General features: G+C 46.9%; 13 protein-coding genes across 20 annotated transcripts; 6 read left to right on the forward strand and 7 right to left on the reverse strand.

Moving 5' to 3' along the window:
- Positions 1-20055: 20055 nt before the first annotated feature.
- On the forward strand, positions 20056-31039 carry susd1 (sushi domain containing 1). Of its 4 annotated transcripts, XM_030105431.1 has the most exons (20): positions 20056-20652; positions 20754-20897; positions 21653-21871; positions 22485-22637; positions 24033-24212; positions 24804-24983; positions 25066-25245; positions 26900-27079; positions 27160-27339; positions 27490-27669; positions 27981-28145; positions 28485-28649; positions 28815-28979; positions 29184-29278; positions 29353-29539; positions 29618-29711; positions 29907-30141; positions 30220-30259; positions 30352-30445; positions 30837-31039. In XM_030105431.1, the coding sequence occupies exons 1-20, from the start codon at positions 20598-20600 to the stop codon at positions 30853-30855; spliced, it is 2910 nt and encodes a 969-aa protein (XP_029961291.1). In that variant the 5' UTR covers positions 20056-20597; the 3' UTR covers positions 30856-31039. The 4 variants fall into 4 exon arrangements, with proteins under 4 accessions (XP_029961291.1, XP_029961292.1, XP_029961294.1 ...); XM_030105432.1 differs by lacking the exons at positions 24804-24983; positions 25066-25245 and having other exon boundaries at positions 20058-20652; XM_030105434.1 differs by lacking the exons at positions 24804-24983; positions 25066-25245; positions 26900-27079; positions 27160-27339 and having other exon boundaries at positions 20062-20652.
- A 13887-nt stretch (positions 31040-44926) lies between these two features.
- On the forward strand, positions 44927-48351 carry zbtb26 (zinc finger and BTB domain containing 26). The gene is made up of 2 exons (XM_030105519.1): positions 44927-45034; positions 46442-48351. The coding sequence occupies exon 2, from the start codon at positions 46470-46472 to the stop codon at positions 47799-47801; it is 1332 nt and encodes a 443-aa protein (XP_029961379.1). The 5' UTR covers positions 44927-45034; positions 46442-46469; the 3' UTR covers positions 47802-48351.
- Positions 48352-48837: 486 nt separating this feature from the next.
- Positions 48838-52329, forward strand: gucd1 (guanylyl cyclase domain containing 1). The gene is made up of 6 exons (XM_030105152.1): positions 48838-49199; positions 49281-49365; positions 49563-49728; positions 49807-49898; positions 50010-50251; positions 51145-52329. The coding sequence occupies exons 1-6, from the start codon at positions 49193-49195 to the stop codon at positions 51234-51236; spliced, it is 684 nt and encodes a 227-aa protein (XP_029961012.1). The 5' UTR covers positions 48838-49192; the 3' UTR covers positions 51237-52329.
- Positions 52330-52345: 16 nt separating this feature from the next.
- Positions 52346-61659, reverse strand: upb1 (ureidopropionase, beta). Its single transcript, XM_030105148.1, has 10 exons — positions 61476-61659; positions 60464-60635; positions 58177-58264; positions 58009-58103; positions 57785-57943; positions 57434-57603; positions 57277-57358; positions 54675-54717; positions 54280-54434; positions 52346-52938 (listed from the first exon to the last, which is right to left on the reverse strand). Exons 1-10 carry the CDS (start codon positions 61577-61579, stop codon positions 52855-52857), a joined length of 1152 nt encoding a protein of 383 aa, XP_029961008.1. The 5' UTR covers positions 61580-61659; the 3' UTR covers positions 52346-52854.
- A 486-nt stretch (positions 61660-62145) lies between these two features.
- Positions 62146-84416, reverse strand: LOC115398411 (beta-ureidopropionase-like). The gene is made up of 10 exons (XM_030105151.1): positions 84279-84416; positions 73196-73367; positions 72967-73054; positions 72799-72893; positions 72575-72733; positions 72224-72393; positions 72073-72154; positions 71170-71212; positions 70775-70929; positions 62146-63887 (listed from the first exon to the last, which is right to left on the reverse strand). The coding sequence occupies exons 1-10, from the start codon at positions 84380-84382 to the stop codon at positions 63804-63806; spliced, it is 1152 nt and encodes a 383-aa protein (XP_029961011.1). The 5' UTR covers positions 84383-84416; the 3' UTR covers positions 62146-63803.
- A 17782-nt stretch (positions 84417-102198) lies between these two features.
- On the reverse strand, positions 102199-105558 carry c8h22orf15 (chromosome 8 C22orf15 homolog). The gene is made up of 5 exons (XM_030105541.1): positions 105084-105558; positions 103842-103928; positions 103437-103559; positions 102673-102747; positions 102199-102539 (listed from the first exon to the last, which is right to left on the reverse strand). The coding sequence occupies exons 2-5, from the start codon at positions 103918-103920 to the stop codon at positions 102442-102444; spliced, it is 375 nt and encodes a 124-aa protein (XP_029961401.1). The 5' UTR covers positions 103921-103928; positions 105084-105558; the 3' UTR covers positions 102199-102441.
- A 412-nt stretch (positions 105559-105970) lies between these two features.
- On the reverse strand, positions 105971-115689 carry adora2aa (adenosine A2a receptor a). The gene is made up of 3 exons (XM_030105540.1): positions 115378-115689; positions 111178-111769; positions 105971-108615 (listed from the first exon to the last, which is right to left on the reverse strand). Exons 2-3 carry the CDS (start codon positions 111510-111512, stop codon positions 107568-107570), a joined length of 1383 nt encoding a protein of 460 aa, XP_029961400.1. The 5' UTR covers positions 111513-111769; positions 115378-115689; the 3' UTR covers positions 105971-107567.
- A 1657-nt stretch (positions 115690-117346) lies between these two features.
- Positions 117347-139899, reverse strand: specc1la (sperm antigen with calponin homology and coiled-coil domains 1-like a). Of its 2 annotated transcripts, none has more exons than XM_030105055.1 (16): positions 139560-139899; positions 128108-128270; positions 127875-128013; positions 125618-127263; positions 124916-125123; positions 124768-124841; positions 124016-124191; positions 123754-123917; positions 123552-123670; positions 122938-123028; positions 122412-122501; positions 122171-122330; positions 121815-121917; positions 120527-120643; positions 120390-120449; positions 117347-120102 (listed from the first exon to the last, which is right to left on the reverse strand). In XM_030105055.1, exons 2-16 carry the CDS (start codon positions 128231-128233, stop codon positions 120013-120015), a joined length of 3363 nt encoding a protein of 1120 aa, XP_029960915.1. In that variant the 5' UTR covers positions 128234-128270; positions 139560-139899; the 3' UTR covers positions 117347-120012. The 2 variants fall into 2 exon arrangements, with proteins under 2 accessions (XP_029960915.1, XP_029960914.1); XM_030105054.1 differs by lacking the exon at positions 139560-139899 and adding an exon at positions 133345-133481.
- A 1180-nt stretch (positions 139900-141079) lies between these two features.
- LOC115398220 (breakpoint cluster region protein) lies at positions 141080-185797 on the reverse strand. 2 transcript variants are annotated; one of them, XM_030104898.1, is made up of 23 exons: positions 183646-185797; positions 170400-170581; positions 168134-168238; positions 167666-167851; positions 166036-166143; positions 165846-165906; positions 165716-165768; positions 165484-165624; positions 153323-153444; positions 152863-153028; positions 152636-152755; positions 152409-152484; positions 152228-152332; positions 151751-151825; positions 151219-151316; positions 150215-150346; positions 144388-144447; positions 144057-144166; positions 143835-143974; positions 143550-143684; positions 143354-143459; positions 142379-142538; positions 141080-142309 (listed from the first exon to the last, which is right to left on the reverse strand). In XM_030104898.1, the coding sequence occupies exons 1-23, from the start codon at positions 184961-184963 to the stop codon at positions 142220-142222; spliced, it is 3849 nt and encodes a 1282-aa protein (XP_029960758.1). In that variant the 5' UTR covers positions 184964-185797; the 3' UTR covers positions 141080-142219. The 2 variants fall into 2 exon arrangements, with proteins under 2 accessions (XP_029960758.1, XP_029960759.1); XM_030104899.1 differs by lacking the exons at positions 150215-150346; positions 151219-151316; positions 151751-151825; ... (11 more) ...; positions 170400-170581; positions 183646-185797 and adding an exon at positions 145241-145461.
- Positions 185798-187598: 1801 nt separating this feature from the next.
- ift81 (intraflagellar transport 81 homolog) lies at positions 187599-202393 on the forward strand. The gene is made up of 18 exons (XM_030104718.1): positions 187599-187994; positions 188083-188186; positions 188627-188807; positions 188899-188988; positions 189068-189133; positions 189411-189521; positions 189957-190041; positions 190481-190641; positions 190718-190813; positions 191298-191444; positions 194187-194336; positions 195522-195650; positions 196158-196247; positions 197125-197211; positions 197396-197467; positions 197689-197774; positions 197990-198035; positions 200470-202393. The coding sequence occupies exons 1-18, from the start codon at positions 187851-187853 to the stop codon at positions 200650-200652; spliced, it is 2028 nt and encodes a 675-aa protein (XP_029960578.1). The 5' UTR covers positions 187599-187850; the 3' UTR covers positions 200653-202393.
- A 1655-nt stretch (positions 202394-204048) lies between these two features.
- Positions 204049-229313, forward strand: atp2a2a (ATPase sarcoplasmic/endoplasmic reticulum Ca2+ transporting 2a). Of its 3 annotated transcripts, none has more exons than XR_003932528.1 (21): positions 204049-204610; positions 206773-206790; positions 206893-206975; positions 210368-210472; positions 211132-211270; positions 219451-219531; positions 219676-219761; positions 219915-220379; positions 222573-222661; positions 222739-222841; positions 224116-224247; positions 224340-224459; positions 224542-224760; positions 224841-225176; positions 225251-225471; positions 225547-225749; positions 225829-225914; positions 225990-226123; positions 226209-226326; positions 226414-227768; positions 228621-229313. XR_003932528.1 is itself a non-coding variant. In XM_030104097.1 (21 exons), exons 1-21 carry the CDS (start codon positions 204493-204495, stop codon positions 228632-228634), a joined length of 2991 nt encoding a protein of 996 aa, XP_029959957.1. In that variant the 5' UTR covers positions 204050-204492; the 3' UTR covers positions 228635-229313. The 3 variants fall into 3 exon arrangements, 2 of the variants coding, with proteins under 2 accessions (XP_029959956.1, XP_029959957.1); XM_030104097.1 differs by having other exon boundaries at positions 204050-204610; positions 226414-226534; XM_030104096.1 differs by having other exon boundaries at positions 226414-229313.
- A 350-nt stretch (positions 229314-229663) lies between these two features.
- anapc7 (anaphase promoting complex subunit 7) lies at positions 229664-234934 on the reverse strand. The gene is made up of 11 exons (XM_030104098.1): positions 234751-234934; positions 232741-232927; positions 232456-232575; positions 232260-232371; positions 231935-232088; positions 231711-231853; positions 231251-231368; positions 230904-231100; positions 230602-230826; positions 230353-230503; positions 229664-230167 (listed from the first exon to the last, which is right to left on the reverse strand). Exons 1-11 carry the CDS (start codon positions 234849-234851, stop codon positions 229978-229980), a joined length of 1698 nt encoding a protein of 565 aa, XP_029959958.1. The 5' UTR covers positions 234852-234934; the 3' UTR covers positions 229664-229977.
- Positions 234935-236260: 1326 nt separating this feature from the next.
- Positions 236261-242816, forward strand: LOC115398443 (ubiquitin-conjugating enzyme E2 G1-like). The gene is made up of 6 exons (XM_030105195.1): positions 236261-236436; positions 239992-240094; positions 240190-240287; positions 240526-240704; positions 240798-240905; positions 240985-242816. The coding sequence occupies exons 1-5, from the start codon at positions 236394-236396 to the stop codon at positions 240882-240884; spliced, it is 510 nt and encodes a 169-aa protein (XP_029961055.1). The 5' UTR covers positions 236261-236393; the 3' UTR covers positions 240885-240905; positions 240985-242816.
- Positions 242817-244588: the final 1772 nt, after the last annotated feature.

Genomic DNA, 244588 nt, shown 5'->3' on the forward strand with positions numbered 1-244588 from the left:
AACTGTGTTTAGGTCAGCTCGATCATACAATTTTAACATATATAATTTCAAAAATAATGGGTTTGTTGGAGTGTAGTAATCAGCTCCATTGATGATTCTAATTACTTTTTTCTGCAGGATGAAAACTGGTTGAAGTGTAGACTTGTAGGTGTTCCCCCATATTTCTGAACAATAGTTATAATACGGTAGGATGAGGGTATTGTACAGTAAGTGCAATGATTTTTGGTTTATAGAATGTTTAATTTTACACATTATACCAATGGTTTTTGCTATTTTGCTTTTGAGATAGTTTACATGCAATTTCCAATTCAACTTTTCATCAATATTTACACCCAAGAACTTAGTATTACTTACCCTCTCTATTTCTGTTTGATTTATTTTCAATTTAGTACATGTATCAATCTTCCTATTTCCAAAAATAATATATTTAGTTTTTTTTAAGTTCATAGATAGTTTGTTATGATCGAACCATTTTTTTAATGTCTCAAGTTCTTTGCTCACAGTTTCCAGAAGCTGTTCAAGATTCTTCCCAGAGCAGTAGATGCTGGTGTCATCTGCAAATAAAATACTACGCATTTTTTTAAGGGCTAAGCCTGTATCATTTATATATATATGTTAAATAATTTGGGACCCAGGACAGAGCCCTGTGGAACGCCATGAGTTGTAATTTTTTTCCCAGAATCGAGATTATTGAATTGAACATATTGTCCCCTATTGGTGAGATAGTTTTTTAGCCAATCATGACCACACCCCTAATTCCGTATCTGTTCAATTTGGACAAGAGCAAATTGTGGTATATGGTGTCAAATGCTTTACTAAGGTCAATGAAAACGCCAACAGTGTACTCTTTTTTGTCTATTGCTTCTGAGATATCCTCCACCAGTTCCATTATAGCCATTGATGTTGATCTTGAGGTCCTGAATCCAAACTGAAAATCACTTATAAGGTTGTACTTGTTCAGGAAATTATCTAACCTAATGACATACAATTTTTCTAAAATTTTTGAGAATTGAGACAATAATGCAATTGGTCTGAAGTTAGTGAACTGTTGATCACCATTTTTAAATATGGGTATCACTTTTGTGGTTTTCATTTTTGCAGGGAAGATGCCGGTGAGAATGGACTGATTACAAATATATGTGAAAGGTGTGATAATGCAGTTAATTATGTCTTTGATCAAAACCATATCTAAGTTAGAACTGTCTGTTGACCTCTTACTTTTGAATTGCCCTACTATTTTGATAATTTCGCTTTCCTCAACACCACTGAGAAAAAATGAACTAATATGACCTTCTATATTGTTTATACCCAGTCCTTGTGTATTTGTAGGTTCCGCTATTTCATTCGCAAGGGTGGGTCCAACATTTATAAAGAAATCATTGAACTCATTTGCAATGTCCTCATCCTCCTTTATTTTTATTTGGTCCTTCAAGAAGTAATTTGATTAATATTGTTCTTTGGTTCTGTTCTTAATTAAACCATTTAGAACTTTCCAGATGCCCTGAATGTTATTCCTGTGATTTTCCAATAATTTATAGTGGTAGTCTCTTTCAGAAGATCTTATTATATTTGTTAACTTATTTTTGTAGGTTTTATATTTTTCTTCTGCTTCTTTAGTTCTACATTTAATGAATAATTTATAAAGATGATTTTTCTTTTTACATTCATTGGCTATGCCTTTTGTTATCCATGGTTTCTCCTGCCTAGTTGTTATTTTGGTAGAGCATTTTTGAAGTGGACAGTGTTTGTCATACAGACTGATTATTATACTCAGAAAAGCATCATATGCTTTGTCAGGGTCAGGTGTTGAGTAGACTTCCTCCCATGACTGATTATTTTAGTCTGTCTTAAGAGCGGTCAGAGCTTCAGGTGTTCTGATTCTGATTATTTTGTTTTTATTCACTTTGGGTGTGGTCATCTTTTTGAGAAGTTGGTGATGGATACAGAAAACTGGAAGATGGTCACTAGTATCGTTAATAAGTAGGCCAGCAGTAATTTGATTTCCAAGAGAGTTAGTGAATATATTATCTATTAGTGTGGCTGAATTGGTTGTGATTCTTGTAGGTTTAGTTATTAGTGGTATTAGATTATTGCTGTACATAGTCGTTATGAAGTCTATTGTTTTTGTATCATTGTGAGGGTTTAGTAGGTTTACATTGAAGTCACCGCAAACAATATGCTCCTTTTTTAAATTGCAAAATAATCCATCAATCGTTTGATTAAATGTATCTAGACATGTTCCTGGAGCCCTATAAACACAGCTAATAACAATATTTTTTGATTTTTCTAACACAAATTCTACAGTTACACATTCAAGAACATTCTCAACTACAATTGACATATTTTCAACAATTTTACACTCCAGGATATTATTTACATAAATAGCTACACCTCCTCCTTTTTTATATATTCTATTAATATTAAACAGTTTGAATCCTTCCATTTCAACTTCACTTACCCTATTTTCATCTAACCAAGTCTCAGAGATTGCTATAACCATGAATTTCTTAAGTTTGCTGACATAATTCTTGATATTATCATAGTTTTTATACAGGCTCCTGCTATTGAAATGTATTACACTAAGAGCTCCCTCCATATTCATATTATTGAATTCCTCATCAGTATAATACTTACTGTCATACATTATGTTATTATAAAAATTTCTATCTGGATCAATGTCGTAATCAACTCAATTTGTCTTGTGTTCCACGGTGTTATGCATTGTTTTGATATCAGTCATTGGTTCTGTCATGATTTATGTTCCATATAAAGTTTTATACATGCACACATGCTTACTCATAGGCCTGCACATACACTAGCACATATAAATGCACACACAGTACACGGACACAATGGCAGCATGCCAAGCCCACACGTCATGTCTCTACCAACAGTAGAGTCTCGATTAGAATTCAGCTTAGATATCTTACTAGTAGTCATTTCCGGTATGTCCTTATGTTTTGTCACTTTGACCAACGCAAAAAAATAATCCATAAATGAAATAAAGATACGCTCCATCAAACGCAAAGTTTGTAATCCAAGGGCCCTATCAAAACTGATGAAGATCTTGTAGTTCTCTTACCAGCATGACTCTGGCTTGTTCCGGAGTGGACCCCTTTAGCTGAATGAATACTCACCCGCGATGACACCGTGAAGGTTGCAGGCTATTTCAGTGCAAAACTGCGGCAAAACCAGATCATGTGGCTACCCTGTGAGGTTGAGGCGCTGTCAATTGCCGTGGCGGTGAAACACTTTTCTCCCTACATAATCCAGTCGTCCCAGAAAGCATGTCTTTTAACTGACAGCAAGCCATGCGTACAGGCGTTTGAGAAACTGTGCAGGGGTGAATTCTCGACCAGTCCACGTGTCTCTTCCTTCCTGTCAACCGCCAGCCGCTTCCAAGTATTGATCTGGCACGTCGCTGGGGCCGCTATCTTGCCGTCAGACTTTGCCAGCCGCAACGCTCCTGACTGTGACGACCCGGCTTGTCAGGTGTGTGCCTTCGTCAACCGCAGCTCTGAGTCAGTCGTGTGCCAGGTTACGGCTGAGGACATCATGAGTGGGACGACGAAGCTGCCCTTTACTAACAGGTCAGCGTGGTTGGCCATACAGACAGAATGTGCTGACCTGAGGCGGGCGTGCTCTCATCTCCGCCAAGGCACCCGTCCGTCCAAGAAACTGACTAACATACGTGATATGAAGCGTTACCTGAACGTTGCTATGGTCGCTAAGGATGGCCTCGTGGTTGTCTGCCGACATACCCCCCTCGCGGCCTCTACCGACTGTATTGTCGTGCCACGCTCTGCCATTGATGGCTTGCTGACCTCCCTCCACATTAAACTCAAGCACCCCTCTGCCTCACAGCTGAAATCGGTCGTACAACGGTACTTCTACGCGCTTGATATGGACGCTGCCGTGCGCCACATCTCCGATGGCTGCCATCAGTGCGCGGCTTTGAGGAAGACTCCAGCATTCGTCGTTGACCAGTCTACAGGCGACCCGCCAGAGGTTGTTGGGTCATCGTTTGCTGCTGACGTGTTCAGACGCGATCGCCAATTCATCCTGGTTATCAGAGAGTGTCTCACTTCATTTACGCTGTCGTGTCTCATCGACGATGAGCGCAAGGAGACCTTGAGGGGGGCCCTGGTCCGCTTGTGTGTGGGCCTCTGTCCTCTCGACGGGCCGTTCGCTGTGATCCGCACTGACCCGGCCCCTAGCTTTGCTGCGCTGGCAGGTGATGAGGTCCTTGCGTCCCATCGGCTCGTCATCGAAGTGGGCAATGCTAAGAATGTTAACAAGAACCCGGTGGCGGAGAGGGCTGTCCAGGAGGTTCAACAGGAAATTCTCCGACTTGAGCCCAACTGCAGGGTTGTTACCCCCCTTTTACTCTCGATCGCTGTTGCCCACCTGAACAGCCGTGTGAGGTCCCGTGGTCTGTCTGCCCGGGAGATGTTGCTGCAACACGACCAGTTCTCCCATAGGCAACTGCCTGTGGTCGATCAGGACCTCATCCTGGGACAGCATGCAGAGCGCATCACCAACCATCCATTCAGCATGAGGTAGAAGGCGCCCTCGGGTCGTGTGCCTGTGCCTCCTGATGTTCGCACTGGGGACTTGGTGTACTTGTATGGAGATTGGAACAAGTCACAGGCGCGTGACCGGTACCTGGTCGCGGGTGCGGATGGGGCATGGTGCAATGTCCGGAAGTTTACGGGATCTCAGCTTCGCCGCACCTCTTACAGGGTCAGACTGGCTGACTGTTACAAGGTGGGGGGTCCCAGTGTGCCATTGGACAGTGTGGATGTCCTTGCATCTGATGACGAAGTGGAGGATCCTGTCTCTCTATGCCCTGACATCTGTGGTGGTGACCTGTCTGCACCTGCTCTGGACGGTGGTGGTGGCCTTGACGTGGACTTGGGTGCCTCTGCTGTGCCCTCCGGCGTGCCCTCGGATGCCGACGGACTTGGATCTACGCCTCGGCGCTCAGGACGTCGCCGGCGTTTGCCTGGGCATTTGAATGACTTTGAACTGTATCGCTGATGTGTTTTGTGTTCCGTGTTCCTTGGGTCTGGATTCAAGGTGGGGGGGGGGGGGGGGGGGGGGGGGGGCGTCCGTTTGGTGAAGAAAAAGGGGTGACGCCAGTGGTGATGTTGTTATGTTAGCACCGCCCTGTTGGGGAGGTGATTATTGTTGTTGTGGCTCTGGCTGTTCATTCATTACATGGCTGCTGCCGCATGCTATCAACTGTGTCGTGATTCATTACCGTGTCTTCCTTCATTACTGGCGCAAGGTTGGATTTCTGGAACACACTGACAATCTGTTGATTCAGTCTAAACTATCAATAATCCAGGATCTGTTCAGATATTGCATCTTGTTTGCGGATGATACTACGTTGTACTGTGCTGGTGACAATATAAATGGAGTATTAATAATTGTGGAAACAGATTTTGAGAATGTTATAAAATGGTTCAAAGCTAACAAACTATCTCTGAATATCAGTAAGACCAAATATATGATTTTTAGTTGCAGAAGGAAAGATGTTGACACAACACTGACAGTGGATAGCATGGAGCTTGAAAGAACAAATGAAATTCAGTTCTTAGGTTCTTAGGTGGATGAACAATTAACATGGAAATCCCATATAGAGCACGTTAAAACTAAGATTTCTCAAACCATCGCCGTTATGTACAAATTGAAAGAGTCACTGCACAAGAATTCTTTGTTTCTGTTGTACAATTCATTGATTCTATAATATCTGACCTATTGTGTTGAAGCCTGGGGAAATGCTTGTGAGACCTACATTGAACCACTCTTTCGTTTACAGAAAATGAGCGATTCGTGTGGCAAATGGAAGTGGTCACAGAGACCACACTAATCCAATATTTATAAAATTGAAATCCTTAAAACTGAAGGAATTGGTCGAACTAAACCTTCTTAAAAGAATGTATAAAGCTCATCAGAAAAAAAATTACCATGTAACTTACAGAATAGATTTGCAAAGCGAGACAGTCAGTATAGGTTAAGAGGAACTGAAGTTTTCAAACTACCGGAGTCAAGAACCAATTTGAAGGAAAGATGCATCACAACACAAGGAATTAATTTATGGAACAAACTTGACAGTGAAATGAAGAGGTCTCAGTCCATTTACATCTTCAGGAAATGTTTAAAGCACAGTTCTTGGGAGGGTACGGTTCTGCTGTAAAGTATGATGAAAAAATAGAAAGATTGTTGCTTTTTTTGTAAATATTTAATGATCTTTTTTTTTTTTTGGATTTTGATTTCGTGAAATGGTTGTATTTGATTTTGTAAATGTTTTCTGATATTGGTTTACAAATCTTGACAAACCATCATTTATTTTATGTTGATAGGGGCAGACATTATAAGTCTCACTTCTTTCTGTTCCTTTTCATTTCTCTTTAAGAATGAAATAAATAAAAATCAATCAATCATTATTATCCATCAATGATCTCATTCACTGCATTTAACAAACTACTACCTAGAAATAAACAACATATTCTTCACAATCCACAATCTGAGAGGATACAGGAGTTTCACAGTATCTACATTGAGAACCACTCACAAAGTTTTTGTGTGTCTGTATGAGGAGTGAATCTTTGGATCTCCAACACAATCACTGCCAACATATCCACAGCTCCAGCCACGTGCCCCAGCCAGGGTATCACTATCCCACCTGCACTCATCCCCATACCACCCCAAGCCCCCAAATACACCCCACTCCTCCCTCACCCATTCCCACCCACCCACTGGATTCCCTTTACCAACGCCATCAGTCTCCCCTCCACCTCCACCTCCACATCACACCAAAAGACAAAAAAACTGGAAAGGAACTGAAACATCTTCAGCGTTTGTTGTGGATTGTCTTCATTACTGGTGTTAATCTGAGGATGAGCAGCTTCAGTTCAATGACCAATAATCAAATCATCTCATCAGACTGAAGAATCTTATTGATCATCATCATCAGTAGATTTTTCTTTCATCTGATTCTCAAAATGTTAAAACAACTAAAAACATAATGAATGTTTATGAAGTAAGTAGTTTTACCAATAAGGAATTCATGAAATCGAAACATTCTAGAAAGAAGATTTTCCCTCTGGGGTTCATTAATTATTACGTCTGTCAGGAGGTTATGTAATCACGTTGGTTTGTTGGTTGGTTGGTCTGTTAGCAACATTACGGAAAAATAATGGACGGATTGCAATGAAACTTTGTGGAAAGGTGAGTCTTCGGCTAACTAAGAATCCATTAAATTTTGGTGATGATCCGGATCACTGTCTGGATCCAGGAATTTTTTAAAGGATTCTTTATCATTGAGAGATAGGGAGTCTTTCACATGGTTGGGCAGGCCCGCCGACAGGGGGGACAAACGGCTCTGTTGTCCCGGGCCCAGGGTTGGGGTTGGGGTGGAATTAAAGGTGGGGGGGCCCATCCAGCACCCCACTCACGGCTCCCGACGCAGCATGGAGGCACCGCACCGCTCCGCACCTCCCCACCCCCCGGTCCAACACCGCATGCAGGCACTGTGCCGCCCCGCTCCGCGCACCGCATGCCTCACGACCGCACGCCGCACGACCACATACCGTACGCCGCATGACCACACACCGTACGCCGTGATCTGGATCAGCTGCTGATCCAGATCACTGAAGTATTCCGGATACCAGGATCCAGAACAGACAAAAATAGGGGGATTCCAGAGTGTCAGTCACTGTGAGGAAACACACTGAGATATGAACAGGCAACAAACAGCTTTCTCCCAGACATTGTTTATGTTGGGGAGAAATACAATGTTTTTTATTATATATGGTGTTCTTATTGTTGTTGGTGACTGATTTGAGCTGTGGCGAAGGTCTGCGCTCTCTGAGTGCCAAATTCTAGTTGTTTCTGTTCTATTGTAAACTACAGATTCATTTTATTGTCATTATTGATGTTATTGTTTTGATTATTGATTATAGCATTCAGTGATGTTTTAAATGTTTTTTATGTTGTAATATCTGACTATGACTCAATAAATTATCAGTAATAAGTTATTGATAATATTAATAAGATGATCTGACTTGTTTGAAAGTTAAGAGTTGGGGCTCCTGATGAAGATGTACTTCCACTGATGTCCACTGGGGGGCAGACTGCAGAATCTGAGTAAATTAATATTAATTACCTGAAAAGCTTTTTTTTCTGTTTGAAGGAAAAACTTTCCACCACAGCTGACACTGAGAGTTTAAATTCAAGGAAAAGCTAGACTCTGTTCACAGTGGAGTCATCAGAGAGCAGATTCACCTGACAGCAGCTGTTTGAAACAGGAAACCTTCAAGAATGAGCCCAGAAACTGCTTCAAGTGTGGAAACGAGAGCTGATCTGAAAATGACAATCTGGACTTCTCAGGCTATCGCAGACTTTTTCCTCATCTGTATCATTATCACTGTTTTCAGTAGTGTACCTACTACCGTCACTGTCCGCCACAAGCTGCTTGTGAAGAGCAGGTGAGCTGCCTGTTTCTTGTTTGTGGATTAGAAATCTGTCTGCATTAATGCTGGAGAGCCCTTCCTTGGGAGTTCAGAGAGCAGGTCTAAAGGAAGTTTATTCCAGAGGCGAGGCGCGGTGGGTATGAACGAGCGGTCACCCCGAGTTTTAAAATGAGTCCGACGGACTTTCAGCAGGTTCTGCTCAGACGACCTCAGGCTTCGGGCCGAGCTGTAGGGCTTGATTCAGTCAGCGATGTACATGGGAGCCTGGCCATGTAGGGGTCGAAAGGTCAGCAGCAAGATTTAAACTGGACACGGAACAGCAGGGAGCCGGAGGAGAGGTTTTAGAACAGGTGTGATGCGGGACCTCCTGGTGGAGCTGGTCAGCAGCCTGGCAGCGGAGTGTCAGACAGACTGGAGACGAGCAGCTCTTTCTTATTGAGGCAGTGAACAGGCTGTTACAGTAGTCCAGCCACGAGGATATGAACACATGAATGATCATTTCCAGCTTGTTCTTAGACACCATGGGTCTGAGCTTATATTGCCCAGCTGGAAGAAACAGTTCCTAACCAGCTGCCCAGAGTGGTGGTCTAGTGACATGGCGCTGTCGAAGATCACTTCAGATCACCTCAGTGCAGCTGAATAGTGGGGATTCTTCTGTCCAGGGCAATAATGACAGTCTCTCCTTTTCCTGAATTTAACTGGAGGGCGTTGTCATTTAACCATGCCTTAGTTAGTGACAGGCAGTTTATTAAGGAGGTCAGTTTATGAGCTTCAGAAGCCTTGAAGGAGCAGTGCAGCTGCAGGTCGTCAGCAAATAGGAGGCAGGAGACATCACTGAACTGCTGGACGATCGATCTGACTCAGAGGAAGAACATACAATAAGAACAAGACGGGTCCCAGAACTGAGCCCTGAGGCACACCACACTGCAGAATGCTTGGCTTGGACATAATGTGGTTGGCAGACACTGAAGCTCCTACCAGCCAGGTATGAGGAGAACCACTGGAGCTCTGGACCTGACAGTCCAATCAGGCCCTGCAGCCTAAAATGCAGATAAACTTGAAAAATCAAATATTGCACAACGTGACAGAAAAACAAGCAGACAAATCAATTCAACAACACGGTTTAAAAATAACAACAGTGATGAAGACTGCAGAACAACTGAAACAGGGCAGAAAACATCTTAAATAAAATGCAAATAGCTACATATGTGAAAGAAGCATAGAGACAAAAAGAGAACCAAAGCCATCAAAATGAAATACAAATCATTCTAGATTTTTGAAAACGACCCAAACGTGAATCAAAAGAAATCTAATTTAAAAACAAATGACAGTCAGCTGCTACTAAAGCTTCCAGAAAAAGAACATGTGATACAGTGAGAGACCACAATGAAATGCCAAAGACCCAAAACAAAGACCGGCAAAATAAGCTGTAATAGGAAAAAAAATGAAATAATGATTTCCGCAATAAATGCAAAATGAGTTAAAACAACTTCAAAAACATGCAGTAATGACCAGGAAGGCAGAGCAGGACTCATTATCTTTCCTCTCATTATAAACGCAGGTTGACGGAAATGTTCGTCAGTATTAGGGACGTTGGGGAAAGACGTCTCCCAGATGTTTCCTGCCGCTCCACCCTGATGGAGCTCTGTGGCGCCGCCCTGAGGCGAGGTCTGGATGGAGAAGATGCTTTGGCAGATTTTGACAGGTTAGATATTTTTTCTATATTTACTCTTCAGAGCAGAAAAAAGCATTTTATAAAATAATATATTTTTCTAAACGATATTTTCACATACTTAAGATGCTATTTTAGGTCCGTTTTAAAGTCTTAAACTGATCACAAACACATTTATTTAATAATCTAGAGCATAAACCCCTGTAAAGCAACATTAAAGTGGCCATATCATGATTCTCCAGTGTCACAGAGCAATCAGCTGTTTGGTCCCAGCAGTTTTATCTTTAATGATTTCTGATGGGGGTCATCATGCTGCAGGTTTCAGAGACCTCCAGGACACCAGCACTGTGTCACGTCATCCGGTGAGCCCTGTGAGCCCAATGCACACATGTTCCCCCGCAGGGAGGGAAGCCTGTTCAATATTTGATCCCGGCCATATTCCCGCTTGCAGCTTTCATGTATGTGAAGGTCTGTCCTCCTGGATTATTTATCACAACACATCCGCTGCAAGAGAAGCACAGTTTCATGCTTCGGCGCTCTCATGTAGAAATCAGTTGTTCTATATCGTGTCTTCTTCAGTCTTTCAGAAATCAATAATGTGTTTTGTCAAGTTGTCCTCACACACCCACGGTGTATGTGTGTTTTTAATCTTTCAGTCTGAGTCCTGTTGGCTTATCTGATTTACTTCCTGTGTTTGGAAATGACTAGTTTTGATTGGTTGATTCCTGATCTGGCAGCCATCATCATCCTCAATAAAGGTTTTAATTTGAACCTTGTTTGTCATGCTTCCTATTTTTCACCATTTAATGTTTGTATTAAAGCAGTGTAACTCTTTTTAAATCATGCAAAAGACGTATGTGTTGTAACAAAGGTGCTTTCTGAAGAAAGACTGGTTTGATTTCGTGCGCATATTTATATGTTACAGCTTCTTATTAATTTTTTTTAACATTTTTAATGCTTGAATAAAAATTCCATCCATCAATTTAGGATTTTTTAGTTCGACATTGCTCTACTCATCCATTGAAATGTTTTATCGTATTTTTTTTCCTGTTGCATACTCCATTGATCCTCATTCATTCATCCACCCATCTTCTCCACCACTCAGTTCTGTGAAGGATTCTGGATCGCTAAAGTCAGCCTCAGTTTAGGATGCGCCACCAGTCCATGACAGGACAAACACAGAGACAGACATTCACACCCAGGGGCAATTTACTGCCCCGTTAACCTCACATGCATGTTTTTGAACTGGAGCACAGGGACAACATGCAAACTCCACATACTGTGCGTTTACGAGGGACTTTTTTTCCTGAATAAAACCGAATAACGCCTAATTCTGCTCTGAAATGACTCTGTAAATACCTTAAAAATTTGTTTGGGATTTGAATCTGAATACACCGGCGGGTTTATTCTCCTTTGGAAGCAGAATTATATGCTAATTGGGCGTGACTTCATTCTGCTCGTTCTGCGCATGCTTCGTAGTGATGACGCAATTTTCCAAGATGGCGGCCCGCTGTTTCGTGTATTGACTCGTACAGAGACGATTTATTTAACGACAGTTTTAGAAGAAAAGGACATAAATAAATGAGTCGATCGACGGGCGCTTAACAACGCGGACATTTTCAAAGCTGCAGCGTCAAAGTTAATCGAGCAAGAAAGAAGAGAAAAAACACTGTTTACTTCCGGGAGACGTAAGTGCGTCACGGCCGCCCCGTCCAATCAGAACGCTTCACAGACCCCGGCGCGAGAGAGGAGTTAGTTTGTAGGCTACATACTTAGTTTTTCATACTTAGTTTTTCCCATTGTAAAGACAACGCTCATGAATTTAATTCTGAATCACTTAATTCATAAAACAATTCCGAATTTAAACACCATGCAACCACACTCAGTGTTATTTTGTCTCTGAATTTTGGGAATGATTGTTTTTAAAACATTTTTTTTTCCATTTCAATGTTGCTGGCATGGTGGTGTAGTGGTTAGCACTGTCACCTCACCGCATCTCATTCCTGGGTGAAGTTTGCATGTTCTCTCTGTGTGTGCATGGGTTTTTTCAGTGCACCTGATGTGTCCAGCAGTCCAGGATGTGGCTCAGATCACCTCCTGTGACCTGAAGCTGGATGAAGAAGGTTCACCTCAGACAGAAGTTATTAAAAATTGAATTAGGTGAAATGACATCTGACATTTTGGGTTAATCCAATCATTTGTGTGTTTGCTTCTTGCAGGAAATTGAATTAGAAGATCCATGTTTCCCTCATGTGAAGCTGCTTTTTTCACATGTTACTGTTATCCAACACTGAAAGATATGAGCATTTCTGGAATGAGGTTTAACATGTTATCAGACAAGTGGCCTTTTCTGATTACCGTCACGACGTGATCCACGTCTGAACCTCCTCCCGCTGTCACACCTCACCTCACACCGCATCGGTCTGAGTGACTCTGAAAAGAAAATGATCCCTGCTGGTAGAACTGTAGCCTCCTGTGAGGGAGGAGGAAGAGGAGGAGGAGGAAGAGGAGGGCGTGTCTGAAGGATCTCTTGTTTGAAGATGCTCAGGGAGGAGGAAGGAGTTCCAGCAGCCTCAGATCACTCAGGAGCTCTCAGCTCATCACGTCTCTGCCATGTGGTTTTCAGCACAGCGAAGCAGGAGTTCAAGGGAGTAAAGTCAGGTAAAAAATGCTTTTAAATTAAGTGTATCTTTGTGAAAATGAATCATTCCTTGTGTCTATTTTCTGCACAACATATGTAAAGACAAAGGAAATTTCCATCATGAGAAACTGTGCATCTTAAGCTGTGTTTAATCCCACGAAATTCCTTCTTAAATGTGTTATTAGAGTCATTTCTCTTGCCTCCACCCTGAAAAGCTGCGTGTGAATTCCGTCCTGGCCGTGCCACTGTTGGCTGCTGTCAGGCTGCTTGTTGTCTCCACCGAGACAAAAAAAAAGGGTCAGCAGCCACATGTGAGCTGAGGCCATAATGCGTGTTTGGAGTGGAATCTATTTTTCATCCGCTCAAGCACCACAGGCTGGTGTGAAGCGTGCACACACTGCTCCAAGCATGTACAACGCCGTGATTATTCATTTATGGAGTCCCGATTCTGTCATGCATGTGAGTCAGTGGAGTGTAAGAGGGTCAGTTTGTGCAGTTGCTGTGCAGCGTGCGGTGAGTTTAGCATGTGGAGACACTCACCCTGTAACAGGCCCTGTTGTTTACTCCTACTGTATGTTTCTACCTGACTGATGACAGTCAGTCGATGATCACTGAACCTTTATCGACCACTTCTTGAAACGCTTCCAATTGGAAGAGTCAGTCCTAAAGTGTTGTTGAGGAAAGTATTTTTACTTTTCTTTTTAATGACTTTGTGAGAATCTAGTCTCAATAAATCTAACCATACATTTAATACAAATACAATTAGCAAAGTCTGAGTCAGTAGTGCAGGGGTGTCAAACTCCTGGTCCGTGGGCCACTTTGGAGACTGGACCCACACCCCCCGCACGTCTGGCCCGCCCATTCATGTGTAAAATGTAATAATAATAATAATAATAATAATAATAATAATAATGATATGCCATCTGGTTACCTTTTTCTTTAGTTTTCTGGAAAAAATGAAATCTTCTTCCTGATGTTTGTCTTTTTCTCACTCATGCATACTTTTTTTAAATATAGTTGTGGATTTTGAAGGAAATATGATCAGAATTTTTTTTCAGAGCAAAATCTGTCCAGAAGAGAACCTCAGTCCATGAGCCTTTAACAGGCTTCAGTTAGATACCAGGAATGCATGAAAAGATCACCGGAATATTATCCTGTTTTTAGAAATACGTGTTTTCCAGGCAAAAGACAGTTTCAGCAGTGGATCCAACTCAGCTTGATGTTGAAGTATATACCAGTAATTAGTAAATAAATAGACGTTTCAGAATTATGTGTCAATGTTGTGCAGGTTTTAGGAATTCATTAAGTTGTGCAGGCTTTCAGACACTCTGAGCGAGACGCGTCCTCACCTCAGTGTGGAGGAGGACCACGGCGTGTTTTAAAGAGATGAAACACACTCTCTGCCTCTCTGGGTTTACAGCACTTTAGAGAAATTCATGCTTCCATCTTCAAAGAGCCCATCCTCTGGGAGATCAAGTTATTTTTTGCTTCCTTTGAAAGTGACGGCTTCATTTATTTATTCAGGGAGGTCCGATTCTAAACGACAGCTTCTGCTCTCCTGCTGGGACGAGCACAAAGCGGCTCCTCTTACTGTTACCTGTCCCACTTACACTTATTAAAACTGCAGAAGGAATTTAAGAGAGGCGCAGTTTTGTGAATTTCAACCATCGCTTTACAGTTTCCATCCCAGCTTGTGTGCCAGTTCCAGCGCCATGTGTTTTCCAAGTGGAGCCTGAACCTCCAGTTTTGTGTTTTGTCCCAGTGTGACGAGGAGAAATCCATGAAGGGAAAAGGTGAGGCCGCCGGCGTGCCCCTCCCCTCCCCCACGGGGAGCAGCGGCGTGCGGCTCGACCGGGACTACCAGAGAGCGGCGTTCAAGCCGCTTCACGAGAACGGCCACGCCATGAAGAACGGAGGCCACGGCAGGAGGGAGCGGCCCGCCGGCCGGACGCCGGACGCCGTCTCCAGGAGCCGGGAGCTGAGCGTGAGAGACGAGGCCGCCTGCAGGGGCTCGGCGTGGACGACGGACTCCAGCAGCCAGGCCTGCTCCGAGCCGGAGGACTCCACAGACCCCCACGAGACCCTGACGGAGACCTCCACCCTGACGTTCGTGATGGAGAACCACAGTCTCCAGGGGGCGGAGACGCTTTACCTCAAGGAGTTTGTGCTGATCGACGACGACGACGACGGAGACATGTCGCTCCGAGAGAAGACCGTGACCGACTTCTCGGTCATGGATGGAAAAGCCGCCGAGCTGGTGTGTGGACGGCTGCTGTCCACGTCCAGCTGCTCGCTGTCCGAGTGTAAAGACGAGTCTCCAGCTCCTGAAGCTCCTCCGCCCGAGGAGCAGGAGGAGGGGGTGGAGGCCGCCCAGCGGGAGAAACTCTGCTGCTCCTGCACTCTTCTATGACCCTCCAGGAGGCCCCTGGTTCGAACCCTCAGACGGGGTCTGTGCTGGACCGTGAATGAGCGCCGGTCTCTCAGTCCAGATGCTCAAACATCATTCTGCTGGATGACGACGGTCTGCTTCCACAGCGAGATGTAGATAGCCATTTTTTTACACTTTTAAAAGACGTATTTCTCAAGTTTGTCATAACATTTTGGTACTAAATTAGATGCATGTCTTGATTGTTTTTGATAAAAATTACAAAACCAATGTGTCAGTGAGCGTTCGTCCTCTAAGCTGAATAAAGTGGACTAAGTATGGATGGATGGTTCTATGTCTCATTCTCTGAGTACAATTATCTTCCTCACTCATGCAGAAGAAAAAACCTCTATCATGTTTGGAACAAACACAAGGAGAAACCATTGTTTGATGAGTTCTTTGCTCCCTCCATCTGGTGGAATGTTTTTATCATTCACACTGTTAAGATTTTTTTTGTTTTGTGAACGTTTGCCTCTTGTTGATTTAACCAAGGTTTACAAGTTCTGTCAGGATCATTATGAAAGCAGCTTCAGTCAAAGAGAGTGGAGGTTAATTTACCCGCAGCCTCCACTGTGGACTTAGCTTCAGAGGAACACATCGAGTGCGGATCAAACAAGGATCTATGCGGGATGGACCCACCACTACCCTCCAGGCTGAAGCCACAGTCCAGACCGGTAGAGTCGGCCCAAAGTGGATCAGCTCCACCCCGAAAGCCCGGATCACTGACTGACCAGCAGGATGCTGTCCGACTTGATGTCCGTATGCAGGATGGCCAGACCTTTCCAGGTCCGTTAAAGCTAATGGGTTGGATATTAAAACTAACCTGTGATCAAGTCCAAATGAAGTTTAGGTACCGAACTCACTGGTTAGGGTCAGGTAAAAAGACCTGCGGCGTCGCTCCCAACAGGATCTGAAAGTCCAGTACTGGCAAAAAGGTCGCGGCCATTCCCTCCCACTGATCACAACAGCATGCACCAAAAGGAAAGAGGCAAGTAAAATTCCGTAGGAATAGAAAAGTAAATAAATGATGATATTGTGTATTATTTACTGTAAGTATTTTTAATACGTTTTTTTACTATGGACGCCTAGATAGGTGGTAGTTTAACCCTGATTACATAAGCTTCCTTAACGTAGGAAGGATGTTTGATTGAAATTGGAGTGAGGTAGTAATCAGTGAACTCTGCTGTTTTATATTTCACTATAGCAGTCTGGTACAGCAGGCCATCCTGAGGGGATTTCTGAAGAAAAAGTCCACTTCGCAGGTTCGCACCCATCAGGTAACTTCTCTGTTTTCGATTAATAATATTTAATGAAAATGTGGTGAAGGTGTGGCTATGTTGTATTTATATTACACACTGATTTTTGTTTGTAATACTCTAAAGCATTTTTTTTAACATGAGAAGTGCTTCAGAAATGCAGCTCAATTTGATTCAATATTTTTTTCTTTGCAGGTTATCTAATATTTTCTTTACCATAAGAATGGTATCCTTATAAACAGGTTCTTATAATTTGTTAAAGTTTTATCATTTACATTCATGTCACACATATTCACAGACACACACACACACACACACGTTTGTATTTCTATCCTTGTGAGGACACTCATTGACATAATGCATTTCCTAGCCCCTAACCCTAACCCTAACCCTAACCCTAACCCACACCACAACACAGCCGAACCCTAAAGAAATGTTTTTGCACTTTTACTTTTTTCAGTAACAACAACATGGTCAAGAAAACACTGTTTCTCCTCATGGGGACCGGAAGAAGGTCCCACAAGACACATCGTTCCAGGTTTCCTATCCTTGTGGGGACATTTGGTCCCCACAAGTATAGAAAAACGCGTGCGCATACACACACACACACACACACACACACACACACACACACACACACACACACACACACACATAATTATTGTTACTACTTTTTTAATCAGGGTTTTATGAAAATAAGTGTAACACAGACATTTTCAACATGAACAATACCCTAAATCTCAAATACTGTGCAGAGCAGCGTGACTACAGCCACCTTTCTTTCATGTGAATTTAACACAAGCTGAAAAAACATCTGCAGCTTCACATCATTTTACTGTTCTTGTCTGTGCCCAACAGGGGGCGCAGGAAACCGGCTGAGCACCCCTATGGAGTGCTCATGATTCCACTCACATTGCCCAGAACAAAAGCCTCCCCTGACGATAAACATGTAACTGCAAAAAAAGAAGAAAAAAAAAACCAACGTAAACGCGTGTGTTTTTTTGTAAAGCTTTCATTTTTGTTTTAGTTTGGAGCGGCGATTGACTAACTTCTGCTTGACATTTTCAGTATGGGTTGGATGTATAGACCTTTCCGAACATCCAGGTATTTCTGGGGTTACCCACAATGCAACACGCCTTCCTCGGTGAAAACAATCGCCACATCGTCTTAGCCTTGTGACAGGTATCAACGTTTTTGAAAAATCATGCCGAAAAGTTTTTGTGCGGTCGGATGTTCCAACCGCAACACGAAGGAGGAAAAAGTGTCTTTCCATGTTTTTCCCATGGACTCCTCGTCGGAGGAAGTGGGTAAACGCCGTGAAGAGAGCGGAACCGGACGGCTCGGAGTGGACGCCAGCAGAACTTTGTGGTGAACTCTTCCTAAGTGGTCAGAATCGTTTTTGCGTATGATCAGATCTGTTGTTTGTTTCCAACATGATTTTGAGTTAGCGCCAGCGCTCTGTTGTCGGTTTCCGGAGATATTATTACAGTATCTCCGTCAAACTTGGTGGGTTTAGAGAAATTCTAGTGGTGCTGGAGGACTGAAAACTGGCAAGTGGTGTTTATTTATTTATTTGTTTTTACAAACAAATAACTTTGGAAAGGTGTATTTTTGTGTCTGTGTTTTACAACACACATTTTATTAAGACAATGGTGTCAAGAACTGCCTATATACGGGGTAAACTAAAGAGTGAGAACAAGATGCATCACTCTTTTCTTCAAATTCTCAGAAGATATTGACGAAAATGACTTCAAAACTGCACTCAGTTACACATAGTTAGCGTAATCTACCTTATTTAGATACAGCTGCCGAAACATGTCAAGGTATGAATAACACGTTAGTCTGACTGTAGGAGCGATGTATGACCATCTAGCCTTATTTATTCCATTGCTTTCTGTTTTCAGGGAGACCCAGCAGAGATCCGACACATCCTGACTTCATTCCCTCCATCTTCAAGCAAACCGACCCCAAGTCGTCAGAGTCCAAACTCCAGAGATTTGCTGCTGCCAAAAAGAGAAAACGTGGTATCCCAACACCAAGCCTGTCAGAAATCACACTGAACGTGTAATTGGACACATGTTTAAAAGTTCACAAGGAAATGTATCCATACTAATTAAAACTTTGACTGATGAAGCAGATGAACTGGAGCTAAGCAGAAGTGACAGAATACTGATGTCCTGTGCAGTTTTTGTCGACCTTGGTGACTGCGTTGTGTACCAGGAGTAAAAGCATGTTGCTTTTAACATTCTGCTGATGAATTAACTCTGCAGGTGAATTTAGGTCATTTATATTATTATGGTAGACATTCTGGTCTGTTGAACATGTTTTTTTTTTTTTTAATGTCCCTGAAATAAAACAGAAAACATGAAATTCTATCTCTGTATTTTTTCAAAACACGTTGCAACGTGACAAGATAAATGGCAACATAAACATGAACAATAAGCAAAAGTCTGCGGTTTTACTGTATTGGGGGTCCAGCTTGGTCAAGAAGTCAGACAGGATCTGGTGATTACTATTGCAACAACACATCATCAGTAGGGTAAAACTAACCTGTCTCACGACGGTCTGATCCCAGCTCACGTTCCCTAGAAGTGCCATGTCCTCTTTTACGCTCTCACCACATATTTGTAGTATGATTTGCACCTTTGGGTGGGTCATAAATCCAATGAATTATGACCCACAAGATACTGGAGTTGTTCACACTTCTACTTTTGTCTTTTTTTTCATTTCTTTTTAAGTATTTTTGTGAATATCTCCCACATATACTGAAGTATTGCTTAAAATTTAGAATTATTGTCATAAAACTTTAACAATTAACATCAAAACGTCCCTTACTGTCTAATGGCACAGAGACCTGTCGGTCTGATGGCACTGGTGTCTTTATTGACACAGTTATTTACTTTTAAGAGATGAATTTAGGATTCTGAGCAGGTAATCCATGGTGTTTGATATTTGGACAAATGGTTTCAAGGAATAATTTTACTGTTTCACAAATATCGAGGATGATTCGAGGAATGTACCAAAGTGACTGAGAAAACTGTTCAAATCTATGAATTAGATCACATTAATGTAATTTTGATTAAAATCTTAATCTTATAATGATATCTGCATATATTTTTAATTTGAACCATATTCCGTGTGAAAATAAATCCAAAGCAGTTGTTGTTGATCACTCTGCCTCTAACAGAGGCTGCAGACCCACTTCTCTTTTTGTATTACTGTAACAAACACTGGCAGACACACCCACTGCCACACAGAAAGAGGAACATTCACACCAGTTTCTCACAGCTCTTGTAGATGCTAGAAAGTGTCTTTTTATGGTTTCCTTTGCCTCACAGGTCCCCCATGTGACCTCTGGAAGGCCAGGTTGTTGAACCACTGGTTAATCAGCGGACGCTCAGATGGAGCGTCGACTTCCTGGTTTGAGTGACAGCAAATAGTTGGGTCTTCAGTTGAGACCCTGCTGGGCAGAGAGATAGGAGTCCACCACACTTATCTCCTCCTCCCACAGCACTCCACTCAACACCCCGTCACGCCGTCACCCCCTGCAGACCCTGCAGCCAGGCCAGAAGAGGGCGTCGGCTTCATTTGCTTAAATGCGCTTTAGATTCCACACCATTCCAGCCACCTGTGAACACAGCTGAACAATGCCATTTATAGACATTTTGGTTAAATAGTAAGGATCGGTTGATGGCTCTGGCTTGATAAGACTCTTGAACATCATTTGTTGGTTACGATGCAGTCACTGCAGTGACGTGTTGCAGAACGACACAGTGCTGGAGCGAGAGGGAACCCAGCAGGTTCATTGGGCCAAATATAGCCCTTATCAGCCACCGCAGGATGAGTGCGCAGTTCAGCACGGCGAGCAGCGAGCATATCGCCGGCGAATCCAAGCAGCAACTGTTCACTGCGGAAGATGAGCGAGGAAGCCACAGAAACCACCAGCTGCGAGCAGGCCATTGACAAAAAGAGCCATTTGTGGAGGTGACCCCAGCTCACCCGCTCACTGCTTATCAAACGCCCCGTCATGGTGGTCCGAAAGAAGGAAGTCCTCGAGCTCGAGTGAAGAGGGACACAAACATGGGGAGGAGGAAGTTTAGTGTGCGGTGAGGTCGAGAGAAGGATGGATGGAAGAAAGACAGCGGTGACGGTGGTTTTCCTGCTCTGCGTCTTCACAGGTGAGTGAAGCGGTAGCAGCAAACCTGCGTCTGGAACAGCCTCTAAACGCCAGGGACATCCAGGAAACTGTCCAGCCGGTGATCCTCGTGTCTCCTCTCAGGGAAACCAGCAGGGGGCCAGAGTGTGCTGGACGTGTGTGCCAGCTGCCACCTGAACGCCACATGCGACGACAAGGCGGACGGCTCCGGGAAAGTCTGCAACTGCAAGTACGGCTTTGTCGGAAACGGAAGGACCTTCTGTCAAGGTAACAAACATTAACACCTTCTTAAAGTTAGTCTGTGCTTCCCCGATCCCACAGTTTGAGCTGAAAAGGTTTAAAAATTGAATTACTGTATGGGAAGTTTAATTTATTGTTCTTCAGTTTTTTTATATGATTTATTTCTTTTTACAAACTAATTTGTACCATATTAGTGATGTATCTTGTCATTTCTGGCCGAAGGCAGATGCTCGTTCATCTTTCTGTGTGAATTTGGCTCAAGCCTTTTGTTTAAGTGTGTGTGTCCATCGTTCGGTGGGAATTTAGTTCATATCTTCATCCGTTAGGAGGAACGAACTGCCGAAACCGCTCAGTAATCCTAACATCGTGCATTTCATTTGATCTGGTCAGCAGTTTGTCAGCTTGTGTCATCAGAAATGAACACAACCGTTCTGGAATGCCAGCATGCAGAGATTCACGAAAAAAGGGAACTCATCTCCGTGTTATCGACAGAATAAAAAAGCTGTCTACTTGTTTTGTTTACGCACTTATTGACTTCTTTCACCATGCACTTACATAAATGTGTATTGCTGAAACTTTTGTAAAGTCAGCAGTTCAGACAGAGGCAACAGGTTGACAGGAGAGGAGATCAGTCCTGCAGCGATCTATTAATCCATTTATCATCCATTAATCTACTCTAAGTATGACCTTCTGTAATGGTTGGATTTTTTTTATTCATTTATTTATTTATTTTTTTACTGTAGAAGAAGCATGTGAATTATGTTCTGGTGTTTTTCTTCCAGATAAAGACGAGTGTCAGATAGGAGCCAGTAAAATCTGCGGGCAGCACACCACCTGCCACAACACGCATGGCAGCTACTACTGCACCTGCCTGGCCGGCTACAGCCCCTCCAACAGCATGGCCATCTTCATCCCCAACGACGGGACGCACTGCCGGGGTGCGTCTGAAGACCGTCCGTCCAGTGTCACACTGAGCCGCTCCTGTCAGGTTTTTGCTTTAGGTTTACCAAGCCGGGGTCATTCAGGCCGTTTCTGGTGGCCTCTAGTGGTCAGTATCATTATGACAGCAGCAAAGCAGTGAAAGGAGCAGAGAATGAGGGGATGGCTGTTCAGGAGATAAAAACCTGCTGTTTGTCTGCTTCATGACAGTAAAGAGAGGCTTTTAATTTGTTTTATTCAATTCAGATTGCATTCTTTAAATTAGTTTTGGGGAGGAAATTTAACCAAACAACAGCTGACAGCCTGTTCATACTGTGACCTTAACACGTTTCAGTCAGTCTTCACTAATACTCACTATATGTTTTTTCATGAGAGACTCTTTCCCCGAAGTCTCGATCTTGATTACCAGAGACAATAAATTGCGGTATGCCTGTCATTGGTCGACTCATTTAGATAAGAATGAGACTGATAATGAGGAGCTGGATCCAGAGGGAGGTGGAGGTGGGCCCTTTTTCGTCATGTGTTCACACTGATAAGAGCTTCTTAGGCTGTTGACCTGAAACAGAAAATATTCCAAGAAGTGGAGGTGAAACTTTTACTCAGCTCTTTTTCCTGAGCAATGAGATGAAGTAAAGTCTTTCAGTGCATCTTTCTGTTGGGTATTATTGTTTGCAGACGTGGATGAGTGCAGGGTCAGCGGAGTGTGTGGAGAAGGGGCCCGCTGCAGGAATCTGGACGGCAGTTTCGACTGCAGCTGCCAGGTTGGATATCGGGTCCACGATGGAGTCGAGCCCTTCCACCCGGCGAGAGACAACGCTTCCTGCAAAGGTGACCCACGTCCCAATCACATCCGCTCTCTGTCCTTTCAGTGATTTACTCTGCGTTGAGAGAAGCTGGTATTCTACTATCTTAGTGCACCAAGGTTCTGAAGAGAGAAGTGCAGTTTCAATTCTGTACACGAATTTTACATTTTGATGAACTGACAGTCAAGATGACTTTGAATTTGACTTGGAGTCCATCTTTTTTCAGTCAAAAATATGTTCTTTATTCCCACAAGATATAAATAAATACTTGGTCCAATCCTGGATGACATTAAACCAACAAAATCAAATGATTATAATATATTTAAATGTACAAATGGGATTAAACATCCTGCTAAATACAAAGACAGTACAATCCATCATTTTGTTGCAAGAGATATATGCTAAAATGCTAATGTGCGCTGTTCATAATGTTTTGGGTACTTTTTAATAACTGTAATAACACATTCTGGTAGTGCGGTAGAGCTAAGGAATCAGGTACAAATTAGAACTCCAAAGAGAAATTAATCTCATTTTGAAATATTTTAAAGTTTGAAATGACTGACAAATGTTTGATTTTGGATTCGTTTGCACTTTTAGACAATGTCATTTTTAAAAAAAATATCACCTAGAAAATGCTTTGAGACAAAACAATAAACAAACAACAGTCCCACAAGCAACATGAATTTTAAAGAATTAAATAACTTGAAGGAATAGAGTTAAGGTTAGGTTAACTCTAACCCTGGCAGCAATCAACACAACAAATAAGTTAAAAACATTGCATGAAGTAAAAAGTAGTGCGCAGTTCAAAAAAATACAGTGGGTATGACAACAGCAGGACTTCTCTTCATCTGGTTTTGAAACGTCCTGTTTTCCTGACAACACCTTCCAGTAAACAGGCCCTGCTGCCTTGTTGCAACCGGAATCTCACACACACACACACACACACACACACACACACACACACACACACACACACACACACACATTTTTCAGAGCAGGATTTGTACTTTCCATCCCACATTGCTGCTCTTCCACGTCTCATAATCACTCATAAACGAATCATTTGAAGCTCTTATTGATCAGCAGCTTCTGCTTTTTTTTTTTTTTTTTTCGTGCTGTCTCCTGTGTTTCTGTTGAACCTGTTGCAATCCCCCCTCCCTCCCTTCCTTCCTCCTTTCTGCGCTCCGTGAGCCGGGCTGGCTCTTCCTCCTGTGTTACCCTCCTGCCGGGGAGACGTTGACACACAACGGGTTGGTTCTCTGGCTATTTGGTGTCAGGATGTTGGAATGTGCGCTGTGCAGGCGACAGGCTGTTTCCTGGTGGGTGTGGTGGTGAAAAGTCATGCTGAATGAGAAAAAGTGTGAGAAAAGCCTGATTTAACCCTGACCTGTTGCCCCCGCCCCCCGCCCCCCCGCCCCAGTGGTGGACTGCGGCCAGCCGGTCCCCGTGGAGGACGCCGTGCTGCAGGCGCTCAACGGAACCACGTTTGGCGGCGAGGCCTGGTTTGTGTGTGACGACGGCTTCGTGTGGAGGAGAGGGGACAACCGCTCTGTGTGTGGAGCCGATGGACTGTGGACGCGACCCACCATGGTCTGTGAAGGTAAAGACATGCTGAGGCTTATGAGGAGCCACAGACGGACCACTTTCAGCTTTAAACTTGAAGGATTTTTCCACACAGACCTATAAATGAACACTAATACTGCTTTTTGTCTGCTGAGCATTTTAATAAACCTAAACATTTGGAAGCATTGTGACTAAGTGGTCAAAAATAAGGCAACATTACGTTTGTCGCTGTTTTGCAACAAGTAACCTACTAATAACAATTCCCCTGCAGTCAAAGACATTTAAAAACCCTGAAGCATGCTTTGAAAGGTCAGGACGATAGACTCTGTTGTCAAACTTGCCGTCTCCCTCACCCCGCAGGGCGGTCCTGCCCACTGTGGGCTAAAGTCAGACCACATTTCTTCAGAACTTTCACTGATGTTGTTTCTTTCACATACTGTTCAGCGCATCACATTTTCATGACCAGTGCAGTGTTTTTGTTGATGCTAATATATCTGTAGACATTGAAGCTCCGTGCTGTTGATATGCTCTTTGTGCCTGGTCGACATTGTGGCTCGTCCACCTTAAACGTTGTGAACATGCACTGAGTTTTCAGGCGGTTGCTGAGTGTCACTGCTTTGGCTCTCAGAGGTTGACTGTGGCTCTCCCCCCGCCCTCCCCCACTCTCACCTGCTGTGGAATAAGAGCTCCAGGATGGGAGCCCAGGCGCTTTACCAGTGCGGCACTGGGTACCGTCATGTCGGCGGGGGCAATGTGTCGGTGTGTACTGCAGCCGGGCGGTGGGAGGGGCCGTCCGCGCTCTGTCAAGGTACCGCCCCCGCTCCGCTTCATGCAGATGTGCAGCTGTTTGTGCCGACGTTTACAGCTGCGGTGAATCTTGTTCCCTGTAGAGATCTTGTGTGGGAATCCTCCTCTAATCAGATCCACTGAGCAGGTGTGGGACGGCGACTCCGTCCCCGGCAGCTCAGTGCTCTATGTCTGTAAGGCGGGCTTTAATAACGCAGGAGGGACTAACACATCTGTCTGTGGCGGCAACGGTCAGTGGACGCTCCCCACGCTGTCATGCCAAGGTAACTCCCAGCTCACACCACGGAGGGCAGAGCACGCTTTGTGAAAGAGAAAGAAGGACAAAATCTCTCTAATTCCTAGAGCTCCAGGATAAAAGTAAAAAGTCGATTACCAGCTATTTTCAGTTCTGAAACAAAAGATTGATTGAGTGTGGTTCCATGGTGTTTTTAATACGGAATTCAGTAATTATTATTATTATTGAGAATTATATTCACGAGCTTGGTGTTTACCTGGGAAAAACGAAGGATTAAAGGTGCTGTAGGCAGGATTCCGCATCTCCGCCATCTTGCTTAGGTTTACCTCAGCAAGATGGCGATTTGACCCATCTAAGATGGCGATTTGAAACCCAGCACAGCCAATCCTGTCCTGTTTTCTCTGACATCACACCCTCATGCAAGTTAAGCCCCTCCCACAAGAACGTGTGACGAACGCCCCTCGACCAATCACGGTTAGAGGCTCATGGGCTCTTCTGATTGGTCAAAGATACCTGGAGCTGTGAGATTCCTTTTCAGCTCAGAACAGAGACAGATGGAAACGCTGCGCCCTCGCGGTAGTGCAGTTATGCTACACTCCTAAAGGATTATCAATGGATACTCTAACATTTAATCCAAAGAAAACACAGAAAAATTAGCATTGACTAGCAAAATCCTGCCTACAGCACCTTTAACTCCTCTCTCACGCCGGCGTCTGTGCAGCGTTCTGATTGGACGGGGCGGCCGTGACGTACTGACGTCTCCCGGAAGTAAAAAGTGTTTTTGTCGTCTTTCTTTCTTGGTTAACTTTGATGCTTAAGCTTTGAAAATGTCCGCGTTGTTAAGCTGCCGTCAATCCGCTAATTTCATTACATCCAATTCTTTAAAAACTGCCGTTAAATAAATTTTCTCCATACGAGTCGAAACGTGGCGTGCGGGCCGCCATCTTCGAATATTGCATCATCACGACGGAGCATGCGCAGAAGACCCGAAAGAAGTCGCGCCTAATCAGCATATAATTCGGCTGTGGGCTTTTTGGATTCAAACTCCATTCCGAACAAAGTTTTCAGGTCTTTACATGATCATTTTAGAGCAGAATTAGGCTTTATTTTGATTTATACAACAATAAAAAGTCCCAAGTAAACACAGATTGTTTTTATTTTCAAACTATCAGAGACAAGATATTTGTAAGATAATAAAATGTTGAAATATTTATATTAAAATACTTACTTATTTCAACATCTTAAGAGTTTGAGATATCAAAGAGGAATTTCTCCAATCATGACTAAACTGTAATCAATTAGTTTGACAATGATAACTTCATTTACCTAACATTTAGAAAAAGGAGAGAAATACATTTCAATACATGCACCAAAAGTTCATTTTCAAACAGAGGAAACTTTAAAAATAGATGAAAATAGATTAAGTTATTGCACAGAAAAACATGAAAAATCCTAATATTAATGCATCAAAAGTAGAAGAATTCTCACACAAACATCTGCAAAGTGATTCACAGAGAGAAAATAAATATAGAAGCAGCAAATGGAAAAAACTAATGAGGATGATGAAACGACCCAGGGAGAAGAACAATAAATGCATTTTCAACCTTAAACAAGATGTATTTAGCGTACTTGAAGTTGTTTGAACTTCTCCGTGACCAGATGTGTGTCGCTCCCCATCACAGAGGTGTCATGTGGAGCTCCTCCCGTTCTGCCCCACGCCGGGCAGCAGTGGGACGGCCGCTCCACCCCTGGAAGCACGCTGACGTACTCCTGTCAGGCAGGCTTTTATCACAGTGAGGGAAGCAATGTGTCAGTGTGCACGGTGCACGGTAACTGGACCAAGTCAGACCTCTCCTGCAAAGGTAACGTCCTCTCTCACCCTTTCCTCTGGTGGTTGTGTTTCCCGCTGCATTCTGGAGAAAATGCATTTCCTCCTCTGCAGAAGTGGACTGCGGGGAGCCTTCGCCCGTCCCTAACTCGGTCATGCTGTGGGATAAATCCTCCAGCGTGGGCTCAGAGGTGGTGTATCAGTGTGTCCCTGGATATCTGAGTGTTGGAGAGGGGAATGTTTCGGTTTGTACGGCGGGTGGACAATGGGAGGGAGCCTCACTGCTGTGTCAAGGTGACAACAACCTTCATGAGTGCACTGTCGAGCACCGTTACCTCCCATTATATGTGTCATTTGCTAAAGAATGAGAGTTTATTGGTATTTCTGACTGTGTTTTTCAGTGCTGCTCTGTGTCTGTGTGTACTAATTCATGTCTGTGTGCAGAAATCAGCTGCGGCCCCCCAGTAACGCTCCCAAACACTAACCTGCGGTGGGATGGCAGCAGCTCGCCGGGAAGCGCTGCGCAGTATGAGTGTGTGGATGGCTTTTACCAGGAGAGAGGAACTAACATTTCAACCTGTTCACTGTCAGGAGAGTGGGGGGAAGTGTCTGTGCAGTGCAAAGGTAGAGTGACAAGTCTCCCACTGTGCACCTGACTCTGTTTCATGGCAGCTTCATCAGCTTTTATGTTCCTGCCTGAATGCGATGGCATCCTGCAGTTGCTGTCCAGACAATAGTGCATTGAATGTGTCCTAACTCTGTATATAAAGCATCAACGGGTCCGCTGAATGAGCAGATAACACCAAATGTTTCCAAAATATTGTATGTGAATGGCTGCTGTTGGTTTTTAATATTTCCCATGTCTTTATGGAGGGCGCCTAGGCCTATTCCATCATTAATGTCAGACATGAAGGGATTGAACGCTCTGTTTCCAGCTGAGTGTGGCCCGTTTCCCGTCCTGGCTCACTCGGAGGTGCTGTGGCACAACAGAAGCGTGGCGGTCCACGGCTGTGTGGACGGCTACTACCGCTGGGGGGGCAGTGACGTTTCCGAGTGCGGCAGCTCTGGGGTGTGGCAGGAAGCCACTCTGACATGCAAAGGTGAGAAGCTCCAGCCTCGAAAGCAGAAACAGGAAGCAGCTGTGTGGAGGCAGCCATGCCTTTATTCTGGCTCTGAACACCGTTTTCATGTATGAAGTCGCTCAAAACGCTGCAAAAGTTTTCTGTTTCACTTGAAAACGGTGGAGATGCTGTTTAATTTGCCTTCACCTCACTGAATGCACGTCCACCTGCGAGTGCTCATTCTGAAAATAAGTCCAGTGTTTCTATTCAAGTCACTTCCAGCAGAAAACTGAGCCAATCCTGTGTCTTTGACGCCAGTAGAAACTGATATAAGAATAACTGAAGCATATTGTAAAGTCCAGCGCTGCTGTTTTCCAGCTGAGTGTGGCCCGTTTCCCGTCCTGGCTCACTCGGAGGTGCTGTGGCACAACAGAAGCGTGGCGGTCCACGGCTGTGTGGAGGGCTACTACCGCTGGGGGGGCAGTGACGTCTCCGAGTGTCTCGGCTCTGGGCGGTGGCGGGAAGCCACTCTGACATGCAAAGGTGAGACGCTTCAGCGGTGACAGCAGAAACAGGAAGCAGCCGGTGACGGCGCCACTGCAACGGGACAGCACAGGACGGATACTTTTGAGGCTGGAAAGCAACTGTGTGACACAACAGAATGCAGTTCTTATGATATCTAATGTGACAGTTCTACTCTCCCTCCAGCTGAATGTGGTCCGATCCCCATCCTGGCTCACTCAGAGGTGTTATGGCACAACAGGAGCGTGGTGGTTCACCGCTGTGTGGAGGGATACCACAGCTGGAGGGGCAGCAACGTCTCGGAGTGTGGCAGCTCTGGACAGTGGGTGGAAGCAACACTCAAATGCATAGGTGAGCATGAAGAAAGCAAAGGAAACGAGACAGCGAACAGGAATTCAGCCATGTCAGCGTTAACGGTTAACGGGCTGATCTCAGCGAACCATCCCTGTTTTAAATCCGAGCTTTGGGGCCTTTCTGTGACTGAGTTGTAAATAAAATTGACTTGAATTGTCCAGAATTTAGAACATATTTGTGCTTTTGTTTATTCTCTTACAGAGACAAAGCCACCTATAACTCATTTATCGGTCTTTAATGAAAACTGTCTGCGATGGAATGCAGAAAAGTACGAGGAGGATACAGAGACGTACAAGGTAGCACCAGAGCTGATCCGTCGTCTGCTTCCTGTTTGCAGTCTCCAGCCACAGACTTGATTTACTGCTTCCAGGTCATTTACACCGGGTCCAGAGACTACCAGAGATCGTTTCATGATAAGAGGAAGCGGTATGTGAGCTCGAGGGCCGGCCAGCTGGAGCTCTGCCTCGACCTCCTTCCAGTGACAAACTACAGCGTCTCCGTCACTGCAGCCTCCACCGGATTCACGGCCTCCGTCGCCGCCAGCACCGGTCTCCCAGGTACCGCCGTGCCGCCGGCGCTCCGGAAGTCCGTCTCCTGTGTCCTCAGCGATGCTCATTCAGCCCGATGCTCAACAGAACCGCCGCCGCCCGTCGTCCACTACGGGGAGTTTGAGAATCCTCTGCCGACTCTGAGGCTCCGCAGATCGTCCAGCACTCTGGACCCGTTAAGGTAAGAATCAGGACGGCGTTCAGGACCTCGGTTATGAATCCTGCAGCGACTGGAGACTTTTCCTTAACATTCTGTCATAAGTTATTAAAAAATGACAATTTTCTGATAGAAAGACAATTTGATCCCTGAACAATGGATGTTTGCACCCTTAATGCCAGAAGCTCAGCTCGGAATCTGTCCTCCTTCCTTCGCCAGTGTGTACCAGGTGTTTGTGATTCCTGTGGAAGGGATTGTGGCGTTCGACTGCTCCTCTCCCGCGACCTCCGACCCCTCGGAGTACGTCGCTGCGCAGCTCGACCTGCGACACGTTGGCACAGAGATGAATTTCACCGTGGGGGACGGACGCCTCTACGGAGGCTTCCACAACGCCCCACTGGAGAGCGGCACGAGCTACTACATCATCCTGCGAGCTGTGTGTCAGTGGAAAACGGTGAGTCGCTGAACAGCGAAAAACTCCCGAGTCCTGAGAAACGTCTCTAGATGTTACTGATGCTTCCTTTTCTCCCAGGAGATGAAAAGCTCCTGTGTTCTGTGGGCCAAAGTGAGAGGTAATTCCCCCTGTGCTTCATTATTGTAACTTGACTCCCCCCTTAACTTTAATAACCTCAAGAAAACGCTCAACCGCACGTGTTTGTTGCAGGTACTTCATACATTCTGAGGGTTTCCTCGCTGTGCGGTGCTGTGTTTGTGGCGCTGGCCACCCTGAGCGTGCTGGGAGGATACGGCTTCATCTGGTATCTGGCATCTTCACTCATAAACTATCATTAAACATTTATATCTGTGGCATTTCTTCTAAGAACTTCAGCAAACAATCTTCTGCGTCCAACTGATCTTGTATTTTTAATTAAAAATACAAACACTGCTTGAATGGAAAGAAAAAACTATAAACCCCCCAACAACAAAAAGAAACCCAATGGATGTGACAAGCTGTTAAAAAATACATCTCGGAAATGTAGTGAGTCAGTTGTAATATATTTGTTGCACTGAGGAAGTCAAGCCTATTCAGAGATGATTTTAACACAAAAAAATGTGAAACATTTGTGAATTTGTGAGAAGATACCCTGTTTAAATGCCTGTGAACGTTTCATGATGTGACATTAAAGAATCCGTTCTGTCTTTTTTCAGGTGTTTCAAGAAGACATGATGGGAAAAAAATCTTCTTTTAATTTGACAGGGCGTTCTGTAAAGAATCAAAACGTGTTATTAAAGGGCAACTTCGGTTTTTTGACATCTGGACCTTATTTCTAGGTGTGTCATGCTCATATACTCACTCAGACAAACATCATGCAGCTCTGAGTCCCTCAGAAGTTATTTAGATCCAACCGATGTAGCCGCACTTAGCGGGGGCCACGGCAGGGGAGCTTCAGCGCGGGACATCATCTCTGCAAAGTCGCTCATTTCAGCTGTATTTTTTCCTCCGTCGGCGCTGGGTTGCCTTTCAGTCGGAAGGGGGGCCTCCGGCGGTGTCCTGCGGCCGGCGTGGAGCGCGCATCCGCCGGGGAGCGGAGATACGCTTCCTCCAGCGGCCGCACGCGAGCCGTGCGTCTTCGCCGGTGTCCGGAGCCTCCGTGGAGCAGCTGAGGGCCGTTTTCCAACTCGGCCCCTGGAAGTCAGACGCCGGGGCGCCGTGACAGCCGAGGCCGACTCAAAGTGCCTCTCTGCTGGGGAGAGGAGCGCCGCAACGTTCCCATCTGAGCTAATTGTGGCTAAGTTAGCGAAAACTGTCAGCTGACTCACCTGAAGACGGTAGACGAGCTGACTTTATGATAACACTGGCGAGGGATGAAGAAATACAGCTGAAATGAGCGATTTTGCAGAGATTATGTCCCGCGCTGAAGCTCCCCAGCCGTGGCCCCCGCTAAGTGCAGCTACATCGGTTGGATCTAAATAACTTCTGAGGGACTCCAAGCTGCACGATGTTTGTCTGAGTGAGTGTATGAGCATGACACACCGAGAAATAAGGTCCAGGTGTCAAAAAACCGAAGTTGCCCTTTAACTGTTTTAATTATTTTCATAGAAATAAACTTTTTCCAATAACTATTGGTGATTATTCTGGAAATACGTAAATACGTGTGACCAGAAAGAATGATATTGGGTTTTGATTTTATGGTAAATGGACTACACTTATATAGCACTTTTCATCTGCATTAGCAGAGCCCAAAGCGCTTTACACTGCATTATCACATCTTCCCATTCACACACACATTCACACACCAGCAGAGGCGGCTGCCATGATGATGAGCTTTGACTTCAGCTGATGGACTGTTTGGGTTGAGCTGAGATTAGAGGGTCATTGGGTTTTAGGGTCATTGGAGCAGCAGAGGAGATCAATAAAGAGTCAGAAATCCTGGGTGAGAAGGAGTTTAATCTTTTTTCAGAGATATGATGATAGGTTGACTTTAAAGACTTTAGAGTGGGAAATTTTAGAAAGATGAGGCAGAAGATTTCAGGATTTTCCTCCAACATGTTTTATTTCTGCACACAGTTCAAAGATATGTTTACCTGGTTTATTTCTGGATGCAGTTTGCAGTTATATTGAACTGCAGAGCGATGTAGCCCATCTCTCGCTTTCTTATCTCTCTTTCTCTGCACTTAACACGATCGGGCTCTTTCAGTTGAGCATCTTTAACAGACAGCAGCACGAACACCAGGTGGAGGTTTTAACCTGACCTGTGACCTGCTCTCTCGAAAAATTTGACAAGTTTGTAAGTAGAAATAATGAGCATCTCACCAAACCTGGTAGATGAGAAGCTGTCTTTGACAGTAGATGAGTAACTGCTGCTGATTTTGAAAGGTGTCATGTGTTGTAAATTCACAAAATCTTCTTCAGGAAAAATGAAGATGAGCCGCTCATGTTGATAGAAAAGACGTTCATGTTGAACCACTGTGCCTCACTTTGTGCACATCTTAGAAGAAATCATTATAAAAGGGAAAGGAAGCACATTTCATCACAACATATGAGAACAATGCAAACAAAACGAATCAAACTGTAAAACAGAAGATAATCAGTGTAACACGTGACAGTCGCAGGTGATCAAGAGCCTCTTCCAAAGGACAAAGTAATGTTTTCTATGTGCTTCACAGCAGTCAAGAGAAAAATGTGAGAACATTTGTATCATGCAAGATATAAACACTAAATGAAGGTAGTGTTCAATATCACATAATATTTATCCAAGAAAGTTAAAAGTATACACACACACACACACACACACACACACACACACACACACACACACACACACACACACACACACACACGACCAACATCAGTATACACAGTATGGGATAAACGGTATAAGAAATAAAGTTCAACTTCAAACTTCAAACTAACACATGAAAGGAAAATGTATACGAGGGCGTACCCAAAAGAAACCGGAATTTGGTCAGAAAACAATACTAATAATAATGAGTTTCGACTTCTGGCCGTCAGATGTGCTGCAGGTAAGCCTCGCGCACATCTGTGAGAAAGCTGAGCTCCCAGAGTTACACTGACGCCTGTCAGGCGCTATTTATAGTAACAGAGTGCAGCAGCAGTCTGCGCTTTTTCCAAAATGGCGACATTAACAGGAAAGCCAGAGCAGCACGCAAACATTAAATTCTGCTTTTTGCTGGAAAAACAGCAGCAGAAACACTCAGCTTGTTGCAGCAAGCCTACAAGGATGATGCTCTGGGGAAGACTCAGGTCCATGAGTGGTCCGGGGGTTTGAGAAGGGCCAGATGTCGGCGCGTCAGGTCCGCTCAGCCGTGAAAACAATGCTGAGCTGCTTCTTGGCTGTCCAGGGTCTGGTCCACAGCGAGTCTGTCCCTCCAGGTCAGACTGTAAACCAGGACTACTACAGGAAGTCCTCAGACGCTCCGTGAGGATGTGAGGAGGAAGCAGAGCGTCGTGGCGGAGTGGAGCCGGTTGATCCACCACCACAGAGCGCCAGCGGACACGGCGCTGCGCCTCACGCAGTTTCTGGAGAAGAATGAGATGAATCTCCTCTCCCATCCGCCTGATTCGCCAGATGGAGCCTCCAGGGACTTTTTCTTGTTCCCCAGGTTGAAGAAGGAGCTGAAGGGACAGCGGTTTGCAGATGTGGAGGAGGTGACAGAAAAATCGCAGCCGGTCCCAAATGGCACAATTGCCCACGGGTGTCACGACACATTGGTGAAGTGGGAGACACGGCTGGAGCGCTGCATTAATGCGGATGGAGATTATTTTGAAGGCGACGGTGATGTTTTATTTTGAAATGTCAGAAATAAAAAGTTACAATCAAATTCCATGAACTTTTGGGTTCGCCCTCGTATGTTCAGTGTATTCAGATGTTTGTAACTCCATGGTGGTGGAATAGTCATTGTCTCCATGTCTCATATTTTTCTCTGATGTATTTGAGTTTTTCCCTGTGCTATGCATTGGGTATGAGTGTTGCGCTTACCTCATTGTCCAGTGCTTGCTTTACTCATACTTGCTCAGCTCATCTGGACTTTTTACCATAAGTACCTTTGCTTCTTCTGGTCCTCCATTCAGCTTGATGAACACTTTACAGCTTGAAGTCCATGTCTGTTGAATTTTTTTCATCTTTCTCAGGTACCTGGCTCTCTTTGCAGTGTCTGTGTTAGGCTTTGTCAGGTGCTCATTGATGCAGACATTGGTTCCTTTCAGCTTCTTTCCTTCCTTTAAAAATGCAATCTTGTGCTTTCTATTTACAAATCTGATGACAATAGGTGGTTTTTCTCTCATGCTTCTCCTGGACAACACATGACAGGCCTCAACATGATTGCAGTTGAGATCAATTCCTTTGGACTGGAAGAAGGCAGCCACTTGTTGCTCCACAGATCCAGACTCTTCAGCCGCAATGTCCCCGCTTCCTGGATCCACGGCCCGAGCATCAGAGCGGGGTTTCACTGGCAGCCCAGTGACGATTAGGTCATTCATCCTGGTATATTGTTCGAGGTCTGCAACTTGGCTCTCCAGAAGAGTGATTTTCTTGTCCTTTTCATCATTGAGGTTGTGCAGTTTCTTGACCTCCCTCACCAACTCCAGGATAGTTTCTTGTTTTTCTTTCATTTCCGTAATCTCCTTTGAGAGAAAGTCCAGCGCTATTTTGATGTCATCTACTTCTGAAGCTTTTTTCGGGCCCATTCTGACAGACACTTCTCAGTTTGTTTGATAGCGATCAGCATTCGTTAGCGTATAGCGATCAGCTGTTGTAGCGTAGTATATCAGCATGTTATAAAGTTTGGCTGATTTTCTCTCCAGACCTGGCAACCCTGTCAGGGTACTTCATATAAATGATCTCACTAAGTATGGCCTTAGATCGCGGGACTGTAGGAATTGGTAGTGGTCAGTATGTGGCAATGGGTTTACTGAAGCTTATTAAGAGAAAAGTTTCAGAGTTTAATAGATAAATGATTAGTTCCGTCTTCTCAGGACAGTTTTAGACATTTGAGGTGATCTATAGTTGAGGAACATCCATTGACTTGATCTTTTCCATTTTCATGTTGAGTGAAATATAAAGATTCAGCTATGTTCAAACAGTTTTGGTATATATGTGGTGTTGGTCACATGGTGGTGACGTCAGCACGCGTCAGGTATTTGTAGGCGCTGTTCGCGCCCTGGAATCATGGGAAATGTATGCGAGAATAAAGCCTCATTCATTGAAGTCACGCCGTTGTCTGATCCATCTGTTGGAATATAATATTGGCGACGAGGATGGAGCTTCCACTTACACCTCTCCCTCAGTTTCTCGCTCTGCCGGGCGAGCCGCCGATCCCCTGGGCCCGATGGTACGAGTCCTTTCAGACTTTTATTGCCGCAGCCGGGCTCGCCAACGCCAGCGAAGTGCGGCTACAGGCGCTGCTAATTCATAGCCTGGGAACCGAGGGACAGTGCATCTTCCGCACACTTGGACCGGCTAAGAAGTACAAGGACTGTGTGGCTTTACTGGCAGGACATTTTGCGGCTCCACAAAGCGTGATCGTCTGGAGGATCGCTTTTCGGCAGCGCAGACAGAGACCAGGTGAGCCGGTACACCAGTATGTCACGGACCTCCAGTGTTTGGCGAGCCTCTGTAAATTCGATCATCTGGAAGATGAGTTCATTCGCGATCAGCTGGCAGAGCATACATCTGATCCGAAGCTGCGTGAGAAACTGCTTATGGCACCGGATGATCTGCCTTTGTCCAAGGCAGTGGAGATGGCGTTTCAGTTGGAGTCGGCGGCGCAGTTAACATCACGGCTAACGTGTGCGAATCCAACTTCATCGCACTCGGCTTCACTCGCACAGACTGTGACCCCGGCGGCGCAGCTTCCCGACCCCACTTACCCTCCCAACGAGCTGGAGGTTAACGTCGCGGGTAACCAGGACCCCTCGGCGCGCCGATCCTGCGGGAACTGCGGCTCAACGTCTCATCCCACACGTGCACCGGTCTGCCCAGCCATAGGACAGAGGTGTCAACGCTGTGGGAAACCCAATCACTTTGCCAAAGTGTGCCGTTCAGCACCCGCAGTTACGAGACCCCAGCGCCGCTCATCTCGCCCGTCCAGCCCGACCACCATCCACACCATGGGCTCAGCCTCCAAGCCTTTCACCTGGTGTACAGTGGAGCTGGATGAGGTGTGTTTGCCCCTGCTCCTGGACACAGCTGCCTCCAGGTCCCTTCTCAGTGAGTCCACAGTTCGCCAGCTTTTTCCAAAACACACCATTAAAGCAGGAGCAGATGAACTGTATGGGTACGGTCATTCTAAAATCAACATGATCGGCACCGCCACCTTTTCAGTGAGCTATGGTTCGAGAGTCCTCCCAGCCTTCACATTCCAGGTGTCCCGCCACGGCGCCAACCTCCTGGGGTGTGATCTCTTCTGTGCCCTGGGGTTTTCCATCACTGACAACCTGGGTGCCACCATCCTGACTGTAACGACGCCATGGCAGCAGCACTGGCCGTCGCTTTTCATCGGGCTTGGTTGCCTCACTGCCTTCAACCACCAGCCGCTCATCGACCCCACAGTGCGCCCCGTCATCCAGCCTCTGTGCAGGTTGCCCCTCACCCTGCGTGATGATGTCACCGCCGAGCTGCAGAAACTGCTGGATGCTGGCATCATCGAGCGGATCAACGCATCGCCCTGGATCTCCAACCTGGTGGTGGCTAAGAAGAAGACGGTTGGTCTGCGCCCCTGCGTTGATCTCAGGCAGGTGAACAAAGCTGTGGTCCTGGATAAATACCCGTTACCGACAGTGGAGGAGCTTTCGGCACAGTTTCATGGCTCAACAGTTTTCTCTAAGCTGGACCTTCGCCAGGGCTACCTGCAGGTTCCCCTACACCCGGACAGCCGCAACCTCACCACGTTTGTGACCCACACGGGGGTTTTCCGCTACACCCGCATGCCCTTTGGACTCAGTTCTGCTCCCAGCTGTTTCCAGAAGATCATGGTCACCATCTTAGCAGGCATCCCTGGTGTGGTCGTTTACCTGGACGACATCGTCGTGCACGGAGCAACACCCGCCCTGCATGACGACCACCTCTCCAGGGTCCTGGACGTACTTGTGGGTCACGGCCTCACACTCAACGGGGAGAAGTGCATCTTTGCAGCCACTGCCATCGAGTTTGTGGGGTTCTGCCTGACTGCTGAGGGTCTGAGTCCATTATATTCTAATGTGGACGCCATCCTGCGCCTGCCCGAGCCCTCCTGTCCTGCGCAGCTGTCCTCATTCTTGGGGATGACCGCCTACTACCTGCGTTTCCTGCCCCTCTACTCTGAGACCACCGCACCACTGCGCACCCTCCTTAAGCAGGGCGTCGCCTGGACCTGGTCTGCTGCATGCTCCACAGCAGTCCAACAGTTTAAGTCACAACTGACTTCTCCACCTGTGCTTGCTCACTTTGACCTGTTCTCCTCATCCTGCACACGCCCCTTCAGGCAGCCGTTTCTCTCTCAGATCTGCAGACAGCCTCCGCACAGGACCCTGTGCTTCAACAGCTGTGCACCTATATTCGTAGCGGCTGGCCTGCCAGGATTTCGGAGGACCTGGCACCCTTCCACCGAGTCAGGAATGACCTCTCCTGTTGGAATGATGTCTGCGTGGCTAGGGGGTTGCGAACTGTGATCCCAAAGGCCCTGAGAGAACCTGTTCTGACTATGGTCCACGACGGCCATCTGGGCATCGTCAGAGTGAAACAGAGATGCAGGGGGTTAGTCTGGTGGCCAGGCATCGACAGAGACATTGAGGATTTAGTCCGGGACTGTGCAGCCTGCCTCACCAGCAGTAAAACCGGCCCACCTCCCTCCCCACCTCTGCAGCCTGTGCCGTGGCCTCAGACACCGTGGACCCACATTCAGGTAGACATCTGTGGCGAACTCCACTGCACCCCGTATCATCAGCGTTTCCTGCTGTTGGCCTATGATCTCCACTCCAAATGGCCAGAAGTGCTGTCTGCTGGGTCTGTTACTACTACGGTAGTCATCGGTTTCCTCTCCTCCCTGTTCGTCCGCTGGAGCGTCCCTGACGCCATCACCACGGATAACGGGCCCCAGTTCATCTCGACTGATTTCACGGCTTTCATGGAGGGGAGGGGGATTAAGCACATCAGGACTGCCTTGTACCACCCACAGGCCAATGGCAGCGTGGAGAGGTTCAATCAAACCCTTAAGAATGGGCTCAGGGCGCACATGGTGGACGGCCTCCCATTTTCAGACTCTCTGCAGAGCACGCTAATGCATTACAGAGCAACACCACACTCCACGACTGGCAGTTCACCGGCGCTCCTGATGCTGGGGCGTGAGCTGCAGCTCCCTCTGGATCACTTGCGTCGGCCTGTTAGCAACGTCCCGGCAGTGGCGACTTCCACCGGGGACAGAGTGGCAGAGCAGCAACAGCGCATGAAACAGCGGTTTGACAAGGAGCATCGGGCTAGGCATCCAGCGCTGGCCGTGTCGGACTGGGTTCGAGTCCGGCGACCCACTCGCTCCCACAAGCTGCTCTCTTTCTGGTCCACGCCGCTGCAGGTCGCAGCACAGCTGGGACTGCCCACTTTCCGCCTGGCAGATGGTTCGCGCTGGCATGCCAGTCGTCTCCGACGGGTGGCGCCACCGTCACTGACTGATCACCTGACTCCCTCAGATCTCGTCACGGCAGATGGGGTTTGGGACCCACTTCATGAGCCGATGGAGACTCCGGTACAGGTGGAGGCTCCGGCAGGGCAACCCGGTGAATTGGCTGGGCCATCTGAGTCAGCGCAGCCAGAAGCCCGTCCGGTTAGGGCCCGTCAGAGGCCTGCATACCTCAGGGACTACGTCACGGATTTTTGAGTCGGAGTTTAGGTACATAGCCTGTGATGTGGCAGAAAAATCCACAGGGCTATGGAGGTAAACTGGTAGTCCACCCAGTTTACCTAGGGAGGTTATGTAATACTCATTTTGTTACGTTATGCTTGAATGCGGTTGTTTGTTGTGTTTTTCGGGGGGGGTAAATGTGGTGTTGGTCACATGGTGGTGACGTCAGCACGCGTCAGGTATTTGTAGGCGCTGTTCGCGCCCTGGAATCATGGGAAATGTATGCAAGAATAAAGCCTCATTCATTGAAGTCACGCCGTTGTCTGATCCATCTGTTGGGATATAATAATATATATATATACAGTATTTCTTTTTAAAGTAGGTCAAATGTTTGTATGAGTATTGTAATGGAATATTGCCCATTTAATAAAAAAATTGCTTATCAAATAATGTTGTTTTAATGTGTATTACAGTGACGCATCCAGGATTTAAGAAGTTATAGTTCTGATCAAAACTAGTGTATATATAAAAACAATGAAAAAAGGAAAAAAAACTTATCTGTTGAATTAGATAGATCACAAAAATATAGTTCTTATACGTTTTATTTTATTTTATTTAATTTTTTTGCTTTTTCTGTGCAACATTTGAACTACATGAAGACAAAGGAAGAGTTTGTCGCCTCCAGTGAGACGACTGGATGTTTGGAGACTCTCCATTGTCTGAAGTTCTGCACTTTTTCTTCTCTCTCTATTTCTGGTGTTTCTTTGCTGCCTGTTTTTGCATTTCTCTATTTCTTGCGTTTCTTTGCTAACTGTTTTTCTGCTTTCTCTTCTTCCTTCTTCATCTTGGCCTTCTCCCGGTTGCCCATGGTGGCGACTTTCTGCAGCTTGTTGTTCTCGTCACTGAGAACCTGAATTTCCCGCCGTATTTTGTCGATGTTCTGCTTCCAGGTCTTCTCCTTCTCGATCCAGACCACCTCTGCTTCTTTAGACCGTTTCAGCAGCTGTTCTTTCTGCTGAACAGTCTCTTCTCTCGCCTTCATCTCTCTCTGCAGCTGTTCTTCAAGAGCCTTGTTCTTTTTCTCCCACTCCTCTTGACTGAGCTGCATCTTGGTCTCCGTCTTGGTCTGGTTTGTCCGGCTGTCCAGGTTGGTCTGCGTGAACGCTGCCTTCTGGGCCTTGAGGCTGGTGGCTGCAGCCTCCCTCTCGGCTTTGAGAAGCCTCAGCTCCTCTTTGTGTTTCTTCCGCAAAGCAGACATTTCCTCAGCCGCCTTCTTGTCCTGTGCGGCCTGGCGGTCCTCCCACTCCCTGGTGGACTCTTTCAAAGAGTTCCTCATGGACTCTATTTCTTGCTTGAGGTTCTCTGTGGTCCTCTCATATGTCCGTTGTAGAGCATCGCTCTGTGCGTTCATCTCCTCGTGTTTTGTGGCCATCGCTGCCTTCTGAGCCTTGAGGCTGGTGGCTGCAGCATCCCTCTCCGCTTTAACAAGCCTCAGCTCGTCCTGGTGTTTCTGCCTCAGAGCAGAGATTTCCTCAGCAGCCCTCTTCTCTTGAGCGGCCTGACGGTCCTCCCACTCCCTGGTGGACTCTTTCAGGCGTGTCCGCAGAGAGGCAATTTCCTGCGTGAGGTTCTCTGTGGTCCTCTCATATGTCTGTCGTAGAGCATCGCTCTGTTCATTCATCTCCTCATGCTTCGTGGCCATCGCTGCCTTCTGGGCCTTGAGGCTGGTGGCTGCAGCATCCCTACCTGCTTTGAGGAGCCTCAGCTCGTCCTGGTGTTTCTGCCTCAGAGCAGAGATTTCCACAGCAGCCCTCTTCTGCTGTGCGGCCTGATGGTCCTCCCACTCCCTGGTGGACTCTTTCAGGCGCGTCTGCAGAGAGGCTATTTCCTGCTTGAGGTGCTGCGTGGTCTTGTCATATCTCTGCTGGAGAGCATCTGTCTGTGCGTTTGTCTCCGTGTGTTTTGTGGCTAACACTTCCTCCAGGTCAGCCTTGGATTTGTCAATCTGCCGGTTCAGTGCCTCATTTTTGTGCTGCAGCTCGTATTTCTCCTCCTCAAGGCTCTTGAAGCGGTGCTGGAGGTCAATGTACTGCTCGACCTTCTCATTACTGAAGGTGCGGTAGTACCGTAAGGCCTCACGCAGCTCCTGTTTGATTTTGAACATGAAAAATAAAAATAAAACAATGAATGAAATGGAACTGGAAAGTTTACATGTTTGAAAAGGAGTAGGACAAAGCATAAGCTTATTACTTTCTGGTTTTCTATGAGTTTGTGAGGTCTACTACTAAATATTTTTCTTGGAATGTTTTTAAAACTGTTGCAGTAAAGAAATTACCTTAACTCCTGGGGAACTATGGCCGGTCGCCTTCTCCTTTCTGTCCTCAGCTGCCCTCTTCTCCTCTGCGGCCCGGAGGTCCTCCAGCTCCCTGGTGGACTCCTTCAGGGTCATCTTCAGAGAGGCGATTTCCTGCTGGAGGTTCTCTGTGGTCGTCTCATATGTCTGTTGGAGGGCGTCTCTCAGTGCGATCAGCTCCTCATTTTTAGTGACCAACGCTGCCTTCTGGGCCGTGAAGCTGGTGGCTGCAGCATCTCTCTCTGCTTTGAGGAGTCTCAGCTCCTCCTGGTGCGTCTGCTGCAGAGCATAGATTTCCTCAGCCACCCGCTTCTCTTTTGCGACCTCGCGGTCCACCCACATCCTGCTGGAGTCTTTCATGGACGTCCCCAGGGAGGCGATTTCCAGCTTGAGGTGCTCTATGGTCCTCTCATATCTCTCTTGAAGAGAACCTGTTTGTGCAATCAGCTCCTCATTTTTGCTGACCAGCGCTGCCTTCTGGGCCATGAAGCTTGTGGCTGCAGCATCTCTCTCTGCTGCGAGGAGCTTCAGGTCCTCCTGGTGCTTCTGCTGCAGAGCAGAGATTTCTGCAGCAGCCCTCCTCTGTTCTGCAGCCTGGCGGTCCTCCCACTGCCTGGTGGACTCTTTCAGAGTCATCTTCAAGGAGGCTATTTCCTGCTTGAGGTGCTCTGTGCTCCTCTCATATCGCTGTTGGAGAGCGACCCTCTGTGTGTTCAGCTCCTCATGCTTTGTGGCTAACACTTCCTCCAGGTCAGCCTCGGATTTCTCCACACAGACCTTCATGTCTGCAACCTCCGTGTAGTTTTTACTCACCTTTGTGTGGAGGTTCATACCCTGCTTATATTTGGAGTGGAGCACATCAGTCAGGTGGGAGAACTGCTCTTTGAGCTGGTGCAGCATGCTGCGGGCCGTTTCAGCGTCGTTCTTGTATATTTCCAACGCTGTTTTCAAGATCGGAACCTCCTCCTGCATTGCCCTGAGGAGCTGGTCCTTCTCCTGGAGCTTGGCCTCCATCTGCTCTTCTCTGGACTTAAAGGTGTTGATCTGGCGGTTCAGCGCCTCCTTTTCGTCCTGCAGCTTCTGTTTTTCCTCCTCAAGGCTCTTGAAGCGATGGTGGAGCTCAGCGTACTGCTCAGCCTGCTCGTTACTGAAGGTGCGGTAATAACATAAGGCCTGATGCAGCTCCTGTTTGGTTTTGAACATGGAAAACAAAAACAAAACAATGAATAAAATGGAACTGGAAAGTTTGCATGTTTGAAAAGGAGTAGAACAAAGCATAAGCTTATTACTTTCTGGTTTTCTTTGAGTTTGTGTGGTCTATTACTAAATATTTTTCTTGGAATGTTTTTAAAACTGTTGCAGTAAAGAAATTACCTTAACTGTTGAGGACCTGTGGCCGGTCGCTTTCTCCTTTCCGCTCATGATGCTCGCTGTGCTATGAGCTCGCTGTGATAAACTCTTGCTTTGCTAAACTCTCGCTGTGCTAAACGCTCGCTGTGCTGAAGGCTCGCTGTGCTAAACTCTCGCTGTGCTAAACTCTCGCTGTGCTAAACGCTCGCTGTCTCGCTGTATGAACACCTGGTTCTTCGCTCTCCTCTGTTCTGTGTCAAGACACGGACTGAGTGACATGCAGTAGAACTCAGGCCTGATATACCCTGAGTTCACTTTGATGCTGTGATGTCATCACAGCAGAAGAAGAGGCAAGTTGCTAGGTGCCATGGCAACCAGTGACATCATCACGTTGGAAACCCCAGCAGAATATCAGCCTCCATGTAAGGTAGAATTTAATTTTTTCCAATATTTTAATCTTCATCAACGTTCTAAATTATCTATCCAACCATTCATTTTAGTATGAGGATCTTTACTGCTCTTACCAACTGATAATAAAGGTAACACAGAAAAAAACTTCATTCAAAATAATGAGTTTGGACTTCTGGCCGTCAGATGTGCTGCAGGTAAGCCTCGCGCACATCTGTGAAAAAGCTGAGCTCCCAGAGTGACACTGACGCCTGTCAGGCGCAATTTATAGTAACAGAGTGCAGCGGCGGTCTGCGATTTTTCCAAAATGGCGACATTGACTGGAAAGCCAGAGCAGCGCGCAAACATTAAATTCTGCTTTTTGCTGGGAAAGAACAGCAGCAAAACACTCAGCTTGTTGCAGCAGCCTACAAGGATGAAGCTCTGGGGAAGACTCAGGTCCATGAGTGGTCCGGGGTTTGAGAAGGGCCAGATGTCGGCGCGTCAGGTCCGCTCAGCCGTGAAAACAATGCTGAGCTGCTTCTTGGCTGTCCAGGGTCTGGTCCACAGCGAGTCTGTCCCTCCAGGTCAGACTGTAAATCAGGACTACTACAGGAAGTCCTCAGACGCTCCGTGAGGATGTGAGGAGGAAGCAGAGCGTCGTGGCGGAGTGGAGCCGGTTGATCCACCACCACAGAGCGCCAGCGGACACGGCGCTGCGCCTCACGCAGTTTCTGGAGAAGAATGAGATGAATCTCCTCTCCCATCCGCCTGATTCGCCAGATGGAGCCTCCAGGGACTTTTTCTTGTTCCCCAGGTTGAAGAAGCAGCTGAAGGGACAGCAGTTTGCAGATGTGGAGGAGGGGACAGAAAAATCGCAGCCGGCAAAAAATGGCACAATTACGCACGGGTCTGACGACGCATTCGTGAAGTGGGAGACACGGCTGGAGCGCTGCATTAATGCAGATGGAGACTATTTTGAAGGCGACAGTGATGTTTTATTTTGAAATGTCAGAAATAAAAAGTTACAGTCAAATTCCGGATTCTTTTGGGTACACCCTCGTATTTAAAAAAAAATGTGCATGGTGATAGGAAATTGTTTAAAATGTGAAAATATATGCTCAAGATAATAAATGAACAAAATAAAACAGGAAACACATTAGAAGAAAAGCACAGGGTTTTTATAACTGTTGACTTCATTCAAACCTTTGTTTACTGATTTTTGTTTTCTTCTTTAACATCAAACCAACCAAAAGAGTCCAATGCTTCGCCCCTATAGAGGGCAGATGATACAGAAAGACCCGCCAATGAGTCTGGTTCTGCATGGGACAGGGGCGGAGCCAGAGGGCGGCCAGTGGCGGCCACCATGGAGAAATCTTCCTCTGCGTTGTTTTTGTTTTATGTTTATATATTTGGCATGTTATTGATTTTTGAAATATCACCTTGTAGTAATTGTATCATTAAAGAAGATGATTTCAAAAAAATGAGTTGACGTTTTAATAATTGGCTGTTTGTGAAGCAATGGTCGCCTCGTCTCAACAGGAGACGTGTGAACTTTCATTGATAATGGACTGAATTGTAGGCCAAATCACACTTTATTTGTATGCCTGTATGCATAAATGATTTGATTTTATCCATCCATCCATCCATCCAGTCTAAGCAGGGATGCCCAGACTTCCTGTCCCCAGAGCATATGAATTAAGCATTTGCATGAACATTCATCCATGATATTACAGAATAGTTGTACAAGCGCTGTGGAAATGTAAGAACACTGAGCTGTTTATTTTGAGCGGGTGCAGTACCCACTCCGGTCCACTGGGTGGCGGTGAAGGCCTGGGCCGCTGCTGGGCTCCACTGGCTCCACAGCAGGAGACGTCCTGCGGGGCCCGGATGTTTTGTATCCGGTGCATGAGCTTCACGTCCCCGCACGGACGCGGTCCAGTGTCCCGGCGATAAACACCCGTCCTGTCGGTTTCATCAGGTAAAAACGCCGCTCCCCTCCGCCTCCACCGAGTCGAGGCAGAGCCCGGCCCGCGGGCCCGGTGCCCGGTGTCCGGTCAGTGTGGGCCGCCAGCGGCGGAGCGGAGGAGCAGGCCGGAGGAGCGGGCCGGGGCTGCCCTCCGGCCGGAACAGCTGACTGAGTCATTTTTAAAGAATTGAAGGATTTCAGATGCGTTTCAGTGTCACAAATCCAGCATGTTTGGAATTTTGAGTTGTTGTTTCGTGTCGTGATCAGCAGTCCGCACGGTAGTAGGAATCGTTGCTCTTAATCAGAAGGTCAGGGGTTCGAATCCCTTCTATGTGTTTTTGAGTTTGCATGTTTTCCCTTAGCTAATGATGCACTGTCCCGGGCGTTCTGCAGAGTCCCTGGGCTTCTTATTAGCCTGTGTTTGGGTGGAATCGGCCCGGTAAGCCCTAACCCTAAGCAGTGCCTCCAGCAGAGGGCAGTGCTGGCCTCCTGTGGAATATCCCTCATCCAAACGTGAATGAAACAAGTTTAAGCTCCTAAAATAAGTGTCTGTGACCGTATGTTGTCATTTTTGGCAGTGAGGGTGTCTATAAACTAGAAACAAGTCGTCTGAAGCTTATTTAGTGAGATAATATTTTAGGTTTGTTTGCTTTCACGCACTCACTGGTACAGTTTTCTTTTTTTCTTGAAGGATCATTATTTCTGTTGTCTCCTTTGTTTCCATCCCTGATTGAGCACAGGCCATACTGCACAACCCTCCCTCTCAAGTCATCAGTGGTGTTTTACCCAGCTTTATTCACATTCCCTGGAAATGCACACAACTTCACACATAATGAATGCAAAAGACAGAGAGAAGCTTCTGTCCATAAACATCTTCATAATTTTATCATAGAGCATATTGCATCCTTTAATCCGCTTCCCCTGAGGGAAATAAAGATTAATCTACATGTTCAGAAAATATTGACAGTATATTTAATTTAAAAAAAGGTAGATAGCGCCTGTTAGCTAATGCTTTAACAAGTGGTTTAGAAATATGTTTTGGTTTTCTAGATCTCACAGAAACATTTGACATGTATGAGTTCACAGAATCAGGAAATAGTGACTCATCACTGTTCAGATGATGGAGTCACCAAGGAAGCAAAGGTCAGTGTTCAACACTAGATTTTAATCATTTTACCCTGTGGCGTTTCACAAAAACAGTTTGAAGAGCAATCGGTGTGCGTACATGTGTCATTATGTTGATTCCATATCTGTTTTCGTGCTTCTACTTAACATAAAGAGCAGATTTGTCTCTATCATCACCACAGAATAGTGGACAGAAGTTCAATGAAATTAAAAATTTCACTAAAATTGATTTCTGGATGGATTGTACAGACTTTGAAGCAGAGCTGATCCAGTTTGTGGTTTTGTCTTCAACAGGAGCGTCGTCGCTGTTCTCTGGTTCACCATGGCCCAGAACCAGGTCATCCTGCAGTTCCGCTTCGCCACATTCGGGGACTCCATGCTGCAGAAGATGAACCTGCTGCGGCACCAGAAACGCTTCTGTGACGTGGTCGTGCGCATCAACCAGCTGGAGGTTCCCGGCCACAAGGTGGTGTTTGCCGCCGGCTCATCTTTCCTGAGGGACCAGTTCATCCTGCAGCAGGACTCCAGAGAGGTCCAGATCTCCATGATCCAGGAGGCGGAGGTGGGCCGACAGCTGCTCCTGTCCTGCTACACGGGCCTGCTGGAGTTTCCCGAGCTGGAGCTGGTGCATTACCTGACGGTGGCCAGCTTCCTGCAGATGGGCCACATCGTGGAGCAGTGCACTCAGGCCCTCAGCAAGTTCATTAAACCTCAGTCCTCACGCCAACTGAAGGTGGACGTGGACATGAGGATGAAGAAACGGGAGGAGGGCTTGTCTTCTCAGGTACAGAGGGAGGAGGAGCGCTCTCAGGTGCGAACTGTCCATCAGCAGCAGCAGCAGCAGCAGGAGGAGGAGGTGCAGCAGGTGGAGAGCGACGATCATGGTGAAAATGACGAGGAAGACGACGACGACGATGACGTGATCATCCAGCCGAGCCCCGTGCAGACGCTGAGCCACCGTCCCCGGCAGGGCGTGGCGGAGAGCGACATCACCATCATAAAGGTGGAGTCTGTGACCGAGGCGGCAGAAAACTCCATCAGCGGCCACTTTTCCTCCAGCCCCCCTGCTGCCCTGCACTCCCCCGAGCCCCAGCACTCCCTCATCAACTCCACGGTGGACAGCCGCGGCAGCGAGATGGCGGTTCCCCCCGGCCTGGCCGGCTACCCGCTCAGCCCGCCCTCCTCCTCCTCCATTCCCGCCGAGAAGCACCTGGGACACCAGCGGAGCTACGACAAGCCCCTGCAGTGGTACCACCAGTGTCCCAAGTGCGCCCGAGTCTTCCGCCAGCTGGAGAACTACGCCAACCACCTCAAGATGCACAAGCTGTTCATGTGCCTGATCTGCGGGAAGACCTTCACTCAGAAGGGCAACCTGCACCGGCACATGCGGGTCCACGCCGGCATCAAGCCCTTCCAGTGCAAGATCTGCGGAAAGACTTTCACCCAGAAGTGCTCGCTGCTGGACCACCTGAACCTGCACAGCGGCGACAAGCCGCACCGCTGCAACTACTGCGACATGGTGTTCGCTCACAAGCCCGTCCTCCGGAAGCACCTCAAGCAGATCCACGGCAAGAACAGCTTCGACAACGCGAACGAGCGCAGCCTGCACGAAGGGCCGCTCGACTTTGACTTTGGGCAGATATCGAACCTCTGAACCTCGCCGTGTGGCACCGGTGGCTGTTTCAGCCTCAGCCTCGCCCTGCCAGGTTTGACTGAAGGCTCTGAACGGTTTCCTGGAGGTTGATTCACTACAGCAGACCGCTGGTCTGCGCCTCACTGTAGCTTCATTACTGTGGACTGTTTGTTTTTTGTACGATGCAGTGTAGATGCCTTCATATCATACTTGAAAATGTAACACTGATACACATATTGACTCAACATCATGTAGTAACTTTGTGTCTGTGCCCGAACTGAAAAAGCATTTCAACATGAACCCCATTCATGTGTACATTGTCCATACAGTCTGCTGTAGCCTTTTTCTTACCAGTGTGAATTTAACAAGGACTTGACTCGTGAGAGAAACTTGAAAGCGTACCGAGGGCAAGCTGTGACATTTCGTCTGGGCAACAAAAAGGGATGCCAAAGCGTCTGAGGCGGATTTTCTATAGACTTTATATCTGAGGTACTGTTGAACCAAAGTGACATTGTATCTGTCCTGTGTTCATTGAAGTCAGTGTGTCTGTTTAGAAACTAATAAATAATGTAACCACTGTTGGCTTCATGTTCTTCTCACTCATGTGCAGAACTTTTCCTACACAGTCTGATTGTTTTCTTCTTCCAAGGAGTTTTCTCTGGGTATTCAAGTTGTCTCCAACAGTCCAACAACAGGCAGCTGCAGACTGGAAGGGTGTCCAGAGAGCAGTTAGGACGGCAGAGCAGATAATCTGGACTTCTCTTCCTTCCATCAACGTTACGGGGCTGCATGCTGTCTGTTGAAAAGCTTCATCAGAGGCTGCACTCTGAAGACTTTTTTACAGCAAACAGTCTGTAGTCCGGTTGAGGATGATGCGATATCCAGTGTTATATCAGTGCGGTTGAAGTACCTGTACCTTCAGTATTGCTGTCTGGGTGATTTGCAGCGCCCTTCATTCCCGGATGCCTGCGATGTGGCCTGTGGCAGAGAGCTGCACCCCTCCTCCTCGCCGCACGGGGGCGCTGCCACGCGCTACCGGAAACAAGAGCAGCAGCTCGGAGCGAACAAACAGCAGCAGAAGAGGAGCCTCTCGGGAGAAACAACAGCCGCTAAAAACTCCCTGAAAGCGGTTTTCTCTCTCTTATTTTGTGAGGTTTTCTTTGCCACATGATCGCCGCGCTCCTCGTCCGGACACGCGCGGAGGATTTGGCCTCACGGGGAACGCGGCGGACTTGTTAACAGAGTAGTGAACCACAGTTAGCCTGAAAGCTAAACTAGCTGCTGGGGAGCTAGTTTTCTTTAACTTTGTATCGATGAGGAAACCCAAACCCCTCGACCAGGGTGGTGAACAGCGCTGACCGGCTCGCTGAGAGTTAGCTACCAGCCGCCTCCCAGAAGGATCACACTACAGAATGAGCGGTGAGTAACCTGCCGTGGAGAAAGTCGCTAGCAGTCGATTCCAGGTGGATGTTTGGACTCTAACGTGCGGACTCTTGTCAGAGGATGCCGTCCTGCTGAACGTGCCTGTGATCCGGCAGCTGTACCACTGGGACTGTGGCTTAGCCTGCTCCAGGATGGTCCTCAAGTAAGTGTACGGTCAAGTATTCTGTTGTTGCTTGGTGTCAGTTTTCTCCTCTGAGCCCACAGACCTCTGATCATTGTCATCTTAGAGTTCTCATCGGTATAGCTGCTTCATATCTAAGCTGCACTTTGCCACTGAACTACATGCTGTATGGCTGTGTTGTAGTCTTTCCCGGATTGACAGTCTGTCTGATGGTGCAGGTACGTCCACCCCGTCGGCGATGAGGAGTTTCAGAGGGCATGCTGGGATCTGAAGCTCACAGAGAGCGTGTGGACGATTGACCTGGCCTACCTCATGAGTCACCTAGGAATCAAACACTGCTTCTGCACGCAGACTCTGGGCGTGGATAAAGGCTTTAAGAACCAGGTGAGCGCTCACTTAGGTCTCTCTGGAATTGCATCTGTGTGCCTGCGATCATGTCACTGATCTCACTGTCGTTCGCAGTCCTTCTATAAGAAGCATTTTGACACAGAGGAAGACCGAGTGAATGAGCTCTTCCTCAAAGCGGAGAGCAAAGGTGTGGTGGTGAGGAAATGGTGAGTTAATCATTAATCGCTGGGCAGCTTTCACCTCTTAGAGTCGTTCTGCAAACTGAACCGTGTGTGTGTGTGTGTGTGTGTGTGTGTGTGTGTGTGTGTGGTTTGCAGTTCGGTGACGGTTCAGGAGATCCAGTCTCACCTGGAGCAGGGTCACGTGGCCATCGTTCTGGTCAACGCCGTGGTTCTGACCTGTGAACTCTGCTCGCTCCCGGTCAAATACTGCTGCTTCCTGCCCGTGGGCCAGAAGTGCTTCTGCAGGAAGCCGGAGTACCAGGGCCACTTCGTGGTGGTGTGCGGCTTCAACAGGACCACCGGCTGCATCTTCTACAACAACCCCGCCTACTCTGACCGTGAGTACCGGCACTCAGCACGCCCCGGGCTCGAGACAGGGATGGAGGGATGGGGAGACGGAGTTTGGTTGATTTGTTTCTTCAGTGTAAAAATGCAACTCGGCTCTGCTGCTCAACCCACAAATGCTGCTTCTTTACAGATACATGAAAACCGTGAAAAGAGAGTTAAACAGACTTTCCACTGATCTAAAAGGTGATTGGCAGAAGCATTGAGACAACAGAGAAACCAATGTTTGACCACATTAAAGTTCACATTGCTCCTGTGTATGTGAATTAAAATGGCACGAGCCATAACATTATGACCACGGACAGCTCAACTCGGTGGAAATCGTCGTGTGTATAATCTCCCTTCTGAGAAGGCCAGATCGAACATTCTGATCAGTTAGAAGCAGAAAGAAGTAACATGTTTGAGGATTCGAGTGAGTTTTACGCAAAAGTTCAATGAGGGCTCGACATAAACGGCTCGGATCTAACGAAGCATCTGTCAGAGGCACACGAGGAGTCGCACTGTTAATGCTGACAGCAGGGAGGTGTGGCTGGTCTGAAAGTCCAGTATGTCTCCAGGGCCAGCTGTGGTCTGAGGTGCAGGACATGAACCGTTCTGTGTCTGTGCTCTTCTGCTCACAAAGAAATTCAGAGTCTTCAACATATTTAAACAAGCACTGCAGCCTGGATTACTATGACCCGTGAATATAGTAGAGGTCAAAAGAAGATCGTGGATTAAATCAGTGATTTAAAAAAAATGAATCTCCCTCGAAGTTCAAAAGTTGATAATTGACGCAGTTTTGATTAAAGTCATTGACAACATGAGACGGATGTGTTTCAGTCCAGGAGTGTTGAGTTATGGCTGCAGTTTTCAGCTGACGGGTGTGTATCTGTGTGTGTGTGCTCAGGGGTGTGCTGCACCAGCGTGGGGAACTTCGAGGAGGCTCGGCGGAGCTACGGGACGGACGAGGACATCCTGTTTGTCTTCAAGGAGAGTTGATGGACAGTCTGTGGGTTTCCGTTCAGTGCTGATAGAAACATCCTGATGCTGCAGATCCTCTCTCTCTCATGGCCCCCACCCTCCCGTCTGCTGCCGCCGGCCCCCAACACACACACTCGCACACACACCGGCCTCTGGTGGAGTCGGGGAACTGTGCGGTGCTACACATCCCTTTCACATGTATAGAAATGTACGCCAACGCTACTCCAGCTTGGAAGGAAAAAGGTTCAGTTTTAGTTTATATGAATCGAGAAGATTGTTCAAGAACATTTTCTGTTTGTTCTTGGTCGAGTTTTATGGACTGTGGAGGTTCACAGGCCGGACATGAAGAATCTGTGGGCTCCTTCTGAAGAAAAAAACGCTTTCTCTGCTCCGCCGTGGTCACGTTTCAGCTTCGGATGATTCTTTGAACAGGGAATAAAGGAGCAGCGTCGTTTGGAGAGACTCAGGTAATCAAAGTGACATTTCAATGCAATTCTCCGTAGTGAATCTATGGAGTTCGATCTTTCTGCCAGAAGCACATGAACAGTTCAGCGCTTTTGCTTTTTGTGGTGCAGACGAGCTGTGGGGCGAGTCGTGTTGTGATCGCGATGATTTCCTCATGTTTAATTTGGTATTATGTTTTTGCACTACACTTTTCTTACCAGACATAATTATTTAAATAGATTTTTTTGTTGAGTACCGTACAATGAAATGTCATTTCCTTCTGGCTGTACTTCAACTTGAGAAGAACGCAGCAGGTTTTTAAAAATAGCTTCAACTGTATTTTTTATTGAGTATAGAACTGCATTTCCTGTGCCCTCACCAGCCACTTTATTAGGCACACTTGTCTATTTCTAATGTGATCCAGGGCAGCAGATCTGCCCATATAAAGGGAGTATTGACCAGGTTTTAATGATCCTGGGGTGAATCAACTGCTTGTAGATTGGACTGAATTGGAATTTGTACAGAGGCGTTTCTATTATTTTGGTCACTTCATGATTATTAGGAACAGATCACTTCCAGAATGAAGCCGGACTCGTTTCAGAGCAGTTGTACTTGGTCACATTACAATGCACATGTGCATTAGTAAAGGGTGTTGTGAATAAAGCATTCAAACAGAATGTCCATCTATGGTTTATTATCTTTTTACAGGGGTGAACAGCTCCAGGATTTTAATGAGTTCTAATCATTTGAACAGCGTGCTCACACAGGTTGATCTGATAAAAAACACTGTTCTTCTGACAGTGGTAATCTTCACGTGACAAGAGTTCAAGTAAAGATGCATGCAAAGACGCATCATTTTTGTTTTAAGTTTTAAAACAGTTTTGCATTTACACAGGAATGTTCTACAAGTTGTAAAAATGTAATTCCTCCAAATGAGAATCAGGCTTCAAAGAAAGTGGCGACCACCTCAGCACGCCGCCAAAAAGCTTTGACGTCTTTCTCTCTGAAAGGTTTAGTTTGTTACACTTTCAGTGAAAAAATAATCAAAATCCAGCAGAGAAATGCCGTGAAATTACAAACTAGCCTTCAAGCTTGACTCAAAGTCTTGTAATACCACGTCTTACCACTAGGTGGTACAAGGACTTCCTAATGTTGCCAAACAGGAACATTTCTCTCTGTGGATGGTTTGCATTTACTCTTTGACTATTTTGGGCTTGAAGTCGTGTCTGACGGCCTCTGTGAGCTTCTGGGCGTATTCAGCGTAGCGTCCAGTCATCTGCACGGAGAAGCAGCGTTAAGATTACAAACAAGTCCAGTTAGGATTAACAGATTAAAGTTCAAGATACAACCATCTCAAACACACAAGTTCCTCAAGTGGTGTCGCTTTAATTGAGACAGGGAGGCAGTTTACGCAAGAATTACACTGCAAGCAAAATGAATGAATATAATCAGGCAGAGTGTGATTTGAGATGTGTGAATTAAGTCTAGAGATAAATGCATCTAGATTATTCCTCATGCCTGAGAGCTGGTGGTTCTGTTTTACCTTTAGAACGTTTCTAAACAGTCCATTTGGTTCAGTTTTTATTGAATTGCTACAGAAGCGTCGGTGTCATTCAAAGTGATGGAATAATGCAGAAATGATTGGATTTAATATTCAAACTCTGAGTAACTTGAGAATGAGGAAGTTCTGACTTCAGAGTGAGAAAATTAGGAGTGAACAAGAATAACCACAGTTCTTCCCCTTAAAAGAATACTCTGAAGATTTTGGACCCACATCCTATCCCTATCATTTACAAAGTGAGATAAGCTCATAAATACCTTTTTTGTGTCTGTTCGTCCAGTGCCTGGCTAACAGCTGTTAGCATCGTAGTTAGCTTAGCTCAACTACGGCAGGTGAAGAGGAGACAGAGCCAGACTGAGAAAGTGGACAAAATACTCCTTCCAGTGGTCCAGGGGATGGCGAAGTAAATCTGAATGGTTATAAAACTTTTTAAAAGACGTGTTTTCTTTTCAGTCCCTTAAAATAGTGTTTTGATAGACACAGATCTGCACAAGCATAGTGCGCTGCAGAAGGATATACCAGGCGCACAGCGGCTGAGTCTATGCTTCTACTGCTGTGCTCCGGTATATCCTTCCGCGGAGCACTGCGCACGCGCAGGTCTGTGTGGATCAAAACATTATTTTAACGGATTGAAAAAAAAAATACGTCTTTTAAAATGCTTTATAACCATTCGGATTTACTTCACGTGCTAATACGCCGTCCCCTGGACCACTGGAAGGAGTATTTTGTCCACTTTCTCAGTCTGGCTCTGTCTCCACTTCACCTGCCGCAGTTGAGCTAAGCTAACTATGATGCTAACAGCTGTTAGCCAGGCACTGGACGAACGGACACAAAAAGGTATTTATGAGCTTATCTCACTCTGTAAATGATCGGGATAGGGCGTGGGTCCAAAATCTTCGGAGTATTCCTTTAAGATAGGGGAAATTTCAGAGACCTGTTAATATGTAAAATGAATACAGTAACAGAAGCTCATTTTCCAACAATTCACTCTTAATCTGACCTTGAATAGTAGCGTCCCAGATTTAAAGGTTCAAAGTGACCTTCTGGAGAACGTACCTTGAAGGTCCACTTGTCGCAGAGTTGTCGGTTGAGGTTGAGATCCATCTCTGCCACCAGGAGTCCGTCCCGGGTCCTGGACAGGCCCGGCGTGCGGCTGCCGTCAGGAGCAGCCACATAGCTGGAGCCGTAGAAATGTCCAAAGTCGTGATGAGCTGCAGAGAGACAGGAGAGCCGAGCGCAGTCCTGAGCAGCTTACTGTGGTTTAAAGACCCCAAGAACCAAGAAAACGTCCAAGTGTGACGAGATTTCTTGATGGATTTCTAGTTAAAATGCCTGGAAGTAGAGTAGCCACAGCAGAGACTTCCAGGTCTTTACAAATATCCAAATTAATGCAGATTAAGATGCACTCGTAAGGTCAGTTACATAAATTTAAATTAATGAACGTCTCTTACCTTTCTTTCCATCGCCAGATGTGAATTCACTCTTGAAGTGCTCCTGCAGGAAGATTAGTCTTGTACTTATTCCAACACAGAACATTCCAAAGTATCTCACAGGAATGAACGTTTCCCATCAACTAAACAGTTTTGATAAACAGGTTTAAGAAAGATGAAGCAACCAGAGATAAACAATTCAAAGACGCTGTCCTGGTAAATGACCATGCTGCGTTCCAGCTGCCTGATCGAGATTCAGAAATTATCACAATGTCACTTTTTATGAAGAACTAAGTCATCGTGTTCCAGTTTGTTGCAACGCTGCAAGTCAAGCAAAGCAAGAATGAAATACAAAAAACAGTCTAGGTCTGGGAGAAGAGCTGTCAAGTCAAAACACACACAGTACAAGAGAGAAAATATCTAACAACTCTGCAAATGGGAAACAAAAAACAAATATCGTGGTGATTCAGATAGGGAACTGCTTCTTCTCCTCTCCGCTGGAGGCGGAGCCAGTTGTGAAATAAGTCACACATACACTCACCGGCTACTTTACTAGGTACACCTTGCTAGTACTGGGTTGGACTTCCTTTTGCCTTTAGAACAGCCTTAATCCTTTGTGGCATAGATTCAACAAGGTACTGAAAACATTCCTCTGAGAGTTTGGTCCATAGTGACATGATAGCTTCATGCAGTTGCTGCAGATTTGTCGGCTTCACATCCATGATGCCAATCGCCAATTCCACAACATCGCAAAGGTGCTCTACTGGATGGAGATCTGGTGACTGTGGAGGCCGTTTGAGTCTGGTGAACTCATGGTCATGTTCCAGAAACCAGTCTGAGAGGTTTGGAGCTTTATGACGGCACGTTAGCTTGCTAGAAGCAGCCATCCGAAGATGGTCCACTGTGGTCATAAGGGATGGACATGGTCAGCAACAATACTCAGGTAGGCTGTGGCGTTGCAGCCATGCTCAGTTGGTGCTAAGGACCCCAAAGAGTGCCTGGAAAATACCCCCCGCACTATTACACCGCCACCAGCAGCCTGAACCGTTGATACAAGGCAGGACGGATCCTTTACGCCAAATTCTGACCCAACCATCCGAATGTCACAGCAGAAATTGAGACTTTTCCAATTTTCTATTGACCAATTTCGCTGAGCCTGTGCAAATTGTAGCCTCAGTTTCCTGTTCTTAGCTGACAGGAGGGCCCCCCGGTGTAGTCCTCTGCTGCTGGAGCCCGTCTGCTTCAAGGTTTGGTGTGTTGTGCATTCAGAGATGCTCTTCTGCATACCTTGGTAGTAACGAGTGATTATTGGAATTACTGTTGCCTTTCTACCAGCCCGAACCAGTCCAGCCATTGTCCTCTGACCTCTGGCATCAACAAGGCATTTTCGCCCAGAGAACTGCCGCTCACTGGATATTTTCTCTTTTTTGGACCACTCTCTGTAAACCCTAGAGATGGTTGTGCGTGCAAATCCCAGTAGATCAGTTTCTGAAATACTCAGATCAACAACCATGCCACGTTCAAAGTCACTTAAAGCTCGGGTTGGCGATCTAGGGAAACTAGCGTTAGCATGTAGCATCTCCCCAAGGCTCCGCCTAGCTAGCTCCGCCCAGCTCCCACCCCATTGGAGGAGCTCCCGTTGGGAGCGGAGACACATAGACATTCGCGGCACGTGTGGTGCGCGCGGCACTTCCGCGTCCAGTGCGTTCCTGGCATAACCTGTCCTCAGCGCTTCGTTTCTTCGTTTTTCTTTATTTGCACTATGCCAAGTTATGGCGCACTGAACAGTGAGTGAACCCCCAAACATTCGTCTCCACCGTTCTGCAACGACGCTCCGTCCTTCTACGCGCGCACTGAACCAGGGTCAGTGCATGCGTACATGTACGCGCAGGGGGTAGGTCGAACGGTGAAGGGATTTGATTGGTTTAAAAAAAAGTGTCCCCTCAAGACTATTGGTTGCCGTTTGTCCCGTTTTACTCCTGCTGTAGATAGTGGATATTTTCCAAACTACTTTAAAAACACGCTATGAATTGCTTCCCATCGGGTCATAAAGATCATTTTAACCAGTATTTAAAAAAATGTATCTCATTCAAATCGCCAACCCTAGCTTTAAATCACCTCAGTTGCTCAGTTTGAACTGCAGCAGATCGTCTTGACCATGTCTGCATGCCTAAATGCATTGAGTTGCTGCCATGTGATTGGCTGATTTGAAATTTGTGTTAACGTGCAGTTGGACAGGTTTGCCTAATAAAGTGGCCGGAGAGTGTAAAGCTTCTAGTTACATTGATTTTGGTTTTTTCCTATTAATTTTAGAAACAGCTGAGACTTCTGAGGCATGCAGGCTCTGGAAAACAGCGTTATTCAGTCACATGGTGACACTAATAGCCACAGTCTTGTCCTCATTCTGGAATCTGAGTGAAGCACAGAGGCATGAAACAGAAAAGGTCCAACAATGGAGCCTTGAGGAACCCCACTGGTCCTTTTGGTTGGTAATAATCAGCTAACAGGAATTCAGCCCTGTATTTCAGATGTTTTTAATTAATACATTGAGCACATCTTTATTGCCTGATTTTTTTTCATACTATCAGTGATCAGACATGTTTGTTAAAGGCAGTGAACTTACCGTCCCAACACGATTGATGGCACAGGTGAAGCAGTGGTTGGCTATTGCTGCATTTCTGGCCTCGATTGGCCACATGGGCTCACTGCGAGGGAGAGAAGACCATCACCGTCACGCTGCCATCCGGTCGGCGGGTTCAACTCCCTCGCCTCCTCCTCACCTCAGATCTCCGACGGTGGCCGATGGGTTGAAGATGATCTCTGCTCCGTTCATGCTGTACATGAACCAGTTGAGGGGATGGTGGCGGCCGTAGCAGATGTTCACAGCTATCCTCCCAAACTGTGTCTGGAACACCGTGTGGCCGGTGTCGCCCTCCATGTAGTATGTAGACTGTAAGGATTGGAACACAGTGAACATCTGGCTTCTCTGCCTCCACATGCTGCCCACAGATACTGAGATGTCATTCTTTCTTTGGTTTGTGTGGAAGCAAAGTGTATTTTCTGTGAAGGAAACCAAATAAGCTCAGTTGAACTTGAATTCATCATCAATGATTCCCATCTCCCCCACCAACCTCGTTAAAATCCCCGACTCTGGGAATGTGGTTCTTGCGGCTCTTTCCGAGCACAGTCCCAGAGTTGGAAATCACCACGGCCGTGTTCCACACAGTGCTGTGCAGCTCCTCTCTCTCCAGGATTGGAGAAATGATCACCATGTTGTACTTTCTGGCCAGCTGTCGACACAACCGCAGAGCTTCAGATTCGCATCAAAGCTGCAGGAAGCAGCAGAATCTCTCACCTCCTGGCAGAACCGAGTGGTGCTGCCCTCCTCGGCTGATTCCGCAAACTCCATCCACGGGTTCTTCTCCCGGGTACAGAAAGCAAACGGCATGGCTGAGAGCACAGAGGGTTTTTCTCAGATGGATCACGTTTGTGGATCTGCCTGATGACTGAGAAACAGACTTACTCCAGGTCTCCTGGAAGCAGATGATGTTGACGTCACACATGGCCGCTGCCTCCACGATCTCAGCCATTCTGCTGTGCAAAGCGTTCACCTGTCAAAGGAGGGGGAACAACTTGACCCCACACAAGTCACTGAAAGAGTGAGTTCTCTGCTCTGCAGCAGGCACTCAGCTTCTCAACAGGTTTATTGATTTCACACGAACATGTCTTTATGAGGTTCATGCAGTTGATTTGTCTTGCTTAGCTCTAGGAGGAGGCGGACACTCCCTACTTTGCTTCTCCCTCCCTATTGTCTCTGCTTGCTGCTGCACTCTGTCTCGTCAGTTTGACTGGAGCAATTACTTGCCTTGGTTTTTTTTCGAACAAACCAAATAAAAGTACCAACCATGGAATTGATCAGCTGAACTCTCAATGTAATTGATACGATCATTCAACAAAGAGCACAGGAGCGTGGGATCCTTCCTGCCCGGACGGGACCGGGCATGATGGGTATGTGATCGGCACCCCAGGCAAGTGGAGGGGGGGTCACGTGCCTGGCGCCCCATGTCCGTGGAGGACATAAAAGATGTCTATATATTTGGATTTATGATTACAGTTATGCTGCTGATCGGCCTGTGCTGTGGCCTGAGCTTCTGAAGAATTAAGAAGACCGCCACATAAAAGACGTCCAATGGATAATGTTCTTTTCAAATGAATGGGCAAAAGCTGACGCTAACTGTTTGGGCGAAATCTATCGAAACATCGACAATTTGATTAGGGTTGTGGTCTGTAGCGGAGCCAGAGTGGGGGCAAGGGGGCAGTCGGCCCAGGGCCCACAAGGTCATAGGGCCCCGTTTCATGTGATTTTCACATTTACTCGTAAATAAATTATAATAAAATGTGCAGTGTGTGCGAGAAGATATACACATATGATTGTGGGCTCCAATTTGCCAATTCTTATATTACGACTGTCCATGAATGCATCACAGCTGTAAGCCAGCGCTGATTGGCTGTGCGGCATTCAGGAGTTTTTTCTTTTGCACTTGATCTGAACTCCTTGGAGGGAAGTTAAACAGTATGCTAGCTGCTAGCGGTACTACCCAAAACCTAAAATCGGAGCCATTGGTGAGTCAGTGAAACCTTCAAAATTATCTTTATCAGAATGCTATGGTCTTAAACATCTGCCTATTTGAATGTGCCTTGCGTTGCTTTCAACTATAAGAGACCGCAGACTCTTTTTTTTCAAATGTACGTGAATTCCAAAAGCTATAGATAGCTGTTTCTATATCTATCTGAATAGATTGTGTAATTTTAGACCAGCTGTGTTCATTTTATATTTAAGCTGTATCAAAGATGGTATAGATGTAGCCCGTGAGTTTTTAATCAGAGTTTTCAGCACCATGGACAGCGGACGGTCTGAGATTGACACCTGTCAGGCTGCATTTGTATGTGTGTGCGTGCGTGCGTGCGTGCGTGCGTGCGTGCGTGCGTGCGTGTGTGTGTTCTTCAGAACAAGTTTGTGAACTGGTTTGTGACTTTATTCTGCTTTCTGAGGCATATAGGATTGCTTGGCTCAATAAAAGTGAGCATTAGTGTGTTGTTTGATGGTAGGATGAGGTATTGTTTGAATGGTAAAATTACTATCATAAGGGCCCGTCGCGAATGCTCCGCCCCCTCTGTACCGAGTCCCACGCTCCGCCTCTGGTTGTGGTTGATTTGAGACGCAAGTTGGGTATCATCACCGAGAGGGTTAATGCAGCTACTGTGTGAGAAGTTGAAAACCAAGCAGAGGAAGGTCAAACGGTTCCTTCCACACCGAAACAAGATACCTACTGATTGCATCTGGCGCCCCTTGGAATTAAAAACAACCCCCTGAAAGACCCAAGGCCAAAGGATTGCTTATCTATATCCTCCCTCTCTCTCTCTCCCAATGCCACCTGACTCACCTCTGGACTGCTTCTGTCGAGGTCGTCTCCGTGGCAAATACCATCTGATCTGCTGAACTGAAGCAACTGTCTTATGTCATTGCTGTATTTGTGTGTGGGTTCGTTGTTTCAGTTCCTCATCCTAACTTTGTTTACCTTAGGAAGCAGAGTCTGAAATGATGTACCTTTTTGGATTCCCCTCTGCCCTTCCACACACTCTCTGTTTTACCCCAAAGACAGACGCCTGTAAAAATGGCTGCCGGGGCAGAAGGAAACTTCCCCTTGTGGACTAATAAAGGCATAATTCATTCATTCAAACCGGCTCTCAAACCGAACCTCTGAACTCAGAATCATGAGGTGTCAGGGCCCCTGAGTTAAAGTCCTGACCTGGTCCAGGACGGGGGCGTCGGTGGGCAGCACGATGCGGTTCTGGACCAGTCCCACCCGGATCCTCCGGGGCGGCCTGAGCTGCTCCTGAATGGCATCGAACCGGTAACCCTTCAGCTCAAAGTCACGCTCAGAAGCCGCCTGCACTGCAGCGACCGGCAGGTCCAGCTTCCTATCAGACGGGAGACAGACGATCACTGCTTCACACACGGACATCCACACTGTGAATTAAAGAAATCTGAAGGATTTCTGTCTCATTGTTCACGAGTAGGAGCAGAGTTATGAACCAAAAAGTAATTTTCATTGATTTTAAAGTATTGCTGGATGATTTGTTGGAATGATTTCTGAATCTGTAACTAAGAGGCCTCCTTGCTTACAGAAACCTAATTTATGAACTTTTTGAGTTTATATTAACTCCTCATTGTTTAGACAGGTGAAAGGTTATCTGTGTGTGTGTGTGTGTGTGTGTGTGTGTGTGTGTGTGTGTGTGTGTGTGTGTGTGTGTGTGTGTGTGTGTTTGTGGGGGGCGGTTCCTGTTGAAGTGGTTGAAGTCCAGCCAACAAAGCAATTATTCACCAGGAAGACATTCATGGGCTGAATGTGATTTTCAAAATGACTTGTCTGCTTGGAGGTCTGAGAACACATCTTTTTTTTTTTTTTTTACTTATTGTAGCATGATGAAATTTGTGGCTCTGTAATCTGATTTCTTTGTAGGGATTTCATTTAATCATCTTTAATGCCACTTCAGTGGAGATATAGTTGCTATCCACTGGTTACAAATCCTTTTCTTCTTCTTCTTTTTTCGTTATTTCTGGACACCCACAAAAAAACCACAGTCTGGACTTGCAGACTTCTTCAGGTCTTCTCCAGTTTCTGCAACCATGTTTCTGAAATCACTGAGCATGCAAGGCTAAACTGAGGGAAAGAAAAACCCAGGACACACAGCCTCAGAGGGAAAAGCTGCCCAGTAAACTGTAATCTGGTGATCTGTTTTTCAATAAGCTCCACTCACTGTGTCTCCTTCCCGAACAAGATGCGTCTGACCTCCCTCAGCTCTGCTTCAGGCAGATGAGACTCCAGACTTTTCTCCAGCGACTCGAACTCACACGCCGACATTTCTGCAGTGTTTTGGTGTTTTGCAGCTTCACAGCAGCGGCAGCAGAGCCCAGACTCTCCTCTTTTACCACTTTCCCTCTTATGTAACGATCAGCGGTTGTGAAAGAGCAGCTGGTCACTGATTGGCCTGATGTGACCTCCCACTCCTCCAGGGTTTCTGTCCCTCCCCCATGATCATGTTTACTCTGTCAATGTTTCACACTAACTCTCTGGATTTTCCATGATAGTTTGAACATTTATTCAGAAATACTTCCAACACATCTCTACTCCAAAAATGATGTTTTTCTAATGTTAGAGTTCGAAACTTTACTGTAGTTTAAACTTTTTCAGTTCTGCATTTTTGATTTCTAATACAGCTTACTGTGCAAAAAGAAGAAGAAGAAAAAGAAGAAGAAGATAAGGAATGCATGCTGCAATAATCAAGCATTTCTGCAGGATTCTCTTTTGAGATACAAAAAACTCAACAGTTTGGATTGGAAAGCTTAAGAAACTGTTATGGCTTCTTATTTTTTAATGACAGTGGTAAATAACTTTGAACACGGTGTTTATCCACAATGTCACTCATGTCCTGGAAAAGTGAAGATCAGCAGCTCGGCCAAAACACGTTTCATCAAACACCAAGTAAAACCAAGTTGTAGATTTTATTTTTCCTTTTTCTTTTAAATATTTTCATGAGTGAATCAGTTGCTGCGGCCTTGCTTGGCATTAACAAGGACGTAAAGCTGTAGTTCAGACTGATGTGAGAAGACTGAACATTTCAGACACTTACAATAAGATTCAACAAACTTCAGGTTAGACGTTTGCTCCCCTATTTCAATGATACATCTGATAATGTCATATTTGTGAACTTTTTAGAGTACAACTCACTGTATTGTAGGACAGTAGAACTCCATAAAGTAAAGCTCAGCTACATTCTTTTATTGCAGAAGTGGTGAAATGTGCGACTGTGCAAGAGATGTGATTCTGTGATCTGCATGATCAGCTTTACTTTATGCTCTATGAAGGGTTAGTTGCATTTTCTTTAACTTCTTGAACGCAACATAAATTAGAGCTTTTTTGACAATATGAAGGCTGAAGGTCTAGAAACTCTTAGAATCAAGGCTGAAACGTATGAGAGTAAAAAACTGGATCCTAACTTCCCGAAGCTTCAGGCGAGAGAAGAAATCACAGAGGACAAGTTGCTAAAAACACATCATCTGCATCATCTTTGATCGAAACAAATCTTCATACTGCACATTCAGTGCTGAGATTGAATCTGTGAAGTAGGAGCTATAATCTGTTGTGGAATAGTAGTTATTTTTTTTATTTTTTCTGGTATCTGCTGGGATTTTCCTTCTTCCTCACTATTTTGTCGTTTTGCCATTGTATCATGTGATTTACTGGTCATTTCAGTGGACTGAATCTGTTAGTTTGTAGTGATTATTGTTAGTTTGCTCCTCTTTGGGGCCATTGTGTATTTTGCTGTTACTATGTTGTGCTGTTCTGTGTTTATTCTGTTTTTCCACTCTTTTCATGCCACTTCATGGTCTTTTTGTGTATTTCTGTTGTTGCTTGGTGTCTGTTTTCTCCTCTATGAGCCCACAGACCTCTGATCATTGTCATCTTAGAGTTTTCACAGGTATAGCTGTTTCATATCTAAGCTGCACTTTGGCACTAAACTACCTTGTTACTGCTTGGATGTGGTGTCAGTGTGTTTTTAAAAATTCAACACAGTATGTGACAGATGAAAGCAACCTGTCCCATCCCTTTCTGTTTGACGACAGTGAAGCGTGATGGCTGTGTTGTAGTCCGTCCCGGATTGACAGTTTGTCTGATGGTACTGGTACGTCCACCCCGTTGGTGATGAGGAGTTTCACAGAGCATGCTGGGATCCGAAGCTCACAGAGAGCGTGTGGACGACTGACCTGGCCTACCTCATGAGTCACCGAGGAATCAAACACTGCTTCTGCACGCAGACTCTGGGCGTGCAGAAGCAGCTAAAATCTTTAAAGGAAGTGGTGACCACCTCAACATGTAGCTAAAAAGCTTTGACGTCTTTCTTCCTGAAGGGTTTGTTTTGTTACATTTCAGTCAAAAAATAATCAAAATCCAGCAGAGAAATGTCAGAAATTTACAAACTAGCCAACTCAAAGTCTTGTAATACCACGTTGTTCCACTAGATGGTGCGGGGACTTCCTAACGTTGCCTGCAGACAGGAACATTTCTCTCTGTGGATGGTTTGTATTTACTCCTTGACTATTTTGGGCTTGAAGTCGTGTCTGACGGCCTCTGTGAGCTTCTGGGCGTATTCAGCGTAGCGTCCAGTCATCTGCACAGAGAAGCAGCGTTAAAATTACAAACAAGTCCAGTTAGGATTCACAGATTAAAGTTCAAGATATGACCGTCTCAAACACACAAGTTCCTCAAGTGGTGTCGCTTTAATAGAGACAGGGAGGCAGTTTACACAAGAATTACACTGCATTTCCACTATAACAAAGAATAACTTTTATTTAATTGTATAGGTTTAACAGAAGGTGTGGGTTTCTTCCTTGTAATTGTTGAGAATTAATCAGAATTTAAGCAGCAACTGAAGTATAAATCGATGCGAGAGTTTATATTTAAAGGCTGGATGTTTAGTTTAAATTCACTGGAAGATGTGATTAAAGCAAAATGAATGAAAATATTCAGGCAGAGTTTGATTTGACATGTGCAAATTAAGTTTAGAGATAAATGCATATGGATTATTCTTCACGCCTGAGAACTGGTGGTTCTATTTTACCATTAGAACATTTCTAAACACTTCATTTGGTTAGGTTTTTGTTGGATTGCTACATAAGCATCAGCATCACTCAAAGTGATGGAATAATCCAGAAATTATTGGATTTTCTTATAGCCCCACAGCTCAGCCGCCATATGTTGGAGTTCATCCCAGTGAACGTGAGGGTCGCATCTCTGTGCCTTCGGGTCGGAGATAGGCGCCTCGCTGTTGTCTCGGCTTACGGGCTGAACAGCAGGACAGAGTACCCGGCCTTCTTGGACTCCCTGGGAGGGGTGCTGGACAGTGCTCCAACTGGGGACTCCATGGTTCTACTGGGGGACTTCAACGCCTACATGGGCAGCAGCAGCAGTGAGACCTGGACGGGGGTGATTGGATCGGCCTATCTGATCTGAACCCAAGTGGTGTTCTTTTATTGGACTTTTGTGCTAGCCACAGTTTGTCCATAACAAATGCCATGTTCAAGCACAGGGGTGTCCATAAGTGCACTTGGCACCAGGACACCCTAGGTCTGGAGTCGATGATCGACTTTGTTGTCGTGTCATCTGACCTCTGACTTCCTGTCTTGGACACTCAGGTGAAGAGAGGAGCAGAGCTGTCGACCGATCACCACCTGGTGGTGAGTTGGATTCGCTGGCAGAGGAAGAAACCGGACAGACTTGGCAGACCCAAACACGTTGTGAGGGTTTGCTGGGAACATCTGGTGGAACCTTCTGTCAGCAGGGTTTTCAACTCCCACCTCCGGGAGAGCTTCTCTCATGTCCCAAGGGAGGCTGGGGACATTGAGTCCCAGTGGACCATGTTCTCCACCTTCATCGTCGAACCAGCTGCCCGGAGCTGTGGTCGTAAGGTCTCCGGTGCCTGTCATGGCGGTAGCCCCCGAACCCGGTGGTGGACACCGGAAGTAAGGGCTGCCGTCAAGCTGAAGAAGGAGTCCTATCAAGTCTTGTTGGCTTGTGGGACCCCAGAAGCAGCTGACAGGTACTGGCAGGCCAAGCGAACTGCAGCCCGAGTGGTTGTGGAGGCAAAAACTCGGGTCTGGGAGGAGTTCAGGAGGACATGGAGGAGGACTACCGGTCAGCCTCGAAGAAATTTTGGCAAACCGTCCGGCGCCTCAGGAGGGGAAAGCAGGTCTCTACTAACACTGTTTACAGTGGAGGTGGAATACTTCGAGGACCTCCTCAATCCCGTCGCCACGTCTTCCATGGAGGAAGCAGAGGCTGAGGTCTCAGAGGAGGACTGAGGTCTCAGAGGTGGACTCGTCCATCACTCAAGCCGAAGTCACCGAGGTGGTTGGTAAGCTCCTCAGTGGCAAGGCACCGGGGGTGGGTGAGATTCACCCCGAGCACCTTAAGTCTCTGGATGTGCAGGGACTGTCTTGGTTGACACGTCTCTACATCATCCCGTGGCGGTCGGGAACGGTGCCTCTGGATTGGCAGACCGGGGTGATGGTCCCCCTGTTTAAAAAGGGGGATCGGAGGATGTGCTCCAACTATAGGGGGATCACACTCCTCAGCCTCCCTGGGAAAGTCTATTCCAGGGTACTGGAGAGGAAGATTCGACCGATAGTCGAATCTCGGATCCAGGAGGAACAATGCGGTTTTCATCCTGGTCATGGAACCCTGGACTAACTCTACACTCTCCATAGGGTGCTCGAGGGTTCGTGGGTAGGGTGACCACCTGTCCCGTTTAATGCTGTTTTGTCCCGCTATTTCAGTGTTTGTCCCACGTCACGCATATCAGGACAATGTCCCGCTTTTCCATTCATTGGCTAAAAAATAAAAATTAACCAACCCAGAGCTGGTCTATACCTCTAGTTCTATGCTCTGATCTGCACTAGTGGGGAGCATTTCATTTCGACCAATGGTTGCAGGAGACAACGATGACGTCCGTCCAATAGGCTGCATTTTAAAGTACGTTCTACGTCAAATGTATACACCCCAAACAAACACAGGAGGGAGTCAGAGTGAGGAAAGTAGAGTGGCAGTCGGTGGATAAGTTGTAAATGAAATGATGAGTGGACCACAATCCAAAAAGAGAAAGTGCTGTTTCAAAAAAGGAATGGACATCTTCACACAGCTGGGTAAGACCAACTGACGAGCCCAACAAAGCCTTCTGTTACCTATGCAGCAGCAGCTTCTCTGTTGCTCACGGTGGAGAAAATGATGTCAAACGCCATGGAGGACGTGACTCTCATCAAAAAAAGGTACGACAGCAAGAGACATCGAAATCGATGCAGTTGTTTTTATTGAGACCAAAGCATGACAGTGTATCTGATAAGGTAACAGCAGCTGAAGTTAGCAGCGTGTATCACTCAGTGAAGCATGGACACTCATACCGGTCCACAGACTGCAGCAATAAGCCTGCTCCTGTCATTTACCCGGACTCAGACATTGCCAAAAAAAATTCATGTGGCCGCACAAAGAGTGCTTGCATTGTAACACATGCCCTCGCCCCTTTGTCAGTTGGAAAATGTTTGAGTGAATTGACATCCCCAATTAGCATACATGACAAGCCCCAGCTCACACCGTTTTTCTCAGTGGCCTCAGATGCCTCAAATCACGGCAGCGCCAAGCTTTTCCCACTGGCAGTAAGATATTGGACGCCAGAGCTGGGTCTACAAAACAAAGTTCTTGACTTTTATGAGGACAGCGAGGAGGCATCTGGATCCATTCACAAGCAAATAACAAATAAACTAAAAGAGAATGGCATCCAACTTGATATGATCTCTGCATACACAGCTGATAACGCTAGTGTTAACTATGGCAAGTGCAATTCTGTTTATCAGAAGTTGAAAGCAGATAATGCCAAGATTGTCAAGGCCAACTGCATGGCTCACATAGTGCATAACTGTGCAAAGTATGCTGGAGACAGACTGGACATAGGCATTGAAAATGTAGTGAACAAGATTTTCAGTCATTTTCCTTCATCATCCAAGCGCACTGAGGAGCTAAAAAACATCTTTGCATTTGTTGAAGAAGAACACCATGCCTTACTGAATCATGTGTCCACAAGATGGCTCAGTACATGGCCAGCTGTCACAAGGCTGCATACCTGCTGGCCTGCTGTGAAGGCTTACTTCTTATCTCTTGGAGGAGAGCAATGCCCAAAGGTGCTGTGGAAGCTGTTTAAGAAGGATCAAGACAGCGAGGGGCAACCAATTGAGTTGCAGGCATATCTGTCCTTCCTCCACAATGCATTGAAGATATTCCATGATGTTACCCTGCAGTTGGAAAGTGATGACAGGACAGTGTGTGAGCTCTATGACATCAGGTCCACACTTCAGAGAAAGCCCCAGCAGAGACAGGTGGACTCCTTCTTTGGAACAGAGACCAGTGCACTTCTCCAGCAGTTTCCAGACAGTAAAGCAGCAGCGATCAAGGAGGATTTTTGCTCCTTCTATGATGCTTCACTCATCTACCTACAAAAATGGTATGACTTCTCAGACAGCAATTTTCACAAGCATGTGGCAGTCTTGGAACTGAACAGGGAGTTCACATTTTCCCACCTCTGTGATGCAGTGAATGTCCTTCAAATACAGGATAAACTGGACATGGATGAACTATATGAGGAGTACTGTGTAACACTGCCACGCCAGCAGGAGATCGCAAAAGGAACAGTCCCAGTTGTGGAGAAATGGTCATTATTCCTCAAGAACACAAAGACACCAAATTTGACTGCACTTGGATCCTTTCTCTTCAGCATCCCTGTAACCAATGCAGTTGTGAAAAGAGTGTTCTCCTTGATGACTGAAGCATGGACTGACCAAAGGAACCGTTGCTCTGTGGAGCTCATCAAGAGCGAAATTCAAGTAAAGAGCAACTTTGCCTATTGTTGCTCAGAGTTCTACAGCTATACAGTGAAAGAGAGGACCTTACTGGAGGCTGTGAGGTCGAACAAAAAGTATAAATTCAAGAAGAAATAAGGTGAGAGTCATATATTTATGTATTTAAATGGTCAAATAAGCGTGTTTTTATTGTCTATGTATCTAATAGTGCTAATATTTGTTGGCTGTTGTTTCTTCTGTTTCAGAAATGTGCCCTCGAGCCTCTCCACAGCGCTGCAAGAAGTTGACCTATTCAGAGAAAAGTCAGACTTTTGGTTCAACCTTTGACATTACAGTTAAACATGGCTATGCCCAAGCATGAGATTTTATGCTGATATATATATATATATATATTTTTTTTTTTTTTTTTTTGCACTGGCATTTCATTCAAGCCAAGATTTTCACACGGTGCGCTGGGGTATATTGGAAGCGCATATAGGCCTGGTGGTTATTGTGTGGGACTATGGACCTCTTTTGCTGTGTTTTTACATTTGTTTTATATGCATGCTTTTTTTATGTTTGATTTTATGTTTGGTTGCCGTGGACATTTTTAATTTAAGAGGCCATTCTCATTCCCATTACCTGAACAGTCTTCAGAGGCAATATCACACTGCACACATACTGCAATATCACGTCACCCTTTCACACCATACTCGGTGGTGGTAAGCTACTATTGTAGCCACAGCTGCCCTGGGGCAGGCTGACGGCAAGCGAGGCTGCCAATCTGCACCATCGGCCCCTCCGACCACCACCAACCATTCACTCTCACAACTTTCATACTAGACTAGATACTAGACTAGGCAAGGTGGGTGAAGTGTCTTGCCCAAGGACACAGCGCCAGTTTTACGCCTGCGGGAGCGGGGATCGAACCGCCAACCTTCCGGTTATAAGACGACCCGCTCTACCAACTGAGCTACTGTCGCCCCACCAACTGAGCTACTCGTGTGGATCTGTTAGGTTTTCTCTGCAAAAGTGTCTAGAAACGACTATGTTGTAATTGGCACTTCATAAATAAAGCTGAATTGAATTGAACTAATGCGTTAATATAAGTTTCAAGTAAGTAAAACACATTTGTTACTTAACTCTGTGTGATGTTTCCTGACAATATATAGGCTACATACTAAATATTGTTTTACTGGTCTTGTGGTCTTAATTGTGAAGTGTATGGTCAGACTTTACAGATGGTTTTGTCCATCCCGCCTTGTCCCTCCAAAACATGCCAGCTGTCCCACTTTTTCTCTTTTTGGAGGTGGTCACCCTATTCGTGGGGGTTCGCCTGAGCAGTTCACATATGTTTTGTGGACTTGGAGAAAGTGTTCAACCGCGTCCCAGGTGGCGTCTTGTGGCGGGGAGGGGGGGGGGGGGTTTGGGAATACAGAGTCTGGGGCCCCTTGTTAAGGGCCGTCCGGTCTCTGTATGAGCAGAGTAGGAGTCTGGTATGCACTGCTGGCAGTAAGTCGGACTTGTTCCTGATGCATGTTGGACACCGGCAGGGCTGCCCTTTGTCACTGGTTCTGTTCACAATCTTTATGAATGGAATTTCTAGGTGCTCATGTTTGCTTTTTGCAGATGAAGTTGTCCTGTTGGCTCCATCGAATGCACTGGGGCGGTTTGCAGCCGAGTGTGAAACGACAGGGATGAGGATCAGCACCTCCAAATCCGAAGCCATGGTCCTCGATTGTAAGAGGGTGGCTTGCCCCCTCCAGGTTGGTGGAGAGACTCTGGCTCAAGTGGAAGAGTTGAAATATCTTGGGGCTTTGTTCACGAGTGGGGGACGGGTGGATCATGAGATTTACAGGTGGATCAGTGCAGCGGCTGCAGTGATGCACTATATCGGTCCATTGTGGTGAAGAGGGAGCTAAGCCGAAAGGCGAAGCTCTCGATTTACTGGTCAATCTACATCCCTACCCTCACCTATGGTCATGAGCTTTGGGTCATGACTGAAAGGACAAGATCCCGGATACAAGTGGCTGAAATGAGCTTCCTCCGTAGGGTGGCTGGACTCCCTTAGAAACAGGGTGAGGAGCTCAGTCACCAGGGAGGAGCTCGGAGTAGAGCCGCTACTCCTCCACATCAAGAGGGGCCAGCTGATGTGGCTCGGGCATCTGTTTAGGATGCCTCCTGGACACCTTTTTGGGGAGGTGTTCCGGGCATGTCCCACTGGGAGGAGACCCTGGGGAAGACCAAGGACATGCTGGAGACACTATGTCTCAGGTGGCCTGGGAACGCCTTGGGATCCTAATGGAAGAGCTGGAGGAAGAGTCTGGGGACAGGGAAGTCTGGGTATCTCTGCTGAGAGTGCTGCCCCCGCGACCCGGCCCCGGATAAGCAGTGGAAGAAGGATGGATGAATGGATGGAATATTCCAACTCTGAGTAACTTGAGAATGAGAAAGTTCTGACTTCAGAGTGAGAAAATTAGGAGTGAACAAGAATAAACACAGTTCTTCCCCTTAAGAAAGGGGACATATTAGAGTGTTCAGACGAGCTAAAATGTGACATGGATCCAGTAATGGATGCTCATTTTTTAACAATTCACTCTTAATCTGATCTTGAATAGAGTAAATGAAAGTGCCACAGATTTAATGGTTCAAAGTGACCTTCTGGAGAACGTACCTTGAAGGTCCACTTGTCGCAGAGTTGTCGGTTGAGGTTGAGATCCATCTCTGCCACCAGGAGTCCGTCCCGGGTCCTGGACAGGCCCGGCGTGCGGCTGCCGTCAGGAGCAGCCACATAGCTGGAGCCGTAGAAATGTCCCAAGTCATGATGAGCTGCAGAGAGACAGGAGAGCCGAGCGCAGTCCTGAGCAGCTTACTGTAGTTTAAAGACGCCAAGAACCAAAAAAACGTCCAAGTGTGACGAGATTTCTTGATGGATTTCTAGTTAAAATGCCTGGAAGTAGAGTAGCCACAGCAGAGACTTCCAGGTCTTTACAAATATCCAAATTAACGCAGATTAAGATGCACTCGTAAGGTCAGTTACATAAATTTAAATTCATGAACATCTCTTACCTTTCTTTCCATCGCCAGATGTGAATTCACTCTTGAAGTGCTCCTGCAGGAAGATTAGTCTTGTACTTATTCCAACACAGAACATTCCAAAGTATCTCACAGGAATGAAGGTTCCCATCAACTGAACAGTTTTAATGAACAGGTTTAAGAAAGATGAAGCAACCAGAGATAAACAGTTCAAAGACGGCTGTCCTGGTAAATGATCGTGCCGCGTTCCAGCTGCCTGATCGAGATTCAGAAATTATCACAATGTCACTTTTTATGAAGAACTAAGTCATCGTGTTCCAGTTTGTTGCAATGCTGCAAGTCAAGCACAGCAAGAATGAAATAAAAAACAGTCTAGGTCTGGGAGAAGAGCCGTCAAGTCAAAACTGAGACAGTACAAGACAGAAAATATCGAATAATTTCGATATTCAAATAGAATTTTAATTCTACAAACAGCAGGTACTTCTGAGCCATTCAGGCTCTGGAAAACGGCATGATTCAGTCACATTTTTTTCATCTTTTATTTTTATTTAACCTTTATTTAACCAGGAAGGTCCCATTGAGATTAAGAACCTCTTTTTCAAGGGAGGCCTTCGAAAAGACATGGTGGAAAACAGCATTATTCAGTCACATGGTGACACCAATATCCAGTTTTGTCCTCATCTTCATTGGAATGATTAGAAATATATTATTCTGGAATTTGAGTGAAGCACAGAGGCGTGAAACAGAAGTCCAAGAATGGAGCCTTGAGGAACCCCACTGGTCCTTTTGGTTGGTAATAATCAGCTAACAGGAATTCAGCCCAGTATTTCAGATACGTTTTTAATTACCCGTAATACATTGAGCACATCTTTATTGCCTGATTTTTTTTTCATACTATCAGTGATCAGACATGTTTGTTAAAGGCGGTGAACTTACCGTCCCAACGCGATTGATGGCACAGGTGAAGCAGTGGTTGGCTATTGCTGCATTTCTGGCCTCGATTGGCCACATGGGCTCACTGCGAGGGAGAGAAGACAGTCACACTAACATCCAGCCGGCGGGTTCACCTCCCTCGCCTCCTCCTCACCTCAGATCTCCGACGGTGGCCGACGGGTTGAAGATGATCTCTGCTCCGTTCATGCTGTACATGAACCAGTTGAGGGGATGGTGGCGGCCGTAGCAGATGTTCACAGCTATCCTCCCAAACTGTGTCTGGAACACCGTGTGGCCGGTGTCGCCCTCCATGTAGTATGTAGACTGTAAGGATTGGAACACAGTGAACATCTGGCTTCTCTGCCTCCACATGCTGCCCACAGATACTGAGATGTCATTCTTTCTGTGGTTTGTGTGGAAGCAAAGTGTATTTTCTGTGAAGGAAACCAAATAAGCTCAGTTGAACTTGAATTCATCATCAATGATTCCCATCCCCCCCACCAACCTCGTTAAAATCCCCGACTCTGGTAACGTGGTTCTTGCGGCTCTTTCCGAGCACAGTCCCAGAGTTGGAAATCACCACGGCTGTGTTCCACACAGTGCTGTGCAGCTCCTCTCTCTCCAGGATTGGAGAAATGATCACCATGTTGTACTTTCTGGCCAGCTGTCGACACAACCGCAGAGCTTCAGAGTCACATCAAAGCTGCAGGAAGCAGCAGAATCTCTCACCTCCTGGCAGAACCGAGTGGTGCTGCCCTCCTCGGCCGATTCCGCAAACTCCATCCACGGGTTCTTCTCCCGGGTACAGAAAGCAAACGGCATGGCTGAGAGCACAGAGGGTTTTTCTCAGATGGATCATGTTTGTGGATCTGCCTGATGACTGAGGAACAGACTTACTCCAGAACTCCTGGAAGCAGATGATGTTGACGTCACACATGGCCGCTGCCTCCACAATCTCAGCTATTCTGCTGTGCAAAGCGCTCACCTGTCAAAGGAGGGGGAACATGAATATGATTGTTTGTGAATTTGTGTTCATGAGGTTCATACAGTCGAGATTTTTTTTTTCAAACCGAAACTCTGAATTCAGAATCATGAGGTGTCAGGGCCCCTGAGTTAAAGTCCTGACCTGGTCCAGGACGGGGGCGTCGGTGGGCAGCACGATGCGATTCTGGACAAGTCCCACCCGGATCCTCCGGGGCGGCCTGAGTTGCTCCTGAATGGCATCGAACCGGTAACCCTTCAGCTCAAAGTCACGCTCAGAAGCTGCCTGCACTGCAGCGACCGGCAGGTCCAGCTTCCTGTCAGACGGGAGACAGACGATCACTGCTTCACACACACGGCAGCACATCTACACTGTGAATTTAAAGAAATCTGAAGAATTTCTGTCTCATTGTTCATGAGTAGGAGCAGAGTTATGAACAAAAAAGTAATTTTCATTGATTTTAAGTATTACTGGATGATTTGTTGGAGTGATTTCTGAATCTGTAACTACGAGTTCTACTTCGTGTGGTGTTTAGCCAACCTACGGGCTTCGCTATTATTAACCTCCTTTGGCACCAGCCAGACACTGAGACAGATTAAAGCAGTTGCCGCACCAATCCTGCCCGGGCGCTGGCACACACCCTGCCCCGCTCCCCAAAATCTGTCTTCTTCTTTCTCAGCCTGAGATAAGATCATTCCTCGATTAAAGGGTCTGTATTAGGGCTGTCGCTGTACACCGGTATTGACGATAATCGTGGTATTAAAAAATGAAAATTCAATATCGTGTTCAAAATGCGCACATGATAATATCATATAGAGGATCTAGTGCCACTTGAAACGTGTTGAAGTGTTTTTTCAAAATCTGCTCCTGTTCTTCCGTCCTGCTTCGTCTCCCTCCTGCAGCCCCCCCCTATGGAGATAATTTTGTGTCTTTATTATTCAATCAATCAAAAAAGGTTTTGCAAACAAAAAAGAGAGTTGAGACCAAAAAACATAAAGTTGCAATCAAAAAATAAAAGTTCAATCAAATAGAATAAATCTGAGAACAAAATTATTTAAGTGGCAACCCCACCAAATTTTTTTGACATCAAACAGAAAAAAACTTTGGTTTTGAATTGTGAAGTTTTGCTTGCAAGCTCAAAAGTTTTGGTTTTGAATTAAAAAGTTTTGGTTGCAAATTCAAAAGTTTTGGTTGCGAATCCAAAAGTTTTGCTTGCGAATCTGACTGAACCCAATGGGCGGGGCCAACACTAGTGGAAGAGAGAAGAGCTCCTATTGGTCGCTTTGACCTCGCTCCTCCACCGCCTGTCTCCGCGCTGTTACTGCTGCTTCCGCATTGGTAAAGGCCAGTAGACATTGCAGGCTTTTTTCAATCTTCCCCGATTCAGAGACCACACACTGGAAGACAACAGAGGACAGATCGCACCAGATCTTCCTCTCCTGATCTTCTAGCGTGTGGTGTCCTGTGGAACACACTAGAAGATTCTTCATTAGAGAATCGGCTCCTCGCTCTTCAAAATCTCGCGGAGTCAAACTTGATTTTGAGCGTTTTCCCTTCAGTCCTGTGTTTACATTCATCTCCACTATTAATAATAAGCTTATTCCCTCACGTCATTCATTCATATCGGCTCCGTTCTTTCAGAGCACCCCCCCCCCCCCCCCCCCCCCCGTGCGCGCGCAGCACGGAGTGTTTACTGTCAGAAAGTTTAAATGTTCCAGTATAGACGAGGGGAAAATACGTGACATCATTTTCTTATCATTTACCCCGTATTTGATAATAATTTAGCTCATTCATGTGTGTTTATTTCTTTTTTTTACGTTTCACTCCAGAGAGAAACAGTATAGAAATAAGTTATCGCAATCTGTGACGGACAAGCTACTTTTTAAAAAAATCATCATTTTTTTGTCCCCAGATTGAATGGTTTAGACCAGAATTAAAATGCATTGATTAGGAAAAAGTTTCATTATACGTCCAAGTCCTCAGAAAGTTGTTTTTGCAATTCTTTCGTGATGGTTAATAATGGAGATGAATTGAAACATTTGGATTATTGCAGGACTGGCGAGATGCAGATGAGTGAACCAGATCTGGGTTTGGGTCTGAATGGAATACAGTTCATCCAGGAGCGATACAGTTATTGAGGAATAACCTCTCGTTTTCTGCACTACTGAGCTTTTCTGTTTCACTGTCATATAGTGAATATATTTCAAAGACATATATTCATGTCTCCAGCTCTGACAGCTGAGAGGGGATTTTTTTTTTCAACACCTCAGCAAAACGGAACTGTTCGGCCAATCGGAGAGCTTTATTCTGAGGGTGTGGACAGGTCGGCTCTGAGCTGATCGTCTAGCAGGGCACCGCACACCACAGGATTTGCGAACGGAAATATTAAACATGTTAATTATCTACGATCTCGGCTTCCAATGCCTCCCGAGCGGCTCCGATTGGAAAAAAAAAAAAAAAAAAAAACCTCTCGGAACACACCGCACACTACAGGAAGATCGGACCCGAACTCATTTACATACTCCTGACAATCAGACCTTTGGCATCATTCGGAGGAGAAAAACCGGGACAAATTCGGCCCATGGTTCGGGCATGGATACTGCCAATAATCCTGTAATATCTACGGCCTTTACCAATGCGGAAGCAGCAGCAACAGCGCGGAGACAGGCGGTGGAGGAGCGAGGTCAAAGCGACCAATAGGAGCTCTTCTCTCTTCCACTAGTGTTGGCCCCGCCCATTGGGTTCAGTCAGATTCGCAAGCAAAACTTTTGGATTCGCAAGCAAAACTTTTGGATTCGCAACCAAAACTTTTGGATTCGTAACCAAAACTTTTGAATTTGCAACCAAAACTTTTTAATTCAAAACCAAAACTTTTGAGCTTGCAAGCAAAACTTCACAATTCAAAACCAAAGTTTTTTTCTGTTTTGATGTCAAAAAAATTTGGTGGGGTTGCCACTTAAATAATTTTGTTCTCAGATTTATTCTATTGATTGAACTTTTATTTTTTGATTGCAACTTTATGTTTTTTGGTCTCAACTCTCTTTTTTGTTTGCAAAACCTTTTTTGATTGATTGAATAATAAAGACACAAAATTATCTCCATACCCCCCCCCCTCCCCCTCCCCTCACATATAAACACAGCAGAGCAGCGGTAGCCGCACGGCTCCTAGCTAGCGTGGCTCCCAGTTAGCGAGCGTCACGAATGAACTAAACATGTCGGCGGTGGCCGACAACGACAGCGAGACGCTCTATCCTAACCCGAAAAAAGTGTGTTTAGCAACACTGACTGCACTTTGATGCAAGCCGGGTAGTAGTGGGGCCCCATTAGGTAGGTTCCAGACGTGTCATTGTAATGTGTCCGGGGGGTTTCAAGTTGTGTCGCTGATATTCGCCGTCTTCTCCGCCGGCCCCCTTAACTACTGGTGAGTACTCGGAAAAGGGCCCCATGCAGGGGATTTTCGACTCGTTGTCGTTGCAGCGTCTCGTGTAGCGCCTTAAATTTGTCATTGAAATTGACTGATGTCAGCCGTCCCTCGGGGCCCCCTTCAGCTCGGGGCCCTAGCCAGTAGCGGCGCCTCTGGCTGGAGAGAAGCAGCTGCTGCTCATTCCGCCTCGGATTTAAACAAACAAACAAACAAACAAAAATCCTCGGCAGTGTGGTGGTGGTACAGGCCCCAACAGGGCCCGTAGGTTTTCAGAACCCACCAACCCGACGTAAATGACGCCTCTGCTCTGCTGTGGATCCTCTGTTAATCAGTTCATCAGATTTTAATTAGTTAAGTGTAACTCCACTTTTGGTATACAGTTGTACAGTTACTGTTCTCATATTGTTTCAACACCTCATTTGACAGGTATTCTGAATGTAATTCATCTGGGACAGAAAAAGACAGAAAAAGACAGAAAAAGACAGAAAACAAACAAAATTAAAATTGAAGATGAATCTGAATGTTTGTAGCATTATTTGTTCATTTTTTGCTGATATCGTAATAATATCGTTATCGTGATATTTTTTGCCCATGATAATCGTGAAGAGAAAATTTGATATCATGACAGCCCTAGCCTGTATCATGCTTTTTTAGCTCGTCCAAACCCTATTATTGGCATTAACACGGTAATAGTTTATTTTTGGCGCTAAGGAAAAGTCATTTTGTGTTAAATAAAGGATTTCTGAGGTTAATTCTGAAACTCGGAAGAGTGAACGCTCCATTTCACTGAAAATCACGCCTTCCCCCCCCCCCCCCCCCCCCCCCCCCCCCCCCCCCGTAGACTTTGACTGACAGCTACTTCAACCAATCGGAGCTACGTTAGCTTCTCTAAGGGTTAGTTTTAGCTCTTTAGCTTTAGCTTCTCTACACACAAACACACGTGAAAACATCTTTTCCAGTTAGAAACTCACCAAGCGCAGACCCTTCAGACTCTTGCTCTTGCTTGATTGTTGCTTTCAGACGATGGTTAAAGTTTATATCTGTAATCAGAGCTACAAAAAGCAGCAACGCTGATTGCCGAGGACCTGCGGGGGGGGTTTTCCTCAGTGGAAAAAGCGAATCAGCTGCTGCTGGTCAGAGGAGAGTGGGCGTGTTGTCTGCGCTGGGGTGGGGTGGGAGAAGAGTGGTGGGGAGGAGTTCAACTTTTGTGACGTACTTCGGTTTGAAGACTTTCAAACGAGCTGTTTTCTACCCGAAGGGAGGGGCTGCTGTAGAGAGCAGCAGAGTGAAAGAGATTACTCAGACATGCGTGGAAGAAGGCAAATAACATTTTGGGGGTGGTTTGAAAGGGAATTTAACTTTGGGGCATGCTAAAATCCCTAAAAAAGTGGATTTTGCATGATATAGGTCTTCTAAAGACAAAGACAAAGATGGACAAGCCGGCCCGAATCGAGTCGCCATCCGGCGTCAGGCTCTTCACCTGCCGCAGCTGCAAGACATGTCGGTCCCTCTCGCTGCACGAGAGGGACCGACACGACTGCTGCTTCTGAGATAACCCTCGAGATCAGTGTGCTTCCTGTTCGGCCTGCCTTCTTCTTCCCACTGGAAGAAGTGGAGCGTTGGGCTACCTTCATGGGAGCCATGTCTCCCGCTTCCAAACCGCGAACCGGGGGAGTGTCTCGCAGCTCTGTTCACCGTAGCCTCCCCTGGGTGCTGAAGGCGCCAAATGGAATGAGGCTCCGGTGTCACGGAGGCCTCCTCCCCCTCGCTCCTCTACCGCAATATATGTAATAGGCCGTCAGGCCCGTTACATCACTAAAGAGCAATCCTATTTGCACCAACTGATCGTGCTCACGCTACAGAGGTGCCGGGCTCGCGGCGGAGCCGGGGAAAATTTCATGTTTACTCACTGCTGTCATGAGATGCAGAGTGCCAGGACCGCCGGGGTTGCTGTGGCCGCGCCCAAGCGTCCCGGGCCCTCTAAAGAGCACAATTCCTCACATCACGCCATGCTCTTATTGCAGGGGCATGCTGAGCAGGGCTGTGGCCTCTTTTCCTCCACGGCGGCCACTCCAACTGTGGTCACCTATCGACGTGAGACGCTGAGCAACAGGGCTGCCAGGGACACTGTGGCTGTGCCCAAGCATCCCGGGACCTCTAATGAGTGCAATTCCTGGCGTCACAATGCACTCGCACAGCAGGGCTGTGCTGAGCCCGGCTGTGGCCTCGCCATTTTCCCGACGGCCACCGCACCTGTGGTGTCTTGCCGTTGTACGACGCGGAGCGCCTGGGTTGCCAGGGATGCTGTGGCCGCGGTTGAGCGTCCCAGGGCCCAAAGTGCACAATTTCTTGCACCACACTGCGCTCGCACTACAGGGCGTGCTGAGCGCTGCCGTGGCCTCTCCTCTCTCCACTGCAGCCAACCCATACGTGATCGTTTCAGCCCCTCGCATTGTGCTCACACTGTTGAGGTGTATTGCACCTGATGTGGCTGCTCTCACATCTGCTCCGGCGGTGGCAGCGCGCTTGACCGCCGGCACAAGCAGGATGCAGAAGAGGGGCACCTCTGGTGACGCAACGACCGTTTACAAGCATCCCAGACTGTTTTCCACAGGGCTGTGTTATGCCCCCCCCCCCCGATCGCGCTGCCTGCCCGTTTACCAGCTAGGAGCACTGAGCGTCCTTTCCCTGTGCCTCTCACCGGCCCTCCTCCGACAGGTTCACGATAAGAGTGGGGAGGAATTTGACGTTGCCGGCATTGTGACTGACATCCTCCTGTAGTGGGACAGCTTGGTGCTGCCTTCCCGCTGCCAAGGGTTATCAGTGGGGTCGGTGGCCTGATGTGGCTTCGGACCACGTCCCCCTCACCTGCTTCGGCTGCTGTGGGGCACCGGGGACCGGCCGAGCGGCTGGCTTCCCCGCCGCCTCCTGATCCACACCGCACGCAGCCCTTTTGTGACGGGCCCCCCACCTCTGTTCCAAGAGGGCGGGCAGGCCGGGGCTCCTGGACATGAACGCAGTTCAACCGCTGACGCTTCACTTTCACGCATGGCAGGAAATGCTGGGTCTGCTCTCATCCTGGTTGTCCAGGATGCTGAAGGGTGGTTACGCCCTTCAATTTGCAAGCCGTCCTCCTCCTTTCTTTGGGATCCTCCGCACGTGGCTTGTTTGTCCTTGGGGACAGCCGCGCTTATGGAGGAGGTGTCTTCACTCCTACGCCGGGGCACAATAATGGCGTTGAGCATGGAGGAGACACACTCAGGCTTCTACTCCCCTTATTTCCTGGTCCCAAGAAACAAGGGGGAGTAAAACTCAATCTGGACTTACACGTCCTCAACATTCACGTGGCCACCAGGAGGTTCCGCATGCTGACGGTCAAACACCTCCTGGAAAGCATCCATCCCGGGGACTGAATGACGTCTATCAACTTCAGGAACGTCTATTTCCATATCCCCATTTTGATGAGGCACAAGAAGTTCCTCAGGTTTGACCGGTGTTTTCAGTACGACCGCCTCCCTTTCGGCTATTCCCTCGCTCCGCGCACTTTTTCCAAATGCATCGAGGCTGCGCTGGAGCCCCTCCATCGTCGTGGTCTGAGGATTCTCACCTACATCGACGACTGGCTGGTACTGGCGTCCTCTCGTCAGGAGGCCGTGGAACACACGGCCCAAGTTCTCCTCCACGTCACACGTCTGGGGTTCGCGGTGAAAGAAGACAAGAGTGCGCTTCTCCCTGCCCAGCAGACCATGTACCTGGGCCTGGAGCTGGACGCAGTGATCATGACGACTCGCCTCTCCAAGGGAAGGCAGAGCTCATTCCTGTCCCTCCTGCGGGCCCTGACTGCGTCACCAGCGGTACAGGTCCACCAGGGAAGGGCCGTTCTGGGGATGATGGCTGCGGCCACCCCGTGGTGCGCCTGGGTGTCCTTCACATGCACAGACTCCAGAGATGGTTCAGTCGCCTCCGCCTATTTTCAGTGCGGGACAGGCACAGGAAGGTCTCAATTCCGCCGCAGGCGTGGGAGGACCTCGCCTTCTGGTTGAACCGGGATCATCTCCAGCAGGGAGTCCCCATGGGCTGCGTCTCGCACCACATCGAGGTGTTCACGAATGCGTCACTTGCTGGTTGGGGCGGCATTCTAGACCACTCCGCAATGGGGTGTGTCTGGGAGACCACGCCCACTCACTTCAATGGGCTTCAATGGGAAATGACTGCGGTGCAGAAGGTGCTGCTTTATTTCCAGCCCAGACTGCTGGGAAAACATGTTTTGGTCAGGTCAGACAACACCACGGTGGTGGCCTACCTGAACAGAAAGGGGGGGACCAGATCCCCTCCTCTGCATCACAAGGTGGTGGAGATTCGGCTATGGGCAGAATTCACTTGCCCTCTCTCAGAGCACGACACTTTCTGTCCTTTAAGGCTGCCCGCCTTTTGGCCTTTGCTTTTGCCAAAAGGGTTAGGGATCTCTGCGCCCTTTTGGTCCACTCCTCCTGCTTGTCCTTCAGCCAGGACGGTGGATTGCTTCATCTCTGGCCCAACCTGGCCTTTCACCCCAAGGTCATCACTTTGGACTTTTGTTCGAGAGTGATCCGGATTAGGGCGCTTTGCACCTCGTCTGGTTCATCAGTGGACAAACCACGGCTGCGGTTGCTGTGTCCGGTCAGGGCTCTGCGTTCTTATGTTAAGCGTAAAGCTAGTTTCTGCACTACGGACAGAGTACTGAGCAGGATTACTATTGCAACAACACATCATCAGTAGGGTAAAACTAACCTGTCTCACGACGGTCTAAACCCAGCTCACGTTCCCTATTTGGATATGGAGCCAGGGGTCATGGGGCCCTGCTGTTGTCCCGGCGCCTTGCCCACTGGGTTAGTGGGGCTATTACGGCGACTTATGAGACACGGACCCACCCAACGCCGGCTGTGGTTCGGGCCCACTCCACACGAGGTGTATCCGCATCGGCGGCTCTGTGCAGAGGTGTCACTGTGGGTGACCTCTGCCAGACTGCTTCCTGGTCTTCTGCGTCCACTTTTGTGTGCTCCTATCTGTTGGATATGTGCACAGACTCTGTGGCTGTGTCTGTCTTAAGCGGGGACAGGGGTCCTGTCGCTTAAGTGGACAGTGTTTGCCTGGCCGGCTGCTGTTTTCCCTTGGGGGAATTCAGGCTGCGGCGTAGGTTCTGGCTGCATACCGGTGTGACTCTGGCAGTCTTGACCGGTGTATGCGCGTTCCGTTGACATTGTGTCACGGGTATGCTTGGACACAGGTACGGTCAGCGCCTCAGTCGAGGGTGCTTGACATCAGTGTCTTGGGGGCTTGGTGTGGTTGTACTGGGCGTACGGCCTGCCTGCTTCCTCTTCCGCGCCAATCTTGTCAGTCTGTCCAGCTGGGGGTACATTTATCCCTACGGCCTCCACCTTGATAGGTTACCAATAGCGAAGCCCGTAGGTGGGCTAAGCACCACACGAAGTAGAAATAATAGTAACTAGACGTAACTACAGTTCTACGAGTGTGTGCGTGCTCACCTACCTGCAAGCCCAGCTGGACTGCTTCTCTTTCTCCTGGGCTGATTTGAAGAAGGGGGATTTTGGGGAGCCATCCCGATTATATTGGCATGGAGCGGGGCAGGGCGTGTGCCAGCGCCCGGGCATGATTGCCGCAGCAACTCTTTAGATCTGTCTCAGTGTCCGGCTGGTGCCAAAGGAGGTTACCAATAGCGAAGACTGTGGGCAGGCTGAACACCACATGAAGTAGAACTCGTAGTTACAGATTCAGAAATCACTCCAACAAATAAGGTGGGCACGCACACGCTCTTAGAACTGTAGTTGCGTCTAGTAGTCTCCTTGGTCACAGAAACCAAATTTAACTTTGAGTTTATATTAACTCCTCAGTGTTTAGAAAGATGAAAGGTTATCTGTGCGTGTGTGTGTGCGTGTGTGTGTGTGTGTGTGTGTGGAGGTCCTGTTGAAGTGGTAGAAGTCCATCCGTAGAGCAATTATTCAGCAGCAAGGCATTCATGGGCTGAATATGATTTACCAAAAAAAAAAAAAAATCTGTCTGCAGTGAGATCTGAAAATATAGTTTTTTGTTTTGTTTTGGGGTTTTTTTACATAGTGTAGCATGAAATCTGTGGCTGTGTAATCTGATTTCTTTGTAGGTAGTTCATTTTATTCTCTTTAATGCCACTTCAGTGGAGATATAGTTGCTATCCACAGGTTACAAATCCTTTTCTTCTTGTTTTTTCTTTTTTTTCTGGGCACAACAGAAAAAAAAACAAAAACAAAAAAAACCCTCAGTCTGGACTTGCAGACTTCTCCAGGTCTTCTCCAGTTTCTGCAACCGTGTGGCTGAAATCACTGGCCAGTTTACATGGGCCCCGTATAATCAGATAGTAGGGTGAAGCAGATTGTAAATGTGTCATATAAATGCCCAAGTGGATCCGCTTCACTCGGAGGAGATTGTATTTCGGAGCCGACTGTACGAGGTGGTGTACACCAATCGATGATCCACTCCGTGTCTCATGTAAACGCTGCCTGACAACTGAGCAGATTTAAATGGGGGAATTTTGTTCCGCGCATGCGTTTCCTGGTACGTAGTGACGTGATGACATGCCCAGTAAACGGGAAGCAGGAAATTCGAAAACAAGCAGAACAACTCGACGGTGACAAAAACGGTGAAAAAAAAAAACACGTTTTAAATAAAAATCCCGAGAGAACAAAGACTGGAGAGCCGAGATGACCACAAATCACACAACAGCGAGTTGTTCAAAGAGCTCCGTAGCAGACGACAAGTGACTGCCCTGCCGGTGTTATGGATTAACTGGTTCCCTTGTTGATGAGTGACGGTGGTGCGCATACACCATCTAACAGTAGATGTTCAAATAAGACCCACAAAAGACTCTAAATTTGTAAAATCACTGTAAGTGTGGATAACCAACATTTTCTAGAACTACAAGTTTCTGTCGGTTTTTCAAAAGTTAACACGGACACCAGTTAAAGCTCGTGTCCGGAGTTTTGAAAAAATGAGAGTTTTTTTAATCCAACGTCTCAAGGTTCCGCCCTCCCTCTGCTTTCGTGAGCAACCAAGCCACGCCCCTTTAATTATGCACACTCATTACACGTGGGCTGAAAATGAGAGCCTCTGAGTCCTACAGCATCCTACATGTTTAGCTGTTTACGGTGGATGTTCAGCAGACAGTGGATATATCCGAGGTGAGCGGGGCGGCATTTTTATATTGCTTTATGCTAATATTATAGTATCGAACCAGACTGACACATTTAAGCTCTGTTAAAAAAATGATACATACATTGGGAAACAAACTGAAACTCCAGACACGAGCTTTAATTGGAAACATCGGCAGGCGAAGCAGAGCCCCAGTGCTCAACACCGGCCGGGGGAGTGGCCGCGCTTTGAGCAACGTCTCATGGAGATGTAAGAACATTATGTATGCAGATTTCCAGGAGATAAAACCCTCTGCTAGGCGCTGAGGACTGCTACGTTATAATCCGCTTCACCAGGGTCATTGTAAACGAGAATTCATCGTGACTGTGTATGCAGTCCACATATACAGATGCGTTTAACACAATTGTTTTAAATCGGATTGAAAAAACACCATGTAAACTGGGCCAGTAGCCACTGAGCATGAGCACAATGCTGGTGACAGAGAGACAGTCCGGGTCTGACAGCATGCAGTGGCAGGTGTCAACCTGCAAGGCTAATCTGAGGGACAGAAAACCCAGGACACACAACCTCAGAGGGAGAAACTGCCATCTGGAGATCTGTTTTTCAATAAGTTCCACTCACTGTGTCTCCTTCCCGAACAAGATGCGTCTGACCTCCCTCAGCTCTGTTTCAGGCAGATGAGACTCCAGACTTTTCTCCAGCGACTCAAACTCACACGCCGACATTTCTGCAGTGTTTTGGTGTTTTGCAGCTTCACAGCAGCAGCAGAGCCCAGACTCTCCTCTTTCACCACTTTCCCTTTTATGTAACGATCAGCGGTTGTTAAAGAGCTGGTCACTGGTTGGCCTGGGTTTCTGTCCCTCCTCCATGATCACGTTTACTCTGTCAGTGTTTCACACTAACTCTGAATTTTCCATGGTAGTTTGAATATTCATTCAGAAGTACTTCCAACACATCTATACTCCAAATATGATGTTTTTCTAATGTTAGTCTGTAAGCAGAGATGAGGGGATAAATAATTTCCTTCTCCTTACACAAGAAAAATTTCAAATATTTTTATAGAGAAGCAAACCACAAATCCAACACAAATATAACAAGTTATGCACAACAAGGCTTCCCCTCACACAAGAAAAAGAAAGACCTTTGGAGTTGGAACTCAGAATTAAATCGCTGGAGGAGGCTTATCATGTCTCCCCACAAGAGCACATGCCGAAGGATATAAGGAAAGCTCGAACTGAATGAAATTCTAGATAAAAAGCGCAATTTTTGATGAAATGACTCAGTGTGGAGAACTTTGAGCACAGCAACAAATCTGAAAGACTCCTGGACAATCAGTTAAAAGCAAATAAGGAGAAAAACACCATCTCAGCTGTTAAAGACCCTGAAGGAAACATAGCCATGACCCAGACAAGATCAATAACATCTTTAGAGATTTCTACCAAAGATTATACCAATCACAAATAGACACGACAGATGAGGAAACTGATACCTTTTTAAATGAAATCAGTCTTCCAAAATTGGACGATGAAAATAGAATAGTGTTGGATTCTCCTCTTTCAGTGGATAAACTCCATAAATCTCTGCAGCATGTGCCCAATAATAAAGCTCCAGGTCCAGATGGCTATCCAGCAGAATTCTATAAAGAATTCTGGACCATGCTGGCTCCCACTTTTCATAAAATGGTAATGGAAATAAAAAATAAATGAACAGCACCCTCAAATATGAACCTAGCCAAAATAACCTTCATACTTAAACCAGGGAAAGACCCCACACTTCCATCCAGTTATCGTCCTATTTCATTAATAAATGTAGATCTCAAAATCATCAGCAAAGCCCTATCCAGGAGAATAGAAAAGATAACCCCGCTCATAATACATCCTGACCAAACAGGGTTCATTAAAGGTAGACATTCATCCACTAACATGCAGATTAGTTAATATAATAGATTACAATACATAATCTAGAATCCATAGTTATTCCTTTGATTGAGTAAACTGGAAATTCTTATTTGGAACATTAACCAAATTTGGATTTGGGACGTCTTTCACAGACTGGATCAAAATCTTATATAACAACCCAGCAGCAGGTGTAAAGACCAATGAGCGGATTTCTCTAAGCTTCTATCTGCAGAGAGGAACGAGACGGGCAGGCCACTCTCTCCCTCACTGTTTGCCAACTTTATTGCACCTCTGGCAGCTGCTGGGAGACTAAATAAAGACATCAGAGGGATTCTGGCCAGCAACAACATAGGACATAAAATAAATCTTTAAGTGGATGATTTATTACTTTTCCTGTAGAACTCTCAAATCTCTATCTCCCAGCCAATCACACTTATTGACAAATTCTCATTGATTTCTGACTGTTCTATTAACTGGTCTGAGACTACAGCCATGCCTATAAACTGTGACTTACAAAGCAAACCCAATACTACAAAACAGTCTGGAAACATTAGATATTTATTCATTCATTCATTCATTTTCTGCCGCTTCTCCCTTTCGGGGTCGCGGGTGGCTGGAGCCAATCCCAGCTGCTGTGGGCGAAGGCGGGGTCACCCTGGACAGGTCGCCAGTCTGTCGCAGGGCTGACATATAGAGACAGACAACCATTCACTCACACATTCATACCTAGGGGCAATTTAGGGTGACCAATTAACCTGACATGCATGTTTTTGGACCGTGGGAGGAAGCCAGAGAACCCGGAGGGAACCCACGCGTACACGGAGAGAACATGCAAACTCCACACAGAAAGGCCCCGAGCCCCGGCCGGTATTTGAACCCAAGAGCAACCCATTTGAGGCAAGAGCGCTAACCACTGCGCCACCGTGCGGCCCATAGATATTTATTTATTTATTTATTTAACCTTTATTTAGCCAAGAAAGTCCCATTAAGATTAAAAACCTCTTTTTCTTTTTTTTTTAATTTGTAAAATGCAAAAAAAAAGAAAACTCTTTTTCAAGGGAGTCCTGGGGGTTATAAACATTTCTCCCAGAGTCAGAACTTCCAAAACTAAGTTATGTTCCGTTACTGAAATCAATAGAAGATGCTTGGAGATGCTTACCTGTGTCACTCATCGGTTGCAGCTGATAAAATGGTGATTTTACCAAAGGTTAACTATCTATTTCTCATGACACTGACCAAACCATCCTCCTGTTGGTTTAAATCCCTGGACTCAAAGATATCCAAATTTATGTGGAAAGACTTTACGACAGCGGTGGACTAGACTTGCCCAACTTCAGTCGTTACCTCCTGGCCAGCAAGCTGCAAGTTTCGGTCCCTCCTCCACAATCAAACATCCTCTGTCGATCTTTCACACTAACTCTCTGGATTTTTCATGATAGTTTAAATGTTTTTTTTTTCTTCAGGTATTTCCTACATATCTCTACCTAAAAAATTTATATTTTTCTCATGGAAGAGTTTGAAACTTTACTGTAGCGATTAAACTTTTTCAGTTCTGCATTTTCATTTTCTAATACAGGTTACTGGAAGAAGAAGAAGAAGAAGAAGAAGGAGCTTCCAGTGGCCATGTTGCAGAAAGTAGCAGGAAAAGTAGCTCAGAATAGAACCACTTAAAACTAGCTCTCAACTAAAGCAAAAACGGCCGAAAATGCGAAAATCTGAAAAATAAGTTGACAATATGGTTAAGATAGGAAAGCCTGGAAAGGAAGACGGTGCGAAAGAAAGTTGTACGGAGTCAGCGGCAGGAGCGACCCCGGAGATGGAGCGGCTGGAGCCGGCTTGCAGTGAACATGACTCCGTCATATTAAAGACATACTGGAGGATCCTGCAAACCAATCAGAATTGTACGGTTCCAACTCGTAATTGGGCAGTCATAATGCCAGTCAATGTGGGAACGCGTTTGAGTGATGACATATCATTCCGAGTCGCCGCCTCTGTGCGCGCTCTGGTTTCAAGCCACGCATGCGCAGAGCACTGTTTAGGAAGTGACATGCAGTGGGAGCGACCATCGCAGCGGCTTGCACCTCCCGCGAAAACCTCCCAAGATGGCCAGCCACAAAAAAAGAACATTGTTTGAGATGGCGGAGGAGAGAAGAAAGGCCGTAGAAACGAAGGGCAAAACGTGTGTTTTACTCAGAGATTCCTTTACGAGGTGGCAGACTTTCAAAGCACAAACGGGATTTAGGACTGATCAGGACATGGGGAAGTTTCTGCTGGACAGGTAACATGCTGATTATCCCATTCAAATGTGTTTGGATAAACACGTAAGACTCTACTTTACGGATCGTATTCTTATGTACAAGGCAACACATATGTTTTCGTCTTTGTAGGTGTGAAGATTTCTCAGTGCTGGGGGTAAACCCACTCAGAAGCAGCAGCAGTAGTGGTGGTGAGGAGAGCAATGCATCCCCACAACAAGCAAGGTAATGATTATTTGTTATTATTACGTTAGCTAATCCCAATAATAATAAAACCCTTGCTTTCATGTTTGCTTTTTCTAAAGGGCATCAACCTCCAGCAACGAACAGTTTATAGATGAAGACGCATTCAATAGTCTCCAAAACTCATAGTAAGTATGATCATTACTATGCTTGGAGAATTGCTTTTTTTTACAATTTCATGACTTTCAACAATCATTTGTTTCTAGTGTTGATTGGGATGATGATATGTGGACCCCGGACGTGGAGGAGACAACATTATCCTCTTCAGGAGAAGAGTCGACTTCTGACAGTGACAACAGCGAAGGCAGTGGTTGTGATTTTGCCCCTTTTAGTCTACGTCTCCGGTACGTCACATAAAATAGCTCAATAAAATAGTCAAAATGTGTGACTCTGAGGTGAGGGGGTCGTATGGCCCTTTGAACATGACTACTCACATGCTTATTTTCTAATCACACCTTTCAGTCTACTGGAGATGAAGTGTCCACACCTTTTCATGAACAGCACAGGATAAAAAGAACAGTTTCTGTGCAGGTTACTTCAGGTGGGCTTTACAATCGCTAATTTCCTTTCTTTTCACACCTCAAGGTCTGCTGGTGTTTTACCAAGCGGTGCGTCATTGGATGAATGTCCTGTAATTGGTGTGGAGGAATCTGTGCATGACCCAGTCCTCCAGATGCACCAGCAGTTGTCACAGAAGAGGATATTGTTGGTAAAACTGCATCCATAGTGTACCAGGACACCATCAAGCAGCTTTTGGACTTCCTCATCCTTCCTATTGAATGTTGCCCAGGGAAGAGCACCACCACAACTGAACCATGCAATGCAGTGCAGCCTTTTGAAGTTACAGTGAAATCAAGAAGCACTGCTGTCATTGCTGAATGGGTAAGTTTTCTGTTTTTATTTTATTTGTTGCAATAACATTCGTTACTATTTACTGTCTATCTCATGCTTTCACAGGTTTGTCCAAATGGACATATTGTCTGGAAGTGGAACTCTCAGCGATACTTCAAATATGGAATGCTAGCTGATGATTTCAGGCTCGGAGTCAACATTCTTCTCTCGGGTAATAACTTTCCTAAAGTGGCCCTGCTCTTTAAATTTATGAACATTGGAATGCTAGACCCTGCAACATTCCACAAAATAGAAGACCGATTCTGCGTGGACACTATCGAGGACTTTTGGAAGAAGGAAAGAATCAATGTGATGGATCAGCTAAAATCAAAAGAGCCTGTTGTGCTCCTTCGTAAACAGAACTTTAGCATTAATGCTTTGTGTAAAATAATAGTTATTATATCACTGGATTTGTATTTATATTGTTTTGTCTTGACTTTACTTTCTAAGGTGATGCTCGAATGGACAGTCCAGGTTTCTGTGCCCAGTACTGCACCTACACCACCATGGAAAATGATAGCTAGAAAGTAATTTCCACAGTGAATCAGGACAAACGCGAAACAGGAGGCAGTTCTGTGGTAATGGAAAAAGTTACCTTCATGAAGACTATGGACAGCATCTGTGCAGAATTAGCAAACGTGAAGGAGTTTTGCACAGATGCAAACATCAGTATATCCGCTCTATTTAGTGAGTTGATTTTACAAATATTGTTTTTCATTGCTTGAACTCTTTATCTTAAGAATCTCACTCTTTATGTCTGCTTATTTTTGCAGATAATGGTGAATACAAAGACAGTGGTGTCCAGCACAGTCTCCATATCTGGCACGGTGCAAAAAACCTCGGCAAAAAGACTGTAGCGGTATGCATTTATTCATAGAATAATTCATATGTTTATCATGTACTTTAAATTTTGAAACCCATCCATTTTAGGCTGGGCGTGAGAAGCATTGTGCTTCGCTCCTCCGTTGGAGTAGAGATATCACCAACCGTTTTTGGTATTGCTGCAAGGAAGCGCCAACATATGAAGCATTCATGGTGCTTTTACTTCATTGTCTTTTAGTGTAATCTGTGCTTTCTTTTGATCAGAATTATTTCAAAACCAAAACAGTACACATCTGTAATTTATAAATCAAGCGTTTTTATAAAGGATCTGTGGACTGGAGTTCTGCACCATGTAACAGATGAACACGAGTGGTACTTCGGTTCCTGCAGGCATGGTCCCTTAGATGAGACGGAAAGGACCAAGGAATGGATTCCGAAAGGCTCTGCAGCACACCACCTTCAGCAAACAGTCCTGGATGCACGTTGGTGAAAAACATCACAAAGTATCTCCCATTCAGGTACAGATCAGTTTGAAATAGTGTACACTTCATCTTTCTTCCTATTTTCTGTGCTCTGCCACAAAGTTTAGAGCTCACTAGCTGTAGCTCCTGTAATGTTTTACATTGTGCTTTTTCACACACACACACACATATATATATATATATATATATATGTATATATATATATATATATATATATATATATATATATATATATATATATACATATACATATATATATATATATATACATATATACATATATATATATGCATATATATATATATATATATACATATATATATATATATATATATATATATATATATATATATATGTGTGTGTGTGTATATTAGGTCTACTGCAGAGCTGGAGTCCTTTCACAGCCACATACTGATGTATGCATCAAAGCGCTTCGTGTTTTCCCCGCCTGTTTACCAGGCCAGAGTGATGTTGGCGGCACTTGATGACAACCATCACCTGAATCGAGGACCACGAACAAAAGCCAATGGTACATATCAGTAAGTTAATTTTTTCCTTGTTATAGATTAATCCTTTGCCCTCCTATACACTATATATTCATTTTTTTAATCCTTTGTCATCTAATTTCTCAGATATGGCAGGATTTACAACAAAAAATCCAAAATGTGGCGACTCTAGACCATCAAAAATCCCAAACAATACACCTACATCCCAGAGCTCCAAAGTGCCATCCTCCAGCTGAGGCTCATAGCAGCCAGAGGGTTGTCAGAGAAAAAGCCTGAAAGACCACACGATCCACGAAGGCTAGGACCATTAGCTGGTGCAGGTCCAACTACTGATTCAAAAAGCCAGCAGTGAGCAAGGTGGGAGCATTGCTTAGCCTATATAAAAGGGCAGCATAAATTGGTTTTAAAGTGTAGTTGGAATTTCTCTCTCTGTTTTCTCTCTGAAATTGTATGATCTGCATTTATTTCCAGTTTTGGGATTCTGCATTTACATTTGTGCAAAGTAATGAACTGATCGAGGTGCTAATCTTTTGTGCAGCACTTGGAACTGTTTTACAGTTATATATTTATAAAGATCATTATTACTGTTTTTTAAACTAATGCAAGAATCCACTGTATATCAGAACATGTTTGCAGGGCTTCCAAAGTGCAGACATCATGGGATGTTTCTATTCAGATGGCAATTTGTATTTGATTCCAATTTTCTGCTTGCATAATTTTTCTACGATTAATTGTGATTAATCACATTATGCGCAAAATACAACAATGAATTCAAAAGTACTCTGTAATGATCATCCTGTCCCTAGCCGGGGACAGGGACTTTTTTTTTTTTTTTTTTGCAAAAATTTTGCAAGAAGCATAAGTTTACAATAATAATTTTACAATTCATCAAATCTGATTTATAATAACTTAAAAATATCAAGTCTCTACCAAGATTGCCACCCCGACACCCCAACACACACACACACACACACACACACACACACTCACACACACACACACACACACCAGCAAGAGCAGAGCAGATGAAAAGCGAAGTTTGTTCTGACCACACACTTCCTCAAACTTCATTCTATCTCTGACCTTCAGACAAAGACAGGATACGTTCAGTCACGCCGAATTGTGCCTCATTAAGCCAGAATGTGTACTGAAGTAAAATTTACTTTATTTTGTGTGTTTTCAGAGCCTGAAGAATGTCCAGTGGGGCGAAACGTTGTACCAGCAAAAGACGCGATTGAAGTTTCACTTTTATGCAGAGTGTAGAGCTCACTTTGCAGAATCCGTCAGTAAATGTCGCAATCTCTCAGCCACTGACAGATTCTGCATTGGGCCTGTAAAATCTTCAAAAATCAACTTATGGTGCGTTCACACCGGACGCGTTGCAAGCATCACGGGAGTTGCTTTTACATTCAAAGTCTATGGTGGGCGAGCTTCAACGGACCTAACGCGCATCAGGCGCTTTTTGAGCGTTGCTTTTCGAGCATTCGCGACGCGCGTCACATGTGTCCCGCGTTGCAGGCGTCAACGCCTGAAGTTGGGAAAATTGAACTTTGGAAGCGTCAACGCAGAGCGTCATCCAATCACAGACGAGCACTCTGGGGAAGACGTCCCTCCTTGTGACGCACTTTTACATCAGGACCGGAGGAGCGGGAAAAGACAGAACAGGAAAAATGGAGGACAAGCTTATTGTTGCTGTTTGTGGCTGCCCTGAGCTGTACAACCCAGCACGTCCTGAATATAGAGACTGGAATAGAAGGGAACTTGCTTGGAGAAGGATTAGTGAGGAGACCGGGATCTCTGGTAAGTGTCTAAACTGTTCGTCATGTCATATTGTATGCTATATTCAGTCAGTACAATGTACAGCCACTGCTACTTTCCCGCTGAAACGACTTTTTGTACAGAGCAAATATGCAAAACCCGGTGGAAGAGCCTGAGGGACAGACACATGAAGGAGTTCAAGAAGGAGAAAGAGAGGAGGAAGAGTGGAGCTGAGGGAGGGTCAGCACAGAGGTGGAAGTACTCTGCTGTCCCGTCCTTCCTTGACCCCCACATCACCCTGCGGGAGACGTCGGGCAACATGCCGGCGCTGAGGGTCGAGGAGCAGCAGCAGGGTACAACCAGCCAGAGCAGCCGGAGGAGGAAGCAGCAGCAGGAGACATGTCAGGTGCTGAATATCAGTCTGTAATCTGGTGGAAAATGTACACACGAAAATACTTCGTCTGACTTTTTTCAACCTTGACACTGTTTTTGACACTATTATTAGCAGCAGCAGAAGAGTCTTTGTATAATAGAAGCAGTAGAAATAGTGTTAATCATGTTAATTGTAAAGTGAAATAGCACAAAGAACAGAGACGATATATATATTTGTTTACAGGTACAGGTTTTACATTTTGTAGAGGTGGAAATTAGCACAAGTGGTATACATCTGGCACAGTGCATCACTCAGTTATGTTAAGTCACATTATCCCTGTTCATAGCAAGATGCGCCAAAGAAAAGGACCCGGAAGAGGCTCCACCAGGACTCTGATGTGTCCACCTATGAGCAGGACCTGTTGGCTGGCCTGAAGGCCAGGGACAGAACAGCTCCCTTTACTGAAGACCAGCACTTCCTCCTCTCTCCATCCTCTCCTGCAAAAAGTGCCACCTCAAAATAAAGAGTTTGTTAAATTTCAAATCCACAAATTATTGTACGAAAGTAGCACTTTTGCTCTCAATTTGGAACCATTGGAGCCAACACAGTAGTTTTTACTGAATGAGGTGACACGTTTTGCAGGAGAGGAAACAGATTCCACGTTGTGTCCCTCCTCGTCCACCTTCTCCAAGCAGGTCCCCTTCTATTCCTTTGTAAATAGTTCTGTTATTTCAATAAAATTTGTATTTTTTGCAACCATTTGTCATTTTTATCATGAAAGCACCAATATCCTTTATAGAATGCTGGCTGATCAAACAGTATTTTGTAGACATTTCACTTTATGTAATGTTACCAGAGTCATTAGGTAAAAAAAAAAAGTTAACATAGTATGAGATTACAAACATCTTTATTTATGTTGTTATTTCAACTTATCATCTTGGAAAAGCTAGGATATGCTTGTGATGAACCAGAAGTCGGAGGAAGCAGAAGAGTCCAGCAGCCATTACCTGCAAACAGGATGAATTTATTTGACAATTTTCTACAAAAATGTATGTTACATACAGGTGCTGGTCCAAACATTAGAATATCATTAGGTAGTCAATTGATTTCAATGAGTAGCTGTCAGTTATAATTATCAATATATAAAGAAATAAACACCTTTAAATATGTCAGCCTGTGTATAATAGATGTACACATCATACAAGTTGTAAGTACATATAGATGCTGAAATTATATCTTAGGAGATGAGCTCTTTTGGATTTGTGAGTAGCTCTGAAAAGAGCTGTTGTGGGTCAGTCCAGTGAGGACATGACTGTTCTGCTGGCTGCCACGTCACGGCTCCCTCCCTCCTCACAGAAGTGGGCCGTAAAACACTTCTCTGGCGTCCAGGGCTTCTTGGGTCGCGTTGTTGGCTCCCATCCGCCCCACACCTGGAAGTGGCTCCTCGGGCTCTCCTGCCCCCCTTGGAGGTCCCTGCCAATCTGCTGACATCCTCATGAAGTTGTGGAGAACACAGGTTGCCTTCACGCACTTCTCCACAACTCCTGGGTGGATTTCCAGCACAGTGCGGAACATCCTCCACTGGGACGACCAAATCCCAAACGCATCCTCCAGCACCAGCCGGGCCCGGGAGAGGCGGTAGTTGAAGACGCGCTGCTCTGGGAAAGGGGCGCATCAAATTGGTGCGCTGAGGAAAGGCCTCGTCTGCCACAAACACATGGGACTGGGGTCCCCGGTGGGCGGCTCCGGGTATGGGCTGGTTGGGAGGCAGATCCAGCGTGCCCTCACGCAGAGCCTGGCCAAAGGCGGAGTTGGCCAAGATCCCTCCATCGCTGCTTCTGCCATACCCTCCGACATCAATGACCCTGAACTTGTAGCGTGCATCTACAACTGCAAGGAGGACCAAAGAGTGGTGGAGCTTGTAATTAAAAAACATGGAGCCAGAGTTGGGGGGGGGCTTTATATCAATGTGCTTCCCTTCCAGAGCACCGCAGCACAAAGGGAAGTTCCACCGCTCCTGGAACTCCTCCGCAATGGACCTCCACTCTTCAGCTCTAGGTCCAGGAACTCCTCCACCAGCCCGTCCCAGATGGCTGCCACCACAGTCTTGAGACAGTCGAAATGCCCCCCCGGAAGCTGCTCCTGATGGTCCTGTAGGAGTCACCAGTAGCCAGGAACCTGCAGGCCATAGTTAATTGCATGTTTTTAGACACATATTTATAATAACTCATAAACAACACTGAACATGTGGTTTTCCTTACTGTTTGTTACACGATCTTAAACCTATAGCCAAGTATGCATATTGAACTAGCAGAGAATGTGGTCTGCACTAGATTTCATTCAACTATTTCAATTAATTTCTTTATTTTGCTTCTTCAAGCTAAAGGGTAGGGGCCATAATATTAAATATTACAGTACAGATAATAATCATAAATGACACATCTGACTTCGTTCATCTCCATCACAGACATAACTTTACTGAATTAAAACACATCACTGACTTTTTCACAATCATTATTTAACACAAGGACACGACCCAAACATGAATAATTTAGTTCATTATGTTGTGTGTCCTTTTGATTTTCAGCATTAATGTTGGCTCCTCTGGTTCTTTAAATAACATTCTTTCACTTATTTATTGAAGGCTCTATAAATTTAGTACCATACAAGCTTGAAAGAAAAAATAGAGACTATTTGCAGTTTATGTAATTAAGTAAAACAATATGTCGGAATATAATGACCATATCACACTGTCTCCCAACTCAATATTCATTTTTAGCGAGAGCTATTTGTGCTCAATACAGCTGTTTGTAAGATAACATCATAATAACATGCCCAGTGACTAACCGAAGACAGATGGACAGGCGCTCTTCCAGAGCAATAGAGCGCCTGTAGTTGGTGTCCTGGCGGGTTATTTGAGCGCTGATGCGGGCCCGAAGGTCGTCAAACTGGGCCCGGGATAGGTGGAAGTACCCCGGAAGCGAACGTCATCCTCACGCAGCTCCTGGAGCAAAGGGTGAAATTTGCCAAAGTTGCGAACGCCGCTGCAGGATGGGATGAACCCAAAGACGTCGCACAGGCGCCTGATGACGCCGTTTTCTGGCTTTCTTTATTAAATAAAGCCAGGCCAGTGTCTCGATGGGATCCGCCATTGTCAACATGAAGACAGGACACAGAAGCTCCTCCCACTCCCGCCAATGCGCGTTGCAAGCGTCGTGTAATTTGAACACACGTTGAATTCCACATTGTACACGCGTCAACTTTGAGGCGTCAGTGACGCCCGTGACGCTTGCCGCGCGTCCGGTGTGAACGCACCATTAGAGACTTGAAACCACTTCTACACCACTTGGAAGTCCCCCAGCTTTCATTTCAGCCCATCCCGTACCCTCTAGATCTTTCCTATGCAGAGTTACACCTCACTTTGCAGAATCCGTCAATGAATGTTGCAATCAGTCAGCCACTGACAGATTCTGCATTAGGCCTGTAAAATCTTCAAAAACCAATTTAGAGACTTGAAACCACTTCTACACTTAGAATTCCCCCAGCTGTCATTTGAGATCCTCCCCTACCTTTTAGATCTTTCCTATGCAGAGTTCCGGCCAGTGCCCACATACTGCGGAACGCCTCCGCTGCGCTGCGAATCGCAGGTCGCAGTCCTCACGCAGCAATTACGCACTCATTGAAGGCGATGAAGTCGCAGGCAGAGCGCGCCCACTGCCTGCGCGAGTGCTGCGTTGAGCGGACGCCCGCCGTCGTCCTGCGGACAGCTCTCCACTAGAGTGACCATATTTTGAATTTCCAAAAAGAGGACCGTACGGCGTGGGGGGGGGGCTGGAGACACAAATTCAGATCGGCTTCTCGGGGGTTGATGAACGTGCTTTATTATGCTTCAATGACGACAAACTAAGTTCTTTAACACAAATGAAATGCAAAAACTTGTAACAAAATAATAGCTCTCTTAGACTCTTTACAAATATTAAATCATGTTCTAAATATGAACTCTTCTGTTAGAAGATCCAGCTTCAACAATATATTTCTTAATAACTGTAATAAGATAGAAGAAAATAAGAGTCTCACCAAAACACTAACTTAACAAACAAAAAAGATATACACTTTTATCTTTAATTGTTTTCTTCATCCTGCTTTTCTTCTACATTCTATTTTTCATCTCGGTATGTTGGAAATTTTTTTTGCAGTTCATCTGAGAAGCTGCTCTTAAGCTTAGGCTTTTTCCTGCTCCGCTGTCGAATTAAGTAGAGAAGGAATTCATCAGTTCTCCATAAATAGTGTTGTAAACAGTCGGAATGCATTGATCTCATACCTTGTATTAACGGGGTTAAAGCTAGGGTCGGCGATCTTGGAAAACTAGCATGTACCACGAATGTAGCATCTCCCCAAGGCTCCGCCCAGCTCCCACCCCATTGGAGGAGCTCCCGTTGGGAGCGAACACACTGGACGCGGAAGTGCCGCGGCACCACGCACACGGAGTTTGTGATCGTCTCCAATGTTATTAACTTTTCTGACTGTCCGCACACAACGCGCATAGGAGCGCAGTGCGCCGCTCCGCTTCCTTCTATTTTTCACGCAAGCCGCGAGCGCCGAGAGCGCCTTGGCAACGCGCTCTGAACCAGGGCCAGTGCACGCCATTGAAATGTACGCGCAGGGGGCTGGTAGAACGGTGAAGGGATTTGATTGGTTCCTGAAGAGCGGTCCGTGCCGTCCGATTGGTCTGAGTTTTTACTGTCCTGTGGCCGCTACAGTGGTCAGATTTTTTCCGCACCTTTTTCCGTCCACATAATGTATTGACTTCTCCCAGGGGGAAGGAGCATTTCACTCAGTATGACAAGAAGGGCTTTTGTACAACATTGTCTACCCTAGCTTTAATAAATAGAATTTAGATTGTTCTCTGATCCCACTCTATAGCGATAGGGGGCGGTAATGCACCTGTTGAAATGGTGCCATCCACCGTTAAACAACACAGAAGAAGAAGCGCTCCGCTGTCTGAACTAGGGCTGAACGATGTGGGCAAAATGTCATATCTGGATATCCATGCCAGATATCTCGATATCGATACGATATATTACAATAGATTCGGTGAAAGTTAAGCATTTTTCAGAAAAATAGAAACATTATAATACTAAAGGATGTAAAAAAATTGCAGTTTTATTTATGAGAACTCACTGCCACCACCACCAAACTGGTTTGTGCAGATTCTGCCCTCTGCCATCAGCTGTCAACCAGTAAAGGAGGTTTGTGATTGGCCGGCCTGACCTGTGCATGGAGCTGACACGCAGGACGAGCAGGGGAAGCTTGATATCGTTGATTCTGAGGAACTAATGTCCTGAATGTTCATATCCCGATATCGATATGATAACGATATATCGTTCAGCCCTAGTCTGAACCATAGATATCTTATATAACACTAGATACCTCGTCTCCGCTGCTGGCCAATAAAGTCGGACGTCTGCAGAGGTCGGCCATCTTTGTACGGGAACCTGGCTCGCTCATAACATTGTGTTGATGAGACATGAACTGCTTAACAAGCTATAACTTGCTCAAATTTTTACCGATTTTCAAACGGTTTGGTTTGTAATAAACATCAATTCTCTGTTAATGACATGACATATGTTTGATGAGTATGGCATGCCTTAAATATATATCATAAATATATATCATATCGTAAATATTCATAATATTCTTCATATTAGGCTCCATGTTCAAATCCTTACACTGAGATTCATGGTTTGGATTCATACACTGAGATATATTTATAGCACTTACAAATAATTTAGACAAGCCATACATGTCCATATTTTTAGTTTTGTGTGAAAATATTTTAAGACGTGGCAGGGCTGTAGTGGAGGCTGAAGATAAACAATTTACCCACCTGAAACTTCAGAAATACTTAAATCTCATGAACCTCATTATATTGAATGTATTATATTATTTTTCATTAATATATAACATTAAACAATAACCTTCCACATTATTAAATCTATTGTGAATGTATAATGTCCCCCCATTGATTTTTTAAACATGAAATAGTGCACCAGAAAACACCATCCATCCATCCATCCATTTTCTACTGCTTATCCGGGGCCGGGTCGCGGGGGCAGCAGTCTCAGCAGGGATGCCCAGACTTCCCTGTCCCCAGACTCTTCCTCCAGCTCCTCTGGGAGGATCCCAAGGCGTTCCCAGGCCAGCCGAGAGACATAGTCTCTCCAGCGTGTCCTGGGTCTTCCCCGGGGTCTCCTCCCAGTGGGACATGCCCGGAACACCTCCCTAGGGAGGCGTCCAGGAGGCATCCTAAACAGATGTCCGAGCCTCCTCAGCTGGTTCCTCTCGATGTGGAGGAGTAGCGGCTCTACTCCGAGCTCCTCCCTGGTGACGTAGCTCCTCACCCTATCTCTAAGGGAGAGCCCAGCCACCCTACGGAGGAAACACATTGTTTAAAAAAAAAAAAAATTAATTAGGCATTGTAAAAACGTATAAAAGGAGCTCAGAAAGTTTCAAGTCAAATAATGGAATTACAGTCACAATATAATTAGGTAAACGAATAAAAGGCAACTGAGTGAATCTCTTGATCAATCAATTTTTATATAACTCAGAGTCACAACAGCAATTGCCTTTTTGTGCTTTAAGATGTTCCATTAAAAAATTCAGTGAAATAAGAGTATAAACGTCTGCACAGATCACCAACCTTACATTGCGTTCCACAGAAACTCTGACAACTTTCCCGTACAAAGATGGCCGACCTCTGCGGACGTCGTGGAATCTGCCGTGAGGCATCTAGTGTTCTGTAAGATATCTACGGTCTGAACAGCTCCGTCTGCTCCGCTCCGTCTGTGTGTGAGCACGCGCGGCGCAGATCGGCTCACAGGACGCCTCTCGGTAATCACGTCGCGCAACAAAGTATCATAGTACTGTGTGCAAAGCGCTGGTCAATTTACGTTCACGTGCTATGAGAAACAGTGAACCCCGGACATTTCCTTGAATTTAAAAAACCCGCCCGGACGCCCCGGACAGGATGTAAAAAGAGGACATGTCCGGGGAAAAGAGGACGTATGGTCACCCTGCTCTCCACACAACTTCGGTCAACTTCTATTTTTGCCGGAGGCGCAGCGGAGACGGAGTCAATTTCCCATAATGCCAAAGCACCAATAGGAAACCAAAAGAGTGCAACATCTGTTTTATCAGAACAAATGACTACAAAAGCTGACTTTTTTAATAGTCCTAGACATATTATTTATATAAATATCTATATAGATTTCTGTTGAATCTGTCACACATGTTTTTACATGTAAATAAAAGCGTAAATATACGCTTTCATGGATGAGTGTTTTATTTTGAAACCTGAACAGGCTCTGGCCTCGCAAAACAAAGGAGTAGTGGAAGTTTTTAAACTCTAGAGCAAGCATGGTTGACGAAGAGAAACTGATCCTGGAGGTACAAGAGCACAAAATACTCTCTGACACCAGTCGTCCTGTTTATAAAGACGCCAGCAGAGTCCAAACATGTTTACATGGAGATCATCATGGAAACATAATCCCACGCATGCGCTGAGCTCATGTCTGGTCAAAAGGCTGAGGTGGTGCAGCTGTACCACATCAGGTGGGCGCACTACTACGGCTGCGGAACGTCTGCGACCTGGGTGGCGCAGCGGAGCTGTTCCGCAGTATGTGGGCGCTCGGCGTTAGAGCTCACTTTGCAGAATCCGTCAGTGAATGTTCAATCTCTCAGTCACTGACAGATTCTGCATTGGGCCTGTAAAATCTTCAAAAACCAACTTAGAGACTTGAAACCACTTCTACACCACATAGACGTCCCCCAGATTTCATTTGAGACTATCCCCAACCTTTTAGATCTTTTTTATGCAGAGTTAGAGCTCACTTTGCAGAATCTGTCAGTGAATGTTGCAATCTGTCAGCCACTGACAGATTCTGCGTTCGGCCTGTAAAATCTCCAATAAACAGCTCAGAGACTTGAAACCACTTCTACACCACTTCGAAGTCCCCCAGATTTCATGTTAAAACTGTTGTCTAACCAATGTTCTGTGCACCATGCAAGCAAGACCAATATTGAATTACAATTTTGGCAGCCATTGGTTTTTGATTATTTTAGTATTTATTTCATTAAGACAACGCGCTCCTTTTTTTTTCAAAACATGATGCAGACACGCACGGTGTGCGTCCTGGCTTCCGCTGCTTTAAATGTAAAAGAAAACTCTCGGTGTTAGCCTTTGTTTTGTTCGGGTTGAAATGTACATGGATACGTTGCAGTGAACTTTAAGTTGCTCATTTCTGGACAGCTGTGTGTTGTCCATGTTGTCTCCCCCCCCCCCCCCCCCCCCCCCCCCCCGTCAATGTGATGACGTCATCACGACTTGTTGACTCGACCTCGACTTTATTGACGGATAAGTCGACTTGAAAAAAACTGAAGGTGTTAATGCCCTAGCCGTGTCACTTACTGCACAGCTTCATGTCAGCGTTACAGATCACAGCTGGAGGTTTTTTACGGCTGAACTTACAGCAGGCTCTAGCTGATCTATTTCTCTCTTCCTGCTGTGGCTCTTCATTAGCACATGTTACCCAGTAAGATGGATTCTGGAAACACGTTTTGGAAAATTTTATCCTCCACTCCTGCTCGGTGATGTGGAGGAAAGAGGGTTTTTTCCCACCATCCAGTTTATTTATGGACTATGTAAATTATTCTTAATGGAGCTGGACTTCAGTGACGCACAGTTCAAGCCTCCTTGTTTACAGTCGCTGAGTTCAAACTTTGCAGTTTTGTTTTTAAATGTGAGACTAATTTTTCCCTTCAGATTTTTTGTCAATAAACGGTGTAAACACTCTCTGTGTGTTTGGGTGTTTCTGTTGAGATGCTCTGAGGGGGAATTAATCATATTTCCAGGAGCTATTTTGGGCTGCACAGTGTGTGAAGTGGTTTGCAGGCTCGATATCTCTGGTTTGAGCCCGAGTTGAACCTTTCTGAGTGGAGCTTGCATGTTTTCCCTGGGTGAGAGGGTTTCTCAGGGTTGGATTTGAGGCTAACTGAGGACTACAGGGTTGCCTGTGAGTGTGAATGTGTGTGTTCGTCCGTCTCTGTCTTGACCCGAAGAGCTTTTGTCATGAACTCCTGATTCAAATGTGGTCAGCTGGTTCTCTTCACACGCACTGAAGCCTCGGTCTGGACTCATGAAAATGTCTGGAAAATGTGATTGAACTTAAAAGTAGTGTAGCATCACATAAGAGTGTACTTTCTACAAAGAAACAAAATCAGAGAGCAGAGGTGATTAAAAATGTGCAGACAGCCTTTTATTGAAATCTATTAGTAAATCTTTCCCATCTACATTATTAAGGTATACATTTCTTTAATGCAGCTCAGAAGTGTTCCTTGAACAAAATGGATACAAAGACGTGCTTATCTACACCCATTAAGGCCTTGAAACTTTTTTCCCCTCTCTATCAGGTTAAACTTGACAGAAATTTCACTGAATTCCCTGAAGAGGGTCAAGCGGGTGTAGAAAGATCAGCGATCACAGAATCTCTTCAACACTTCAGTTCTTATTTTTCATGACTTTGCCCCTCTGTGTTCGTCCTCTTCTTGTCTTCCTGCCTGGCTCTTTGTCAGGGTTTGAGAGTTTCCTCAGCAGCTCTGCAAGACAGACAGAGACGAACCAAATCACCTCAACCAGTCATCAATAGCCATGTGGTGTTGCATTGGCCGCCAGAGGGCGCCAGAGAGCCACTGAGCGGTGCTCTGCCGTGTCCTCTGGTGGTGCGGTTACCTGTTAGCTCTGGATGGCTCTGGCTGTAGTTGTTCAGCAGGGAGATGTATTTGGGACTGTCAGCTGCAGCGTCCCCTGGAGGAAGCATGAAGATTCAGTCAGTCCAGTGGACTCTGATGACTCTCCAGCCCGCTGCCGGGTGCCTCAGGCCACAGATACCTGACGGTCTGAGTGTGTCAGGTGTGGTGATATGGATCACATGTCTGCTATCTCTGAGAGCCGCCCTGGTCACCTGGACAGCGACCAACAGAGCGCAGCCTGGGGGGGATTCCCAGCATTCTCTCTGCTGGAGACACTTCTCTAGGTAAGAGGCTTCAGTCACAGCGACTCTCCGCCTGGCTAAATCCACTGACACTCCATCAAATGTCTGGTAGTACGTTTGTTGTTTTTGAACTCAATAGAAAGGAATTGTAAACTGTAAATTGAGTCATTAAAAGCTCACTTCATATCACATAATGTCTGAAAGGCTCTGATGACCACAAACTGAAGGAATGACCCAGAGAACCTTTTGAAATGCAACCTGACTGAAGCTACAATCATCCTGTTTTCAATTCAATTCAATTATGCAAGCGACCTGCGAACCCCTCAGGACCGTTCAGTAACTCGTTAGTTCTGCCTTTTACCATCAGATGAAGGAAAAGAAAGATCTGGGATCAGATCATTGAGGCCAGACGTGGTTGAGCTGATTAAGTTTGGAAAACGTGTTTGAGATGTGAGCTCCTGCTCCTCTGAAGTCCGGTGTGATGGATGGAGCAGACACTCACGGCACACTCGCAGGAGGACGTAGTACTGGCGCTCCGCCAGGACGCTGCTGGCCGGGGAGCAGCTGTGCTGCCTGGCCTCCAGGTTCATCAGCTGGCCGCTGCTGTCCATCACGTCCACACACTCTGCAGCAGGACACAGCGTCAATCACAGGAAACACTGGGCCGGTGTGGGCGCTCAGCACACTCCTGCTAAACATCAGCATGTGAGCACAACTAGATTATTTCTTCCCATTGAGAAGAAAAATCCGTTTGAGGGACGAAGTAAAGGTCAGGATGTTGCGCTCTTTTTTTATAAAAGCTTCTTCTTTCACTGTATTGATTTCTTGTACAAAAGGAAAAAAATGATTTGACAGACAGATCACCTCTCGTCCCAAACACTTCCATTAGTTAAAAGACGTTCCGTACCTTTGAAGTCCAGGCCGCACCTCTCCTTCAAGTGGTGGATGAAGTTTATCATCTTACAGTTGAGGTTGAACATTTCCATTTTCCCATCTGCACAAACAAAAAGACTCTGTAAAGTTAAGTAGGCAGTGCATCAACGTGTGGCACACTGTTTAACACCGGCTGTCAAACTTCAAACAGCGTTTGCAGGATTAAAGAAACCGAACCAACCTCCGAACAGAATGGTCACAAACATGATGTGAGCTGCAGGACAGACTGCGAGGCTCCTGAAGCTCCGACCGACCGACCGGGGAAAAAAGGCAACAAATGCCCAGGGGTCGCTTTTCTTCCCCACACATTCAGCTCTGAGGGAGGCTGTATGAACAGGCTGCATAATGAGGAGCTAGGAAACACACACACACTGCTCTGCATCCACTTCTTCTGCACAAAGCTGAACCTCTTAAATGAGGAGACAAAGGGCTGCTTCTGCTGGTATCCAGGGAGTCTCCACACACACCGAGCAGCAGCCTGCACTTTACTGGACGCTGTGTTTACACTGATTCCATCAGAGGCCAACAACAAAAAAACAAGCTTTCATCATTTCTCACCACAGATCGGAAAAAATAACCCAAAAACCATCCCCACCCAGGGCCACTCATCCCCATCCAAGTCACTGATAACTGAAGATTGAATCGCCGACCCTTAAAGGTCACACAGGACGGGATGCTTCATACGCACAGGGTGGATTTCCAGCCTCAGATTCAGCTCAAAAACATGTTTTTTGGACGTAGCAGCAGTGAGAGTTCTGACAAGAACTACCGTTAGAGACCACATCACTCCAGCGTCGGCTTCTCTTCACTGACTTCATGTCAAATCTAGAATAGAGTTTAAATCCTTCTCTTAACCTATGAAGCTCTGAACATCCAGGCCCCATCAGATCCTACAGAGCTGTTAACCCCATACTGCCCAGGAGAACACCTGCTTCTCAGAGTGCTGGTTCACTGGAGGTCACTAAGACATTTCAACTATCAGACTCCTCTCAAAGTCAAAGCAGTGAGCTTTGTCATCAATTATGCTGTTGGTACAAGACACAGTCTGGCTTGCAGTGTAGACATGCATCACCCAGAATAAAAGACAGAGAAAACAGACACATCAGCCAAAACAGAATAAAGATAAGAAAAAGAGAATGTAAGCCATAAAAACAGGTCAACAAGATTTAAACTAGAAGTTGAAAAGTAGAAATATGCCGTATATAATACAACGTACACTGAGATGAGCAATATTTCCTCTCATACTGGAACCAGAGCAGCCTCCTCCTGCGTCGTGTTCCTCCGTCAGTGTCTCTCTGCTACAGACCTTCATCCACATCTTCAGAACCTGAACTGAAACTCCTAACATACACAAAAAAAAACTGTTCCTAAGAGTAAAAGGGTTAACAAGAAGCTAAATCACAGTGATGAAATCTGAAACACGACTTCTTGTCTTTTCTACTCTATCAGAACAGCCGGCTTGAAATCGTTCTCTCGTCCAGACTTTGTCACCTTTTTTCATACAGTTAATTAAACATGGCCGATTTGAACCCCGTGGACCATCTGGTACGAGTATTCCATCCCCAACCTCCTAACTCGGATCAACACTTTCATCATAACTGATATGGTGAAGAGAATGCGATGATTACCAAACAGGCCGAGTCTCTGTCAAGTCGTTGTCTGACTAAAATACTTTTCCTTTGTCACTTTATTGTACTGGACTGGATGAGCTCCTGTTGCAGCTTTACACTTAAAATATAACAAATAATACTGATAATCATTTCTATTTATGAGCATGGCCTTTATTTTTTATAAGGCCAATGAAAAATATATTTGAGGCAAATCTAAGAAGTTGTAAGACGAAACACTTGAAAGAAATACATATTTACTGTCAGATTTTTGCATGTGATCTCCAGTGGAGGTGAGCTGATGAGACAAGATGCTGCACAAGAGAAACAGCTGAGATTTCTGTGATGAATTCTTAAAAACAGCCTGAATCCCCATGGTGGTGGTGATGATGGTGGGGGTGGGGGGGGGGGGTTCAGAAAGGGGTCCAGCCTGCGCCCTGCAACGTCTATTCACTCGGGATTTATCATAAAAGCTGAGAAAATAAAGAAGTCCAAAGATAGTTTGACAGTTTAATGAAGCATTCCCCAGAATAAGCACGGCAGATCTGTGACTCAGCCCCGCAGGCCTCCACATCTCCCGAGAAAAAAAAAAAACACTAAATAACACCAGAAAGTACAGAGAGGTTTCCTTTAAGACGGGACGCAGAAGGCAGCAGCCGCCGGAAAGTTTGATACAACACAGAACCATTCACCGTCCTCTTTTACTCAGCTGTGCCAACATTTGCAATAAATTAACTGAAAGGAGCATCAAGCGGTGCGTTTCAGCCGTTATACCAGCAGGACTGAGGCCCAGGAGCTAAGTCAGTCCAGGTAGAGTCCCGGCGCAGGTGGCGAAGACAGAGGGACTTCCTGTTTGTATCCCTGATGGAGTGAGGCGTTCTTCAGCACTTGAATGATGAGATTTACACACATGATGAAGACGACGGTGTTCATGAACCCTTTAAGTACACGATCACATCTTAAAAACAGGACCAGAGCGTGGCCGTGACGGAGAAAACACAAGCTTGGCTGGACGCTCGACAGGAGGAGCAAACTGGATCAGCAGAGCTTTCTGAAGATTACAGTGGATTTTATACAACGCTGACTTATGAAATATGACAGAAACGAGCTTGTTTTGTTTTTAAAGAACGACACCCGTCTTGAAATAATATCTGAATCTAGTAATGAGTGCAGGATGAAGGGTTCTGTCCGAGGTTCCCGGTCTGATGAGGCAGGCCGGAGGAGCTTTAATGCTGCGTGAATGGAGGGAAAGGCTTTGATGGAGTGGTAACCGTACTGTGTGGCTCGCAGGAGACCAGGCGGAGGGGAAACCCGCCGGGACGGAAGAGCAGAGGAAGAACGACAAGAAGAAGAAGATCGTGATGGTCGTATTTCTGAACCTTTTTCCCCAAACTGCCTCGAGGAAAACCTGAATCTCTGATTCAAACCGTTTTGGCGGACACTTCTGGAAGCTTTTTTTAAAGCTTAGGGATTTTTTTGGTTCCAAATCACAGCGCTTTTTCTTTTCTCGGACTCAGTTTGGATCAAACATTACTGCACTGTGTTTTTTTCCTTTGGTTCCTCTGCCGTTTCCATCGAAAGCAGCAAACAGACACCAAACAATGCAACGTAAACGTGAAAATGTTGTTTAAACGGGGACTCAAATTAATGCCTCTGTCAGTTTTTTTTTGTAATATTGCACATGTCGATATCACAGTCATAATAACAAATATATTGTTACAGCTCTATTAAGAGCGTATACATTTATTTTTGTGAATAACTTTTGGTCCAATGTTAAAATACATCCTAACAAGAACTTCCCCCTGGGATTAATGCAGTATCTCTACTCTACTCTACTCTACAGCCTTCACCGCCTCCGTCATGTGGTTTTAAGAAGCGGTGTGGCCGTTGTGAACCAGCATCAGTGCCTTCAGACTTTGGTATGATTAAATTAAAAAGTCAGTAAATGTAAATGGAGGGGGGATTCTTCAGGGTGGAAGTGATGCCAGAGCGATTCTTCGTCTGTTGTTCAGTTTCGGGGCTTCCTCCTGCGTCCACCGCGGTCCTGAGCGTTCTTCCTCTGGATTAGTTTGGACGCCTCTCCTGGCGATTGGTCAGGACACCTCGGCCAGTTCACTGATGCAGCTCTTCTGCTTCTGTTTGCTGAAAAGCGAGGTGAGGCGGGCCGAGCCGAGGCTCCGCCCACTCTGCTCTGCCAGGTCTTCGGCTTCGGCGCAGTCCGCATACTGGACGTGGCGGTCCATCGAGATGGGGGCGTGTCCGAGGGCTGGCAGCGGGCACGACCCCATCCTGGGACAGTGGGAGATGACTACCGACAGGGGGAGGTGGGAAACCGCCACCAGGCCGCCCCCTATGGGAGACACGTGGGCGGGACAGTGGGTGGCGCTCTCGCAGTCGCCGCTGCTGTGCTCCGCGAAGACGTCCAGACTGAGGCCGTTGGCTTTCAGCCGGATGGAGTCCGTGATGCTGTTGTGGGCGGAGTTCCGCTTGCTGCCGCCGGACGGAAACAGCTCCTGCCGGCCCAGGATGTGGCGCCGGATGATCTTGCGGAAGGTCTGCCGGAACTCGCGGATGCGGTAGGCGTAGATGAAGGGGTTGACCACGGAGTTGGCGTGGGAGAGGATGATGGCCACGTTCAGGACCCACGCCGGCGGGCGCTGGCACTCGCTGCAGAGCAGGGTGAAGCAGTTGATGATGTGTAGCGGCAGCCAGCACACGGTGAACAGCCCCACGATGATGGCCAGGGACTTGGCGGCCTGGACCTCCTTCTGCAGCGTGGAGCGCGTCTTCGTCTTCTCGCCGTGAGCCGCCTTCACCTCGATCAGCTTCAGCTGGTGGCGGGCGGCCATGAAGATGCACAGGTAGATGGCCAGCATCAGCAGCAGCGGGATCAGCACGCACACGAAGAAGTTGAAGTAGACCATGTACTCCATCACCACCACGTTCTCGAACTTGCACTCCACCAGGCCGGGCGAGCACGACCTGTTACGGCTCGGGGGCGTCGGGGGTGTGTGGTGCGTCGGGGACGTCGGGTGCTTGACGTGCCAGCCCATCATGGGGGTCAGACCGATGGCGATGGACAGGACCCAGCAGAGGGCGATGATGCCTCGAGCCCGCTCGCCCGTCACCAAGCTGTTGTACCTGGAGAGGAGAGCGGAGGAACGTCAGCTCCACGTGGCGAGGGTCAAAAGTCAGAGGTCGGTTCAAAGGTCGCCCGTCCCCCCAGAGAAAACACTTTTCAGGCTTTGAAAACACACAAAGCAGAGGGAGCTAATTCCAGGTCACTGTTGGGTGGGCGGGGTTCCTGAGGGCTGTTTTTGGGAGGTCCAGAATTTGACAGCATGAAGGTTCGTGCTCTATTTGGTGCTTTAAAAAAAAAGTTGAACTGAATGGAAGGCCAGATCTGACAACCACTGCAGCCACTGGACCAGTTACAGTCATGGTTTTGTACTTGAGCTCCAGGAAATTACCCCCCCGTGGTGCAAACCAGCAGGAAAACACAAGGAAAATGGATCTTTTTCACTTTTTCACTAAGAGCATCACTGAAACTGAGCTCTACTATCACATGAGATTCGTAATGAGATTAGAGAGGAGAGAGAATCCAGAGGAAATCTTCACCAACACACAGATCATTTGTCTCTGCAGTTCAGTTTGTGCCATCGTGAGTCGCCTCCAGTTACTCCGGGCAGCGGTGACAGAAAACACCGACGGGAACCCTGCCAAGAATGAAAGAACCTTCCTGTAATATGATTAGATTGTTGTGTAATCATTCAGCCTCATAAACTCTCCTCTGGATTTATGCGAGCGTGTGATCAGTCACGGAGGAGCCTGTTTTCAGCAGAGCGCCCTCTTCGACAGGCCACAGCATCAGACGCTGGGAGCACATGACCTGAAACAAAAGCTAGAGGAGGGGGCGGCTGAGGCGCTCTGAGCAGCCGCTCCTCTTCGAACGACTCTCCACGCTCTGATACACATCGGCACAGTTCAGGTACAGCAACTGAGCTGCAGAGCTGCTGTCTCTCTGCCTGCAGCATCGACATTAGCGTGAACTACAGCTGCTGTCGCAAAGCTGCAGTTCCTCTATTAGCATTGACCTGAGCCAGCTCTCAATTCCAGTAAACCCCTGTTCATTAACCCTGCATCAGACGCAGCTGCAGACTCTGATAACGTTACCTCGAAGGAAACAGTGACGAGTAAACAGCGTGCGGCTGTTTGCGGCAGTGATGTACGGCTTACTTTATCGTACAAACAGCCGGTTTGGGTTTCGGTGACAGTCACCTCCAGACTGAAGCAACTGGCAGATGCTATTTCAATCCGTCACAGGAAGCAATGTGGTTAGAGCAACAAAAAAAAAAGAGAAAGAAATCACACACGAAGAAACAGGAAGAGCGTCCGAAATATGTGAAAATGTACTGAAAGATTTCTGAAGTAGTTCAAATGATTCTCGTTAAAAAGCTTCTTCAGTGCAAGAAAAGGGCGCTTTGGGCTCTACGTTAGGGAGTTTAGTGTCAAAAGCATCCTTATTGTCCAGGTGTACACCCGATAAAGAGCTGAATTTACCACCAAATTAAGACCAAGCTTAAAAAAATAAAACAAGAAGTACCGTTTTCACACTTTTTTGTATTGTAATATCCAAAAAAAGGACGTGGGAAAAGTTGTATGAGAGTAGTTTGCAGCTCTTACTGTAAAAAAATGTACATGAAATGATCTGTAAACATAATAAAAGTGAACAGGAGTGTCTGGGTGGTGTCTGGGTGTGTGTGCACGGCGTTTTAAAGTCGTCCGTGAAGTGTCATTTCTCCGATGAAGCACTTCTCGTCCCGGAACCAAGCGAGGGGAAAAAAAGGGATAAACAAACGAAAGCGCTTCAGGACTCCTCAAAGGACGGAGTCTATTTCGGGCGGAACGGCAGCGCAGTGTGGGAGAGCAGCTGAGATATTTGGCTTCTTTCTATCACATTCTTCAAATGTTAAAGTGCAAAAGGTTAATGCTGCGAAAACAAGGCCACCCCCCGTCACGCACACAAATAAAGGCCGCCGCAGAGGAAGCGTCTCGGATCTGCAGGAGGAAGAGACGGGGATCCTGAGGCGGAACCGCCGGGGCCGGTCGGCCCGGAGCGACGGCCGGACCGAGCCCGGAGACGGCCCACTGCTTCCACAGAGAAACCACAGGAAGGTTACGTGGAGGCTACCGAGTCTGTATAAGCAATTAAAGAAGTATTTATTTGATTGCTCTGGAGGGACGGGGGCGTCCTCCAGAGAGACGCCATTTCTGGACGCACTCGTTCGGCCAAAACTTTGTGGTTCAAAGGTCACGTCTTCGGCAATGGTCCCAATATGAAATATGAAGCGCTATGATGAGAGCCAGGCTGCCTGGGACTCACAAACATTTCAAATGATTTCCAGGATGCTCTTTTTACTCACTATTTTGATTTTACGTTTTTAATTTTAACAGTTTAGCCAATTATTTCAGTTTCATCCTACTTTTGTGGTTTTATTTATTCGTTACTAATAATTTTTACTGTTAAGACTGTAATTTAAAACTGGGTGATATCTCTTTACTGTTTATATTTTATTACATTTCTAATTGTTTTGAACTCCATCAATGGTTTTTGTAAAAATGTGTGCAGGTACACTGAAGGCCGGCTACCAAGCCATGTTTGTTTGTATGTCCCTAATGTGATGGAGCCTCCTGGTCACCGACCTGAGCGGGATCTTGATGGCGATGTAGCGGTCGATGGCGATGGCCAGCAGGCTGAAGATGGAGCTCTGCGTGAGGATGACCACGAAGCAGGCGATGAAGAGGCAGCCGTAGAAGTTGGAGCTGAAGCCGGTGCTGATGGCGATGGCGAAGGGGATGGCCAGGACGCCCACGGCGATGTCGGCCACCGCCAGCGACACCACGAAGAAGTTGGTGATGGTCTGCAGGTTGCTGTTGAGGTACACGGCCCAGCAGACCAGCACGTTGCCCAGCACGGAGAAGGCGGCGATCAGCAGCTCCAGGACGATGTAGAGGACTTCGACGGGGTCGTCCACCATGGCGAGACGAGCGGCGGGGTCACTAATGAGGAGGGAGGAAACCTCGCCACAACGTCCATAGCTGCAGCCTCCTCAGAATCCCCCGGAACGTCCGCCAGAGTCACCCAGACGGCGGAAACGGCCGAGAAGAGCTGGACCGAGCTCCGGGGTGAGACGTCATCACTGCCGAGTCCTGGAAGACGAGGCGCCGTCCCCCGTCCCCCGTCCTCCGTCCCCTCCCCGCCGGTGAGGCCAGAAACCTGCAGTTGTTTATGAGGCTGCAGCAAAAAGAAGAGCAGAAGTGAGAAAGAGGAAACCGTCAGGGAAGGGAAGTCACAAAACTTGCATCAGATAGGTTTGAGAGAGAAGAGAAGTCGAACACAGGCTCTCTGAAAACGCTCCTTCAGTATTTCTTAGGTTTGCTGCTCAGGAGGTTTAGTTTCATCTTCTGAAAAAGGAGCACATCTAAAAAAAAAAAAGGTCTGAAACCGAAAATGGCCGGGAAGGTTAAATGTTTGTGTTAAAGTAGCTGAAACATGCAGATGAGCCTCCGCATGTTTGTGAGATTCTGAAGTCCTCTATAAACAGCTGAGAAAGAAAGAGAGAGAGAGAGAGAGAGAGAGAGAGAGCGAGAGCGAGAGCGAGAGCGAGAGCACATCACCGCACATAACACTGCGGTGCAGTGGTTAGCACTGACACCTCATTGTGACACGGTTCGACGCCTCGTCGGCCTCTTTATCAGATCCCGGATGAAGCGCGCTAACAGACTGAGATCAAGTACAACCCGGAGTCGCGCTCGCCCAGCCTGTTGGCTTGATCCGAAGGTAGTGTGCAAATCAATCTGAATACGGCAAAAAAAAAGTGGAGTGTTGGAAATGACAGGTGAGGCTGCGGTGAAAAAGAGAAACAAAAGAGATCAAAGACATAAGAATTTCTACAACCCTGAAAATATCATATAAAAATCAGTCAGTAAAAGTCGTGGGGGGCCAGTGGAGGAAATGTCTCTCAAGACTAAAACAGCATCTCTTCTACAGGATGAGCTGCTTTAACTTTATTTTCAAACAAAGTCCAGCTCTTCAGGACTTCTTATGGTAACGAAGTCCGATAACGGCGTCCTCTGGTGTCCTCGCCCTGAGCGAACGGCACCGCAGGCAGATTCCTCAATGAGCTAGCGCTGCTAGCGGATAGCAGCTGCTGTGTGCGGCAGAATTCCCTGGGAGGGAATGTCTTCTGGAGGTTACGTGGAGTTTTTGAAGATAGCAGCTGTGTAGGAACACAAAGGTCTTTGCTCTCCCAGTCCCAGTCCTCCCTCTGGGTCGGGTCAGAAAAAAAAAGCCTTTCTACCAAAACCCCATATTTGTTATTTCTCAGCTGATAGTCATCTGTTCTTTCTATCGGACTTACAAATGAAGCTTTTGTCGGTCTCCATGTCAGAGAGGTTGGGTGTCAGATTTCAAAGATCTGCCATGTTTTATGCAGCCGTGGTGTAAAAAAACAACAATCCCAGAGGAGGCTGGAAGGAAATCATCAAGAGCAGCAGAGATTCTCCCATGCTAGCTACCAATCCTACAACAACAAGATGTCCTGAGACAGAAACGACCAAACACATCAGAGGATCTCGGGGGACAAGCGGAGTGAGGTTCAGATCAGCTCCTTCAGGACTTTCAGGACATGTCGTCGTGTTCAGACGGAGATCGCCGCATTCAGAGGATCAAAGATCAGTCAGTCGGACTTCTCAGCATCGCTTCAACTCACAGTCAGCGAGAACAAACCGCAGACGAACACCGTGAAGACGTGAACACACGGCGATAACCATCGACGTCTTCAAAAAAAAGCAGCTGCGTTGACAAGAGTCCGTCCGGCGCAGGAACCGAAACACATCCCACGTCCTCCACAACCGAACACACACACACACACACACGGCTTCACACACTCCATTCAGCAGAACATTTCACAGTAACGCTCCAGATCAAAGCGAAAACAGCTGCAGACGAGTCTCGAAGACCAAAAGATACGGAGAAGAACTGTTAAATAAGTTGGTTAAATCTGAGCGAGCAGCAGGAAATACTTCACAAAAAGCTGCGCAGGCGATAAAAGTTGCAGCCACAATCAGGCAAAGTGATAAAAAGTTAGAGTGAACGGGCGACAGAGCTAAAAGCTACAATAGAAAGATCAAAATTAGGCTTGTTAAATAAGCTTCGGTTAAGAAATCATCGCTGAATTTAAGAAAAGAAGAGGCATTGTTAGTCACTAAAAGTAAAGGCGGTTAGCAGCTCAGAGAAAAGGCCTTGATCTGGTCGATCGACAGATGAAATAAATACAAAGATAGTCCAGGCTCACTGAAAAAATAACAATAACAAATGAAATGGAGGTAAAAATAATATCTTGACAGATGTTAGGCAGAATGTTCGTATTAAAGGCCAACCTGTGAATAAATAATCAGTATTAAAGAGAGAGAGGAAACGCTGTAGTTTAAACTGAGAAAAGAGAATGCTCAAAGTAAAAAGAAAAGCTGCGCTGAAGCCAAACCAGGCTGATCAACACGGCCAACAGCCCCGGATCAGTAACTACGACTCTGTCTGAGCTGCTTTCTTCAAGCGGAAAAGCTAAAGTCAAAAAGTTGTTCTGTATCCTGACTAAAAGCAGCTGGGTGGAAACAATCCAGTAAATGAAATTAATGATCTATGTAGAAGGGAAACGACCGAAGGAGCTAATGATTGGTGAATATTAAAATGAATCGTATCAGATTAAAGGTTTCAAAAAACAGACCTGGGATCAAACTTCAGGAGGATTTTCTGAAAGAGTTGAACGGTTTATGTAGATAAAAGCGTTAAATATCAGTTTGAAGGCGACGGGAATGTGATAAACTGAAGAAAACAAAGGGCTGCGTCATCACAGAGTGGCTGGAATCACTCACTGTCACTCTGGACAAGAGGATAAAGACAAAGAAAGAAAACAGCCGTTTGTGCAAACTGACACGCTGATAGAACACCTACAGAAAGTTCTAACAAGTTACATTAAACATTAAAAAACAGGACTTATGCTCAATTATCAACTCAGATACACACAATGAGTCAACAACTTTCAATAAATTTAGATATTAAATTGTTTTTAATTGCAGATTTTAACTTTCCTTTTGGTTTGTTCTGTTTTTAAATGGCTTTTATTGAATACGGAAGAGTTCTAACATCAGCCATCACCCCATCTATCCTCTGTATATATTCATCCAATTAATGATTAGCTGATCAGAGCTCTGAACAATAAAAGTAGGACACACTTAAAAGACATCAACGAGCCCGGATTAGAAACACATGTGAACTCTGTGGTGTTCAGCTCCTGCAGTGTGAAGCATCAGTGCAGATATTTCAGCTCAGTCAAGTGTTTCAGGTGAAGTTCTGCAGCGTTCTGCTGTTTCAGGTGCAGAAATGTTAAAGACAGCTGGGATCAGATGTGTTCAGACTGTTCTCCTCCTGACAGCTTCAGCAATAATATAAAGCATGTTTATCACAATGTTAACATTCAATACACAGACTGCAAGAGAGATCACTTCCAAGCACAGAGCGACCGTGGTCTGCTATTCAACCTTTTAAGATCAAGAAAAGTGACATTTATCATGATAAAATCACAAAGACGCATTGAAGAAGTTTTATTCCACTGAAAGCTCTACTTGTTGTAAATCTGGGAGAGAAAATCATGATTAAATGAACAGATCTTCTTGCTGTTTTTATGAAAATAACGTGATTTACGCACATACAGTCGAGCATTAGTCCACAATGCATCACAGGTATCTTTAATTATTACACTTTTATTACGTTCTGAACCCGCTGTTCACCAACACGAGCAGGTTTTCATCGATTCTGATGCAGGAAACAATAAACAGGCTCACCTTGAGTCTGGAAAAGCAGATTTCTCTCCAGTAAAAGTGATAAAATCCAAGTGAGGCTGTTTGGTGGTCGGCTGGGTTTCACTTCCTGAGTGAAGACAAGTTGAAGAGAGAACTTGATCTGCGAAGCTTCGCCGCGACGTCTCGGTCCGGGAAATGAATAAACCAGTTTCAGTGAAATATCGATCAGATCAGATCAGATCAGATCAGATCAGGTCTGATCAGACCGGATCACAGAGCCTGCGGGTCGATGTGCAGGAGAAAAGTCTCTGCTGCAGTGAATGACTTCAGACAGATGAGCCCTGCAATGACACACACACACACACACACACACACACACACACACACACACACACACACACGCTCGCGCAGGAAACACGCTGAGGCGCTTTTGAAAGGGGGCGGGGCTTACCGTGAGGAAGATGAAGAAGAAGATGATGATGATGATTGATGATAAAGACTCAAAGAACTTTATCTAAAGTTAAATATTCCATTTCCGTCACTAACTACATCTTTTATCATCATGAACATCAACATCAAACATCAAAATCACTTTTGTTTTATTATATTAAAATGTTCAGTCGTAATTCTGATGTTTTTAATTTAAAAAAATGTATTTGTTTATTTTTTATTCTAGAACTCTTCTCTTGCAGGTATTTTGGCTGAAAAAAGCTCCAAACGCCGCATTGGCTCTCCTCCGACTCACACTTCATCTGAAATATGCTTTACATGTTGTAAATCTGATGAATGTAAAAAAGAAGAAGAAGAATTCAATATGTAGAGTTGAAAATATTTCATGCAGTCTGCACTGTTGTCATTTCTTTAAACGTCAAATATCAAACTGAACAGGTTGATGGAATGTTCAGCTTGTGTCATTGATCAGGATCAACAACAGCCGTGTCTCTGGGGGCCAACCCTCCTCCAACCCGCCCTGTGGAAACGCTGTGGTACTTTTATTAGTGGAGGAACGACTTTTCTAAAGCAGTTGATGGAAAATAGGATTATTCCGTTAAGCTCGTCAACAGAATTTTCACCTTCAGTTGAACATATTACAAGCATTAGAAGCATTTACACTTTTGAGGCATTCTTCTGCCATTGATACACTGAAGCAGATTTTATTATTTCATTACAACAAATACAGTCAGAAAAATGAGTTTTTATTAATTCAGAGTTTTACATTCCTCTTTGGTTTCCTCCCTAAAAGAGAAGACTAAATCCTGCTGGAAATACTCTTCTCCACCTCCTCCATGAGGCTATCTGGGGGCCCCGAGGGCCCTCGCCCCACACTTTGAGAACCGCAGCATGACAGCAACTTTATAAAGAAAACGAGAAACACCTTTCAGCTTGTTAAACTGTAGAAGTTTTTAATTCAGTGTTAATCAAAACTTAATGTATCTGTTATATTATCTGGTAAGTTTATATCTGACTGGATTGTAATTCTTTATTCCGTATTTTCTACTCCTGGTTTGGTTTATGTCTTTTTTTTAACACTTTTAGACTGAGTTTAGAATTTTCTTGACTTGGTTGCACTTTTCATGTGGTTAAAGCTAGTTTACAGGAATTTAAAGTTTCAGATACAGAACCTGTCTACACGTTGTGCGTTTTCATTTCAGGAAAGTTTCACGTTTACATGGTGACGTTTAGAAAACTACGTCTCGTCTGTGAAACTAAGTCCAGGAGAATCTGGCCCGGGAGTGGAGGATCTCTGGAGGGAAACGTTGCCGTCCATCCGGGCTGGAACCGCTTCCATGGAGACGGAGTTGGATCAGTTTCAAAAAGTTGCGTTCTCAGTGGATTTGAGCGTTGTTGCCCTGTAAACAGACCCCTAAAACACTAGTTTTCTCTACAAATGGCCATAAACGAGCTGTTTTCAGACCTTCGAACTGAAAAACTAATTAGATATTTTCAGTTCATCATTGTGTGTTTAAGAACTCAAGAGACGATGGTTGAGGAAAAAAAAACAGACGAAGTCGCTGTTCACTGGTTCTTTTATAACTACAGGCATTGCCAGGAAAAATACAAAGCAACAGAGAAACAGCCTTTTGTTTTCTTACAACTGATTATCGTCATAGTGTGCAGTTAATACTGTAGCTTAGTCCCTTTACGCACACACAAACACACACGCTTCAGAACACACACACACACACACTTATTCATCCAGCTTTAGCTTCACTGAGGGACTTTTTCAGGACTGCATGTAGTGTAATCACAAAAAATAAAAATAAAACAAAAAATCCCACCAGCAATCTTCAGACTGGAAAATGTGGGGTAAAAAAAAAGAAAAAAAAAGGCAACATGGAGGAAAAAGTAAAGCAGGTTTCAGTGGAATTCTCAGAGCATTTTCAAGTAAACAAAGAAGAAGAATAAGAAGTGATGAAGAGGACCACCACGGACAAACAGCGTTCGCCTCCGGGTCCCAAAACAAAGCAGCCCGTCCGTCCAGACGCGGCGGAGGAATGTGCTTCCCAGCGACTGCTGGTCTCCGTTCAGCCGGCCTCCAGCGCTCCTCAATCACTGCCCAGCAGCACAACGCCGGCCGGGCCTCGTGTAGAGACCGGCGCCACGCATTCCAGCCCGCCGCACGGCCAGGGTCCGAGTCCGACCCACCGGACGGACAGAGCGCCGCGCTAAACGCTGGCACACGAACGCATCGTCTGCAAACAGACGCAGCTTCCAGACCGGGTTAAACTGCTGTCACCAGTCTGAAACCAGTCTGGACTCTTGTGCTGACTTGAGATCAGTTAAAGGCCGACGTTTTTGAAGCCGAGACGAAAACCTTGTTTCTGTTGACAGGACTGATGAACTGATTGATCGATCGATACAGCGCGCCTCCACTGAGCAAAGGAAAACCAGCCGCCGGCTAAAAGCCTCACAGTTTCAGCAGCAGGAGCCTCGATTGAAGCTGTTAAGGCAGAAAAAGTTACAAAAAGCTTATTTCAGTGCAGCTACTTAGTGTGTGTGTGTGTTTAATAAACCTATTTACATTGGAGACACAAATAAAGCAACGAGAAATGATCAAAAACTACACAAATAAATACAGTGACCTTGGATATGTGCAGGCACAGTTAACGCGCAGCTTCCTGCAGCAGACGGAGAGGCTGCTTCGCCGGCGTCCAGGAGCTCCGATCGCTGCTCAGGGACACCGGCAAGTTCAAAAACAACCCCAATGAACCCACAATTAAGAGAATTCCCGCTGTCCTCAAACAGCCTCTCAATAAATGGAGTTATGCACCCTGTTAACGGCGGAGGGGAGGGTTCAGTTTAGCATGAAGACTAGAAAAGAGCCGCGTCAGTCTGTCTGGAAGTGAGAAAATCTGCCAGTCAGCGCCTCAAAATCTCACATCCGAATCCACGAAAACCTTCCAAACAGGAGGAATTCATTAAATACTTCAGAGCACGTCCGCCAAGCGCCACTCGGATGATTTGCAGAGCTCGCTATCGACGAAAATACCAAAATGCACCGAAAAAAAACAGACCTTTTAATGGTAGAATCGCATCAAGTTCAGTGTGCCACTGACTCCCGTGGGGTTCTGACTGGGATCAGGCTCGTTGGGCCGGCTGCTAACTGGTTTCTGACTGGTCTGTTCACTGGTTTTTCAGTACGACTGCTGAGACAGGCGAGTCTCGGCGTGATGGACGAGCTGTAACAGGATGGAACTGGGGATGCGGCAGACTCCAGGAGCTCTGTAATCTCACAGCAGATTGTGAGTGATGAGCCAAAACCAGGGAACTTCTGTTTTTCAGAATCTGTTCAAAAGCAGAAACTGGAATGTAACTATGAGCTCAATGAAACGCCTTGTAGTTTCAAGCGACTTCTCATCACCTAAGAACTCAAAAAAAAAGCTTAAAAAAATGCAGAAAGCAGACAAATGTGAGGAGGAACTCCTCCGATAGCTGTCATGTGTAACAAGGCCGGGATATGCAGCTGCGATGCGGAGCGTTCAGAAGTCAGGCCACCTTCGTGGAGTTGTGTTAGTGCAGCTCAACAACACGACGGCAGAGTCGTCGGTGAGACGTCTGTGCTTCAAACCAGGCCGCTCGTAATTCATCGTCCGTCCGGTTGAGCGAGAGGAAGGAAATCAGAAAACAAAAGAAAAGAGGAGGAAAAAAAAAAGGCGCTAACAATGTTATTTGGCAAACTCCTCCTCCAATCTTCTGCTCTGTGAAAAAGTAGCAGGAGAGCTCATTTCCTGGCCTCCTGCATCCAAACACACTCAGGCACTTAGTTCCTCTGAGGCGTCTGTAACACACCCAAACATCTGGAAGACTTGGTGCAACAAGAGAAGGATTCTTCAGTAACATCGAGGAATTACAACAACGTTCAGGTTTGATATGCAAGAAGAACTTCTGAAAAGAAAATCAAAACCTGTGACACTTCAGGGAAACTTCTCCTGGATGAATATTTAAAGTGATGCGAAATGTGAGGAAAAGCCAGAAAAAAGGCACTCGGACATGTTTTTTTTTTGTTTTGTCCGTTCTCTCCTCCTGACTGCAGACCTGCTCAGAGTCCAGCTAAATACTGCAGAGCCGTGCAGCGTGGATGAAGACAGTGGGGGGGGGCAGTGAGCTCAGGAAGGGGGGGGGGGGCGTGGCTCTGATTGTGCTGCCAGAACGGGACGGGCGGGCGAGACGGCGCAGTCAGGTCTCGAAGTATTTGTAGATGGCGGTGACGTAGGTCATGACGCTCTGCCAGTCGGGCCTCTCGGTGTGAACCATCTCATTGATGTCCTGGAACAGGAGAACACCCCCGGGTTAGACTGTGGGTCTGCAGGTTTTGACTGGGCCTGTAATGTCGCGCCGGTGTAAAAGTGGCTTTAGAGCCATGTGACCCTGCTCTGGCTGCCGGAGCGAATGCGAGGCACTTTATGAGGTGAAAAGCAGAAGTATAGAGAAAACACACCTCTCGGCCGCGGCTCATATCTGGGTAATGATTACAACAAGCAGCAGGTTTTCACGTTTTCCTCTGATCTCTTCCAGCTGTTTCACCTCTTTAGGTTCTCGTGTGCAAAACTTACCAAAGTGCATTTGATGCCGACGCTCTCCGCAGCCTGGAAGGCCAGCGTGAAGTTCCTCCTCTGTGGAAACCAAGCCGGTTAAAGTGACTCGTGAATGAACGCGAGCGCAGAGCGTCAGCGTAGCGGCGCCGCCTCACCTTCTCCTGGCTGCTCAGCTCCTGGTACGGGATGTGAGCCGGCAGGTAGGTGTGCAGCACGGCGCAGAACGCCAGGCCGTCGTTCCAGCTGCTGCTGAAGTTGGTAATGTCAATGTTCTGGAGAAAGACAGAAAGCACACACATTCAATCCTGGACTGAACTTGGCAGAACATTTGCAGTCGGAGAGGAAAAGATGGATGCGAGGCCGGGCTGTGGGCCCGAGGGTCAGGCCGCTGTGCAGCTTCACACCGAGTTATGGTCACAATAAATCCTGCCGTCACACGACTATTTAAAGTGATTTATCCACAGATAAGAGCGGCGCGATCTCACCACGGCCCCCGGAGTTTATACGAAGCGTCACGCCGGTCATCTTTTCCACTATCAGCTCTCATCTGACCTTTAAGAATTGCAGCTTTACAGCCGCCTGCAAACAAACGCTGGAGTTATATGAAGCCGGGCGCTGGGCTCCGCGCCGCGGCGTGACGCTGATCCGCCTCGTGCACGGCCCGGCGGCCAGGGCCCTGTTTTTGTCAGGGAGGTATCTGGCAGGACGGGCTAAATGTTGCTCACTTCCTGGAGAAGAGATGAAGTGCCTTGGCAACCATGACCCTCATCAGGTAAATGAGGTAAACGCCTCGTCGTCACAGGCCGATAAAGACCCTGGACTCTGCTGTCAAATCTTTTCCAGGTAGTGTCCGACTCTAAAGAGACGCTAAAAACAAAGAAAAACACAAATTACCTGGATTTTATCAGGTCAAACAGGCCGACACCGAGTCAGTTCCTCCACTTAAGGAGGAGGCCAGCAGTAGAAGAGCAGCAGAGCTGCTGTCTCCTCTGTCCTCTCTGAGCATTACTGTTATCATCAGCTTCATATGCGTATTGCATCAAAGTTTTATAAAATAAAACCAACCATTTCGTCAGTTTTATGCCACTTTCTAAGAGATCTGATATCGATTGCTGTATGCTTACAAAAAAAAAAATACAACATACGAACACGTGACGATTGTGAGGGCTGCAAAAACGTCATCTCCAGAACCAAAGGAAGAAGTTCAGAAAGTTAAAATGATTTGATGGAATCAAGACAGCTAATTAAATCGAAGTACTGATTGTAAGCACGTAACTTTATTCGACTTGGACGTGTTCTGTGATTTTCACATTGAAATGAACTCAGTTCCACTATAGTTTGGAGTCATTTCGACATATGTGGCGTGTGGGGGCGGGGCCAGGGCTGGGGGCGGGGCCAGGGCTGGGGGCGGGGCCAGCTGTGGAGCAGGTGAGAGGACGGTACCTGGTAACCCTCCGTCTTCTTCTGGCACCACTTCAGCAGAGCGTTTCTCTTGGAGCCTCCGTACTCTCGGGCCAGAGCGGACAGCGGGTCCTTCCTCTCCTCTCTGAGACACACACACACACACCACACATACACCACACACACACACACACACACCACACACACACCACACACAGAAGAGACGTGTAAGCAAACACTGCGACTCAGCTTTAACAGAATTACTGTGTCTGAAAGACAAACAGATGATACGATGAGTTGTTTGCTTAGCGAGCGAGAGCCAAGCGGCCATGTTTTTTTTTCCTGCATCACTTCCTGCAGTGTGTACGCTGACGGACTGAAGCACAGAGCGGCGGTACCTGAGGCGGCTGCGCGCCGTGGGGGTGATGGAGGCGGTGGGGGAGGAGGAGGACAGCGACAGGGGGGAGGAGGCTGCGCTCATGGCCATCAGGGAGGTGGAGGAGGCGCCGTCTGCGGCCGTCAGGTCTCTCTTGATCTCCTCGCTGCTCCGGCGCGACACTGCTCGGACGGGAGAGGAGATCCGGTTTGCTGAGCTAACCTGCTGAATGAGCGACCTGCAGAACTCGCCTGGAGCCCAACCTGAGATGGCCTTGGTGGAGTCCATGTTGGAGACCCTCTGCAGGGCGGAGGAGGGCCGGCCGGCCGAGGCTCCCCGGAGGAGGTGCTCAGCTGTGGACGCACGGCAGGATTCAGTATTTACTTTACATACAGCGCGAGCCGCCCCATCAGCCACTTCCTGTGAAACTGGAAGCGACGTGGGATCGGCGAAGAGCCGCATTCCAGCCCCTCCGAGTTCAGGGACGACCGACGCACGACGCGGACCCGCTCACCAAGAAAACAATAAATCAGGGAAAAGTAAACGGAGCCCGGGGAGGCGACGGCCCAGTCTGCACGTTCACACAAAGCACTTGAACTCGTCAGAGTGGAGACTGAACCCAGGGAACCGGGGGCTCGTTAGCTCCCTCTTATCGTCCACTCGGCCCGCAGGAAACCTGCTGGCCCCCGACGTCAGGCCCCCGGGGGAGACGCCGCTCCCTCCATGTGTCATGAGAGAGGGGACGCCGCCATTACTCGTTCGCTCGGACGGCGGCTGAACGGCGTTTACCCGGCATGCTGATGTCCGTGTAGCTGGGCCTCTTGTCGTTCAGGGACGAGAGCGGCTTGGCTGCCGACATGGAGCCGCTGATGGAGTGTCTCTGAAAAACACAGCAAGAAAAATACTGAAAACGACCAAGCAGGCTGGGAATCGAACCCGGGTACACTGGCAGTTGCCGTCTTTGTTGTTTCGGGGTTGCTATGTGTCTTTTTCCAGAGGCACCGTAGTTTAAACAAACTCAGGGTTAGGGTTATTTCATGCCATAAATCTAAAAGATATGTTATTAATAAATGATATAAATAAGTTTGAGGGGAAAGATTAAAGTAAACTGTTTATGTTGTCCCATACTGGGCTGAATGTGGGACGACACTGATTATAAAATAACCAGGCTCCTAATTTATAGAGGCCCGATCCTGTTTTCAGGAAGACGGGGATTTTATTTCATACGAGAGAAACATATGAAATCAAACTGATGTGGTTTTAAACACCAGTACTGGGAAAGTGCTGACCTGTAACCAGGAAACATCGGAGAAGGCTCACAAAGTCACACAGAGGTGTGTATGTGTGTGTGTGTGTGTGTGTGTGTGTGTGTGTGTGTGTGTGTGTGTGTGTGTGTGGGGTACCTGTATGGGCGAGACTGCGGCTGCAGGAGGCGTCTTCATGGGACTGGGACTGAGGGGGGTCCGCGGCAGCGGGGCGGCGGGGGCAGTCGGCGCCACGGCGGCGCCGTTGGACGGGGGACCTGAGTCGACATTTCAGCAAACGGTGACTCGGCTGAAAAACCTGAACCCTGACGGCGAGCGGAGAGCGCGGACGCGCGGCTACCTTGCGAGGCGCTGTCGAAGCTCTTGATGAGCGTCTTGACGGTGGGCGAGGGCTCGGAGGAGGTGGAGGACCTCCTGCTGAGGCCCATGCCTTGCCTCAGGGCGGCCAGGTCTCTCTCCACCGCGTTCATGTAGTTGTACACCCGGCCTCGCTCCTCCTCCTGCCTGAGAAGACACACACTTCGCTCAGCTCTCTCCTACGGGCCGGCGTCTGCAGAGTGTCAGGGTACGGCGACCGCCCGAGCCGCAGCTGGTGTTCGTACTTGCGGCTCTTGACCTCGTCCAGCTCCTTGCTCAGCTTCTCATTCTTCTCCTGGGCTTCCTGCAGCCGCCGCCGCAGGTCTCCAATCTCCTCCTGCGCTTCCGACTTGATGTCATTAGCAATGACAACGGCCGTCTGCAGATCTGCCTGGAACTGACGCCACTCCATCGACTCCTCCTGCGCACACACACACAAGCACACACACACGTAAATACGGTGATTAAAGTGGTGCTGATGAATCGCTTCAGCCACTTGGAGGCAGTTTGTCCTTCATCATTGATGCGGCGATGCCTACAACGCGGCTGATTTGTTTATAATTGCGCGGCTGCCTGGAGTAAACACATTAACGGGACACAGGGAAACATTAGCGCTCATTAGGAAACGTGTTTGTGTTTGATGAAGGCAAATTCAATATTTACTCTCCTGTTTGCTCTATTCTGGGTCTCTATTAAGGCCTGGGGAAGACATCTGGAGCTGCTGAGCGCTCCACCATGACCAGCAGATAGCTGCTACTTTCTCTCACTGACATTCTGTGTTTGTCAGTCAAATTTTTGATATTTATCCTGAAGAAAATGTTTCTGTGGCGAGAGCAAAAGAATCTAAACAGTAAATTTGAATCAATAGAAAAAAACCTGATATGGTAAGAGTCTCAACGAGGCATAAAAATGAAGTTTCTCAAACCTTTCCTGGATGTCACGTCATCGTAGCACCAGGTCTGGAGAGAGAAACTTAAGAGTATAACTTCACACTTACCCGGAGTCGGCGGTGGAGAATCTTAATCTCTCTCTCCATGTCGTGTTTCTGGTCCTGCAGCTTCTTCACAGAGTCTGCAGCAGACAGGACAGATCAGATCAGGGCCTGGAATCGCTCACCGAGAGGCTGCGCCGCCGCTTCCACTCACTCTCCAGGTCGGTGATGATGAGGTTGTCGTGCAGTTTGAGGGCTCGGTGCTGCTCCACCTCGTCCTCCAGCTCGAAGATGGTTTCCTTCATGTCCGCGATCTCCGTGTCCTTCTCCTGCAGCTCCACGCGCTGCTTCTCCAGCGTGCGCTCCTGATCCGCCATCTGCTGCTGCGCCTGCTCCTGGAAGTCCCGGTATTCCCTGTCCAGCTGCACACACAGCGAGGAACAGCCGTCAGCTCATCGGCCGTTCTGAGGTGCAACACATTTACCGGAGGACGAAGCAGCTTCAGCACTGGCAGATTCATAACTTTAAGGTCACATTAGTGAAGTATGACCTGCTCTAGCTGAGTTTGTGATATTTGCAGGATGAAGTCTGATCTGATCCTGAAGCAGTACAATCTGCACTCATCTCAGCGACCCAGAAACATTCTAATTTAAAGCTTCATTTAGGTCAAACTATTAAATCTGGCCTCTCAGTTCTTGATTAAACGACTGCTCCACACGCCAACCCTGATTTTACTTCCTGTCCTGTACGGCAGTGTGAGCGAGAGCAGCTCTGATGGACGAGACCAAGCAGTTCAAACTCTGCTCCTCACAGGGCCTCTGCTCGCTCAGCTGCAGCTCTGGAGTCGTTCACTCAAATTTTAATGCTTTTCTGTTTTATCGACTGTTATGAAGTCATTCGCCGTAACCTGACTGACCTTGCCGAAGGCCTCCTGCAGGCGGCCGAGTTCGCCGTGCGCCTCCTCCAGCTTCTCCTGCGTCTGTGCAGCTTTGGCCTCGGCCTCCTCCTTCCCCAGCCGCACCCCCTCCAGCAGCTGGCAGATGTCGTTCTTGTCGCCCGCCGTGTGGAGCGAGTACAGCTCGGCCACCCGCTGCCGCTCCTGGTCCAGCTGGGCGCGGCAGCGGCTCAGCTCCGCCTGGTCGCTGCTCACCGCCGCCTTGTACTCGTCCAGGGCGGCGGCCATGACGCTCCGGTCCTGCCTCTCCGAGTCCACGATGCGCTCCATCTGGTGGTTCCTCTCCTTCAGCGCTCCGATCATCTCCTGCGCCTCGGCGTTGTCCTGCTCGGCCATCTTCAGCGTGTTGGACAGGTGCTGCTGCACGCCCAGCAGCTGCTCCCTCTCGAAGCGGGCGTTGTCGGCCAGGTCGGCGTAGCGCTGCTCCAGCTCCATGTAGCGGCCGCTCTTGATGTCCTCCTCCAGCACGTAGGAGACGTGGTGCTCGTCCAGCAGCGAGCGCAGGTACTCGATCTGCCGGCCGTACAGCTCCAGCTTGTCGCTCTGCTGGCACAGCGAGTCCATGAGGATGACCTTCTCCTCGCCGAGCCGCTCGTTCTCGCCGTTCAGCTCCTGGGTGATCTGCTGCAGGTCGGCCAGCTCCTGCAGCGTGGCCTGCAGCTCCTCGGCGGTGCTGTGCTGGTTCTCCTCCATCTGGTGGATGCGCTCCGTCAGGCAGGCCACCGACACCTCGCTGGCGTTGCCGCTGCTGCCCCTCCGCGAGCGCTCGCGGCTCGGGGCGCACTCCGACTCGGACGAGGAGGAGGCTCCCGAGGGAGCGTCCAGGGCGTCGTCGCTGGAGGTGACGGCCTGGTACACCTCGCTGGACTCGCTGTCCAGGTTGTCCGCCGACCCGCCGTGCTGGTGTCCCGTGAGCAGGTCCTCCAGCGAGCCGGGGGCGGAGCCCTCCACCGAGGAGGTGAGCGTGCCCGTGCCGCCGCCGTCGCTGTGGTGCCCGCCGCCCGCCGCCAGGTCGGGGCTCAGCGAGGCGTAGCTGAACAGCTTGTCGGATCCGTCCAGCCTCTGCTCCAGCGAGAAGCCCAGCGCGTTGAGCCGGTCCTTCAGCATGCGGTTCTCGCTCTTCAGCAGGTTGAGCTCCTCCCGGATGGCCTGGTTCTGCTCCTGGAGGAGGATCAGGGTGGACTCCACGTCGGCCGCCGTGATGGCCGACGCCTGCGGCTTCTCCTCCTCGCCGGCCTCTTCCTCCTCCTGCTGCGGCGGCGGCGCCTCCGTCCCGCCGATGCCGAGCTGGGCCCTCATGTCCCGCAGCTCGCTGCGAAGGTGGAGGATCTCCACATCTTTGCTCTTCGCCAAACCAAGCAGGTCGTTCACTTTTGACTCCAGAGCCACCTTGTCGCTGATCTGACCGTCCGATTTGGATTTGCTCATGCGGCTGTCGGCGTCTGCGAGGACGTGGCTCCGGGAGCGTTTCCCAGAGGCTCCGTCTCCCGCGATGGTCCCTGAGACCAGCTGCTTCTTGGCAGCCGAGGTCCGGGACGTCCGGAGACGATCTCGTGACGAGTTTGGCTCCTTGGAAGTTGAAGATGTTGTACGCTTGGATGAAGTACCTGATGAGACAAAAACAAGCAAAAAAAAAAAGATTCTGCTTTTTAATCCTGAATCGAAAGAATTAAATTACTATCAAAAACTTTCTCAGTTCCTGAGATCAAAGTGATTTGACCTCTGACAAGTAAAAGCACATCAGATCATCCATGAGTCAAAGTCGGGTTCTGTTTCAAATTTAAATTCCAACTACACCTGACCTTTGACCTCATCAGGCCATCATTTTCACGAGAGCGAATACCCGTGGTGAACCAGACATTCCTCTCAGGTAAGATCTGTTCGCTGTGAGTTCCACCTTATTCCACCAGAACCTTTTCATTTTCAGGTTTGAGCAAAAAAAAACTCAGAATATGTTCTTGATAGAAAACCCACAAAAAATGAGTTCAGTGTTTCATGAACCTTTTTCTACAATGGAAATTCATCTTGGAGTTCGAGTTATAGTCTTTATTTTGCTTCTTTTGCGATTGGTCGAGATTCCTCCAAAACACCCGAATTTAATCAATGCGTCGTTCTGATTCTCCTCAGAAACACCGAACACACCTGGATGTGATGGACCAATCGCTCAGAGCCATTGACAACCTGCAGAGAGGAGAGAACACCGGGTCGATGTTACTACCTGATGTCGTCTTTGGCTTGCTGTCTGCGTTGCCGGCACTGGTGCCGATGGAGGCGGTCCTCTTGCTCTTGGTGACGCTGCTATTCGATGCAGGATTTCCTCCGGCCATGGCTGCTAATAGATCGTCGTTACTTTTCACCTGACGGAACAAAAAGTCAAAATTTTAACAGAGTAACAGGAAAAAAAACACAAAACAAACAAATGCATGTGCTGCTGACTGTGCAGGTCTTCACCTTGGACAGAGGGGCCGTGGCGGGGCTTTTTGTTGCAGGTTTCCCGGCTCCGGCCGCCGCCGCCGCCTCCGTCTTGCCCCGGTCTCCGCCCACCTTACTCACCGCTGGCCGCACCGACTTCTTCATACTGAGCTGTCCGATGCCGACACATTTACAGCTCAATCTGCACTCGGAGGAAGGAGCAGGAGGAGGAGGAGGAGGGGGAGGGAGGGGAAAGGTGGCGTACGTCAGTGCAGCAGAGTGATAGCTCCAGCTTTCCATGGAAGAGGAATTCTTTCCCCCATCGGTAGAAAACACAGAAACCACATCAAACAGTCGAGCACTGCGATGGAGCGCTGTCTGAGCTTTAAATTTAACCCACTGGAGTTGGTTTTGAGAAGGCTGGCCTTTTCTCTCAGTGCCTGCAGTGATTACTGGAAACATCACAGGTGAAAAATGTGGTTTGTTCACGCTTTAACCACTCATGGGCGATTTGGTCTTTGCTGCTGTTGCATTTGGGGGCTGTTCAGGCGGCTGCAGGAGACCACCCCACGCACAGGAATGCAGGGTGAGCGCTGGAGGCAGCCGATGCCTCCACTAGATGGCTCCCACGCGTTTGCAACGCCTCCCTCGGCTCAGGCTCCCTGCATCCGCCGGCTGCAGCAGAGATGACACCGATAAAGGTGGCGTGGGCGGCCGCCCGTCCTGCTGCTGACGGCGAATCAAGGGAGTTCTTATCAACCGAGGACGCAGGGGGGCGAGGCGGGAAAACGCATCTTTCCCCTCACGGCGGCGAGCGACCGGCAGAACCAAAAAAGGGAAAACCAGATTCCAGATCACAGTGAAAGCCGGCATGCTTCCAGAGGCAAAAATGTGCGTCCGTTAAGTCGGCCAGTCCGCGCGTTTCATCTCCGGCTGCCAAGCGGTGAGTTAGTGCCAGTCGTGTGCAGCTTACAATCATCACAGCTTTGTTTAAAACGACCTGACAAGCCAGAAAAAGATTCCCAATAACTGTTTAATCTGGACAGATTCTCCGGCATACTTCGCTGAGCCTCGGTTCAAAGAGTGTCTTGAATTAGTAACAGATGACACAGATATATTCCCCAAACGCAAACGAAGCATTATTGGCTATGATGGAGTTGCAGCTTCACCAGTAAACTGTGCTGATTTGGCAGAGAACGGCGTGCTGAGGCTGACCGTAACAACAGAACAAAAGGCTTTATATGTTCAGGTCTGAGCAGAATCCGACTGAATAAGAGCGCAGCTGGAGGCTCCAGTAAGTACTTTAGCAAAGACTTGGACTTGTTGCTGAGGGGAAAAAGTGAGCCGACGTGAGCGACTGTCCACGAGAAAAGAAAAAAGCAGAGATCTTCCTCGGAGCTGCTGTCTTCCGTTTAGACACGGAACGAAAATAATACAACAGCAGACCTGAAAGAGAAGGAAAAGAAGCTGCAGCTGGGCCACAAATGCTCCCATAATCATCTGACTGAGCCTTTCTTCGAGTCTGAACAAATTACTCCGAAACGAATCAATATTTGGATGTTTTGAGTCAACTTGTTCTTTATGGCATGCTTACCGAAAAGTCCAAATAGTCTGAAACTAACCCACGAAAAAAGATGCCTCCCTGATGTATTCCAGCTGTATTCCTTAAGTGAAGGTGTTTCTTATAATCTCATACAGCTTGAAATATTTATCATAACAATTAAGAAGCTTTCTAAACAACAATATACAAGTCAGCTATCTGTAGTTTGGCTGCAGGAGAGCAGAAAGAAACCACCTTTCTGTAAATAATACGGCGGGACTCTGCAGCTCGCAGGCTCCTGCGGTGCACAGGTGTGGTTTATTTACTGGAACTCACCAGAACGTCATTTTCACACACCCCAAAGCATGTCCCTTTTTTAAAGCACCTTTTCTACTTCATTAGTCTTTTTTAAAAGATAACAGGTAGTTGTTCCCCCCACCAGCACATAAAAAGCCTGCTGACCAGACCTTTTATGGCGGCTCTGTGTCATGGTCGTATTTTAGGAACATGTGTTTTCTCATGCCTACACGCTTATCGCCACGTTTCGGCCAGGCCAAGACATTAGCTTGCGTTATTTATGCGCTGCGCCTTCAGGGTCCCAGATGAGTACTTGCTCCAAGCGCATGAGATCACTTTATAAAATGAAGGACTTGAAAAGGCTGGCCAGTATTCGGGTCACGTAAAAATGTCTCTTCAAAGTTTAAATGTCTGCAAATAAGTATTTAATAAGACATAATTGTGAAAAATAAAAGGAAATGACTTCTATTAATGCACTTATATACTTAAGTCTGAGTTGAGCTGATGACAAGAGACATGCGACATGCAGGAAAACAGAACCATCATCAGTGGAACTGTGAGTAAAATGGAATAAATGGTGAAATGGGCTCCATTTTAAAAAGCACATTTATACAACTTCAGTAGTTTGTAAGCGTTTTACACTTACTTAATGCAAAATTTTCAGTCACCATTAGGAGTTCAGTGTCCCTGAGACACATGGACAGGGGGAATCAAACCATCAGCTGTTTATTTAGGTAGAAAAACAAGCCGCTCCATAAACTGAGCCACACGTCTTCAATAGAAAGAGGGCTACTCTTTATGTAGCGGCATCATTCGCTCCGGAGAGCAACGAGAATCTTCCGACATGCGTCACTTCACAGAGCCAGAGGACACAAGATCAAAAGAGTCTGGACGCAAAGTGAGACGGACGCAGCAAAAAGCAACAAGGAGACCAGGAGCAGGGGAACAGGGCAAAATAAGTCAAGGAATCACGGACGAAAAGACAGCAGCTCACCTTCACACCCAAGAGTTAAAACATGAAAACACGCTAGGTTTGAAATACAGTCCTGTCCCGACAGAGGACACTTGTCTGAATAAAGAGGGTGTTTGAGATGGATGAATGTCTCCTTTAAGTAAGCCACTTCCTGTGTAGTATAAATCCCATAAATCTTTGTGTCAGAGTTACACACTACTGCAAACTCAGAGGACGGGAAGGTTATCCAGAGACAGCCTCCACATGAAGACGGCAGAGCTGAAAGGTTCACTGTTCAGTCAGAGCTGGACTCAAAATTATTTATGCAAACTGGTGGGAATCTTAAAATAGAAGAAAATAGACCGATGAGTGAAGATACTGTTCTGTTTGATCAAGTCTGAAATGAAAGAAGGTTAATAACACCTCAGTGACCCCCAACCCACAATTTTAAACCTCTGAAAGTGCTTGTAAAAAATAAGATCCAGTACAGAGCCGGTGCCTTCAAGCCACTGATATGAGACTGTTCTGTAATATAAGTTATTCTTTGACTGGTCTTGTGAAATACTTTGTATAGTAGGCGCTCCATCCATTAAAGATCATGCAGGTTAATCACAGTCTTTCCATGACTGTTTATTCATCAGCTGCTAGAAATGATATTCCACATCTTAACCCCCCTGAATCCTACATGATAATCCATAAACCACACTGGCATGGTGATTAAGAGCATTTATAGATCATGGAAACAGAAAACACTCTCTCTTTCAGTCCCCTGACAGGGTTTACCGAGTAGTCAATATTTCACCAACATTTTCAGAAAGTAAATATTTTTTCTTCAGCTTCGGGTTTTGTTTCAGATTGTTACTGTTCAATTGAAAAAAAAAAAAAATCTTATTTTTCCAACACTGCTGACTCGCCTTTACTGATGAAAACAACTAGTCTGAAGTGTACCGAGGAATACTGCCAAAAACAAAACTCGTTCAAGCAACAGAAGTGGCTCTCGCAGCAAAACAATGATCCAAAACATCCCAGCAGCCTGTAGAAAGAATTCTGTGCTCATGAGAACATCAGAGTCGCTCAAAGTCCCTCCCAGAGCCCTGTCCCACATCCCAGAATGCACCTACGGGGTTACCACAGATAAATACATGGCAGCTGCTTGATTCTCCATGGATGAGCTGAAATTAGAGAGAAACTTTCAGCACAAGCATCACAGAAGCTGCAGGATGTCCTCTCAGACATCAGCCACAACAGCAGAACGAAGTTCAGTGAAGTACGCACAACAAGACAGGAAACCTGTGAGAAACTGGTCTACATCACTGAAGATGTGTTTGTGAGAAAGCTGTGGATTTGATTGACATTTTCAGGACTGGAACTCACTGCATTCTCAAAGACATCCATGCTAAAATCACAAGCTGGTCCAGCTGCTGGCGCAAAAGGGGCAAATTTTCATTTGACACAGTTTGACTGGTAGGAAAAAGAAGGAATATGAAAAAGCGCCAATATAAATGTTTTCACAGTATTCGGTACAGAAGGATCGTGTGTGGCAGACGGCAGTCCTGCAGCGGTAAGCACCAAAGACCAGATTCCAAACAGGAACATTTTTCTGTAGCGTTTGCATGGTTTCCCTGTGCATCCAGGTACTCCGGCTTCCTCCCACAAAGCCAAGGCACCTGAAGTGGCTCTGAAAGCCTCCCGCCTCGGGACTCCATCTCCGGGTCAGAAGATGGGTGGACTGAATACACGGGGCTAAAAAGGCACTGCTGGGCTTCTTGTGGTGGTATTTTTACTTCCAACACTCATGAGCTCTTAAAATATGGATGTGGGAGACAGAAAAGACAAGAAGAGGCTCCGACAGCCGTCACATCCTGTGTTTGGTCTGTTTACAGGACTCAGGCTTGTTTTGTGTTCAACAAACAACTGCAGCTCCTCCACCATGTGAGCAGCCTCAATATCCTGGTGGAGGATCAACTATTTGAAAGCAAATACACACACAGATATTACACCATCAATTTGGGAAATGGAGCCAAGCCCCGACTTCACAATGTGCAACTCATCGCAGGCATTATTCCATCATCTGTCTTTCTACATGTAATTGTCCCGCATGTGTTCCCACTTAGAAATCTGTACATATTCAATTATTCATAAACACATGTGTTTCGATAGCGCGGGGCGTTTCCCCCCGCCGAGTACTGACATGTGCTCTCATCGAAGCGGCCAGCTTTCCGAATAGCTGAATGTGTGTCAAAGCAGATGTGCGAGGCGGAGAGCGGCGCTTTTCACTGGGCCTGAATAGCGCAGGGAGCGCAGGCTGGGGACCGGCAGAGTCAGCAGGCTTCGCTTTCACTCTCTCACTCCCAAAAACAACACACTCTTCACTGGTCTGACTCCACTATCTACTGCACAAAAAAAAAAAAAACCCAAGTGGATTTTACTGGAAGAACCGATTTCTATCGGAAACAGAAAAACTGGAGGGGGATTTTCTGCACTCACCTGCTGTCTTTCATTACTTTGTTCCCCTCTTTAATTAGTCTCATTCTGTTGGGAAAATACCGGCTGAGCTTCATACGTTGGCCTGATTCGGCTGTGATCTCAGAATTTGATTAGAAGTGGATGTAGGTTTGGACGCCTCTGATAAAAATCATGCATTCACACAAACACACGGATCTCATTCCCTCCGCTCTCCACAGGTTTGTCCCTCACTGCTGCCGTGAGTCTGAGCATCTGCCGTCGATTACCCCACTACAAACAGCCCTGTTTGTGTGACACACAAAAACAAACATCCCTCCCTCCCGGTGACTTCACGCTCTCACATGATCTCACACCACGATGCGCTCATGTTTGAATGTGCGGCGAGACGGCCCAGAGGGACGGGGACAGAGTCCACCAGTCTGTCTGAACCGTCCACGTTCTGCCAGGTGATTCCAGAGACGGCTGCCGCGCTGTCTCACACTGCAGAAAGTGATAATGAGACCATTCAAACGCAATAATTACATCAGTTACTATCACTGAAGACACGCACTGAATACCTTAGTGGATGACAGACATGATGGTGATAAGATCTAGAACGACCGGAAAAAGACAGAACTGCAGACGGCAAAAAAACAAAGAGACAGACGAGCGAGAGACGACAAAAACTGACTAAAAATGACAAATACTGACAACAAGGCAGCACAGAAGCACAAATGCAACACAAAGACAAAACAACAACAAAACATGATGCTAACTTACCAGAAAGTGATACAAAAAGACCAGAAAGCATGTAGTTCATAAAAGTCTCAACAAAGTGACTCAACAGTAAACAGACTAAACAGAAGTAAAAAAAACAAAACAACCAACACTGAGTGCAGAAGAAGACCAGATGACGCCAAAAGCGTCAAAGATATCCACAGAGGAACACAAAACAAAGTCAAATACATGGAAAATGACCAAAAGAGGCAAAAAAAAATGAGAGAGAACAGTTGGAGAATGACCAAGACAGTCCTCAAAATGAACAATTTAACAAACAGAACAATCGACACTTCCAAAACAACCCTAAAAAATAAAGAGCACTATTAATATAAAATGACGTCTTGCCGTGTAAAGTGGCAGCGTCAATGCTCTCGAAGAACCGTAAAAGAAAATCAGCACAAAGACACAAAGAATGGAAACACAATAATGAGACTGTTAAAACGGCTTTAAATAGCTGCATCATTTGTGAGTTACTGAGTCTGTCTGTTCAGTCAGTGTGTCTTTGTTGTTTCCTTGTGTGCAAAACTTCTCAAACAATCAAGAATCAAGGTCAGAAAGGGGTGGAAAATATAATCGGACGTGAATATATGATGCTATGAACACAAAAACAGGAAAAGAGCCATGTAAAGGTTAAAAAATACAGCAAAAAATGGTCAAACATCTATAAGATCCGAACAAAAGTCAAGGAACACACAGACAGTTGGAAAGACGATTAGCAGGAGAATAAAAATGTGACAGAATGAGCAGCAAAGGAGAACACCGCCATGAAACCACCGCTCACGGAAATCTTACATCAAATACACAGAAGCATGCAAACTGACAAAACCCCGAATAGAAAATGTTCCAAACATAATAATGAAATGAGGTGTGGCTGCGCCTGAACATAAAACAACCATAACAATAACAAAAGCAGATGCGGGGCTCCCAAAAAATCCACAATAAAAAACAGAAGGGTTTCAGAAAGAAGCAATTCACTAAGAAAAAGTGACAGAAAGGTGTCAGATCATCAAAAACACATGCAAACTACTTTAGAGAAATGTGAAAAACAGCAATGGAAGATTAAAATAGTAACAAAAAGGGAGACAAAATAAATTAAGTGATGGAAAAATATCTCTAAGTGGAAGAGAAAATAGAACTGGGCTGTCAAACATAAGGCTCATGGTCCAAAACTGACCCCCAATCTGGCCACGCCCCCTCGTTGTGAGAGATTTTTTAAAGTTTCCTCAGAGTAGTGGACACAACACCGAGACCCGAGCTGAGAAATCAGTGATGCTGCCAGGGTGAGTTTGTAAAACTATGCAGAATCTGGACATTTGTCGGCATGTTTTCCCAAAACGGATCAATAAAACTGGCTTTATGGAAAGACTGCAGTCATTTTCTACTATAATTGTTTAGTTTTGAGAAAAACTTTCCATCATGTATACTCTGCACCACAATGAAGAAAAGGAAAGTTAAGGTGATTTTGGCATTATTTTACCCCTCCGGCCTGCATGTGGAAAATAAACCGAAATGAAGAACAAAAGTGGCAGCAAAGAGACGCAAAACGGTCAAACTAGAAGAGAAGGCATCAAAAAACTAGTCTGGGCTCATCAAAGAGATTAAATTTAACACAAAATGTAGAGAAAAAGTTCAGACTTCAGCGCAGTGGACCAATCCGAGTTGGTTGAGGAAACCATGTGCCTGTTCAATACATAAATACGTAATGAGTGACGGCGTCCTGATCAGGGTGCAGTCAGGGGCATTTTGCATTTATGCGAGTCCTCTGAGCCGTGCAGCGAAGCCAAAGCAGGCCGCCGGACGCCGGCGGGATTCGATTTCAGTGTTAATGAAAGCCACGGCTCCGAACAGAGCGCTCGCTGTGTCCGCTCGGAGACGGCCGGACAAAAGCTCGAGGAGAAGAAACAGCCGGCCGAGACGGGAGGCGGTGGGGGAGGTAGCAGTCCAGTAAATACCCCCACCCGCCTCCCTCGTCTCTCCCCTGCCTTATTCATGCTTTAACTGCGGGGAGGCACTTCCTTGCCATAACATCAGCTTCCTGTGGTGGCGTCTCCCATTAAAGAAGAAGAAGAAGAAAAAAAGCTACTGCGATGTGACTGCACAGGGAGAAGCAGGCACCAGGCCGCCCGAGACACAGCAGCCTCCGTCAAAACCTGAATACGTCTCACAGCGATTCGTCAAACTCCACATTCACACCTTCGAAGCATCCACAGACATTAGAAACACTTCAAATAAGGACCATGCATTTGTGGGATGAGCAGCAGAGCTGAGGGTTGAGCTTCCCACAAGCGTTGCAGCATTTAAACATCTACTAATGCAAACTTTCTCACTTTTCTTGTGTGGTTTTTCAGTTATGCTGCACTTCTAAGTTACCTAAATACACGTATTTCCTCCGCTTCAGGGCAAAGTTTCCCAACTTTCTCCCAAATTTCTTCTTAAAAGCAAAGCCAACAATGACATGCTGTTCATGGTATCCCCTGGAAAGTGAAGTAAAGACAGAGCTGAGGAATATTCCCTTCATTCCAAGGCATTACAGAAACCCTCCTGGCTTGTTGTTTGCGAACCTGCACTTCACTTTTAGTACTTCTTAAAGAAAGAGCAAACAATACGTGGTGCTGTTTAAACATCTTAAACTCACATCTTTAGTCTGGTTTTTGTAACTTGCAATTTCAAAATTATATGTCCGATTGTTTGTCTGTTTACACGAGACTCTCTTCTTGTAGAAATGTCTATTTATCATCCATCCATCTTATCTTGATCCAGCCGAGGGTGGCGAGGCGCCGGCGTTAATCCACTTCTATTCGCCCTCCTCTTCATTCTTCATTCCACTTTAATCCAACACTTTTGGTGCAATTTACATCTCAGGGGCTTTTTTCTTTTATTATGGTACATGCACGCACACACACTAGCATTTATAAAAGTCTGTGTGAAAACTCTGCGTGTGTGTGTGTGTATTACCCTCTTTTCTGGGCTTTGTATAACGTCAGGGTGTCAAACACATTTTCGTTCGGGTTCTACATTCAGACCAGTTTCATCTCGAGGGTCTGGGACGGTAAAATTGTTCCACAATAACCTTCAATCATGGGTCTATGGACCTTATGTCTGACACCCCTGCTTTAAAGAATTGTAGCCTACCTGTAGAACCAACTATCCACCTGCCACATGTAGAAACCCACAGAAGACGACTGAACAGGTTTTTATTTAAGTAGAGCCACAGATCTTGTTTATCTGGGGTGTTTTTAATGTCTGAAGCAAATTTCCAGCCGCACCATCAGTTCAGAGTGTGTGTGTGTGTGTGTGTGTGTGTGTGTGTGTGTGTGTGTGTGTGTGTGTGTGTGTGTGTGTGTGTGTGTGTGTGTGTGTGTGTGTGTGTGTGTGTGTGTGTGTGTTCTACATTGTTCTGGGCTGCACCTCCACTCACAGCTCTGCAGATGACTTCAGTCCCCAACCTGGGACTGCTTCAGGATCCAAACACAAGGGAAGCCCTCCGAGGGGACTGAGACCACCGCGCCTGTCCTGGGAAACACCCAACAGCAACTTTACACCCAGGAAACCGCCGGCTAACTGGCTAGCTTTGAGTGTGAGGCATGTGAGGAATTTCAATGAGTTTACCTCCTGTGTGGCAACAAGGCTTCAAAATAAAACCACACAGCCCAACATGTCAGCCCGGCTTCAAAACCTCAACTGACCGGCAAAGATCACCGAGAATGAAGCTCCGACACAAACACGAGGAGACGCAGGAGCTACTGGTGGTCTCACATCACCGATTCACACGATAAACAACTACCATCGCATGTAACACAACCATAAGGCAAAGTCTGAACATCAAGCCAATAGCAGAGGGAAAATACTCAAAGGAGAGAGAGGTAAGAAAAAAAAGCACACAACCTGACAAGCTTTATAACTCAAATATAACAAATATGCAAAACAAATTCATAAAGATGTAAAATTCACAATTAATGTGGAAAAAAACCACCTAACACAGCAAAAATGATTAAATCAAAGTGAAAATTGAACGAAGCAACCAAGCCAAGAAACAAAGATATGAAGCAAACAAGACACCAGAGTAAAAAAGAAGTGTTCAAGATGAAAACAAACCACAACAAAAGTCAAGAAAATGGTGAATAAGACTAGGAATCTGGTGTAAAATCATTCAAAAACAAAGACTGGTGAAACAACCAAACTGAATCCAGAAAAAAATTAAAAAATAAACAAATAGATGCAAAAAAAACATCTACAAATAGAGCCCTGATAATCCCAGCATAACAGAATCAATGCAACCAGCTTCAAAGACCAAAAACTGAAAGATTCACCGCTGAACTGAAGATTCACCGCAAAACTAAAAAGATTCACCTGATTGAAGAAAACCACAGAAACTCCTGCTTGAAACTGTCAACACTGGAGATGTGATTTTTTAGATCATGGTTTTGGAGCTGCTGGCATTTTGAATTCTTCCTTCAAGTGTTATCTTCTGCTTTTTGAGATGCACATTTTAGTAAAATTAAATGAATCAATTAAACTATTTTGGGCATGACTATACTGTAAAATAAAAATACTGCAGATTAATGATATTCATAGGAAAGTATTTAGATGTGCTAGATGCCATTCAAATGCAAACATTTTTCACCAGCAATAGTGCAATTTAACCTATTATTAACAGTGAAAACCAGCTCAATAAAACATTCAATAAGATTGAAATGAGTAGTGAGTCCATTTATATCTTATTCAGGGCACACAAGTGGTAAAGGTTTATGAATTTGTATTTATTCGTTCAGTTATAATCCTGTACTTTGACAAGCTGAGGTTTGTTTCTGGTTTTTCTCTACATTATTACAAATGAGTTGCACCTTTTCCAATATTTATTTCACTGTTTTGGCATATTCATTCTAAGTTTAGTACAGCTGTGGTCATTTCTACATTGGATATGCATCTCTTCAAACCTGCCAGATATGTGTGAGCCTCTGTAGTCGTTAAATTAAAATCTTTTCCTGTTTCTGATACGAATTGAATGAATTACTTTCGACCACTTCGCCATTTAATTAGCCCTCTTCTAGCTTGTGTTGGATCGATTCCTCATTCAAACCGACCTCAAGAGACATATAACCATCCGTTTAATTGTATTTTCATCCCATTTTGTGTGTAATTTCTGTCTTTTCTCGCCTCTTGTGACTTACTTTGAAACCACTGACAGCATCGCTCGCTGTGTTTTAGCTAGCTTAACATCTGAGCTAAAGTCTACTCTCAGGTGAAAAACAACAACTGTACGACTTATAAAAACGGACTGAATGAACAAATCAAACCGGAGCATGTGTATTTAACTTTACAGAGAAAACACGCCTCTGTTTGGTGCTCCAGAGTTTATCTGAGCTGTGAGAAGCGGCGTCAGAGCTAACGCGGCTAATGCTATCATGCGGCTAACGGAGCTAGCATCGCCGGCAGGCAGACCGCGGACCGTCCGTAACCGGAGGAAACGTCCAAACCTCGGCCGCTGCGCATCCTCCACGGCCCGCTGGAGGTCCGTCCATCCGCGGTGGCTCTCAGCCCCTCAGCCTGTGGGACTCGGCGGCAGGGCAGCATCGGTTTCAGATGTCAGCTGGGTCGGCGCTGGCAGCGGCCGGATGATCCTCTGCCCCCTCCCCTGGTTGCATCACCTCAGCATCAGCCTCCTCCGTGCCGGTGCCGCCGCCGCCGCCGCCGCTCCGCTGCCTCCCAGCACCGCTAAATACCCAGAGGTTCCCTCACAGTTATGCCCAAATTAGTCCCGAAGTCTGCACGGCGTCTCATACACGCTTTATTAGTTGGAGGCAGATTATTGTACCATCCAGGGGCGGAGTGTTGGACTTCAGGCCCCCTGGGCACAAACTAGTAAAAGCCCCCCGAAGCCCCCCACCCACCTGTCCCACAAAGACACACAAAACACACCCACAAACACACCTCGACTGGCGTGTGTTCGTTTTTATAACATTTAATGAAAATTAGTATTGCTTTCCATTGATTTCTGAGAGTTTGCATGTTCTCCCTGTGTGTGTGTGTGTGTGTGTGTGTGTGTGTGTGTGTGTGTGTGTGTGTGTGTGTGTGTGTGTGTGTGTGTGTGTGTGTAGGTTGGCTCCCACAGTCCAAAAAATGCAATTAGAGATCATATAGAGATTAATTGATGACAATAAATTGCCAGTGTGTGTATGGTTGTCCTGAATCCGATTACTACCAAATAAACTACAACCCTCTTTATTTATTTGTATGACTTTATTGTTGCTTGTTTTGTTGAGTTCGTGCTGTATTGTATTGTTGGATCATTTGTTTTTTCATTGTCATTACACAAAGAATACAATGAAACTTAAAAAAAAAATCAAAAAACAAAAAAGTTTCAAAGAAAGGATTACAGAGTTACAGCGGCAAGGAAAATAAGTGTAATTGAAACATCTCATAAAATACACAGCTCCGCTGGATGAAAATAAAGAGAACCAGAGCAGATATGGCCACATAAAGGGCTCGTGTTCATTTGTTGTCTGTTTCAGAGGGAGCTGAGTATTAAAGGAGGCCACAGCTCTGGGTAAACGCTGATTCTTAATCTCTTTTCATTTTCATCACCTTCAGTCTTCTGCCACAGGAGTTCAAACCATGAGTCCAGGCCTGGGGTTTCCATGTTCTCCCTGCATGCACATGGGTTTTCTCTGGGTCTCCTCCCTCTGTCCAAAAACGTGTTTGCCTCGAGGTGTGTGAGTCGGTCTCTCTGTTTCCCTGCTGCTGGACCGGCTCAGGGTGGGACCTGACCTGGATAAAGTGGTCTAGAAGACTCACAGGTTCAACTCTCACCCACCTTCCCAAATCTGATTGGCACTACTCACTTTGCCTTATATATCTGAACCACATGAGCATATGTGGAAAAAATGTGTCTAAATTTAGCCCATTTTCCTCATAAAAAGAGGCTTAAAGCTCCCGGATCCTGATGAGACTTCAGATGGAGGAAGGACACGAGCAGAGGGACGTTACCAAGTGTTTATTTACAGAAATCATACATACATACATACATGACAGCCTGGTCGCCCGAAGCTTTATTGCTTATTTCACACTAAATGAAAGTCTCTCAGAGTTTGAACGGTGAATAAAAACACACAGTGTGTTTCCTCAGAGCTCTGACAGTAACGCCAGGCCTGCGGACGATAAACCTGTTAATATCTCAGCATATTTGGATATGAGTGAATGGCGGCGCTTCCAGGCTCCTACAGAGGGAATATTTGGTATTTCAGATTATCTCCAGGTGCTCTCATCTCTACAGCAGAGTGGGTTTCGTTACATGAAGGTAAGAGACTACAGAGAAGGAATGCAGAAAGCAACATAAATACATATATTAAGTGCAGCTGAATAAATCAGCCCAGACACAATCTAATTAAAAAAAACAACAAAACAAACATAAGGACATATATGAAACATGGACAAGAAAAAAAGAGAAGTGTGAAATTAAAATTACACACAGCACAGTGTACATTCCATGGGTGGAAGAATTAGGCGGCGCCTTTTTCAGGAAACCTTTCGTTTGTCTGTACCGCCGCTGAAAAACGCTCAGACCTCCAGGCGTGGAAGCGTGGGAGGCCGGCAGGTCCACCACGGAGCGGGCGGCTGCTTCAACATGCCTGCATGTTGTGGAGAGTCAGCTACAGTTTTCTGTCTCATACTACTTCTTTTTTTCTTTTTCTTTTTCAATTCTGTACAAAACGAAGCGTGTAAACATCAGGACAACTGAAACGCTCTACTGGTCGTCAGCAGGGGAAACATTGGCACAGGTCAGCTTTCACCCCAGTCAAACATCTTCAGGAGGAAAAAAGAAAAAGAAACAAACGTACGAAAGGTATAAATCCATTCATACAGCGTCCTGCAGACAGCAGACAGCAGCTAACTGCACAGTGACAGACCAGGGCGAAGGAAACGTTAGCAGTATTGCTTCTTTGAGTCTAACTTAAACTAAAAAGGGAATGATCCGGACGTGTTTTACTGACACAGCAGGAAGCTTCTGCATGTAAACAGGACTCCTGCAGAAATGGCTTTCAGTCCTGGGGGGGCTGGTTCCAGTTTTCAGAGGGCGGGTGGCTCCCCCTGGTGGCCAAAAGAAGCATCCACAGCGTGAACCATCTCCAGGCTCCTGTTATACTTCAGTGGAGAAGAGAAGGCTTTGACGCTTGCTGTCGGGCGTGGGGATGCTGTCCAGCTGGAGGAAGTACAGGAGGACCTGAACCTGCAGGAGAAAGGTCAGAGGTCAGACCCGCACCGGCAGGCCGAACGCCGCCGCCGTCCCTGTGTTTACCTGAGCCATCACCTCCAGCGACCAGCTGTCGTTCATGGAGATGGGCTGCGAGCTGCTGGAGATCTTGCTGTCTTTCTCGGAGGGCCGGAGCAGCGTGGGGCCGAACACGGTGGCCAGGTTGTGCAGAGACATCTTGTTGAAGCTCTCGTTTTCAGCCACCCTGTTGGGACGAGATGAGAGCGGAGCTCTGATCACACTGCATGGAAAACACTTCAAATTTATATGAAAACAGCCAAAAAAGGGAGATTTCAAAAACTCAGTAGATATAATGGAGCAATTCTCAGTGTCCGTTATGACTTCAAATAAAGTTTTACTATTGACCAATTTAAAATCTGCAAAGACAATGGTAACTTCACATTAGCATATTTCCTATGAATTTAAAATTTTGTTACACAATTGTCTGATAATAAATTATTTAAGGAGCACAAAAACATCAATGAGAATGTAATGAAGGTTGGATAAATGCTCAGCCATGATACGTGTGTTTGTGTTATTAATGAATATCCAGATTTATGGTTGGAGATGACTAATACATGACAGAAAATGCAGAGAAGCACAAATGAAAGGACAAAACTACAGGAAAACTACAAGAGATCAACTGCAGCCACTGATTAAATAATAAACAAATAAATAAATAAATATGAGGCTGTTTTCATGAAAATGAAAGATTGTTTTGCTATTTTTAATCTAAAATAGGTTGAAATTATGGGTGTAATTTCTTCCATGACTTTATTCCATTCCTGGCAGGTTTTCACACCATGAGCTTCATCACACTGGAAATGATTCCATTATCAGTGACAGAAGAGTGAAGGGAACGTTTTTCAGGAGGCAGCGAGAGCTGCTCTGACGTGAGATCGGAAACAGCGAAAAGACGCTCAGACGTCCATCTGGACTGGATTCAGAACCAGCGGCTCGGAGGAAGAGATGCAGGAGGAGAGGAGGAGCCTGGATCAGGAGGGGGATGCAGCCGTGTACCGCTTCAGGTGGTCCAGCACGAAGAGGAAGGTGACCAGGTTGGGCTCGGGCAGCGACAGCAGCAGGTTGAGCATGCAGCTCTCTTTGGCGACGCTGTCCGAAAGAGCTGCAACGCAACCAGACGCACATCAGGCCTCCTCCCCCGACAGAACACACGCGCTCAACCTGCAGCGGGGGTGAGGACTCGGGGACGCACCGATGCCTCCGGCGAAGTTCGGGTACAGCTCGTCAGTGAAGAGAGGCTCCGGCAGCTCCCGGAAATACAGCTTCAGCGTGCCGGCGATGGCGTTGACGTCCATCTCTCTCATCATGACCGACACGTCCTTGTTATCTGCAGGAGAGCAGCAGAAGAAGAAAGAGTCACAGATCTGAACTCTGGTATGAACGTTCAAATGTCCAATTACCTTACACTGTCCCTTCCTTTCTATTTGTCTGCTTGTTTAATTTCAATTTTTGTGTATTTACATCTGATAAAACTCACTTGAATCAAAAGCAGCCTTCAGCGCCTGGATGTCCGTGGCGACCCCCGACACCCGGTAGATCCCCACCTCCTCCATCCCCCGCCGCTCGATCTCCTCCACGCACTGACGCACGATCAGAGGCACCTTGGAGCGCTCTCGTCTGCGGGGGCAATTCAGACGTGCAGTCGGTCGGTCGCCTTTCCGGCCGGTTACTGCCGCTTCGGACGGACGGACGGACTCACTTTGTCACCACGTTGATTTTCACTCCGAAGACTCCGGACTGCTTCCGCGACGGCATCCGCTTCAGACTGAACTCTCTGCCGGTGAACTTCATGGAGAGCTTCACCTCGATCTGAAACAGAAGGTTCTTCAGACGCCTTCATGGGAATAAACACTGAGGTGAAACAGCAGGAAGTGACATTTACGATTAACTGTTATCACTGCGATAGTTATAGCTATAGATATTGGTCATTTATTCTATCCATATAACCTATAACACTTTACAACAAGCTGACACATTCAACCATTTGTGTTTGAACAGAATTCTTCCTCGTCTGCGAGGTTGGAACGCACCCCGTTCATGGCGATGACCGTCCTCTGCCAGTCTTTACTCTGCAGGGTTTGAGGATCCAGCTGAAGACAAACAAAAACAGGAATCATTTCAATAAACTTCAACGCTTCGTGGGCGTATCCGAGCTGCAGCGAGGCCAGGGACGGCGAGCAGCCACATGTTGCTCCTCCATCTGGCCCGGCGGTGTCAGCCGGTGCCGCCGCTCTATTTCCGTCTCCGGACTAATAACCAGCTGCCAGCCTGTGTTTACGCTGACAAGGCGTGCGTAACGCGATGCCGCCGCGTCCTCGCCGCTGAGCGCCGCTGCGCCCGTCCAACGCGGCAGATGTTTCTGCTCGCCCATCAGATCTCATTGACGTAATCCTTTGTCTGGTGGAAATCAGTTTTTCTCGAGTGAGGACAAAAGAAACTCCGTCAGGAAGAAACAGACGGACTCAGAGTCGGAATAAATGCCGCGAGGAGTTTATTTCTACAGCTGTTCTTCCCTGATCCGGGGGGAGATGTGGGGCATTGAACCGACAACCTGGGGATGAGGTGTGCAGTGACGCTGCACCGCCAACGAAACAGAAAAGCCTCGACTGGAAGCGTCTTCAAGTGGGACAAACAACTTCCAGAGGACACTGTGTCGAACGGAGAGCTCTTCTGCTTCACACACACACACACACACACACACACACACACACACACACACACACACACACACACACACACACACACACACACACTACACAACAAATGAAAGCACACACTCTACAGATGACAGGGTTTTGACTGGTTTCCCGCCGCCCAGCAGGCTGTTCCGGGGTCCAGGTCCGGGGTCCGGGGCCGGGTCCGGGCCTGGGTCCGGGTCTTTACCTTGGGTTTGAGCAGGCTGCTGCGGACTCGCTCCCACAGCCGGGCCCCGGGACTCGGGGGTTTCCTCAGAGCTGCGTCTCCTTCCTCTTCCTCCGCTCTGGCGCCGGCCCGGTCCACGTTCTCCTCCTCGTTAGGATTACTCTCGCTCATCCTCTTTGGCATGAGCGCTCCTCAGCTCCACTACCGGCGAACAAACAAACGACGCGGCTCTGCTCGCCCCGGCTCTCTCTCTCTCAGCAGGAAGTTCCCGGTGCGTCTCAGACGACCAGCAGCCCACCGTCTCCGGCATCTCGGGGTCCGGTCATGGTGCGATGTGGCCGGGACCGAGCCGCCACGCGCTCCTCGCTGTTGTTCCACTTCCCAGATGGATTTGGGGGATTAAGTGGTGAGAATTCCCTCCTCCCCTGGCCACCAGCGCGCTCCCGCCCGCCGCCGCCGTGAGGAGCGCCGCCCGGCGATCCCGCCTCTCAGGCTCCTGATCGGGATCCGCTCAGGCCAATTACTGGTTAGCACCGCTGACCTTTAACCCCACGGATTACACGTGCCTTTGTCTTCCTCACATCTCAGATATTCTTGACTCTTCAGATCCACAATACAAAATAAAAACCTGAATACGCAGGTCATTCTTTCCCAAAAGACATTATTATTATGAGTTTTCTAAGATTTAAAACACCCATGAAATATGTTAAACTCATAGAATTAATGTTTTGATTTATCTCTATTTGCTGAATGGATTTGTTTTGTTGCTGTTTACTGCAATAAACAATAAGTTTTTCTTATTCTGTTTCTGTATGTTTTTGACATGTATGAAATTAATTTAAACTGGCTTATTTCATCAAGGAATGGGTCATTTTATTTCTTAAAAAGTCAAATAGAAAATGTTTGCATGCAGCTTCATACATTTTTTCTTTTGCACTATAAACTTACAGAAAGCCGTTTATATATCAAATATTTAATTAAATATTCTGTTTTTGTAATATTTATTAAATCAAAACAACTTTAATTTTTATTTGCAACTTCATGTCAGTTTTTTATTTTCAGTAAAAAAAAACTATTGTTGGTCTTCATGATCTGTCTGATAAAACTTTAATTTATTGATTACAACCAATTTTAACTCGATTTTAATCAGAATTTATTAACAGATAATTAATGGCTGATACAGCACGACATGTTTGTTTGTATAAAACATTTTTTCTTCATTCAAATTTTAGGCACATTTAAGTATTTTTTTTTTTCATTTTAGATCGAAATGAGGTGTATTACTGTTGATTTTCAATGTTTAGTGAAAACTCAATGACTTTTATTCCCAAACGAAAACTTCTATGTGGTAATGAAGATGTTTGAATCCCAGCCCGCCGCTCTGCGTCCAGCCCAGCAGCTACCTGCCCCCTCCCGCCCCCTCCCGCCCCCTCCCGCCCCCTCCCGCCCCCTCCTGCCCCCCGGCTGTGTTTCCAGGGGACGAGCCTTCAGCTGGGAGCGACTCTCTGCGGCGCCGGCCTCTGGAGCCCAGCCAGCGGCGGCATGCTGTCAGGGCCTTTCTAATCCGCTCGCTGTCACAACTCCTTAACAGAGGTCAGGCTGAAGCGACCCGGCGGTAACCTCATGGGCGGCTTCTTTTTCAACAGTAAACTGCCCCCCGGGAGGGCAGATTAAGACGAGGAAGATGAGACACCTCCCAGGGGCGAGCGGGATTAACAGCACATTATTACCAGGGACGGTTTCTCTACAGGGAAACATGGAAGCTGATTTATTTGTGCTGTTTACATCAGTTAATATGAGTAAACAGATGATTTCTCTCAGGTTTGAAGCCTGGTTTCTGCTCGATTGTTAAAAAAAAGGAATCGTCCAAACTGACGATGCAAGATTGATTTTGATCCTCAAATATGAGAAATGTGGATAATTAGGACTGCAGGAATAAAAGACAAGCAAATGAGACACAAAGTGACTGTTACTGGTGCCGCTGTTGACTTCCTTCCTCTACTTTAATTTGACTGAAACTGAGTGGATTTCGCTGCAAATGGAGCATAAAAACACTGGACGACGGTTAATTTTACTGAAATTACTGCACCAGAAACAGAGACGGCGAGAGAAGGAGGTCAGTGTCGCTGTCACACTTTAGGTTTTCAGTATTCATACAAATAAACACTTCATCCTCTCTTCACCATCATTTTTGGAAATTACCTTACAAACAAAGCAGATGACGACTGCAGGAAGCTCACATCCTGCCAGACTGTCAACATTTCAAAAGCACTTCATTTCACTGTCAGGGAACCGGAAGAACACCAAATCTAACTGGTTCAAGCACTGAAACCTGCTGAACTGTGTTCAGTTACTTAAATTACTGCCATTCTGATAATCCTGCAGATTTTCATTCAAGAGGGCCACACTTCACATTTCAATTTAAATGTGCCTTCTGATAACCAAACATCAGTCAAGATGTCCTCTCAAACACGTACAACAACAATCCACACGCTCAAAGCGTCACCGGCTTGTTTTGCTGTTGCAGTGCAGGTTTTCACCACTAGATGGAATATGGAGTCACTGAACAGGGTGAAATAAAAACTATTGAAGGGGCTGCATCAAGCGAAATTCACTTTTCATATGTTTTAACCTTGTTATATAGTTATTTACCCATCAAAAACACCCCTCTCCTGGGCCCGCCCCTCTTCCTCTCCCCCTGCAGGCCCTCGGTCGTCAAGCGGCCAAGCCAATCAGCGTTGCCGCTTTTTCTTTTCAATTTTTTTGGCGACTTCCGGTGGCTAAGCCGGAAGTGACGCCATCGTTGCGCGTAGCGGAGATTACGGAGATAAACTTTAACCATCGTCTGAAAGCTGCAATAAGTAAAGTCATAGCCAAAACACCAAGTATTACAACAAGAGCAAGAGTCTGCGCTTGGGTGGCCTGAGTTTCTGACAGGAAAAGACGTTTTCGCGTGTCTTTGCGTGTAGAGAAGCTGGAGCTAAAGAGCTAAAGCTAACCCTCAGAGAAGCTAACGCATTTTGATGACGTATTTGTTTTGAAGCGCTGATTGGTTGAAGTTCGCTGTCAGTCAAAGTCCACAGGGGGAGAGGCGGGATTTTCATTGAAACAGAGCGTTTTCTCTTCCGGGTTTCAGAATAGGCCCCAGAAAATCTTTAATTTCACACAAAATGACTTTTCCTTAGTGCCAAAAATAAACTATAACCATGTTAATGCCTATACTAGGGTTTGGACTAGCAAAAAAAGCATGAAGCTGGAGTAATAAGATACAACATCCAACCTCTGGACCTACAGAGCATTCATTCTTTTAATGGATTTCCAAGTTCTTATGAAGTATTTTGAATCCGAATGATTCTATATAAGTAAATTTAATTTGCTTTATATTCACATCCAGACATGCATACTTCTCATAAACACAATTTGCAGACTGTCATGGATATCTGAAATATCCAAGATCTACCAGAAAGCAGAGCTTTGTGAAAACGTAGCGTTCGTCACAGTGATCCTGAGGACTTCTGCAGTATGAGCATCCAATCACAGACCAGACCACCTGCTTCTTTCTGGAATACGAGCACCTCCGTATATCACAAACATGCAGAGATATTGACGAACTGCCAGGCATTCCAAGCTGAATTTGGAAAAATATATAAGAAGTTCTCATATATTGCGACATTTCTGGTAATTTTTGCAATCATATGATCAAAAAAATATCTTTTTCAGTCAAGTGATCAGTAGAAAAACCCTCTAAAAACCAGGATTCTGATGGAACATCTCAGTCAGCATCGCTCAAAGGCATTCAAAATATCTTTATCTCTGATCAATCCCTTTGTTAAATATCACTTATAGACATGTTAACTTTCTGCTTTTTTCTTAACTCGCATCGTCTTACAGTTTCTCACTTCCAAACAGTTCAAACGGTGAAAATCTGCACCTCCAAGTGGAAGTGGGAATAATCTGTTCACTTCTATTGCTGACCTCATTTATTCTAACAATGAACAAAAACGATGATTAATTGTGTCATTTTGGCAGGTCAGACTCCTGAGAACAGTTACATCACGGTGTTACTTAAATATGTCAGGAAAATGGAAACTGCTGCTACTCAAAACTAAATTTAACACAACATCATCAAAGCATTTATTCTGACATTAAATGATTTCAGCAGTAATTTCAGGAAGTTTTGTGAGAAAACTCCACATAAAAGCACCAAACGTCACAACGCAAAGGCCTCAGTGGAACATAATCCACTCCAGAAGGCAGGCTTCGTTTCTGGGGGACAATATTTTGTGACGGACTGTTTTGATTACAGGAGAGTTTAATGAAACTAAAGCAAAACGCTGCTGTCGGTTTGTGTTTTCAGAAACCAGCATTGTTGGTCACCGTGTGGAAATCTTCATAAGGTTTCATTAATCAAAACAGTCCTTCAGAAAATACCGTCCCCTGGAAACAAAAGCAAGTCCAAAGAAAAGAACTCATTTAAACCTTAAAGTCGTACAACATGTATTTTCCGATCACACATGATCGTCAAAAATCAAACCCTCCTTCATACCTGGATCATTTATTGAACAAACACAACTATCAACAGCTCACGGAACAGGAAACATGTTGTGTTCAATAAACGCCTCATGGAAAAAGGGCTGCGATCACCGAGCGCAACACCCAAAGTATGTCACGCCTGAAAAACCAAAACACATCAAAGTGTGTGATGGCTTCAGAAAACAGGAAGCGTCGGCGCAGGAAAGGAAGAAATCCTGTGGTTCAAAGTATGGAGGGAAATACCGATCCCGGCAGCAGATCTGTGGCTTCATGCGACTTCAGTAGGAACAAATAGGCTGATAACTGTGTTTGTGTGTGATACAAGCAAAAACAGAGATGGGACGTGCAATAACACCCACGTCTGACGCACTGTCCACACGCCTTACATTAACAGGGAAAAAGACAGGTAAGAGTGTGTGTTCGAGCAGGTCCAGCTGCCCTCGGGCTTGTGTGTCTCTTTACCTTTATCTGTCCTTTGGCCATGATCTTATCGGTCAGCTCTCCCTCCTCTCTGCTCTGCTTGGCTTTGTTGCAGCACTTCTCATAACAGAGCAGCCGCACAGTCTGAGAGCCCTCCAGCTCGATCTCAAACTCCTGGAACCAACACACAAACACACACACGACAAAAGCAGGTCAGGTTTTCAGGTCTCGGTGACATTACCGATCCAGCAACACAAGGAAAAAAAAAAAAAAAAATCACACCATGCCAAATATTCAAAAGTGTCCAAAACATCATTTCCAAAGAGGATTTAGTTCAAACACTGGCCTTAATTTGAGCAGCGATCAACTGAGAGATTAGAGAGCAGATTCCTGGTGTGGTGGTGCAGTTATTTATATTAAAAAAATAGCGTAATTCAAAATCATCTAACTTGGATATCTAAAAGAAATAAATAATAACAATAAAGTTTATATTAAATTCAGACAGAATTCAGAATAGAATATTCAGAAAAGTTGTAAATTAATAAATGCATAGACAAAATACATAGATGGAACTAAATTATTAATCAAATTAATCAAAAGTCTATATGAAATAAAAATTTTAAAGAGAGATGGAATAACAGAAGAATCATTATTGTCATTAGTAGCAGTATTAAAGAGTTAAATTAAACAAAAAATACAGATTTAATTAAGGATTTAAACTGATGAAAAACGTTAAGCCCTTTAATAGGATGAAAAAATAAGACCTAAGGGAGACATTTCTCAAAACAAAAAGATCATTATTAAACAAAAAAATACCTAAAGAAAATGTTTTCAATTCTGGATTTCACTTAGTCAACAAAGAGGAAGGGAAATGAAATGAAATTAAAAAATGAGTGGTCATCCACCATTCCTATGCCAAAACCTGAACTCATTTTTGTATTTTATAATGAAGTGTTTTCAGTCTGGCAGACTTTATTGTTTCTTGTGATCAAACAAAGCTGGACGTTTCTCATGTGAGAGGATTCATCAGTGACGGCGTCTCTCACCTCGTCCCAGCTGGGCTCGGTCGAGTCCCTGTGCACTCGCGTTCTGGCCTTGTTGACAAAGTAGCCGAACGAGTCGACCTCCAGGGAGCAGTACAGGTCTGGGGTGGAGGGAGAATCAAAGACAACCTGAAAACCCGCACAGCGTGACTCATCCGGGCCAGACGAGCGCCGACAGCGCCGCTCGCTGCCCGACAGCCTCAACTCCGTCTCCTCTCTCACCAGACAGCCAGGATGGCTTTCCAGGTGAGTCGGAGGAGACTGGGGGAAGCCGCCGGCTGCCGTTCAGGACACAGAGCTGTTTGAACAGGCAAAGGTCTGGAAGGCATGTCGGAGGCCGCCTGTACACCGTGTTCCTCACTAATCCCACTTGTTCCCCTGCAGCTGCCCTCCCAGCTGCCGGGAGGGGGGAGGAGGGACACACACACACACACACACACACACACACACACACACACACACACACACACACACACACACACACACACACAAGAATGATCCCTCCTGCTTTGAAATGAATGACAGAAACGCTCACTTGAACTGTGCTTGAGCCCCGAGGCGGAGTGGACGATGACGTTCAAGAAGCCGTATAAACCGGGAGATTCATCATCTGGGAAGAGTTCAGTTTGAGGATTAGACACAGGCGGCGTGGGGAAAGGTGCATGAGGCAGGATCTGCCGTTTCTGAGCTTTTCCACAGGGGGACGCTCTGCTCCGGCACAACAATGAAACACTGAGATCACAGCAAGTGGAAACAACGGAAACTGGGAGTAACATTCAATTACAATCAGAAAAGCTGTGACGGGTATTTGCAAAACACATTTATCTTAAAGAAATTTGAGACTGTTTTGTAGAAGTGTAGTAAAAATGAATGGTTTTTATGATCTACTTGTATTTTCTGGTAATGGAACCAAGAAAAATTTCTGAATCGTAATTTCCTGAAGTTACTAAAAATGAACGCTGCAGCTCTCCAGAGCAGATCAAACTTTAAAAACACGCGAAGCGATGCTGACCTTCCTTGTTCATGGTCATCGGGATGGTGTGAACCGTCTGCAGCTTTACACACGAGTTTGTGAGCATCTGCAGCTCCAGAGACGTCAGGGAGAAGCTTTTAAAGCCTGCCAGTCACAGAGGAGGGATTAAAAAACTCAGGAAAACACCAGCGTCAGGAGAGACGGGAGCAGAGGGACGTACACTTCTTCTGCTGCTCGCGGATGATGTCCCTCCACTCGGCCCGCTCATAGTCAGAGGAGATGAGAAACGTGAAACCCTACGAGGCAGGAGAGGACATTTCTCTGGAGTTATTTTATGCAATGTCACGTCTCCACCAGCAGAGGGCAGCAAAAGTCGTATTGAGGGTTGTCAGCCTTGTCCATGGAGACATGGAGCATGAGGCTGACCATGCAGATGCTTTCTCTCACCTTCCCGTTCCTGTTGGCCACCCTGAACGCCATGTTGGGAGACATGAGGAGCAGCAGGGACTCCTGCTCAGACAGCTTCTTCCTCAGCCTCTCCATCACTTTGGATCCTTTGGTGGTTCTCTGGAGACAATCAGTGACGGAGTTAATGAGCCCGTTTACAGAAATCCAGCACTGCTCCTTCAGTCTTTCACCAGTCCTGCTGTTTAAGGAGGTGGGGGAATCCTCACCTTCTCTCTCTGGATCTCGTTTTTGATCTGGGAGATTTTGATCTTCATGGCGTCGATCTCCTCGTCCTGGACCAGCGGGATGGGCGTGGACTCGCAGTCCTCCAGCGTCTGGAAGGTCAGGTCGGCCAGCGGGATGTACCACTTACAGTCGTACTGCTGGGCCTTTCTGTGGGAGCGTCAAACACCAAGCAGGTTACCAGGCGAGCTTCAGCCTCGGCTGCGGAATCAGAGAGCTGCAGAGATGAAGAGATCTGATTGGACAATGACTCTGTCTTCGCCACATTCTTCACACCATTGTTTTTTTTTGGATCCAGCTTGCTGTGAATGCTTCTGTTCTTTACAGTGTTGTCGCAACACTTCAAGATGTAATAGAGACTCCTCTTCTGATCAGACGATCAGACACCCAGGTCTCGGGCCTCACCCCGACCCCCGACCCGGACTCACCCCGACCCCGACTCACCCCGCAGCCTGTTTCTTCAGCTTAGTGCAGAGCAGCAGGTCGGTGAAGAGGAAGACGTGACGGAGCTTCCTGGAGCCCTCCACCAGCTCCACCATGAAGCGATCTCTCAGCAGCTGACGGTGCTGCAGGAAGTAACACACACACACACACACACACACACACACACACACACACACACACACACACACACACACACACACACACACACACACCGTGGTGGTCAACGTACTCAATTTCATTACTTTAGTAAAAGTACAGATACAACCAGTTAAATACTACTCCAATAAAAGTAAAAGTTGGCAAATCAAAAATGTACTTAAGCAAACGTAAAGAAGTATTTGCTTTAGAAAATACTTAAGGACAAAAAGTAAATTGTTTAATACTGTGAATCATAATTCAGCACTTTTGAAATATATATATATATATATATATATATATATATATATACACACACACACACACACATATGTATGTGTGTGTGTGTGTGTGTGTGTGTGTGTGTGTGTGTGTGTGTACATGATGACTGGTCCTGTTCAGTTAATGCAGACATAAACGAAGAAAACAAAAGATGAAGAACAGAAGAAATGTATGTAAACTGTAAACAGAAATTTATTTATATTTTATTTTCGTCCATTACCAGCCAGTGGTAATCATCACTATCAGATAATCCACCTTCAACTTCGTGCAACACATTGCAAGAAAAGGCTAAAAGGCAAATAAAGCCAGTGAAGGGTCTTCTACATCAGTAAATAAAACAATTTGCCAAATAGCACCACCAAAACAGCACAAGTCTTCATCTTCGGGTCCCTGAAACTTTCATCCAGCATACAGCTCGCGCCTCAAACAGCGCGCGCTTGAGCCAGACGGCAACACTTCCTGTTGACAATGTTTCAGTGCCACCTACTGGTCTGGAGTTTGAATAACACTGCTTTGTGGTTGATTTAAAATAGAAAAAAATAAAGTGACGAGTAACGAGAGCTTTTTTTTTTAAAAATGTAGTTTGTAAGTAGTGTAGTGTTAGTTCACCAGTTGATAGTTGCCAGTGAAAGCGATCAGAGTTTCCGGTAACATCTGAACAGCTTTTTAAGATGTATACATGTCGTAACTGTATCTCAGTTACTCTCACACTCAGAGTTCCAGGCTTTGATCTTTTGATTAAAATAGACTTGTTTTGGATTTAGAAACCATAAATGAAGGTTTATAAGGCAACAAAAGAAAAAAAAAAAATATATATATATATATAATAAAAAAAAATAAATAAATAAATAAATAAATAAATATATATATATATATATATATATATATATATATATATATATATATATATATATATATATATATATATATATATATATATATTTTTTTTTTTTTTTTAATATATATATATATATACTTCACAAACAAACAAAGCCCGCCCATGTGCTAGTGTGAGAAGCAGCAGGCTGGTTAATGAGCCCAGGAACTGTTAGAGCCGCAGACTGCCGTTCAGTCCTTATTAATCTGAGACTCTCCTGTGAGTCGCGCAGCTCAGCGGGCCTCTAAACATCCAGTCATAGGTGCTCAAGTCCATAAGCCGGCATGCAGTCAGACAAAAACAACAAACTAATCTCAATAAAGTGCTTTGTAATGGTGCAACAATTACTCAAGCATTTTCAATAAGATCTGATAATAAAAGCTGTCTCCAACGTCTATTTCTGCAGGCTGATGCATCTCTATTCCTCTTTTTCTCTGCTCAAGAGCTTCACATGCACAATGACATTCAGCACCAGATGAATAATATTCTATAGTGAGCTCGCAAACGCTACAGTCTGAAACCAATTCAAAGCAAGGTTTGCTTTTCATTTTTCAATGAAAACTGAGAAATGTGAACGCGTACCCAAAAGTTCCCGGAATTTGACTGTAACTTTTGATTTCTGACATTTCAAAATAAATCATCACCGTCGCCTTCAAAATCATCTCCATCCGCATTAATGCAGCGCTCCAGCCGTGTCTCCCACTTCACCAATGTGTCGTGACACCCGTGCGTAATTGTGCCATTCTGAGCCAGCTGCGATTTGTCTGTCACCTCCTCCACATCTGCAAACCACTGTCCCTTCATCTCTTTCTTCAACCTGGGGAACAAGAAAAAGTCCCTGGAGGCTTCATCTGGCGAATCAGGCGGATGGGAGAGGAGATTCATCTCATTCTTCTCCAGAAACTGCGTGAGGCGCAGCGCCGTGTCCGCTGGCGCTCTGTGGTGGTGGATCAACCGGCTCCACTCCGCCACGACGCTCTGCTTCCTCCTCACATCCTCACGGAGCGTCTGAGGACTTCCTGTAGTAGTCCTGATTTACAGTCTGACCTGGAGGGACAGACTCGCTGTGGACCAGACCCTGGACAGCCAAGAAGCAGCTCAGCATTGTTTTCACGGCTGAGCGGACCTGACGCGCTGACATCTGGCCCTTCTCAGACCCCCGGACCACTCATGGACCTGAGTCTTCCCCAGAGCATCATCCTTGTAGGCTTGCTGCAACAAGCTGAGTGTTTCTGCTGCTGTTTTTCCAGTAAAAAGCAGAATTTAATGTTTGCGCACTGCTCTGGTTTTCCCGTTAATGTCGCCATTTTGGAAAAATTGCAGACCTCCGCTGCACTCTGTTACTATAAATAGCGCCTGACAGGCGTCAGTGTAACTCTGGGAGCTCAGATTTCTCACAGATATGCACGAGGCTTACCTGCGGCACATCTGACGGCCAGAAGTCCAAACTCATTATTATTTGTATTTTATGACCTAATTCCGTTTTTTTTGGGTACCCCCTCGTACACTGAGTTATGCAAAATTTCACTACAATGTGAGCAGCAGGAAAGAACTATTTTGAATGAAGTTTTTTTCTGTGTTACCTTTATTATCAGTTGGTAAGAGCAGTAAAGATCCTCATACGAAAATGAATGGTTGGATAGATAATTTAGAACGTTGATGAAGATTAAAATATTGGAAAAAATTAAATTCTACCTTACATGGAGGCTGATATTCTGCTGGGGTTTCCAACGTGATGATGTCACTGGTTGCCATGGCACCTAGCAACTTGCCTCTTCTTCTGCTGTGATGACATCACAGCATCAAAGTGAACTCAGGGTATATCAGGCCTGAGTTCTACTGCATGTCACTCAGTCCGTGTCTTGACACAGAACAGAGGAGAGCGACGAACCAGGTGTTCATACAGCGAGACAGCGAGAGTTTAGCACAGCGAGAGTTTAGCACAGCGAGCGTTTAGCACAGCGAGCGTTTAGCACAGCGAGAGTTTAGCACAGCGAGGGTTTAGCACAGCGAGCCTTTAGCACAGCGAGCGTTTAGCACAGCGAGAGTTTAGCACAGCGAGAGTTTAACACAGCCAGAGTTTATCACAGCGAGCTCATAGCACAGCGAGCATCATGAGCGGAAAGGAGAAAGCGACCGGCCACAGGTCGTCAACAGTTAAGGTAATTTCTTTACTGCAACAGTTTTAAAAACATTCCAAGAAAAATATTTAGTAATAGACCACACAAACTCAAAGAAAACCAGAAAGTAATAAGCTTATGCTTTGTCCTGCTCCTTTTCAAACATGCAAACTTTCCAGTTCCATTTTATTCATTGTTTTGTTTTTGTTTTCCATGTTCAAAACCAAACAGGAGCTGCATCAGGCCTTATGTTATTACCGCACCTTCAGTAACGAGCAGGCTGAGCAGTACGCTGAGCTCCACCATCGCTTCAAGAGCCTTGAGGAGGAAAAACAGAAGCTGCAGGACGAAAAGGAGGCGCTGAACCGCCAGATCAACACCTTTAAGTCCAGAGAAGAGCAGATGGAGGCCAAGCTCCAGGAGAAGGACCAGCTCCTCAGGGCAATGCAGGAGGAGGTTCCGATCTTGAAAACAGCGTTGGAAATATACAAGAGCGACGCTGAAATGGCCCACAGCATGCTGCACCAGCTCAAAGAGCAGTTCTCCCACCTGACCGATGTGCTCCACTCCAAATACAAGGAAGGTATGAACCTCCACACAAAGGTGAGTAAAAACTATACGGAGGTTGCAGACATGAAGGTCTGTGTGGAGAAATCCGAGGCTGACCTGGAGGAAGTGTTAGCCACAAAGCATGAGGAGCTGAACACACAGAGGGTCGCTCTCCAACAGCGATATGAGAGGAGCACAGAGCACCTCAAGCAGGAAATAGCCTCCTTGAAGATGACTCTGAAAGAGTCCACCAGGCAGTGGGAGGACCGCCAGGCTGCAGAACAGAGGAGGGCTGCTGCAGAAATCTCTGCTCTGCAGGAGAAGCACCAGGAGGACCTGAAGCTCCTCGCAGCAGAGAGAGATGCTGCAGCCACAAGCTTCATGGCCCAGAAGGCAGCGCTGGTCAGCAAAAATGAGGAGCTGATCGCACAGACAAGTTCTCTTCAAGAGAGATATGAGAGGACCATAGAGCACCTCAAGGTGGAAATCGCCTCCCTGGGGACGTCCATGAAAGACTCCAGCAGGATGTGGGTGGACCGCGAGGTCGCAAAAGAGAAGCGGGTGGCTGAAGAAATCTATGCTCTGCAGCAGACGCACCAGGAGGAGCTGAGACTCCTCAAAGCAGAGAGAGATGCTGCAGCCACCAGCTTCACGGCCCAGAAGGCAGCGTTGGTCACCAAAAATGAGGAGCTGATCGCGCTGAGAGATGCTCTCCAACAGACATATGAGACGAGCACAGAGAACCTCCAGCAGGAAATCGCCTCTCTGAAGATGACCCTGAAGGAGTCCACCAGGGAGCTGGAGGACCTCCGGGCCGCAGAGGAGAAGCGGGCAGCTGAGGACAGAAAGGAGAAGGCGACCAGCCATAGTTCCCCAGGAGTTAAGGTAATTTCTTTACTGCAACAGTTTTAAAAACATTCCAAGAAAAATATTTAGTAGTAGACCACACAAACTCATAGAAAACCAGAAAGTAATAAGCTTATGCTTTGTCCTACTCCTTTTCAAACATGTAAACTTTCCAGTTCCATTTTATTCATTGTTTTATTTTTATTTTTCATGTTCAAAATCAAACAGGAGCTGCGTGAGGCCTTACGGTACTACCGCACCTTCAGTAATGAGAAGGTCGAGCAGTACATTGACCTCCAGCACCGCTTCAAGAGCCTTGAGGAGGAGAAATACGAGCTGCAGCACAAAAATGAGGCACTGAACCGGCAGATTGACAAATCCAAGGCTGACCTGGAGGAAGTGTTAGCCACAAAACACAAGGAGACAAACGCACAGACAGATGCTCTCCAGCAGAGATATGACAAGACCACGCAGCACCTCAAGCAGGAAATAGCCTCTCTGCAGACGCGCCTGAAAGAGTCCACCAGGGAGTGGGAGGACCATCAGGCCGCACAGCAGAAGAAGGCGGCTGAGGAAATGTCTGCTCTGGAGCAGAAACACCAGGACGAGCTGAGGCTCCTCAAAGCAGGTAGGGATGCTGCAGCCACCAGCCTCAAGGCCCAGAAGGCAGCGATGGCCACGAAGCATGAGGAGATGAATGAACAGAGCGATGCTCTACGACAGACATATGAGAGGACCACAGAGAACCTCACGCAGGAAATTGCCTCTCTGCGGACGCGCCTGAAAGAGTCCACCAGGGAGTGGGAGGACCGTCAGGCCGCTCAAGAGAAGAGGGCTGCTGAGGAAATCTCTGCTCTGAGGCAGAAACACCAGGACGAGCTGAGGCTTGTTAAAGCCGAGAGGGATGCTGCAGCCATCAGCCTCAAGGCTCAGAAGGCAGCGATGGCCACAAAACACGAGGAGATGAACGCACAGAGCGATGCTCTACAACGGACATATGAGAGGACCACAGAGAACCTCAAGCAAGAAATAGAGTCCATGAGGAACTCTTTGAAAGAGTCCACCAGGGAGTGGGAGGACCGGCAGGCCGCTCAAGGGAAGCGGGCGGCTGAGGAAATGTCTGCTTTGCGGAAGAAACACAAAGAGGAGCTGAGGCTTCTCAAAGCCGAGAGGGAGGCTGCAGCCACCAGCCTCAAGGCCCAGAAGGCAGCGTTCACGCAGACCAACCTGGACAGCCGGACAAACCAGACCAAGACGGAGACCAAGATGCAGCTCAGTCAAGAGGAGTGGGAGAAAAAGAACAAGGCTCTTGAAGAACAGCTGCAGAGAGAGATGAAGGCGAGAGAAGAGACTGTTCAGCAGAAAGAACAGCTGCTGAAACGGTCTAAAGAAGCAGAGGTGGTCTGGATCGAGAAGGAGAAGACCTGGAAGCAGAACATCGACAAAATACGGCGGGAAATTCAGATTCTCAGTGACGAGAACAACAAGCTGCAGAAAGTCGCTACCATGGGCAACCGGGAGAAGGCCAAGATGAAGAAGGAAGAAGAGAAAGCAGAAAAACAGTTGGCAAAGAAACGCAAGAAATAGAGCAACAGCAAAAAACAGGCAGCAAAGAAACACCAGAAAAAGAGAGAGAAGAAAAAGTGCAGAACTTCAGACAATGGAGAGTCTCCAAACATCCAGTCGTCTCACTGGAGGCGACAAACTCTTCCTTTGTCTTCATGTAGTTCAAATGTTGCACAGAAAAAACAAAAAAAAATAAAATAAAATAAAATAAAACGTATAAGAACTATATTTTTGTGATCTATCTAATTCAACAGTTAAGTTTTTTTTCCCTTTTTTCATAGTTTTTATATACACCAGTTTTGATCAGAACTATAACTTCTTAAATCCTGAATGCGTCACTGTAATACACATTAAAACAACATTATTTGATAAGCACATTTTTAATTGAATGGGCAGTATTCCATTACAATACTCATACAAACATTTGACCTACTTTAAAAAGAAATACTGTATATATATACATATATATATATACACACCAAAACTGTTTGAACATAGCTGAATCTTTATATTCCACTCAACATGAAAATGGAAAAGATCAAGTCAATGGATGTTCCTCAACTATAGATCACCTCAAATGTCTAAAACTGTCCTGAGAAGACGGAACTAATCATTTATCTATTAAACTCTGAAACTTTTCTCTTAATAAGCTTCAGTAAACCCATTGCCACATACTGACCACTACCAATTCCTACAGTCCCGCGATATAAGGCCGTACTTAGTGAGATCATTTATATGAAGTACCCTGACAGGGTTGCCAGGTCTGGAGAGAAAATCAGCCAAACTTTATAACATGCTGATATTCTACGCTACAACAACTGATCGCTATACGCTAACGAATGCTGATCGCTATCAAACAAACTGAGAAGTGTCTGTCAGAATGGGCCCGAATAAAGCTTCAGAAGTAGATGACATCAAAATAGCGCTGGACTTTCTCTCAAAGGAGATTACGGAAATGAAAGAAAAACAAGAAACTATCCTGGAGTTGGTGAGGGAGGTCAAGAAACTGCACAACCTCAATGATGAAAAGGACAAGAAAATCACTCTTCTGGAGAGCCAAGTTGCAGACCTCGAACAATATACCAGGATGAATGACCTAATCGTCACTGGGCTGCCAGTGAAACCCCGCTCTGATGCTCGGGCCGTGGATCCAGGAAGCAGGGACATTGCGGCTGAAGAGTCTGGATCTGTGGAGCAACAAGTGGCTGCCTTCTTCCAGTCCAAAGGAATTGATCTCAACTGCAATCATGTTGGGGCTTGTCATGTGTTGTCCAGGAGAAGCATGAGAGAAAAACCACCTATTGTCATCAGATTTGTAAATAGAAAGCACAAGATTGCGCTTTTAAAGGAAGGAAAGAAGCTGAAAGAAACCAATGTCTGCATCAATGAGCACCTGACAAAGCCTAACACAGACATTGCAAAGAGAGCCAGGTACCTGAGAAAGATGAAAAAAATTCAACAGACATGGACTTCAAGCTGTAAAGTGTTCATCAAGCTGAATGGAGGACCAGAAGAAGCAAAGGTACTTATGGTAAAAAGTCCAGATGAGCTGAGCAAGTATGAGTAAAGCAAGCACTGGACAATGAGGTAAGCGCAACACTCATACCCAATGCATAGCACAGGGAAAAACTCAAATACATCAGAGAAAAATATGAGACATGGAGACACTGACTATTCCACCACCATGGAGTTACAAACATCTGAATACACTGAACATACGAGTCTGGATATGGAATACGGTATTGATCCAGATAATCATTTCTTTGCTTGCATGGATAATAACTGTGGATACTATACAGATGAAATGTACAACCAAATCGACAAGTAAGGTAAATTCTCTGTGATTTATATCAACAGTAGAAGTCTTTATAGGAACTTTGAACATATTAAGAACTACTTACAACAATTCACTCAACCTTTCAATATAATTGCGATATCTGAGACATGGATTTGCGAACAGAGGGAGTTGAACTTTAAGTTGGATGGATATGATTTTTTACATGTGGACCGAAACAACAAAGGTGGAGCAGGAGGAGGAGTTGGATTATTTGTCGACATGAATCTGAAATTTAATGTTGTGGAGGACATGTCTATGGCAATCGAAAACCTGTTTGAGTGTATTACAATTGAGATTCAAAGAGAGAACAATAAAAACATCATCTTCAGTTGCGTTTATAGAATGTCAGGCTCTTGCATCGTTCAATTTAGTGAGAAAATGGAGGAATTGTTTGCTGGAAAATTGACAAAAACCATAGTCGTGTGTGGAGACTTCAACATCGACCTGCTTAATCCAGATAGAAACAAGATGATTGAGAATTATATTGATACAATATACAGATTAAATTTGTATCCTAAGATTACTCGACCCAGTCGAATAACATCTCGCAGTTCTACATTAAAGCTAGGGTTGGCGATTTGAATGAGATACATTTTTTTAAATACTGGTTAAAATGATCTTTATGACCCGATGGGAAGCAATTCATAGCGTGTTTTTAAAGTAGTTTGGAAAATATCCACTATCTACAGCAGGAGTAAAACGGGAAAATCAGCAACCAATCGTCTTGAGGGGACACCTTTTTTTAAACCAATCAAATCCCTTCGCCGTTCGACCTGCCCCCTGCGCGTACATGTCAATGGCGTGCACTGACCCTGGTTCAGTGCGCGCGTAGAAGGACGGAGCGTCGTTGCAGAACGGCGAAGAAGAATGTTTGGGGGTTCACTCACTGTTCAGTGCGCCATACCTTGGCGTTGTGCAAATAAAGAAAAACGAAGAAACGAAGCGCTGAGGACAGGTTACGCCAGGAACGCTCTGGACGCGGAAGTGCCGCGCGTACCGCACGCGCCGCGAACGTCTCCGCTCCCAACGGGAGCTCCTCCAATGGGGTGGGAGCTGGGCGGAGCTAGCCAGGCGGAGCCTTGGGGAGATGCTACATGCTAACGCTAGTTTTCCAAGATCGCCAACCCTAGCTTTAATTGACAATATTTTGACCAATGATATTCTTAATGACTCAACAAGTGGAGTGTTAGTATGTGATATAAGTGACCATTTACCAGTATTTACAGTCTTTGATAGCGGCTGCACATCTTATCAACAGGAGCAAAGAAATCGCTATACAAGGATAAGAACAGAGGAGTCAATAAATGCTTTCAAAAGTGACTTAACAACACACAACTGGGAAGAGGTGTATAATAAAAGAAATGTGCATGGTGCATGATGCGTTTGTTAAAATATTTCAAATGTAGTATGATAAAAAAAGAAACATTATTCAACAAAAAGGTCATCCATGGATGACAAAGGGATTGCAGAATGCCTGTAGGAAGAAACATTTGCTGTATAAAAAATTCATTAAATAGAGAACTAAGGAAACTGAAAATAAATACAAAACATATAAAAACAAACGAACAAATATTATCAGAACTGTAAAGAAAGATTATTTATGTAAATTATTGGACAACAATAAAGATAATATAAGAGAACTATGGAAAATACTGAACAATGTAATACATAAATCCAAAGGAAAGGTATGTTACCCCAAGCATTTCGCTGTGGAAGGCAAAGAAAATGACAATATGATGGATGTGGCCAATTGCTTTAATAAGTTCTTTGTTAATATTGGAAGTGACCGAGCTGAAAAGATTCCAGATGTGAGGAGCGGCACAGAAATCATAATTTTATTGATCGAAATCTAAGTTCAATGTTCCTGAGCAGTGTTGAAGAAAAAGAAGTAATTCCTGTAGTTTCTACATGCAAAAACAAAACATCACGTGATTGCAATGATATTGACATGACTCTTGTCAAAAATGTTACTGAATGTATTTCAAAGCCGCTCACCTATACCTTGTAATGATTTGTGTTTACTGTAATGATTTTTGTTTACTGCTGAGCACTGAGAGCGAAGTTCTGCTCGAAACAAAATGAACAAACAAACAAACAACCCATGAACGCTGGCCGGTTCAGCAGTGCTGATGTCACTGAAAAGCCTAACACATATTTAGAAAATCACAGCGTAATTCAAGTCCACAGAACAGTTCCTTCTCGCTCCAACAAAAGGCCTCCTGTGGTCGCAGACGATGGATTCTGTCTTGGACTGAATTTCTTCAGCTGAATCTGATTTGGTTGTTCAACTTTCCAACTCTCTCCTTCAACACTTCAAAAGAAGCCTGATTCAGGAGGAAACTACAGACGCACAATATCTTCAAGTTATTTCATTCAAACATTGCATTGTTTAAATATATTCAGCTGAGAGAGATCTGCTCCACTGATGCTGTGGATTGAAACGGTGAATCCAGTGTGACTGGTGTCTGAGGATCTCGGACTCGCTCTGTCCTACCCTGCGCTCTGAGGTTGAAGGCGGACGTGATGACACCGGTCCTTCCTGCAAAGGCGTGCATCTGCATTCCTGTGCTGACCTCTGTGTGAGGCCGCCGCCATCCCACACCGACCGCGAGGATACGGCCGCGGCAGGGTTTCCCCTCCGCACAGATCTGAAAAAGTGCTCAGTTCAATCCCACTCGGCTCTGTCCTGGATTCAGAGAGAGGAGCGGGGACGCATCCGCTGATTGTTTGTCAGCACAAACATCAATAATCCAATGGAAAAAGCCGGTCCGCGGCTCAGGGTTCCCCTCCCTCGAGCTGAGATGCTCTGCTTTGTTTTTCTGCGCCGTGATGAGACGGCGAGGCTGAAGCAAAACAAAACAAAACTGGCCGGGGTAATTACAGGCCGTTCAAGACGCTGCACTTCAACGGCGGGTGAAAAAACTCAGTCAGGATCAGATCTCCAACGCAAAAACAACCGTGGTACGCTCAGCGGATCGTCACGTCCCGGATCTTTTTTTTGTTTTGTTTTGGGTTTTTTTTATCAGCGGATCTGTTTGTGGGATTTCAGACTTCCTCGATGTTCTAACAGAGGAGCGTTCCCCAGAACCTTCTCTGATTGGACGTCTGGAGGGCAGGACCAGTTCCCAGAATGAAGAGGAAGTTCCCCGTCAGGTCATCTGAATCAGAGCCTTCAGATGTGTACAGTGTGTGTGTGTGTGTGTGTGTGTGTGTGTGTGTGTGTGTGTGTGTGTGTGTGTGTGTGTGTGTGTGTGTGTGTGTGTGTGTGTGAGCAGCATGCCGGTTAGACAGTAAAGTCACTGCAGGTCATTTCTGAGAATCAGGGAAGGATGGGAGTGAACAGAAAGGTAATGGACAGGTTTTCCTGGTTTAGGACGCCCCCCCCCTCCCCCACATCCCCCACCTCCCCACCTCCCCCTCTCTTCCTCCTCCTCATGCCTCCAGTGTTTACGCTGCTTTGTCACGAGCTTCCTCTGCGGGCTGCTTCCCCCAGGCCGCCGCCGCCGCTGCCGCCGCAGCAGACAGGCTGAGGTGAGTCAGCAGCGTCCTGACTCACTCGCCGCTCTCACGGCGGCTTCCAGACACCTTGTGCTCCGAGCGTTTTTAACAAGCGCACACGTTCTGGAAATTGCAGGGTCTGATGTAACACGGAGCACCGGCAAGCCGCCGCTGCAGCCAAACAGCACACTGCACGGTGCAGTGCTTAAAAACCACAGACAGGGAGGGAGGGAGGAAATCAAACAAGCGTCCCTGTCACCGTGAGGCAGACAACACGCTCAGATTTCGATTTCCGCTGCCTTCGGTTCAGCCGCCGAAACGACTGCGATCCAGGCGGCCAGTGGTTAGGCTTTGAGTAACGACTAAAAGAATCACGCTTTAGATGTCACCGCGTCCGAGCATCAGGATCGAGACATTCAAATGACTCAAACAATTCACACTGAACATTTACCTCTCCCTTCTTGACGGTCATGGACTGCCGGCGCGGGGTGATCTCCTCGTTGATGCTGGACAGGAAGTTCTGGGAGATGCGCAGGGCGTCCTGCAGCAGCGGGTGGTCCGGGTGGCTGCAGGGCGTGTGCTTCAACAGGTCCTGTGAGGAGACGGACAGCGGGAATGGACCGAGGCGCCCCGGAGGAGGGGACGGGAGCGTGCACGTGCACGGGCACGGGAGGGAGACTCACGTGCAGGACGAGCGTGCTGCGCGTCACTCGGTCCACCGGCTTGTAGAGAAGAGCTGCGGAGGAGGAAAGAGTCAAACCGCGGCTCGGACGGCGGCGGCGGCGACTCACCGGGCCGGTGCACTCCACTCACTCTCCAGGGAGTTCTTCGCCGACTGGTCTTTGCAGTCCTTTGTGCTCCTGACCTTGAGGTTCTGGCAGGGAGAAAACGGCGAGGAAAAATAAATACGCTCAATAAACCACAACAAACGGCCGCACGGCGCAGAGCCGGAAACTGCCCCGTCGCTCCTCGTCCCATCAGGAGCCCGAGCCCGGCCGCATACCTCCGATATCTCCGCGAACTGCGCGTTGGCCTGGCAGCACTTGTCCGCCGTCTCCACGGCAACCTTGTAGTTGTCCACAAAGGCCCGGTAGACCCCGAGCTGGCTGGCCTGCAGGGAGACACACAACGCAACGTTTTCCTCAACGTTCTACCACAGAAACAAATCTGACGCTGCTAAAAAGGTTTTCCTTTCAAAATAAGGCAGCACACTTTTCCCAAAACAGTGGCTTATAATACGAAAATTAAGAACTACAGCTGGGAACACCGGACGGTTTTTTTGGTCATATTTACCATTTTTAGTTATTTCAGCATTTTTAGCCATGACATCTGCCATTAAGAAAATAATTGACTGAAACATGAAAAGGTAAAATTGAGGGTAAAGCTAAAGCTGAAAAGAGACAGAGGACGACAGAGGGATGCAGCAGCAACTGATTTTACACCAAAAATAACATAAAATACTCACTATATCCTCCATAATCGAAATATTAGTGCACAGGTAGATAATAAGAACTTGTAAAGGGCGAACAGAACTCTAATTATCAGCTACATCCAGCTTAAAAATATCAGCCCTACAGTCACGTCACCATCTGAGAGTAGCCGTGCATGCACGTGTGTTTTCACTCCTCTCCCATCATGCAGCAGCCGGCCCGGCTCCCATTCTTCAGCCTCCTATGGAGCCTTTTGTGCTCCTTCGCTGCTCGCCATGTGGCGAGGCGAGGCTTTTATCTGTCCGGGAGATGACTCCAGGCAGCCTCCTCCTCACACATGCAGAGCCAAACCTGGAGAGCCGGGACTCCCCCACCTCCTCCCCCTCTTTATCCACCATTAACCGCCAAGGAGCGACGTTTACGGCGAGCTATCATTAGACCCTGAAAGTGACGGACGTGATGAAAGGCGGTCTTTGATTAAGAGCCAACTGAGCAGGTTTTATGTGCTTTTGATGACTGGAAGACAGAAATCAACTGAAGTGGAAGCCACTTTGTATTTAATCTTTTTTGTGGTTTTTTTGTGGGGTTTTTTTTTTCTTTTTTTTTTTAGATGAGCCGACTCCTGAAGGGCAGAAATTAGTGGTTTCACTGCAGAAGACATTAACTGTTAAAATATGTCTGCTGATCCACCTCCACACGTCTCCGGCGGGACGGGGGCGACATTCCTCTGTCTTGAGAGCTAATTCCAGGCCGATTTCCTGGTGTTATTGGCATTCTTGTGAGGTTTAGATTATCCAGTTCACCTTCTGACCCCCCGCCCACCGTCGCCTCCGTCTGGCAACTCCGTCTTACTTCAACTGCAAATAAACTGCAAAAACAGGTTCAGTGTGTTGCCTCCGGATTCCCCCGACTGTCTTTGAACGCCTCATCATCACGAGGGACGTGCTGTCTTCAGAAAGCTACCGTTCAGAGTTCTTAGTACATTTATGATTAGTTAGCAGCATGTTAAGAACAGATCAACTGACGTTCTGTGTTTTCAGGGTAAACACATCAATTCTGACTAGGAGAAAAGATGAAATTATGACAATTAAACTGAATTTTTAGGAGCACGAGTCAAACAAATGAATGAACCCTGTCGGTTTTAGTCACAACATGAAGATTTCTGTTGACCCACAGCAAAGCAAACGAGCGTCGGCCACGCACCAGCTTCTGGAAGAGGTCGCCCACACACTGCTGGTGGCTCCAGTCCTGGACGCGGGGCAGCAGGGCGTCGTAGAAGTCCTTGTGGATCTCGTGGAGCTCGGGCACCTTGAAGAAGATGGTCTCGATCTGGTGGGTGGTCAGCATGGGCTGGGAGGTGGTGGCCGCGGCTCTCAGGGGCTTCATCGGCTGGACAGACAGCGACGGCGGGTCAGTGACGGCGAGCGCCGCGCTGCGGCGGTTCATTGCACTCCGGCATGAACAGTAAGGTATTAGACGAAAAGAGAGTGCTGCACAGAACATACATTCCCACAAACACACCAACAACTGGGAGAAAGCCTCCAGAGGGGAGTGGAGGCTGTGAGAGCTCCGAGACAGAGACCGAGTCCAAGTTCATGGCTTCAGGCTGGAGAGTAATCTGTAGTGTGTGTGTGTGCGTGTGTGTGTGTGTGTGCGTCAGGCTGAACGTACGATCAGCAGGGCCTCCAGGTGGCTGAGGTAGGTCTCCTCGCTGGCCAGGATCCCTGACAGGACCCACTTCCTCATCTCCAGCCCCTTCTCCTGATCCAGCTCCACCTGGAGCAGACAGGACAACACAAAGGTGATCAGACGCCGGGGGGGCGCTAGAGAGCCGGGGGTGGTGCTATACAGTAGAGCCAGGGGGGGCGCTAGAGAGCCAGCAATGGCGTAACATGCTGCTGTGGTGGCTCCCACTAACTGTTTATTATAAATTCCTAAAACTGCTATTTGACCTGCAGGTTGCACAGAATGACGCGCTGCGTTTTTCACTTGGTGGCAGAATCAATACGATTAAAATAAAAAAGTTTTGTTCCAATTTGTTCCAATGTCTTCCAATATTTTTGACCTAATCTTTTTTTTAAAAATGTAAAAAGTCAGATCAATGCACAAGATATTGCTATTTAATGTGTATAATGATGTGAATTTATGTCTAATATCTGCTCCACAATTTATGTATTTTCTTTGTTAATGTTATAATTAACAATATTACTTATAATTATGAGTATATACATAATTTAAATTGTTGTATTTCTTTGTCTGCAGTCTGGCTGGGTTAAGGCTGGAACTCTGTGTTTAAATGGAAAAAAAGAGTTTGAATGAATGTTTGTAATATTGCTTTTAGACATTAATTAAAAAAAGTGATCGGATGTGACACAACTGTCTGCCCATGAAAACGTGACCCATGACCCCCGAATGGGTTCCATCTTTAATAACCCCCCCCCTCAGCTGCCGCCCCGACCCCCACGGCTACAGATATTGTTGCAGCGGGATTAAAAGAGATCAGATTTGATTAAACTCTGTTGGAGTTTTACATTCCGAGACGTCTGCAGCAGAAACTCCCGGCTTCCTAACGAAGACAGATGCGTTTCGGTTATTATTCCAAACAGGTCGGCGGCATCACGGAGTCCGCGTGAAGCTCCGCCGTCGTGCTTCCTCCATGAGGGCGCCTGACCCCCTCCCACCGGGATCACTCCGCCTTTCAGGACGATAACAGTCCTGCAGCACGTGGACGGAGAAGCTCAGTACGCTTGTTCTTTTTCCTTTTCAGTCAGCGTGCCTTGCTTCAGGCTGAAAGGCTCGCTCTGTGGCTTTTATCCGGCAGTCTGAATGCCCTGCTGAAGGGCACCGGCTCAACTCTTTGTGCACATTAAGTTCAGATTATTCATCATTCCAGAGCGCCACACAGCCACAGCAGAAACTTTCAGGGAAAAAAAAAATCAGCAGATATTATGTTTTAGCTGCTTGTTTCATATAAAGCCATTTAATCCTCTAAAAATGGCAGCGAGCCGTTACCGTTGGAGCTTTTTGCATGACTCCCAGAGACTCCCTCTTCCTCCCACAGTCCAAAAACGTGCATGAGGTTCATTTGTGCTTTTAAGTTGGCTTTTAAGTGTAAATGTGAGTGTGTGATTGATAACCAGCTGTGATCGTCCTGCGAGGCCGGGTCGGATCCAGCGCTCAGAGGATGGATGGTTCTGCACACTCAGGGATGAAAACATCTTAAAAAGCACTGAAAGGCCTGTAAATGCTGCTTTAATCTGCCTAAACATAGCATTTCATCAGCTGATATTCGCCTTTTGTTCCTCACATCACAAAACATGTCAAGACTTTGATTTTCACCTGACGATGGCATTGCACTCTCTGCAAGTTGAATTAACTCTACATTAAATCAGGTGTGTGTTATTAAAGTTTATAATGTGAGTGTGTGTCGGGCCCATCCGACAAACTGAAGTTTTCACACATTTTTTAAAACGTACATATTCCAGTGTGGGATATTTCATCAACCTGTGTGCCTCTAATCACAAATATAATCAATCTTTCTGCCTTTTTCCACCCAGAAATGAAGCATAATTGGAAATGAGATCTATTAGACCACATGAGGTGAAGTTCGATGTACAACAGATGTTTGAGCTTTGGGAACGAGTTCACGAGAAGGATGAAACAAAAACTGATCTCTCAGTGTAAAAGCAAGTGAGGAACAGTATTTTTTTGGAGAAACAGTATTATTTTGAAGGATTAGCCTGCAAATTAGAAAGGAACCATGCTGGCCTGGAGCCGCATCACAGATACAGTGATTTTTTTTTTAAAGGGGAGCAGATCAGGAAACATTCACCACGCACACAAACCTTGTGCTTTACGGTACAAAACCAGTAAAGTATAGCGACCATGGAGACCGGAGCGGAGAGAGGACGAGGAGGACAATGCAGCAGCACTTTACCGACAGCGTGGACTCCAGAGAGCCGGACGACTGCGTGTCTCGGCTGCTGCGGCTCTTGGAGCGGAGCCGCGGCGAGGACGACGGCGATCCGGAGAAGGACAGCGGGTCGAGGCGGGGCTGGTGCTCGTCCGAGGGCTCCAGCTCGAAGCCGTACGGCGGAGGGTTCTCATTGTAGGGAGTCTCTGTGAGAAACACACAAAGGACAACAGTCACATGGCGCGCAATTACCCTGTTAGGTGGTGTCGTTTACACAGGGACGCGGCGTGGGAAACATGGGGGACGTATTCTAAACATGTCCACACGTTCATCAAAAACCATAGAGAGGGGAGGAGGAGGAGGGCCAGCCACAGGTGGAGGAGGTTTTCCATTAACAAGCCAATGAAGGCTTCAAAAATGCTGAACCGGGAGGATGACACACTGCAGAAAGAGCTGGAGAAACCGGAGCCGGACAGCGGCGGATCTCTGCGAGGAAAAGGCAGAAAGACACTGTAGAAAAAACTGAAGGTAACCAGGAAACATCTGAGAGATTTGGGAAAGTTGGAGTGGACGGAGGAGCTGGTTCTAGCTGCTGGAGACGGAGAAGTGGCTCCTTGTCTGGCGCCTGGTTGGCCGACAGCCTTCACCTCGTGACGGCGTTTCCCTGTTATTCAGCTGTACTGTCCCAGTTAGTGAGGAACAGGTGCACCAGTTGCAGATTCTATTTGTGCCAAAACAAAAGTCACATTTATTGGCAGATACTACTGACTAGTAACTAGTTATCCTGCATCAAATCAGAAGAAGTGTTGGGGACTGAGGCCATTTGCAAATAGGACGATCGACTTCAAAAGGATCTTCTTTTACACGTTTTTGTTTTGGAAAAGTTTCACATTCAGACAGCACAGTTTTTAAAAGCATTAAAAACACTAGAAATTATGAAAACACTGTGTTTTCAATGTCGGGGAACTAGTTGGCGCTGTGTTTCCACAATAAAAGCACTGATTAAAGCACAGAGAGAACAGCACGATGTGAACATTCAAGCATTTTTAAACAGAACTTCTTCATCGTCAACATTCCGTATCTGAAATATGTCTCCACATACGCAGATGATGGTGTTCTAATTGTATTGATTGATCTCCTCGGAGAAATGACATCATTTCTGATATTTAATCCATCCTATTCATAGATAACCTTACTGTGGCGGCCCAGGAGCAGTGGGGTCATGGGTCATGCTCAGGGTCCCATTGAAACCCTGAGTCAAGCCGGACCACTTCTGATCTCAAGTCCACTCCTCTGACTCTCAGCCACCGTGAAATTTTCAAAGAGTGGAGACGCTGTTGTCTCATTCTGTCGCACTCTCCGTCTTCTGACACATTTCTACCAGAATCAGTGTTAATTTCTGCGGCAGTCGACACGTACGTGGCTCGACTGGGCCACATGGAACGACTTCCACCCCCCCACATCAATGCATCAGTCAGCTTTGGCCGACTGCGTCCGTATTGCTGGACCAGGCACACCCCAGCAGAACTGCAGCTTTACAGAAGCCTGTCAGAATTCCTGAAATCTTTCCAAAAAGTTCACTCCCTTCCTGGCAGATGCCACCCACGAGCAGGTGCTGCGATGCAGAGCTGATGAGTGTTATTCCCTTCCCCTGTCACCTGGCTGATCAGTGCATGGCGCTGCAATAGTTTTACAGGGAGCAAGTGAGCAAAGAAACAGGTCGCTTATTTTTTAAAAGTAATCCATAAAGCGTGACACTTCCTTTCAGAGTGGAAACTCTCTTCCAGCTCTTCTTACAGTGCATGTTTACTCTGTGACGACAGCCAGCGTGAGCTGGAAAAACATGTGTCACCGGTGGGAGATGTGCCTGATATCCCTGTTATTTCAGACTTTTTGGGGGCACCCTGAAGACAAAGATCAACGGCCTGTGCATCCTGTAATTACCCGCAGACACCCTGACTGACTCACAGCCACTCATCGTCATTATCATCGCCGAGTATGAGGCAGCGTGGAGATCTCATTAAAAAAACAACAAAAAAACTCATCCAGCACAGAGGAGAGAGGTATGTTAAGAAGAGGCTACAAAACAGCTTGAAAACAGGAAAGAGAGGAGCCGGGACAGAGGGGGACGAGAGAGACAGGCTGTCCCAGAGAGGCCTGGAAGACGGGCGGACCGACAGGACGGAGATGCTCTTCAATCTGGATATCAGCTCTTAAGATTAACTACCGGGCTTAAAGAGGCTGTTAATCCATCAGCAGAGGTATTAGAACCATCAACCCGCATAAAAATGCACACCTGAGGGTTTGGAAGTGTGGAATAAAGAGCGTGAGCATCGGCGAGCGTCACGAGCAGAGGAAGTGTCCGTTCAGGTCTGACCGGAAAACTCAGCAATTCATCTGCTTCAGAGAGGAAACAGGCTCTGTGTGCAAGGTCATCCGTTCACAAACACATCCCACTCGCACCACACACACACACAGAGCACACAGATCACACACACACACAGAGCACACACACACACACGTCACGTTTAAAGTCCGGCCAACACTGTCAGGCCTGTTGTGATGACAGAATTTACAGACACTTTCAGATGAGCATGGAAACAAATCTGAAGTAATAAAAATACACATTTAAAACTGAAAACGTGCCTCTGCTGGTCCTGCTTTCATTTTCCTGACATTTCTTTCTTTTCGTAACTTTTGTTCGTCCAGACTGTCAAACGGCGTTTTCACAATAAAGACCTGTTCAAACACACCGGAGTCCAGGCCGCTCTCTTAAAAGTCAAACTCCAACTAAATCCACACACACTGATTACACAGCACAGCACAACTCTTTGTTTGAGGCAAACACTGATATTTCCGGGTTTGAAACACCTCCCCTGAGCTTAAAGTGCAGGTTTTCAGCAAAACGTTAAGAACAGGGGAGACACGGAGGAGAGATGCATCCACTCCGTTCATTCATCGAGACAGATGCTTTTAAAATCAACAGGCCAAACAGTGCACGTCACATAAATGTGTTTTAAAGGTGAACGGCTGTGATTTGATTCATGCGCACCCAGAGACATCATGCAGAGTCGGCACAGAAACGCTTCCAAAGATAAACCAAGAACTCTCACTGTGAGACCAGAGGATTATTACAAAGTACAACCGAACCTGCACTGCTGTGCACGCAATCTATAGAAATACATGACAGACAGGACTCCACTGTGGTTTAAAGTTAGAAATCATTGACGCTCATGATCATTCATGGTTCACATGTGTCCCAGCGGTTCGATCTGAGCAGATCAATGGCGACCGGTGACACGACCACACACAGCTGTCATGGAAATGGGTCGCACGTGACGCTCGCAGCCCCTTTTCTCCACCAGACTCATCTGGAAGTTAAAATTTAATCCAAAGTAAACTATGAACGGGCAATCTGTAACATAACCCGGGTAGGAAAAGCACGAAAAACTCAAAAAATCAAGGTAAACTGAGAGGAGAGCAGCAGCCGTGATTCAGCAGTAAAAAGCGATTTACAGAAGTCCAAAGATTTCCACACTCACGTGCAAAAACAGGCTTCTTTTTCATCTCTCAGATTTCCTGCAGTGTCAAACTTGCAGAATCATAAATTTTGGAGAAAAGCTGTAAAAATTATGGTAAACCATAACATTTTTTTAAAAAACACACAACGGTTCCCTGATGTTCGTGAAGAAGTCCTCTCTCTGTAGCGGCTAACACAGTATTTGGACTAGTTTATGCAGATTTTTTCACATAACTGTACTTTACTCAAATATTGACAACTTTTTTTTTTCCACTTCCTGCATTTGAGGATAAATAAAGGATCATATGAGCTGATGGTAACAGTTTATCACACGGCACGGCAGCAGAAGGGGCAAAGACTTCCTGTTTCTATTTCAAAAACAAAAGCACGGAATGGAACTGTTGATTGAGCTGCTGCATCCAGACCAAGTGTGTGTGTGTGTGTGTGTGAGAGTGTGTGTGTGTGTGTGTGTGTGTGTGTGTACTTGTGTACATGTACTTGTGTCTGACTCTCAATGGGAACAACAAAACATGTAAAGAAGTCGAATCGCTATAAAACCACAGAAATGCTATTGCAAGATTAAATATTTAAAAAAACGTCTCCTCTGAGGGCTTAAAGATTTCAAGCTCAATATGGATTTTTAAAAAAATCTCATGGAACACTGTAAATCACATCAACTTTTCTGTTCAGATGTCTTTGTTCCAGTAATACGGACGGAAGAGGCTCCTGCAGGTATCACACATGGAGCTGCTCTCCACACTACATCTCTAATGTCCGATACACACCAATCTGCAGCTTAAAATGGTTTCGACTGTGCAACAGAGCTGTAATAAATACAATCTAATGACATTACATAAGTCGGCTGAGTCCAGCAGCTGCCGCGGTGGATCAGAGAGAGGAGCTGACTTTGCTCTGTGCCGCTCCTCAACTCAGTAATTCTGTGTTTTTCAAGAATTTCTCCTGGATTTTATTCCCACGGGTCATGCATTACAGCAAATCATCTCCAATAAATGGAGCGTGAACGGCTCTTAGCGGCTCTTAACGCGATCCTTGTTTTGCTGTTCCTGCACAGGCACCTTGAGCTCGGCCACTAAAAATAGAAGTCAAGGATATTTGAGGACTGGGACAAAACGAGCGGTTCCTAGCGGGGTGTGTGCAGTCATCGGTCACGCCGAAGCACTCTTCCTTCCTCCGGCGTGTAAACGGGAGCTGCGAGAAGACAATCCGCCGCTGTCCTATTGATGACGGAGCAGAGACACATCCAAAGCCCTAATCCTAATCCATAGAGATGAACTGCGATCAGCGGGCAGCAGCGGGGGGCAACAGATGTGCGGCGAAGACCGCGACAGATCATCAGAGATCCTGCACGACGCCAGCAATCACGTGGGCTTGGTTCACGACACGAGACCGTCGACACGGAGCGGCGTGCACGGCGGCGGCGGCGGCCTGGTCAGGTTGGCAGTGAGCGTCTTCCAGCATCGGGTCAAGCCGAGTTCACAGGTTCTCCAAAGATGGCGGGCGTTCGGCGTTCCAGCCCAGTGCTCTGGCAGCAGCTCAAATGACCCGAAGAAGCCGTCTCTTCCCCTGGATCTCATCATGGCGCAATTCTTGTCAAATGGTTTTCCTTTTTTTTTTGTCTTTTATCAAATAAAGTTTGACTGATTTGTTGTGGAAAGTTTAACGTTGCATTTAAAACCAGGATTTCTAAACTCGGTTCTGAGTGTCCGTGATAAAAATACTCATATTGTTTGACTGAAAGAAGCAAAAGAGAGACAGCGTTCCCCAAAAATACGCCTCAAAGTGAAAAGATGAGCATTGATTGTGCCCGGCGAGTTCCGGGATTAGAATAGCTTCATCCATTTTCCCCCCTCATGTCATCGGCGAGGGGGAAAAGGCCGAGCGGAGACCGAATCGGAGCCCACTTAACGCCCCCCGCTGTGAAGACATCGACCGTCCTCTCACAGATCAGCCAGCCACCGGGAGGAATTCAGATCGCAAGCCGCCCAAAAATAAACACGGCATACCGAACGTGTTGATCGATCGCGCTCACAGGGAGCTGGAAGTGAGAGTTAAGCATCTATAATTCACCGCAGAGCAGGGAGAGACTGGACGTGATGAATAACGGCCTTTCTGTCGCCTCTATAATGGCTGCATGGATCCGGGGAGAAGAGCTGCGCCTTTGGGGAAAAACACTGCAGCAGCAGAAGATGCCGAGGTGTTAAAAGCTTAGCAGCCGTTTCTGGGTTCTGCTCCGGACTGCAGAGGAAGAACGGCGGGAGGGGGGCCGGCTGAAGGCCGACGACCCGACGAGGTGACCTCCAGCGGCGGGAAAACATTTACAATTCATTTAATGTCACTATTTTTCACAGTCGTCCCCTGAGCCAAACCGGACCCTCCCGAAGGCCCGTTTTTGTCCCCCGCTCCATATGTTTGAGCCCCTGACCGTCGGTAACGGGAACCACATCGCGCACTGATTAAACTGAAGAAGTCCAGCAGCTTGAGGCCGGCGGGCGGCGCAGCGCTGCACCGCGGCGTCCTCAGGTGGAGCGTCTGCAGCCAAACCGCACGAGGCCCAGCAGCCTCGCCAGCGCCCGCCTAAAATTAGAGCCGGGGGTCAGAAGTGGGCCGCCCAGCCCTGCACACCTACTAATCAGCGCATATTGAAATAGCTCAGGGTGGGCAGGCGGGAGCTCGTAACAGGCGGAATGAAAGCCCAATAATTGTTCCAGGCTGTGAAAATAAACAATGGCGCTTAAGCTGCGAGGCGCGGATTTACCGACGCACACGAGAATAACGGCACATCGAATCTGAGACAGCGCAAACTGAATCCGAGAACCAATCTCATCTTTCTCAGCCGAAAGCCTGTAAATTATCCTGCAGCTTGGCCAGTGTTGAAGATGATGAGCGGACAGAAATGTGGACGGTCAGCAGCAGTCAGCAGACGGCCAGCGCCGTTCAGAAACTCAAGCCGTGACAAAATGAAACCCAGTGACCCCCCGGTTCGATGAAATATTCATCTGCATGTCTGATTAGGATGAAATATTAGTGAATGGCCCTCGCCTGATGTGCTGGGTCAGCCGGAATCTGCCTAGCAACAGGAGCTTTGCTTTTCCAGGTCTCAGAAGTGTAGTCACCATTAGTTTGACTCTTTTATGAGTTTATAAGAACTACTGAGCATTCAGTGATGAACTCAGAGTATTTATCCCTGAAAGTTGCTGTATACAATGAGCCATCTGTCAGCTTTAAATGTCGTCTCTCTAAGATCTGTATGAATGTTGTGTTTCTGCTGTTCTGCTAAAACCTGAAGCAGCAGTCACTTCTCCAGGTGACGAGAGGCATCTTCTCTTTAGTAGAGTAGCTATAAAACTGTAATCACCCGTGGAACAAGTTAAGACTGATCAGATGACTCAGAGCCAACATCCCCACCCCTGAAACGTCCACCCACAATGCATCTGGAAGCAACAGAGGTGACTGATTTGTAAAAAAAAAAAAAACCAAGTGGCGGGATACAGGAGCTGATCGAAGCTCCACTACTGCAGTCAGCCGTGGCATCGTTTTGAAAATGTCCACAGAAATGACAGAGAAACAGAAAAAAGCATGTTTTGGGGCCTAAAAACCTGTTTGAATACACACACATTTTCCAAATTCATGAAAGAAAACACACTGAATCATGTGTGCAGCCCTCGCTGTGCCCCACTTCCACATTTCAACTCCTGGTCACAAGTTCACCTCCATGACCTCCTGCTTCTAAACCGCCACGGCCCATTAAAAAAGAAAAAAACTTCCAGATATACGAGTTTTTAAAGAAAAAATCCCTGAACAGCCACGAACATGACAACTAAAAGAAAAAGTTCAGAGAACAGAAACATCTCTCCGGGGAAAACGGTCTAAATAAAGGTCACTGCTGAGCAGCCCGATGGAAAAAAAACTCAAAGAAGGAACTAAAAGTTAAAATATCCGCGCTCCGGCTGCCGCCATCGGCCTGCAGGAGGAACAATCCGCCTAAAACAAACCGCTGTGGCCGGTGACACCACAAGCTCCACGGGTCAGGCTGCTCGGGAGGGAGGTGAACTCATACAGCTTTTACTATTTCATTAGCCGTCACACACACACACACACACACACACACACACATACACACCCCACAAGCAGCTGAGACATTCCATAAACACTTGGCCTGCCAGGCAGCAGCACAGAGAGGCCTTTGAGCGCGAGCGGGGAGGGAGCCGGGCTGCAGCACCGCAGGGCCGAGCACGAGGGAGGCTCAGCGGCCGGAGGAGGCCGCCCGCTCACAAACATGCCACGCATTGTTTTTTCCCCTAATCGGGCTCGCCTATGGAAACGTGTTTGTTAGCGAGCGAGTCGGGGAAGCCGACGGTAAAACACAGCGCTCCGAGTCTTTCCATAGATTCGGTCATTCTGTGGGTTTTGTTCTGGTTTTTTTCTGACGGGAACAAAAAGGCCATTGATGCTCGTTCCTGGGAGAGCAGCTGGCCCGCTGTACTGACGGCCTGCCAGCTTCTGACCACTCTGCCCTGCACACTGCACAGAAGAACAGGTGTCTCGCCAGCACACACACACACACGTGCCCACAGTAACACACACATCCACAGAAAGTGGGCCGCTGCGCTCCGCGAGCTGCCAGCACTTCCTGCATTTACTTTAGGAAAGGGAGAGGCCGAATTCTTCAGCTTCCTTGACCACTAAAACCTCAGATGTTGATATCCAGGTACAATGACAGGCCTGTCTGCGCCTCCGCGGTGGGGGGGGCCTCAAATATTCATGAGTCTGCAGTCAGACAGACGGACGGGGGGGGGGCAGCGCCGGTGCGACTCCTGCTGAGGCGGCAGGCTGCGGCGCCGGGACCCGGTTCAGACGGACTCTTCCTCCCGATGTGACAGCCGTCACACACTAACCTGTCCAGGAACAGAAACTGTGTCACGGCCCGACCCGTCGCGGGCCGGCTCGGCTGAAAACACCCGAAAAAGGACAAAGTCCTGACACTGTGGGATTATGATTAGACTAATGGGAGATTTAGCATTTTCCCCTTTTGGAGTGACTTCACCTCGTTCACACTCTCTCTCTGTAATACATTAACCAGGAGACAGACCCTCGTCCTCCGGCTGCGGCAAAAAGCCACGGGCACGTCAGCGCGCTGACGGTAATTAATTATGGCAAAATAAAGCCATGAGAGAGTCGTCCCCCTTAAAGGTCTGCGGCTAATCAGCTCCGCCGTTCACAGGCCGACTTGACAATTGACCCAGATAACCAGAAACCAGGAGACAACACTGATCCCTCTCTTCGTGGAGAGGCCTCTCTGGAGATGTGTCACTTTCCGATGGGCCGCTTCGCACAGATTGCACAGCTGAGAGGCGGCGGCGGCGGGACAGGCTTGTATTTGTGTGCCGCTGATGGTGAGTTGGTCATTTTTCCACTGGAACACTCCCACAATGCATCACTTCTCCGTCTGCGCTCAACGTCTTCCACCCAAAAACACCGGCGGACGCGCTGGAACCCACGCTTCGTTTATCCAAAAAAAAAAAACAACTGAACCAACTGTCCGGCGGGTGAAGGTGTGTTTAACGGTTACAGAAATGCGCCGCTAACTGCAGCACCAAGCATCTTCGCCACGCCGAGGCGAAGCGGGCTTTAAAGGGCCGCTTTAATAGATCACAGCCCAAAAAAACTTTCCTACTGCTCCTTTAAAAGTCAGAAAACCACAACAAAGAGCGGTTTATTGCAGAAGGCTGGCTCCCGGCCTGGAGGCCTAATCCCGCAACGTGCACAGTAATGTTATTACAACATCAGAAAATAAATCCAGACTGCTGGTAATCCACAAAGCAAGGTCCACACGAGGCAGCTGCGCCGTTATGTCAGCAACAAGTCTCTCGGCGGACATAAAGCGGCGGCAGGGCGCCGCCGACATGAGGTGTCGGGAGGACGGCGGGGAACTCCGCGCTCCACGTTTCACACAGCGGGGGGTCAGATGACTGGTCACAAGACGAGGCGCTCGGACGGCGGAGCGGGAAGGTCCCACAGCTGATCACACGGCCAAGACACACTCAGAGCCGGGGTTTCACACACAGTCACACACCCCGAGGTCACACACCCCAGGCCAGTTTCCTCGTGAGGGCCAGACCGGTAAAGCGGCGTCTGAATGACCCTGTTCTGTAGAAAACGACCATATTATGAATATTCATTGAAGCCTTGTCACTGGTTTCGCTCGCCCTTTCTGTTTTTCTGAGGCGAAACAAGCGCGCCCACAGACATCCCGGACTCTCTTCGTCACACCCAAACACAAAAGACGGAAGAAGATGAGTTAATTCGGATGGTTTGGATTCAAGAAGGAAAACCAACAAACACCAACGTTGTGCCAAATGTGACGCAGCAGCATCAAAAAGTATCAGTAGAACAAATGTACGCCATCATTTGAAAATCCAGTGTTTGGCATCTTTGTTTGTTGTGGAGCTGGTGGAGGACGTTGATGTGTGGAGTTTGAAAGTAACCAGCTGAAAGGTTTCTGTGGAAAATCTGCACTTTCAGTTTATAAATGACAACTTTAGACTGTACTGTGCAATAAATAGTGTTTTGAGTGTTTTTTTTCCTTTTTTGCAGTGAAGTCAATAACTAGCAAATAACATCTTAATGTAGACATAGACTCATCGTACTGGTGTGATTGTGTCTATCAAAAGTCTTTATTAAAGATTATATCAACATATCAATGTATCGCGTATCGTGATATGGCCTGAAAGTATTGAGACATTGATAAACGGCCATATCACACCCGCCTCCACGATGACGTCTATGTTGATGTTATAATGTGTTCAATAATAACCCCGCCTCACGTAATTTTTTATCTTTTGACTTTTTAAATCTTCCGTCAAGTTACTCGCGTAAAGCTGACACTCCTGCTCCTCATATCTCTTGAAGACATGTGAACACTGTATCAAGACAGCAACATTAAAAGCATTAATGATGAGACAGAGGGGTCAGACAGTGGCTAGTGCTCTGCCCTCACACTGAAAATGCAGGTTTAAAGTCAGACGAGGTCTTAATGTGTGGAGTTTGCATGTTCTCCATGTGTATGTGTATTTTTTCAACTGGAGACTGGAAGATATGAACATGCAGTATCAGGTATACTCAGGAAATCTCATCTCCAGTGCATCTTCCCAAACCTCTCAGAGATTTTCTGCTTCGGTGCCACTTTAATAACTCCCCGTCAGTTTTCCTTGATTTTCCCGTTTTCCTGCGGCGCGGCGGGACAAACGGCCCAGCGGGACGACACGGACCCGGATCAGGTGGATTTGAAGATTTCAGTCATCCGGGCAGCGTGCTAGCCGATTATATCACAGACTCCCTGCTTGTTCATCACATGCTTTGTGTCAAAGAGCTTTGGACTGGATCACCTTATATAACAAAAACACACTATTCTGCTCATCTGCTTAATCTGACCCGCAGTGGATCACGCTGCTTTTTGGGGATGGAGGCGGACAATTTTCCAGCTCCAATCCTCCGATATTCCTCCCAATCCGCTCTCCGCTGAGCGTCTGGCCTCAGCCAGCAACAATATGCGTCCTCGAGTGTCATTCAGGTTGACAAACGTCCACGGGAGGGAAACTGTCCTTGGCACTGCCAAATTACCCAGACCACTCTCCTTATCCCACTTAACATTGTTATATTGTTGGCGTGTCAATACTGCTGCTCAATGAGTGATTCTCCTATTGTGTTCACACATCACAACAGGAAGCACCGATGGCGGGCGCTTTGATTGGACGCCGCGTGACACACTTTAAGCCCCTCCATCCTCGCTTTTTGAGCGAGTCGTCAGGGCTTTTTCCAACCCGCCTCCTGTAACAAAGAGCCTCCCTAAATTTATCACGCTAGACAAACCCCTTTAAGTTAATTACCCAGCACCAAGGACAACAACACTGATGTGTGCTGACACGAAAACACTCAGGGTGGACGAGGGGCCGGGCGGCCGGGGAGCCCGGGGGCGGCCGCCGTCTCGGCGAGCGCCGCGGCGCTCAGCGGCAAAACAGCAGAAGGGGGCGAAAAACAGAGAGACAAGGCAGGAGGGCTCGTAAAACACAGCTCTGAGAAACGCTGAACCCCGGGGTTCCCGTTCGGGGTCACAGAGCCGGTAACGACGCTTAATGAGAAAGAGTTAACGTTCTCCGTTACAGGCTCAACATGAAGGAGGAGGGAGAACAAAGCTCTCATTAACGAGGCGAGGAGACACATTTTTATCAAACCTGGCCTCCTTTTTAGTAGGACAACTTTTATAAGAATAGCTCACTCTGACTTCACGCAATTCACCGTTTCTTCTTCACACCAGAACTGACTGAAACACCGAAAAGAGAGACTGAGAAAAGGAAACTCAATCTGAATCTCACACAGCCAGGCGGCGGTGGAGTTCATCAGTCCTCACACTGCTCTTCAGACGGCTTCGGCCTCAGATTCAGCGTGCGTGTTTTCATCCAGTCGTCCGAACACAGGAAGCTTCCCGTCGTGGTCAGATTTTATGGGATTTGTGTCGTACAGGTTTCAAGCTGTGACCGGCGTTCGTAGGCGTCCTCACATGACAACATTTTGAGTGAAAACATGCTGATTTTTCGTTTTCATTTTTAGAAAAGTTTCTCACTGATGTTTTGAGAACGATGTCCGTTTCCACAGCAACAGCGGAATCACTGAAAACAATGTAGCTAGTATGCCAGGCAACGAGTTAGCACTGTTGGCTCTTTTAAATAATGAAGGCACACACACACACACGCACACACACACACACACACACACACACACACGCACACACACACACACACACACACACGCACACGAGCTGACTGGACGCTAAAAACGATACCGTCAACTCTAAAACGAGCAGATCCAGGAGAACCTGGACGGGCAGTCCTGGCACCCTGGAGGAGCACGAGCAGAAGAACTATTCATGACGAGCGTGGAGCACGTGCACAGCAGAGCGAGGCCATTCACACTCACTTTGTGAAGGAGATTTCATCTACTCTGCCTTGGGCTGGTTTCCACAAAGCTTTCTGACTCATTTCTGACTTGCTTGTGAAATTCACCCAGTCTAGTTTGCACCGAGTTTTCAAACTTTAGACTGATTTCTAATCTATATTTGGACTTTCTGGACTGCATTATCATGCTTCAAGCTGATTTCAGGTTGCAGATTGCAGGTTCTTTCACACATCTCTGGATGAAGGCCAGAGAGAGAAGCATCTCTCTGATGGTGATTAGAAAAGACCTTTCATTTATGCTTTTCCAGCCCTGTATGTGTGATCCCAGCCCAGCCGAACCACTGTAATGTTTAGAATCCAGGGAGAGGGGAGGGTGTGTTTCACAGCTGATCCACACACATCTCCCAGCAGTTGCGGAATGGAGCGCTCACGGGGAGAATCTGTTTAGTGGTAACACAAACCAATCTGTGAATGTTTATTCTGTGTAGGTCGAACAAGTCAATCACGTTTCTTTTCCGTCCTCTTTTCTCCAATAAACGTGGAGATGAGAGAGACACAGGCAGTGGTCAAAGAACAGGTAAAAGACGGACTTTCCACTGACTTCTGTTTTCAATCAATAACATCAATTCCATTCTTGCTAAAGTTTTGTTTATATTAGGTGATGAATGTCGAGAAGTTGAAAAGATTAAATGAGCTCTTTCTTGTCGTTTCCTATTTGTCACTCCAGAGTTTCACATCATGTAAACTTTCAGTGCAGGAATGGAAAGTGCAGACTCACCCAGGTCTCCCTGAAGACTGTTGTCGTGAGACGTCCTGCTGGACGTGGTGGAGTCGCCGTCGCAGGGCCAGATCGGGCCCGACTTCCGACCCCCGATGATGGGGGTCTCGGACACGATGCCCTGCTGCTTCAGTCGCTTCTGAGACAGAGGCGTTGGGGGGCTGCTGCTGTCGAAGGACTGCTGGGAGGGCGAGCGGCTCTTCTCCCGGTACATCTGGTAGGTGGTGGGGCTGGGGGACACGTGGCTGGACTGGCCCGAGGAGAAGTCCTCCTCGCTGGACGTCAGGTTCTCGTTGGAGCTGCAGTCCGGCGTGTAGCCTCCGCCGACGTCCTCGAAGCTCCCGGGCGAGTAGGAGCGCCTGGGCCAGGTGAGGTGAGCGTCCTCCTCCATGCTGTGGTCCCTGATGTGGATGACCCGGGTGTCCCCGTCCGCCATCATCCCCCCGACGTACACACTGGTGTAGGGCTGGCACTCCGGCTTCCCCCCGGCGGGCCGGACGTGTGGGCTGACCTCTGGCTCGTCATACGACCCGTTGTAGCCACAGCCGCCCTCGGTGGACCTGCCCCTCTGAACCGCCCTGCTGATGTCTCCGGAAGCGGCCGACAGGTTCCCCGGGAGGGAGTGCAGGGACCGCTTGCGCTCCATCTGCATGGCCTGACAGCCCAGAGTGCTGATCTTGTCGGACACCTCCCTGTCGTTGACCTTCACCAACCCTCGCTCGTGATGGTACTCCATGTTGACGTAGAAGGGCTTCTCCTGGCCGCCCAGCACCGACAGCCCCCTGCCGTCCCCGGCCGTGTGAGAGTTGGCCCTCCTGATGCGCTCGAAGTTGGACCTGAGCGCCGCCACGGAGCCCGTGCCCACAGGGAAGTCCGGGAGCTCCGACTCTGGGCGGACGGGTGACACGCCTCCCTTCTGCTTGGCGGGGGAAACGCCGTCCACCTCTCCTTCCGAATGAGGTTTACACCTGGCCGGCTTGCACGGCCCCCTCTGCTGCTGATGCTCTCCCGGAGACCCCTCCACCTGCGACCTCTGGCCGTCTGGCCCAGCGGGAGGATCTCCGTCATCCGTCTGAGGAGTCCTCTTAAATCCCCATCTCTGCCCGTCGTAAGACTTCCTCTCCTTCGCCAGCAGCGTCTGCAGGTAGATCATCCGGAAGCGCTCCTTGTTCACCTCCTTCTCCAGGCGCCGGATGGACGACTTGCACTTGTCCAGCTCCTGTTCGATGTCCCCCAGTGACTTCAGCTCCATGCAAGGGGGGTCAGACTCGGGGAACTGGGCTCTCCAAGCCTCCACAAACCCCAACGGCTCAACCATTCTGAACTCCGGCACGAACTGTTCAGTCAGGCCAAGAGGATTAACACAGACCGTGCACTGGCTGGACCTGCCGGGAACTCACTGCCTCCATCGTGATTTGGATGAAAAGTGCTGTTTTTCAGAGAGCGGAGGAGAGATGCGCTGAAGTTTACAGCTTCTACTCACAAGCACGACAAAAGTAAAATCCCCACAAGGCAGAATAAGAAGTCTTCGCTCCTTCTCACAAAGTCCAGAGCGTGGGCTGATCCGTCTTTCCCTCGGAGCCGGAGATCTCTGGAGATCCTCCGTCCTCCTCTGTGTTTTGTGTCACACTGCCTCGCAGCTCTCAGTCCGTCAGCCAGCAGGAACAAAGAGGAGGGGCGAACACGGACGGGATTTACGCACCGAGCTCACAAAAACAAGGCTGACGGGTCGCCAAAAGAGGCCGTTTCTGCACCAAAACCGACCACAGGTGGAGCGGATTCAAGAGAGATTCCGTTAAAGAACTGATCTGAGCGGAAAAGCAGAACATGCTGGCAGAGAATAAAACGAGGCGCGCGGACTAAGAATGAGACATAAGACTACGGTCGAGGAGGAGAACGCGTCCCAGCGCGCTCAGCTTTTACGCATGAACGTGTTTTCCTCCTGGATGTGTTCAGGTGGATAAACAGTCACGACGCCCCAACTTCCGACACAATTTAACTTTTTCTCCTAGTTTCTCCACATCAGAGTAGATTTATTTCACCCTTCCAGAGCAGTAAACCTTCTTCTCGTTTTCCCAGCGAGCCTCCGGAGCTGTCCCTCCATGGTAAAGCGCACTCATGCTGCGGCAATGCTTGAAAAAATAGTGTTTAAATCCACTCAAAGTTCGGAGTGTTGTACGCTGAAGTGTCACTTTGTTATGTCAAATAGCGCCATCTGGTGGTCAGGGCTGATATGGTGGTGCCTTCAAGGACAAAATGTTTGCTCGTCTGAATGCAGCAGATTGACACTCATGAACTCTTATTGCTCTTTACGTTGGAATCTGCCATTGAACAGATTCGTCTGTGCTGTCAGTTGAACCTTGAAGCTGTGAAAAAGATATAGAGCTCACTGAATATTCAATATAAAATGTTGGATTTATAAAAACTTCACTCTGATTTATGTGTTTTCTAGAATTGCAGTTGATGACTACAGTGCAAATTCACAGTATAAATGGTGAAATAAATGTTTCACAGCAACAAATGTGATGAGGATCAAGACATGACACAGAGGTCAAAGGTTCGAGCCTGCCTGGATGGGGCATGGGGGTAGGACAGGGCAATTTTAAAGTTTATCTTTGTTGTGGTCCAGAAGATGTAAAAATGTTAATTTCACAAAATCAAACAATTAGATAGACATATCTTCACTGTCATTTCAAATAGTTAAAGGAAAGTTTGTAAAAACAAAAGAGTAAAAAATATTTAAAAAACACACAGTAAACAGTAATAAAGTAATGAAGCTAAGTGCCAAGATGCATGCTGTTCTGGATGGTGCACTGAAATTATTGCACTGAATTATTGCAATGAATTATTTTGCTGTAGCAGACTTCGGACTGTTTACAGGTCAGAGGTCTTCTGGCCTGAAGTGTGCGTCTCTGATGATGTGACTGACAGTATTTGGCCTCCATGTCACTGATGGAAGAGAAGAAGTCCCTCGCTATTGTATTATGTGTGTCTTTGAGCCAAGTTTAGTATCTATTTTTCATCACTAACATCTCTGCTTGGTTGTCAGTGTTGAGTCGTATTGGCTACTCCTACAAAATATGTATAAAAAAAAAAGCAACAAAAAAAATCTGTTTTTCTCTGCATGTCAACATTAAACGATGTTAAAAATTCCTTTTTTCTTGCAAAACAGGGATGTGTCCAGCAGCACTGATTTATACTTCCTGAGTTTGTGAGAGCAATTTATCATAACATCAAAATACAATAAGAGAATTTAAAAGAAAGATATTAGAATGTGATATTGAATTACAGTAAAGAAAACATTTAACTGTACATTCTATATTCACAATACAATATGAAAGAACAGAACAGAAAAGAACAGGCATTATTAATCCCAGAGGGATATTCTTTTACACATAATATAAAATAATAAATAGACTAGCATTTTAAAATCTGAAATGAGTCAGAATAAATGAGAAATAAGTAAATATTAACATGTACAAGGCTTAATGGTGACCAATATGTACATGGGGATGGACTGACATCAAAGACATAACAAACACTATTTACAAATCAGTCTGATGGTATCTGATAGGACAAGGAAGGAAGGATCTCAAGCAGGACTTTTTTTTCACCAGTTGACTTCAGAACAAACTTCTGAACATGTTAGTTATACCTAAAAGTGTGTGTATTGTAACACAAAACCTCAAACATAACGTATTTCTGTCGTATCACTTGCAAAAAAATCTCATCTAAATAACAGAACGAGGATTCTAAAATGTCCCTGCGTTAAATACTTAAAAAGCACAGTGTTTGCTGTTATTTCAATATTTTTCTAATATTTGTGCCTTCATCACACTTTCTGTGCACCTGAACACAACACCGCTCTGTCAGTTCCACTTCCGGTGAGCAGCCAATCAGCGACGCCGTTCCGGTTGCCATGGAAGTGCGTTGCTGTTGGCAACAGTAGCGGTCTCTCTGCCTGCTAACGAATTAGCTCAAAATTCGAGAAAACCAGCCTGTTTACAGCTCGTTAGGGTGTATCTTCCGTTCCGTATCAGAACGCTGGGCGCTAAATGCACTGAATGTTTGTTTCTGTCGGACTAAGTTAGTCGGACGAACTTATTTCGTCAGCGGGAGTTCGTGTCGATCTCTGTTAGCTTGAGCGGCTAATCCAGCCAAAACGACAAGGAACAGGCACAGCGGGCTAAATCCCAAACTTCAAGATGAGCGAACACCTTAAATCCATCGTTGAGCAACTGAACAGAGAGCCGTTTAAGAAAAACTTTAACCTCATCACGTTTGACTCGCTGGAGCCAATGCAGCTGCTGCAGACTTTAAACGATGTTCTGGCTGAAATAGACCCAAAGGTGAGTGAGCAGCTTCTGACGCAGCACATCTGTGTCACTGCTAATGTCACGTTCTTGAAGTAATCCTGAATCCATCCTGCTTTTTCAGCAAGCTATAGACATCCGTGAGGAAATGCCTGAACAGACGGTGAGGAGAATGTGTGCTCTGCTGGGGATGCTGAAGTACAAACTTCCTGGAAATCAGTCAGATGTGTAAGTGTCAGTGGAAGACTCTCATCTGCTGATTTACTCCTCGCATGGACTATTTACTGGATCAATGGGTCAGAAATGTTAGCTGTTTGCCATGGCAATACAACAGCGCAGTCTTTTACAGGGGTTACCCCAGCAAGACCTTCCAACTCGCACCATATGCATGGATAGTTTCTACACTGGATGCAAAATGGTGAAGATATGAATAACACGACAATGAGGTTCATCTGGACCATAAAGTGCTGCAAAGATCTCATCATATGATATCAGTATATTTTTTTTTTTTGTGCCTGCAAACTTTGTACCATTATATTGTTTCAAGTCAAGTGCTTCCTTTTCACATGTGTATTCCAGCATACTCATTATTCGGTCAAACCATGCATTTCTTGCTGTCTGTATTTGTATTTGTATGTTTCTATCGTTTGATCTCTCGCCTCCAACAGGAACAGCTTCAGACAGGGTCTGGTGACTGGCAGCAAACCTGTGGTTCACCCAATCCTCCACTGGCTGCTTCAGAGGGTCCCTGAACTGAAGAAAAGAGCATACTTGGCTCGTTTTCTGTGTAAGCTCGAGGTGCCTGCAGAGTTTCTGCAGGACGACGTAATCATCGACACATATCACCAGGTCGGGATAAAATCTAAAGGCTTGCATTCATTAAGTTCAGTAGAGTACATTTCAAGTTTTTCAACAAGCTAAAAGTGTTGTGGGTCTACAGTATGAGGAGCTGGTGGAAGAATTTAAGGCGTATCATAAGGAGTGTGAGCACCTGAGGACTTCAGGATTCTCCACCGCGGAAATCAGAAGGGTAAAAAACATTAATTTATATTTTCTCATCACTGTTGGCGACATGGTGATAGTGAGACACCTCCTCTCTGCCATGACAGGACATCAGCGCCATGGAAGAAGAGAAGGACCAGCTCATCAAACGTGTGGAGAGGCTGAAGAAGAGGGTAAGGCTCTGTCGGTGTGTGGAGAGCTTTAGGATTCACCCAGGAATGAAAACATGACTTCAGCCGTGTATTAACAGCTCCTCTAATAGACTTGACAAGTGTCTGACAAGCTGCAAGGCTGAGGTGCTGTAATGAGGTGCTGATTGAACCGCTCTTACTCATAGGCCCTGTCAAAAGGTGAAACCTGATCCTGTCAGGTGCTTGTTTTTTTGTTTTTTTTTCCTCTCTCTGCTGACCATGTGATGGCCTGCACTATGTGAACTATTCCTTCCACTAGGTGGAGTCAGTGTCAAACCACCAGCAGATGCTGGACCAAGCCCGGCTGCTGCGAGTGGAGAAGGAGAGAGCAGAGTCACTGGCTCACCAGAAGCAGGAACAGAAGAACCAGGTGAAAGCTTCTTTTCATCCAGACGCCACAGTGTATCTGAACTGAACTGTTGTGCTTTGAAGGAATGAAAAGAAAGAAAATCACAGTAAAGTTCTTGGGATATATGGCTTGTTTTATGATGTTTGAAATTCTTTGGCCAGTGGATGTGCTGTAAACCACTGTATACTGATTAAGAACCTGTTCATACACGGGAAAAATTCACATTTGAAGAGGCTCTTCTACAGTTTTTGTTTCACACTTTTCGCAGTTTGTACACTTCACCTTTTCCTTTCCTCAGATCATTTTTCAACTCTCCCGTTTCATTCTAAGGTTGTACTCATATCCCCTGGGTCAGGATGATGCATGTTTATGAAACGGCAGTTTGCTGCAGACCCCATGTTTAATGTTGTTAATTGGCTTACATGAATATAAAGCTAATTAAATTTATGGGTTCAGCTGTTTCAGGCGGAGCAGAGACTGCTGCGTTCACAGCAGCAGCTGAAAGACCTGCGCCAGGCTGCAGCAGACGCCAGTCCAGAGAGTGAGTACCGCGCTCAGCGTCCCGCTGCTGTGTCTGCAGGGCACAGCTGGACGGGATGTCCGAGGCCAGCGTAGGGTGTGTGAGGGACCTGTCAGCTAACAGGCGTTCATCCAGCCGGGCTCTCTGGTTATACTGATCTTTGAAGTGTGATAATGGAGCTTATCTGATGTTGAAATTGTCTCCTTTAGTTCTCGTCTGGCTTGAGTGTCTTCAGACAGAGGAGAGATTTACACATTTCCAGTTTCTAAAATGTCCTGTGCAGTGAGGTGAAGCTGTGAAGCTGAAGTTAGTTCTCACGGTAGAATAGTTTTATTCAGTTATGATTTCACTAGGTTTGCTTCTGTTGGTGTGATTCAGCTCGTCTAAAGTCACCAGAATGCCTGAAGGGGTTTCAGTACACGAAGCTCGGCATGCAGATGAAAAGCTCTCTCCTCATCAGGCTTAATGAAGAGACTCGAAGAGGAGATCAAGACCAACTCCTACCTGGTCTCTGAGAAGCAGAAAGAGCTGCAGGGCACGAGGCGCACGGTGCACTACCTGCAGAAGGTGGCGTCGGAGCCGGAGCCCAGCCAGGCCGACCTCCAGGAGCTGAAGGACAAAGTGAGAACCGCCTGTGCGCCGTGTTGCTGTGTGGGAGTCTGATGTGCTGAGCGCTCTCTCATTCTCACTCTCTCAGATCAAAGCCGTGGATTCTCAGATAAACCAGCTGATCGAGAAGAAGATGATGAGAAATGACCCCATCGACGACAAACTCACCCTTTACAGGCAGCAGGTGCTTCTTCTCTCTGCAGTTTTCACCGGCGGGGACGTTGAAGGAGCCTTTCGGAAGTTTTGTTTTAAGGTTTTCTGCTTCGCAGTCATTATTCTTTCATCTTTTTGCTGGAGAGAAGATTTAAATCTCCCCTCTGGGGCACTTTCAAAGTTGATAAAACTTAAAAATAAGGTTTAATAATAGAACAGTCGTTTAAATATTTCAGCAAAGCCCTCACCATCCTTGGGAAACCTTGAACTTGCTTTAAACTTTTAGGTGTTTTTCATTTATAGTGCAGGTGTTAAAGCATCAGGCCGGAGCAGACATCAGAGTGAATAACAAACAGAAGAGAAGGTCCACATTAACTTTCAGATGGGTCCTCAAAATAAATACTGTGGGGATGGAGGGGTTTTCTTTCGCAGCCTGTGATTCCCAGTTTCACCTGGAAGGTCTGTGTGTGTGTGTGTGTGTGTGTGTGTGTGTGTGTGTAACACGGCTCCTCCAGGCCTCCATCATCACCCGGAGGAAAGAGGCGAAGGCCGAGGAGCTCCAGGAAGCGAGGGAGGAGCTGGCGGCGGCAGAGAGGGAGCTGAGGCAGAGGACCAGCCAAACACACACCGCAGACGGAGCGGAGGTCATCCGTGGCGACGAGGTAACCCGTCACCAAGAAATGCAGGAAATCAACATCAGTTCGTGTGTTCCAAGCTGGATTGATCTCATCGACACGCAGCAGGGAGGAAGACACCGGCAAACATCCACCACTGAAACTGAAGCTTTATTTAAGTAAACACAAGAAGATTTGCAAACCGCAGAAAAACACAGGAGGCTATTTCTGTTCTTATCCAAACAGACCGGCTCGCTGTCTAATGTTACTTCTGCCTTTTCCCCGCTCTCCCCCACATTCTCATGCACGGCCAAGAATAGAACACAAAAGAGAGAATATCCAGATCAAGGAACTGCAGCGGACAAACTTCCTGAAATCTGCTCTTTTCCTTAATCTTTAGTGTAATCAATCTGCAAATTCAAGCCAGCTGGACGTTTTGAACAGAGCCTGGGGCACAGAACCGTTATTTCCGTCTCATGACGAGGGAGTCCTCTCTGCTGTCGGGGCACGCTCGGCGCTGAGCCGCCACGGCGAGCAGCAGACAGGAGTCTGACGTCTCTGGATCTGAATCTTTACAGTCTGCTCCGCTGCTTGATGCCTGTTTATATTGGTGAGGTGAGAAGTGAGGCTGTTTACTTTCACCGTGAAGCTGTCTTCCTGCTGTCTCCTCTGTGGAACGTACAGTGGGACACATTCTGACCCTTGACCTTTCTGTGTCTGTTGGAAAAAAGAAAAGTGGGCGTCTCTCTGCTCCGTGTAGCAGACACACACACACACACACACACACACACACACACTGGTTCATGGATGTTAAAAGCTGATTTTTCACAAAACCTTCTGATCAGAGGAAACGGATCTTCCTACATGTTCAGGGTTAAAGGGCAGAGTTTCCCATGTGAGCCGGACCTATCTGAAAGTCTGAGTGAAACGATGAGAGGCTGCTGTTAGTAGGAACAAAGAGGCCCTCCAGACTCTCCATGGGGGAAGTTAATGGAAAATGTTGTGTCAAACACAGCTTATCGGACTCCTCCGTAGTTTCGGGCCGTCAGCCACGGTGGAGATGATCACTTTATCAGAGGTATTTTCCATTCCGACGATTACGTGTCATCACATGCCACCCACCAGCTGCAGGGTCTGTGAGAGGGATGACTGCAGCGGCCGGCCAGTAACATGAAACGCTTTCTATCGAACAGTCTCATCACAGGTTAAATTTAGTCTTTTCTTCTGTCAAGAGTCCCTCATTAATCCGTCGAACGCACTTTATTTTCTTGAAATACTGTGCCGTCCCGCCCCGGGCCTGGTGTGTGTGTGAGTGTGTCGCTGCCACCGAGCCGCCCTCCAGCGGCGCAGCGGTTGTTTTGGGGACACGGTGTCGGGAACGCTATGCAGTATTATTCTGCTGTGCTAATTCCTCTCTCAGCCACGTCTGCCCTTGATGTCCCGAAATACACAAGGAATAAAAGTACGAGCGCCGTCACGCCCGCACGCCCGCCCACGCTCGCTCACTGACGTCCACACACACTCCGGGCTCCGCGGATCCCCGGTGGACTGGGAGCACATTCTGTGATTTCTGGGACTGTTCTCCTGTGTCTGTGAGCATTTATAGCTTCTCCTCATGGTGGAGGAGTTTCGGCGAGTCCCAGCAGACCGAGCATCCCACCGCAGCCATTCTGTCAGATGAAGCTGCTGCACATAGCTGGCTGCGAGTCCTGAACGGATCGAGTGACCGTTGAAGATCACATCGTGGACCCCCCCTCCCCGCCTCCCCAGCTCTGCTCTCTAATCCCTTCCCTCCCCCGGCCCAACCTATTGTCTTTTCCCATGGTCCTCATAAGCAGCTCAGCTGTGCTCGACATACTGCTGTCAAATATAAACTGTATTTATGCCGTTCACTGCAGTTATGGTTTCTCTCTCGAAGCTGATTCGTCCAAGTGAACCGCCGGTTCGATGCCAGGGGTGTCAAGCATGCAGCACGTTGTGCCAAAACCGAAAAGTCTCTCTGGCTCGTCCACTGGGGGTCACACTGTCTCAGACAGAGGAGAGGTGATAGCAGAGGACTGAGACCCAGCACTGAATGCAGAGAGCGTGAGGCTGTGACGGCTGCTGGCTTCATTACAGAGAAATGGCATCAGCCTGGAGAGGAAGTTTGTTAAAGTAAGAAGGAACGACAGACTTTTCCCCCTCATGAGTCTGGAGAGAGCAGTTTTTGTCACTGCTGTATCTGATGATGAGGATCCTTACATTCTGTCTTGAGATTCTTGACATGCAACAGCCAAAGTGTCCACAGAGCAGCTGAAAGGAGAGTAAATAGTACACACTCCGGTCCACTCGTCCTACACACAACACCTCTCATTGCTTTTTGTTTTTCCAGTGATACTCAAATATTTTTAACTCGTCTTCATTGTTGATAATTAAATCTTCTGTATGCTTCGCCTCTTCTGCAGCAGAACAAGAAAAGCCAGGGGTTTAAGCCTCGGCTAATGTTCTGCTGTGTGTTTAGTCTCTCTCTTTTCTTTTGAAGGACTTCAACTATTCATGACCTTTCGTGAGTTTCATGTATTACCATTTAGTAAGTCAGGCGGCAGGATGTAGAATATTACGTCTGTGACATGATAGCATGTAGTGTTGCTGCATAACCGCCACAGCAGTGAACATGTGAGAACCTGCTCTGCTCGTGCTCGTCTGACAAGCTTCGATTTCCTGTCCCTGAGCAGATCCTGAGCCTGTTGCACACACGTTGTGTTTATTTTGCACTTATTGATGAGCCCCGTCTCTTTTTGCTCTCAACAGCTGAAACACTTGGTGGGGAGGCTGCGCAGTAAGGGCACCGTGTACAAGAAGAACCGTCAGCAAATCGCCGAGCTGAGGGCCGAGTATGGAGTCCTGCAGCGGACGGAAGAGGTTCTCAAGCAGAGATTTGAGACTGTCCAAGACAAACTGGTAACTCATCAGAACTCCCTTTGTGCTCCTGAAGGACAAACTGATTTACAGTATAAGTTATTTCCAGTAAAAATAAAAGATCGAGATATAAACCTTGGGACAGAAAAGCTCTCAGAAGACTGGCATCCGGGCTCAGTTTGTGAAAACCAGAACAAGATCATCGTTATGATCAGTGTCCAGCAGTGTCCAGCCCTCCTCGCTGCTCCAGATGCCCCCCACCCTGCTGTCGCCCCTCCGCTGCCCCTCCACCCACCCCGCTCTTCCAACGCTGCACTTTTCACCTGATCTCTGCGTTCACACGGTGTGTGTGCTCACAGCGAAGTGCAGGAAGGTTCCGGGAAGTGGCTTCACACCTCCGTGCGCTCCCAGCACCTGACTTACCGATAGGCTGTCTGACGCAGGCAGAGCTGCTATTTCTGATGGCTGCATCTGCCGCCGCTCTTCTGTCCACATCCCAGACTGGGACTTGTTGGAGCAGTGAGAGTTTCCTTTCTCTCCGAACACACACCAGGCCGGCAAACCAGCCGTGTCCGTTTGAGGCTGGGTAGTTCCCTTTGCTCTGCAGCTTTTATTGTTGAATATCAGAGCTTTCATAACTCAGCTCTAGGTTGATCACAGATGCTGACATTGAGCTGTGCTGCTGAGCCGACTGCCTGGCTGTCTGCAGTGTATTGATCGGGACGGTCTCTTCAGTCACACCTTCGGTCCAGTCGAATGGATTGGCTGAAGTCTTTAACCAAGACACAGAGCGGCAGTGTTCCAGTGGTCAGCTCTGTCCCCACACAGCAACACATTCACCTCTTAGTGGAGATTTGCAAATGAGATGTTCATTTAGCATTTCTTCCTTCAAAAATGTTCTTCCTGTTCTAGTTGTCGCGGGTCACTTTCTGTTCGGTGTGTGTTTCTCTCCCCTGTCCGACCTGAATGAACCTCAGATATAATCTGCAGGAAGAACAGGTTTAATAATTCCTTTACAGACCTTTAAAAACCACATAATGCCATTATTACCATATGTGTGCTTAATTTCACTGATCTCGATCTGAGAACCAAATTGCCCCTCAGAGAAAATAAAATGACTTTGGACCTCTACAGGTTGACACTGTTAAAGGTTTGAATACAGATTGCAAAACGTGTGTGATAATCAATAATATGTGTGTGATCTTTGTGATTTTTCTTTTTTTAAAGCGGCGTCTGGAGGCTGAGAAGGGAATCTCTGGCTACAGCGACACGCAGGACGAGCTGGAGAACGCCTCTGCCTTGAAGAACGACCTGGACGAGAAGAAGGCCCGGACCCTGGACGACATGTCTGAGATGGTGACTATAGCGCAGAGCACGCTTCCTGTCAGGATGTTAATTGCAGGAATTACTGATTTCTTATCGGCCTTCATCAGTTTGGCCGCTTGTACTTTTGGCAAACTGCAGATTTCTCTAAATCATCCTGTAAAGCATCCAACCTGAGAGGACACCTGCAGCAGTCTCCAGCTTGAAAAAAAAGTGTGATATTTCTCTTTTTAGCGAGTGTGGGCTCCGTCCACATGTTGTTGATCAGACTTGTCATCATTAGTCACTTTCACATCACCTGCTTCCTGTTTCCTCTCAAGCCTCTGAATGCCTCTAAAGTCACAAAACTCAGTGTTAATTCAGGATTTTCTTCACTGTGCTGGGGATAAACTTGATATGCAGCACTGTGCCAACGTTTTATTGGAATTAAATCCTGCAGAGACCGAGGAAATAGAAGTGCTGTGAGTGTATTTATATGAACAGGATGCAAAAAGAAGGGGCAGAGTAGAGTAGAGTACAGTTTTGGTTCTGTTTTCACAGGTGAAGAAGTTAAATTCAGTGATCGCAGAGAAGAAGTCGGTTGTCGCACCGATTATCAAGGAGCTGAGGCCGCTGAGACAGCGCTACCAGGTGAGCGTCATCCGCCTCACAACACAGTCAGGATCAGTGCTAGTGAAGAGAACCGTATTTAAATCAGGAGTCCATGACAGAAGGTCGTCGGGTCAAGACAGGTCAGCATTCCATCACAGAGACGGACGAACACACACATTCACACTCATAGGCAACCCTGTAGTCCTCAGTTAGCCTCAAATCCAGCCCTGAGAAACCCTCTCACCCAGGGAAAACATGCAAACTCCACTCAGAAAGGTTCAACTCGGACTCAAACCAGGGATGTCGAGCCTGCAAACCACTTCACACACTGTGCAGCCCAAAATAGCTCCTGGAGATATGATTAATTCCCCCTCCAGAGCATCTCAACAGAAACACCCAAACACACAGAGAGTGTTTACACCGTTTATTGACAAAAAATCTGAAGGGAAAAATTAGTCCCACATTTAAAAACAAAACTGCAAAGTTTGAACTCAGCGACTGTAAACAAGGAGACTTGAACTGTGCGTCATTGAAGTCCAGCTCCATTAAGAATAATTTACATAGTCCATAAATAAAATGCATGGTGGGAAAAAAAACCCTCCTTCCTCCACATCACCGAGCAGGAGTGGAGGATAAAATTTTCCAAAACGTGTTCCCAGAATCCATCTTACTGGGTAACATCTGCTAATGAAGAGCCACAACAGGAAGACAGAAATAGATCAGTTAGAGCCTGCTGTAAGTTCAGCTGTAAAAAACCTCCAGCTGTGGTCTGTAACGCTGACATGAAGCTGTGCAATAAGTGACACGGCTGCTGAAAACGGCCCGTTTTATGGATTTGTCCCAAATCTCCAGCTGTACACTGCGTGCTGATGAGCTTGTCTCTCTCTTCCTGTGTTTGGGATCGCCATCGTAACAGGAGCTCATCCCAGAATATGAGGAGAAGAAGGCGCAGTATGAGAGCTGTGCTGCTGGTTTGGAGAGCAACAGGTCTCAACTGGAACAGGTAGACTGGTTTAGTATTCCTAACAACTGAAATGTCTCTGCCATCTTTCATCCCGCCACTCACACCACATAGGTTTATTTCTTGGTAGAACAGGCTCCGCCCTCCTCAGTCCGACCCGGATACAGCGTGTTTAGAGGACGGATGGGTCGTCTCCAGTGACAGTGGTCGTGTTCTTTATTTGCAGGATGTGAAGGCGCTGAGAGAAGAGACCGCACAGAGAGAGAACCGGTACCATCACATCAACTGCATGACGGCGGCAAGTATTTAGAAAAGACAGAAAACAGTCCTGACGCCACGGTGGCTTTCGTTATACATCGCTGTCACTGTTCCCGTCGCATTAGGTGAATTCCTCCGGCTCAGAGCAGTGACCCCCTCCCCACAGAGGCTCTGCAGACATGGATTATTCAAGCGGGGGCCTGTGCCCGCGAGCCCCCACTGTGACAGTCAACTCTCTCTCTGCGCCTTCGCCCTTCACAGATCATCGAGATGCAGCTGCAGCGTGCGGCCGAGGAGACGAAGGCCTACGTGTCCTCTGATCCGCAAGAGAGGAAGAAGACCGTCAGGTGAGCCGGCCAGCTGCTCGCAGCGCAGCGTGAAGGCCTTTTCACCCCGGCCAGCTCCGCTTACAGCACACACACTCCATCTGCTCCACTCTGTTCACTCCCAGCGCCCGTCAGAAATCCATCCCCACACCTCATGAAGCCATGAATCCACCACACCTCTATTTCATCGACAGTGAACGGCTCAAACCTGACGTGTACCTCTCTGCCTCCTCCAGGGAAGTTTACATGAAGAACATTTCCGAACAGGAGTTACTCGGCAAGGTGAGGAGAGTGTCCAAGTGCTGACTTGCAGGTCAACAGTTGGCAAATTCTTTCATTGTGTCAGGAACAAGATCGGAGGGCAGACAGGTTTGCCAAGAAAATTCACCCTGAGGCTCTCAGAACCACAGCGTCTCACAGTTCATGTTTTATTCCTGCCAGTGACTCACAAAGTGTGACAACAAAAACTGAAACAAAACAATTTCACTGTGTCATGCCACAACTGCAGATGTTTCTGATATCAGTGAACCTCTCAGGCTCCTGAATGACTGAGCGGTGATTTCTGAAGGTCACTGGTTCAAATCCCCATACTGGCATCAGATTTTGGGAGAGAAAGTTAAAAACTGCTCCCTTTAACTCTTGATCAAGGCTCTAAAATCCCTCTCCAGACACCACAGCAGCTCACTCCCTGCACCTTTGGTTTGGGTTAAGATAAAAGCAGATGCCACTGCACTGCTGAATATATCTGACAAATACATGAATTTCTTCTTTTTCAAAGTTGTATTCTCTTCTAGAAGTGTGAATCATGATTTATTTCCTTCTCCATGGATGAAAACAGCTAAAGCAAATGTAGCATCTTTTCTACAAATACCACCAAAAAAGATTAACTTTGAAAATGAAACATTTTCCCCAGCATCAGCTGAGGTTGTTTCTTTCATTTATTTCATGTTCAACTAAAACAGCACAAATGTATTATTCACCTAATGGAAAGAAACTGTGTCTGTGTGTTCGTTGGTGTAATGTATATGAATGCTTTAGAATCAACCGAAAACAAGTACCTTTGGACTTTTCATGCCAGATGAACGAATGAATGTCTCAGGGTTCAAACACTGAGGGTGAGTAGGGAGCTGTCCACCAGAGGACACGCCCCCTCAGAGGAGGCGTCCTCTACAGGCTGAGTGGTCTGCAGGGTGAAGCTCAGCCTGAGACGGTCTGCAGGACACTTCTGTCCGGCTCGCCTGGCAGCTGTGAGCAAAATCAGAAATGGAGCCGGGGGAAGATTTGTGTTTTTCTTTTTGGTGACAGTTTTACATGAAGAGCTTGAGAAACGTCCCTCAGGAGCATTAATACAGAACTTTAGGTTTGTTGTCAGTGTGTTTTGTTAGTACTTAAGATGAAAACTGGTGTGGTGAACCTCGTCTTCTGCCTTTTGGCATAATAATTACCCCCGACGGCGGTGTTGGCTTTCAGTTTAGAGCAGCGAGGTAACAAGGAGGTCAGGGTTCCAGCTGAACTTCATCTGCTGTGGGAACTCAGAAAGAATCAAAACAAACCCTGGGTTTGAATCCTGGTTGTGGCAGAAGGTTGGAATGCCTTGCTCTAGTGACCCCTGGCAAGGGGAGCAGCTGAATGGACGCTATGAATCCTGGGATCTGTCAGGCTGCAGATAATGCGCCAGTCGTCTCCTTGTTGTCTTGGAAACGGGACGTATTGTCAGTGTTGGGCAAGTTACTTTAAAAAAGTGAGTAGTTATAGTTACTAGTTACTCCTTGAAAGCTAAGAGTAACTGAGTTAGAATATTTTAAAAGTAACTAGTTCTGTCTTTGACATGTCACATGACGCACTTTGCACCAACACTGTTCCTTCTTTCTGTTCCTGACTGACGAACTGACAACAATGTATCATTTTTAAATGACATCATCATCTAATTTGACCCAGATATGCAAATGAGCCGCTATGCAAATTAGATGATGATGTCACTTAGAACTTTTCTGAGTGAGGAATTGGCAACAGTGTATCGTTTCAAAGCAATATTGTTGTTTTGAACAAAACACAATAAAGTGCATCATATTTAATTTAATTATTAAGCATTTAATGTAATTTTCATAATTATTTCACATTTCATTTAAATTATTATGGCAAATACAACTCACCATTCAGCTTAATTAAGCTTTATTTACATAGTGCCAAACAACGCAGTCATTTCTGGACACTTTTACAGAGTTAAACCCAACAGTTCAACATGAGCTAGCATAAGACACTGTGGAAAAGAAAAAACGTCCATTTAAAATGAAGAAACCTTCCTTTTAAAGGAAGGGGCGGGACTCCTGGGGTGTCGGGGGACGAGAGCACAGACGAGAAGAGAGACAGGTTAGCAGTGTTGGGCCGCTAACTTTTAAAAAGTAATTAGTTATAGATACTAGTTAGCGTTGCAATATTTTAAAAGTAAGTAAGTACTCGGCAAAATAACAATTGCATTACTTTTAAAAAAAATTTGGATCCCCTCTTAATGAAACTTTAAGATGCATGTTCAATTATTTATTATAAAGCTGAGTGATGAATAGTGAAATAAATGGACACTTGAAGTATGATGTATGACATAGATGTATGCCAATAGACGTCTGTACTTCCATTTAAAAGCTGATACCAGACCAGACTTATTACTATATATTTTTTTTTTATCTCACTGACGCCTCCTCACCTCTGTGGACTCCAGAAGTTGCGTGAGGAGCAGAAGATGGTGAGGGAGAGCCACGCCGAAAACATGGAGCAGATGGAGCTGTGGCGCGACCTGGAGAAGCTGATGGAGTGCAAGAAGAAGTGCCTCATCGAGGCCCAGAACCAGGCGTCCGTCGGCCAGGTCATCCAGGACGAAGGGAAGGACATGCTGCTGCTGTGACGCGTCGTCCCCGCAGCACATTTTATATTCCAAACCGGTCACTGCTCTCAGTTCTGCCTTTTTTTCATTTTAATTGAATTTCTGCAAATTTGAATATACACATATACCCTTGTTAACCAAAGTTCATGTTTTTGTCAGCCGTTAATAAAGTAAAAAATATTGAACTGTTTTTTTTCCATTTTACCAACGAAAGAACTACAACTTACTCCTATTTTGTACTGTTATTCTTAAAAATGACTCTTTACTTGTACATAACCTGAACCAGCCATGGCTACAAATGGTTCTGTGCTGTAGGAGCCCGATGTGGAAGGTGGGAACAACACCGTTCTTACCGTAGACAAACCCACAGCGCTGTATCAGCAGAGGGAAATGAGAAAAATTCATTTAGTGTTTTATGGACCTTTTTGTTAATGAAAGGGGGACGTAACCCAAAGAAAGTCAACATCTGGGACTGGATTGATCGCTACGCATCAGGAGCATCATGCTCTCATTTATAGATCATTAAGTAAATCTATAAATAGAAATGTGTAGATTTATTAATAAGAAGCTTTGAGCATAGAAGTGTCCACAGTGTTGGTGTCCAGCTCAGCTGGAGGAACAAGATCTATAGATGTATCGAAGAAGGCCACCAAAACAGTTGTCACAGTTGGGTCTGTTCGACAGTTTGTGTGGTCTGAGAAGCGAACCTCTGACGCGTTTTAAGATGTTTTGTTAATCCAAAGACTTGAAAAACACTGAGTTTGAGTGACGGGTTTTCCCTCTCTCTGGCCTGGTAGACTCCTTTTTCACACTTCTTTAAGAATACACTTTCAACGTGTCCACAGATAACGGCGCACAAAGTGGTGCACTTGGGATGAGGCAGCGGTCAACTATTTCTGGCCGCACGAGGCTCGACCTTGGACATGGATTGAGATTCCAATTTAGGAATTCATGGGGACCTTCGCTGCTTCGGACTGTGGAAATGAAATGGTCACACTGTTGGATGCGATTACCGGTCCTTATTGTTCACCTTGGACAATTATAATAACCCACATGTTGTTTGTGTGTGTGTGTTTCCATTTAATATGTTTTGTATTTATTTTGACTCATGTTTATTCATACAGTTCATTCATAAATTCCCATTTCTGAAGCAATGAATAGTGACTAAAAATAAGGAAGTCTTCAGATGTTCAGTTTGATTCATAAGCATAAGTTTGTCTCTACATTTTGAGATGTTTTTATCAGCTAACACTGCTCACCTCTCCACACCGACTCATGTTGTTCCAAACAAATGTCTTCATGGCTGTTTCAGGATCCGACTCTCCCCCCTCCCGCAGAAACCTAATCTGCCGCTGACAGCCGCTGTTAGTGGCTCTCGGGCCAAACGGATCAAGTGTGCATTGTCAAAGGCAGCTTGGTGTCCAACTGGGCAGCGCCGTGTTATTATTGTTCCAGCACCTTGTGCTTCTTGGGGCCTTATTAAGACATGTTAACAGATGACGCGCGCCAGTCCTGTAAAACATCTGACAGTGATCCCCTCACTAAAGCGCCCAGTGGAGGCCGGATGGGTTAACCCGCCGCCTCACACCTCTGCAGCAGATCAGCCGCCTTAACAGTTGTTCCTCCGGCTCGTTGAAGAAATGGGAGTTAGCCCGGCTTCATTGATTGGATCTCGTTACACTAACTTCGTGTTTACAGGGTTTCCTTCTCCCCCGCGGTGCTGGTATGTCGCCGTCTCCCCGAGACGTTAATCTGCGGCCCGTGTTCTCGTCGGGAGCTTTGAGCGAGAGCTCACTCCTGTCGGAGAACACCAGAGTCCCGGCGAAGTGTGAGTGAGGAGGCATTACAGCAAAACGTGTGGGTGTTTCAGTGCAACGCCACGTGTTCGTGTCAAAAACTCATAAATGTGTCTATTTTTACAGCTGCGGCTGAACAATAAATTACACGAGAAACAGAGAAGAAAAGTTTTTGGTTTGTTTCACTGCTGCTTCTGCTCTTTGTGTCCTGGAACAACCACAGACCTCAGAAATGCCGCCACCGACTGACACGGGAAGACGACCATCGCCAATCAGCCAGTCGCCCGCTGACACTGGTTGCTACGGTGATTCTTGCCAGTGAGCCGGTGGGCAGCAGAGGTCCAACAGCTCAAGAGAGACATTTTCGAATGACTCTATGTGCTGTTGACACTATAAATCTTATACCAGGCATGGTTCTGCAGTCGGTCCCATGACTCAACCCAACATGCTTCAGACTTGGAACGGCTTTCATAAACGATGGTACAGCGACATGTTTAACTCCACAATACCACCGTGCGCTGAAGCTGGGGTACTTTCTCAAGAGTATATCCTGAGAAAAGATGAATGCGACACGCTGCACTGAAAAGGCCAGCCCAGATTCAAACCCACAACCTTCTTGGTATAGTACTGCTAACCACTGCACCCCTGTGTCTGAGCCCATGGGTCAGGATGTGTCATTAAAATGGCTCTTTCAAAATAAGGCAGCTGAAACTGCTCCCACTGGATTCCTTGTTAAATTGAGGTATTTTGATCCTCCTGTTGTCACAGCGCTGCGCCGAGGGTGAAGATTTTACGATGCGGTCTTAAAATATGACTCCTCAACTTTCTAGATCAGATGCCGTTCTGTGGAACACGGCTGGAAATGTAACGCCATGGTTTATGCAATGTTGATGGTGAAACTGCTCCTGACTGAGATGGAACTTCTGAGATCTACTGAAATGTAAACCTGAAGAAGAACCAGTTCTGCTGCTGAACAAAGAAGTCCTTGATTAGAAGTTTCAGCATTCCACTTCATAATTTCAGTATAATAATAAATACATTCAAGGTGGCGTCCAAAATGGCCACCGAATATGGTTTCTTGTATGACTTATATGACTGCAATTACACATTGATTGATCATTGATCAGCTCCATATGACCAGGCTTATTACTTTTCTATCATTTGTGATTTGAAAAGTAAAAATGGCATTACATTTGCACAATCTATTCAGATTATTAAGAGATCAAACAGTGACACAGAGACAACTGAGTTTTGCTGCGAATGTTCTGAACCAGCAGGAGACGGATTCTCAGTGGAAGAGGGTGTGATTCAGGTAATGCACGTTTTGATCCTGGTCCTGGTCCTGGTCCTGGTCCTGGTCCTGAAGTATCAGGACTACACAGCAGACGCTTCCCTGGAGCTCATGCAAAGCGATGCTCCTGGTTTTACATCCAGAAAGAGGCAGAGGAGGGAGGGGTGGGATGGAGGAGGGGGGGCTGCGGGAGTATCTGCCTCCCTCTCATCGTTTCCTGCTCTCTCTCTCTCTCTCTCTCTCTCTCTCTCTCTCTCTCCCTCCCTCCTCCGTCCAATGGTGTGAGTCCTCGCGCGGGGAAGCGGAGCAGCGGAGCGGCGCTTTGATAAAAGCAGCCCGTCGGAGCGCGCGGAGCCACAGAGGCGCTGCGCCGCGTGAGGGACGCACGAGCACACGGGCACAACAAGGAGGAGCGGGTCTCGACACGCACGGAGCCCCGGACCGGGTGAATGCGGTCCTCTCTGCGCCGCCGGACACACACGCACCATCTTGGTTCGCCCCCGGACGTTCGAGCACGAGCCCGAGGAGTCCACAGTGCCGGTTCCCCGGGAGAAGAAGCGGGAGCGCGCGGGACTCGTGTCCGCTCTGAGAGTGCTGCCTTCCCGCTGAAGTACTGACAGCGTCTCGGGAGGAGCCCCCCCCCCCACCACCACCACCACCACCTCCACCTCCACCACCTCTCTACCCTCTCTGTCTCTCCCGTGGACTGTAGGTGTGTGCGTGTGAGTGTGTATGTGTGTGTGAGTGTGAGTGCGCGTGTGTGAAGCAGCCGCCATGGAGAACGCGCACACGAAGAGTGTGGAAGAAGTTTACAGTTATTTCTGCGTCAACGAGAGCACGGGGCTCTCCCTGGACGAGGTGAAGCGGCAGCGGGAGAAATGGGGCCTGAACGGTACGACACACGCACGCGCACACGCACACACGACGAGGGGGGGGGGGTAGGGTGTGTGAAGGCATCCTTGAACCCGTCGGTCCCTCCAGCCCCCCCCCCCCCCCTTATTGCGGTGTAACAGGTCGATCATTACCTGGGAGCACGTGCCGCAGCGCGCTGTTTATCTGTCGCACGTGTGGTGAAAACACCTGCAGGTCCCGCAGAAGTGACTGGAGGTTAGAGGGCTAGCCTAACCCTAACCAGCCCCCCAGTGGGACGATACCAAGCCTGCGGAGGGGTTATGTAGAGTTTGCATGTTCTCCCTGAGCGCTGGTTTACTCCCACAGTCCAAAACATTCTTTTAAAGCCAGTAGGACTATTTGGGTGTGATTTATCCAGGTTGTACTCCGCCCTCTATTTATTAGTTTTTATTTATTTGACATTTAATTATAAAAGAATTCTCCTGTTCTCAACACAAACAGGGTCCAGAAGAGGACTTGACAGCATGACCTTTGACCTCCATCGGCTCCCCTGAGAGCCTAAAAGTGGCTGCCCATCAAGTCCTAAAGGAATTTACCCGAAGGGACTGATAAAGAAGTATAATTTAACACGTTCAGTAGGAAAAGGCGTCACCCTGATTCCCATCACGCACTTGGGATGCCACTGTATTTTATCTCACCAAATATAAATCCAGCTCGAATAAGTGAAAGAAAATGATCACAGCCGAGCCTAAATGAAGAGGCTGAGGCGGATTCCGGCTGCTGGTTGTGGGTTCTTCGCAGTGAGGGAGGATGAAAAGCTTCACATCGATCTCACCGTGCACGGACTGTTCAGAAACCTGAATGGAGTGTTTACGCGCCGCAGTATCCTGAGTTTCACACAGTGACCATAAACCCTCAGCTAATGCGTCCATTTGTATTCGCGCCAGTGCCCTGGCTATGTGTGCCACATGTAAACGTCTGCTTCCGCTGGTTTAACACTTGTGGGGTTCTGGCCTGGTTTCGAGAGACACTGGAATATTGGAATATTATACTATAGACTGTATTATAAAGCAGGGATTGACAGAAATGTCGTCATCTGGGACCAAATTGTAACATATTTCATGCATGTATTTGATTATTCTAACTGTAAAATGCATTAATCTCTTTTTTTTACAGTATTTACAGTAATTTAAAGTCATTCCATTGGCTTCACATGTGGTGCAGTGGCCTCCTCACCTGTCTCACCTTTTTAGGGAATCATTTTATTGAGCAGACAGACGGGCCTCGTGCGGTCAGCGGGCCGCCAGTTGCCCACGTCTGCTGTAAACCATTACTGTATTAGGTACTGGTACGCGGAGTGAGCCTGTATTTTACAGCGTCTCTTTAGTTATTTAGGACTGGAGCTCAGTCAGTAAACAGTGATAAACCAAACGCAAAATGAAATTTCATCTACAGTCTGTACGGGAAAGACCTGCTCGAAACCAGATGTATTAGAAATACATAAATTAGAAACAGTCGAAATTTGTTGGTCGACCCAAAGTGTGTGTTTGTTTGTTTGTTTTTCCGCCTCTGGGCCCGTTCTCCGGTCAGGTAACCTCCTTCATTCATCTTCTCCTTCAGCACAGTCGTAAACATGGAAGAAACATGGCGTCCATATAAAACTGCAGGCTGATGTGAAACAGAAGCGTGCTCCTGGCGTCTGGCATCCATGCTGGACGGCGTTCATCTCAAAGCTCGGTTAAAAAAAAAAAAGGTGAAATTTGTCCGATGAAAGAGTTTCGAGGCGACCGGACGCCTAAAAGCTGAAGCGCCCCTCGACGTGCTTGACGTCCGTGTGGCGCAGTAACCTTGACGGGTCCTGGTACCCGGGGATCTGCCAGGGTTTGATGCTGAACAGCGGCCGCAGGATCGCCGCGGTAACTTAATATCTGCCGGAGTTAATCTCTCCTGTCCTCGACCCAAACAGCTGCTTCGTATTAATACCGCCTGGGAGGTCATGGAGGGTGAACCCCGCTCCCCTCAGATACACTTTGACCTTCAGGTCCGCTGTTCTTCGCCATTTCCTGCTGCACGTCGGGGTTTCTGCATGGTTTCTTTCGGAGACAGTCCCGCTGTGAAGCAGGACTTTCCAGTCAGTCGCTAACTGGTCTCTTTCTCTGCTGTTTCCTCCTGGATCGACTCCCACGTCCGTACGACGCACAGAGTTACCGGCGGAGGAAGGTAATGGCTGCTGTCAGCCGCCGCCGCCGCCGCCGCTCCTGCCTGTCACCTGGAGTGTTCCCTCACTCGCTCCTCTCTCTCTTTTTGACTCGGTCTCTGCAGGGAAGTCTTTATGGGAGCTCGTCCTGGAGCAGTTTGAAGATTTACTCGTTCGGATTCTTCTGCTGGCCGCCTGCATATCTTTTGTGAGTATAATACCAACGTTTTCCACACACAGCAGGAGCGAGGGTCGTCTCTGTCTGTGCGGGAAAACTTTGCATCGGTCAAAGAAAACCTTTTCTCAGAAGACTTTAATTCATTCAAAGTGCTTCAGTTGATGCAATGATTGCAACAAAACACAAAGAAATACAAAGAAACAGAAGATATGAGACAACCGTGGAGGAAAAGAAGCATTTTGAAAGGCAAACTGGGAAGACTGAGAGAAAATGAGGTGGATTAGATTTTTAAAAAGGCAGTAAAACCAGATATAATGATGGAATAAGTGATGTTCTTAATGTTCTCTTCAACTCCTGACTCGTTAACTTGAGTTTGCGAACCCAGACTGGGAATACCGTTTGATGTGGAGACATGCGGTGTGTTTGTAAAAGATGTTAAAAAATGCAATTTGAAGAAAAGCACCGATGAAGCAGAAATTACTAATTACTTAGAACAGAAATAGTTCGAAAATAACATGAAGAAAAGTAGAAAAGTCAAACTAGATGACTGAGTTTAAATGAATGAAGACATGATGCTGAGCAGCCTTATGCCCCGCCCCCCCGTTAACCTTTAACCTCCGCCATCCTCCACCAGTCCACTCAAATCCTGCAGATAGCTGCGTCTTCTCACCTCCAGTCTAACAGGGTGTTTACACGGAGGCGGCGGGGGGGCGCCGGTGTTAGCGCTTAGCGCCGCCGGCGCTAACGTCTTGGGCTCGCCGGGCTCGGCGTGAACAGCTGAGGCGGCGGCCGGCCCCTCGGAGGAATGGTGACAACAGCAGCCAGCAGCATCCGGTTGCTCTCGCCTCGTGCCGAGTAAGACGCCGGAGCTGTCAGGCCTGAGTGACTGCTGTGTAATGACCCACACACACACACACACACACACACACACACACACACACACACACACACACACACTCCGGACGCCGACTCCCACCGCGAGACGGAGAGATGCTCGATGCTGCACTGCGGCTCTGTAACAGCAGAGTCTTCTCACACCAAATTATACAAAACGAAATGCTAATTTTCCTCATTTCAGTTCTAAAATCACACTTTTCTGGATAAATTTAACCACCTGAAAGGTTAAATCTCACATATTTTCAGTGTTTGGTTTAAATCTTGGCGCGGCGAGACTGTTTTTATAAAAACCTTTCTCACGTTGTTGGACAGAAGTGCTCACTCGGCGAACAGATGGCGGCGGGGGGGCGCTTCGATAAGCGGGCTGGAATGTGGCGTGCGCTGCCCCGGTCAGGTGATACCGAGGTGTCGGCGGCGGCTGTCCCACGGGCCGCCGGAGCCGCTCAACACCAAATTTGGGCCCCGGTCCCTCAGTGGGAGGTCCCGCTGTCAGACGGACCCACGTGCACGGCCGGCCACGCTCGCACTCCCTCTGCACCAAGTTAGGAAGCAGGTCAGGGCGCCGTCAGAGTGCCAGGCTCGCCGCCGCTGCACGAGGAAGCATAAACACAGAGTGAGCGGCGGTTCAGGTCGAGTCTCGCTCTGGTTTACATGAAGACAGAATATCAGGGGCGATTTATGTTCATCTGAAGTCTGACGAATATCTGTTTACAACACCGCTTGAATGATCTGATTTCAGGATTTTATTAGATCCTTAATAAATATTCATCACCTGTGTTTTCCCCAAGCAGAAAGAAATCCATCTAAGCTCAGATTCCACGTCTGTGTGTATATTATCCTCATTTACACCAGCTGGATGCTTTTTTATTAACTCTCTGCACTGGTATTGTTTCTCAGATTGACGTCAGATGCACTCACTGATGTCCAAACGGGAGAAGAAAGCTCAGGATTATCATTCTGTCGGCACTTTGAGTCTATTTAAACCACCCGACGGCTGAGGTTTCCTGACAGAATGAATCAAGCAGTGGCTTTGGAGCGATTGTTCATTTTAGTTTTCAGTCTGTCACTGAAGGAATCTGCGTAAAAGGAAAAAAATTAACACATTTAACACGTTTCAGCAACAATTATTTATATTAACAAACATGAAGAGCAACAGCTGCAGAAATAAAACTGAAGATATATGAGAATATAAACATAAAATCATGACTGAAGCATGAAAAAAGGTTAAAAACAAGGAACAAGAATACAACTACAGGAACAAGAATGTTTCTACAGTATAATAGTGTTGTTACTGCTATAAAGACCTGAGCGATATTCACTGTGATGAGTGAAACAACAAGGCTGATAGCGAGGGCCAAGAGAAAGAACACTGTTAAAACAAAGAACACGGCTTCAAGCACAAAGACCGTTCGACTGTTTTTAATTTATTTCCATTCATACAGAAGCTTTGGGTTTAGAGTGTATTCGATGCAGCTTATCTGCTGAACATGGCTTCATTCTTTGCTTTTGAAGGCTCAGAAATGGTCCATCAACATGAGCTAATTCCCATTTTTTATTAAACAGGCAGTCGTCGTAGCTCTGGTGTTTAATTCCCTTCTCTCTGGAAACAGATTATATTTGCGGTTTTGCACTGTTAATCAAAGTCGGTTCATTTTCTTGACATTTCTTAAAGTGGAAAATCTAATTAGAGGAATGTTATTGAACCATGATGATGGCGGTTATTATTTCCAGTCGAGGCCGAGGACGTAAATCTCTTCTCTGCGTCACGTCATTCGGGAGCGCCGGGCTTCTGCACTGAATGTCTCTGGCTTCCAGACTCTCAGGTCTCTCTGAGGTTGATTGCTTTATGACATTATGGGAGATTAACTAATTGCCTGCGACTTACGGGATGATTTTAGGACGATTTTCTGGCGAGCAGAGAGCCAAACGAGGCTGGAGTTCAAGACACAGACATTTGTTTTCCCTCCTGGCGAACGCTGGAGCACCTCGAGCCACGTTTTTCACTTGCTGGCGATGAGATTCAGCCTGAAATGAAAAGGATTAAAAACCCGAGTGGAAGTTTGACTGAAAACCTAACGAGTCCCAACTGCCTTCTCACAGTGATGGAGTTCCTGAAGGAGATTCGATTCCTCCTCCGAGCGTTCATAAAATCTATAGTGATAAATATGTATGAGGAAATATTTGCCTTTATGTGCCGTCGTATCCCATCATCTATTCATTTGCTGTGGCGGCTTTTGTTCACAGTCGTAGTGCTGAACATGCTGGAGAAGCCAGTGCAGATCCTCATGTCAGACACACAATCAGAGACAATTACAGCCAGAAAACTCATCACTTTACGGACGTATGAATTCATTCGGACTTCTCACAAGAGAATAAAAAAACCCCATTAAATTAAATCATCTCACTTTAATTTGTTGCAGCGGTTCCTGTCAGTATTTTGACTTCTGTGAATTTTCCTCCGCTGTTTTCTCTTGACGGGGGGGACGCCTGAGGAATAATGATGCCTTTTGCCGCTCTGTTTTCAGGTCCTGGCTTGGTTTGAGGAGGGGGAAGAAACCATCACAGCCTTCGTGGAGCCTTTTGTAATCTTACTGATCCTCATCGCCAACGCCATCGTCGGGGTGTGGCAGGTGAGGGAGACGGAAAAACCTGCTGGATGTGGAAATTATCCAAGTGAAATGCTGGATTTCCTCAATTTTATAGCCGTAAACCAGGATTTTTAAACACATAAACACACAAATCTGTGGTTTATGTAGCATTTATGAAATTAAAGAGGCACAGTTAACCGCAGCTCTCCTACCAAGTCACACATTTCACCACCTCCATATTAAAACATGTTGTAATTAGTGGAGTGAACTTCCAACCCGAAGATTAAAAGAAAAACTGAAAATCTCCATCCTGGTCAGACTTGGTGTTTGATTAAACGTGTTTTGGCTCGGCAGCTCCCTCCGAGCTGCTGATTTTCACTTCTCCAAGACATGGGTGGCACTGTGGATAAACACTGTGTGCTCAAAGTTATTTCTGTCTCAAGTTTGTCTCTGCGAAGGCCTCCTATTGACAAGAAGCAGCCTGCCAGCTCCCATCAGCAGTCTGCTCTCTGTGTGTCGCTCAAATGCCGCTTTATTTATTTATTTTAAAAAAAGAAAGAAAGCCGTGTGTGGGCTGTCATTTCTGAGAGATGTGCTCTGCTTGATGATGGTGAAGAAAAGACTCTGAACACCGAAATCCTCCCGGGAACAAAACGTCCGACGTGGCGCTGAATCATTAAAAGTCATTTTGTCCCGACCAGGAGCGCAACGCCGAGGACGCCATCGAGGCGCTGAAGGAGTACGAGCCCGAGATGGGGAAGGTTTACCGGCAGGACAGGAAGACGGTGCAGAGGATCAAGGCCAGAGACATCGTCCCCGGAGACATCGTGGAGGTCGCTGGTGAGTTGACCTTCGTCTGACCTTGTGCCGTGTTCATTAATTCTTATCTGGTGATTTTACATGTTAGTAGTTCCCTATTTTTGAAACAAGTATTCATTGTTTTTATGTTTTTAGTTCAAAGAAAAGAAAAGTGAGCATTATTGCAGATATATTGGAAATGATGGCGAGCTGCAGTCTGAGTTATTGTTGAGAAAAAAGCAACAGTTAAAAGGTCCCAGGATTGATCCCTGTGGAACGCCACATATGTAGAAAGTAACCCTGATTCCAGTTTGTACTCAACATCATGATTCAGGTCAAATTTTAGGCTGAATTCTAAAAAAAATTCAAAAAGAAACTCTTCATTCATTCATGTTTGATCAGGAGTGTTCATCAACTGACTTCATGCAGCGTTCACATTATGAAATAGAAGCAGATCATCGACGGTTTCTTTATTTAGGAGCAATGTGTCAAACCAAAATGTCTTTCAGGAAGCTACGCTTGATATTTTAGTGAATCACCTGTTTCTTCCGAACCCAAACACAGATACACAAATACTGCTTAGCCAAAGACGAATACTGGGAATAAAAGCTCAACTAAATTTAGCAGGACTGAAAACTAACCCTGTGTGTTCCAGCGTCCCTGACAAAAGACCTGTGCTCTGATCTGTGGACTGGTCCGGAGCCAGACAAACCCTGAAATCACATGAACAGGGTGGAAAGTTAAGAATAAGCCTTGACCTTCACAGAAAATTGTCAATTTGATGCCCCTGCTGCTGCCATCAAGAGCGTTTCTGTTTGGCCGTGAAAGAGGGGTTTTTCCGTACGCGGCTTTTTTTAGAGATGGAGGTATTTCGCACGGTGCCTCCTGGGCTGCGTTTGGCTCTGCCTCAGGTAAAGCCTCCTCTGGACGGAGCTGATGAGTCCAGGTATGGTCATGGATTACATTTAGCACATTTAGCCCCCCCCCCCCCCCCATCCCCATCCCCAAGTGCCACCGCAGAGGTGACTCACCCTGCGAGAGGGATGTATTTTGAGACGCTCCTATTAACCTATTGTCTCAGCGGACTGGCCGCAAACGCTGCGAAGACCCACTTAAACCGCGTGTGTGAGAGTGTGTGTGTGTGTGTGTTTGTCCGTCCAGACGTGTGACCGGTCTGTCGCCACGCCGCCCACTCAACTCGCTCCTGCTGGAGCGAATCACGCTGCTGAGGTCCGGTCAGCATGTTTCAGCTGTACGGCGTTGAGTTTAAGCAGTGCCCCCACCTCCCATCCTCCCATCCTCACACACACACACACACACACACACACACACACACGTGATTCTGCAGGGGAATGCTTACAGTCCTTCACACACCGCCGTTATCTCCACTCTGTGTTTAACCCAAAGTGATGCCGTCCTTTTTTCTGCGCATACCGGCCGGTTTTATTTTTAGCCGCGGTTCGGGCCGTGCAGATTATGGCGCGCTGTATTTATAGAGGCAGCGACAGCGGTGAGGATGACAGGTGTCTGGTCCCGGCCCATGCACGCCCCTCCCACCCGGCTCCGGGGAGCGTTGCTACGCCGGGTGACGTGGGACAGCATTCAGCAGGACTCCTGTGCGACCTTGACAAGGACAAATGAAGCAGCAGAGAATCAAGTGTTCTGATGTGTTTGTTCACCTCAGCAAACGTCCTCTGCTCGACACGGCTAATTCTGAGGCTCCAATCAATGAGCTGCACCCGCGGCAGAGCGCGGAGAGCCTGAATGAATGCTTGGCTGGAGTTTAAAGAGAAACTTGTGATTCAGACGTGCTCTCCTCTCGCATATTAGGGACCCAGTTCTTTAAAAAGTCTTGATGAAGGTAGCTGGAGGCTTTGCTGTCAGCGGCTCTGAGGCTTTAACTTAAAAGGAGCACAGCAGGAGGCGAAAGCCGGATGTTTTCATCCTGCATCCAGGAGGAGGAGGAGCTCCAGTCTGCCCCACTCGCTTCCCAAATCCTCCACGTTTCTCTCACATTGACTCCTGAAAGGCTGAGTTTTTAATGCGTTTTACATATCTGGAGGCTCCGAAGTGACCCTTCGCCATGCAGAGGAGGAGTGAGAGAGGAGACGCAGGGAGACGAGCCCTCCGTGGCCGAGGAGAACCGCCTGCAGCCAATCTGTGCCGCTCTCCGTCAGGAAGCTGCTGCTGCTGCTGCTGCTGCTGCTCCGCCTCCCACTCAGACCCGATCGCTGACCAGCTTCACACAGATCTGTTCAGTCTCGCTTATCACTTCCTAATTTCTCCACTGGCAGAATATTCAGACCTGGAACTGAACAGCAGGCAGCAGCGATTCATTTAAACTATAGTCAAAACGTTAGCATGCCTGTGTTTGGTGGAGTAAGGTTCTCATTTTTACATTTGTAATGATTGCTTTTGTGGGATGAGCAGCAGAGTACTGTATATTTTTGTACTGTAACTCTCACTTTTTTGTTGTTGTTGTTTGCGTGATTGCAATTTTATTAGCATATAGATCAAAGTATGCAGGTACGTGCCATCTGGGACCACTAGATGTCGCTGTATGACAACAGAATGGTGCTACAGCAGCACAGAAAAACCTCCATTACTGCTGTATTTTTTAAGCAAAATGTCCCTAAATTATAAAAATCGAGACACTTTTCAAAGTATTTTGTTTTGCTGTCACAGAAATTTTGGGTTCTGGTGACAAGTAAAGTTATTTTCAGGTATTCTTGAGTAAATGTTGGGCTAATAGATACATATTTCATTTTACACGGGTGTGACCTACCGTTTCTTTGTCATGATGCTTTTTTTTTATTTGGATTTTGCCTGTGAAAAATCTGCAAAACCTGATGTCGAACAGATTTTCTTGGCTGTTGGATATTTGATTTGATTGGATGAATTTCAGTCTGAAGAGACCAGATTAACCGATCAGGAGCCTCGGTATCATGTGGACGAAGCACACACAGCAGCAGCAGCCTGGACTGTAGTCGTCCTGGCGGTGTGCAGCCTGCGTTTGAGCTCAGGACTGCCGGAAGGTCTTTTCCTGCTCTGCACGGCCAAAACCTTCAGTCGGTCAGTGATAAACTCCGTCCTGTGGGGCTGAGCGCTGACATCTGAGTGGATTTAGTTTAGTCCCAGACTGTGGAGATACGGGACTGCCGCTGCTCACTGTCTCTCTTCTCCATGTTTCTCTACGTTGAGAAGAACCTGAGGAGCCGAATGCAGATTTCACCAAGTCTTTTCACTGGATTTTGGTTTGATCAGTGTTTGTTTTTTGTTTTTTATTCCCTGCCGGTTTGCAGCTTGGTGCGGACGGCTTGTTGAATTAGATGTTGGCCTTCTTTCTCTGAGCAGCAGAGCTCAGTGGGTTTGTTTGCTGCTGCCTCTGAAGTTGGGCTGTGTGGGAGCACTGGGGAGTTCGTGTGTGTGTGTGTGTGTCTATGTGTGTGTGGGAGGGAGGGATCTCTCGCCTGCTCCCATTGTGCTGTAGAGAGATGACCTTATAGGGAAGCACTTTGTGGATCAGCGTCCCACCCACCCCACCACACTGGATGCACAGCGGCCCGACCCATCAGCACCCGCTCCCTCCGCTGAGATTCCAGACACCACGGATAGTATGTGGCATTTAATGTGGTCTGGCAAGCGTCCGCTCTCACTGTGGAACTGTCTTTTGGCAGAGATTCCCTCGCTTGTCAGCAAGACCCAGAGAGAGCTGGCCTCCTCTGTCCGAGGGGGGAAGACAAAAGACAAAAAAAAAAAAAAAAAAACCCTCGATGCAGCGAAGTCCAGACAGGATGGGCCAGAGGTCGACCGCAGCAGGATCAGAGCCTGGCAGCACTCGAGCGCGCAAGATGTCGATAAATTACATGTCTGACATTGAACTTGATCTGTGATCCGGCCTGAATGTCGTGATACGGGCTCGTGTGTTACATTATTGAAGCCGCTCCTCGACCGCTCGGCCCTCTGACTGCTGGGAATCCCAGCCACGCTCCCTGCTTACAGATGAGGTGGTGAGATGTCAGAATTTAACCCGTGGAAAGCTCTAACGAGGCGGCGCGGCCGAAGGGGTCGACCCCGGACGCCGGGAGAATGCGCACCTCCCACCTGCTGTTCGCACATATTCACTCTTTCTAATCCGAGCCGTGAAAACTCAAGTTGAGCTCCTGCTGGTGAAAACATCCTCCCACCTTCAGCGCCGCCGCGGGACTGCTGCAGGACATGTGGCGTCAAACATGGAGGGAGTTCAGGGACAGCAGCGTCTGGACCAGGCGGGGTAAACACTGGGTGGATCGGTCAGGGAGCAAAATCCTAAACCTCTAAAAGAGAAATAGTCTGGAAAGGAATCAACTTTCATGGTAAAATAACTCATGAAACCGATGTTGTTAGAAACTGACTCATTGATCATGTCGATGGAAAACAGCCTGCGACTGCACATCCTCAGCTGTGAGGACAGATTAGAAACTATATTCTTTTGTTTTTAGACGTATTTTAATGCCATTTTCTGATTTCAGCAGTTTTCCTCTTTCATTAGATGCTTTTCTCTCTTCTCAGAAACCCAAGGTTCAAATCCTTTCCTCCTAAATTTGCTGGCAGCATGTATGTGTGGGCTGAGCTTCAATACTCCTGTTCAAAAAAAAAAAAAGAGAGAGAAAATCCACTGAGTGGTTCGATCTTTCATGATATAATTCTGCTCACAGATTAGCGCTGGGTTCCAGCGTCCTCTATGAAACCAGCCTGTCCTCCTCACTGGATGTGGGCAGTTTTGAGTTTCGAGAGCTCCCAGTCCTGGGACAGGAGGTCTTGTTGCCACGGCAACAGGAACGGCTGCACGCTGCCGCTGCTGTTTAAGATTCATGACGGACAAAGAAGGCAGCAGAGAGAGAGGGAGAGCGAGCGAGCGAGCGAGGAGACGCTGCTTACATAACTCAGGGTCGCAGACGAGTATCAACCGCATCTGACAAGTGTTTGCATCTGCAGCGGCGAGAAGCCGTCACCTGATAGATCTGCCTCTGCCACCGAGCGGCGGCGAGCGGCGGCTGTTTATCCAACTCGCACGCCGCCGCCGCCACGGGGTCACACATGGCTAAAGGCCACGGTTCTAGTCACAGTTTAAATGTGGAAAAAAAGAAAAACTTCAATGGACTATAATGGCATCATAGGTGTGTTTGTGTGTGTCATTTATGAGAGGGCCTGTTTAGGACAGAAGACAACTTTTAATTTTTCTGTCTGCCCAAAAAAAATAAAGTTAACCAGATATGAATGAACTTTTTCATGGCGTGACGGCCTCCATTCAGTAGCTGACCGACCTTCAGCACAGCCTGGACCTCTTGAGAAGCTGGTCGTGTTTTGGGAGTCAGATGGTGCGGCGCTGCCGTCATTAATACATAAATATGGATAAAGTATTTGCAGGCGTGTGAGCGGCTCGGTGGCGGTGAGACGCGTCGGAAAGCTTTTGCGAGATGCTTTGAATGCTGACCGCTCAGAAACGGCCCACTCAACGCGACAGGAGGTCAGCCTTTTGTTCAGCTGCCATCAGCACATGTAGCCTCCCGGCCGGCCCCCGGGGGGGCCTGGCCGCGGTAAACCAAACACACACACACACACACACACACACACACACACACACACACACACAGCAGGTGCCGGTGCCCGTCTGAACTGGCACTCGCCTGCTGTTCAAAGGTCCATTTCAAAAGGCACCTCTGGGAGGCTGCAGGCTGGAACGCGTCACCCGGTCTGGGTCTGCAGGCGCTTCGGCCCGTTGGCGAGCGCGGCGGCGCCGAGCCTTTCCCCGCAGCCTCGCTTCTTGGCGCTGCGCCGTCCGAGGTTGTATTTCTTCAAAAGCAGTGACCGAGCGCAGGAAGTGCGACGCGGCCGTCCAGGATGTGACTGCAGGCTTGGTGGCTTCCAAGGAAAACATGTCGTGCTTTGTTCCTGTGTGTCTCCTTTTTTTCCCTCCCCATTTGTTTCTAGCACTGATAATGTAATTTGTGTGATGGCCTAGTGGTTTAAAGTTTATTTATAATACAACATGAAGAAACACGCAGTCCCTCATGAACAAGCACAACAGACTCGAGAGATTTCCTCCTGCAGTGGTTGAAATTCTAGGTTTATATTGACATAATCAAAATATGTAGATGCTACAGAACTTACATACGTTTTTTCTGAGTAGATTTAGCTCGATGTGCCCTGTGGTCAACACTCATCCGTATATCCAGTTGTTGTATCATGAAACATAAAATGTATTTCTTCACCTTCTACACTCCCTCTGTCGATGTCGTGGTCAACACTGGACTTTTTCTTCTTAAATGTACCGTTTATTCTGTAATGTAAGTGAAACTTTTATAGGCCTTATAACTTCTATTTAAAATGATCCTGTATCAAAATATAGCTGTAGTGGCCACCAGGGACCACTGGATGTCACTGTTTGACAACAGAAAGCTGCTACAGTAACATAGACGACCTTCTTGACCATAAAAGATAAACGTCACTAAAAAGAGAAAGCTGCTCGCTGACAGACCAGAGTTTTTGAACATCTGTATTTAACTTTAAATATGTCAGACATTCACTCTTTTCCGAAATAATGTCTTTAATCTTTAATATCTGTGGCTCTAACGTCTAACTCTGTGCTGTTTCTACCATGCTGTTGATCAAACTAACTGGAACTGAACTTCCCGGTGTTTTCCTCTCCGTCGTCTGAATGAGTCTCACTGAGTGACGGAGAACGCCAACAGTTGTTGTCCTGCTCTAAATTTAGCCGTGTTGCTTTCTTCAGTTTTTCGGATGACTAAACCCAGAACCAGACTGTTTTTCTTCATTTGAGTCAAGTCACTGCAGGCAGCGTGTTTCATAATGCGCTTTTGATAAATGTCATTAGGAATTATTACAATCCACTGTGGCTTACCGTCTCACGGAGACAGTTAGACGCTCTCTGAAACTGATTCTCGACACAGGGACGGCAGCAGTTCTCTCAGTTCTCTTAATACCGAGCCGATCTGAACCTGCTGAACGATGCAGCCCTCTTCAGAAGCTGTGAACCAGTTGTCTTGATTTTAATTTAAAGTGTTGATCGGTCCTGACTGCCGGGTCGAACAGGCAAACACGGGGAGTTTACAGCCACTTCAAACAAACCATTTTGTGTTGCGTGTGAAGGTTTTTCTTGTTTCAGATGTTATCAGAAACGCCCGAAGCTTTGCTGAAGCACAGGAGAGCGAGAGGAGGAGCTGCTCTTCCTCTGCTGTTTGTCCTCCAGCTGCCGTCGCTCGGTCACTTTAAACCCGATCAGCTGATCGGGGAACTCATTGATCTGCCTTTTTTTTACGTTGTGGGTGTCATTTCCGCCCTCCGGGGGTTTGAATCACGGCGTGCGTCTCCTCTGATGGGATCTGGACGTCGGTCCATGGAATCAGACCTTTGTCGGTGTTCATGCTGGATATTTGGCACGCTGCTGTCGGTTTCCCGGATCCTGCCTTCATTGTGTTCCTGAAGTGGCCTATATGGACGCCGCCCGCCGATCTGCGCCACTCTGAGCCGTTTCCCCGCTTCCCACCGCCGCTGTGTGCCGTTAGGAAGCTGAACTGGGTGGCTGCTCTCCCCGCGACTCCAGACCGGCCTTTTCCTTTTAGACAGGCCCTTTATGGCCCACCGGCCTCCACTTCCTCCTCTTTCTTTGCTTCTCCTTTTGTTTCCCGGCCGTGACAGCAGCTCTGAGTCTGCTTCGCTGTTGTGTTTCGCAGCATCCGGCTGTAATGAGCTGCTTCAATTTACACTAATTCAGTCCACATCTCATGTTTGAAATCCTCACACACACTCTGTGTTTTCACACTGCACTCATTTCCTTCCTGACTCAGTCTTAAAACTTCTTTTGTTGCTTCTTCTCCCCCTCATTAGTTTATAAATAACAGATATATAAAGTTTATGTCGTCATTTTGAGATGTGAGTTTTGGGAAAGCCCTACAAACAGGATTTTCACTCAACACACACTTTATTCTAGGAACACCAAACATTTCTGCACAAATAGACGAGAGCAGAGATGAAGGCAACGATACCAAATATGCCCCATTTATACCAATGATGTGAAGAGCGTCTGTTAGCTGTACGTTTTCATTTTCACATCAGTGCTTTAATCTGGTCTTGAATTACTTCTACACACACCTTTCTGTTTCTTTGTCTTTCTCTCTTGTTTTGGTGTTTTCTGTAACGGTGAATGTTTTCGGTTGTAGTTGGAGACAAAGTTCCCGCCGACATCCGCATCTGCTCCATCAAATCTACGACTCTGCGAGTGGACCAGTCCATTCTGACCGGTAAAGACTCCTCTCATCTATACACCCGTCTGTCTATCACTCTGTTATTCACTATTTATAAGCATCGGATTTATTCATCTGTTTCTTCCTCCTGAAGCGCAGTGTCGAGCTGCTTGATCTTGAACGTGAGTCTTGTGTTTGCAGGCGAGTCTGTCTCCGTCATCAAACACACCGACCCGGTGCCGGACCCCCGAGCCGTCAACCAGGACAAGAAGAACATGCTCTTCTCTGTAAGATCCCATCTGCCCGGCTTATCGCACATCCTGTTGACGTCTCATGACTTCGCGTTTGTTTGCTTTTGGTGAACTTCCCGGAAAATCCCGCTCCTGCCTGGTATTTAAAGACGTGGGAGATCTTATCGGCCGTGTGACTGTGTGTTCCAGGGCACCAACATCGCGGCCGGGAAGGCCGTGGGCGTGGTGGTGGCCACCGGCGTGAACACGGAGATCGGGAAGATCCGTGACGAGATGGCGGCCACGGAGCAGGAGAAGACGCCGCTGCAGCAGAAGCTGGACGAGTTCGGCCAGCAGCTGTCCAAGGTCATCTCCATCATCTGCATCGCCGTGTGGATCATCAACATCGGCCACTTCAACGACCCCGTCCACGGCGGCTCCTGGATCCGCGGCGCCGTCTACTACTTCAAGATCGCCGTGGCGCTGGCCGTGGCCGCCATCCCCGAGGGGCTTCCGGCCGTCATCACCACCTGCCTGGCGCTGGGCACCCGCCGCATGGCCAAGAAGAACGCCATCGTCCGCAGCCTGCCGTCGGTGGAGACGCTGGGCTGCACCTCCGTCATCTGCTCCGACAAGACGGGGACTCTGACCACCAACCAGATGTCCGTGTGCAGAGTGAGTCGCACGCTTCACCGCCGGCACACACCAGCACAGCTACACAAGCCTTCAACAGGAGGGCCGAGCGCCTCGGGTGTGTGTGTGTGTGTGTGTGTGTCAGGGAGAATATCAGATGTTTTAGATTCCATGAAGAAGGTTTATCAGAGGAATGCAGAGATGCATGATGGGAAAGTGAATGTGCTGGTAGGAGAACATCAGCGAGCGGCTGCAGTGGAGCCTCAACAGGTGAAATGAGGTTTTCTCTCAGAGCAGATCATAACCTGGACGGGGCTGAATTAGACATCAAATTAATGCTTTTAGAGGATTAATGGATATATTCTGGTTCCTCCGATGTAAATATTCTTGCTGTGACATACAAGCGGCCGCCTGTTTAGTGTTTTGTTGTTTAAACGTCGTTTTTCTTCAGAGTGTAAAAAAGCTTTCTGAACCGTCATGGCTGGACTTTTTAACGAGCAGAGACAGCGCAGCTCATTTCAGCTCATCCTGTGTAGTCGGACCCTGCGTGGTGAGACTGCGCTGGCAGGCTGTGTTCCTAAAGCCACACACACACTCACACACACACACACTGACAGAGTTTGTTTTGGTGCATTGCTGAGCAGTTTGCTCGTCAGTGCTTTGTCATGTTTGCCGTTGCTGCGCGATGTTTGAATAAGGTGACGGCAGTTAGACAGGCCGCGGCTGCTTAACTCACTTTCGGTGCGTTTGTCAGCAGAAATGCAAAAAATCCTTCTTATGCAAGCCGAGGGAGCGAGAGGGAGGGAGGGAGGGGGGGGGGGGGGGGGGGGAGTACAGCTCTCCCTTTTGATCAGGTATTCAGGCTATTCAACAGGAAGACACCTCGCTATCGCGCCTCTCTAATCTACATGGAGCTGTTGGATGACTTGCAGTGCTGCTGTTGCATAACTGACCTTGCGTCATCACGCTGCAAAAGCAGCAGCCAGCCGGCAGTTCCTCCTCCTCCTCCTCCTCCTCCTCCTCCTCCTCCTCTCGGTGTCTCTGCTCTGGCCCCACATAAAAAGAACATTTCAGCATTTATTAAAGTTTAATCCTCTTTAGTTGCCCGCTCCCACCAAACTTGGCTGGGCGTGAATGAGGACGGCGGCATTATTTACAGTGGATAGCGGCAGTTTGGGGCCGTTGTGTGATTACAGAGCCGGGCGCTCCTGCAGTGATGATTCATTAAGGATTCACTGAAAGGAGAAAAGTTTTCTATCAGGAGATGCAAAGACTTTAAGTAGGCGCGCTAATTAATCAAGTCTGATGCTTTTATATATCATGAACAAAGATTTATTTCAAATTAGAAGCGGTCACATTTCAAAGGAATTAAAAGCTGTGCAGTCTCACCATAATGAGGCTTCTTTTATCTTGTTTTGAAGTGTTTTGCAGCGTCCTCTCGACGCAGCCCAGCCCCTCAGGTGGAATCTAACACAGAAAATCAACCCTGAAAGTTATTTTTACACAACTATTATTCCCAAAATACGCAACCAGACGCCCATGTGGTCCAGATCTGAGGGGAGCGGAGGCTTGAGAGAGGATGTCATGTTCGGGTGATGGTTTGAGGCTCATGTCATCTGTGTGTGTGTGTGTGTGTGTGTGTGTGTGTGTGTGTGTGTGTGTGTGTGTGTGTGTGTGTGTGAGATAGTCCTGCGGGAGCCGGCCTGGCACTGCGGCTTCTTCTTTTCAGTCCGGGCCTCCCTGGCAGCCTCTTCTGTTTACTTATGCAGAGAAACTGAACACCCATCTCTCTCTCACATTAGGCAGCAGGCCACCCAGCCTGGTACACACACACACACACACACACACACACACTGGGGACACTGCAGGCTAATCTGCGGCCTGTGAGGCGCCTCGCCCGGCCTCACTGGGGGTTTCTGCTGGTGTGTGCTGCCACCTGCTGCGTCTCTACAGACACTGGCAGCCTCCTCAAACGGCCGCTGCCGGTAAAAAGCTACAGTCCAACTGAAACTGGACTCTCAAAGTGACTGAAGCTCACTGTCTCCACTGAAAACAAACAAACTCACGCGCTGAGACATGTGAGAGTAAAGTGACAGGATTGAGCGATTGGTTCTGGTGAACAGGAAATGACGTGCTTCCACTCTGTGCGTCTTGACCGGGACGAAGTGACATAAATCAACATGTAAAATACCAGAAAAACCTGAACTGTGGCGTTTGTTTGTTTGTTTCTTCCAGATGTTCATCCTGAACAAAGCCGACAGCGACGGCTGCTCTCTGTCGGAGTTCACCATCACGGGCTCCACCTACGCTCCCGAGGGAGAAGTGTGAGTTCACATCCGGCCTCTTCAGCGGCGAGCCGACAGATGAACCCTGAAACTGAAACGTGTGCTGTGGTCGTCAGGTACCAGGACGGGAAGCTGGTGAAGACCTCGCAGCACGACGCCCTGGTGGAGCTGGCCACCATCTGCGCTCTGTGTAACGACTCGTCGCTGGACTTCAACGAGGTCTGCCGCCCGCACGCTTCCTGCTGCCGTCGCTTCAAACCGCGAATGCGCTCGATGCCTCATGTGACGTGCGGGGACGAAACGGTTTGCAGTCCAGATGGCGCCGTGGAAACGTGACGTCAGCGCCGTATACGATCATCTGGTTCTCAGGCCGCAGAAAGGCCGACCTGAGCTTCAGCAGACTGGACAGAGTCCGTAAACACTCACAGCTCCCAGTGTGAGCAAACACGTTTGACCAGATAATGAAGAAACAGACGTTTACTGACACATTCTCAAAGTTTCTAAGAAAAACAAACACAATTCAGTGGAATTCACTTTGAAATGTCCAAAAGGCGTGTCGTCTTTTAGAGATTCATGTTCTCTCTGGGTTTTATACGGTCCAAAAATACAATGAATGACCAAACTTTGAGGTTTATTCAACAAATCTGCTGGAGGATCTGAAATCAGTGTGGAATCTGCTGATGCAGCCTGCGCGTTTCTCCATCCATACAGCCGTGAATCGGTCTGCAGAGCGAGGAGGTCAAAGGTGAAAGGTTCAACCACTGCTGCTTCAAAAAGACTGAACGTCACTGTTTCCTAATGGTCACTGGAAACGAGTTTATGTTGAGCCTTAAAAGTGAAATTCACAAATTCCACTATAATTTTTCAAGAGTAGGATGTCAAATGTAAGGTCCGTGGGCCAAAACCGTCTCACAAGAGGCTCCAATCTGGTCCAAACCACCAAGCAAGTGTGATAAATGTCAAATGTAATTGATTTTTGTGAATAGATATAAATTTATTGACATCTAATCAGCTACACTCTGCTCCGCGACAAAGAAAAACTGTGAAGTTCAAACTTAAATCAGTATTGTACTGCTCCGGTCCCTGCAAGCTGAAACTGAGTCGTATGCCAATCCTAAACTAAAATGTGTTTTACACAACAAACGCCTTCATGCTGCAGTGGCAAAAACTCTGACAGCAGAGGAGATAAATGTGTGACATGAACTTGAATCAAAAATTAATAAATCGATGAAATAACACCAAAGGTTTTCTGAAAAGCTGCATTACTTGGAACTTTAATGAGCATTTTATTGTGAAGTTTGACTTACAAGTTCCAGATTTCCTGTTTTGTTGAAAATATGAGATAATGCCACTTTTTGCATTGCTCAGATTTTGAGGATGAAATGTAGATTTTAAAAGCCGGTTTTCTTGTTGCTGAGGCCCGACCGCTGTATTTATCATGCAGAGCAGATGATTCCACCTTCCAGATGATACGAGACGTTTCCTGGTTTCAGGTGAAAGGCGTGTATGAGAAGGTGGGCGAGGCCACGGAGACGGCGCTGACCTGCCTGGTGGAGAAGATGAACGTCTTTGACACCGAGGTCAACAGTCTGTCCAAGATCGACCGAGCCAACGCCTGCAACGCGGTGAGTGCCGGCGCCGCTCGCCGCCCGCCGCCCGCCTCCCCGTCCGCCTCGGCGGGTTCTGCTCACCCGTCCGGCGGTGTCCGTCCCTGCAGGTGATCAAGCAGCTGATGAGGAAGGAGTTCACGCTGGAGTTCTCCAGAGACAGGAAGTCCATGTCGGTCTACTGCACCCCCAACAAGTCCCGCTCCTCCATGGGGAAAATGTTTGTGAAGGTACGCAGAGACGGAGACGTGCGGCGTGCGAGCGCCGTCCCGCCTCCCGGCCGCCGCTTCAGACGTGCGCTGTGCCCCGCAGGGCGCCCCGGAGGGGGTCATCGAGAGGTGCACCCACGTCCGGGTGGGCAACAGCAAGGTGGCGCTCAACCAGAACATCAAGGAGAAGATCATGTCGGTGATCCGGGAGTACGGGACGGGCCGCGACACGCTGCGGTGTCTCGCCCTGGCCACCAGGGACAGCCCCCCCAAGATGGAGGACATGGTTCTGGCAGACACGGCCAAGTTCTCCGAGTACGAGGTGAGATCCGGGGTTCAGGGTCAGAGGTCACAGTGCTGAACGGTTAAATAAAGCGAAGACTGAAACCCCTGCCTCCCCAGTCGGACCTGACCTTCGTGGGCTGCGTGGGCATGCTGGACCCTCCCCGGCAGGAAGTGGCCGCCTCCATCAAGCTGTGCCGGCAGGCGGGCATCCGGGTCATCATGATCACCGGCGACAACAAAGGCACGGCGGTGGCGATCTGCCGCCGCATCGGCATCCTGACCGAGGACGACGACGTGGAGCGCATGGCCTTCACCGGCCGCGAGTTCGACGAGCTGACGCCGTACGACCAGCGCGACGCCGTGACCCACGCCCGCTGCTTCGCCCGCGTCGAGCCGTCCCACAAGTCCAAGATCGTGGAGTTCCTGCAGGGGTTTGACGAGATCACGGCCATGGTACGGGGTTCGAGCGCCGGCCGGCCGCGGCCGGAGTTCGCCTGCTCAGAACCCGCTGCTCTGGTTCTCCGCAGACGGGAGACGGCGTGAACGACGCCCCGGCCCTGAAGAAGGCGGAGATCGGCATCGCCATGGGCTCCGGCACCGCCGTGGCCAAGTCGGCCTCCGAGATGGTCCTCGCCGACGACAACTTCTCCTCCATCGTGGCGGCCGTGGAGGAGGGCCGGGCGATCTACAACAACATGAAGCAGTTCATCCGATACCTCATCTCCTCCAACGTGGGCGAGGTGGTGTGGTGAGTCTCCGCCGGCGCCGCCATCTTTGAATCGAGGCTCGACCCTGGACTAACCGGAGCTCTGGGTCCCGCCAGCATCTTCCTCACGGCGGCCCTGGGCTTCCCCGAGGCGCTGATCCCGGTCCAGCTGCTCTGGGTCAACCTGGTGACGGACGGCCTCCCCGCCACGGCGCTGGGCTTCAATCCGCCCGACCTGGACATCATGGAGAAGCCGCCGCGCAACGCCAAGGAGCCGCTCATCTCCGGCTGGCTCTTCTTCAGATACCTGGCTATCGGAGGTGAGCCGGCCCGCCGCTCTGTCCTCCGTCGTGCCGCCGGACGGTCGAGTCACCGGAGGTGGTTTTCCGCTGCTTTCAGGATACGTGGGCGCCGCCACCGTGGGAGCCGCCGCCTGGTGGTTCATCGTGTCTGAAGACGGACCGCAGCTCACGCTCTACCAGCTGGTAGGTGTCTGAGTCCCTCACCTCCCCCCACCGACCCTCCGCCTCACCCCCCCTCCCTCCCCCTCCCCTCCACAGAGCCACTTCCTCCAGTGCGGCGCCGATAACCCGGACTTCGACGGCCTGGACTGCCACGTCTTCGAGTCGCCCTACCCCATGACCATGGCGCTGTCCGTGCTCGTCACCATCGAGATGTGCAACGCTCTGAACAGGTGGGGAGGTGGGGGTCTCTCCGGGAGAGGGGGGGGGGCGTGGGGGGGCTGACCATGTGAATGAAGAGTCCCGGTTCCTCCGCAGCCTGTCGGAGAACCAGTCGCTGCTGCGGATGCCTCCCTGGGAGAACGTGTGGCTGCTGGGCGCCATCTGCCTCTCCATGTCGCTCCACTTCCTCATCCTCTACGTGGAGCCGCTGCCGGTGAGTTCCTCACGCACACGTCTGCCCCCTCGTGGCCACGCAGCCAACAGCAACCAAACCCGTACAACCCTGGATGTTCTGGCGCAGGTCATCTTCCAGATCACGCCGCTGGACACCACCCAGTGGATGATGGTGCTGAAGATCTCGCTGCCCGTCATCCTGCTGGACGAGCTGCTAAAGTTTTTGGCCAGGAACTACTTGGACTTCGGTAAACAGGCGGAGAGGCCGGCGGGGAAGGGCCGCGGCCTGTCGGCGTGCGCCGACGGCATCTCCTGGCCCTTCGTGGCCGTGTCGCTGCCGCTGGTGCTGTGGATCTACAGCACCGACACTAACGTGTCCTCCATGCTGTGGCCCTGACTGACCTCCGACCCCCCACACCCCCCGCCCCCCTCCCAGTGTGCACCGGTATGAAGTGGACATTAACAAACACATCTAACAGAGTTAACTCGGAGCAACGCGTCGTTCCTCCCCAGTAAACACACGTACACACACACACACACACACACACATCCAGGTGGGAGCTTTAGTCATATTTTAATGACTGACGTGTTTCATTTCGCCGTCACGCTTCTGCCCTTTCTCTCTCTCTCTTGCGCGCCGTGGTGAACACTTAGAGGAGCTGTGTGTGTTCAGCTGTACAGAGGACTTACACTCTTTTATAACCATTGGTAATATTTTGTAATGTTTGGGGGGGGCGGGGCTGTGGGGACCAGAATGTGAAGAGGAAGCCATCCAGGGGACCGTGTGTGGTGAAACATTATCTTTGGAGGGCAGAAACGTGACTTTATTGGCCCCTAGAGCACCAATCGATCATGTTTTTTTCTTTTCAACTCGTTATTTTCTGCATTAGGCAGAACACAGCTACCTCAATGCTGTTAATATGACCACAAACCCCCGTCTGGGTGAACACACACACTCATAGATCATCATTGGAAGTGTTGAGGTAAGCACCAATTTGACAAAGCCCTCACACACACACACACACACACACACACACACGCACGCACACTCAGTTCTACTTTTATACGTATAATTTTCTTTTCCTCTGTTATTTGAGGGAAGAGAGGACAAAGACGTGTTACCATTACGATTCAGAGATTTCTTTTGTTTTATACAGTCTGTTTATTTGCCTTGTTGTGTTTTCATTCAGCAGTAGTCTTTATAATGTATGTAAAATGTGCACATACTGTACTTGAATATGTAAAAAGGCACCAAGAAGCTGTCAGTGTGAGCAGCTGAGCACAACGTGGACAGTTTGTACGGGAGCTCGGCTCGAACCACAGCGTGTAAATCTGTACATAGCACACAGCGTAGAGTCTGTACCCTGCAGGTTAGAGCCGGTCCAGGCGCTCCGCTCGCCCCCGTGCATGCCCCCGGCGGCCATGTTTTTTAATAGCTAACTGTGTGTTTCCTCCAATGCCCGCCGCCCGTTTACCTACAGCGTGAGTACACTTTGACCCTGCATGCTGGAGCACGGCAGCTGTGTGTGTGTACGTGCGTGTGTGCGCTCGCAGCTTTGCAGCCGTGATGATTTCCATGAGGTTTACAGAGAAAACTGATGGCGGTGGTACAAACGTGGAGAGATTCCTGGTTTATGTTTTCTTTTTTGCACGCAGTCACACAAAATACGACGGGAGGGAACCCAGTGCTCAGAGAGAACATGCAAACTCCGCACAGAACGGCCCTCAAGCCCAACACTAAACACCAGAGAGCGTGGATCAGAAGCAGAAAATTCACACAGTGAAACAGCGTTTCATAAACATAAGGCCGGCGGCCCAAAACTGGCCCAAACAAACGGTCACAGAACAACATTTCACTGAATTTTGCACCAGAAAGTCATAAACCGGCTTCATGTTGAGATCACAGTCATTTCTTTGGTATTCATTGTGAAACATTTTCGCAAAAACACGACATTTTCAAACCAGTGTGCCCGTTCACACGGCAACGACTTCAAGTGGAAACGCCAAACTTTTGGAAGCTTTCTGGAAACGCTCGGGCTCCGTCCGCCGTAAACAGCAGCTCTGCACATGCTCAGTAGATGGACAGTCAGAACGATGCTTAAACGGCCTTAACCTGTCTGTCAGCTCTTGAAGACGTTTGAGGTTTTAAATGCCTTCAATGTCCCGAAGTGCCTGAGCAGAAACCTTCGGGCTGCATGTTTTCGCCTCAGACTTGCTGGTTTGTTTGCTTCCTGCGCTCGGCTGCAGCATGGCCTTTGGATCGGAGTGTGTGTGTGGACGGTCTTTAAAGTCTGGGTTTTGATTCTCCTTCTCTTTCTCTCTTTCTCTTCGCAGTAAAGGCCAAGTAAGCCCGCCTCTCCTCTAGGTTCCTTGCAGAAACTTTGGTTTTGTTTGGTGTTGTGCATGTGTGTTTTGGGCAGCGCATGTCCGTTGGGTGAAACCGCGACAGGGGCTCATCAAACTTCATGCATCTTATTTTTTTTCTTCTTCATTTTTTAATGATACGACGGCCATAAACGAATGTGTGAAGGAAACTGGCCGGTCCCACCTCATCGCTCCTCCCGTCTGCCTGCATGAAGATGCTAATGCTAACGTCCAGGTCGCGGTTCCGTGCACGGACAGCTGTGCGTTACTCCTGGTGCATGTCCGCTCAGCCCTCCTCAGCCTCCTGTAATAGACTGTATAGCAGTGGTAAATAGATTATAGAGCATCCGTCGGGTAGTACAAACCTCCAATAAGCTCAAACAACACTTCATCTTTCCTAAGGAAATACTTTTATGGGATATTTAAAGAACAAAACAAACCAAACAGACTTTTCGTTGTTTTTCTTTGTTTTGCGCTGAGTCGTGCAACGTGTTCGGAGCAGATTTTTGACCAGGAGCGCGACGGACGGGCGGGCAGGCCGGCGGTCGCTTCACCGGCGCGGTTTCTGCCAAACTGCTGTACTGTATTTTCAGAAGATGATTGTACGAAGTGTCACATGAACTTTGGTTTCAGGTAAATAAAAACTGTCATACATGAAGAGTTTCCCGCCTCTGCTGCCATCGTTTGTTAAAAATAGTCAAATTACTTCTTTTCATTTGATTTTTTTCCTCATTTTTTAATCTTATTTTCCTGAAAAATCAGCGTGGAATGCAAATGAAATAAAAATGAACAGGCTACATTTATTTACAAATAATTCCCTGAAAGTGTTCCATGATCTGCTACAGGAGGTGAATATGAGCTAATGTGGCTAATGCTAAAGCATGAGGAGAGACAGCAGCTCTGCAGCTCAACCGCTGCGCTGAAGGAAACTTCAATAACTGCATTTTTACATTTTTTGAGGAAAACTGAAGAATAAAGTGAAGATATTTGTCTTTAAACACATTTAGAAAACATTCAGAGGGTTCAATAAATTTATTATACATTTTTAAAATCTATGTACAAAATACTACAAATCTTGAAACGGCAAAGTGTCCCGAAGTAAGAGTGACGGAACATCGAGGTTATTTATGATACACAAAGGCAAAGTCACAAGAAAATACACGACGGACCTGAGGAACCAGATCCGTTTAGAAACACTGCAGGTTAAGACGACGCCGCGCCGCCGCAGTTTCAACAGTCTGCTGGAGAGCCGGGCGAGGAGGAAGCTTCCGTCACAGTCCCGAGGTCAGGCGACCTCTCGGCGCCGCCCCCTCCCCGACCCCGGGGGTCACTGCATCCCGAACCACTGCTCCTGGTCGGCCCACTGGGCCGCCTCGCTGTCGCTGCCCTCCAGGTCTCCGTCCTCGCCGCTGCCCTCCATGTCGTCCCCGTCCAGCTCCACCGTGGCGTCCGTGGGACTCTCCTCCTTCTCCATCTTCTGCATGCCTTCCAGGGACTTCTGGTCGTTGGGATCCAGGCTGAGGACAGAAACACGCGTCAGTGGGCGACACCGACGCTGGATTTTCTCTTCATGTTGAAATTATATTGAAAATGATGTGAAAATAAACATTTTCATCACTTCTAATCTGCACCAAAACCAACAGTCACGTTTCAGTGTAGAGGCTGTTTCTGGACTATCTGAACACGGAAACTCCTGCTTCACCTTAGCGCTATGCTGTACTGGTCCATGGCTTCCTGGTAGTCGTTGACCGCCACCAGGAAATCTCCCAGCATCCTGTGCAGCACGCAGTCACTCTGATTGGCCAGGGCGTTCCGCAGGAGAGCGATCCCTTCTTCGTATTTCTGCTCCCGACCTGATGGAAAGAGTACAAGAGGGAGGATTAGCTGTGTTCTGAGGGCGGTGTGTGTGTGTGTGTGTGTGTGTGTGTGTGTCTATGTGCGCAGGACGCACTGAGCAGCTCAGCCTTCTTCACCACGGCCTTGGTGTAGTCGGGCCTCTGAGCCAGCGCTTTGTCCAGCAGCGTCTTGGCCTTCTCCTGCGTCACCGGGTCCTCCAGGCACACCGTGGCCAGGATGGTCAGCGTCTGCGCGTTGGCCCCCAGCGTCTTGTAGATGTTGTTGGCCATGCCCATCGCCTCCCGGATCCCGTTGGACGCCAGGTAGCAGTCGATGAGGCCTGCGGCGGGGAACACAGCGGACCGTCAGAACGAAGACCGCCGGTGGCGGCGGCGCAACGGCGAGGAGCCCACGTGCCTTCGTAGCAGTCCAGCCGGCAGGGCGCCAGCCGCATGGCCTCTCTGAAGTGGATGATGGCCTCCTGCACGCGGCCCATGTTCCTCAGCGCCGCCCCCTTCAGGAGCAGCGCCTGCACGCTGTTGCTGTTCAGCTGGATGGCCTTGGCGCCCAGATAGAGCGCTCTGGAGTAGCGCTTGCTGTAAAAGCTGTGACACCTGAACCACAAACACACATTCAAGACATTTTACAAGCTCATCTCAAACGACTCAGGTCAAAACACATCATATTTATGTCTTTTTAAGCATTTCAGAGCCATTTTCAGAAAGCCGGCCGTGAGTAGTGTTGTTGTGGAAACGAAGCCTCACCCAGAGATCACCCAGGGCTCTGCGTGCTGGTCGGATATATTGAACAACCGCCCTCCCAGGACTTCCACGTCCTCCAGGTGGCCCTCGCGGGCCATCAGGTAGCCGTACACGTCCATTCCTGCAAGAACAAAACAATCTGTCAGCGACGTTTCTCATCCATCAAAGGCTTCACGAAAACTGAAACAAACCTTCAGAACACATCAACAGAAGTGCAGAGAACAGAGAGAATCACAGAAGATCTGCCGTCAAGTGAGGGGAGGAAGCATCAGTTTAAAATCAAAAGAAAACTAAAGCAAATATCAAACTGCTCTGGTTTGTGTGATAAAAAGAAAAATGTTCTTGAAATGACAATAATCTGGAACCATAGCTGCAGTAACTCCTGTGGCCACCAGGGGGCAGTGTATATAAAGGGTGTGTGTGAGTGAGTGTGAGTGTGAGTGTGTAAGAAGACGTAACAGACCTTTAATGAGGTACGGGTCCAACATCTGGGCTTGTTCGAACTTCAGGATGGCGTTTTTGGTGTCACCTGCCCGGAAGTAAACGTCAGCCAGGCTCACCAGGAGGTCCACGTTGTCCCGCAGGAGAGACTTCTTCTCCAGGGAGCTGAAGGAGAAGAGAGCGAGTTGAGAGCGAGTTGAGAGGGACGGCGAAGCCCGGCCGCGCCGTGCGAGCGGCTCCACCCACCAGATGGTGTTGATGGCTCTCTGGTTGTCTCCTGCGTGGATGAAGGCGTACGCCTTGATCCACACCGACAGCCAGTCCAGGTTGGGGATGCTCTGGATCACGTCCATCGTCATGGACGCCACCTCGGCTCCTTTGACCGACAGGGACAGCAGGCCTGCGGGACACACGGGGACAGCGTCACAAACTCAAACCGTGGCAGAGTAAAAACGACGCCGGGTGAATTTATATGGACTGAAGTGATCGCACTGATCTGATTCTGCTGGCAGGTCAATCCCACAATGCTCTGGCTCGTATTTCAAACTCCACATTCAATGATTCTGCGTACCGATGATGGCGTCCAGAGCGAGCGGACACTGTCTGAGCACCTCCTTGTAGCTGGTCACAGCCGATCGCTCCTGACCCGCCTTCCTGTACAGGTTCGCCAGCATCATGTTGATCTGTCAGCGGGACAAACACCGGTCACCACCATGCGGAGCCACAAAGGACAGGCTGGAGGATTTCAGGAGGGAGCAGCAGTTTACCTTTGGAGTTCTTTGTCTGGAGGGAATTCCGTCCAGCACGGCGATCGCGTCCTTGTCCAGCTTCAGGATGGTGTAACACTCGGCTATCTTGTACTTCACCTCGATCTCTGAAGGCAAACTCTGGAAGGAAAAACAAACAAACATGTTCTTCAGTTCCTAATCATGAAAGCTCATTGCAAAACTGATGGTGAATGAAGTTCTGGTCCGCTCCAAACCCGATCACTCTGAGAAACACGACAAAGTTAAAAGCCAAAGTGACTCAGAGTGACAGGCTGGATATGGTACCTGTGCTTGGATGTTGGCTGCAGCTCCTCCGGTGGACGTCCGGACTTTGGAGGTTTTGCTGAGCACCTTCTTCTGCTGCAGAGCCATGCTGTACTTGCAGGCGGCGTTACGGTATTCCTTATCGTGGAAGATGGCGTCAGCGTGGTAAACCAGCAGCTGGTACTTCTGTGCTGGTGAAAAAAGCTCTCTGCAATAAAACAAAAACAAATACTGAAGCCATCAGACGCAGAAAATCCGCCACTCGTTTCAACAGTGTTTGTGATTATTCCACATTTAAACCTTCTCACATGAGGCGAGAGCACCAACCACTATGCAGCCCACCTAAGGGAGCTTTCACACCTACAGCATTTGGTCCGCTTGAAGCGGACTAGAGTCCCCAACTCCTGCAGGTTCGGTTCGTTTGCGCTGGTGTGAAAGCAGACCAGTTAGTTTTGGTCCGGGACAAAGAACCGCACCGAGACCTCCTCGAGGAGGCGGTCTCGGTGCGGTCTCGGTGCGGTCTTGGTGCGGTCTTGGTGCGGTCTTGGTGCGGTCTCGGTGCGGTCCGCTGCTGGTGTGAACGTTGACCGGCCTCGGTCCTGTCCGCTCTGTTGCGGAGAAGGCTTTTTGGTCGGCGGAGGCTTCCGTAGCAAGCCGCGCGGCGCATCACGTCACACATGCTGGCCAATCAGGGTTCACTTCCGTCACCCAAAACACACTATTATGTGAACAGCGCCACCAAGGGGCAGGAGGGTCATGGTGGATAGTTGATCTGCAAAAACAAGTGGTGTGAATGCGAACCGAACTAGTTGACAGCTGCAACATTTATGAATAATTTATGTCCGAACCGAACCACTCTAGCGGACTAGTAGGTGTGAAAGCACCCTAAAGGACCGTAAGTCACAACTGAAGGGGTGTCAAACATAAGGCCTGAGGGCCAAAACCGGCCCACAAGAGGCAACGATCCAGCCCATCAAACCACCAAGCAAAAGATGACACATTATTGGGACATTTCATAGTATGTTGCACCAGAAGGTTTCGTTAAAATTGGCTTTATGTTGAAATTGTTGTTGTTTTCTGTGGTAATTGTTTGGTTTTGTGAAACTACAGACATTTTCATCACGTATGCTTTACATCGCAACAAAGAAAAACCTTAGAGTGAATTATGGCACTATTTTACCAGTCCAGCCCACTCAAGATGAACTGAAATGAGTTCGACACCCCTGCACTAGTGAATACTTTTAAATTACTCAAACATTTATTTCAGTTTCACTGCCAGTAAGGTTTGCTATGATGAGTTAAAATCTGTAAAAGTGTTTAAAAACAAGTTGTGTACTTATCATACATTCTAATTGTTGCCTAGTTGTACTTCACACCTTATACATACAAATTATAGCAAATACCTGCAATCAGTGTGAATAAATGTGGATTAAATGTGCTTAAAATACTTATGAAGATGAACACAAAGCAATATAATGACTTGGAATCAAATACATTTTCAGGAATACAACAGTAGCAGTTGTATATGACAACTTTTCAGTAATTTTCATCTTCTGACCAAAACTGAATAAAAAGGAGGAGAGAAGCTATCATGATTTGAAATATCTGAACTTCTCGAACAGTAACAATTTCATGGTTAAAACCGATGTTGAGCTGCAACCCAACTAAAACAATCGAGACCAACTGTAACTATTGGATCCACAGCATCACCTTATTTGACCCATCTTACAGTCGAATGATGATTGTTAAAAGGAGAAACGGGCAGATGTAAACAAAGCAGGCGATAGTAATAGCAGCGCTGCTATACTGGGTGTGACTACTTCTTGGTAAAAACGTAGCCAGCGCCCACGTTCTACACTGTGATTATTAATTGACAGACTCACTTGGGTATTCATTCGATCTAAAGCTGCGATGCGGCAGGTACCACTTAACGTTGAGGACCAGTTAGGTTTTGATTTTGAACAGGATATTGCATGGATTTGGAGAATCCCCTCACCAGGAATTAGACGACCCCACACTAACATTACTTACGGATTATTATTGCTCATCGTCAGCAACAAACTGCTAACTATCCGGACGTTGGAGTGAAGGCCGGCGGCTGCCATGTCCCGTACGTGATCTACTACATTCATGATGGATTCTTGTGTCGGGTTGCCTCAGGTTTTTGTCTCCGATCAAAAGTTTGAGCTCTGAGCACTTAGCGTTAGCTCTTTAGCTTAGCAGCTGCTATATTAAATATGGCGCCGCAGAGGCTTCCTTCCGCGTAGCGCTGCGTTCAATTACCCGTCACCACCTCGTATTTTCAACTATCGCTACTTTATCCATATACTGTACATTTCACTTTCTTGACCATTTTAAATTTTAGTGGGAATATATGTTATCAAAAACGATGTTCACGTTTGTTTATCGAGGAATTTTACTTTACTTTTATTTTTTACTTTATGTTCAATGTTGATGTTAGATTTGTTCTCAACAATTCAATAAAATCACATCTTAGAAAATACAAAATTCCGATAGAATTGGAGGCATCTTTTTGCTGCAGCACCATTTGTTTACTTTCAATCAGTGAATGAATAGAATAGAATAGAATAGAATAGAATAGACATACTTTATTAATCCCAGGTGGAAAATCTTATGACAATTCCACACATAAAAAATAAAAACAAAGAATAAATAGAAGGTAAAACATAAATACAGCAAATAAGCAGAAAAACATTACAAACGCTATTAATAGTGAGGAGCTATAGTCTTATTGCCACAGGAATGAAGGATCTCAGGTTACTCTGCACCGCATGTTGGTGGTCTGAGCCTGTTACTGAAGAAGCTCCTGCTGATGACCAGGACATCATGGAGGGGTCACGATGAGAATCACTGGTTGCGATCAACCCTGATTTGGATGGACATCACATCACTTTTCTGGTGAGTTTGTTGAGCTTGTTGGTGTCGGCCAGGCTCATCCTGCTGCCCCAGCATGCAAATAATAGAGGATATCACTCTGCACCACAGACTGGAGCACCTTCAGCACAGTGTGACAGGTGTAGAAGGCTGTTTTTAACCTGGTGCAGTTCATTCTCTAGGATCACCATGTCCACATTTTCCCCTGGATGGAGACAGGGGACACGGACACCTTATTCCTCCTTAGGGTCACCATCAGCTCCTTGTTCATTGTCACATTGCAGATAGTTCAGAGAGAGAGAACATAGACTACACAACAGAAACAAAATGTTAGTGACATGTCATCATGAAACACGGTGAGTGAGAAAGGAAAACAGCTTGGTGTAGGTCTGCAGCAGTCTAAACCTACAGCAGCTTCACGAGAAAGTGTCCCAGGGTGGCCTGATTCAGCCCAAATTATGAGCTTTATTAGATAGAAAGGTCTTAGACCTAACCTTCAAAGTAGAGACTGTGGTAAAGATAAGAGACACGAACGATGACCACAAATAAACACAATTAAACAAAGAATGCTGGTGAAGAGATTCTTTGTATCTGGCGTGCACTCTGGCGAGCTGCAGAAGCTGCGCATGCGCAGTACATCAGACAGCAGCTGAACCGTGTGTCAAAACACAGAGGGAAAGCAGCGGCAGCAGCAGACCTGACCTCGTCTCCGGCTTTCTGTTCCTTTATCACCGACTCTTTGTCTCCACACAGCGCTACTTCAATCACGTCTGCGTACCATGACCGAACAATCAGCTCTACTTCTTCGAAAACAACTGGCAGGTAACGGAAACGTGACATTTTAGTCAAATAAAGCCTCGACAAATGCTAACCAAAGAGCGGCTAACGCTAGCTCTCTTTGTGGCTATGTTTACGCCAAAGCAGTTAGCTTACAAAGCTAACCAAGTAGCATAATGGGCAATTTCACCAACTGGGCCAGGCGTGGAACTAATTTGTTTTTATCAATACTCCTTTATAGGGAATTTAAACATTTATTTGGACGTAAATTCGGCTCCGAAGGCATTAAATCGCAGCGGCTAGCGAGCTAGCAAGTTGGGTATTAGTTAGCTGGCGGAACAAAGGAATAATCAATCCATCTGCTGTGATGACTTTAGCGTCGCTAATGAAAGACCTGCGCTCTCCAGCTCTTTTCACACATTAATATAGATCCACATTAACAGCAGTGTGGCAATAAATTCTCAATCTGAGCGTGTAAGGTGATATCTGTCGCTGTGGTGTCTCGGGCTGCAAGCGCAGCCTCAGTTAGCGGCTTTTCGCTGAGGGTCTCCGTGTTGAAGCCTCCAACATGAAACTCTTATTGTTCTCCCGTCCTGGCTGAATTTGGAGTTTATCACTGGTATTTCTGCCGCGGGTGGCGGTGATTTGTTTTTCTAATGTAAGGAACACAAATCTGAACCCCCATGAGAAATAGCTGCTCCACAGTTCAGTTCAAACCTCAGCCTACCCAGTGAGTCCACAAGACAGCGTCACATATCAAACATGAGGGTTTTTTGTTTTTTACATTGACACAAAGTGTAAAAAATTGCACACTTGTATTGTGTGGACTGAGTTAGAATACATCTGTGATAGTTTTCCATTCATTGCTTGCTTATTATGTCAAAAATTATGCAGAAGTGTTTCCTAAACCAGCAATTCCAACTAAAACCATTTTAATTGTCAAGACTGTCAGTTATCTTTCCATTTTTTGTCCCTCTTCATCTATGTGATGGTTGTGGGCTGCTGCAGCTGTTCCCAGTTGACTGTGGCTGAAGGCTGAGTCTACCCTGAACAGATCACCCTGTCCGTCACGGAGAAACACATATTCTCACTCACACTCACACAGTTCGAGTCACCACTTAGTCTATGTTTCATGTTTTGGACCACGGGGGAAAAAAAACCCCTGCATCGTGAAAAGTCACACACATCTACACTCCACACAGTTGATCCCCAAACACAACCTGGAGTCAAAACATGTACAATTTTTCTGTGAGGTGGCAGTGCAAGCACCACCACCAGTCCACAAACAATTCCTTTTTTTAAAACATGGATTAAAAAATTCACATTCATTAAACTTGGTCCTAAGATAAAGTTGAAACAAAAGCTGTGTCTTCACAAACATGATACCAGTCTTATTTCAGACAATGAGAGGCTGATTTAGTATTAAACTGGACTATATTATACTGAGAGGAGCTTCAAATAGAGCTGCCACAGTTACTCAAAATTCACAGATTTTGATCTGGTAAAACATATTTCTTTTTTTAAGCTCTAACTTATTTTGTGCTTTCACATTCATAATGGTGGAGACTTCACCCCTCCGTTGTAGGAAAACAGTCAACACTTGAAAATAATAATTTCTGGCATTTCAGAGACCAAACAACCTGATGGGTTGTGTTGTAGTTGTCAGCAGGTCATTGGATTGAAGCTAATGTTCCGTTAATGTACATAAGTGGCAGAATGTCAGTGATAGTTTGAGTTTAACACACTCCACTGCAACACTGTGATCAACAGGGAGCTGAACTCGCCACTTTAACATCAGTAAGCTGTGTGACGTTTTTAGGGAAACATTTCGTAGTCATGCTACAGTTGCTACTTGAATAGGATTAAAATAGATTCGAACATCATTTAGTAGAAGTAGGCATTTTCTGATATTGCAGATTTCTTTTTTACTGCTGTTTGCTGACTTTCCATTTAGTTGAGGTTTGCTGACACTAAAATATTTCTAACGTCTTTGTCATTTAACATCTTAGCCTCATATTTTGGCTGAAGGGACTCCTCCATGGATCATACAATCTGAAGGATGCAAGAGACTGCCTATATATAAAGGAAGATATTTTAAGTTGTCTAAATTATACAACCACACTCACAAGCAAGATGAGAAACCTTCATTCAGATACCAAAATCAATGTCTGCTGACAGCGTTTGATCTAATCTTGAGTGTTTTCCCACCTCTACACTGAAGTGAAGGTCGGCCACTCTAATCAAGTCACAGCCGTATTGATAATCTACTGTTCAGTGGCTGAACGGAATTACAAAAGAAGTATTCAGCATGTAGCGCCAAATCACATCAGCTGCTCAGCTCTGCCTCCAGTGCCATGACTGAATCAGCAGTGTGTGCGTGTGTGTGTAAATGAATCACTGGCTTGACAGTGGTTGATTCATTTCTGTTCTTCGAGTGTGTGATTCACTTTGAAGGTAATTATATTTGGAAACCACGATTTGATTCTGTGTGGTAGTTGAATGATTCTCATGATGTACATGAAGCTCATGTGTCTTTTAACATCTAAAATATGAAGTCATGGATGCTGACAGGTGGCTGCATCCATAGAACCAGTGACTGGATCAGTGAATAATCCTAATCCTGTTTTTATTTTGTATCGCAGTACACCAGATTTAAAGTACAGTCTCTTTTCTCCTGTTGCTACATGTTTGGCCACACAGTGTATAACTGTGAAGGCAGGAATAAGAACAGCATGTGAGGGTTAAGCAGATTATTTAGTGTTAATGCTACATCTTGTATTGTTTGGCTGAATTTTATCAGTCAGGATGTTTCTAAATGTGTCTGACGTTGAAACAAGTGGTCCAGTCAACACAATCTGTCCTTTGTTTTTGATAGAATAGTAACTTTGTACTGATTCTGTGCGTTGAAACATATTTTCATCTGTATTTTACGCTGTTCGTTTGTGTGCTGCGGCTTGTTTTTAACATCAGTCAGTAAATCAGGTCACTAACAGTGTTACATTTGAGACCCCGTGTGAGCCGAGGCTGAGCGTCACCGCCAAGAAATCTGGACACATTTTGAGGAGCACTGATCCAAAGTTCAATGAGTTCAAGTTGCTCTGGCTGCAGATACGATCAAACACAGGAAGTGGAGATCAGAGAGGGATCGAGTTCAGACTGCTGCTGGCCTGGAGGGCTGAAACCAGTCCAACAGTTTGGGTTAAGAAAATTAACTAGAAGAAGTATTTATGATCGGTCAACCTCAAAATGTTCAAAAATCCCAAAATATTTTCATATATAAGCTGCAGCAAGTTTAGCATAAAAAAAGTGGAGTTAGTGTAGATTTCAATTAAAGTGTTGAAGGAAGGCTTTGAACCAGAAATGTTTCCTGTTGATTTATTTCTGGGGGCAAAATGAAAATTAAATTTTGGTATAATGATGGTAGAAAAAAAAAAGAGGATCCCTGAAACATATTTCAGTTTGTCCAAGTAGACTTGCTGTTGTAGTTCATCCAGGAGTGACGGAATCAACCGACTCGGTGTGGAAGACGCTGAACAGCACGTCGGCTGATCTGATTTCACTGCACTGAAAATACTTTGCTCTTCCCCTTTGTTGTCCCAGAGCTCAACAAGAACCCCGTGGAGGGCTTTTCAGCTGGCCTCATAGACGACGACGACATATACAAATGGGAGGTTGTGATCATCGGCCCACAAGACACCCTTTTGTAAGTGAGACAATGATTCCTGAAGTCTTCAGTCACGAATCAGACGCGCATATGTTCACTTAACGGATTCTCCTCTGTTGTCTTTCCTGCTGCAGTGAAGGAGGGTTTTTCAAAGCGTACCTCACCTTCCCTTATGACTATCCGCTGCGGCCGCCAAAGATGAAGTTCATCACTGAAATCTGGCACCCAAACGGTAAGAATGTCCTGATGTTTGGAAAGCTGCTGATGCTGGTGCCAAATTACAAGATGTTATAAAACATACCTAACAAGAAATGTCCAGTTTAACACTTTATCCAGCAAGTGATCAGATTTGGTGGCCCTCATAGTTCTTTATCTTTCTTCTGATGATACATCCGGTTCCAATTAGACCTGGTAGAACCGGTCTTCTCGCGGCGCTCGCCGGTTGTTCAGTCTGCTCTCCTTCTCCACAGTTGCAAAGAACGGAGACGTTTGCATCTCGATTCTGCACGAGCCTGGGGAAGATAAGTTTGGGTATGAAAAGCCAGAGGAGCGCTGGCTTCCCATCCACACGGTAGAGACAATCATGATTAGCGTTATCTCCATGCTGGCAGACCCAAACAGCGATTCGCCAGCGAACGTGGACGCCGCGGTGAGTCCTCGCCGCTCCTCCCCGCCCCGTCCCCTCAGTCCTGCCGTCTCTGTTCAGTGTGAGTAAACGGAGGATGTCTGATTGCCGCTGCAGAAAGAGTGGAGGGAGGACCCAAACGGCGAGTTCAAGAGGAAGGTGGCCCGCTGTGTAAGAAAAAGTCAAGAGATGGCGTTCGACTAGACATCAGCTGTAAATTCCAGGGTGAGTAAACCTGCTTGAAGAAGAGGGACCTTTGACCCTCGAACCACAGGGAACTAACTCCTCCTTTCTCCCTGTCCAGTTTAAGGAAATGCCTTCAGAGGGAAACTTTCAGCGAAAGGCTTTTGCACCCCTTGTTTTGCCAGTCAAAGGAGTTGGTTGGCTTCAGCCACGTTTCTGTGAACGGTTGTCGTTTTCCGCCAGATGAGCCAATTTGAGAAACCCTACCAGCGAAAATTCACCTGTTTCCTACCTGGAATTGTATATTTAATTTTATTTATTTTGAAGAAAAAAAATGATGTAAGATATGTCACTACTGTAAATTACCTTGCTTTTTTATCTGCTGCTGAACAGTTTCTACTTTATACCAGGTTTCTTATGCAATTTAGTGGTGAAGATTGTGTAAAAACAAAAAAAAAAAAAACGAAAGCCTGCCATTAGGTCGTCGCTCCTCCTCTGTGCTTCATTCTCACCAGATCCACATCAGCCCAACCAATCCCCGTCAGTAGGTGTATTTATTTTCAACACTTTTGATTCGATCACTGTTGCCTTTTGTTGGCTTCTCCTCCTCCTCCTCACAGTTTCAGGCGATTTCCCGTTTTCTGTCTCTCTGGATTGATGTAAAAATGGCCTCCTGTTAGCATTTCCCACCATGCCAGAGGAGAGTATCAAACCGTACCTCTCAGACCTGCATGACCCCCTCAAACAGCTCCGCCGTGTCTTACCTCTAGCTGTAGATGTACATGGAATGGCTTACTCATGTTGAAAATGCTAACAGGAGACCCACGCCAACTTCTCAGGATTAGTTCTATTTAATCCCTGATGTTCATCATCCTCTCCCTTTTAACTGAGTCAACAAAGACTTGTTTTGATTTACTGAAAGTCGAGGATAACCTCATGCAGTCTGTGAAGAAGAAGAAGAAAAGAGCGCCTAAGCTGTGATTATTCCACATGTGAACTGGTGTCTGAGCTTATTTACCTCAATTCAAACAGAGCTGACCTGATCCACGGTCCAGCTCTGCATCTGTCGGGGAAGACGGGGGGATTTTAGGGGCTCCATAGGTAGAATTAGGCTAGTTACTGTTTGTGGTGGCACATTTGGCTTTGTGTGGGTAAAAGTCACATTCACTCGTGGGTTATTAGACTCTTAAGGACTTTGGGTAGATAAACGAACAACGCTCCTTTAACTTCTATCGACGTCTTTGGGTTTTATTTGGTGCAAACTTCGATAATATTTATCACCTTTGCTTAATCCGGTTCAGGATGCTCCATGGAAACTCGACTGGCCACGTGGAGGATTATTGGAAAACGTTTGAGATTGAATCTGTTCTTTACCTAAAGGTATGCTCGTTTGTGTTCGGGTGGAGAACCATCGACTTCCCTTCACTTTCATCGATGGTGTTGCAGAAATTTAAGCCATGATGACATTTATCAAGAATTATTTTATACATGGTCGATTTGTGACTGGCACTAAAAAAATAAAAATAAAAAAAAAACAAAAAAAACCTAGCTAACCATCTTTTTGGCGCATGCAATCAGGTTTGAGGGAGTTGGGTCTGTTTCAGTAGGAAACCATTGTTAGAACATTCTGGGTGGATGTGACGTGTACAGTGAAGTAGATTTCCGTTGACTTGATGATCACATAACTGCTGTCGACGTTACCTTTTCGAGTCCGAATTTTCTAACCTACCATGACCTCCTCCGACCGGTGTTCACTGTATTTGCACAGATTCGGTGCGTTTGAAATGTCATTAAGCAATACGCTCTGAAAATGGTGTGTCCAGGTAATCCACCCTAACGCCATGACATGTTTTGGGGTTGTTTTGTTTTTTTGTTTTTTTGTTTTTTTTGTTTTCCATTTTGTGTCAATGCAATGTATATTGGACTTGATGCTCAATAAAGTGTGTAAACAGAGCAGCCCGTGAGTTTTGCTTGCGTTTTACATTTTAGATGAGAACACGGTCCCGGTTCAAGCTTGTTAGACCTCTGCTCTGTAACTGGAAGCCGGTGGAGGAGTGTCGCCTTTCAGGGGCTGGCGTCGGTTCACGCCGGGGGGGGGTCCGCCGGCTCTCGCAGCCGAGGGAGACTTCCACAGGAAACGTCGGCGACCAGCGATGAGGAAGAGAGTAACGTTTGTCGATCACCTGAAAAATGAAAAGCTGCTCGGAGATGGAAGCGCTCGCGTCCTCATGAGGTAAGGCACAGTGGTCTGGAAGACCCACGCAGATCCCGGGTTCATGGAGGACTCAAGCTGGGGTTCTTTCTCTCGTAGGTCTGCAGAGTCGGCCAAGAAATGCCCCGATGGTGAGTCGAGGCGGGCGATGTGAAGCTTACAGGATGACGTACTGGATAAAGACATATATTAGTGGAAAAACTTGTTTTGTTTTTTTTATATGTAAGAAGTAGGTCCAGGCCTCCCAGGTAACCAGGTGATTTTTATCTGAAATTAGTTTGAATTTATTTCATCTATTACAATTCATGAGCTTTTTTACTTGGGCTGCATCTTGAACAGATCTGTGTGGTTGAGGAATATCTCTATTTGGAGTTTGGTGGCTTCAACAGTCTAAACGCTTGAAATTAAGCTTAATTGGTGACTTTAAATTCAGAGTCTTTATATTGACCTTAATTTCCGGAAATCTTAAATTATTCCAGCGATTTTCAGATATCCCACAGAACAAATTGTGTCCAGTACCGAACCTTCATGTTTGGCACTTCTCACAAAGTCAAAAGCATTGTTATGTTGTACAGCAGACTTGTGCAAAATTTCAGATTAAATTGTGAATTTCTCCCAAATTCCATGAATTTTAACTAAGGTTGCAAACAGGAAGCAGCATTGCAATTTGAGTTTGAATTGACATAAGTATAAATAAAATTCCAATTGATAATTTCAGTGTATCCCAGAATCATTGTGTAATCTCTAATATTACAAATTGTTGAAAGTGGATGGAATTTGTGTTCAGTTTTAATGTTTGTAAAGTGTTGAATTGCATTGAAATATGTATGCACTATGTGAAAAGTATTCACAATTATGAGTTTAATGTTTTCCATTTGCAGTGCGTCTGGTGTAATTGAGTTTTTGTTTTGTGCAGAATTTGAACGTCTTCCTCATCAACAAGTGAGGGGAATGTTCAGAGGAACACACATGAACCTGCCTGCAGTGGGCCAGCACATGAAGACGATACACACTCCCAAATCCCTGATGTCTGCCCCTTTCTTACAGGTCCTCATGCTCGATGCATATTTCTGCTTTTATCCTTGAATGAGATCAGAATTGTGATGGCCTTCATGTGTAGCAAGGTTACTGTCGTTGTGTCTAATCACATCTGGCTGTGCCTCAGCATCCGGCCCTCACAGCTGGACAGCGACGCTACCTCTGCAGCATCGCAAGTATCTACAGCACCGAGCACATGAGGCGGCAGATGAAGCAGCACTACGTCAGCGTGCTGCACGCCTGCCTCCAGTCGGGTCTGTATGTCCACACACCTGAAACCGAAGCTGACTGCTGCCGTCCGTCTCACACCGGGACTCTCTGTCCTGCAGGACAGAGCGACGCCTGCGGGAGGAGGTACGGGGATCATCAGCAGAGAGCAACCAAGGCGTTCACCAAGCACGCTGAGAAGGATGCGACGAGGGCAAATAGGTCGCAAAAGCAGAGGAGAAACAGCAAGAGAGCTCATTCTGATATC

This window comes from Salarias fasciatus, chromosome 12 (genome assembly GCF_902148845.1).
Source record: "Salarias fasciatus chromosome 12, fSalaFa1.1, whole genome shotgun sequence".
NCBI lineage: Eukaryota > Metazoa > Chordata > Actinopteri > Blenniiformes > Blenniidae > Salarias > Salarias fasciatus.

Coding starts and splice junctions, on each gene's coding strand:
- gucd1 (XM_030105152.1), top strand. Junction 49,366..49,562: donor TGCTCCAGGATGGTCCTCAA/GTAAGTGTACGG, acceptor CTGATGGTGCAG/GTACGTCCACCCCGTCGGCG. Junction 49,899..50,009: donor GGTGTGGTGGTGAGGAAATG/GTGAGTTAATCA, acceptor TGTGGTTTGCAG/TTCGGTGACGGTTCAGGAGA.
- adora2aa (XM_030105540.1), bottom strand. CDS start 111,512: ATGGTGGACGACCCCGTCGAAGTCCTCTACATCGTCCTGGAGCTGCTG. Junction 108,616..111,177: donor GCCATCAAGATCCCGCTCAG/GTCGGTGACCAG, acceptor TCTCCTCTCCAG/GTACAACAGCTTGGTGACGG.
- LOC115398443 (XM_030105195.1), top strand. CDS start 236,394: ATGACCGAACAATCAGCTCTACTTCTTCGAAAACAACTGGCAG. Junction 240,095..240,189: donor GGCCCACAAGACACCCTTTT/GTAAGTGAGACA, acceptor TTCCTGCTGCAG/TGAAGGAGGGTTTTTCAAAG. Junction 240,288..240,525: donor TGAAATCTGGCACCCAAACG/GTAAGAATGTCC, acceptor CCTTCTCCACAG/TTGCAAAGAACGGAGACGTT.
- c8h22orf15 (XM_030105541.1), bottom strand. CDS start 103,920: ATGGAAATGTTCAACCTCAACTGTAAGATGATAAACTTCATCCACCAC. Junction 103,560..103,841: donor GTGCGGCCTGGACTTCAAAG/GTACGGAACGTC, acceptor GTCCTGCTGCAG/AGTGTGTGGACGTGATGGAC. Junction 102,540..102,672: donor GAGCCATCCAGAGCTAACAG/GTAACCGCACCA, acceptor TCTGTCTTGCAG/AGCTGCTGAGGAAACTCTCA.
- atp2a2a (XM_030104096.1), top strand. CDS start 204,493: ATGGAGAACGCGCACACGAAGAGTGTGGAAGAAGTTTACAGTTATTTC. Junction 219,762..219,914: donor AGAAGAACATGCTCTTCTCT/GTAAGATCCCAT, acceptor TGTGTGTTCCAG/GGCACCAACATCGCGGCCGG. Junction 222,662..222,738: donor TACGCTCCCGAGGGAGAAGT/GTGAGTTCACAT, acceptor TGTGGTCGTCAG/GTACCAGGACGGGAAGCTGG.
- specc1la (XM_030105054.1), bottom strand. CDS start 133,418: ATGAAGCTCAGCCGGTATTTTCCCAACAGAATGAGACTAATTAAAGAG. Junction 125,124..125,617: donor TGCAGGAGGCCTTCGGCAAG/GTCAGTCAGGTT, acceptor CTGTGTGTGCAG/CTGGACAGGGAATACCGGGA. Junction 123,918..124,015: donor GACGAGGTCAAGAGCCGCAA/GTACGAACACCA, acceptor GTGTCTTCTCAG/GCAGGAGGAGGAGCGAGGCC.
- ift81 (XM_030104718.1), top strand. CDS start 187,851: ATGAGCGAACACCTTAAATCCATCGTTGAGCAACTGAACAGAGAGCCG. Junction 190,814..191,297: donor TCACCCTTTACAGGCAGCAG/GTGCTTCTTCTC, acceptor CGGCTCCTCCAG/GCCTCCATCATCACCCGGAG. Junction 194,337..195,521: donor AGACTGTCCAAGACAAACTG/GTAACTCATCAG, acceptor CTTTTTTTAAAG/CGGCGTCTGGAGGCTGAGAA.
- zbtb26 (XM_030105519.1), top strand. CDS start 46,470: ATGGCCCAGAACCAGGTCATCCTGCAGTTCCGCTTCGCCACATTCGGG.
- anapc7 (XM_030104098.1), bottom strand. CDS start 234,851: ATGAATGTAGTAGATCACGTACGGGACATGGCAGCCGCCGGCCTTCAC. Junction 231,854..231,934: donor AGAGCCATCAACACCATCTG/GTGGGTGGAGCC, acceptor CTTCTCCTTCAG/CTCCCTGGAGAAGAAGTCTC. Junction 230,504..230,601: donor GAAGAAGGCTGAGCTGCTCA/GTGCGTCCTGCG, acceptor TCTTTCCATCAG/GTCGGGAGCAGAAATACGAA.
- upb1 (XM_030105148.1), bottom strand. CDS start 61,579: ATGTCGGCGTGTGAGTTCGAGTCGCTGGAGAAAAGTCTGGAGTCTCAT. Junction 54,435..54,674: donor ATCTGGCGATGGAAAGAAAG/GTAAGAGACGTT, acceptor GTCTCTCTGCAG/CTCATCACGACTTTGGACAT. Junction 52,939..54,279: donor GCGACAAGTGGACCTTCAAG/GTACGTTCTCCA, acceptor TTCTCCGTGCAG/ATGACTGGACGCTACGCTGA.
- susd1 (XM_030105431.1), top strand. CDS start 20,598: ATGGATGGAAGAAAGACAGCGGTGACGGTGGTTTTCCTGCTCTGCGTC. Junction 28,980..29,183: donor AGCAACACTCAAATGCATAG/GTGAGCATGAAG, acceptor ATTCTCTTACAG/AGACAAAGCCACCTATAACT. Junction 29,712..29,906: donor AGCACTCTGGACCCGTTAAG/GTAAGAATCAGG, acceptor TTCCTTCGCCAG/TGTGTACCAGGTGTTTGTGA.
- LOC115398220 (XM_030104898.1), bottom strand. CDS start 184,963: ATGGTTGAGCCGTTGGGGTTTGTGGAGGCTTGGAGAGCCCAGTTCCCC. Junction 168,239..170,399: donor CTCTGGAGTCCACGCTGTCG/GTAAAGTGCTGC, acceptor TGTCTGCTCCAG/GTGGAGCTGGATCAGGAGAA. Junction 165,625..165,715: donor GCAGCACGCTCGTCCTGCAC/GTGAGTCTCCCT, acceptor GTCTCCTCACAG/GACCTGTTGAAGCACACGCC.
- LOC115398411 (XM_030105151.1), bottom strand. CDS start 84,382: ATGTCGGCGTGTGAGTTTGAGTCGCTGGAGAAAAGTCTGGAGTCTCAT. Junction 72,734..72,798: donor CCACTCGGTTCTGCCAGGAG/GTGAGAGATTCT, acceptor TTGTGTCGACAG/CTGGCCAGAAAGTACAACAT. Junction 70,930..71,169: donor ATCTGGCGATGGAAAGAAAG/GTAAGAGATGTT, acceptor GTCTCTCTGCAG/CTCATCATGACTTGGGACAT.